The 287,774-nt window shown below is 46.6% G+C and overlaps 3 protein-coding genes across 9 annotated transcripts; 2 read left to right on the top strand and 1 right to left on the bottom strand.

Annotated features, from left to right (window-relative positions):
• Positions 1–4,548: 4,548 nt before the first annotated feature.
• Positions 4,549–14,253, top strand: PMVK (phosphomevalonate kinase). 3 transcript variants are annotated; one of them, XM_036836956.1, is made up of 5 exons: positions 4,549–4,875; positions 7,012–7,075; positions 9,778–9,930; positions 12,516–12,645; positions 13,716–14,253. In XM_036836956.1, exons 1-5 carry the CDS (start codon positions 4,781–4,783, stop codon positions 13,850–13,852), a joined length of 579 nt encoding a protein of 192 aa, XP_036692851.1. In that variant the 5' UTR covers positions 4,549–4,780; the 3' UTR covers positions 13,853–14,253. The 3 variants fall into 3 exon arrangements, with proteins under 3 accessions (XP_036692851.1, XP_036692869.1, XP_036692860.1); XM_036836965.1 differs by having other exon boundaries at positions 4,801–4,935; positions 13,716–14,243; XM_036836974.1 differs by lacking the exon at positions 7,012–7,075 and having other exon boundaries at positions 4,770–4,875; positions 13,716–14,243.
• Positions 14,254–65,131: 50,878 nt separating this feature from the next.
• KCNN3 (potassium calcium-activated channel subfamily N member 3) lies at positions 65,132–245,555 on the top strand. Of its 4 annotated transcripts, XM_036870085.1 has the most exons (9): positions 65,132–66,360; positions 116,591–116,686; positions 178,359–178,777; positions 216,608–216,749; positions 223,728–223,838; positions 233,278–233,405; positions 234,131–234,200; positions 239,781–240,026; positions 240,273–245,555. In XM_036870085.1, exons 1-9 carry the CDS (start codon positions 65,458–65,460, stop codon positions 240,303–240,305), a joined length of 2,148 nt encoding a protein of 715 aa, XP_036725980.1. In that variant the 5' UTR covers positions 65,132–65,457; the 3' UTR covers positions 240,306–245,555. The 4 variants fall into 4 exon arrangements, with proteins under 4 accessions (XP_036725980.1, XP_036725971.1, XP_036725990.1 ...); XM_036870076.1 differs by having other exon boundaries at positions 239,781–245,555; XM_036870095.1 differs by lacking the exon at positions 65,132–66,360 and adding an exon at positions 67,348–67,450 and having other exon boundaries at positions 239,781–245,555.
• On the bottom strand, positions 99,840–100,515 carry LOC118904200 (bolA-like protein 3). 2 transcript variants are annotated; one of them, XM_036870123.1, is made up of 3 exons: positions 100,330–100,515; positions 100,225–100,246; positions 99,840–99,915 (listed from the first exon to the last, which is right to left on the bottom strand). In XM_036870123.1, exons 1-3 carry the CDS (start codon positions 100,511–100,513, stop codon positions 99,840–99,842), a joined length of 282 nt encoding a protein of 93 aa, XP_036726018.1. In that variant the 5' UTR covers positions 100,514–100,515. The 2 variants fall into 2 exon arrangements, with proteins under 2 accessions (XP_036726018.1, XP_036726011.1); XM_036870116.1 differs by having other exon boundaries at positions 99,846–99,915; positions 100,225–100,515.
• Positions 245,556–287,774: the final 42,219 nt, after the last annotated feature.

Raw genomic sequence — 287,774 nt, 5'->3', positions numbered from 1 at the left:
GGGAGGTTGGTTGCTCCCCTGGCATCCCCTTGAGCGAGCAGCCTCTCACCTCCAGGGACATCTTCTGCCTGATGCATTTCTTAAAGCTAGAGAACCGGACAAAGTGAGAGCTGGCCAGACCTTATATTTTCTCTGGCTTCATCCTCACTGGGTACTTAAAGAATTTGGGGGAGGGGGTTCATGAGAGGAGTGGGACCCTATGTGTCAGAGTCTTCAGTTGTTTGTTTGGAAGTTGTTTTGCCCCTTCTCTTTGGTGTGGGATCCCAGGGTTGGGGGCAATGTACAGCAATCTATTTGGTGAATGTCTGGGCAAATCTCTTAGTTATAATGAGCTTCGGTTGTCTCATTTTTAAGTAGGGGTAGTATTGTTTATGTCATATGATTGAGAAAAGATCTGGCACATAGTAAAGGCTCAATAAATATTAACTATTAGCTATCTGGGGGGAGATAAGTGAGTAAATTGACAGTTACAATGTAGTGTAAGATGCTATGTAGGGGTGAGCATAGGGTATATCAATCAGGAGCATAGAAAACAGGTGTCTAAGTCAGATGGGGTGGGAGGTCAGGGAAGGCTCACTGGAGGAGGCAAGACAAGCTAAGTGTTAAAGTACAAGTCAGAGTTTGTTTCACGGCAAAAAGATGGGAAGGGTGTTTCAGGCAGAGGGAATAACATCTATGAGGATGCATAGAGCTATTTCCAGTTTATATCAGAGCATCCTGCAAGTGGTAATTTATATCAATTTTCCCTCTCCAATTCTGGGATGAAGGCTCTCATGCCCCATGTTTTGTTTGTTTGTTTTTTCTTTTGGCCATGCCGAGCAGTATGTGGGATCTTAGTTCCTAGACCAGGGCTCGAACCTGCGCCCCCTGCACTGGAAGGGCAGAGTCTTAACCACTGCACTGCCAGGGAAGTCCCTCTCATGCTCCCTTTTTTTTAAAAAAAATAAATTTATTTATTTATTTTTGGCTGTGTTGGGTCTTCGTTGCTGCGCGCGGGCTTTCTCTAGTTGTGGTGAGCGGGGGCTACTCTTCGTTGCAGTGCGCAGGCTTCTCATCTTGGTGGCTTCTCTTGTGGCGGAGCACGCACTCTAGGCGCGCGGGCTTCAGTAGTTGCAGCACGTGGGCTCAGTAGTTGTGGCTCGCAGGCTCTAGAGCGCAGGCTCAGTAGTTGTGGCACACAGGCTTAGTTGCTCCGCAACATGTGGGATCTTCCCAGACCAGGGCTCGAACCCGTGTCCCCTGCATTGGCAGGCAGATTCTTAACCACTGCGCCACCAGGGAGGTCCCTCATGCTCCCTTTATAAGCTCTCTTGAAATTGCCTGTCTCCCATGAGAATAAACGCTGAGAGCAGACTCTGTTTGGTTTACTGTTGCATCTCTGGCAGTACCTGGCACGTTTTAGACATTTAAATACATGTTGAATGAATGAATGAATGGACTTCTCTCCATCAGCTTCTCATAGACTCAGACTCCCCCTCTTTTCTTTCCCTGTTGTACTACTTCCTTACAACCCCACCCCATTCTGTCCTTCATCTGCCAGGCTCCATTGGCCCTGAAGCAGTGATTGTCAGACACATGAGGACTGATTCACAAGTCACATTTACATTGACCACGCCAGCAGAGGGAAATGCTTGGGTCAGCTGGACAACGACCATGGGAAGATAAACTGGAACCAGAGCATGGAGCTGAAGCAAGGGTAATTGGTGGTGTTGCTGAGCCAGTATGGCATCTGGTTCCACTGTGGGACAGGCTTGCCCTGGAGGGGCAGACCTTGGTACCTCCTGCTCAGGGTTCCCTCTGCCTGGGCAGGGTTGGAGGGGCACTGACAAGCCCAGCTCCTCCCTCTTCTAGGCTCTGCAGAGCTGTATGAGCTGCTCCCCCGCAGGCTCATCCTGTCTCTGGGTGTGTTAATACAGTGAGCAGGCTTCCTTCAAACAGGGCTTCCTTCTAAGCTGTCTTCTGGGTCAGTGAGGCAAACCTCTCTTTAAATGGTCCACCCCTTTAGTGAGGGGTGACTCGCAGAGGTGACTGTATTCCTGAGTTCTGGGGGTACTTCTCTGTTTTCGGGGGCCCAGCACTGGCTTCCTCAAGTGTCATCTTCCGGAACCCTCATCAGGCAGCAGTGTCCGGCATCTCTGGCTTCCAATCTCAGTCCCCAAGAAATCTGACCGCTCCCTTCCTGGGTGGTCTCCGCTCCTGTCAGGCACTCCTGCTCCTTCCCCCTTTCCTGCCTCACCCTCTGCAGCAGCCTGGCCTTTAGACCAGCCTGTTCTACCCTAAAAATAGTGCCTCACATTTGTGCAGTCCTGTACAGATCAGGAAAGCTTTCCACACATATTCATGTATTTGATGTTCCCTTTGGCTGTGGAAGGAAGGAGGAGCAGATGTTATATAAAGAGTTTCATGGGCCCTGGGAGGGAAGCACTTCTCTGGGGAGTACTTGAGCAAGTGACCTTGGAGGGTAGGGTGGATTGGTGGGTGAATTTGCAGGTTGAATGGTTTCTGGTGATGACAAGGCCCAGGGTGTGTCCATGGGAGCTGGTGTCTGAGGAGGAAAGGAAGAAAAAGCCTTTGGACATCTGAGGTCAAGGCTTTGAGCTGTCAGGGTGTTGGATGGGCTGACCACTCGGATAGTGAAATCACTGAGAATGACGATGGGAACCGGGTGGAAACGAAGACAAGGCGCCAGTGGCTGAGTCTCAGTACATGAGAACGACCACCAGGATTGGTGGTTGTCAACACTGAAGAGGGGAAAAGCGTAGCTCAGCCGGGTGGTATGAGTCTTAGAGAAGCCAGAGTTTTCCAAGAAGCAGAGGAGGAATGGTCTGGAAGCTGAAATGGGGCGGGAGGGAGACGACAGACACCAAGTTTATGTATGCTGAGGTCTGAGGGCTGGGGGAAAATAAAAGGCCTCCCTTGGGAGGGTAATAGGGGACAGTGAGGTTCAGTTGAGGCAGGGAGCAGGAGAGAGCTACTGAGAAGAGGCTGGGGTATGGGGGATGTTTTCTGATCACTGGGAATTCCAGGGGGCTTTATTCTAGGAGGGGTGTGGGGAAGGGGTGGGGTGTAGTTTGGTCAAGTGAGGGAAGAGACTGGGAGTTCTGACTTCTTAGTGATGACTCAGGAAAGCAGGAGTGTGAGTGCAGTTAACCCTTTTTAGTCTCTGCTGGCAGAGGTGGGATTGGTGCTTTCAGTGGAGTCCCATATAAACGCTTGTTGAAGGTGAGCTGGGAAATCTGATCCTGTGTTGGAGTATAAACTTTGAAATCACACAATGCTCAGAATAAATAACTCCATATTTGGATGACACTTGAGAATATACAAAGCATTTTTATTGTACTTTATCATTTTTTCCCTCATTTCCTTCTTATTGTAACCCTGTGAGGTGGCTACATTCCTGCGAAGTGTCAGAGCCGGGATTACAACTCCATGCTGCCTTCTAAGTGCATGGATATGTACAGTGCTTTCAGAGTTGCTTACAAGAAAAAAGACCTTCCCGAAGTCCATTCTTTGTGCACCTGACCATTGACCATTCTACTTTCCTTAGCTTCTCCTGTGCCATCTTTTCAATATTCAGAGAATTAATGGTTTTTCCCAAAGAAAACCTCACTTATCTTGATATGATAGCTTGTAAAATGGAGGCAGTAATGGGTTGCAGGCTCTGTTTTGACAAGCTCAGAGAGATACAGGGCAGCGAGTCATAGCTAAAGATGACTCCACTTACTTAACTGGGACTAGCTGTCAGCTGCTGTGGGCAGAAGTGGGAATTCAGGGAAGGGGCAGATCACCACCACTTATTTTTGCCCCTTGAACTCCTGGCTGAGAGCTAGACTCCAGATAAAACTAGGTAATCTCAAAAAACAAACAACCAACCAAAAACCAAAAACCAAAAAATAAAAAAACCAACTAGGTAATCTCGTCCAGGGGTGGCTTCAAAGCCCCTTTTAAACTTATTCTACTGATGTCATTCCACGCTCTCTCGCTTCAGAAAACCTTTGGAGAGGAGGCTGCGGCTAGAAAAGCGATGTGAATCTTCTCGCTGGGCTTAAAGGGTCGAACTGTAGTGGCCTCTCCAATTATAAAACCCGTTTAACAATAAAATAACGCGTTTTTTATTGAACCTCAACAATAAAATAAAGCGTCTAAGCTCCTCCCCAGCATGACGTCACCAGACACACCCCTCGGGTCCTCGCCTCATTTCATATCCAGAAAGACCTATTTTCACTGTGGGGAATATACGGATTTGCTTTATCACATGTATTTAAAATGCACAGATAAACAGGAAGTTTTGAAAACTTTCTCAACATGAACACGTTTATTCTTTTTTTTTCATGTTTGTAGGGTTGTGTGGAAGGCAATGTGAGGTTCACTTAGGAAATTTTAAGACGTCACCCCCCCCCTCGGAGGAAAATAGTTGCGTCCTATTCCCGCCCCCCCCACGTGTCACGCGTGTCGGCTAAGAAGGCGGGGCCGTGACGGCAGAGTCTGGGCGGGTTGGACGGTTCCAAATGAGTCTGGTAGGGGAGCTTCTTTAGGCTAGAAGGCTGCCCTAGGAATTTACCTTCTTTCTCTCCATAATCCATTTGTGCAGGCTTTAATTTAAAGTCACGGAAGCACGTGTGCAGGCTGACAGTCCTCTCCACGGCCATGAAGAAGACGGGGGCGGAACCCCTCCTTGTTGCTACTCCACCGAGTGGCCGCGTCCATTCTGGGCCCGGTGGCCTGATTTAAGGGATAGGGAAAAGTGTCAGTTTTCGGGATCTCAAAGGGTGGCGGCCCCATGGCCCCGCTGGGAGGCGCCCCGCGGCTGGTGCTGCTGTTCAGCGGGAAGAGGAAATCCGGGAAGGACTTCGTGACCGAGGCGCTGCAGAGCAGGTGTCCGTGGGGCGGGGAAGGAGGAGGACCGGGGAGACCGCGAATCACGTGACACGAGGGGTATGTTGGGGTGTGATGGAGTGAGATTTGGAGTTGAGGCCCTCGGGTTGCAGGGCAGAAGGAGCACTGGGCGGCGAGAAGTGAAGGACTGTCACCGTCACGTAAAACAGCAGTCTGCACACGCCCACCTCAAAGAACCAGGCGGCCACCTCTCCGAAGGCTGTAAGCTGTAGGTCTCTCCAAGAAGCATTAGTAACAGTTACTACCAAGACACTTTTTATACATCATTCTTAATCCTCCAGACAGTGTTGCGAGGTGATGGTTACAGAAAAGGAAACAGTCACGGATAAAGGATTTGCCTCAGACCACACCTCAGTTGTGTCAGACTTCAAAGACGAATCCTTGCCCAGCGCACCAGCTAATCGCTGCGGTTTACTGAGTCTTTATTGTGTCACATAGTGTTGTCAGGTACTGCGTGGTATTATTAATCAGTGTCTCCATTTCACAGATGAAGAAACTGAGACTCTGAAAAGTTAAAAACAAACAAACAAAAACCCAAACCCAAAATTGCCAGAAACACAAAGTAATCAGTAGATCCAGAACTCAAATTCAGCTTTAGCCTAACTCCAAGGAATGGGTTCTTTTTGCTTTACCTCACTGCTTCTCTTAATAATACCTTTTGCTCAGGTTTTCTCCCAAAGCAAGGTGTTCTGTGTGGGAGCATTTTTGTTGAGCTAGGAGAGCACAGAAGCCTGAGAACGTGGAGTGGGGCTCCTCTCCTCTTGAAGGCCAGTGTGGTGAGGGTAACAGGAGGCTGCTTTGGGGCACCATGGGGGTTCTAAGAGGTTGCAGAAAAGCCCAGGGCAGAATTTGCCGCCCTAATCTTTCACCACTAAGTATCCGCCACCTTTTCCTAAGTAACATTTCTTCTTACCACCCAACACATAAATCAATTCGTGATCAGAAGCACAGGCTCTGGAATTAGACTGCTGGGATTCAAATCCTGACTCAACCACTTATTCGAGTGTGATCTTGTACAAGTTTCTTTTCTTTTCTTAAAAATAAATTTATTTATTTATTTATTTTTGGCTGTGTTGGGTCTTCGTTGCTGTGCATGGGCTTTCTCTAGTTTTGGTGAGCGGGGGTTACTCTTCGTTGCGGTGCACGGGCTTCTCATTGTGGTGGCTTATCTTGTTGCGGAGCACAGGCTCTAGGTGCACGGGCTTCAGTAGTTGTGGCACACGGGCTTCAGTAGTTGTGGTGCACGGGGCTTAGTTGCTCCGCGGCATGTGGGATCTTCCCCGGACCAGGGCTTGAACCCGTGTCCCCTGCATTGGCAGGCGGATTCTTAACCACTGCGCCACCAGGGAAGCCTGTACAAGTTTCTCATGAGAAAGTTTTGTCATCTGTGAGATGGAGATAATAGTAGGGTGAATGTAAGGATTAAATGAGCTAACGCACATGAAGGGCTTGGAACAATTCTTGGCATTTAGTAAAGGCATAGGAACTAAATGTTGGCTTTTATATTTATTTTACCGATATTGGCTTTGTTACTTGCAACGGTGCTTTGGATGAGTCAGTTTTCCTCACTCAACCTCAGTTTCCTCATCTGAAACATGGAAATAAGAACATCTATCTCACCATGTCAGTGTTTAAGTGAATCTGTAAGCATCTCAAGGTCAGGGCAGAAATCATGTATCTTATTCACATTCGTATCACCTGGATCCAAATATAGAACCCAACAAATGGTTGGTTGAGTAAATTGAACAACTGAATGAATGAATTATTTATGTGTGGTGACCAAGTCAGTTGAGACTGAGATACCCCTAGCTGTGAGAGAACTAGTTCAGGGGCCCAGCAGTAACTGAATCCAGCCAGAATATTGCCAGGATGTTCACACTGTAATTATGCTTTTATTTGTTTTCCCTGTTAGTTTCAGGGCTCTTTCACATTCGAGTTCCATAATAATCCTGTGGGAGACAGAAAAGAAACTGTTATCCCCATTTTACAGATGAGGAAATCAGGGAAGTTGAGACCTGGCAAAGTTATATAGATGCCAGTAGCAGAAATGGGGCTTCACTCTTCTGGGGCCTGGAAGCTTTAGGTTAACGGGGTTCGGATCTCCCTGTTTCACAGACTTGGAGCTGACGTGTGTGCTGTCCTCCGGCTCTCTGGTCCACTGAAGGAGCAGTATGCCCAGGTAGGTGGTGGTTCTGTGGCATCTGGTGGGTTGGAAGAAGCCAACTCCTGAGCTTTGGTTGCTGTGCTGTTGCTTGAGTCACTAGCAGCGTCTCTCTGACCCCTTTTGGCAGGGTGGCAGACGGCTCTCCGCTTTCTATAGGGGGACCTTTTGGGGGCATTTTCTGTTTTAAGTTTCTTTCCCATTGGCCTTACTCACTTCAGGCCACCTCCCTAGAGCGTGTTCAGGAAAGTGTGTCCAGAAAAGGCTGTAGATGCGAGTTGGCAGCTATGATGCCGTGTTATTGGTAAGGGTCTGTCCCCTTATTCAAAAAATATGATACACATCACCCCCCTCCCCCCATTAAAGCTGGCCTGCAACAACCCTTGGAATTCTCCCCTTAGAAATTTAATCACATGAAAAACGCAAGATGTAGAACAGTGTATAGAGAATGCTGCATTTGTATGAAAATGGGGGAAATTGTAAATATATTTGCTCATATACTTAGCCATTCAACAAATATTTACGGGGTGCATTCAGCACCGTTCTAGGCGCTTGGGATGTGTAAAAGCCTGGGCAGGATACATAAGAGACTGGACCATTGGCTGCTTCCAGGGAAGGGAGCTACATGGCTGGGGAACAGAGGAGGGAGAGAGATTTTTCACTGTAAATGATGTTTTATCTTTTGAATTTTGAACCATGTAGATTAAAAAAAAATAGGACTGCAAAAAATAAATAGGAACTCTCAGGATCTTAGACTTCAGAAAGGGAGACTGGAGGGTGGGATTAGCTCCCCATACAATGCAGAGTCTGCTCTTCACTTACATTTCTGTCCTTGACCTCTAGGTGCACCCTTCCAGGGACCTGTGCTCATGGCCCCTTGGTCAGTTGGCCTGAGACTGAACTTCTGGGTCCACACAAAATGAATTTGTCCCCTCCTTCCATATGACAGCCCCATCTCCATGGGAAGCATTCTCCTGTACCATCGGGTCTTCTCCCACCACCTAAACAGACCCATTCGTAGGATGGCAGCCTGGGGGATCCTGGGGATAACAGATTCAGTGGTTTTCAATTTTTTTTTTTTTTTTAGTGGGAACCTTTCCCAAATGAAATTGGATGCAGAAATTCCTTGTATCCAGTAGATAGACTGGGAGCGACTCTGAGTGGAGTGGAGGCACTCAGCCTTCCGCAGTGGGGCTTGGGCACCTCCAAACCCCAGGGCTCAGAGGAGCAGTTTGAAAACCACTGATCTACTTCCAAACTTCCCAAATTAGGCCCCACTCCAGACCAGTGAGCCAGGCTGGAGGGTGGGGTAGGGTGAGTGGGCAGGAGTTTGCATTTCTAAAACCCTAATAGGAGACGGATAGGCCAGCCTGCGCCTGCTGTTTTTAAGTCCAGCACCACTTCATCCATTACTCCCATTTGAAAACAAATTCAAAATGAAATGTTAATGCATTGATGTTTTAAGTTGCATTGGGGAATATAATTGACAAGCAGACCATAATGCTCCTGGTGGCTGATCTTCCCCTGTGGTAAAGAGTACATGGCAGGGCTTCCCTGGTGGCGCAGTGGTTAAGAATCTGCCTGCCAATGCAGGGGACGTGGGTTCGAGCCCTGGTCTGGGAAGATCCTACATTGCCGCGGAGCAACTAAGCCCGTGCGCCACAACCACTGCGCCTGCGCTCTAGAGCCCGCGAGCCACAACTACTGAAGCCCACGTGCCTAGAGCCCTTGCTCTGCAGCAAGAGAAGCCACCGCAATGAGAAGCCCGTGCACCGCAACGAAGAGAAGCCCCCGCTTGCCGCAACTAGAGAAAGCAGCCAAAAAAAAAAAAAAAAAGTACATGGCAATCTAGTTTATAGTTTATAAATGGGAGATGGCTGCTGGCTCCACTTTGGAATAGGGTGCAGGTAGGGTTAGGGTTAGGGTTGACTTGCTGGGTCACGGCCCCTTCAGTTTGTACATGAAGAAACTGAGTCTTTTGGGAGAGGGTCTTGCTGCAGTGAATGCCAGGGGAGCTGAAACCTGAACTGAGTGATGTTTTTCAGACCCCCTCCCATCCTGGGGCCCTCTGGATGGACCCTCCTGCTTGTCAGTGTCCCTGGAGAAGGGAAGGCTGGGTCTGGAAGGGGTTCCCTAGGGTAGTCAGAATAGCCCCTCCTGCTCCAGGGGTCCAGGAGTGCCCAGAGCCAAATGTAGTGATGCTGATGCAGCAAAGGTGGCAGGAATTTGGGGATGAGGAAGGGGGTGAGGGGAAGGGGAGAGAGACAGGGAAGCCAAGTCTCCTGGGCTTTGGGATGGGGACAAAAGATGCCAGAGGGGTTGTGGAAGGACACAGAATGTGATGTTTTCAGATTTCCCACTTTAGTTGAAGACTAAGCCTGTGCCCAAGGGAGGTAAACTAATTTCAGGTTTAGTTTAAGCCAGAAATAACTGGGAAGGTAAAACTGTTGCAAAAGAGAAAACCACATCACACATTTAAAGACAAACTGAAACAATCTCTGGATTATCCCAAGGCGTTTCTTCCATCTGCCAGTGTTTGGGAGTTCTTAGTTTCTAGGGCCCTTTCCCCTGCAGGCCTCTGACCTGGCAGCAACCTCACGAGTCCTTGCGGCAGCCCTCAGGGAGGGCAGGTGAAGGGAGGGGTGGCCCTCCCTCTGTTTTAGGGAAGACCTAAGCGAGGTTGAGAGGGTGGTGGCATAAACAGAATGTGCTTTCGGCAGGAGCACGGCTTAGATTTCCAGAGACTCCTGGATGCCAGCACCTACAAGGAGCCCTTTCGGAGGGACATGATCCGCTGGGGAGAGGAGAAGCGCCAGGCCGACCCAGGCTTCTTCTGCAGGAAGATCGTGGAGGGCGTCTCCCAGCCCGTCTGGGTAAGTGGGCTCTATGGCAGCATTAGGAAAATCTGTTTCCCCAGCCCTCTGCCTCTCCCCAGACATATCTCACATGTGTCCATTTCTCTCTCCCCACGGCCACCCCCCTGGTCCAAGCCCCCACTGTCTCTCACCCAGACAGTCGTAGTAGCCCTCACACTGGTCCCTGCTTCGGCTCTTGTTCCTTGTGATCCATTCATCACACAGCAGCCAGAGTGACCTTTTAAAAACATCAACCAAGTCATGTTTAGAACCCTTTGTCCCACTGTTTTGATGGACAAAATGAAAATCTGTAATGTGAACTTCTGGGCCTTGAATGATTGGCTCCTGCTGCCCTTTTAGCCTCCTTACTCCTTAAGCCGCAGCAACATTGGCCTTCTCTCTGTTCCTCAAATAAATCAAACCCCTTCTGGAATCAAGGCCTCTGCCCGTGTCCTTCTACCTGCCTGGACTGCCCTTTCTTTCCTTCTTCACCTGGTTAGCTCCAGCTCAGCTTCCATGGCACCGCCACAGGGAAGACTTCCCTGATGCCCAGGTCTTAACTGGCATTCCTGGTCAGGTGCTCCCATAGCACCTTACCCTTTTCCTTCCTCATTCATTCTGGCAGCCAGTAGTATCTTCCTGTAGCAGGACTGGTTCCAGGTGATTTGGGGATACATCATGTGAAAATCTGATGAAGTCCCTGCTCTCAGGGTACTTACATTATAGCTGGGGGCAGAGGGAGTTAGGCCCTAAAAAAATATAGAATATGTCAGGTGGAGATAAATACTAAGGGACAAAATAAAGCAGGCCAGGACTCTGAGGAGGGCTGGGTTGCTGCTTTATTAAGGGTATCAGGGAAGGTCTCACTGATGTGATGACATTTGAGCGGGACCTGAAGGAAGTAAGGGAGTGACCCAAATGGGTTTTTGTGGGTGAAGGGTGAGTGGCAGGAGGTGAGGTCAGATCATGCAGATTCTCTGGAAGAGCCTCGGGTTTCTCTGAGTGAGATGGGGACTCACTGGAGGGTTTGGAGCAGAGGAGAGGCATGGTCTGCTCTTAGGTTTAGAAAGCTCTCCCTGGCTGCTGGGGGAGGGCAAGAATGGAAGCAGAGAGGCCAGGCAGAGGATCTTTCCATAAGACAGCAAAATGGCCGTGGCTTGGCTCGGGGTGGTGGTGGAGTGGAGAGAAGGGGCGGATTCTGCACAGATTTTGAGGATAGAACCAATAGGATTTCCTGATATGATGGCTCTGGGGTGGAAGGACAGGAGACAAATCCAAGGGTTTTGTTCTGAGTAGCTAGACAGATGGAGTTGTGATATTCTGAGACAGGGACGGTGTGGAGGAACAGGTCTGGGGAGAAAATCAGGAGTTCAGTTGCAGAGTGGTAAGGTCGAGATGCTTGTTGATATGCGCTGTGATTACATGGTAATTAGTGAAGCTGCACCTTAGAGTCTGTCTCTCCCACCAGACAGTGAGCTTCCTGAGGGCAAGCACCAGGTCTGTTGTGCTCACCACTCTATCCCCAGTGCCTAGCACAGTGCCCGGCACACAGTAGGTGTTTGACATAGTACTTGTTTAAGAGCTGGGTGAATGAACATGTCCGCAGCATGGACAAAAACAGCTGACCTCTTTATTCACTTATTCATTCGTTCATTGACCATGTGCTCCTGAGTGCTCCTTATGTGTCAGACGGTGCTAAGGGCCAGGGATAGAGCAGTGAATGGAGACATAGTCCTTCCCCTCATGGAGCTGACTCTGCAGAGTGCAGATCAGGCAATAAACACACAAACAGATAAATAGTGATGGTTTCATGAATACTTAGTGCTCAGAGAAAAATAAAAAGCATATCAGAATTGAAAGGGACAGGAAGGGAGCCAGGATGGTAGGGACAGCCTCTCCGAGGAGGTGATATCTGAGCAGAAACCTCCATGAAGCAAGGGAGCCTCCCTCATGATTATCTCGGCAGAGGGAGTAGGATGTGCAAAGGCCCTGAGGAGGAGACCTGGTTGGTATGTTTAAGAAACAGCAAGGTTGTCAGTTGGCTGCAACAGAATGAATGAAGGGAAAATGATGGGAAATAGGTGCCAGATCTTATAGGTCCTTGTAAGTTGGGGTGAGAGCTTTGGATTGTATTAGAATTATGGGAAACCTTTGAGAGATTTAGGGCAAGGGACTGACAAGAATCACATTTACGTTTTAAAAGGTGCTGGGGGCAGGCACCGATTAGGGTATCTTTGTTTCTGGCCCCAGTTTGCTCATCTGTAAAATGAGTGCATTAGACTGGCTGATCTGACTTCAAAGCTTGAGGCCTCTTCTTCAGCTCAGCGATGACTGACATGACCGTAGAATACAATGTGGGCAGATCGGGCTGCGGGCTGCAGCAGTCAGGAAGGGCTGCCTGGAGGGAGGAGGGGATGTCCGTCCCAGCTGGCTGGGTAATAGTAGGGAATGGGGCTACACTTTTCTGGGTTTTGTAGTCCATGCTCCTGCTTATTTGGACTGGGGCTGGGTCTTCCCCTCTTTCTCCCTTACCCCCAGTACCTTGTCCTGCTGTTCCCTGCACCATGTCCTGTTGGTCACTTGTTTGTGTCCTTGCCCTGCAGCTGGTGAGTGACACACGGAGGGTGTCTGACATCCAGTGGTTTCGGGAGGCCTATGGGGCTGTGACGCAGACGGTCCGCGTGGTGGCCACAGAGCAGAGCCGACAGCAGCGGGGCTGGGTGTTCACACCAGGTGAGCTGCTCACAACCTCTGCCCCAAGGCTCGGCACGCATGCCAGCCGCCCCACCTGTAGACCAGGCCACCCACTCCTGGGCTCTCCGTCTGGTCTTCCGCTGTCTCCCTGGCAGGCTGTGGGGAGTGAGCAGGGGATTATAAAAAGGAGTCTGAGGCCTGGGGCTCAGGAGCACCTCCAGATTAAAAAGTGGATTTGGGTAGAGGATGGTATCCGTGGGGATGAAGGTTGCCCCGTGACCTTGGCCTGGTATCCTTACCTGGGCTGCCTTCTCCAGGCTAGTGGGCTTCTGGAGGTCTGGCTGGGACCCATTCCCCTGGTCCTTCACCTTTGCTTTCCAGCCTGGTGGGGGGACTGACAGTGGGTCAGAGGTTGGACCTGACAAACTTCACTCCTGTTTGATTAACAGAGTAGGGGGAGGGGGGAAAGGAAGCTCTACTAGGCAGCCTTAGTGGTGCCAGCCCAGGACCTACTCTGTGGCAATTCAGAGGCATAGCTCATATGTCTTCCCTGCCCTAGGTCATTGTGACTCAGGGAAGTTCAGATCAGTGGGTGTGACCCTTCCTAATGGCTGCTCACCTCCTGGGCACTCACTCTTAGCCAGGCCCAGGCTAAGCCCTTTAAACATTATCTCACTTTATAGTAGCAGCAAACCCACCAGGTAGATGCTCTTATTACCATTCTCATTGTCAGCTGAGAATGGCACACACTGCCTTCCAAGAGAACTGAATCAGAGATATAGGGATAGAAATGGACACGACCAGCTTCACATAAAATGAAAACGAAATGGCCATTTGGGCTGTCTGTGGTTTGAGATGGCAGTGACAAGTGAAGACTTAAGTCGGCGGGACCCTCTGGGGGGCTCAGGTGGCTGTGGACTGCTGAACCTGCTATCCTGGTGTTTCGTGGGGTGGGGAAGTGCCCTCTGGGGTAAGTGGAGCTTGGTTCTGGAGGGACCGAGGGGAGTGCAAGAGAGGGTGGCTCCGTGTGGGGTCAGCAGGCCACAATGCCCGACGCCTGGTGTTTGTCAGGAGGGATGGGGCCTGACCTCGCCATACCTCCTCTGCAGGGGTGGATGATGCTGAGTCAGAATGTGGCCTGGACAACGTCGGGGCCTTCGACTGGGTCATTGAGAACCACGGAGATGAGCAGCGCCTGGAGGAGCAGCTGGAGCACCTGATAGAATTTGTCCGCTCCAGACTTTAGCTGGCAGGTTCTAGGAGCGAGCGGGGGCTGCCAGGGTGAGGGTGGGCTCCCTGTGCCGGACACGTGGTCGCTGATGCTGGCCGAGGTTGGGGCAGCAGACAGAGGGCCTGGGTCAAGGTTTCTGGGGGCTGGTAGATGTCAGACAAGTTAAGAAACCGCCAGGGACCTCATTTCTTCGTGGAAAGGACAGCCCTACCTCTTTATAAGGAGACTTAAAGGGCAGAGGGGGGTGAGCTGGCTGTGCTTGAAGCAGAAGCATCACCATCTCCATGGGTGCCAGACCTGTCAGCCTGTGGTGGCCTTGCTTCCCCGACTGGATGCTCTCAGCCCCTTGTTCTCGGCAAGAGCCTGGGGCTCCCCAGTGTGGATACTAATAAACCTTCTTGGAGCACCTGCTCAGAGCTGGACATCTCTCATTTCCCAGATGACAACCCAGCCTGTGTGGCTCCGTAGGGCCCGGGTTGTCCTGGTGGCTGTGGGTTTCTGCTCTGCCTCCCAGCTGGGTGGGAACATATCCTGCAGAGGCTGACCTTGATCCGGGCCAAGTGGGTAAAAGGCTTGTGTGTGTCTGAGGCAGGATTGGAGTCTGAGGGTCTTGTCTTCTGGGATGGCCCCAAGAGAGGCTCAGTGTTCCACAGAAAGTGCCACCAGCAAGTACCCAGAGGGACTGGGGTATCATAGAGGGGCAGAGGCACCAGAGCTTGATGGCACCTGGTAACCATTGTTTGGCCCTGGGCAAGTCACCATAAACCTCAGCTTTCCCATAGAAGGCCTTGGACTTGACCCCTTTTATTTATATAGCCTTATACAATTTCTAAATTTCTTCCAGATTCTTCACAGCCACCCTGTGAAATATTCGAGGAGGGCATTTTCATCTGCATTTAGCAGATGCCAAGGACTCAGAGAAGTGAACAACTTGCCCAGGGTGGAGGGTTAGTATGTGCTTGTGCTCCGGCCAGGACACAGGTTGCCTGACTCCTGACCAGGCCCCTCGGCCACGTGCCTTTGGGGTACGGTGCAAAGCCCTGTGGCTCCTGGCCATCCTCAGGCCTAGCCTGAGCCCGCCAACTCTCTGGCCCTGGCTTTGTTCTCCTCCTACAAATCCTGTGGGTTCTCACTGATAAGGGGACAACCAAAGAAATTCCATCAGTTTCACCGTGACCCAAACTGAACTCTACATATTCCTGCCCACATCTCCTCCCTAGATCACCTCCTTCCTGGTGCTAGTTCCCTGGCTTTTCAGTTAACCAGGCCTGAAAGCTTGACAGTCATCGTGGACTCCTCCATGTCCCCTGACCCCCGGCTAATCAGCCCCCAGGTTCTGTTAACCTGCCCTCCCTGTGTCTGTTACTGTAGGGAAGTCTGTGTGCCCAATGTGTAGTGAGGCCAAACAATACTAAAACGTCAGAGTTTGGAGCAGAGAAAGGTTTATTGCAGGGCCGTGCAAGGAGACAGGTGGCTCATGCCTTAAAAACCCTGAACTCCCCTCAAGCTTTCAGCAAAGCCCTTTTATAGGAAAGGTGAGGGAGGGCTGTGGTTAGTTGTTGCAAACTTCTTTGGTGTCAGATCCTTTGTTCTTGAGGTCAGGTCACGGTCAGGTCATGATGTTCCCGTAAACCTCCACCAAAACAAATGTTATTCTCTGTTCTAACCAGAAAGGGCAAGGTCCCAAAGGCTCAACTTTTACTCTCTGAAGTCCAGGTCCTGGCTAAGAGGAGGGGGTCCCTGCGGGGGTCAGTTACGCTGCCGGGAGCGTTGGTGCAGCACCCCATCTGGGTCCTCCCGCCAGTGCCCAGGTCTGGCTGAAGAGGCAGATCTCAGCTGGCAGCGCCCTCAGGGCCAGGTCCCCAGACCCTGCCCAGCCGTCATCACTGAGGGAGCCAGGCACCCAAGGACCCAACTGGACCTCAGGATCCTCAGGCCGCCCAAACAGCAGGGCCAGGTCACGCAGACTGCGAGCCATGTAGACTGCTGCTGCCATTAGGGTCGCAGAGGCGGGGATGGGGGAGAGGTTCACTGCCGCCTCAAGGCCTGGGCCCAGCCAGTGGGCGGCCATGGAGAGGGCGTGAGCTCTGCAGGACACAGCCTTCAGCCTGTCGCTGGGCGGCCAGCTCACCCGCAGGCCCCGAGGCCAGAAGGCCTGGAGGGCCCCGGGGAGAAGGCTGTGACTCTCTGCCACGAGGAACACCGCCAGGCTGACTGTTGGCGGGGCGGGGCTTCTAACCGCGGGGCGCAGGGTCCCGCGCTAACAGCCGCGAGCTAAGGGCTGCGTGCCCGCCCCGCCCCTATTACGTGTCTTCTCTCTGGGATTCTCACTGGAAGGTAAACTCCCTGATGGTTGGGCCGTGTCTGTCGTGTAGTTGTAGCCCTGTCTCCCAGAGTTGTGGGCCCACAGTGGGCACTCAGAAAATGGATGTGATTGGATGCACGGTGAGGCAGGACTGTAGGAGTCACGCTGGAATCAGGTGGTGATCATGCAGAACATGTTTCCTCACCTTCACCTGGAGGCTCTGACCCAGCCTCTGGGGCCTGGTACCTCTGCTCCCCGCTGGCATTGAGCCAGGACTGGCTTGGAGGCCACTGGGGTCCTTTCCAACGCAGAGACTCCGCCTCCTCGGGGCTCTTCTCAGAGTTGACAGCCGAGGCTCTTGGTGAGGTCATTTCCCCCTCCGTGTGGTACCAGACCGAGAGATCACGGATCTGTTTTTTTTTTTTTTCTTCCTAGCTTTATTGAGCTATAATTGACATATAATATTGTATAAGTTTAAGGTGTACAACATGATATTTTGATACATGTATATATTATGAAATGATTACCACAAAATAAGGTTAGTTAACACCTCCGTCACTTCACATAACTGCCATTTTTTTTGGTGGTGGTGAGAACATTTAGCAACCTCCAGGTATATAATACAGTATTGCTAAGTACAGTGACTATGTGGTACATTGGATCCCCAGAACTTATTCATCTCATAACTGGAAGTTTGTAACCTCTAGCCAACATCTCTGCATTTCTCCAGCTCCTAGCCCCTGGCAACCACCATTTTACTTTTGTTTCTATGAGTTCAGCTTTTTTAGATTCCATATATAAGTGAGATCATGCAGTATTTGTCTTTCTTTGTCTGAATTATTTCACTTAGCATAATGCCCTCAAGGTTCATCCATGTTGTTGCCAAAGTCAGGGTTTCCCTCTTTTTTTTTTCTGGTTGAATAATATTCCATTCTGTATATATATATCACAATTTCTTGATCCATTTGTCCACGGATGAACAATTAGGTTGTTTCCATATCTTGGCTATTGTGAATAATGCTACAATGAACATGGGGGTGCAGATATGTCTTTGAGATAGTTATTTCTTTTCCTTCAGATATATCAGATATATGTATATGTATATGTATATGTATATCTATATCTCCTTCCTTAAATATCAAGGAGGCAGGGATGAAGCAGATAAGGGGAGGTAGCTCTCATATGCCCTTGGTAGGGGTGCTGAGCTGGTTCCTGGCTATAGCTATTTGGAAGAGTCACAGGATGTGACTTGGGAAGCCAGCGGGTCCACTCCCCACCCTTTGACAAGTTGGCACTGATGCCTCTTAACATGGGAGGCCCCAGTGGCTAACCAGTCACTTCTGCTGGACTTGAAGTTTTTCTACACTTAAAAAAAACCCCAAACTGATATTTCTCTAAATATCAAAATCAGTAATAACCCTGACTTTTGATACCCTATGTTTTGATGAGAGCTTTAGCTGCTTTTTTTTCAAGACATTTTGTCTGTGGTTATGATCTTGGAGTATAGCTCTTATTTTTTAATATTATGTATATGTTCTTATATTTTTTATAAGTTTTTTTAAAAAATTATTTAGTTATTTATGGCTGCGTCGGGTCTTCGTCGCTGCACACGGGCTTTCTCTAGTTGCTGTGAGCAGGGGCTACTCCTCGTTGCGGTGCGTGGGCTTCTCATTGCGGTGGCTTCTCTTGTGGAGCACGGGCTCTAGGCCCACGGGCTTTAGTAATTGTGGCTCACGGGCTTAGTTGCTCCATGGCATGTAGGATCTTCCCAGACCAGGGCTCTAACCCGTGTCCCCTGCATTGGCAGGTGGGTTCTTAACCACTGCGCCACCAGGGAGGTCCCTATATGTTCTTTTTTTTTTTTTTTTAAAGTGGGATGAATATCAGGAGTCCCACTTTTTTTTTTTTTTTAATAATTTATTTATGGCTGTGTTGGGTCTTTGTTTCTGTGCGAGGGCTTTCTCTAGTTGTGGCAAGCGGAGGCAGTCTTCATCGCGGTGCGCGGGCCTCTCACTATCGCGGCCTCTCTTGTTGCGGAGCACAGGCTCCAGACGCGCAGGCTCAGTAATTGTGGCTCACGGGCCCAGCTGCTCTGCAGCATGTGGGATCTTCCCAGACCAGGGCTCGAACCCGTGTCCCCTGCATTAGCAGGCAGATTCTCAACCACTGCACCACCAGGGAAGCCCCCCATATGTTCTTTTAATAATTATTTGTATCACTAACATTCTCTTAAAAATTTTATTATTCCACTTCTAAACTGCTGAATTGAGGCATAGTTGGCACGTAATCACTGCACATATTTAAAGTGTACAATTTGATAGGTTTTGACATTTGTATTGATATATATCCATGAAACCAGTATCACAATCACAATGAACATATCCATCACCCTCAAAAGGTTCACCATGTCTCCTCTTCTTGCCTCTCCCAAACCCTGTCCCCAGGCAGCCACTGATTTGCCTTCTGTCTCTATAGATTAGTTTGCATTTTCAATAATTTTGTATAAATGAGTCATACAGTATACATTTTTTTTGGGGTCTGATTTCTTTCACTTAGCATAATTATTTGAGATCCATCTACATTATTGCAGGTTCATGTCAATAGTTCATTTCTTTTTATTGCTGGTGTGTGGTATGAATATACCACCATTGTCTGTCCATTCACCTGTTGAACATTTGGGTTGTTTCCAGTGTTTGGATATGACAAATAAAGCAGCTATGAACATTTATGTACAAGTTTTTGTGTGGACATGTATTTTCATTTCTCTTGGGTAAATACCTTCTTAACTTATTAAGGAACTGCCAAACTGTTTTCCAAAGTGGTTGTACTACATGCCCACCAGTACTGAATGAGAGTTCCAGTTGCTTCATATACTCACCAATACTTGGTATGGTCAGTCTTTTTAATTTTACCTATTCTAGTAGGCATATAGTGGTACCTCATTAGCATTTTATTTGCATTTCTCTAATGATTAATTTGTTACAAATCCTATGTTCAGTTTTGATAAAATCTCTCAACAAACTAGGAATAGAATGGAAGATCCTCTACCTGAAAAAGAACATCTACAAAAGCCCTATAGCTAACAGCACACTTCACAGTGAAATACTAAATGCTTTCACTCTAAGACTGGGAATGAGGCAGGGTTGTCCACTCTTATCACCTATTCAACATCATATTGGAGGTTCTAGTCAGTGCAATAAGACAAGAAAAAGAAATAGAAGGCATCAGATTGGAAGCGAAGAAGTAAAACTGTCTTTATTCATATATGACATGATCATTTATATAGAAAATTTGATGGAATCTCCAAAAAAACTACTAGAACTGATAAGTGAGTTCAACAAGATTTCAGGATACAAGAGCAATACATAAAAATCAATTGGGGCTCCCCTGGTGGCGCAGTGGTTAAGAATCTGCCTGCCAATGCAGGGGACACGGGTTCGGGCCCTAGTCTGGGAGGATCCCACATGCCCTGGAGCAACTAAGCTCATGCACCACAACTGCTGAGCCTGTGCTCTGGAGTCCGCGAGCCACAGCTACTGAAGCCCGTGTGCCACAACTGCTGAAGCCCGCGCGCCTAGAGCCTGTGCTCTGCAACAACAAAAGAAGCCACCGCAATGAGAAGCCCGCGCACCGCAATGAAGAGGAGCCCCTGCTCACCTCAACTAGAGAAAGCCCTTGTGCAGCAACGAAGACCCGACACAGCCAAAAATAAATAAATAAATTTACAAAAAAAAAGTAAACCTTTTAAAAAAAATAGCATAAAAACATGGAATAGAGATAAATCTGATAAAAGACATGCCAAACCTGTACACTGAAATCTATAAAACATTGCTGAGAGAAATTAAAGAAGACCTAAAAAACAGAGATTATACCATATTCATAGATTAGAAGACTCAGTATTAAGATATTCATTTTTATTGACATCATTACATACAGTGAAATGTACTGACCTTAAGTGTACAATTTAGCAAGTTTGACAAATATGCACACCTGTGGAACAAAAATCCTTTATAAGATAGAGACATTTCCATCACTCTAGGTTTCTTTTTAACCCTTCCCAGTCAACCTCTGTCCTCCCAGAAACAACTATTGTTTTGATTTCTTTCACCATAGATTAATTTTGCCTATTCTGGAATTTCATATAAATGGCTAACATTCAATTTTAAAACACATTTACAATTATTTATTTATTTATTTATTTATTTATTTATTGGCCATGCCGTGTGGCTTGCCGGTCTTAGTTCCCCGACCAGGGATTGAACCTGGGCCACGGCACTGAAAGCGCAGAGTCCTAACTACTGGGCCACCAGGGAATTCCCCAACGATAATTTATTTTTTAGACTTAACTTGTTTACTTCTCACTTTCAATTCTTTCATGATACCTCAACTTCCCCATGTTTGAATTTTGTATTTTAATTCCTCTCAAGACAGTTGATGTGCCTTCAAATGCTTTTTTCAGAAAGGGCATGTGGGTGATATAATTTTCTGAACCCCTGTGAAAGAGAGAATGACATTCTGTTGCCTCTACACGTGGACAATGACTTGGCTGGCTTAGGATTCATGACCTGGTTCCACTGTCTGCTTGTGTTTAATATTGCAGAGTCTGAGGTCACCTTGAGTTTTGTTCCTTTGAAGGTAACCTCCTTTTTCTGTCTGGATACTTTGGATTTTTTTTTTTTTTTTTTTGGCCTGCATTTTTGAAATTCAAATTCTGGCATTCTCCAAGGCAGAATGTGGACATGTTTCAAGAGAAAAAAGTTGGCGCTCATTGTTCCCTATAAAGTGCTATGGAGAAATGAGATGGAAATTTAAATGGTTTCATACATCCAAGTGCCTGCTGTGACGTGAAGTAGTCCCCTTGACAGAGAAGTTGCCTCTATCAATGTCTTGGGGAGCTCCCCTTTGGTTTGAGGAGTTGGTCTCAGGGATGACAAATTCTCACTCTCTGAAAGCGTATTTGGGTTTTGGAAACAGCCAAAGGAAATCTGGTGCTAAATTCTGCTGAGGGGAGTGAGGTGAGAGATGCACTTTTTGGCTAGAATAAATAATGCCTATAGTGGAACAACTCTAAAACTTCCTCAAAGCCAGTTCTAGAGAGGAATTTTTAAAAGTTGTCTTATTGTCCATGCCTCTGTGCCTTTGGATATGCCATTCCCTCTGCCTGCAGTGCCCTTCCCAGTGGCTTGCACTTGGACCTTCACAACTAAGGGTTGGACCACTGCACTCCCTGAGTGTCTCGTAGTGTGTGCTTTCTCACTGCTCCATCACTCTGTGAGCAATTCAGGAAAGGTTTTTTGTTTGTTTGTTTTTTGAATTTTTGGTGCCTGGCATGTAGTAGGTCTCAATAAATGTTTGCGGAAATGGAAAAGCTTTTTAAGTGTTAGGAGAGAATATGACCTCCCAAGCTTACTATCTTGAATTCGTCAATGTTCGTTTGGACATATAAAGTTATGGTGAGTGTGTCTGAAGCAACAACTCACTGACTCCTGTTGCATTACTCTTATTTATAAACAGTGGTGTGCTGGTAAATGTTGAAAAATTGGCTCTCTGGGGGGAAGAAAGGCCCCATTTGACCATTTCTGTGATGTAAATACTCCTGCTATGGCTGATTTCAAGCTACTAAAATCATGTCAACTGGCTAGCAAAATTCCTGAACATTTAAAAATGAGCTCTTGCAAGCTTGCTCCAGTACATCACCATGAAAATTCTACACCTCCTTTGTTTTTCCACCATTACCCAGTTTGTTTGGGTGGCTTTTTTGCTGTTTATACAGCACATGTACTGTATATTTTATCCCTTGCATCAATCCAATTATTACTCTTTTCCTCAGAGACTAAGGGACTTCTCCAAGGTGGCAAAGCTTTCCTGTCTATTCCTGGGTTTGGTCTCTGTCTGGAGCTCACTGCCAGCACCATGAGGGGCTGGAGAGATATGTGCTTTGCCCAGTCTTCTGTTTGCTGGTGTTGAGGTGAGCTGCCTGGAAGGACCCAAGGACCTGTTCTTGGCCCAGGACATCCCTGCTGGCAACCAAGTTGTGACGTTTGCTGGCCTTTGTCATGTTCACTTGTGACCTGATGAACAGGTGACAAGGAGGTTAGCAACTTTTATTATATGGGGATGAGCAGCTGTCACTTTCATGGCCTAATTCAGGATCTGGATGGTGCCTCATTGTCTGACAGCTGAGTGAAGTGATGCACTCCTCTTTACAATTCAGGGTTTTAACCTATTTCTTCCAGGTGCGTCCAGGGAGCGTCCAGTCAAAGCTGAGTTCCTCGGGAGCCCAAGCTGAGGGTGGTGAGGGCTCCCCCAGGAGGTGAGAGATGGACCTGCTGCCTGCTTCCTGCTTTGGTGGTGGGGTTTTTTTTTTTTGATGTGCACCATTTTTAAAGTCTTTATTGAATTTGTTACAGTATTGCTTCTGTTTTATGTTTTGGTTTTTTGGCCGTGAGGCATGTGGGATCTTAGCTCCCCGACCAGGGATTGAACCTGCACCCCCTGCATTGGAAGGTGACGTCTTCACCACTGGACCGCCAGGGAAGTCCCTCCTGCTTGGTTTTTGTCTTAAATGATACCCAGTTTCAGGGCCTGTGGAAGGTCTGTGTTAGGGACTGTGTGAGGTTTTCTGGGGAGTCACCCAGATATGTGACATCATAGAAAGCAAGTACTGTAGTGGAACTCAGTGATCTAGCTTCAGATCCTTCACTTACAGATGAGGAAACTGAGGCCCAGTGAGGGGAAGTGTTTTGCTCAACGTCATACAGCTATAGTGGCAATGCCAGGACTAGGCCCCAGGGCTCCTGACTCCCCATGCAGGTCTCATCCCTTGCCCTTCGTTTCCCTGTGGGAGCATGAGCCTTGTGCCCTTTATCAGAGGGTGGCAGAGAAGGCCCAGCTTGAGCTCTTGGGAGCTCCGCCAAGTTCCTTGCTTCCTGGGTTTTTCCAGACTTCCCTGAGGAGGCTGGGCCACCTGCCTATGCCACCTGGTGTGTTCTGTTTAGCTGAGTCAAGCTGTACCAGGAGAGGCCACAGAGGCCGCTTCCCAGGAGGGAACACTCGTGGCGTGAGGGGGATGAGGAGGGGAGAGATGGGTGTACACCTGGACCTGCCGTTCCTCGGAGGCTGGGGCTGGGATGCTGGAGGTGGAGGGCCCTGCCCTGCACCACGGCTGCTTTCCATCTGGGCGTTGACAGTGTCTGCTAAGTGGAGACCTTCCCAGCAATGTCCCTGTATCGTGAAAGCTCTGGTGAATTTCCAGGCACACCCAGACCTGAGCCAATGGTACTTTTGGCAATTCATGTCTCCTGCTGCTGTGGCTGGGTGGTCCTGCAAGGTGGTGTGGAGGCCCCAGGACAGCTGGCCTGGGCTGATCATTGTCCTAGCAGATCTGGGATGTTCCAGGAACTATGATAAGTACTGTTGAGTATTGGCCAAACAAGCCAGGAAGGGCAGAGAGCTGAGGCCTTGGATCTGTTTGGCAAAGTCATTCTCAGCACCTGCCCTCTCACGGGAGCACCAGGGAGGGGAGGCGCTCAGACCTTGCCCTGGTGGGGGGAGGGGCACAGGGAGGATATTAACTCGAGCGTCAGGCTTTACAGTTTACCATGTGTTTTCATGCATATTATTTCATTCCATTCTCCCAGTAGCCCTATTATTGTTCCCATTTTAGACTGAAGAAATGGGGACAGAGAAAGGTGAGTGACTTTGCCCAGCACGCTTTGTCATCAGGTTTGAATCCCACCTGTCATTATCCAGCTGTGGAACCTTGAGCAGGTTAGGTCACTTTCTTGATTCCCACCTGTAAAACGGGAATCTTGCTACCACTGCAGAGGTTGTGCAGGTAGCACTGTGCTTGCCCTTCGGGAGCTCGGCTAATGAGACTTCTTCCTTTCCCCCCTTGTCCCAAACCACATGGCCAGCAACCGGGGAGTTGGGCCTTGAATTTAGGTTTCTTTCCCTCTGATATGTGTGAGATAAACTTGGCATTTTTGGGAAAGGAATTCTTACTAAGAGATAAAGGGAAACACAAACACAGAAATGAGTGTGTGAACTAAGGGCAGAGTGCTGAGGCCAAGTCTGTGGTGCTGAGCCTCGGGCTGGCTTGCCTGGGGCTCACCCACACCTACCTCTGGCCCTTTGTCCCCTCTCAGTGTGTCTGGCTGGCCTAGACTTGCATGGGCCCCCTGGCAGGTCCTCCAGGGTCCTTACGCCTTCCCAGAAGTTTCTCCCACCTGCTCTGGGATTGGGCCCTCAGGGCGGGCTCGCTGATGGATTGTCTGAACTGGGAGGGAGTGCTCAACCAGAATCAGCCCTGGAGCAGGCTCAGCTGTGCCCTTCGGAGGCCCCAGGGCCCAGAGCGGCTTCTCAGCACACCTCAGGATGCCCACCCCTTCCCACCCTGGCACGAAGGCCACAGAGGTTTTTCAGTTGATTGTCATTTTTCAAATGACATGTCTGGGAGGTCCACACTCAGGATGGTACTGGGCATGCAAGCACAAGTCAGGTGCGATTCAGGGCTTGTTCAGACCTGGTTTACTTCTGTCAATCATTCCTTTTTTTAAAAAAAATAAATTTATTTTATTTATTTATTTTTGGCTGCGTTGGGTCTTCGTTGCTGCGCGTGGGCTTTCTCTAGTTGCAGAGCGGGGGCTACTCTTCATTGCGGTGCTCGGGCTTCTCATTGCAGTGGCTTCTCTTGTTGCGGAGCACTGGCTCTAGGCAGGCGGGCTTCAGTAGTTGTGGCTCGCAGGCTCTAGAGCGCAGCCTCAGTAGCTGTTGCACACGGGCTTAGTTGCTCCGCGGCATGTGGGATCTTCTCGGACCAGGGCTCGAATCCGTGTCCCCTGCATTGGCAGGCAGATTCTTAACCACTGCACCACCAGTGAAGTCCGTCAATCATTCTTCAGAGGCCTCACTTTCATGACATCTGGTGGGATTGAACTTAACCAACTCAGAAAAACCCCAATTGTCAGTTACTTTCAGCTTCCATTAAGCCAAGCTGGTACAGGCTCACTCCTCCCTCCCTCCCTCCCTCCCTTCCTCCCTTCCTTCCATGATTTTGATGGTCACTGATTTAGTTACTGCAGCAATTCTCCCCTCTCCCCACCACCACCGCCCCCTGGCAAGGGTTATGGATTATATTCAGTACACAATGTACACAGTTGTTTTGGTCCCAGGATATGGTGACCTATGGAGGCCTGTACTCATAATTAGGTAATTATTTTATTTTATTCTGTGTTTTTTGCTAAATATCTCAGGCAGGCCCTGTTCCTACGGCTTCAGCCTCATCCCTTGAATAACTGTTCTGTGCTCTGCTCTCCAGCCATCCTGAACTTATGGATCCCGGTTCCTGGAATCACCAGGCTCTTGCTCATTTCTGTGCTTTTGAGTGTACTGTACCCTCTGCCTGGAACACCGTTGCCCTGTTGTTCTCTTGGCTCACTCCTCCGGCTTTTGTTCTGTGCTTATGTGTCACTTTCTTGCCCTGTGCTCCCTCCCCAAGGTGAGGTGTCCTTGCTATGGAATTCCATAGCCCCCTGGTCTAGCCTTACCACCCCCTGTGAAGGTCTGCTTAATCATGCTCCCTGCTACCCTCTGAGCTCTGTGAGGTTGGGACCGGTCCCTCTTACTTATGTAACTCCCAGCACTTAGCGCAGTACCTATCACATAGTAGCAGGCAGTAAATATTGTCAAATGAATGAATGAGAGAGTGAACCATGGCCAGTCAGGAGGCCATGATTATGACCATGAAAGTGACCAGGCTCTGGGGCATACAAGTCCCTTAGCTCAGATGCCAGACACACACAGTGGTGGTTTGGCCATGCTGATGTTGTCTCTATTCCAGGCTGGGAGGTGATGGCAGCCAGCGTGGCAGAGCCCCAACCTGTGTCCCCCGCCTCCCCTCCTCAACTCCATTCTTCTTCTCCCGCCCCTCCTGCCTTGGTGGTGGAGGGCCTGCCCCTGGTTCTCGTCAATGCTTCACTCCCCAGTAGTGTCCCATGCCCCCCATCTAGGGCTTGGCTGCATCAATTAGCTCCTCTCCCTTGGATTTCCCAGTTTCTCCGTCTTCCACTATCCTGAAACAACTTCCCTTCCATCTGCTGACCCCTCAAGTACCATCTTGGTTCTCTCCTCCCTTCACTCCTTAACACTCTACAATTGGACCTCTGCTCCCATCTCTCATGAAATTGCTTCTTACAGGTGACCCACCATGCACACACTGTTTTCAGTTCTCACTCATGACCTGCCTGCATTAGCAGATACGACCACCCACTCCCTCTTTCTTTTTATTTATTTATTTATTTATTTATTTATTTATTTATTTATTTATTTATTTATGGCTGTGTTGGGTCTTCGTTGCTGCACGCGGGCTTTCTCTAGTTGTGGCGAGCGTGGGCTACTCTTTGTTGCGGTGCACAGGCTTCTCATTGCAGTGGCTTCTTGTTGCGGAGCACGGGCTCTAGGTGTGCGGGCTTCAGCAGTTGTGGCAAGCAGGCTCAGCAGTTGTGGCTCGCGGGCTCTAGAGCACAGGCTCAATAGTTGTGGCACATGGGCATAGTTGCTCCGCGGCATGTGGGATCTTCCCCAACCAGGGCTCGAACCCGTGTCCCCTGCATTGGCAGGAGGATTCTTAACAACTGTGCCACCAGGGAAGCCCCCTCTTTCTTGAATTCACTTTTTTTTGGCTCTCCTGCCTCTCTGCTCCTGCCTTTTCTATTTCTGACCCCTCTTCTCTTCTTGTCCTAGAAATAGAGGTGTTCCTCAAGCCCTCGCCTTCTGTTCTCTCTCTTCCCCCCTGCATTGGTGAGCTTGTCTTGATGTGGATGACTCCCGAACTTTCTTGCTTTGCTACACGGATGTTCCACTAGTTATGCTCAGACCAGCCTTGTCATCACCCCTCAAAGCCTGCTCCTTCCCAAGCATGCTCTGTTCCATTGCTCACACTGTAGCAGGGTGCCCTGGCTGAGACCAGTCCCTCAGACTTTTGAAACCTTGATGAAAAACTCTCACGGAAAGGTCACAAGAAGTTTTTGTCTTTAGAGGTGGTGACTTCAATTCACTTTTGGATCAGGCAATTCCTTTGTTTCAGGAAAATTGCCCAAAGCAGCCCTACATTACACACATGTGAAGTAAGCATTTACCCATTGTTCTCAGGGAGAGGTGAAGTCACGGGTTCCCTGAGTGCACTCACAGCTGTCCAGTCATTCTGTTTGGTAACAGCAGCTCTTGCATATAGTTGAGTCAGAGCTCTGCCTCTGAGATGTTGTCATTTTTGGGGGCGGTGGAGGGGTGGTTGCAGGGGGAAGTATTTCTTGGATCTGTGTGAATAGAGAGGACACTGAGCTGCAGACTGCTGTTTGTTCTTGGGCGTTTTAATTAAAAAAAAAAATTTATTTGGCCGTGCTGTGCAGCCTGAGGGACCTTAGTTCCCCAACTAGGGATCAAACCTGTGCCCCCTGCATTGGGAACACAGAGTCTTAACCACTGGACTGCCGGGGAAGTCCCTGTTCTTGGGTATTGAGTGTTCTTGCTGGGCCAGTAGTCTGTGGGGCATCCAGAGCTGAGTGAAGAGGCCTGCTGGCAGGACCCACAGCGTGCCCACACCTTGCCTGGAGGAGAGACTGAAGCCAGAACAGTCTGGACCTGGTGCACCCCCCCTGGACTGGATGGGCTGCAGGTGCTCTCTCTGTGTGACCTGGTTTCACCTCCCTACTAGACTGAAGGCAGCATGAGGGCGGGGACTGTGCATCTGCCAGATGAATTAATGGATGGATAAATATTGTGTTCTGCTGTACCTGGGGCCATAGAGCAGGAGCACCCTCTCTTGGTAGGCTGGGGTTTCTCCCAAGGGTCCATCATCCCGGGAAGAGGCTGCTCCTGGCTAAGGAAGGCAGGTATCTGCCAGGCTACGGGGAAACCATCTTTCCCTCTGCAGGTGGGCTGGGAGTGCATCATGGAGGGGCCCAGAGCCCCTCTGTGTGCTTGTCTTCCATCACCCTCAGTAAGAGTCTAAAGGCACAGCCAGTGGGCCTGCCCATCAGGTTTGTGGGGCTGGGGCGAGAGGCCTACGTAATACATGTCTAAATATTTAAAAGTTACAAAGAAAACAAACTTAAATAAAATACCTTCTAACCTCCTACTTTGACAAATATAACTTTATAACAACAAAACTGGAAAACATGTAACTCACAGTTGACAAAATACCAAAATTGATTGAATTTAATTATTTTCATGCATGTCTGTTAATGGGCCAGAAACTGTTGGATAAGTAATAAAGATAAATATCATTCATAAGTTATTATATAATGTTCCACAAAATTTATTTTTCTTGTCTTTATTTTAACAATATCACTAATTATATTAATTTGGTCAAGATTTTCCCTAATTTGTGTGCTGTTGACAGCAAGGATCTAAAAGATGAACATACAAAAAACACTTTCCAAAAAGTACAGTAAATTGAAATAAATGTAAAACATTAAACAAATTAAAATTAATTTCCATATATTTTCCAAGAAATTCCATTTCTTGCAAAATTGCCATTAAAATAAAAGGCAAACTACTAGCTTAAATGAATTAATATAAAAAATTTAAAGCAAAATTTTTGAATAAAGCTGATGATTTAAAATTTTATTTTATGAAGATTCAATTAAATCTTTTTTTTTTTTTGGCCATGCTGCGCGGCTTGCGGGATCTCAGTCTCCCAACCGGGAATTGAACCTGGGCCAGCGTGCCCTGAGCTACGCTTCTGAGAGAGGAAGGTATCCCTGTGGGGTGTGTGTGTTTGTGTGTGTGTTTGTTTTATCATTAACAGCTTTATTCTAACAATATTTACATATCATACGACCTGCCCATTTCAAGTGAATAGGTCAATGGTTTTTAGTATGTTCACAGGGTTCTGCAACATCACCACTAATTTCAGAGTGTTTATCAACCTCTAAAGAAATTCTATACCCATGAACTGTCACCTCCTATTCTCCCCTCTCCCAAGTCCCTGGCAACTACTAATCTACTTTCCGTCTCTATGGATTTGCCTATTTTGGACATTTAATATAGACAGAATCATAACATGTGGCCTTTTGTGACTGACTTCTTTTACTTAGCATAATGTTCCCAAGGTTTGTCCACGTTGAAGCATGTATCAGGGCATCATTCCTTTCCGTGGCTGAATAAGATTCCCTTGTTTGGATAGACCACATTTTGTTTATCCATTCACCTGCTGATGGACATTTGGATTGTTTCCACTTATTGTGAATAATGCTACTATGAACATCCATGTACAAGTTTTTGTGTGGTCATATGTTTCTGTTCTCTTGGAGATGTACTTAAGAGGGAAGGGAATTGCTGAGTCACTCGTGTTCTTTAACAATATTTGTGTAGATGTGTGTGTGTGTGTGTGTGCGCATGCGTGCGTGAGAGCACAGGTCCCAGGGCAGGGCCCCTTTGCCTGGGTCTAAGGATGGTGCTAGCAGCCTGGTTTCTGCAATGCAGTGTGGGGAATGGTGGCAAAGGCTTTTGTCACACTGATGCTGGGTGGCCAGAAAGGAGTATAGGACCAGAGTGGTAGCAGTCATCTGTGGAAGGTGGGCAATTGTAATTTGGGTAATTTACATGAAATATGACCTTATTTTGTGGTCCTAGTCTGGTGAGGTGTTATCCTCCTGGTTTAGGGCCATCGCTCTTCCCATCATCCAGGCTTAAATTTTGCGGCACAGGTTCTGTGAATCCTGTCATATCAATAGCCCTCGTATCTGTCCTCTTCTCTGCACTCCTTCTGCCACTGTCTAGTTCAGCTGCCTGTCATTTATTACCTCTTGTTTGCCTTTAAAAAATTCTGGCCACAGAAGTAATGTACAGATATACAAACCCAAAACATTGCAGAAATACAAAATTTAGAAAGTAGAGCCCCCCCACCAATACCCCCAGAAATAACTATCACGAATGGTTTAGTGTATTCTCTTCCAAAATTTTTATACACATATTAACAAATTATTATTTCTTTTTAAAAACAAAAACAGGGTAGTATTGTGTATATGGTTCATCCTGCAAATTGTTTTTCTCCCCTGTTGGAATATGTTAGACATCTTTCCTTGAAAACACATGTAGATCTACCTCATTCTTTTAAGTCTACTGTGTGGCTGTACAGCAGTTTATGTAACCAGTCCCCTATTTATGGACATTTGAGTTGTTGCCAGATTTCTGCCATGATAAACAATGCTGCAGTGTTTTTGTATACATTTCTCTTTATGCATTTGTGGCAGTTTTTCTGCAGGATAAACCCCCAGAAATGAAAATATTGGGTCAGAGGACGTAAACATCGACTATTTTAAATAGATACTACCAAATTTGCCTCCAAAAGCACACCACAGTTTCTAGTCTCATCATCAGTTCATGAGAATGCTGGTTTCCCCGCCCCTGCCAGCACTGGATACTATTGACTTCTGTTGTCTTTTACCAATCTTGGCAGCATGTCCTCTTGCCTCCCTTGTGGCATCAGCCTCCTAAAGGTCCCTCTACTCCCAGCTTCTCTCCTTTTGCATATTAATCTTCTAATACCTAGTTCTGATTGTGACCTTGCCAACTCTAAAAGCCCTTTTGAAAATTGAAATAGGCTTGTCCAGGACACCTTTATGCAGTCAATCAACAAATAGTCATTGACTATTAACCATGTGCCAGGCACTGTCTAAGGACAGCACTGAACAAGAATGATAAGATCTCTGCTGTTGTGGAGTTTAATTCTTGTAGTGGGAGAGAGAAGAAGCAAAAAATGATCAGACAGTCAGTCTAGTACTAGATAGTTGTGTTATCCTGAGAATTAATATAGGGAGACATGATGGTTACGGGGAGGCTGGTTGAGATTGGGTGGTTGAGAAAAGAATTTGTGAGGAGAAAACACATAAATGAATGAATGATAAGAGCAAAGATTGGGGAAAAGCATGCTAGGCAGAGAGGACAGAATGTGCAAAGGCCAGAAAGTAGGAAGGAGCATGGCATGGTAAGGAGCTAAAAGAAGCCAGAGTGGCAGAGTAGAGTGGAGAGGGTACTGGGCAGGATAGGATGTGATGAGAGTTGAGGCTTGGTTAGGGGTTGGACAGGTACAGTTTTATGAACCAGGGTGAGGAGTTTGAGTTTGAAGTGTGATGAGCAGCCACTGGAGGATTTTAATCGTGGAAGTGACCTGATCTAAGTTATGTTTTTAGAAATCACTCTTACTGGGTGTGGAACATGGATTATAACTGGGCAAGAGACCCATCATGGGCAAGGGTGGAAGCAGTGTGGATGGAGAGAAGACAACAGATTTTGGATGGAGTAACTAGGTAGAGGGTGGTGGTATTTATAAGATGGGGAAGACTGAAGGAGGAATGGATTTAGGGGTAGGAAATCCAGAGATCCATTCTGCCCAAGGCAAATTTTGAGATGCTTATTAAACATTCACATGGAGATGTCATGTAGGTAGTTGGGTATTTGAGTCTAGAATTCCAGAGACATCCAGAGTTCTCTGCTATAAATGTAGATTTGGGAGCCATAAGCACACAGATGGAAGTTAAAATCTTGGGACAGTATGCTGTCACCTAGGGAGAGTATATAGACAGGAGAAGAAGAGATCCTAGGACCGAGCCCTGAGATCCTCCAATACTGAATAATCAAACAAAGGAGGAAGAACTTAGGAGGAGGCTGAGAAGGAGCAGCCTTGGAGGTTGAAGGAAATCCATCAGGAAAACAGGGAGTAGAGAAACCAAGAGAATAATATGATTCAAGGAGGGAATGGTCAACTGTGTAAAATACTGATGGGAGGTGATCATAGGATTTGGCAACATGAGGGTCATGAGTGTCCTTGACCTGAGCAGTCTTATTGGGGTTGGGGGCGTTGAGAGAGAATGAGGGACGAGTGGGTGGAGTCTGGGCTGCAGCCACTGTCCTACAGTTTCGCTGTGGACGGGGAGGAAAGCAAGGGTCGAGCACCTGGAAGGGGACATGAGGTCAAGGGAGGATTTTTAAAGATAGGAGATGCTAAAGCGTGTTTACATGCTGATGGGTGGATTTGGTAGAAGAGAAGAAGATTGTGATGGAAGAGTGAGGTCCTGGGCAGGACCCATGTCCTTAAGGAGCGGGGAAGGGTGGGATCTGGGCACCGATGGGCCCAGGGACGTTATCCCTCCTCACAGGAGGGAAGCAGACAGGGTGGTCTTGATGTGAGTAGGCCAGTGGTTTGTGGTAAGGAGAGGAGGGGGTTTCTGTCAGATTGCACCAGGTTTTTCCCCAGGAAATATGAAGCAAGACCTTTGGCGTGGTGGTAGTGGTAGTGGTGTGGGGTGGCAGTGGTGGGGGGAGAATGTAGGAGGTGTGAGGAGGGAGAGGAGGAGAGCGCTTATCATCTTGGAGACTGGGGAAATGTCATTCTGGAGAAGCATGGGCATGCGGGTGCCCATCTGAGATTGACTTACAACTGTCACCAGCTGTTCACTCAGAGGGAAGCCTTCTGTCCTTCCAGGCCCAGCTGCCCCACTCCTAGCTTTGCTCATTCACCTCCTCAGTTGGGAACACTAAGTAGAAACCAAGGTGGAGTCCCAACCAGAGAGCTGGAAGGAGGAGGTAGGTGAGGAGGGAGGGCACACAGTGGAAGAAAACCAAGCCAGTCCCTGTCCCCAGCTCAGGAAGTCAGTGACCCTGGACAGCAGCAGGAGGTCTGGCAGGGCCCTCCCGGGCAGGGCTGGAGGCCGAGCTGGCTAATTTTAGAAGGCCTCCAGGTTCTATTGTTCCGGGTAAGGCTGGGCAGTAGAGGAGGTGGCTTTGCGCGGTGATACCAGTGTGGGAAAGGAAGCGTGGCTTCGTGTTAGAAGGATGGAAACTCTGAGGGTGGTGTGCAAGTTTCGGCCCTGGGGACATTCTGCCTCGGTTCCCACGGGGCAGGTAGGAAGTCACCCCTCCCCTGACTCCTTTCTGCCATTAGTAGCTTTTCCATCATCCCGCTGAGCATGGGGTCGGCTAGAACCCTCAGCTCCCACACCTGCTCCAGCATCGTTGCCCCGCAGCGGGCTTTCAGGCTGGTGGAGGGTAAATGCCAGCCCGTCAGAGGAATGCAGTGACCCTGTGTGATTGTCCCCACTGCCAGTGAGGCAGCTGATGTCCAGTTCACATGGAGGGATTTGAGGCTTGGACGCATCCAGCGACTGCCCAAGGCCTCACTTTGGTAGCTGAGCCCTGTCATGGTCCACTGGGGGATTCCTAGATTTCTGGAAGGACAGAATACTTTGTTGTCCTGGTGAGGTTTGCTGCTGTTTGTATGGCAGACTATGTAGGCACAGTGAAGATGCTTTTCTGAGAATTCATGTAAGAAGAGAGGCAGCACAGGTGTCCAGGAACGGGCCCCACCAGGTGTTAGCCTCATGACCTTGAGCAAGCCATTTAATCTCTGGGAGCCTCTGGATCCTCATCTGCTACTGGGGCCTGGTAATCCCCAACTGGTTCTCAGCTCGGATGAGATAAAGTGCTGGAAAGCACTGTGCAAGAAGGAACTCTTATCAATGTGAAGCTATAAGGCCACATCAAAGGCTGTATTTTTATCTCAGCCCAAGAGGGAAAGGATTGCTTCTCAAAAGGAAAGAGGATTCACTGTACTTATTTGGGGGCTTCATGACTATGTGGATTTTGTTGTTAAAGTCTTGTGACTGAAGGGCACACAGGGGAGATGGATGAGGTGTGCCCAGGCTGGGAAAATTCCACACCCTGCTGGTCTCCAAGGCCCTCTTGAAGTGGAGAGCTCTTATGGGCTGGGAAAGCCACTCAGAAGGCAACTTGCATGATTTAAAATTCTAAAGATGACTTGACAGCTGGGTATGTTCTTTGTTGCTTAATAGGTTTTCTCCAGCTAATTCTCCTGGGTTCTTTCCATTTACTGGGCAGAAGGAGTCGGCTTTAATATCTCCCCTCACTGGCAATAAGCTGCTGCCTGGTGAACGGAGATGAGAATGTGCAGATTCGTGGGGGAGAGAGGACTGAATGAAAGGATCTCAGCTGCAGGGCTGGAGGGAAGTCAGGCTATCCTCAAGGTGACCTGGAGGTCATGGAGGGCCTGCCCTGCTGCCTGACAGATTCAACCCTGATCATTCTTACCTCTCTTGTTTGCTGGTGAACTCCTACTCAGCCTATAAATGAAAGGTCAAATGATGTCCCCTTTGGGACGACTTCTCCAGTATTATCAGACAAAATTAATGAGCTCTCTTCCATGCTCCTATATCAGTAAGGATGCTTTTGGTTGCAAGTAAGAGGAAATTCCATTCCAATGGACTTAAACAATAAAGAGAATTCATTATTTCAGATGACTGAGAATTTCAGAAGTAATAGCTTCAGTCACGGTTTGATCAGGACTCTGGCTCTGTTTTTTTTTGTTTTTTGTTTTTGTTTTTGATGTGGACCACTTTTTAAGTCTTTATTGCATTTTTTACAGTATTGCTTCTGTTTTATGTTTTGGTTTTTTGGCCTCAAGGCATGCGGGATCTTAGCTCCCTGACCAGGGATCGAACCCGCACCCCCTGCATTGGAAGGCAAAGTCTTAACCACTGGACCGCCAGGGAAGTCCCAGGGCTCTGGCTCTGTTTATCATTAGTTTTCTAGACTCTGTCCTCCTCAGATGTGTTGACTTTGTTTTCAGATTGACTTCTCCCAAGGAGGCAAGATGGCTGCCACCAGCGATGGAGACTACATTCATCCTTCTTGACTTATGGGCAGAAAGAGAGAACGTCTTCTCCCCCAGCCATAGAGCAAAAAACCTTAAGCCTCACTGTGGTTAGACTGACCTGAAGTGGACAAGAGAATCCATGCACCGATTGACATTAGCTTCTCTTCCTGAATCAGTCAGTGTGTGGTACAAATGATGAAATTATGCCAGGCAGGGACCACCATGGAACTGGGGTGAGATCGATCTCACTCAAGCATGTGGTTCCTACAAAGTACGAGTGGGGTGGTTCCCAGAGGGAGAGTTTTTAGGACAGAGAAGAGGGGAATGATTGCTGGGAATGTAACCAACTAATGCCCTCTATACTCCCATGGCACTTGGTATAATGTACTAAAGTCATGCGCATTTTGTTAGGCTCTCCAATCCCTCTTAATTCTGATGAAGTCCAATTTATCATTTTTTCTTTTATGGACTGTGCTTTTAGTATTGTATCTATTGATCTATAGAGTCAATGAAATCCCAGTCAAAACCCCAGTCTAACCCAAGGTCACAAAGATTTTCTCCTACGTTCTCTTCTAGAAGTTTCATAGATTTAGGTTTTACATTTAAGTCTGCAATCCATTTTAAGTTGATTTTTGTATGTGGTGTGAGTTATGGATTGTTAAATTTTTTCTTTTTTTGCATCTAGTTATCCAATTATTCTGGCATCATTTATTGAAAATACTATCCCTTCTCTACTGAATTGCCTTTTGCACACTTGTTGAAAATCAGTAGTGCACATATGTGTGGACCTATTTCTGGAGTCTCTATTCTGTTCCATTGATCTATTTGTCTATTTTTATGCCAACTCCACACTGTCTTAATTATTTTAGCTTGATAATTAGTCTTGAAATCAGGTAGTGTAAATCCTCCAACTTTCTTTTTCAAGGTTGTTTTGGTTCCTCTAGGTCCTTTGCATTTCCACATAAACTTTGGAATAAGCTCATAAATATCTATAAAAAAGCCTGCTGGGATTTTGATTGGGATTACATTGAATCTATAGATAATTTGGGGAGAATTGGCATCTGAACAATCTTGAGTCTCTGACCCATGACCATGGTATATATCTCTTCATTTATTGAGATCTTTAATTTTTCTCAGCAGTGTTTTGTAATTTTCAGTGTACAGATGTTGCATGTCTTTAATCAGAGCTATCCCTATTTCATAGTTTTAATACTATTGTAATTGTCACTGTTTATTTCCATCTTTGGTGGTTTATTGCTAATAAGTAGAAATACACTTGAGTTTTGTATATTGATCTGGTATCCTGCAACCTTGTTGAACTCACTTATCAGTTCTAGTGGCTTTTTTAGAGAGTTTCATCAAATTTTCTCCATAGATGATTGATTGTGTCATCTCTGAATAAAGACAGTTTTAGTTCTTTCTTTCTAATCTAGATGCCTTTTATTTCTTATCTTGTTGCACTGGCTAGAACCTTCAGTACAGTGTTGAATAGGTGATGAGTTTGGATGTGACTCATTCTCAGTCTTAGGGAAAAGCCTTTAGACTTTAACCATTATGTATGCTGTTAACTGTAGTTTTTTTTGTAGATGCCCTTTATCAGGTTGAGGAGGTTTGTTCTATTCATAGTTTGCTGAAGGTTTTAAATCAGGAATGTGTGTTGGATTTTATCAAATATCTTTGCTGCATCTATAAATGTCATCTTTTTTCTCTTTTTTAGTTTGTTAATATGGTGAATTATATTGACTGATTTTCAAATGTTAAACTTTGCTTTCCTTGGCTCAATCTCACTTGATCATGGTGTTTTATCCTTTTTATATTGTTGGATTCAATTTGCTAAATTTTGGTTTAGAATTTTTGTATCTATGTTTATGAGCAATTTTGGCCTGTGTTTTCTTTTCTTATAATGTCTTTGTCTTGTTTTGGTATCGTGGTAATTCTAGCCTCATAGAATGAGTTGAGAATATTTCCTCCTCTTCAGTTATCTGGAAGAGTTTGTATAAAACTGGTATTATTTCTTCCTTAAATACTTGGTAGAATTCATCAGTCAAGCCATGTGGGGCTGGGGTTTCTTTGTGGGAATGTTTTAAACTATAAATTCTATTTCCTTAATAGATGTAGAATTGATTATTCACATTATATATTTCTTTTTGTGTGAACTTTGGTAGTTTCTGTCTTTCAAGGAATTTGTCCATTTCATCTAAGTTGTCAAATTTATTGGCATAGAGTTGCTTACAATATTTCCTTAGATAGCTTCTTAATATCTAAGAATATGGAAGTTAGTTACATTCCTGATGTTGATGAATTTTTTTTTATTAATGTTTCTTTGGAATAACATCTCTTCCAATAAAAAGAATGATTCAAAAAGTTCATTTTTTGGGGCTTCCCTGGTGGCGCAATGGTTGAGAATCTGCCTGCCAATGCAGGGGACACGGGTTCGAGCCCTGGTCTGGGAAGATCCCACATGACGCGGAGCAGCTGGGCCCGTGAGCCACAATTACTGAGCCTGCGCGTCTGGAGCCTGTGCTCTGCAAGAAGAGAGGCCGCGATAGTGAGAGGCCCGCGCACTGCTATGAAGAGTGGCCCCCGCTTGCCACAACTGGAGAAAGCCCTCGCACAGAAACGAAGACCCAACACAGCCATAAATAAATAAAAATTAAAAAAAAAAAAAAAAAGTTCATTTTTAAAAAAAAGTTAAAAGTACATACTGTGAGAAAAACTAAATTCCCTCACACTCAATTACACAAAGACAAATAAATTTATATGCTCCTTGCTTTGGCATTCCCATAAATACATATTTTTTTAATGATCAGATAGAATAAGAAATTCAGTAGAAAATAAAATTTTATACAGAAAGTTAGCTGCACATTTCAGTATTAACATAAGTCTTGTAATAATTCTCACACCACATTCAAACATTAACCCCCATAAAAGGAAGTACCAGTGTTCAGAAGTAGTATAATAGCCATCTGCTGTAATTTTTCCCCTTATAGTGGGAGACAGTTTTGACTACTTGTTCTTCATATACATGAAGCAACAAATAGAGATACTTCTCTGTTCAAGCACGGAATGGAAAAGCCCCTAATAGAATGTCCCACTTAGCCTGAGTATTTAAATTATATCTACTAATTATATATATATATATATATATTTATATATATATATATATATATATATATATATATATATTTATATACATATATATTTATTTATTTATTTTTTCTTATTAGTCATCCATTTCATACACATCAGTGTATACATGTCAATCCCAATTGCCCAAATCATCCCCCCCACCCCCACTCCCCGCCACTTTCCCCCCTTGGTATCCATACTTTTTTTCTCTACTTCTGTGTCTCAATTTCTGCTCTGCAAACTGGTTCATCTGTACCATTTTCTAGGTTCCACGTATATGTGTTAATATATGATATTTGCTTTTCTCTTTCTGACTTACTTCACTCTGTATGACAGTCTCTAGATGCATCCACATCTCTACAAATGACCCAATTTTGTTCCTTTTTATGGCTGAGTAATATTCCATTGCATATATGTACCACATCTTCTTTATCCATTCGTCTGTTGATGGGCATTTAGGTTGCTTCCATGACCTGGCTATTGTAAATAGAGCTGCAATGAACATTGGGGTGCATGTGTCTTTTTGAACTATGGTTTTCTGTGGGTGTATGCCCAGTAGTGGAATTGCTGGGTCATATGGTAGTTCTATTTTTAGTTTTTTAAGGAAACTCCATGCTGTTCTCCATAGTGGCTGTATCAATTTACATTCCCACCAACAGTGCAAGAGGGTTCCCTTTTCTCCACACCCTCTCCAGCATTTGTTGTTTGTAGATTTTCTGTTGATGCCCATTCTAACTGGTGTGAGGTGATACCTCATTGTAGTTTTGATCTGCATTTCTCTAATAATTAGTGATGTTGAGCAGCTTTTCATGTGCTTCTTGGCTATCTGTATGTCTTCTTTGGAGAAATGTCTATTTAGGTCTTCTGCCCATTTTTGGATTGGGTTGTTTTTTTTTGTTTGTTTTTGTTTTTTTAAAGAAATTTCCATTTTAATTTTTTTTTATTTATTAATTTATTTATTTTTGGCTGTGTTGGGTCTTCGTTTCTGTGCGAGGGCTTTCTCTAGTTGCGGCAAGTGGGGGGGGTCACTCTTCATCGCGGTGCGCGGGTCTCTCACTATCGCGGCCCCTCTTGTTGCGGAGCACAGGCTCCAGATGCGCAGGCTCAGTAGTTGTGGCTTACAGGCCCAGCCGCTCCGTGGCATGTGGGATCTTCCCAGACCAGGGCTTGAACCCGTGTCCCCTGCATTGGCAGGCGGATTCTCAACCACTGTGCCACCAGGGAAGCCCGGGTTGTTTGTTTTTTAATATTGAGCTTCATGAGCTGTTTATATATTTTGGAGATTAATCCTTTGTCTGATGATTCATTTGCAAATATTTTCTCCCATTCTGAGGGTTGTCTTTTCATCTTGTTTATGGTTTCCTTTGCTGTGCAAAAGCTTTTAAGTTTCATTAGGTCCCATTTGTTTATTTTTGTTTTTATTTCCATGACTCTAGGAGGTGGATCAAAAAATATCTTGCTGTGATTTATGTCAAAGAGTGTTCTTCCTATGTTTTCCTCTAAGAGTTTGATAGTGTCTGGCCTTACATTTAGGTCTGTAATCCATTTTGAGTTTATTTTTGTGTATGGTGTTAGGGAGTGTTCTAATTTCATTCTTTTACATGTAGCTGTCCAGTTTTCCCAGCACCACTTATTGAACAGACTGTCTTTTCTCCATTGTATATCCTTGCCTCCTTTGTCATAGATTAGTTGTCCATAGGTGCATGGGTTTATCTCTGGGCTTTCTATCCTGTTGCATTGATCTATATTTCTGTTTTTGTGTCAGTACCATATTGTCTTGATTACTGTAGTTTTGTAGTATAGTCTGAAGTCAGGGAGTCTGTTTCCTCCAGCTCCGTTTTTTTCACTCAAGACTGCTTTGGCTATTCAGGGTCTTTTGTGTCTCCATACAAATTTTAAGATTTTTTGTTCTAGTTCTGTAAAAAAATGCCATTGGTAATTTGATAGGGATTGCATTGAATCTGTAGATTGCTTTGGGTAGAATAGTCATTTTCACAATATTGATTCTTCCAATCCAAGAACATGGTATATCTCTCCATCTGCTGGTATCATCTTTAATTTCTTTCATCAGTGTCTTATAGTTTTCTGCATACAGGTCTTTTGTCTCCCTAGGTAGGTTTATTCCTAGGTATTTTATTCTTCTTGTTGCAATGGTAAATGGGAGTGTTTCCTTAATTTCGCTTTCAGATTTTTCATCATTAGTGTATAGGAAGCCAAGAGATTACTGTGAATTAATTTTGTATCCTGCAACTTTACCAAATTCATTGATTAGCTCTAATAGTTTTCTGGTGGCATCTTTAGGATTCTGTATGTATAGTATCATGTCATCTGCAAACAGTGACAGTTTTACTTCTTCTTTCCCAATTTGTATTCCTTTTGTTTCTTTTTCTTCTCTGATTGCCATGGCTAGGACTTCCAAAACTATGTTGAATAATAGTGGTGAGAGTGGACATCCTTGTCTCGTTCCTGATCTTAGAGGAAATGGTTTCAGTTTTTCACCATTGAGAATGATGTTTGCTGGGGGTTTGTCGTATATGGCCTTTATTATGTTGAAGTAGGTTCCCTCTATGCCCACTTTTTGGAGAGTTTTTATCATAAATGGGTGTTGAATTTTGTCAAAAGCTTTTTCTGCATCTATTGAGATGATCATATGGTTTTTCTTTGTCAACTTATTAATATGGTGTATCAGTTTGATTGATTTGCATATATTGAAGAATCCTTGCATCTCTGGGATAAATCCCACTTGATAATGGGGTATGATCCTTTTAATGTGTTGTTGGATTCTATTTGCTAGTATTTTGTTGAGGATTTTTGCATCTATATTCATCAGTGATACTGGTCTGTAATTTTCTTTTTTTGTAGTATCTTTGTCTGGTTTTGGTATCAGGGTGATGGTGGCCTCATAGAATGAGTCTGGGAGTGTTCCTTCCTCTGCAATGTTTTGGAAGAGTTTGAGAAGGATGGGTGTTAGCTCTTCTCTAAATGTTTGCTAGAATTCACCTGTGACACCATCTGATCCTGGACTTTTGTTTGTTGGAAGATTTTTTTTTTAAATTTAATTAATTTATTTATTTATTTTGGCTGTGTTGGGTCTTCGTTTCTGTGTGTGGGCTTTCTCTAGTTGCGGCGAATGGGGGCCACTCTTCATCGCGACGCGCGGGCCTCTCACTGTCACGGCCTCTCTTGTTGTGGAGCACAGGCTCCAGACGCCCAGGCTCAGTAGTTGTGGCTCACGGGCCTAGTTGCTCCGCAGCATGTGGGATCTTCCCAGACCAGGGCTCGAACCCGTGTCCCCTGCATTGGCAGGCAGATTCTCAACCACTGCGCCACCAGGGAAGCCCGTATTGGAAGAGTGTTAATCACAGTTTCATTACTTGTGATTGTTCTGTTCATATTTTCTATTTCTTCCTGGTTCAGTCTTGGAAGGTTATACCTTTCTACGAATTTGTCCATTTCTTCCAGGTTGTCCTTTTTATTGGCATAGCATTGCTTGTAGTAGTCTCTTAGGATGCTTTGTATTTCTGCCATGTCTGTTGTAACTTCTCCTTTTTCATTTCTAATTTTATTGATTTGAGTCCTCTCCCTCTTTTTCTTGATGAGTCTGGCTAATGGTTTATCAATTTTGTTTATCTTCTCAAAGAACCAGCTTTTAGTTTTATTGATCTTTGCTATTGTTTTCTTTGTTTCTATTTCATTTATTTCTGCTCTGATCTTTATGATTTCTTTCCTTCTGCTAACTTTGGGTTTTGTTTGTTCTTCTTTCTCTCGTTCCTTTAGGTGTAAGGTTAGATTGTTTATTTGAGATTTTTCTTGTTTCTTGAGGTAGGCTTGTATAGCTATAAACTTCCCTCTTAGAACTGCTTTTGCTGCATCCCATAGGTTTTGGATCATTGTGTTTTCATTGTCATTTGTCTCTAGGTATTTTTTGATTTCCTCTTTGATTTCTTCAGTGATCTCCTGGTTATTTAGTAACGTATTTTTTAGCCTCCATGTGTTTGTGTTTTTTATGTTTTTTTCCCTGTAATTCACTTCTAATCTCATAGCGTTGTGGTCAGAAAAGATGCTTGATATGATTTCAATATTCTTAAATTTACTGAGGCTTGATTTGTGACCCAAGATGTGATCTATCCTGGAGAATGTTCCATGCAGACTTGAGAAGAAAGTGTAATCAGATGTTTTTGGATGGAATCTCCTGTAAATATCAATTAAATCTATCTGGTCTATTGTGTCATTTAAAGCTTGTGTTTCCTTTTAAATTTTCTGTTTGGATGATCTGTCCATTGGTGTAAGTGAGGTGTTAAAGTCCCCCACTATTATTGTGTTACTGTCAATTTCCTCTTTTATAGCTGTTAGCAGTTGCCTTATGTATTGAGGTGCTCCTATGTTGGGTGCATATATATTTATAATTGTTATATCTTCTTCTTGGATTGATCCCTTGATCATTACGTAGTGTCCTTCCTTGTCTCTTGTAACATTTTTTATTTTAAAGTCTATTTTATCTGCTATGAGTATTGCTACTCCAGCTTTCTTTGATTTCCATTTGCATGGCATATCTTTTTCCATCCCCTCACTTTCAGGCTGTTTGTGTCCCTAGGTCTGAAGTGGGTCTCTTGTAGACACCATATATATGGGTCTTGTTTTTGTATCCATTCAGCGAGCCTGTGTCTTTTGGTTGGAGCATTTAATCCATTCACGTTTACGGTAATTATCGATATGTATGTTCCTATGACCATTGTCTTAATTGTTTTGGGTTTGCTTTTGTAGATCCTTTTCTTTTCTTGTATTTCCCACTTAGAGAAGTTCCTTTAGCATTTGTTGTAGAGCTGGTTTGGTGGTGCTGAATTCTCTTAGCTTTTGCTTGTCTGTAAAGCTTTTGACTTCTCTGTAGAATCTGAATGAGATCCTTGCTGGGTAGAGTAATCTTGGTTGTAGGTTTTTCCCTTTCATCACTTTAAATATATCATGCCACTCCCTTCTGGCTTGTAGAGTTTCTGCTGAGAAATCAGTGTTAACCTTATGGGAGTTCCCTTGTATGTATTTGTCATTTTTCCCTTGCTGCTTTCAATAACTTTTCTTTGTCTTTAATTTTTGCCAGTTTGATTACTATGTGTCTCGGTGTGTTTCTCCTTGGGTTTATCCTGCCTGGGACTCTCTGTGATTCCTGGACTTGGGTGGCTATTTCCTTTCCCATGTTAGGGAATTTTTCAACTATAATCTCTTCAAATATTTTCTTGGGTCCTTTCTCTCTCTCTTCTCCTTCTGGGACCCCTATCATGCGAATGTTGTTGCATTTAATGTTGTCCCAGAGGTTGCTTAGGCTGTCTTCATTTCTTTTCATTCTATTTTCTTTATTCTTTTCTGCAGCAGTGAATTCTGCCATTCTGTTTTCCAGGTCACTTATCCGTTCTTCTGCCTCAGTTATTCTGCTATTGATTCCTTCTAGTGTATTTTTCATTTCAGTTATTGTATTGTTCATCTCTGTTTGTTTGTTCTTTAATTCTTCTAGGTCTTTGTTAAACATTGCTTGCATCTTCTCAATCTTTGCCTCCATTCTTTTTCCGAGGTCCTGGATCATCTTCACTATCATTATTCTGAATTCTTTTTCTGGAAGATTGCCTGTCTCCATTTCATTTAGTTGTTTTTCTGGGGTTTTATCTTGTTCCTTCATCTGGTGCATAGCCCTCTGCCTTTTCATCTTGTCTATCTTTCTGTGAATGTGGTTTTCCTTCCACAGGCTGCAGAATTGTAGTTCTTCTTGCTTCTGCTGTCTGCCCTCTCATGTTGATGAATTTTTGTCTTTCCTCTTTTTTCCTGATTCTTCTGGCTAGAGATTCATCAGTTTTTTAAAATTTTTTAATTTTTAAAAGTTTTGGCTGCATTGGGTCTTCTTGTGGCCTGGAGGATCTTTGTTGGGTGCGCTCCTCTCTAGTTGCGGTGCACAGGCTTCTCTCTAGTTGAGTCATGGGGGCTTAGTTGCCCCGTGGCATGAGGGCTCGATCAGGGATCTAAGCTGTGTCCCCTGCATTTGACAGTGGATTGTTTACCACTGGACCACCAGGGAAGTTCCAATTTTTTTTAATGTTTACCAGTTTATTAAAGGATATAAACAGCCAGATACAGAGAGATACATAGGGCAAGGTCTGGAAGGGTCCTGAGCACAGCAGTTTCTGTCCCTGTGGAGTTGGGGACCATTATTCTACCACCATGTGGATGTGTTCACCAACCTGGAAGCTCCCCAAACCCCGTACTATTGGGATTTTATAGAGGCTTTCTCATGTATGCATAATCAATTTTAATTAACTCCATTTCCAGCCCCTCTCCCCTCTCTGGAGGACGAGGAGTAGGGTTGAAAATTTCAAACTTCTAATCACAGCTTGGTCTTTCTGGTGACCAGCCTTAATCCCGGAGCCAGAGATTCATCAGTTTTATTAATCTTCTCAAAGATCCATCTTTTGGTTTGATAGATTTTTTTCCTAATGTTTTTACGTTTTCTATTTCATTGATTTCCACTCTGATGTTCCTTTCTTTTGTTTACTTAGGTTTAGTTTTCTCTTCTTTTACTAATTTCTTTTTTTTAAAAAATTAATTAATTAATATTTTGGCTGCATTGCGTCTTCGCTGCTGTGCGCGGGCTTTCCTTAGTTGCAGAGAGCGGGGGCTACTCTTCGTTGTGGTGTGCAGGCTTCTCATCTTGGTGGCTTCTCTTGTTGCAGAGCATGGGCCCTAGGCGCGGGCTTCAGTAGTTGTGGCACGTGGGCGTAGTTGCTCTGCAGCATGTGGGATCTTCCCGGAACAGGGCTCGAACCTACGTCACCTGCATTGGCAGGCGGATTCTTAACCACTGCACCACAAGGGAAATCCCTAATTTCTTAATATAAAAGCTGAAGTCATTTATTTGAGACCCTTATTCTTTTCTAAGACAGGTGTTTGGTGCTATAAATTCTCCCTAAGTATTGCTTTTGTGGCAAATTAGAATTTGTGTGTTTTCTTTTCATCCAAAATACTTTCTATTGTCCCTTTTTATTTCTCCTTTGACCCATGAATTATTTGCAGGTATGTTATTTTGTTTCCAAATGTTTGTGGATATTGCTGAGATCTTTCTGTTATTGATTTCTAATTTAGTTCCATTACAGTCAGAGAATATTTTTATGTGACTTAAATTCTTTTAAATTCTTTGAGACTTGTTTTATGGCTCTGGATATAGTTTGTCTTGGTAAATGTTCCACATGCACTTGAAAATAATGTGTGTTCTACTATTCTTGTGTGGAGGGTTCTATAAATGTCAATTAGGTCAACTTGGTTGATTGTGTTGTTTAAGGCATTTACATCCTAACGATATTTTGTTTGTCCCCTTTATTCTTTGTCCCTTTTTTCCTTTTTTTCTGCCTACTTTTGGATTAATAAATATTTTAAATAGTTCCATTGTTTTCTAATTTTTTTTTTTTTTTTTGCCTATCCACATAGTTACCAGTTTTGATGCGCTTCATTCCTTTGTGTAGATCCATATTTTCCTTCTGCCTGAAGGACTTCCTTTAACATTTATAACCATAGTTCAGGTCTCCTGGTGATGAAACTTTTTAGGTTTTGTATGTCTGAAAAAGTCTTTGTTTTATCTTCATTTTGAAGATATTTTCACTGGGTAAAGAAATTATAGTCTATAGTGCTTTTCTTTCAGTACTTTAAAGTTGTTGTTCCATAGTTCTCTGGCTTGAATTGTTTATGACAGGAAGTCTGCTATCATGCTTATCTTTTTTCTTCTGTATGTAATGTCTCTGGTTGCTTTTAAGATTTTCTCTTTAGCACTTGTTTTAAGCCATTTGATTATTATGTGCCCCTACTGTAGTTTTCTTCATGTTTCTTGTACTTGGGGTTCATTGAGATTTTTGGTTCTGTTAAGTTTATAGTTTTCATAAAATATTGTGAATAATTTTGGTCATTATTTCTTGAAATATTTTTTCTGTTCTCCATCTCCTCCCCGTTTTTCTGAGACTCAAATTAACATATATTAGGCCACTTGAAGTTGTCCCACAGCTCACTGATGCTCTGAGAAAAGTATATTGGATGGGTTTAACAGCAGATTAGACATTATTGAAGAACGTATTAGTGAACTTGAAGACAGAGAAATAGAAGTACCCAACGTGAAACACAGAGAGAAAAAAGACTAAAAAAAAAATGAAGGCAACTGACATTTTGACTGCAACCTCATGAAAGACTATAAGACAGAACCACCCAGCTATGCTGGACTCTAATTCCTAACCCACAGAAGCTTTGAGATTATAAATGTTTGTTGTTTAAACCACAAAGTTTTGGGGGTAATTTGCTATGCAGCAGCAATAGATAACTAATCCATCCTCTTTGCATTTTCCTCTAGCTTCTCCATGTGTAAGTCTCTCCTTTTTATGACCAAGTTCTAAGAAGAGAGTCATTAATACACTATCAGCTCTACTTTCTTAACTTCCATTTGTCCCTATCCCACTCAGTCAAGTTACTATTACTCTCCTTCCCACCAACCCCACTGACTCAGCTCTCACTAGTGTCATCAGTGAACTCCTTGTGGCCAGGGACATTTTATAGCCCTCTATCTAGACCTCTCTGCTGTCTGGGATGCTGTTGATCAATCCTTTTCTTTCTCTGGCTCTTGATGCTCTGCTCTCTCATATTCCTTATTTTCAGCCATATCTTCTGGGTCTCCTATGTAGGTTTCTCCTCCATGAGCTGTCCAATGTTTATTGTTTACCAGAATCTTGTCCTGCCCTCTCCAAATTCTTAGTCTACATATTTCATACACCTTCTCCCAAGGGCATCTCATTCACACATTTAGCTTCAACCACAACTTCTGTGCTACCACAGTCTTGTCTATGGCTCTCCTGACCAGTGTCATGGCTTCTATTCTTTGCTTCTGTGTTGGTGATGATGATTTTGGCTCAAGATAACAGAAAATCCAACCCAAATTGTCTTCAACATAAGGGGTCACATTTAAGAAGGTCATATGACAAGACTAGAAGGAAGCAGCTCTAGGGTTGGTTGATTCAACAACTCAGTGATGTTGTCAAGCACTTAGCCTCCTTTTATCTTTCTGCTCTGCCATCCTTGTGAGCTTTCTTCAAGCTAACTCCATTCATGGTCCCAAGATAGCTTCCATAGGTTTAGGTATCACATACAGATTCAGCAATGTCCGGCATCAAGGTAAACTTTCTCAGAAGCCTCTTACAGACTCCCCTTCTCATTCTCTTGGCCACCACTTGCCCATGCCTAAACCAGTCACTATTAAGGGGAATGGGATCACCATGGGATCAGGATTAGGTCAATTATGATTCAATCCTCAGAACTGGAGATGAGGCACTCCTTCTCTGAGACATATGGCCACATGGTCCAGATGATTTACCTGGACAAGTCTTGGATTCTCTTATAAGGAGGAAGGGGGACAGTGGTTGTTGGGGAGGTAGCCGTGTCTATGTCCCTCTGTCTGACTCTGCCTCCCAATGTGGTCAGACATTTGACTGTGTCAGTGCTCTGATTAAACATGCCAATGGCTACATAATAACTTCTGACTAAATTTCAAGTACCTAGCATGACACTCCAGGTTTCCATGGCCTGGCCTTTATCTGCTTCTCCAGCCTTATCTCCCAATACCCCCACCTTGCATCAACAGCACACCATTATCCTTCAATGTTCAGATCAGGCATCACAGCCCCCAAGAAGCTTCCTGGCACTTGCAGGTGATCCAGGCACCTTGCTGTGGGTCCCCATAGCACCTGCACATTCCTCTCTTAGTCCTCTCTGATATTGACATTTCTGAGCATCAACCTTTCATTCTAAGTGCTTGACAAATCTTTTCTGAACTGAACTACACACCTGCTGGCCTCTCTCCTGAGCTCCAGGCCCGTTTAACATGTGCATTTGGTTTGGCCCACAGACACCTGAATTTCAACATATCAAATAAGTGGTGTATCATCATCTTGCCCTGATCTCTTCTTCCTCCTGCATTCCTTACCTTAGAGAATTTACCTTCATTGAGCTGCTCAAGACAGGAATTTGGGAATGACTCTTTCTCTCTCTTAATCTATTTTGTCACCAAAGCCTGTCAATCCTATCTTCAAATGCCTCTCTAATTTCCCTCTTTCCCTCCTTTCTCTTCTCAGTGCTTTAGTCCAGGCCCGTATCAGCTCCCTGGATAACTGCAGCAGCCTCCAAATTGATCTTCTTGACTCCAATCTTGATCCTATCTATCCTTTCTCCATAGTGTAGCCAGAGTGTACTTTTTAATAAGGTCAGTCTCGGGACTTCCCTGTTGGTGCAGCAGTTAAGAATCTGCCTGCCAATGCAGGGGACACGGGTTCAAGCCCTGGTCTCGGAAGATCCCACATGCTGCGGAGCAACTAAGCCCATGCGCCACAACTACCGAGCCTGTGCTCTAGAGCCCGCGAGCCACAGCTACTGAAGCCTGCAAGCTTAGAGCCTGTGCTCCGCAGCAAGAGAAGCCACTGCAATGAGAGGCCCGAGCACCACAACGAAAAGCAGCCCCCGCTCGCTGCAACTAGAGAAAGCTCTTGCGCAGCAACAAAGACCCCCCCCCCCCCAAAAAAAAAAGGTCACCCTGTTGCTTAAATCCTTTGATGCTCTCCATTCCCTTATCAGACTACCTTTCTTTGTTGTAAAACCCTTCAAATCTCTCTCTTATTTAATTCTTCAGCCACCTCTCAAAGTACTCTTATACTCATGTGAACCCAAGCCATCTGGGATTATTTCCGTTTTCTCCAAAGAAATTCCGCAAAGCTTTATCTCTGCCTCAAGTGAGAATCTCTTCACTTCTGCCCCTGGTTGGCTCACAAATCCTCGTCCTTCAGGACTCAGCTTAAGTTGTACCATTCCTAAGAAATGCTCCCAGCCCCACCCATTTTCCAGGGTTCATCCAGGTGCCTCTTCTGCCATCCACTGTCGCAGCTCCTAGCTCTATACTAGAATTGTCACTTAACAATTTTTGTAGAACCTCTGCACTCCAGGCCCTAGGTTACCCTGTACTCACTCTTTGGAGTTTCTGTTTTAGCGGGAGCTGGGGTGGAGGGTCCCCAAACTAAGCACATACTCTTTGATTACTGTTGAGACGGTGCCAGGGAAGACAGTGCAGGGTATTAATGGAGTAAATAACAGAGGTCCTGCCTTAGCCTGAGGATCAGGGGTGGCTTCCCTGAGGAAGTGATGGCTACGTGGGAACTCTAGGAGGAGGAGGAGTTGGTGGCCAGGGAAAGAAGATGGTGGGAGGGGGTGTTGGTGGCATTCCAGGCAGAGGAACATCATGTAGGAGCACCCTGAGTGGTGAGGTCACCTGCTCTTTGAGGAGCTGGAGGGGGCCAGTGTGGTGGGTGTGCAGGAGCAGGTGGGGAGAGGTGAAGGCTGATGCCAGGGAGGAGAGTAAGGTCGGCCCCCTCGGGCCGTGGGGCTGCACTAAGGAGGACTTTGGCTTTTACCCTGAGGGCCCTTCGAAGGCATTATGGGGTTTTAAGCAGAGGAGCAATATGATCAGATTTGCATTTTCAGAAGATTTCTCTGCTGCCATGTGGAGGACGGATTTGAGGGTTGAGGGGGAGGGTGGCAGTCAGACTGGTTAGGAGGCGTTAGGGTCATTACTTGGACTAGAGAGGAGAGGGAAGGAGGAGGATGTAGCAAGGCGTTTATGAGGCTGGGTCAGCAGGACCAGGAGAAGCAGGTGTCGAGGATGGCTCCCAGCATCTGGGGGGTGATGGGGCCTTCTCTGTCTGAGATGGGGGACGCGGGACAAGGGGATGGTTTTGGGGGAGCAAATCAAGAGTCAGTTTGGGACATAAGGGTGAGCTCCTCAAGGACGGACACATCTATTATTCACCTCAAATTCCCGGGTATTAGGCCCAGCAGGGGCCCGAGGACTGTTGGTGGAGTGAACGATGGGACAGACGCTCTCATGCCTGCTGACCTGCTTTTGTCGGTTGAACGGCCAGAACACCAGTGCTGCTCCTTGGATGACAGGGAAAGCCCTGTTATGTTCTTTCTCACCCAGCGGGTTATCTGCCCAAATAGACTGCTCTGGCGGTTACCCCAGATGAGAGCGGAGAGGCCCACGTGGGTAGGAGCGGGTGGGTGTGTGGGCGTGAGAGAGCACGCGAGGGACCCTGGGAGTTGGGGGAGCTTTGTACTCAGCATCTCATCACCGTCCATTCCCTTTACTGCTCAGCGGGGGGCAGGGTCTGGCTGCTGCCGGGCAGTGCTGCAGTCCAAGGGCTTGGAACACTTCCCTGCCACTAACACATACCATTCCCAGATTTCCCCAGAGGCTTGGGGTTCTGTTTTGCAGTCAAGGAGTATAACATACAGAAGGCTGAGACGCTGCCAAGGTGTCTGAGCACAGTTCAACCATCCCCTAGCCATGCACCATTCATTCGTTCACTCATTCACCCCCTGTGTGCCAGGCCCTGTGCTGGGCTCTGGGTGTATCATGGCAACCAGACAGGTCTGTTCTCGGCCCTCTAAGCTCACACACTTCACATGCATCCATACACCAGTGGTGCCACCACCATCACAGCCACCTTTAGGGTCAGCTAGCGGCTTCCAGAGCATATTATCCTTGCTTCCATCTAAGCTGGCTGAGATACAACACTTCTAGTGTCCATAGATGATGCTGTTATTAGAAGTTTTATCTCCAGCCACACATACGTACTTGCTGGGGGTTCAGAGCAGTGATGCTTACAAGGGCCAGAAACTGACAAGTGCCCCCAAATAGTGAATGACTGCGCAAACTATAGGCATAAGATGGGAGAGCAAGATGTTATCCAATAAAAATGCCAAGTAGGTGGGATTATACTGATGTGTAATGAGATGGGATTTAATGTGTCTGTGAGATTTCCTTTAATGAAATAAACAGAACATAAAAAGTCAGGTACACACTAATTACGACTGCTCTAAAACCTATGTACACACACCATAATCTCAGTTTTGTAAGGAAAACACAATGTATTGCAAAAGACTGGAATATGCCAAATATTAACAACACCTGATTTAGGCAGAGAGTTAATACATGATTTTTCTGCTTCTTTATTGTTTTTATTCTTTCCAGACTTTTTATGATGAGCAAGCTATTACTATGAAAATTCAGAAAAGTAAATAACTTTAAACACTGGAACCCTCCTATGTCTACACATTGGCAGAGATCAGGGATCTACTTCCAGGGATGTAAGAAGAGCTTGGTGATCACTAGATTCTGTTGTCCACACTTGTAATAAAACATACACTGATATTTGAGAGCTGGACTAAGTGGGTGCTAAGTGCTCTTTGGCTCTGAAGTTCTGGGATTCAATTTAATTCCATATAAGTTGAGAAGCTCACCATCTAGTCAGGGGAGCAGACTTATTTATTTATTCATTCAACTCAACAAATATTTATAGAGTTGCTGCTTTGTTCCTGGCATTGTTCCAGTTGCTGGGGAACATAAACACATAATTACAATGCCACGTGTGAAGTGCCGCAGGAGAATTCCCTTACAAAGTGTTAGGGGCACACAGCAGGGGAAGCAGCTGACCCTTTTGGGGGCTGTGGGAGGTCATGGAAAGCCTCATAAAGGAGGCTCATTTGAATAGGGTCTTGAGGGATGAATAAGAGTTCTCTAGGCAGCAAACAGAGGGAAACAGAGCTTATGCTAAGTTGAGAATTATTTCTGGAGAGGCCTATGTGTGCTATGAGGGAAGATGGAATAAACAGATTGTTTATAGACTCTTGTCCTCATCCCAGCCACGGAAATCAGGATAAGAAGTGAGTTCAAATATCTGAACTCATAAAGTTAGAATAATTCTTTTGAGTCGTGGCTGTTTCTTCTTCCACCTTTAACTAAGAGTCATGCATGTTCAAGACCTGTTTGAATAATGACCCCTTCGACCCATCAGTACAGCCTGGTCCAGGAACTGGAAACATCTGGATCCTGCTTGGCTGGAAAAACATTGTGTGACCCCTGGATTTCTGTCCTCGTGCAGAAAGAAGGATGGCTGTAAGAAGATGACCTAGGGCTGGAAATTCTAACTGGTAAACAAGAATCCTTGAAAAAGTGATTGTCAGGCATCTCCTGTCTGTCTGGTTCTGTTGCTTGTCTTTCTTCCCTCCTTTTCTCAGTTTCTTATTTCCTCTTTCTCCTTTCTCTCTCCTTTGTCACATCTAGCTTCCTCCTTTTTTCTTTCTTTTTCTTCTCTCTTTAGTCTCTTGGTCTCACTCTCTGCCTCCTGTTTCTCTGAGTGTTTCTGTCTCTCTTGCTTTGCATATTTTCTCTTTCTTTTCGCCTAATCTCTTGCCTGTCTTCAGGTCACCTCCTTGGTTTTCTCCATTGAAAGGAGCCCCAGCCTGCCTTTGAGGGGATTTGGGAGGGCAGAGTTGGTGGGATACTCTGAGCTTGTTTGGCCTCCCTCAACAAGCATCTCTTTTTAAGGAGTCTGAATTTATAGTGTGACAATATAAAGAGCTCTTTCATTCTGGCTCTCATATATCCCTACTTGAGCAGAGACATTTCCAGACAGATAATCATCAGGCTTCCTACAGGAAATTAAAGACCTTGGCGCTGTGTAGCTGCTCATCTCACCTTCGTGGCGCATTAAGTTTCACAAAAGGCTTTGCTTCCCTGGTATGTGATAGAACACATCTTTGATAAGATTTATTTCCCACATCTCTCTAATGAAGGCGGTCGTGTGTGTTTTCTAGATAAGCAAGCTCACAACAAGGCCAGAGGTTCTCATTTTGGTGCAGGAAAGGGTGCCTCACCTTTCTTATCTGGATTACAAGGACACTGAGCTGGCACCCTGTCCTCAGGGTCCACACTGGGGGCAAGAATACTTATGATGAGGTACATTTGGACCTCTGGCTGGCTTTGCACATGCGGCACTTGCCTCACTTCTTTCTTGAATCCCCACTTTGTCCACACACTCTAGTCAGCATCTTCTTTAGAGGAAGACAGGCCCCAATCTAGACAACATGGTAATCCCACTACCGTGGGATTTGCCAGGGATTGACTTAGGTTGGAGCATGCAACCCATTTTTAACCGGTGAGATGTGGAGGAAAGTCTAGGGACTTCTGAGACAGTTTTCCCTATTACTAAAAAGAGATCCAAGACAGGGGTGCTTCCTTTTATTGTCTCTGGACTTTGAAGTGTGATGGTGGGATGCCTGGGGGTGCTGCAGCCATCTCGTGACCATGAGGGAGTGGCCAACATGTTGAATGAAGATGGTGGAGCAGAAAGTCAGAAAGAACTTAAGTTCACGGTGACACGTGCCATCAAATTAATGGCCCCTGAAACTGTCTTACCTCTGGAGTTAGCATGTGTCCTTTTTTTTCCCTTTGGCCACACTGCCTGTGGGATCTTAGTTCCCCAACCAGGGATTGAACCAGAGCCCTCGGCAGTGAAAGCACTGAGTCCTAACCACTGGACCGCCAGGGAACTCCCTAAATGTCCTTGTTTTTAAACTGTCTTGAGTTGGGGTTTCTTTACTGGCAACTGAAAGTATCTTAGCAAATACAGACAGGGAGGTCCAAGATGGACCCACCATGTTTCATAAGGGAAGTGTGAGTTCACTGAGAGAGGGGTGGGGTGGGGAAATGAGCTTTGGGATCAGGTGGCTCCGCTCTGGAGCACCAGCTTTGTTGCTCCTGCTTATGACAAATCACGGGCAAATCACTTAACCTCTCTGAGCTGTAGTTTCCTTGGCTCAAAATGAGTATTGAGTACCACACAGATGCTCAATAATTGTCAGTTCTCTTCTTCCTAGATATGTTTCTCTTCCAGCTATTTTTAAAGGGGCAAGAGGTGCCAGGAGCAGAGAGTTATTTAATGACATTTCAGTGCTGGGGAGAGTTTTATACAGAGACCATTCTGACTCCTTTACCCACAGTTGCTCCAAGTACAAATCACATCTCTAATGCCAGCAACAGCGCTGAGGGGGAGGCAAATACACCCGATTCTCCATTCTCCATGGTGATGAGAGATGTGGATAATTGAAAACAGCAGATAATCCCCGAACCTGCTTTGAGTCACTGACTTCCACCACCTCCCCCAACATCACTTTTTTGGTGCAGCTGACAAACTGCCACATGGATGCACATCTCTCCTCTTCTCTCTTCTGGTGCATCACTTGGCAAAGCTGCTTCAATACAGCCAAGCCCAGGGCGATGGAGGAGAGGCAAGGGGGCTGATGCTGCCTCCCCAGCCAAGAACAGCCTGGAAGCTGCATGATTGAGCTTGGCCTTGGAGTTGGGCTCTGTCTACCCCTTGGGCTAGTTTGACTTCAGTTTCTCCAAGCTCCTCCAGGTGGAGATGAGCACCAGAGATGCAGGTTCCTCGCCTCCAGTGGGCCCCACTCAGGCCAGTCAGTGCACAACTAACTTCACTTGTGCTCAGAGCTCCTCTCCTTATGTCACTCATTTCTTGGAAAGAGGGGTGACTTTTCCTTCTCCCACGCAATGGCATGAACTAAAATGAATTGTATGCATTGAATTTAGAGCTTTTGGATTCGTGATCCAGGTAGCAGTGACCCTCTTGTTTACCAAAGTCCCCTTTCAGTCAGTGAAACACTTTACAAGAAGGATGAAAAGTGAGGTGAGAAAGAAACATTTATTGAGTACCTATCACGTGCTGGCCGTGTGCTTAGCATTTCACATCTATTACTTTGTGGGGAGACCAGATCTTTCCAGTGGGAACTCGTCTAGCCTGAAGTAGGAGATACTGGCTGCTTGCTTGTCTCTGGCAACCTATTCTGGAAAATTCCTGCCTTGGTACCAATAACACACAAATCAGTTTCCTCCAGTCCTAGACCCGGGGTTCAGGTCTCTCAGGATCTCTTGCTATTTTGTCCTTTCTCTCTACACTAGAAGTTCGATCTGATGAGATCTGTGGGTCTGGGAGAACTGGACAACCTGAAACTTCTTGGTTGAGTGAGGGGGAGTTGCTGGCCTTCTTGACCTTTATCGGGAGATGCAGAAGTGCCCCATTGATCAGAGTCAAGGCTCACAGCGCTGGAAGCAGCTAGGATAAGATCTGGGGGGCTGTCAGGGCAGGCTCTCATCCCCTTTTCTCTTCTTTCCCTTCTCTGGCCTTTCTGGCTGGTTCAGAAGCTTCTCTAATGGAAGTGAAAAGAAGTAAGTAGGAAGCCATAAGAAGTAAGTAGGAAGCCACTGGCCTTTCTCACCCTCTGGGGCTGACATTTGCCGGATCCTGGAGCCACCAGGAGGCTTATTAATTACTAGGTTTGCAGGAGGAAAAAGGTATTGTATTCAATACTAAGAAAGAGGATTAGTGCTCACCAGGCCCCCCGGAGCTCCCACAATGGGCCACAGGGATTGCGAGAGCTGCAACTTGTCATAAAATCAGTTCTGGGAACATAGTTTCGGAGACAGTCAGAGGAGGCAAGTTTTCCTAAATTGTAGGAAAAGCTCCTTAGTTAGAATAATGGCTTATCTTTGGCGCATACTCTTTCTGAGATGTACAGCCTTATCCCATTCCCTTTCTGAGCATGACTTCCAAACACCAGATGGGAAAATGGCCAAGATGAGGGTGCTGGGCCTTCGGAGTCTGAATGTCAGTTATTTAATCTTGGGCAAGTCCCCTAGGCCTCTCGTTTCTCTTTGTAGAATGGGGACGACAGGAACTGCCTGGCAGAGGGTCACAGGGTCAGTGAGAAGTGGCTGCACGATGTCTGGGGCTTGGTAGGTGCCCCAAAACTGTTGATTGAATCGGTTTCTGAATTATGATCCAGGCCTGGTATTGGGGCAATGGAAGAAGTGTCCTTGAGCAGCCCACATGCCCCCTTCTCCCCATCCAATGACAGGCAGCCTGGAAACCCAGAATGAAAATGTTCTCTCTTCTCTTGACCCTCCAGAGAGTCCACTGAGCTCATTAGCAGGCAGGGAAGATTCCCAAGGTGGAGGGCAGAGGCCAGGTCTGGAAGGACTAGGCTGGCGGCCCACCTGATCTCATGTGTGTAGGGGTCCTGTGCTCATCGGCACTTTCCAAAATTGAGGTCTCCCCACTCACTTCTTTGGTGTCTTTCCTTTTGTTAGAAAAACTTACCAGAGGCTCTAGACTGGAAAAGGGAGTCCCAGGCTGGGCTGTGGCTCCCATCAATGGGGAATTCGTCACTGCACTAAGTGTCCAGCCAGCAGTGGCTGGGCCTCCTCCTGTCCAGCACTGCAGACCCCCAGCATTCTGGCCCCACGTCTGTGATAAGGATTATCTTTGAGTGCCCCGTGGTCCAGGATGGGGGGTGATTTATGGTTCTCCTGAGGTGTGGGTTGGAGTTCCACTTGTTATAAAGTCAGTGTTGGAGTGAGTCAGCCCAGCTGACTGCCTTGAACCCACTTCCTGGGATGACCTCATGGCCCTCTTTTCAGGGTAAGTCTTGGAATTTCCCTTACAAGTCTGGGGGAGAAACAGCTTTCTGTTCTGCTTCACTGTATTTAATGGCAGAAATTTAAAAATGAGAGAAATAGTGGTAAATGTGGGGGTTTGGAAAAGTTTTTGATCCCTCCCTTCATCAATCTTTTTCAGCCTTTTAAAAATATATGTATATATGTGTAAACCCATGTGTATACATATATGTGTATGTGTGTGTATGTGTTTAGGTCTCTATCTATATCTGTATCTATCCATCTCAAGGGTCTTTGGGGATAGAGTTGGGGCTTCCCTGGTTCATTCACACCCTTCCTCCAGGATTAATGAATGTGGGGAGGGAGCTTTTTGTAGTGGTGGTCAGGGCACAGCAAAGCTAACTTTATCCTCCTAATGGCTGAGCTCTGAGACAAGCCCAGCCTCCAGAAGGCCACTCTAGCCACCAATGCACGTGTTCAGTGACTTGTAGGGCCCAATGTGCTTTCCCGTAGGCCCTCTCTTTAAAGGTTCCTTGTGGCCACTGCGGGCACTGGAGGATGAAGCCAGCTATCCTTCCCAGAAGCGTGTGGCTTTTGGTTGAAAACAAAGGATGCTCCACGTTGGACCTGAGTCCATGGCTGTATGGAATCTCGTGGTCTTGGTGACCTGGTCTGATGTGTAGGTGGGCAGCCGCGGGACATGGGTAGAGATGACAATGTTCCGATTTCATGGTGGAGAGCCCAATGGTGGAGAAAAAGCTCTGGTCTCAGGGTGGGGACAAGAGTAGCAGCAATGGCGTCCTGATCTCTCAGAGGGGTTGTTCATAGAGGTGATACGCTCTGGTTCTCATGGCAGAGACAGGACTAGAGGCGATAGTTCTCTGGTCACCTGGTGGGATCCTAATGGGGGGCGCACACGCTCTGTTCTCATAGTGGGGAAACTAGTAGTGGTGATAATGATCTGATCTCCTGGGGAGGATAAATGAAGGGGGCTGTGTGGCAGTGGGGAGCTGGGGTGCTCCTGTCCACAGGGCAGCAGGGGGTCCAGGAGTCCAGCTCAGAAAATCTCCTGGACCCATGTTTGTTTTTATATAAGAGCAAAAGGGCTGTCGAAGTCTTTCCCTCAGACACTGCTCATGCACACAGCCATGGGGCCTAGATTCTCCCTTCCCTCGTCTCAGAATCCTGCCTGAGAGGTGCTGGCCATAGTGATTAAGTGTCCGATTTGATGGGGATCCTGTTAAGACACTAATGCTCTTCTAATTCTGGCTAAATAGGCATTGGTTTTGTTGATCTACCTACACAGGTTGAGCTTGTTGCTTCCAATTTCAGGTGATTTCCATCTTGTCACTCTCTCCTTCCCACTTAGCCCATCTAATCCTCAGGCTCTTCCAGCTGCCTGGTATCTCCTGTGAAGCATCCTGCTGCCTCCAAGGCTAGGCAATTAGAGACTCAGACTCCAGCAGGGAGGGCGGCTACGGATTATTACTGAGGAGGGAGAGACTGAGTGCAGTGTCCATAGCAACCCTCCAGCTTTCACCTTTACCAGGAGAGAAGGAAGGCAAAGGAAGGCAGGAAGGCAGTGAGATTCCTGCCCTTTTGCATTATTCATATCAAAGTGCTGGGCGCGGAAGTCCTTGGCTGCTGACTTTGCCCTGTGAATGTGGTGTGGGGAGAGGGGACTTTTTCTCATTTAATAGCAGCGACTTGGAGTGGACGTGTAGCTGGGAGCTTGAGTTTGGGATGCACGCAGTGAGACAGCAGGGAGGGATGTAGTGAGCTGTACTGTTGGGTGTCCAACAGCTACTGAGAGATGATAGGCCCCCTGAAAGGGACACATCATATCAAGGGGATCCTGATTCAAGTCCCAGCTTTGTCCTTAACTCACATGTGAGCTTAGGCAAGTCACCTCCCATCTCTGGGAGGTCTTCTCTTGCTAGTAAGGCTGGGCCCTAGGCATCTGTGTGGTCCCTTCCAGCCCTCTCATTCAACGGTTTTATGCTGGTTTACCTAGGACAGATAATAGGGGTAATATGTTCTTTCCCTACGGTGGAAAAGCTCGAAGAACCTGCCAAATAGAGGCTACCTTTGCAAAATGTTCACAAAGGTAAATCCTGGCACCAGATGTGGTCCCCGAGTCTCCACGGAAGGAGGCAGAAAGTTACGGGCGCAGTTCCCTTTGGGGATCTCCCTCCGCGCCTCCCAAGGTGCCTGGAGTGCAGAGCTATGTGCATGTGCCACCAGCAGAGGTCGCCACGCTCCTCACAAACCCGCCACAGGTTGCTGTGCCCCAGGTGGGTGCGCCCCGGGTGAGCATCAGCTGGGGCCTCAATCTCAGAGCCAGAGCTGGGCGGGGAGCCGCCAGGACCTTCCCGCTTGAGCTGCCACTGGTCACCTGGAGTCTGGGAAAGGGCTGATGGCACCGGCTGGCTCAGAAGGCTCGGGCTCAAGTCACCAGCCAGGCTCCGGGGATCTGTCCTTCACTCTCGACCCTAACTGTAGGAGGGTGGTTCATCCAAGGCTACAGAGCGCTGCTGTGTCCCTTGGTGCCTGGGGCCTGCGGCTGCCCTGGTTCTTGGCCTTCTCTTGGGCAGCCTAGGTGCCAGCTCTGGGTTTGGGAATCCGTTAGAGGTTTTTTTTTTTTTTTCTCTGAGCCTTTTGGGACTGAGTCCAGGAAGCTGACTTAATCAGTAAATCTTAATTGAGAGCATGTGCTGTGCCAGGCACTGGGGATTCAGCAGTGAATAAAATAGACAGAGAGTCCACCCTCAGGAAGCTGAATCTCTGGTTGGGGGGAAGGGTGCCATCATCTACACAGTGTGGGGCTGGGAGTGGACACCCACCCATCCAGGACAGGCCAGTGATGGGCTCTCTCCACTGACTTAGCCTTGAGCAGACAGGCCTTTGGACCTGCCCTGACTCTAGGGATGAGGCTCAGATGCTGAGCCCTGGCCAAACGGGTCTACACGGGCTCTCCCCCAGCCACCAAGGTCCGCCAAGCTCCTTGCACTTGCCCAGTCCACACATGTAGCACTTTACAGTTTGCAAAGTGTGTGCCCCTATACCAGCTCCCTGTGAACCTGGCAAGGCCTCATGGTGACAAGATGTTGGTGCCCTGTACCCATTTCTCATGCGTTCTTTCCAGATACTGTATCAGCACCTTTTATTTGACCTTTGACCCCTCAAATAAATGTTCCCTTCTGGACTGATCCATGTGGCCAGAACAGCAAGTTCTCACACCAAAGCCATGGAGAAGTGGTGAGAAGCATTTAAAAATGTATCTCGTTTTTCACAAAACAACCACGGAGGGAGGCATGAATTGGTCCAGTTTTAGGGGCTCAGAGTGGTGCCGTGTGGTCACCGGCAGGAAGATGGCAGCTCTAAAGCACATGTATTGGAGTTCCAGCCCAAGGCTGCTCCCGGCACCCCTGCCTGCCTGCTGCACTCCATCTTCTCTCCATGTTCAGGACCAGCCCTGCCTGCCACAAAGTTTTTGGAGCAAAATCGTCACCCTTCTTTCAGACAGGTCTCAGTGGAGCTGCTCTGTTGAAACCTCCCCCACTCCTTTTGTCAAAGGGGGTTTCCTGGAGGACCTGGGTAGGAGTGGAGGGCAGGAGGAATCTTTCCTCTGGAAGGGGAAGAAGCCCAGTGGTGGTGGCTGAGTGGAGAGGTGACCTGCAAGTGGACGGTCCAGTTTGGCTCATGGCGTGGCCTCTTCCCTCCTTTGAGAACAAGAGCAAACCAGTTGCCTTCTCTGGAACTTAACTCAGTTTCCACATCTGTAGAATGGGGATACTAGTCTAACCCCACTAGCTTGTTGGGACCACATTTGCATAGAGCAGGCTTTCAGTGAATGCACTGGGGTGTGAGATGTTGAGCTGTACGTCTCTTTTATAGCGAGACCCATACGAAGCACAAAAGTTTCAGTTTTTCTTTAGCAAAGCAGGATACTGGAGGAGATGGTGTGAAGCTGCCATAGGTGGGTAAGAGCGGTTGGTGGGTGCCCTGGAGGCAGGTGGGATGTGCTGTGGTCCTGTCTCACTCTTTCTGCCATGACTTGGAGGAGGGTGGGTGGGCTTTACTTAGGAGACCCCTCACCCCGGGTCTGGATGTTCAGGGACTCAGAGAAAAGAAGCATGGATGAGAGACCTACACTTACAGATCGGCGCTCATTGTGGCCAGTGGTGCAGGTAAGGGGCAAGCATTGTGTCCAGGGTCAGAGTGCCCTGAACTCTCATTCATGCATCAGTTCACTCACTCACTTCCAGATTTAACACACAATCTGTGTGTGGGGTAAGGTGCAGTATTGTGTGTGTGTTTTACAATCCACACCACAGGCTCCTGTCCCCAAGGAGCTTATGGTGTAAATTAAAAACAGGGGAGAAAAGTCATGTATACAGAGGACTCCAATACAAGGCAAGAGGTGAAAAGTATCCCCAGAGAGATACAAATAAAGTGCTAAGGGAATTCAGAAGAGGAAGATGATGTCAAATTAGGGGGAAGGAGCAGAGGAGGGGAGGTGTGGGAAGGCTTTGGGTGGAGGCATCACTGTGCTCTCCTTAAATTCTAGTGGGACTGGACACCAAGTGAGGGGTGAAGTGGCATTCCGGGCAGCACAAATGGGGAATGGGAAAGAGCATGAGTCTAGGGGTCAGAAGGATCCAGGTTCAAATCCACGACTAACTGGTGACCTTGAGCGAGTCACTTCAACCTTTCTATACTTTAGTTTATGGGGGCGAGAGTGTAAAGGATGGAGCAATAGAACCTTCCTGGCCTGCCTTCCAGGGCTGCCAGGAAGTGCAAATGGAGTACCTTATGTGAAAGCAGTTGGAAAACTATAAAGTGCTAGCAAATACAGGCGTTGTTTTTATTTTTAAAACATTAACTGATCCTGTAACAAAGCTCCTAGATAAGAACACAATGATGACTGAACCTGAATGGGCTAATGAGCTGTTCAGCCCAGAGCTGTCTCTGACCCAACCATCCAGGGTCTGAGGGAGGTGTCATTGATCTTTAAGATACTTCTATTCTTAGAAGGTTAAGGATAGCCCTTAACCACCACTAGCTTTTCTAAAAATCCCGCTATTGTCTGTCATTGTATCTAAACTCCATCCATCCACCTATCTATCCATCCATCCATCCATCTATCCAATAAACCTATAATGAGTATATCCACAGCCAGATAACCCTGATCAGTGCTGGGGATACAGAAAAAATTAGACCCCTTCTCTGTGCTCAAGAAGTCTACAGCTTAGTGGGAAATACAGCTATATAAACCATATATCGTTCCTTTTCTTAAACCCATTTTCAGTCAGTTCTATGTTTTGGGGGTAACAAGTTCCACAGACCACAGATTATGGGATTTTAAAGCTGAGTGATCTTAGAAATCACCTCTTCTATCACACTCATTTTACTGATGGGGGAAATCATTATTTGTGTGGAAAGCACTATGACTTCCTCTTATTTGCCTTAAAATGACCTCTCCAAGGTTTCAAGTTCAGTTCAGTTCAATGAATCTTTATTAAGCATCTATTAAATGCCAGGCTCTGTGTAAGAGCTGCAGGTCCGATGATGGAGAAGATATAATTCCGGCCCTCACAGGGGTCACAGTCTAGGGGGAAAAGGACACACAAAGAGATAACAGCTATAGTGCTTGATACTGAAAAATACAGGACAAGGGCCCCTGATTTGGATATGGGGGAGCTTGGGAGAGGCTTCCCAGCAAGAAGTCCTGTGAGCCATGTCTTGAAGGGCAAAAGCAATGTGCTGGATGAAGATGTACTGGAAGGGCTTGCCAGGCAGAAGGAATAGCGTGAGCAAAGGCATGGAGGTATGAAATAGCATGGCTTGTGGGAGGAACCATAAGAAGCTGGTGGTATTGGGGCTTAAAGAAGGAAGCGGTGAGGAATGAATGTGGAAAGGAGGGCAGGGGCAGAGCACCAGCACACCTGATGTGGAGCTGGTATGGCCAAAGGCCACCATTACCGTATTGGGTTTCGTGAGCATGTCCTTGTTCACTTTCCCTGTCTTCTCTGGGCTAAGAAACTCCACCACATCCCCTTGATCTTCATCTTTACAGACTTAAGAGGCATAATTTATTTGAAGGAAGAGCCTATCCTTCAAGGTGTGGATTTGGACATGCAGGAAAAAGTCAACCCTGATGTGCTGGTGTAAACACTCCCATCATCGCTGATTGCAAGCTATCAGTGTGACATCACTGGTTGTGGAGTTGGGAAGAGATATACACCTTTGGCTTTTAGGAGCCAGTACCAGCCACCTCCAGCACACCAGCTTCTGGGCAGCGTGTGTGGCCCGGTGAGATAGCCCACTACTGCTGACTTGCATGATGTCGGGACCCTTATCACTCCCATTATATAGAGTAGGAAGCTGAGGATCAGAAGGTAGTTATCCTGCCTGTGGTTACACAGCCACTGCATGGCAGAGAAGGGCTCCAGCCTGGGCAGTCTGAGTCTAGAGCCCGAGCTCTAACCATGATATCATTCACTTCCCATTCCCATAGGGTGGCTGTATTGAAGGGCATGAGCTGCATCGGTGGCATTAGCTGTCAAGCTCCAGCCCATTTCCAGATGAATCTCTAATCTATCTTTGGCTCTGGTATAGTTTAGTCCCCCACCCCCACCAGGTGTTTCTTATCCCCATCCATGATAGCAGGACATATTCTAACAGTCCCTATGGGATCCAGCTGGTACAGGCGGGATGGCCCAGAAAGGTCAACTGAGGCAGAAGACAGGTCATAGCGGTGGAGTGGGCACAGAAATGCCCAGACCTGGAGTCTGCCCCTAAAAATTGGTTTTTCACAGCCCAGATGCTGTATCCAGCACTGAGAAGCAATACTAACAGCATATTTCTGCTACTAATGACATAGTAATGATAATTTATTAGGAAATCATTAAGCCTAAGTATATGATCTGGAGCCTTGAACCAAACAGGTGGCTCTGTTTGGGGATGGATGGAGGGCAACCAAGAAGACAGAAGGGAAGGGGAGAGCAGGCAGGGCATGCTGGAGGGGGTGAGGTGGTGGGTACCGGAGGGCCGGCATGGTCGTGAGAAAACACATGAGACCCCAGCTTGTGTCTGAGCCCCAGCGCTATGACTTGTAGTGGCAGGGGGTGTGACCATGTCATTGATAATAATAACAGTAATCAAGATTATCGGGTGTAGTTGTAATTATTCAGGTTTCTGGGGTTGTGACTTACAAGTACTATTTAGCTCTCAATCATTCGGGCTGAGAGGGGATTGGAGAGGTGACAACTGGCATACGGAGGATACTCTGGGCTCTTTTGATGGGAGCCCTGCTCCTTCCTGACCTGGCCACTTGCTGCTCACCATTCAGAACTGCTTTAGAACCTCACTGTGTGTGGGCATGTGTGTGTGTGTGTGTGCGTGTGTGCATGTGTGTACGTGTTTGTGGGCCAGTGAGTGCACACCTATGTATATAGGTGCACCTGCATACGTGTATCTGTGTGTGTGTGTGTGCATGCATGGCTCTCCTCCTCTTCCCCCTTCCTACCAGGGGAGCAGCTGGACAGAGGCCAAGGGGTGATGGGGGAAGCAAGAGCCAGGCAGGAAGATGCCCCCCTCCTAAAACCCCAGGTGTGCTTGGGGAATCCCATAATGGCCCCTTCTTCACTGATCCCTAAGTCGGCTGCTGTTAGAAGTGGAAATGAATTCAGCTGGGTCCCATCTTTTTGGAACTCCCTTTGCACACAGTGGGAGCTTAATAAATACTTGATGATGGTTCTGAACCTGGGAAGCCAGCAGCTGTTCCCAGCTCTGACTCTCAGGGCTCCATGGAACAGATCAGGTGGGGAGCGACCACGGGGGTTTTCAGTCTTCCTTCCAGACCTTCCCATGACTCCAAATCCAGCTGGAGCCATAGCGCATTTCACACATCCTGCTTTAGGGAAGCCAGTTCTTCCTCCACAGCTTCTCTCTGGCTCTTTCCCACCCCTCATCTGAGCAATATTTATGGAGCAACCACTGTGCACTGAGCATCACAGTGGAAAGGCATCCTGGGAGATGGTATAGGAGCTGTGGGGTCAGACTGAGCTGAGTTCGAATTCTAGCATCCTTAATTACAAACGGGGTAACGTCTGGCAAGCTACTTATCTGTGCTTGAGTGATTTTTTAAAAAACGGGTTTCCTCTGTAAAAGCAGAATGATGACATCATTTTCATAGGGTTGATGTGAGGCTTAGAAATAACAGATGCTCCTGCACACATATTGCAGGCAGTTCAGTATTTACCTGGGGTCAGGAGGATGTGGGTTCCCTCTGCTTCTGTGACCTTGAAGTTGTTACTCAGTATCTCTGAGCATCAATTTGTGAAATGGGAACACGATGCCCACCTCCTTGCGTGTTTGGAGGATGTAGCTGTATAATGTGTGTTAAACAACCTATCGCAGACCCTAACCATTAATAACTGTCTTCCTGCTTCTTGCCCCCGCATCAGGGTGCACAGCTCCCCTCCTTAGGAGGACCTCTGCTCCTCCTTGCCACCGCCCCGCGTGCGCGTACATCCCGTATCGCCGTGCGCTGACGGCTTTCTGCCATACCTGTCAGAGGAAAGAGGGCAGCTGCTCAGCTCCCGGGTGGGGAGCGGAAACTACATTTCCCAACCTTCACTGCGCTGCCACTGGGGCTGGGAGCGGAGCGCGGCAGGCCCCACCTTCGGGGTGGAGCCTATGCGGGGGGCGGAGTTAGGAGGTGGTTGGAGAGTTAAGACAAGCCAATGAGACCAGCTGCTAATAAGTGGGCTTGGCTTACCCTATAACAGTGGCAGGAGGAGGAGAGCAAAGCTATTGAGCCAGCGAGGAGTGAAGCTGAGCCGGGCCTCACACGCTCCTAGAGGACCACCTCCTGAGACAGAGTTCTTTTTCCCCCTTCTTCTTCTTTCTCCAAGCTCCCCTCCTGCCCTCCCTCCCTGCCCAGTACAATGCATTCTTGAGTGGCAGCGTCTGGACTCCAGGCAGCCCCAGAGAACCGGAGCAAGCCAAAGAGAGAGGACTGGAACCAAGACACTCTGGTGGGGGAGCTTGGATGCCTGGCTTCCTTTGAGGACATCTTTGGAACGAGGGTGGCTTTGGGGTGGGGAGTTGTGCTGCAGGGAATCCAGCCAGGCCCCAAGATGGACACTTCTGGGCACTTCCATGACTCCGGGGTGGGGGACCTGGATGAAGACCCCAAGTGCCCCTGTCCGTCCTCCGGGGATGAGCAGCAGCAGCAGCAGCCGCCGCCGCCACCAGCACCAGCACCACCAGCAGCCCCCCAGCAGCCCCCAGGACCCCCGTTGCAGCCTCAGCCTCCGCAGCTTCAGCAGCAGCAGCAGCAGCAGCAGCCACCGCATCCCCTGTCTCAGCTCGCCCAACTCCAGAGCCAGCCCATCCACCCTGGCCTGCTACACTCCTCTCCCACTGCTTTCAGGGGCCCCCCTTCATCCAACTCCACCGCCATCCTCCACCCTTCCTCCAGGCAAGGCAGCCAGCTCAATCTCAATGACCACTTGCTTGGCCACTCTCCAACTTCCACAGCCACAAGTGGGCCTGGTGGAGGCGGCCGGCACCGGCAGGCCAGCCCCCTGGTGCACCGGCGGGACAGCAACCCCTTCACAGAGATCGCCATGAGCTCCTGCAAGTACAGCGGCGGGGTCATGAAGCCCCTCAGCCGCCTCAGCGCCTCCCGGAGGAACCTCATCGAGGCTGAGCCCGAGGGCCAGCCCCTCCAGCTCTTCAGCCCCAGCAACCCCCCGGAGATCGTCATCTCCTCCCGGGAGGACAACCATGCCCACCAGACCCTGCTCCATCACCCCAATGCTGCCCACAACCACCAGCACGCCGGCGCCACCGCCAGCAGCACCACCTTCCCCAAAGCCAACAAGCGGAAAAACCAAAACATTGGCTATAAGCTGGGACACAGGAGGGCCCTGTTTGAAAAGAGGAAGCGACTGAGTGACTATGCTCTGATTTTTGGGATGTTTGGAATTGTTGTTATGGTGATAGAGACCGAGCTCTCTTGGGGTTTGTACTCAAAGGTAGGGGCTGCAGTTTCTCTTTATACCTTGAACAAAAGGAGTATGTAGGTAGCAAGAGAGAGAGCGCGCGCGGGTTGGGGGGGGGTGGTGAGAGAGAGAGAGAGACAGAAAGAGAGAGAGGGAGAGAGATTGGGGGAGAGAGAGGGATGGTGGTGCTGGGGAGAGGCGTTTGCTCAGTTATATGGAACACTCTAACTTCCCATGGTTTTCCTGCTTAATCCCGGGAGAATTCATTCCTTGCTTCCTTGGGAGGGGGGACATCCCCACACACTGTGTCTAATTTGTAGACTCTGTGTTAGGGAGGATTAAAGAATCCCTTCTGAGAAATCATCTTTCCTCCTGGCTCACTCGTACTAAAGCATAACCTAGCAGCTTAACGCACCAATTAATTACACTCTGCCTTGATGTGCTTGCCAGTTCCTGTGACTTCCCCTCCTCTCCTCCCCTCCCTGCTCCACTCCATCTTCCCGAGGATAAAAAAGAAATAAATGTCTGGGTGGGGGGGTGGGGATTCCATGCCAGTCCCTTCTCTCTCTGTCTTCTCTCTCTCTTCCCAAGTTTCTGTTTCCCTCCTCATCCCTGAGAGACTTAGGGCAAAATAGAAAAGCACCCGTGACTTGAGTCTCCTGGGGGCATGGGGTAAAAATATAGGTGGAGGAAATCAGCGGTCTTTTCCCTCAGGAAAGAGGACTCAGAATAAACCTGCTGCTGCCTTGTAAACATCCCCTGATAAAAATGGCTACAGGTGTTACCCGGGCAGAGCAGATGGGCGCCGCCTTGGCATCAGCTGGGGTGGGGGTGGGGGGAGTCCCTCTTCTTCGGATGGGATGACAGGGCTTCCTGGGAGTCCCCGAGAGCTCATGCCCCCGGCTCAGCCCCAGTTCTCCCCTCCCACCTCAACTCCTTCTTCTCGGGATAAATAAGGCTGAGTGTGTGAGTGCGCGCCCCGATGGAGAACGGCGGCACGGCTTTAGCGGGGGAGCTGGCCCCACTGCCCCAGCCTCTGTCCAGTCCCAAGACGGAGGAGGGGGTTTCCCTCCCCGAGGGGGCTTGGAAATCGCGTCCTCCAAGGGAGTGGGGCTTGAGGAAGGTGGGTTTCTGTCAAAGCTCTGCTGGCTGGGAGCCCTCCTGCTGCGAGCTTGAAGGCTTGGAGACCTGGGGAGTCACTGGGCAAGTGGATTTTTTTCCCACTCTACCCTTCACCCCCAGTTTGTTGGTGTGAGTGTGTGTGTGCATGCTTACTTGTTGTTTGGATTTCTCTACTTATTTGTCATTTGGGGCAGAGGGTAGCTGGGAGGGGTTCAGCTGTTGGAGGTTTCAAATAGAGCTTGTTTCAGGCTGGGCACAGCTGCTGCGAGACTGTCACATTCCTTGTTGAAATCCAGCCACAAAAACCTAGGAGGTGCTGATCGGATTTCCCCCATTCCCAGCCTCTCGCTAGCTGGAGCAGAGGATGGGCAGATTTGCCCGCTCTGGAAAGGGGTGGGGCAGACTTGTCAGATGACCTGAATAGCCAGAATCAAGACTTCCAGGTGGAGGGTCCCCCAGGGACCTGGCTTCTCAGAGGGGACTGCCCCCGCCCAGGGCAGCTCCTGGAAGCTGCCTTCGTCTAAATGGCTCAAGGATTTGAGCCCCTCCGTGAGCCGGAGCGAGTGGGGTTTCCCCTGGCATCGCAGCTCACTTAGTCATTCCCTGTAATGAGCCTCTGAATCGGCGGGTCCTTCTGCTCGCTGCCTTCTCCCGCTGGGCGCTCCGGGAGAGGGGGATGCTAGCCTCGGCAGGCCTGGCAGCCGCCCTGGGCACAATCCGGGCTCCCTCCAGGCACCCCCTGGGGACCAGGAGCCCTTGCTGGGGGAAGCTGATGAAGGCCCAAGTGCTGGGGGGTGGGGAGAAGGGGCAAGACAAGCACCCTCTCTTTTAGTGAACCCTGTGGTCAGAGCTCTTAGGGGAATGGCTCTTCCTAGAGACAGCTCCCAGCGTGGGATCGGTCTGTGCACAGTTGTTTTAATGGGGCGGGAGGGTTGCTGCTAGAGCAGGTGCCTCCCTGATGGAGTATTCAGGGAAAGGGGCTTTCCCAGAGCCGGAGACAGCCGACTCTGGCGCGAAGGAAGGGTGAGGTGATCCAAGGGGTGGGCTTTGCCTAATTTTAAATTGATGACCCTCTGGCTGATGGAAGGAGGGAGGGGGCAGCAACCCGGGAAGTCCTGCCTGCCTCAGCTCGTGAGGCGGCCACCTCCTGTGCACCTTGGGGTCGGTATCGGTTGTGATGATCGGGGCTCGCTTTAACCTGCTCACCCGCTCACCAGCCCTTCCATCCTCTATCCATCCGGGCATTGAGTCATTATTGGAACAAGTATTTTCTGGGTGTCTGTGGCAGGCCCTGTGGACCCAGGAGGGATAAGGTAGCTATTCCCTCTCCTCCTGGGGGCAAATAGGATTGGTTTAAAGAAGCAGACCAAAGTTTGAATCCTAGCTCTGCCACCTCCAGTGTGATCTTGGACAAGCCATGTAGCTTCTCTGAGCCTGTCTCCCCAGCTGTCAAGTGGGGAGAGTGAATTAGTGTAAGGCACTCCATACAGGACCTACTGTTTTTGTTATTAATGATGAAGATGAGAGGAAAAGAGATGTCTTTTTCCTCTGTTATCTAACTCTGGCACCAGAATTAGTTGGGGCCTTGATAGCTTGGGAACTAAGACTTGTCACTGGAGCGAGAAGTTGTATCTTGGAGGGGAGATGTTCTGAGATGGGGCTGGGTCTTCTGACTGGAAACCACCTATAGCATGGGTCTGTTGTAGGGGAGGTGAACATTTGTTCCCCAGCCTTGCAGAGAAAACGGACTCTGTTGTGACAAGAGGGTTTAGGTCAGAATGAAGAATCAACAGCTGGGGGAACTCAGAGATGTTCAGTGGACCCTGGGGAGGGATGGGTAACAGCCTCTTGTGCTGGAGAACTCTCTGTGTCTGGTTGGCTTTGCTAACTGGTCTGGAAGCAGGAGGGTGGACAGGGGGGCCTCAGGCACCCCACCCAGACTGGGTTATTCTGCACTGATGGTGGCAGTTCCCACTCAAAGGCCCTGGGGAGAGGGACACACTTTCTTTTCCCCAAGTGATGAAGACTGCTAACCTTGTGCTTGAGCTGCTGCTTTCGGAAGTTCTCTGCTCTTTTCCACGGGGCTGTGGTCTTCCTGTTTGCCTGTCTTTGGCTGATATCTGTTACTGGGGGAGGAATTCACCACGCAGGCCTGGCTCTCTTGAGAAGGAACATGGCATGACCCCTGAGCGTAGTCAGTTAATGCAAAAGGGAGCCAGCCTGAGGAGGTAAGAAATCAGGACGGAATGGTCCTTGGCTCTGCTCTCACAAGCCTCAGGTGATGATGGGGAAGGAAGATGGGCTGAGGTAAGAGGAGAGCTGTTTGTGATCACACCAGAGCTGTGGCTCCTGATGGTACTGGGTTATCCCCGAACCAAATGAGCGCCCAGGTGATTTCCTTGTGGGTGGATTTACTCTTGAGGCCTTAGCCACCATGATAGGCCAGGTCTAGAGGTCCTGTTGAGGCATCTTAGTGGCATTGTCTTTACTACATTAGTGCTGGTCAGGATTAAGGAATGAGGATTTGGGGAGTCTTTCTTGGCATGCTATATTTTCTTCCAGAGCTGGTTTGAGGCACACCCACTTTGTGGTCTTACACTGCCTGCTGTGCTCTTTCCACTTGAGTCCAGAGAGAGTTGGGGACTCTGTGGATGCCCCCTCCCCACCTTGCCATCCTGCTGGTGTCTGAGCTGGTGCCTCCATCCAGCTGGCAAGTCATCGGTGGGCCTTATTTCTCAGGGACCTCGGGCGTCAGGCTGTGGGGTCAGCCCAGGGGAGGCTGGGAAATGCTGGGGCAGCAGCAGGGTGGTTCTCTGTTTCCACCAATTTTGCACAACCTCAAACCACTTCCCCACCCCTGGCCTCACAATCTGTCTGAGTTTCGCTGCCCAGGTAGAGCCCATCCTCTGCCCCTCTTGTGCCCCGCTCCTGCCCTCCCTACCAACTTCCTGCACCTCCGCTCTTCCCGCTCCCCCTGGGGGCCTTGTTGCTGGGGTCACCTGGGCCACGGGTGGAGGAGTGGATATGCTGGGGCTTCCCTGTCTACTCCATGCGTGGCTTCCTTTCTTCAGGCCACCTCATGGGAGGCCACCCTGAAAAGGGCAGCCTTCTCTGTATGCCCTGGGGAGCTCGGTCTCCTGGCCGTTCATTCTTCCAAGAGAGTGGGGTCCCTTAGGGCCAACTTGTATCTCTTTGCTGACCTCACAGAGGTCCACCCCCAGCTTCCAGCCTGAATGATTGAGTGGGCTCACCGGTCCCAGCTCTTCTGTTCCCCTGCCCTCCCTGTCATGGAGGTCTTGTCTGCAGAAGGGCAGAGCAGCAGCCGAGGCTCAGCTGGGTGAATTGTCTACACCTCCTGCCAGACCCAGGAGCCACTTTGGGGTAGGGGGGTGACTGTGGGGGGATGTCCTGATGATTGGGAGCACATGCCTCAGGGCACTCGTGTCTGTGGTTTCAAGCATGCTGGGAAGGTAGGAATAGGTCAGACTCCTCTGCATGGAGCCTCCCTGTGGGATGACCTGCAGGACAGGGTTGCAGAAGGCAGGAGACTCTTTATAAGCGATTGGCTAGAGGTAGGAGCCTGGGAGCCAGCCACCACGGCCCCAGGCATACATTTTATCATCACACCCAGTGTCTTGGCCCAAGGAGGGCAAGAGAGACTCTGGGAGCGTGAAAATGAGCCCCTTCTCCCACCCAGGGTGGTGGCGACTCTATTTATAACCTTTGTGGACAGTCTGCAAATGAGCCAAACGTTTATAACCCACAGAAGGGACAGCTAACTTTTATATATGCTTCTCCTTTGCATGTCATGACACTATTTATAACTGTCCCGGGGGAAAGACTTCATAACACATCCGGACTTCCCTTCCCCATGGGCAGTGCTCCCTGCTGCTCCGGCCCTGGCATCATTGCTAGGGCATTTATCGGCTACACAGGCTAATTAGAGAGCTGGTGGATGGCCTTGTATTTCCCTTATTGAGCTTGCAGGATGGGGGATTTGTGAGGCCAGGGTCCAAAGATCTGCTCTAAAAAATATAAGGTAAAGAAAAACAAAATGAAAAGCAATTGGAGTAACCTCTGTGGTGAAGCTGAGGCCGGGAGAGAGATGTAAAATCAGAACTGAAAGGTTTGGTTTTGTTGTGGTTATTTGTAAAGCACATTTGCGGGAGAAAATGAGTGTGTACTAGAGAGAGAGGCAGAGAGAGGGAGAGAGGAAGGGGTTGTTGAGGGCGGCTGTGTATTGATGAAACACCGCCTTCCTCAGTTCAGTGGCAGGCAGACCAGCACGTTCATTCATTCGTAGTTGTTTTTCTTCTCTTTCTTTCAAAACCCCAAAGGCAGAGAGAGAAAGAAGAAAGCCTCCTATTCCTCTTTAAATAATGATTCTAAGACTGCACTGTTCTCAGGAGCTTTGGGGAGGAAAATTCTAGTGCCTTTTTTCTGGTAAGGAAAGTCTGGAGGAGGCTGATGGGTTTTTGGGTGCCCTCTCCCCCGACCTTGTCATTCCACCCCCAGGAGCTCAGCTGGGCTCCGAGAGCAAGGAGGGGAGGGGGAGCTGGGGGCAGGGACCACCCTGCTTCATCTCTGGGCCTGGCACTGCACGGGCCACGAATGCTGCTGGGCGATAGGAGTGGGGAGGAGGGGACCATTTGTGCCTCACTGGGCCGGCTTTATCCTCAAGAGTCCTGGAGGTAGGGGGTGGTCATGGCCCCCTTTGTAGATGAAGTCATGAGGCCAAGCTGACACTGCTAGTGGGTGGCGGCGCTGGAATAAGAGCCCAGGCCCATTGGACTCCCAAGTTTAGGCCTTTTTCCTTGCCTGCTGCTGCTGGAGAAATTGCTTATCATTCTTAAGAGACAAATCAAGGTTTATGGGCCTGAGAGCCTTGATGCAAAATGTTGGGACGGGATGAGCTTTACCGAGAGATAGGCAGGAAGAGGCTTGATGGAGGGTGGGAGATGCCAGTGCAGGTACTCAGAGGAGACAGTGTCCTGGGGGGTGGCCAGGGCAAGGGGGTGGGGCCCTGGGTGCAGCCTGGGTCCAGGGTGAGATGTGGACAGGCCCACTGTCCGTCATCGGGATGCCTCCTCACCTGGAGGCCTGGTAATACCGCCCCAGAGTGGTGCTGGCAAAGCTGAGAGTGTGGAAGGTGTGGAATTAGACCCCTCCCTGCGAAGGCCTGGACCGGGCGGGCTCCTGACGCAGCCCCGAAGTGCTCCCCCTCCACCCTCGAGAGCCAGCAGGCCGGGACACTTCCGCGCACGGCTCCCTGGCCTCTTGGTCCTCCTGTGAGCTTCCTGTCGCCCTCCTCTCCCCTTTCCAGCACTGGCTGCAGGGCTACTTATTGGGGTGACCCGCGTGGGCTCAGCATCTCACATCCAAGGTATTTCCATGTTTGTTTTTCCTCAGGGTCCCCACCTTGACCCGGGAGTCATTACAGTCAGAGTATCTCACAGATGAGAAAACTGAGCTGCAGAGAGGTTGAGTGGCTACTCCTGGTGCCCGTGTGAGGAGAGATGGTTCTAGAACACGAGCTCAGGTCCCCAGTGCCTTGCTCGTCTCTCTGTTCCAAACCCCACCACAAACCTCTGCTGGGGATTTGAGTGAGGGATCCTTCAAGGGCTTCTCCATCCCTGCTTCTAGAACTTTCTTCCGCATCCTTGAGTCCCAGTTTCCTACTTCCCCGGCGTGAGGCTTTGTTTCGCTCTGTCAGTGGCAGTTAATGTTAAAGAAAGGCCTGTCTCTGCTTTGAAGGAGCCCTCAAGAGGTGCCTGCACCTCTTGCTTCTGACTTGTAGTATGGCCTTTGTCAAGTCCCTTCACTTCTCTGGGTCTCTGTTTCTCTAGCTTAAAAATGAGGGCTGGACTCTGATGCTGAACTCCCTTCCTGCTCCAAAGCTTTCTGATTCCATCAAACATATATTTGTTGCCGTTCTATCACTAAGACAGCAAGCCACGGTCTTCCAACTCCTGTTCTCAAGGGGCGTCGGGCCTGCACCCAGGCACCGTCCATCCAGGCTGGGCTGCAGTGGTGTTGGCAGCTCTGAGGAAGCAGGCAGTCATTCGGGATGTTGGGAGGCTCCCTGTAGGAGGTGGGGTGGCCCCTGAAGTGTTAGACAGACCAAGATGGCGGGGTCATGGGCAGGGGGCCTTTCTGAGAGTGAGAACGTTGGCAGCCAGGGTACGGGGTGCAGAGTGAGTAGGGAATGGAGCAGGGGCAGCTTGGAGTTCCCGCCATGTGGTATCCACAGGGACAGGTAGGGAGGAAAGGGAAGCCTGGGATTTAATATTTAGTTGATAACTGTAATTGCCAGGGGCTCAGAGTTCTTCCTAGACTTCTGCACCCTCAGACCCTGAAGACCCGCTGCTCTTCTTTTCTCAGAGGCAATACTGATTGGCAGAGGTGGCCTGGCATGGCAGTTGCAGCCGTGGGCTCTGGGTTCGCATCCAGACTCGGCAGCATCCTAAGGGGGCGTCCTCAGGGAGTTTCCTGAACCTGGAGCCTGTTTCTTAGATATTCAGAGGGAATCACAGCCCCTGCCTACAGCATAGCACCCAGGTCAGAGCTGGGCACACACTGAGCCCATCAGCTGTTGCTTTTGTGAGAGCAGTGCTTAGAAGATGATGCTGTTAGCCCCAAGCCCCCCAGAGAGCCGTGGAGGGCGCGGGTGCATGTGTCACCCTCCACACAGGTGGCTGTAGAAAGGGGCTCTGGAAGAGGCGAACACGTTTGGAGCATGCCCCCTTTCTCCTAAAATCAAATGGCTTTACCTTCGGTCCTGTTTCTGCCTGGGTCCCTGTGGGTGTGTCTGCACAAGTAAGAGGGAAGCAGACTGCTCCCTGGAAGGTGGGGCTGCAGTGGTGGCCTGGCCTGGGCTTCTGGAGCCTTCTTACCTCATGGGACCCAGTTATTCTACACTCAGCGTCAGCAATCTGTGGCCTGGGCACAGCTCGTTGGGTGTGGACCTGCAAATCGGACAGGTGGAGAGAGGACAAAAATAAGCCCAGGGAGCCAGGCCAGAGGCCGGGACGCCCGGAGGAAGGTCAGGGGGACACACGATGACCAGGCAGAATGAGGCTGAGAGCACGGATGACAGCGAGAGGGCCAGCCAGGAGGCCTTCCTGGGACAGAACTGGGCAAGCAAAGAATGCTAAGGCTTTCCTGACATGTCTTCAAGAGAACATAATTTTTCCTTCAAGACTTGTGATGGGGTACCGTCTTGAATTCAAAAGGTTGTGAGGGCTTGTGAATCAAGGTTCTCCCTATCCTTTCTGCTCTGGCAGGTGTTTAACTCTCCCAACCAGGCGCCAAGGAGCATAAAGAGCAGCTGGGTTGGGGAGGGATGTACCAGGGGATCAGGGCTCGCCCTGCGTGGAGGCCATTTTTTTTCCCCAAGGCCTGGTTGTAAGGTAACCAGAGTTGTATTCTGAGCGGAGCCGTGGTGACACTAAATGAACAACATGCAAATGATGTGTGAAATAATATGCAAATTGGCATCTGTTATTTTTCAGTCAGCTTGTTGGGCATTTATCTTAAAGGACAGGCATTTGCTCAGTGTCAAATGAACAGAAAAGCTGTCTTACAGGACGCTCCCACAGGGGCTGAATGGGCTGGTGCCTGCCCCTCAGAGCTCACGGGCACCAGGCCTGCCAGCCAGCATCTTCAGAATCATTGATGTTTAGCTTGAGCTGATGAATGGAGAAGCCCAGAAAGCTGGGGGTCTTGGCCAGGACCACCCCACAGACAGCGAGGGGGAGGAGACAGGTGATCTGCTGGCTGACCGTGGGGAGTAGGGAAGAGACTGCACTGGGGGCTAATTCTGGCCCAGCCCCTTGCTGCTGGGTGACCATAAGGCCAGTGACTCAAAGTCTCTGAGCCTCAGTTTCCCCATCTGTAAATGGAGAGGGTGGCATTCACTAGCCTGGTGAGAACTAAACGTGATAATGGTTGGGTAAGTGGCCAGCCCAGTGGCTGGCACATCCCAGGCTGCCAACAAATGGCAGTTCTTCTTAGCGCCTTTGCCTGAGTTGGCACCTGCCTGCATCCTCGCAAGGTTCCGCCAGCAGGGATTTTTGCACAGCCTTTTCTCCCTTTTAAGAAGATTTCTGATTTTAACAAATTGGGGCTTAGCCATTTTCTCTCTCTTCTGGCTTCCATCGGGTAGGATGTTGGCCTGCTCAGTCAGTCCCCGAATAGCTCCCACATGTGGGAATGCCCGGAGCCACAGACATGGGTGACATCACCTTCCTCTAGGATGAGGGCTTGGGCAGGGCGTGTTGCTGTGGGTCGGCCTACTGCCTTTGGAGGGGCTCAGAGCTGGATGGCATTGGTGGGTTGACCCAGGGGAGGCCTCCTCCAGGAGCAGCTGCTGGCATATCTGGCCTGGTGTGGTACCATACCTCCCTGAATGGCCAAGCTCCATGGGCCCACCAGGTGTGCCAGCCTGGGTGACATGGCCCCTGTACAGGCCTCCCACCTCAATGAGGAAGGCAGGGCAGGGACCATCCTCTTTACAGGATCCCAAGGCCCAGAGAAGTTATGTGACTTGTCCAAGGCCACTCAGCATTGTGAGTGGCAAGGGTGCAGCTAGAATCCAGGAATTCTGGGTTTTAGTCCCACTGAACACCTGCTATGTGGTAGGCCCCAGTCTAGGTTCCAGGAGTGCAAAAGTCTGTGCCCTTAAGGATGTGAGTCAGCTATAGGGGTCTCTCCTCAATGAAATGTGTTTCTCTCTGCCTCCTCTTCCTAAAAGAGCTCAGACTTTCAACACAGACCTAGATTCAAATCCTGGACATGTGCTGTTGAGCTGTATGGCCTTGAGCAGTGGCCTCTTTTTTGGAAAGTGGGATTATAATTCCTTTTGCTGAGCGTGGAGGTGGAGGATTCAATTAGGCACAGATCTGGCCCCCGGGGGCTCTTTGGTCCACTCTGGTCCGTGGCAGGCTTTGCCATGCTATTTCTTTTGAGAGTTTGGTGGCTATGGGTTTGTAGAAACCCCTTAGAGCTGGGCCCATGACCCCCTGCCCCTCTTGCTCTGGGCTGGACCGGGCGTTCAGCTCTGCCAAGATGCTCTCTGCTGCTCCTGAGGGTAGTAATAATGCTGAGCCGGGTGGGAGGACATTTTGGCACAAGACACCAGACTGGTCCACGCTGTGTGCCAGTGATGGAAAGATCCCTCAAGAGTGAAATGAAATTGATGCGAGTGGAGAGCAAGTCCAGGATGGAGGTTGAGTCATGAGGGTTTCCTCTTGGGCGGAGGGGACCGTCTCTAATGCTTCTGTCCTCAGCAGCTCGGCAGAACGTGCCTCTCTCACAAAATGGATACTTCTTTCCCCTTCCATAAAAATGACTCCAAAGCAACTCTTAGGAGTGTAAAAAGGGGTAAATGGAGGAGAAGAAAATGAACATTTATCAAGGGCCTGCAACTAGTGCTTTCACACACCTCCTCTTGTCTAATCCTCACAGCAATCCTTGTTTTACAGATGACTGACCCAAGGATCAAAGAGGTTAGGTGACTTGCCCAGGGTCTCACAGCCAGGAAGTAGTGGACTTGGGGCTTGAACACATGATTTTGCAGATCACCTCCTGGCTTGGGGCTCTTTCCAGCCAAAAAAGCTGTTCTTGTTCTCTCCACCCTTGCCTACCCCACCCCCTTTAGTTTTATGCCACCCTCACAGTCCCACTAGCCCTACCAGAGCCTCAGTGGATGCTTTGAGCTCTGGAGGGAGGAGAGGGAGGAGAGGGAGGGGGAGGCTGTCAGCTTAGACGCAGAAGTCTGTTGAACCTCCATGAGCCCTGGGTACGTTGACAGGGAAGAATGGGCTCTGGGGCCGAGGACGGTCTCCCGTGGGCTCTGGAGGGGTCAGCTGATCAGTCAACAGACATGCTTTGGTGTTCTTGTCCCAGCTCTGCAGCTTCTTGGCTGTACAACCTAGATGACAAAGTTGACTTCCGTGAGCCTCAGTCTCCAGATCTGTGAATAGGGATGAGGATGTGTGTCATGAGGAGCCAATGAGACAAGACCCAGTGCTGGGCTCATGGTAAAGGGCTGGGGAAGTGCCAGCTGTTCTTATCGTTAATTTTCTCGTTGTATAATCTGAAAACTCCAAACACAGACTTAGTCACCAAAGCCCAGAGGACTAGATAGAGTCGCTGACCTTGTGCTCCTTCCTGGCCGGATCATCTGTTGCCGGCCTGGCCAGCAGGCGTCTTCCTGGGCCCATCCCGTTTCATGCGCATTCCAGTGCCCCCTGCCCCCCTCTCCTCTGTTGGTCCCACTCCATGTCTATCCCAGGACCCCACCACCCCTTGCTTCTCAAGCCCTTGGTCTTTTGTGGATAACTACTCATGAGGGTCGACAGGTGCCAGGTTGGCTCTGGGGGTTCAGTACTTAACAAGACACGGAGCTCACAGGCTGGTCGGGGAAGCAGGCGTTGACCAAGTCATGACAGGTATGATCAGAGTTTTATAGGAGACAAAACCACACACGTGTCCTGGATTTGACCCGCCAACCTGGCTGAGTCTCCCATTCCTTCTGCCTGCTCCCCCGCCCTCTATTCCCTGCGGGTCCACCTTGCCTTCACTTCTTTCATGTTCCCTTGTATCTATCTCCCAGCTGCCCCCCGCCTCTTATATATGGCAGCATAGCCTGGCGTTAGGAGAACAGGCTTCCATATGACAGAGCTGGGTTTGAATCCTGACTGTCACGTGTGGCTTTGCATAAGTTGCTTCAATGCTTTGATTCTGTTTCCTTGGGGGTTAATCCTAACCCTATTTCTGGGGCAGTTGTGAGGATTAAATGAGGCACCACTGTATGGAAAGCATGTGACATGGATTGTGGCCCATGCTGAGCATCGGTAAAGATTGTGGGTGAAGAGAAAGGCCCTGGACGAGGATGGAGGAAACTTGGTTTCTGGGCCTCTGTTTTGTCATCTGGAAAATGGGAGAACTGAGGTTGAGGATGATGATAATTTCTCCGCTGGCCATTTTAAGGGAGGAGGGTCATGAGGACCAGATGGAATTAAGGAGCGAAGGGGAAGAAAGCTGTGATGCCCGGAGTGAAGGATCACTTGGCTGATCAGTGGGTGCGTTTTGGAGGGGGGTGGGCTGGAGAGGTTTTTTTTTTTTTTTTTAATGTTCTGCTTTCTTTCACTCTTTTTTTTTTTTTTTTTTGAATAAATTTCTTTATTTTCTGGCTGCATTGGGTTTTTGTTGCTGGGTGCAGGCTTTCTCTAGTTACGGCGAGCAGGGGCTACTCTTCGTTGCAGTGCATGGGGTTCTCATTGCGGTGGCTTCTCTTGTTGCGGAGCACGGGATCTAGGCACGTGGGCTTCAGTAGTTGTGGCACACGGGCTCAGTAGTTGTGGCTTGCGGGCTCTAGAGCACAGGCTCAGTAGTTGTGGCTCACAGGCCTAGTTGCTCCGCGGCATGTGGGATCCTCCCGGACCAGGGCTCGAACCCGTGTCCCCTGCATTGGCAGGTGGATTCTCAACCACTGCACCACCAGGGAAGTCCGGCTGGAGAGGTTTTATCTTCCTACCCAGGAGTGAAAACCCATGAAGACATTGTGGCTAAGTGGATTTTCTCACTATCAGGAGATGGCTGAGACAGACCCTCCTGGCCAGCCTCCCTCCCTGCAGGCCAGCCCTTGGCATGAGGCCTGTTCGGCTCCTGAACCCTCCTAGCAGCAGGGATTTAATTACTATAATGTCAGTAGCCGTGGCTCGAGGCTTTCTGGTGGAGGGGAAACAGATTTGTCTTCTCACTGGGAGAATAAAAATCGATGGGAAGGAAAGGAAATGTACCTTCCTCTGAAGTACCCACTGCTGTTGGGCTGATGGGTAGCTTTCGTGGAGGTGGGGAGAGAGGAGCCTGGACAGCAGAGGGGAGGAGACACAGGGTCCACTTCAAGGACCCTTGGTTCTTGCTTTTGTATTCTGTGCCATGACTCAGCTGAGCTGCCTTTGTTTCCCCAGATCAGCCTACCAGTCATATATTAAGCAACAACTGTATGCCTGGCACTGCTCTTTAGAAATTTCTAGCAGAGTAGGGAGGCCAGGCTGAAAAATACGTAACTTTATTCATTCAATAAATAGTTATTGAACATCTATTTTGTGCCAGCATTGTTCTAGACACCACAGATATAGTAAAAAGAAACCATAAAAGATAAAAAACCCTGGCCTTTGGAACATATATATATATTTTTTGAATTTTATTTTATTTCATTTTTTATACATCAGGTTCCTATGTTATCTGTTTTATACATATTAGTGTATATATGTCAATCCCAATCTCCCAATTCATCCCACCACCATCACCACCCCTGCTTTCCCCCCTTGGTGTCCATGTTTGTTTCCTACATCTGTGTCTCTATTTCTGCCTTGCAAACCGGTTCATCTGTACCATTTTTCTAGATTCCACATATATGCGTTAATATGTGATATTTGTGTTTCTCATTCTGACGTACTTCACTCTGTATGACAGCCTCTAGGTCCATCCACGTCTCTACAAATGACCCAGTTTTGTTCCTTTTTATGGCTGAGTAATAGTCCATTGTATATATGTACCACATCTTCTTTATCCATTCGTCTGTCGATGGGCATTTAGGTTGCTTCCATGACCTGGCTATTGTAAATAGTGCTGCAATGAACATTAGGGTGCATGTGTATTTTTGAATTATGGTTTTCTCTGGGTATAGGCCCAGTAGTGGGATTGCTGGGTCATATGGTAATTCTATTTTTAGTTTTTTAAGGAAACTCCATGCTGTTCTCCATAGTGGCTGTATCAATTTACATTCCCACCAACAGTGCAAGATGGTTCCCTTTTCTCCACACCCTCTCCAGCATTTGTTGTTTGTAGATTTTCTGATGATGCTCATTCTAACCGGTGTGAGGTGATACCTCATTGTAGTTTTTTTTTTTTTTAATTTATTTATTTTTGGCTGCATTGGGTCTTCATTGCTGCATGCGGGCTTTCTCTAGTTGTGGTGAGCGGGGGCTACTCTTCATTGTGGTGTGTGGGCTTCTCATTGCGGTAGCTTCTCTTTTTGTGGAGCATGGGCTCTAGGTGCATGGGCTTCAGTAGTTGTGGCATGTGGGCTCAGTAGTTGTGGCTCGTGGGCTCTAGAGCACAGGCTCAGTAGTTATGGTGCTCACGGGCTTAGTTGCTCTGTGGCATGTGTGATCTTCCTGGACCAGGGCTTGAACTCGTCGTGTTCCCTGCATTGGCAGGTGGATTCTTAACCACTCTGCCATGAGGGAAGCCCCTCATTGTAGTTTTGATTTGCATTTCTCTAATGATTAGTGATGTTGAGCAGCTTTTCATGTGCCTCTTGACCATCTATATGTTTTCTTTGGAGAAATGTCTACTTAGGTCTTCTGCCCATTTTTTGATTGGGTTGTTTGTTTTATTAATATTGAGCTGCATGAGCTGTTTATACATTTTGGAGATTAATCCTTTGTCCGTTGATTCATTTGCAAATATTTTCTCTCATTCTGAGGGTTGTCTTTTCGTACTGTTTCTAGTTTCCTTTGCTGTGCAAAGCTTTTAAGTTTCATTAGGTCCCATTTGTTTATTTTTGTTTTTATTTCCATTACTCTAGGAGGTGGGTCAAAAAAGATCTTGCTGTGATTTATGTCAAAGAGTGTTCTTCCTATGTTTTCCTCTAATAGTTTTATAGTGTCTGGTCTTACATTTAGGTCTTTAATCCATTTTGAGTTTATTTTTGTATATGGTGTTAGGGAGTGTTCTAATTTCATTCTTTTACATTGTAGCTGTCCAGTTTTCCCAGCACCACTTATTGAAGAGACTGTCTTTTCTCCATTGTATATCCTTGTCTCCTTTGTCATAGATTAGTTGACCATATGTATGTGGCTTTATCTCTGAGCTTTCTATCCTGTTCCATTGATCTATATTTCTGCTTTTGTGCCAGTACCATATTGTCTTGATTACTGTAGCTTTGTAGTATAGTCTGAAGTCAGGGAGTCTGATTCCTCCAGCTCCTATTTTTCCCCTCAAGACTGCTTTGGCTATTCAGGGTCTTTTGTGTCTCCATACAAATTTTAAGATTTTTTTTATCCTAGTTCTGTGGAAAATGCCATTGATAATTTGACAGGGATTGCATTGAATCTGTAGACTGCTTTGGGTAGTATAGTCATTTTTACAATATTGATTCTTCCAATCCAAGAACATGGTATATCTCTACATCTGTTTGTGTCACCTTTGATTTCTTTCATCAGTGTCTTATAGTTTTCTGAGTACAGGTCTTTTGTCTCCTTAGGTAGGTTTATTCCTAGGTTTTTTATTCTTTTTGTTGCAATGGTGAACGAGATTGTTTCCTTAATTTCTCTTTCTGATCTTTCATTGTTAGTGTATAGGAATGCAAGAGATTTCTGTGCATTAATTTTGTATCCTGCAACTTTACCAAATTCATTGATTAACTCTATTAGTTTTCTGGTGGCATCTTTAGTATTATCTATGTATAGTATCATGTCCTCTGCAAACAGTGACAGTTTTACTTCTTCTTTTCCAGTTTGTATTCCTTTTATTTCTTTGTCTTCTATGATTGCCGAGGCTAGGACTTCCAAAACTATGTTGAATAATAGTGGTGAGAATGGGCATCCTTGTCTTGTTCTTGATCTTAGAGGAAATGCTTTCCCTTTTTCACTATTGAGGATGATGTTTGCTGTGGGTTTGTCATATATGGCCTTTATTATGTTGAGGTAGGTTCCCTCTATGCCCACTTTCTGGAGAGTTTTTATCATAAATTGGTGTTGAATTTTGTCAGAAGCTTTTTCTGCATCTATAGAGAGGATCATATGGTTTTTATTCTTCAATTTGTTAATATGGTGTATCACATTGATTAATTTGCATATATTGAAGAATCCTTGCATCCCTGGGATAAATCCCACTTGATCATGGTGTATGATGCTTTTAATGTGTTGTTGGATTCTGTTTGCTAGTATTTTGTTGAGGATTTTTGCATCTATATTCATCAATGATATTGGTCTGTAATTTTCTTTTTTTGTAGTATCTCTGTCTGGTTTTGGTATCAGGGTGATGATGGCCTCATAGAATGAGTTTGGGAGTGTTCCTTCCTCTGCACTTTTTTGGAAGAGTTTGAGAAGGGTGGGTGTTAGCTCTTCTTTAAATGTTTGATAGAATTCACCTGTGAAGCCATCTGGTCCTGGACTTTTGTTTGTTAGAAGATTTTTAATCACAGTTTCAATTTCATTACTTGTGATTGGTCTGTTCATATTTTCTGTTTCTTCCTGGTTCAGTCTTGGAAGGTTATACCTTTCTAAGAATTTGTCCATTTCTTCCAGGTTGTCCATTTTATTGGCATAGCATTGCTTGTAGTAGTCTCTTAGGATGCTTTGATTTCTGCGGTGTCTGTTGTAACTTCTTTTTCATTTCTAATTTTATTGATTTGAGTCCTCTCCCTCTTTTTCTTGATGAGTCTGGCTAGTGGTTTATCAGTTTTGTTTATCTTCTTAAATAACCAGCTTTTAGTTTTATTAATCTTTGCTCTTGTTTTCTTTGTTTCTGCTTCACTTATTTCTGCTCTGATCTTTCTGATTTCTTTCCTTCTACTAACTTTGGGTTTTGTTTATTCTTCTTTCTCTATTTCCTTTAGGTGTAAGGTTAGATTGTTTATTTGAGATTTTTCTTGTTTCTTGAGGTAGGCTTGTATCGCTATAAACTTCCCTCTTAGAACTGCTTTTGCTGCGTCCCATAGGTTTTGGATCGTCGTGTTTTCATTGTCATTTGTTTCTAGGTATTTTTTAATTTCCTCTTTGATTTCTTCAGTGGTCTTTTGGTTATTTAGCAACATATTGTTTAGCCTCATGTGTTTGTGCTTTTTACGTAATTGATTTCTAATCTCAGCATTGTAGTCAGAAAAGATGCTTGATATGATTTCAATTTTCTTAAATTTACTGAGGCTTGATTTGTGACCCAAGATGTGATCTATCCTGGAGAATGTTCCGTGAGCACTTGAGAAGAAAGTGTAATCTGCTGTTTTTGGATGGAAGTCCTATAAATATCAATTAAATCTATCTGGTCTATTATGTCATTTAAAGCTTGTGTTTCCTTATTAATTTTCTGTCTGGATGATCTGTCCATTGGTGTAAGAGAGGTGTTAATGTCCCCTACTGTTATTGTGTTACTGTCAATTTCCTCTTTTATAGCTGTTAGCACTTGCCTTATGTATTGAGGTGCTCCTATGTTGGGTGCATATATATTTATAATTGTTATATCTTCTTCTTGGATTGATCCCTTGATCATTATGTAGTGTCCTTCCTTGTCTCTTGTAACATTCTTTATTTTAAAGTCTATTTTATCTGCTATGAGTATTGCTACTCCAGCTTTCTTTTGATTTCCATTTGCATGGCATATCTTTTTCCATCCCCTCACTTTCAGGCTGTTTGTGTCCCTAGGTCTGAAGTGGGTCTCTTGTAGACACCATATATATGGGTCTTGTTTTTGTATCCATTCAGTGAGCCTGTGTCTTTTGGTTGGAGCATTTAATCCATTCACATTAAGGTAATTATTGATATGTAGGAACATACATTTTTTTTGGTGATTTTTAAAAAACTTTTTATTTTATATTGGAGTATAGCTGATTAACAATGTTGTGTTAGTTTCAGGTGTACAGCAAAGTGATTCAGTTATACATATACATGTATCTATTCTTTTTCAAATTCTTTTGCCGTTTAGGTTGTTACATAATATTGAGCAGACTTCCCTGTGCTCTACAGTAGACCCTTGTTGGTTATCCATTTAAAATAGAGCAGTGTGCACATGTCAATCTGGAACTTACATTTTAGTAGGTAAAACTGACAATAATAAACTAATAAAATAATAAACTATATGTTTATTATACTTTATGTTAGGTAGCAATAAATGATACGAAGAGAAAGAAAGGTGGGATGGGAGGGCAGGGAGTTCTGAGGGAAGAGTTATGATTTTAAATAGGTGGGGAGGATCTCACTAAGAAGGCGACAACTGATGAAAGATGTTTAGGAGGCAAGGGAGTGAGCGAGCCCCGGCGGAAGAGGAAAGAGCAGTGTGAAGGCACTGGATCGGCATTATGCCTGACATGGTCTGGGTAGCCTTGTCCAGTAAAAATATGATAGAAGCCACATCTGGAATTTTAGATTGTCCAGTAGCCATATTAGAGAAAGGAAAAAGAGAAATGTGAAATTAATATTAGTGATATTTTCTATTTAACCCAATATAGTAAAAATATTACCATTTCAACATATAATCAATGTAAAAAATTATTGAGATAGTTTAGATTCTGTTTTTCCTACAAGTCTTTGAAATCTGGTGTGTTGTGTATCTTACAGCACATCTCAACTGGACACTAAATCTTCACTGGAAATACCTGATCTGTGTTTAGAATTCATAAAATTTACAGTTAAAAAAGTAGACTCACGCACCCATGTTGTTGCAAATATATTTAAAAGTTTTCCAATAAATGAATGGAGTATCATTTTTAACATGTAAGTTATTGAAAATGAAATACATTAAAAAATTCCGTTACACTAGCCACATTGCAGGGCCTCAGTGGACACGTGGCCAATTTCTACTGTGTTGGACAGCGTAGGTCTTGGGCAGTGAGGTGAGTGATGGGGGCCTCGAGGGAGCTGGGGGGTATGAGGTCAGAGAGGAGGTGGGACCCACTGCAGGGTTCTGTAAGCCATTGTGAGGAGTTTGGCTTCCACCCTGGGTGAAATGGGAGCAGACGGAGGGCTTTGAGTGGAGAAGTAACAAGATGTGAGTTACGTTTTAATAGGATGGCACTGGCTGCAGTGCTGGGAACAGATGAGGGGGTGGGGGCAAAGGCGCCTGGTTAAGAAGCCGTGGTCACAATCCAGGTGAGGGGTCGTGGTGTTTCGGAGCCAGGTGGTAGCAGTGAGATGGTGAGAGTGGTTGGAGCCTTAGAATTTTTGGAAGGAAGGCACTCCTGATGAGCTGGATGCAGGGATGTGGAGGTGGGGGAGGTGGGAGAGAAAGGGGAAGGTCAAGGATGAGGCCAAGATTTCAGCCCAAGCAAACATTAAGGATGGAATTTCCATTAATGGGGATGGAGAAGACTGTGGGAGGAGCAGTTTTGGGGAGAAGGTGGGAGTTTGGGGTTGGATTTGCTAGGCTTGAGATGTGTCCATTTCGATATAATGTGGGTGGCATGTGCCCTGAGGCTGTGGGAGGTCAGAGGCCTGGAGCATGTCAGGCTTCTGCCCGAACCCCTGCGCCATACAGATGGCTCCCCTCCCATTCCAGAGGGCAGTTCTTGGCACAGCTGAATTTTAAAAACTTTCAGATAAATTCTCTGTGCCTCCAGCACCATCGGTGCTTACTCCCTGAAGGTCACTGGAAGTTGCTAGGGTCCTCTGGGTCAGAGCCATATTTCAAGGTCACATCTCCCTGCTCCTAGCTGACCCCAGAGCAGTATGATGAATAAAAAGAGTCATACATGGTCAAAAGCTCCCCCAGCATGCTGGGAAGGCCAATTTTAGGGGAAGTTACTGAAACAGTACAAAATTCTGAAGACACGCATTCCTGATTTCCTAGCACTTTAACTCTGCAGGGATGTGGAGGAAGGGATTAATGGGCTACAGGTGGAGAGGGAGTGGAGAGGCGGGCGACCTCTGCCAGGTCTCAGAGCCAGGGAGGCGGAGAGGCCTGGCCCCTGGTACCCCCGCCCCCACCCAGCCTCATGTTCACCAGGTGTGTCACTGAGTGCCTGGGGCTCTCAGGGACCATGCCGGGTGCCATCACACCTGCTCCCTTTCCAGCTGGGAAGAGAGTTGGGAAAGGGGGCAGGAGTGGCCTTGAAGGTCTTCTCCCACCCCTACCAGTGTCCGATGCTGGGACCTGGGCCTGGAGGGTGAGGATCTTGGGACCTGTGGACCAAGGCCACTCCATTCTGGTAGCCCAGGCCTGCTGGGCACGGGTCTTCTGACCTGGGTTCAGATCCAGAGACTGACCCTTATTGGCTGTGAAACTTCAGTGATTTAATTTTTGAGTCCGTTAGTGCGTCTCTTGAATGGGGGTGATGGTGCCTGCCGGGGCGGTTTTGTGAAGTGATGTTAATGAGTGACCTTAGCTCTGAGAGGTGACACTTAGTGCATGTTGACTCTCAGTAAATATTGATTCCCTTCTTCCTTCCACGGATGTGAGAATTGCCTGTGGGCAGGCCAATTCTGCCCCCCGAGTGGCGGGAGATGGTGCAGAAGGGAACATCTGTTGTAGTGTTGGATTGAGGATGCCCGGTGAGCAGCGAGTGTGGGTAGAGGAGAAGGAAGCACCTGCGTGAATGGGGGAGAGTGAGACCGTGGGGAGTCTCCTGCCTTCCGCGAGGCTGGGATCTTGCCCTGTGCCTTTATTTTTATTTATTTATTTTTATAATTTAAAAAAATTATTTATTATTTTTGACGGCATTGGGTCTTCGTTGCTGTGTGCGGGCTTTTTCTAGTTACGGCGAGCGGGGGCCACTCTTCGTTGCGATGCGCGGGCCTCTCATTGCGGTGGCTTCTCTTGTTGTGGAGCAGGGGCTCTAGGCGCACAGGCTTCAGTAGTTGTGGCACGCAGGCTCAGTAGTTGTGGCTTGCGGGCTCAGTAGTTGTGGCTCGCGGGCTCTAGAACGCAGGCTCAGTAGTTGTGGCACATGGGTTTAGTTGCTCCGTGGCATGTGGGATCTTACCGGATCAGGGCTCAAACGCGTGTCCCCTGCATTGACAGGCGGATTCTTAACCACTGAGCCACCAGGGAAGCCCCATCGCCCTGTGCCTTTAGATCGCGGCTCTCAACTGGGGTGAGTTTGCTCCCCAGTGGGATGTCTGGCAATGTCCGCAGACGTTTTTGGTCATCAAGACTAGGGGAAGGCTGTTACAGACATCTCGTGGGTAGAGGCCAGGGATGCTGGTAAACATCCTACAACACACAGGACAATCCCCACAGCAAAGAATTGCCCGGCCCCAGTGTCAGTAGCTCTGGGGCTGGGAATCCCTGCTTTAGATGACTCATTCTCACAGGCTTCTTGTGAGGAGAAATGAGAAAACAGACGAGATTGCTTTATCAGCTTGAACATGCCATTCTAATCCCTCTCTCCCCCTACCCTTTTCTCAGGGTCAGCCCTGTGTCATGAAGGGCTCTGGACCAGGAGTCGGAAGACCTGAGTTCAAAGCCCAACTCGGGGCAGTGTGTCCTTGTGTCTGGTCTCCGTGTCCTTCATCCTTGCAGGTCTCATGTGTAAATGGGACAGTGGTGTCTCCACAGTGGTGGGCTGTGGTGTGGACACAGAGTCTGCGTGGGGAAGACGCTCCATCACCTGGGATGTGCTGGCCAAGGGGAGGTGGCGGGATTAGAGCCTTTCTACATGTGCACGAATGACACTTTAGGAGAGGGGAGCCCAGGGATGCCCCTCTGCCCCTGCAGGGCCACGTGACTGTTCCCCCAGGCCTGCTCCATTTTGCTTCTTGTTTTGTGTTTTCTTGAACAGGTGGAGCTAAAGTCTCCATTTGGGAAGATGGAATTTGCAGGAAAGCGCAGAGCTATTATTTCTGGGCTGTGTGAGTAGGGGACAGAGCCGGCTGAGTGGCAGGTTTCCTGGCAGGGGAGAGACAGTAAGTGTGCCAGCCCGGCATCGCTAGAATCCTTTTGGGGTGAGTGGGCCAGGATTCCCCAGTAACCACCTCAGGAAACGAGTATTTGCTCTGAGCTTAAGACTGGCCGCAGGGAAAGACAGGCCCCACTGTCAGGGAAGGATCTGCATTGATATGTTGAAGGTCTGAGGATGTTCTTCTGGGTAGACTTTCCCTGGAGCCCATTGTGTGCCAGGCACTGGCCCCGGAAATGCTGGGGGACAAAGAGATGGACAGGACGTGGTTGGGGGGTGGGTGGCCAGGCTGCCACGACTCTAAGGAGAGGCAGGCTGTGACAAGTGCCCCAATGAGGTGCGGCGTCACATGAGGGCACGCCGGTGACTCCTCGCGTCCGGGGACTTCTTACAGGAAGTGGGGGTCGTGCGGGCTTCATAGGTAGGGAGGCCTTCATGAGGCAAAAGGGAAAGAGTGTTCCAATCTGATGGCACAGTTTGGGCAGAGGCTCAAAGTTGGAGAGTGCCCGGTGTTCTCAGGGGTGGGGGTGGGGGGGGGACAAAGGCCGCAGGCTTTCCTGGAAGTGCCGGGAAGAGAAGACTGGCAAGGGACGTGGAAGCTGCCCATGGGGCTCGCACAGCAGGCGGAGGAGCCTGCACTTTTGTCTAAAGGAACAGGGAGCCATGGAAAGTGTTTGAGCAGTCTAGTGGCGTGATCAAGCCCCGGGAGAGGATGGATTGTTTCTAAAAGAAGGAAGCTTGAAGCAGGGAGGCTGGTTAGAAGGTTATTGCAATAGTTCTACAGAAGGAGAGATGAAGGCTTGAACCAGGCTGGAGGCAAAGGGAGGGAAGGTGGAGGAGGAGGCAGGGGCTTTAGGGAGGTAGGTGGTATGTGGGGGGCTTCACATTTCTCCACCCTGGATGTGGTGTGTGAGGGTCAAAGCGAGTACTGTGCCCTGATCCACTCACTGCTCTGCTCAAAACCAACGCCTTCTTGGAGGATGGGAGGCTGTGAGCACTGAAACAGCCTGCCAGTCCCAGAGGGTGGGGTGGCACAGTGCCCACACCAGCCGGCACCAGCCGCCCTGGCTGGGGGGCTTTCCTTCTGGAACCCACAGGGCTCCGCGCTGGCCTCCTGCCAGGCCCGAGGGAGATGGAACACACCCTCTTCCTGCTCGTTTTCAAAGACAGGGGTGGAATAGCGGCAGCGTGCCGGAGCCAGCTCCGCTTGGGCTCACATCACAGCTCGGGTGCTGACAGGCTGTGTGTTTGGGCAACTTGCCCAGTCTCCCTGAACCTCAGCCTGTGCATGTGTGAAATGGGGGTCATGGTGCTCAGCCCACGGGGTGTTGTGAGAGAGGATTAATAAGGACACAGGTGTAAAGTTCTTAGCTCAGTACTTGGCCACTCTTTCAATTTACAAGACACGGTGACAGACTGGCGTGACGGGGTGGGGAGAGCAGGGCCGTGTTGCCTGTAAAGGAGACGGAGCCCTGGGAGGTGGTCGAGATGGTGAGTTCTGTCTTGAGTGTGTCGGCTCTGAGGGGTTCGGCGGGGATCCCAGGAGGATACCCTGCAGGAATTGGGCGATGCCGGGGGTCTTCGAGCAGTGGGGTTCACAGGAACCACCCTTACTAGCTAGCTTGGAATCAGTTTTTCAAAACCCCAGCGTCACTGCAGGTGGTCCCAGTGTGGTGTTCGGGAGCGGGGTTAGTAGGGCCAGCCTGGCCTTGGTCCTCAGCGCCTCCTGCCCAGAGGCTGGCCTCACCTCTGCCCAGGCAGACCCCACTGGGTCTTGGCCCCGCGCAGGCTCCAGAGAAGAGAGAGCCCTGGATTTGGGATCAGTGACCTGATATCCGCCCTGGCTCTGCCCCTTCCCTTTCAGGGTGACCTGGGCAGGTGTGGGCTCTCTGGGGGGGCAACATCCTCATCCATAAAGTGGGCATGGTTGTTGGGAGGATCCGTGCGATGAGGGCTGGGAAAGCCTCCCACAGGTGCCTGGCTCATAGGGGCTCTTGGCAAGTGTTTGGTGAATGAATGAAGGGAAAGCCGGGTTGGGGGCCAGAGAGGGGTGGTGGGAGGCAGCCCCGAGGAGAGGCCAGGGGACAGGCAGGGCGGCGAGGGGCTCGGGTAGACCTTGGATCAACTCCTGGCTCTGCCACTTGCTTCCAGGTGTCATCCTCATTGCCGAAGTGTGTGGGTGGTGGAGACAGGAGCTTGGGCTTAGGGGCCGCCCTCGTGCCTACCTTACCACGTGGTGATGGGTCTAGAGGGATAAATAGCACCAGGGACACACAGAGTGCCTAGGAACATGCATTCCTCCTTTAGTAAGTACGGTAGGCAGTTAGGGCAAAATTACCCCCAAAAGGCCGTCCCCAAATGCCTTTATTTCCCCAACTATGGCACTGTAAAGAGAAGTGGGTGGGGGAGCTTCTGAAGGCCGGGCTTTCTCGCTGCCCTGGCTGCCTGTCACGTATTCCTTTGCTCTGTCCTCTCCAGAAATGTGAGCCAGCCCTGTAGACGCTGGCTGCAGCCACCTAAGGGCAGCAGTGCACCACGGCTGGGGAGGGGCCGTGGAGGAGCAGCTTGCTCCCAAGCGCACAGTGCGGGGGTGTGTTGTCTGTAGAGAATGTAAAAAAATAAGTGAAAGTAAAGAAAACCAGCTAAAAGTCCTTTGAGTACCACCATCACTGCTCAATAAGGTCAGTGATAAACTCTTCCCCCTCTAGGGCCAGATGCTCCCACCCTCTGCCCTTGGTATTCCCTGCCTAGAGGTCCTCCGGAAAAGAGCCTTGTAACTGTCAGTTCCAGGTGGGGAACTCATGGAGCCGTGGCCGAGGAAGCAGAGATGATCTGGAGAGTGAGGCATTTATGATTGCAGTGGCAGCTCAGATTTGGGGCCCAGGAGACCTCGCCGGGAAGCGAGGGGAGAGAAGGGCGTGGGGAGATGCGGGCAGTGGAGGTGCCGGCTGTGGGCTCAGGCTGGGGAGGCATTGTCTAGGCCCTTTGGACGTGGGCATGGAGAGGGTGTGTTCCATCTCCCTCGGGCCTGGCAGGAAGCCAGCGCTGAGCCCTGTGGGTTCCAGAAGGAAAGCCCCCCAGCCAGGGCGGCTGGTGCCAGCAGGTGTGGGTACTGTGCCACCCTGCTCTGTGAGACTGGCAGACTGCTCCCCATCCTCCAAGGAGGGACTGGTCCTTCATCTGGGGCGGGGAGGGGCCAGGGCTGCTCTGGGGCTCGGGGAGCTGGGAGGGTTTGGGGAAGATGGGAGACATGCTGGGATTCACATTTCTCCACCTGGCAGAACAGGATGTGCATGAGGGTCAAAATGAGCACTTTTAGGGTTTAATGACGATGATTTAACAGGTTTCCTTGCAGGGCTGTGGGAGGGGCCCATTGTGGAAGGATTGTGGGAGCATCTCTCCAGTCTGGAGAGCCTCAGTCGATGTACAAGGGAGGAAAGTGTGTCCCTGCTGTTGGATGAGGCCCAGGGCCCAGGGCAGTGTGTGCTTGGGATCTGGCAGTGCTTGGCCCCTTTTCTGTATGAACCTCTTGCCAGGGATCCGCAAGGCCTGGGTGTGTTTTGGAACCAGATACATTTGGTCCCTGCTGTATCTGAAGCAGATGTGCATTAGTCCAGATGGGCCTCTGTGGTCCTGTGTCATGGGGCCCCTGCAGTGAGGAGAGCCCAGACCTTTGAGACTTGGGGGCATGAGGGTCCCTCTTCTGGATCTGCTCCCCAAAGCAGGTGCGTCTGGTTCCATTTGGAGCCCCTTTGGAACCAGTGAGTGGGCTTATGTGTGGCTGTCTGTGGCTTCTGGGGCTGAGCAGCCAGGCTAAGCTTAGCCCATACGCACTTCCCAGAAACTCATGGCACCATCACAGTATTGGCTGGGTATTGAGGAGTTGGCAAGATGTAGTGTAGGAACAGCAAACAGGTTTTATCTGGGCAACTGGTACTAGCCGCCAGAAGGGCTGTGTTGAGAAGGATCCTGAGGTGCAATCTGAGCTTGGTGGGAAGAGTGCTGTGATTGATTTGTGATGTCTATCCTGGGCAAGGAAGCATGGAGGAGTGGCAAGGTATTTGCCATCCCTGGTATGGAGGAAAGACAGCCTGTGTTTGCTTTTTGGTGAGTAAATTTTACCTCTCTGGGCCCCAGCTTCCTCGTCTCTAAAATGGGAGTAAAAATGTCTCCCTTCCAACCGGATAGACTTATTGTGGAAATTGAGTAAGAGAGTGGAGTGAAAGTACTGTGTAAAATATAAAAAAGTGATACAGGTGAAGAGTGGGGGTTTTGTTGTTACCGAGTCACCCAGGACCCCAAATGACCTAATAATAGTAGTGTCTGTAGTCACTACTTTCTCTGGCGCACTGGACTAGACCACTCTGTGGTCTGTGCAAGAGCCATGACTGACAGGACGGGTGATCTGTACAGTGCCTGGCACCCACGCCCTTTATACACTCTTGGCCAAGGTGTCAACAAAGTGTTTGGTCATGTGTCCAATTGGAAGTCACTTCATTTCTCTCACTGACCTTCTCCCCAACTTAAGATTTAGAGACTGTCTTTATGTTTAGTGAGAAAAGGACAGAAAACCTGTCCCCTTGACTCTTACACTCCATTAAAGATAGCAAAATTGCTTTATAAAGTCTGAAAGCCTGACAAGAGCACGTACTAATAATGCATGAATTATGCAAATCTGTGTAGTCACTTGATTTGCATAATGGAGGGATTGGAGGAGGGCTGAGGAGGGGAAAGAGTGGGAGTGAGAGCGCCCGCCCAGATCTGTGCGTAACGGGGGACACCCATTCTCTCCTCCTTCCCCAGCCGCTCCTGGTCCTGAGGGGGACTGTCAGCCTTTCCCAGCTGGCCCTGTGTCTGTCCTTCTGCCGCCTGGCTGCACGGTCATCCCTCCCCCTCACAGGGGTGTCACCGAGGCAGGGGCACACTGCCCTGTGCTCCCCTCTCAGGTGGAACTGGCTTCATTAAATCTCACAGCAGCCCATCCGTGTACAGACAACTTTCCCCGGGAAGTCCCCCGGGTCATTATTTCTCCAAACTGTTCTGTCTCTCAGAGGTCGTGGGACTGCCATCTGGAGCTGTAACCATTGACAAGTGCCTTTTGCTTCGGCTCTCTGGGAAGTGAGGGTGAGAAGGCATCTGGAGGAGAGAACTCACCTGACCTCCCTGGTTTCTGATCATTGCTTTGAAGGGTTTGGGCCTCTGGTTGCAAAGTGGGCTCCATCTTCTGCTTTTCCCTCCTGCCCTCCCTGAGCCCTTGCTAATCTTTGACTTCAGCTTTGATGAAGGCTGAGGTTGGGACTGAGGGTACTTGAGGTCTGGCTCCTGTGGGTGCTGCCTGGAAGCCTGGGCAGCTGGGGGGCTCAGACAGAAGGGGTGTGGGTATCAGCTGCAGAGGTGGGGCGGTGCGAGGGGCCGGGCAGGGGGCTTCTCCAGGAAGTACTAACACTTCTTGTTCTGGGGAAGGAGGACGTTCTGCATGGTGGCTGCAGAGACCAGCCCTGGTTGGGGAGTGGGTAGGGGTATCTAGCTTCTGGAAAGTCTGAGCAGCCTGTGAAGGCTGCCAACAGGCTGGGTTCAGCTCAGTTCAACATACTTATTACGTGCCTGGCTCTGTGGGCCAGGGCTTGTGTTAGGTGCTAGAACCATGGAGATGAAAAAAGCGCTTGTAGCTCTTACGGAGCTCCTACCCTAGGTATAGGCTCTGTGCTAAGCCCCTTGTTTACATGTGTCATCTCATTTAATATTTACAACAACTTGATGAAATCACTGCTCTTATTTCCCCGTTGTATGATGAGTAAGTTGAGGCTTGGTCACAGGGCCAGTAAGTGGCAAAGCAAGGCTTGAGCCAGGTCCTTTGACTCTGTAGCCCATTCTCCTGACTACGATGCTTTGCTGCCTCTGTAGACTCCTACCCAGACCCCTCCCTCGAGGGTCTTATGGTAACAGAGGTGTAAGCAGGTGATGGGTAGGGTGAAGTATGGTCAGTGCAAGGAGAGAGGTTTGAACCAAGAACAGAAGTAGCACAGAGCATTTAATTATGTCAGGGAGGGCCAGGGAAGGCTTGGAGAAGGGGTGGCCCCTGAATAAACCACAGAGGGGAAACCAGATTCTATCTGGCACTTGAGTCAGTGGGCTGTGGTGGAGAGTGGGGGTGGCTTTCAGGTGAGCAGGGCAATTCCAGATGCTCTCAGCCCCCTCCTGAGCAACTTGCAGGGTGGGACTGGGTAAGGGGGAGCTGACAGATTTCAGGGGATCATGGCTGGGACAGGCAGGTGTGGGGTACTGCCCCACGGGCTCCTTTCCCATATGTTCAGCAGCTGTGCTGACCTCCCTGGCCTGGCCACACAGCCCTGAGAGCCGGGGGGTGTCTGTGGGTGCCTGAACTGTGTATGGACTCTGCTTGCCTGGGGTGAGGCCTCAGCTGGTCACATACCCACACCCACTCAGGCCTGAGCATGGGGCCGCCATCAAAGCAGCCCTGGGAATTCTTTGCACTATGGCGCACAGGGCTGAAAGGACCTCTGTCACACAGAGGAGGGGTCAGAGGTTCAGAGGGGAAGTAACTTCCCCAAGTCCAACAGCCGGTGAAGAAGCAGATCAACCCCAGGTTCTCGGGTCTGAGCACTAGCCCCTCCCCTGCTGGCTCCCCAGGGCTCCCACCCTTTCCAGGCTGTGTGTGCCCTGCTTAGCACCCGCTGTCCTGTACTCACGCACCCACACACATGCACTCTTGCTGTGTTTCCCTCGTGCCTGGCCATCCTCTTGGGATCCTCTTAGGCCAGGGCTTTGTTCTGGAGAGAATTCAAGTGGACGAGGAAGGAGCAGAACCTACTAATTACATTACTCCCTGAGAGGCCCCTCACACACACTCAGCCCACTCTCCCCAGCCCCGCCTGCCCGTGGTGTCCTTGCTCCTGCCCTGGGGTTGCTCTGGAGCGGGGAGAGCAGTACCTGGTAGATCTGAAAGACTTTCTGTAGGAAGTTTGGAGGGAGGGGGCCTCCAGACTGGAATCACAGAGGTGTGAGCTGGAATCCTGACTCCATCACCTACAAGCTGTGTGACTTGAGGCAAGTGACTTAATTTCCTTGAGTGTCAATTTCCTCATTAAGAAAATGGGAGTAATAATACCTTTGTGGTTCCCAAACTTTGCTACATTTTGGAATCACCTGGGAATCTTTAAATAGTGCTAATAATGTCTGATTTCCAGCTTTCTACCTTCTGATTTCATTGGTTTGGGGTGCAACCTGGTATCCGGAGTTGCAAAAACTTTCCAGGTGATACTGAGCTGCAAAGTTGGGAACCACGTCATAGAGTTTGGGGGGGATTAAAGGAGATCATGCAGACATGTGGGGAAGACTCAGTCAATGGAGGTGATTATTTTTTAATTCAGTTCCCTGCCTGTCACGCCATTTATTGTGGGATCTGAAGGGAGAAGGAGGGTTTTCATTTCTTCTCCATGGTGGGTTTGCCTTGAGTGCTGACCCTGAAGTGGCTGACTGTGGCCCATCTGGACTAGAAAAGCCCTTCCTTCTTTTCCCCCTCTCAGGTTAAACCAGAAACTGTCGCTGCAGCCCTAGGGCAGGGCTCCGTCTTCCTGACAGTCTCCAGGGAGTTCATGATCAGACCAGGATGTCTGAGAGGGAAGCTGGAAGGAGCGGGGGTTGATGGCACATGACCAGGGCTCCATGAGTCTCTTCCTGGTGGCTTTGCAGATGGAAGGGCTGGTCCCCACGCAGGTCTCTAGGAGACAGAGGGCCAAGATGCTGACATGTGGTACACTAAGTCTGGATGTGGTGGTCTGATCTGGGGTGGGGCTGGGCTCAGGGGAGGGTGTCCATGGGGACAGAGTTGGGGAGGGGCCCCTTTCTTGATACCCTCTACTCTGCTCCTTGGCACCATTGGAGGCTCGGCAGACCTGAAGTGGAGGCTGTGAAGGAAGACACATTTCCCTAGATTCCTCAGCTGTTCTGACAGGAAGTTGTGCATCACTGGGCTGACAGGAAGGAAATGGCTCTGCTATTTGGAGAGAAATAGAGGATTCTGACTGGGGCTGAGGAAAAAGGTGTTTGCTTGTAGAAGCTGTTTTGTTCCAATATAGGGACTCTTTCTCCCCTCAGGCGCTTGCTCCCTGTTTATTTTCCTTTGAATGACAAAGGTTGAATTTAGCTAATGAGGAGCTGAGAGAGGGAAGTGAGAGGGGGTCCTGTGAGATTTCAGGAGGTGGAGAGTCTTCGCAGGACGTGCATCCTTCTGCTTTTAATCTGCGTTTCTTACCCAGCTTCCTGCTTCGGGGAGCTGGAAGGCAACAGAGCATTTTGTGATCTCACACACCACTCTCTCCTCCATCCACAAACCATACCTTGGCAAATGCCTTTGATTTCTATTTCTTTTTACCACCCGCAAAAAACACAGTGAATCTTTTAATAGCGCGAGGCCTTTTGGATCACTAACCAGTCGGTCGCCAAAGCCTATCCATCTGAGTGCCTAAAGTGCACTCAGAATAGACACTTTTAATAAAATACATTCCCTTTAAGCCAGGGTAAACCTGTGAAATTTGTACATTTCTTTGAGAGCATCTCTACAAATTTTACAGTATTGAAATCGCCACCCAGTGACCTTTCAGGAAGTACTAGATAAATTATAAGAGACAAATAGACAGACCAAAAGGAGAAGGACAATTTCCAGTGCCTTTCCTGCCAGGTTCTCAGGCTGAGTCTTAGAAATCCCTGGCTTCCCGTGTACCCCTCCTCAGCCTTGTGGCGGCCCCTGCCCGCCTGCCTCTCTCCGTGCCTGCCCGCCCGGGTGTCCTCTGAGATGTTTGCAGCTCTTCGAGGCAGCTCTGGTATGTGGCTCCTGGCACCTATTCCTGTCTGTGTTTGCCTCTGTGCTCCATTATTCAAAATATTTCCACTGGTGGCCAGAACCCCCAGAAATGCCCTTGGGGCTGGCCGAGGGCTGCTTTGGAAAGGCTCAGATTCTCTGCCAGCCAGGGCTGCCCCATGCATGTGGCAGGGAGTCCTCGGCCTTGCCAAGTGAGAGCCAGGCTGGGGTCCAAGCCCAGCCAACCCTCCCAGTGGTCTGAGGCCAGCCCTTGGTCACCTGTGCGTGGTTTGTCCACTTTGTGGATCTCCTCACCCCCGCCCCTAGGTCAGGTCCCCGCTGTCGTCTCTCCAAGTTGGGCACCTTCCTTCCCTACCAGTTGGTGGTGCTCAGGGGATGTAAACCAGGTATAATATGCTGTTCATACTTTGTGTAGGGAAAATAGAATTTGGAAGGCTAATGGCCTATCACGTCACATCACTTAGAGCCCCTGAGGGGTCTTCTGGAGACTCGCTGCTCCTTTGGGCTCTGGGATCTGCTCCCCCTGCAGAGCAGGTACCCAGAGACTTGGAGCCGTGCTGTGGGGCGGTGTCGCACAGCTGCGCCCTGCTGCCAGGGGACTGCTAATTGCAGAGTCCTTGACGGCAGTGGCCACACGTTGACATGCTCGTTTCATGGAAAAGTGAACTCAGTAACCAGTCTGGCTGCTTTGCCATCACTGTTCAGTGACCTGTGTTCACATAAGCTGCAGGCGTTACTCAGGGCCTCTGGATCTCCGTTGCTCTTTTCCCCGCAGAGATACCACCTCACATGACTCCTGGTTGTGGCGAGACCCCACTGCCCTCCCACGTGGGGAGGAGGGGAGATCAGAGAGAAAATCGGGGGTTGAGTATTCTGAGTGCTGCTGGTCCTTCTGGAGGTTAAGTAGCTTCATGAGGAACATAAACAAGGCGCTATCAGTGCTGCCCAGGGGTTCACTCACTCCTTAATTTGATAATTAATTCTGCAAACATTAATGGAGTTTTTCTCACATACTGGGCACTCTTCTAGGTGCTGGGGGTCAGGGAGAAACCGGAGGATGAAAAAGACCTTGTTTCCACACTGAAAGAGCTCACAGCCCAGTAAACAGATACTTAATGCACTTAGATTGTTTCCCAGAGAGGCCTGATGTCCAGCAGAGGTAGCACAGAAGAGGAGGTGGCTCGGGAGGGTGGGGCAGTGGGAGTAGTGAGAGCGTATTTGGGTCTAGGTTGACTAGGAATGCGACAGGCCAAGAGAGGAGGTCACTCCTGGCCCAGGAAACATGTGCAAAGACCCAGAGACATGAAAGTGCAGAGCATTTTGGAGGAGTGTGAATAAAGACAAAATATGGCTCGAGTCTATGGTGTGATGGGGCTGGAGAGGTAGGCAAGGGTCAGATCGTGCAGGTGCCTTGCTTAAGGGGTTCATCTCTATCCTAGAGGCCGTGGGGAGCCACAGAAGGGTTTTAGGCAGAGGGGTGGCACAGTTTGTACGTTTTTAAAAATTTAGGTCTTTTAAAAAAATTATTGAAATATAGTTGATGTACAATATTATATGTTACAGGTGTACAATATAGTGATTCACAATTTTTAAAGGTTATGCTCCAGTTATAGTTATTATAAAATATTGGCTATAGTCCCCATTTTGTACAATATATCCTTGTAATTTATTTTATATGTAGTAGTTTGTACCTCTACTACCTCTGTTAATCCCCTACCCCTATATTGCCCCTCCCCCTTCCCTCTCTCCCCTGGTAACCACTAGTTTGTTCTCTACATCTGTGAGTCTGCTGCTTTTTTGTTATATTCACTAGTTTTTTATATTTTCTAGATTCCATGTATAAGTGATATCATACAGTATTTGTCTTTCTCTGTCTGGCTTATTTCACTTAGCATAATACTCTCCAAGTCCATCCATGTTGCTGCAAATGGCAAAATTTCACTCTTTTTTATGGCTGAGTAGTATTCCTTTGTGTGTGTGTGTGTATATACAGATATAGATATAGATATAGATATACAGATATAGATATAGATAGATAGATAGTTGCTTCCGTATCTTGGCAATTGTAAATAATGCTGGTGAACATTGGGTGCATGTATCTTTTCGAATTAGTGTTTTTGTTTTTTTCAGATATAGACCCAGGAGTGGAATTGCTGGGTCATATGGTAGTTCTGTTTTTAGTTTTTTGAGAAACCTTCATACTGATTTTCACAGTGGCTGCACCAACTTACATTCCCACCAACAGTGTACAACGGTTCCCTTTTCTCCATATCCTTGCCGACATTTGTTATTTGTAGACTTTTTTTTTTAATTAATTAATTTATTTATTTATTTTGGGCTGTGTTGGGTCTTCGTTTCTGTGCGAGGGCTTTCTCTAGTTACGGCGAGCGGGGCCACTCTTCATCGCGGTGCGCGGGCCTCTCACTATCACGGCCTCTCTTGTTGCGGAGCACAGGCTCCAGACGCGCAGGCTCAGTAGTTGTGACTCACGGGCCCAGTTGCTCCGCGGCATGTGAGATCTTCCCAGACCAGGGCTCGAACCCGTGTCCCCTGCATTGGCAGGCGGATTCTCAACCACTGCACCACCAGGGAAGCCCTATTTGTAGACTTTTTGATGATGGCCATCCTCACAAGTGTGAGGTGATATCTCATTGTGGTTTTGATTTGCATTTCTCTGATGATTAGGGATGTTGGGCATCTTTTCATGTACCTGTTGGCCATCTGCATTTCCTCTTTGGAAAAATGTCTGTTCAGTTCTTCTGCCCATTTTTTTTTTTTTTTTAGTTTTCTGTTGCCTTTAATTAACATCTAAATAGATGCCGTATTCTTCTATAATTACAATATGGAAATGTCTGTGAATAAAATAGATAAATTTTTTGTCACATGCCTAGGAAAGAATGGTGGCAGTAAGATTCATCCAAGGTTTTAGTAGCAACATCTACACAGCCAGGGCATGGTCAGTGTTTGGGGACAGAGGTAAATATCTGCAATCCGTGCATACCTTTTTTTTTTTTTTAATTTGTTTATTTTATTTATTTTTGGCTGTGTTGCGTCTTCATTGCTACGCGTGGTCTTTCTCTAGTTGTGGTGAGCAGGGGCTACTCTTCGTTGCAGTGCATGGGCTTCTTATTGTGGTGGCTTCTCTCGTTGTGGAGCATGGGCTCTAGAGCACAGGCTCAGTAGTTGTGGTGCACGGGCTTAGTTGCTCCATGGCATGTGGGATCTTCCCGGACCAGGGCTCGAACCCGTGTTCCCTGCATTGGCAGGCAGATTCTCCACCTCTGTGCCACCAGGGAAGCCCCGTGCATACCTTTGATTCCTTCTTTTAATGCCTGATTTACCATCTGGTGCTGTTGGACCATTCTCTTCTCCTTAAATTCTTCCAATTCAATTTGAATTTCATACATTGCCCCACAGCCTCCTGAAATGTCAGTGACTTTGATAGCTGTAGCTCGAGGAAACTTTTCTTTGAGAATTTGGGTCACTTTGAGCTCCCCCTCAGTCTGCGAGGCAAACATGTGCTGAGCACAGTGGAGAAGAGGAAGGCGGCGGGTTCCGCTGAGCAGGGGCGCGGCCGCGGCCTGGCTCCACGTTTCCATGACCGGCCAATGTGGCCCGCCGTCCTTCTGCCCATTTTTTTTTTTTTAATTTAATTAAGTTATTTTTTATACAGCAGGTTCTTATTAGTTATCTATTTTATACATATTAGTGTATATATGTCAATCCCAATCTCCCAATTCATCCCACCACCACCACCCCGCACCCCACTTTCCCCCCTTGGTGTCCATACGTTTGTTCTTTACATCTGTGTCTCTATTTCTGTCCTGCAAACCAGTTCATCTGTACTATTTTTCTAGATTCCACATATATGTGTTAATATACGATATTTGTTTTCTCTTTCTGACTTACTTCACTCTGTATGACAGTCTCTAGGTCCATCCACATCTCTACAAATGACCCGATTTCGTTCCTTTTCATGGCTGAGTAATAGTCCCTTGTACATATGCACCACAACTTCTTTATCCATTCATCTGTCGATGCCCTCTGCCCATTTTTTTTTTTTTTTTTTTTTGTTTTTTTATACTGCAGGTTCTTATTAGGCATCAGTTTTATACACATCAGTGTATACATGTCAATCCCAATTGCCCAATTCAGCACACCACCCTCCCCACCTCACCGCAGTTTTCCCCCCTTGGTGTCCATATGACCATTCTCTACATTTGTGTCTCAACTTCTGCCCTGCAAACTGGCTCATCTGTACCATTTTTCTAGGTTCCGCATACATGCATTAATATATGATATTTGTTTTTCTCTTTCTGACTTACTTCACTCTGTATGACAGTCTCTAGGTCCATCCACATCTCTACAAATGACCCGATTTCGTTCCTTTTCATGGCTGAGTAATAGTCCCTTGTACATATGCACCACAACTTCTTTATCCATTCATCTGTCGATGCCCTCTGCCCATTTTTTAATCGAGTTGTTTGGTTTTTTGATGTTGAGTTGCATGAGCTGTTTATATATGTTGGATGTTAACCCCTTATCGGTCATATCGTTTACAAATAATTTAAATATTTTAAATTTAAATTTAAAAATATTTTAAATATTTTAAATATTTTAAATATCTCCCATTCAGCACAGTTTGTGTTTTATATTAACTGCTGTGGAGTCTACATGGTGTGGCAGAAGGAGCCCTGGAGTAGGGGGTCTAGGGAGCTAGATTCTAGATCTGGCCCAGCAGCTGATTGACCTCAGCCAGGTCTAGGCTTCAGTGTCCTGGTTTGTCAGATGAGAAGACTCCAAGAACTGTCCCAGCTCTGACACTCTCCACACCCATGACCACCTCTGTTTTTGGCTCCCACGCCTTTTCTTCTGTACTTGTCTCTCTACCTCTGGCCGCCTGACCCATGTCTCCTGGCTGTCCCACCTTGCTCGGCAGCTGGTGGCAGCTGGAGGGAGAGGGGTGAGTTCTCCAGGAAGAACGTGCACTTGTGACCCTCATAGCTCACAGTTGCCTGGTGTTTTCCAGCCCTGCGGGAATACCTTCTCTCCGCGCCCTCCCCGCACCCCCCACCCCTGCCCCAGCCCACCTGGCTCCCCACGACTCACAGTCCTGGGCCCAGCTGGGTTTCTTCAATGAAGCAATTCATTCCCCTGGGCCTAACCCTTCCCCACGCCCCCAGTCCGCCTGGCCCCAAATGACAAGAGGCAGCTGATTTGGACTCACCGCCCGGAAGCCAGGGACATCTGCATGGAGAGATGTCAGTGCCTTTGGCCTGTACAGTCTTTTTCCTTTGCTTTGACCCGGGTTTTAAAAGCTTAGCAAGTCATCAGCTGCAGTGGTTGTCCGGGAGCCCCAGCATTTGCTCTTCCTGCTCAGGGACCCCCAAGCCACTTCTGCAGAATTGAAAACGGCTGTGGCTGGAAAGACAGGTTTCCCTCACAAGCATCATTTGTTCCACTGCCTTTGCAGGGTTATCGCTCTGATCCTAGAGCGTCTCCAGGCTGAGGAGCCCCGGGGGACAGCTTGGCTGCAGTTTCTCTTTTCCTAGGTCTTTGATCACAGCTGTTATATTTAAAGGCTTAAACAATGGGTTCTAAACAAATAAGTATCTGTTTAGTCAGTGGAATGAGGAATTTAAAGGTGACTCAGACTCCCCTCCCCCGCCCCCAATTCTAAGTGCTATTTACTACCTGAATGATGAGACCTGTAATGGAATCATTTTGCTTGATTCTCCTCTCCTTGGGAATTTGGCATGGTATTTCATTCATTCACTCACTCATTCATTCATTTGAGTGCTTATTGAGTATCCACTACTATGTGCCAGGCCCTGTGTGAAGTGATGGGGAGAGAGAGCCAAATAGGACCCAGACCCTGCCACAAAGCAGCCTAGAGTCTGGGGTGACTACCCAGTGGGAGCCCAGGGGCTCCAGCACAGTGAGTTCCATTCAGACGTAGAAACTCTAGCTGACAGTCTTAAACCCTGTTTCTGGAAAACAGGGAAATAGAAATAATGCAAGAGGGAAGAAATGTGGGTGAGGAGAGTGAGATGAGGGCGGAGGAAAGAGAGAGATGGAAGAAAGAAAGCAGCAAACTTTCCCACGAGAGACTGCAGACGGCCCCCCAGTTCCCTGCGGCAGCTCACAGCCACGGGCAGCAAGAACCCAGCAGAGGGGAAGGCCCTCCGCTCCCTCTCAGCTCGGCCCTGGCAAGCTGGGTCATAGGCAGGGCACTCCCTGCTTGGTGCCTCAGTTCCCCCATCTGTAAAATGGGGCTTTGGACGGTGGGATCTCGGAGATCTTTGAACTAGCGTTCTGTGACCGGTGCAGGGCATAGTAGATATGGGGCAGGAGCCCAAATAAAGGCTCTGGAAGTAGAAGGAAGTGTTCCCCTGGCTTCTCTCATCTCAACACTGAGACACCCTTAGGTGTCTGGGGCCTGTGGGTGTCCTGCCATCCCCTCGCTAGCAAGAGGTGCCTTCTGGCTACTCTCCCAGCTGAACAGTGGAAGAAGGAAGGTTCTGGGTCTCCATGTTTGTATATTTTTCTGGTGTGGACATTTTCTTCTTGGAGTTTCTTATCTTTTTCTTTCTGACAGTAAGGCCGCTTGAATTGCTCCAGGTACAGGGTGACTCTGCATGGCGAGCATGCAGCATCTGATGCTTTGGACTGACCCCTTGGCAGGCCTGCCTCTGGATGCCCTCAGATGCTGACCCAAATGCCTCGCCCTGGGGCCGGGTCAGACTACTGAAGCCCAAGGGTCACATTCCGAAGGGTTCCGGTGCAGGTCACACTCATTGATTGCTAAAGAAAACAATGTTTTGGCAATACAGTGTTCGAAGAATTGGGGTTCCTAGCTGTGTGACCTTGGTTAATTGCTTAAATATTCCAAGTCTCAGTTTTCCCATCTGTGAGATGGGAGTGGCTCTCCCTATCTCTCAGAGATCAAATAGGAAACTGCAAGAAAGTGCCTCGTAAGCGGGGAGGCTCTAAACTGACATCCACAGGGCAATGATTCAGTAGCAAATATATTCAGCCTTTTCCATGGTTACAGCCTCTTCTGTGCTGAGTAATTCAAGCCACAAAGGGTTAAGGCAGCTAGGCACGTGACTGAGATTGTCCATAATTGATGGAATAAAGCTTAAAGGAGTGATGTATAATTGCAGTTAATCCAGGCACTGTGACACTGCCCTGCTAAAAACTGTCTACTAATAATTACTTTGATCTAACAAAATGATGCCTCTCTGTGAGCCTGGTAGCAGGGACCCTGGCCAAGGGTCTGCAGCACTGAGCACCACCCCTCCCACTGGACAAGGTGGGTGTGGGAGCTGGGAGACGTGGAGGCCAGAGGGCAGGGAGGGGGCCCCCAGTTCTCTCAGACCCTAAGGCAGCAAATGCTACATATGTAGAGTGATCGTGTGATTCACTCTACATATTCACTGTCTAAATGGGGACACTTTTGAGAGTATGATATTAATAATTGCTACTCATATTAATAATTATGCTAGACAACAGACATAAGCTGGTCTCCCCAGAGCAAACCTGGATGTGTATGGTCCACATGTGCATAGACTGTTTTGAGCTTCTGGGAATCCCTAGGTGGTTGAGCATTTCCACAGTTATGATTTGTCTTCACAATAACTCTGGAAGGAAGAAAGTATTTTTACTCTCATTTAATGGATAATAAAAATAGTGCTAGAGACAAACCATTCCAGCTGTGATCTTTGCCATGGCTTCCCTGGTGGGTGAGCCAATGCAGCTTGAGGACAGCTGGCCAGGATCAGGGAGCTCTGGGGCTGGGGAAACACGTGGTGCTCAGAGGGAGAGAACCAGCAGTTCAGGCTTCAGAAGAGCTGCAGCAAAGTGACCATACCCACGGAGAGTGCAGGGCACACTTCCCAACAGGGCCTTTGCCCGGGTCCTCTCCAATCCTGAACTCGGAATCAGAAGACTCCTCCCTTTACTAATCATGTGATCTCAGCTAATTGTGTGATCACTGTGTGCCTCAGTTTCCTCATTTGTCAAGTGGGGACAATAATTCCTTGTTGTAAGGATTAAGTGCGATCCTATATGAAAATGGGTGGGCTCAGAGACTGACGTGTCATAGGTACTCAGTAAATCCTTGTAGAGTTTGAATCTGGAGAGAGTTCCCAGAAGCAGTATCCTTTAGGGAACCGTGGGGATCCTTCTGCCTTGAAACAGTTCTGACTTGGGCCAAGTAGGGTGGATGTGCTCCAGCCTTGAGATCGGGGTTGCCTCAAATTCTTGCAGGGAGGAGGTGGATAAGAGAAATACATGGGGGAATTGAGAGCTTCCTGACTCCCCTAAGCTGTGATGATCTACTGCATGCTCTGTGCGAGGTGGGGACTGCACCCAAGGAAGCTTCAGGCCTTGTGATTCCCTTGAAGCTCTGCACACACAAGCAGCCCACGTTGGCCGGCAGCCCTGGCCTTTTAGGCTCGAGGATGAACTTGCTCAGACATGGGCAGGAGACACGGCTCCTGTGGTGCCCTGTTGCTGGAAGTGATGGCACCTCAGAGCCAAAGGTAGGCGGGTTGGCAACAGTTTGGTGCCAGAGAGCTAGTGAGTGAGAAAGAGAGAGATAAAAGTGCCACATTCAGCCTATTAATAGCCGTGTTTGGTCTCCACCACTTCTATCAACATCGTCCATCACATCCAAACAATCGAAAAGCTTGTGCCAAATGGCTAGGAGTTAACAACTCATGGCTGTGCTGAATTTCTGAAAAACAGTATTTCCACTTCTGATGCAGCTCTGAAATGCCAATTGTTTCATGCCAACTGGTTATTTTTCCAGACCATTTCCCTTTATTTATGTTTAAGCTTTTAGAGTTTTAGGCAAAAAGAAGATGGAGAACCTGGACCAGGTGATTATTATTTCTCCTGATTTGCCCTTGAGAGCCATAGAAGAAACGTTCATTCCCCAAACGTGAACTGAGGACTTGCAGAAGGGTGGGAGAGGAATCAGACAGGGGTGCTGCCCCTTTCAGGAGTGTGCGACTGATGGGCAGGCAGAGTGGGGACGTGGGAAAAACACCGGCCCAGGCCTCAGAAGACTCAGGGCAAGATTAGCCCTTTCTGTTACTGCTGTGTGGCCTTGGCTAGGACAGAGCCCCTCTCTGGGCCCCCATTTCCTTGCCTGCAAAGTGGGGGAGTTGGACTAGACGGCCCAGGAGGCCCCTTCCAGCTGAGTCTGTGCGTTGGGTTGGAGGACTTGCTGTCTCACGTTTACTGGCAGGAGTGCGGGTGTGGAAGTGGAAGGAGGGTGATGCCGTCCTCGGGCTGCTGCTCTGGGAAGCCTGGAAACGTGGCAGGGGAAACACAGGACAGGGCTGTTCCTTATCCGGGAAGCTCCAGCCTTCAGAGATGTCTGTGGAGCCTGCCAGGCGGTTGTTTTTCTCACCATATGTGATTTCTGGGCGTCTTAAAATTTTCATTTGGCCCAAACATTGCCAGGCTCAGGGGTTGATTGTGCCCTGCGAGGGGATGGAAGTGGTCTTGCCTCTGGGCACCAGGCTGGGAGTGGGCAGACAAGTGGGCTGTGGAAACCTCTGATGAGGTTGGAAGGTGTAGGTGGGATCATGGTGTTGCTTCTGCCGCCGCAGCAGCCTCTGGTGCGGAGAGAGGCAGGGGCTGGAGGGTGAAAAGAGGGAAGAGAGCTTGGGGGGAGGGGGTGATGAGTCTGAGAGATGAAGGGTGGGGGTAGTCTGTAGGCCTTGCTTTGTGTTTTTAAAACCAACACATGCTTCTCTGTGGCTGTCAGGTGGTGAGAATTCTTATTTCAGATTCTATCCATCTGAAGATGCATTTATCCAGTTCATTGCAATTGGTTGACCACAGCTCCTGCAGAGAATCCAGGAGTCTGGTGTATGTCCTGGGGCAGGATGGGGAGAGAGAACCCCAGTCCTGGGTCAAGCCCTGTCTGGGCTGGTTTGGTTCTAGCTGGGAACCCAGTGTGCACACACAGCCTTCTGCAGAGCAAAGTGATTTCCTGCTGTTTTATTGGTTTGGGGGCCAGATAGGTTTTAATAAGAGAAAAGAAACCAACTTCAAAGCAAGCCATCCAGAAAGCACAGTTATTTGTCTCCAACATTCTAGAACATTAAAAAAGGGGGGCTCTGCAAGTTGGAGGAAATATGGGGACCATGGTCTTGGTGAGGGTAGCAGCGGATATTTGCAAGGAGAACCCATCATGGTGATGGCAAACTGAGCAGCCTTTCGGCAGGGCTCTGCCACACCTGGGGGGGTGAAGAAAGATTAAGTGGTTTTCTGTAATTGAGGACCCCCTGGGTTGCCAGGATGCATGTTGCGACTAGGACAAGAGACCTTTAGTATGTGCTTCTCCCAAGATGATGTCAGGGACTGGGACCTTCAGAATGAGATGCATAGTGACAGGTGTGCATTCATCAAAGCTGGAGAAGGCTGTATGGGCTTTTTGACACCACAAGAGTGATGTAATTGCTGACTGGCCAAGAGCGCTCACATTCCACAAGCAGAGGAGGTTGAAAGGTAATCAGGAGCAGATTGTTTATTGGAGAAGGAAATAAAGTGGCTAGGTGAGAGGTTTGGAGGTGACTTCCAGGATAGGGATCTAGGCTTTTGGAGAACAGATAAATTTAGAGTTGTTATATCTTCAGAAACAGGGGAGACAGGGTGGGAAGGGATGCCTACCCCATGAGCATAAGCCTGGGGGACACAATACCCAGGTTCTAAGATTTGCTTCAACACAGGCTGGTGTTTGATAGGGGCCGAGCCAGCCCCACTGGGCCTCAGTGTCCTCATGTAGAGTGAAGGGGGGGGATGAGCTGACCTCCAGGGGTGCCTCCAGGCCTGGGGTCTATATTTTTATTGGTATTTGTCTTGGGGAGGGGCTCACTTATTGAGGACTTTTGCATAGGCACATATGATGTCAAAATCAGAGTGAGGCTTCACAGAGGCATTTGTTTGTTTAGCTTTACTGGGGGCTAAGCACCTGAGAAAGCTGAAGCCAGATCTGTGAAAAAGTCAGAGCCTTTCCAACATAGAGATAGGCTGCCTTGATAGGAAGTGAGTTCCCTGTCCCTGGAGGTAATCAAGCAGAGACTGAATGACCATATGCCAGGAATCTTACAGAGGAGAGTCATGAGCCATTTAACTAGATGGCTTTCACATTTCCTTTTAACTCTAAGGAGCTCCACTGCTTATGCATATGACTAACTGTTCAACAGAGTCTCCTCAAGGCTATGATGTCAGCCCCAGCCTTCTGCACTTCTTTCTTGTGCCCCTAGAGCAGCAGTTCTCATCCCTGGCCTGCACATTTGAATCGCTGAAATATTTTTTTAAATGTCAGTGTCCAGGCCTCACCTGCAGAGATTTGATTTAATTATTCTGGGGTGGGGGTCAAGGTCCCTCAGTTCTAGAATGGCCTGGGCTGTTGCTGCCTGGTGGGCATCCTTCCCACCTGCATACTTCCTGATGGGGTGAGGAGACTCAACCCCCCTCTGGTTTCATTTTGCCTTGGTATATAGCTCAAACGTTTGACCCTTCCACATTCATTCACCCAACAAACATTTGTTAAGTGCTTATTTCATGTTGGAAGAGTCCTAGTAGGCCAGCTCTTGGCTACTTTAGGAGCAGCAAGCCCCAAACTGCCTTCAGAAAGACCTCATCATGTGTATTCCTACCTCCTACACTTAGCACAGTGCCTGGCACATGGCAAGTATATAATAAAACATTTTGATTGAATTGCATGGAATCTTTGCCAATGTTGTAAGTGGGGCAGGAAAATAAATTATAAGCAAGCGCGCAGTAGAGAATTCATGATATGCCATTTCCCCTCTGCTCAGACCTTGTAAAGGAAATCATCTCCTTAATTGGAATTATGTTTGTGGCCTTAGGGGTGACCCATCTGACTTGATATTTTGGTAGCATGGTCTCCCAAATGACCATTTTTTCCTCCTTGGGGCATCGCACAGCGGGAGAGCCGAGGCCTGGGGAGGATGATTTCTTCTTAATTGGTGTCCTGGTCGTTGTGCTGGTTTCACTAACCATTACCAGGCCACCCTCTGCTCAGACCCGAATGCCCTTGTGTTAACTGCATGATGTCCCTCAGCCATCAGGTTCCATCTCCTTCTGGGAGTGACAAAGTGGAGGGCCACAGAGAAATGGCCCAGGCCAACTTGACTTTATGAGTTTCATTTTGAGACCATTGGCATCCTTCACTCCACAAACATTTCCTGCCTGCCCACCCCATACCAGGCCTGGTCTGGGCTGCACTCGCAACAATGATGCAGACCCCCAGCCCTGACGTCAGGCTGCTCACTGTCTGTCATGCTACTAAGTGACCGAGGTTTAATGGTGGCATGACCGGGGCCTCATCAGAGAGTGGGGTGAGATGGGGAGATTAGTCCTGCCCAGGAAGACTGGGCATGGAAGGCGATGTTCCGATGACAGGCATCCCGTGTGTCATGAGACTCTCTGGGTGGAGAGAGTACAGACCTTTGGATCTAACTTCTGCCTGGGTTGGAATCTGACCTCTACTTTGTCCTTGCTTGGGGATGGTGGGCAAGTGACGGAACCTCCCTGGGCCTCGCATGGGGTTGTTCCGAGGATCTGAAGCAATTACAACAGCGCCTGGCAATGGTAAGCGCACAGTAGATGTAGGCTGTTATTTTTATCATGTCCCTTTGGTTGTAATGTATTTGGGAGTTCAGGAAGGAAGTGTCTACCTGCTTGACACATCTCAAAATTTTGTTCCCTTCATTCAAATATTCAGCATTCAACTGATACTTATTGACCTGCTATGTGCCGGACAATGTCTGAGGTGCCAGGATATAGAAGTGGACAAACAAATTTGAAATCCTGCCCTTCTGGGGTTTCCATCTTGGCGGTGAGAGACAGCCCCTGGGACGTGGTAAAGACACCCACACAGAGAGCTCAGGAAGGTGGAAGGTGCCTGGAGCTTGGTCTCCAGTACCCAGGCTGATGTTCAGCCCTGGTGGGCGTTGAGCAGAAGAAGGTCTCATGCCCTCCTTGTCTGCACAGAGAGCCTGCATCCTTAGCAAACAGCATCTTTGGGGAGAAGGTACTCTCTGAAGCTCCTTTGGCCTTGGGTTAGTCTGTATTCCTCACTTCACATTCAGGATGTAGGGTCAGTTCGGGTTCAGCTGCCTCTCTAGGGTCGCCTCTTCTGGTCCTGGTCATTCAAGGAGCTACTTGTAGCTCTTTTCTCTCAGCCTGGGCTTCCTGCCCATTTCTTCCAGGCCCTACTCATCTGCCCTTTGTCTGCCAGGTGGGATTCAGGCTCAGAGGACTGGGGGTGGATGGAGTGGGGGAATCCCTGGCATTTTGCAAGTACCCAGCACAGGGCCTGGGCATAGTTAAGTGCTCTGTATAAATATTTATAGTGTGAATGGATGAGTGAATGAATGTTTGGCCCATTGCAGGATGCCAAAGCTGTCTTTCTGAAATGCCTGTGGGAGCGTCTTTGTAAATTGTTGCAACCCTAAAATGCTGATATTGGAGGTGCATTCAGCAGCCGCTGACTGAGAACCAGCTGAGTTTACCTGCACTGATACCTGTGCAGCAAGAGAAAGGGTGTTTGGCTACAAGAGAATGTGAGCTTTTTTGTGTGTGAAAAAAGAATGAGTTTTTTCATATGCATTATTTTATTTTATCCTCCAGTACCTGTGAGAGTTGGTCCTATTAGATCTGGCTTGCAGAGAATGAAACAGAGGCCCAGAGAGGTTAAGTGACAGGTCCAGTGTCACATAGCTAGTGAGCAGCAAAGATATGACTTGAATTCTGGCCTTTTGGTTCCAAATCCCATGTTATTTAGAAAGAGACAGTGGTAATTTTCTTTGTTAGCTGTCTTGTTCTATTTGAGGAGGAGTTGGCATGAGTGAGTTTTGTTGCTGACTATTTCACACTCACAATTTTATCATGTATATCATGTAAAATATCATGTATTTATGTATCATGAAATGCCTGAGAAAAGGAGAAAAAGGAAAGAAATATGGGGACTGTCCCTATGACCTGTGTATGTGTCATGGCCGGTGTGTGCCCAGTGCCATCGGCCATTAGGCTTCAGGGACTATTTGGTCCAAGAGTCTCATTGTACTGGGGGTATTGAGGCCTAGAAGAGTGAAGCAGCTTGTCCAAAGCCAGGCATTTACCGTGGAAGAGGCCCAGACCCTCTGGGCACTCTGATGGCAAGCCCATGGCCCAGCTCCAGAGACCTCTTAGTTATGAAGCACCCTGGCTTCTTGGAACTTCTCCCTCCTCAGGCCTGTCGGAGGTCCAGGTGCCCTTTAAAGCCCCCAGGGTCCACCCTCCCACCCCATCGTGACAGCTTTGCCTATTTCCCCTGTTTGCAAGTTGGACATCCAAGGACGCAGAGGGTCTGAGTGAGTCCACTCTGGACCATGAGTGACCAAAATAGGATTCTGGTAGCTGCCTTCTGGTAGGAACCAGGCTGGGCAGCCACTCTGAGGATGCCAGGAAGAGCCAGGGGTGTACTTAAATCAGGCAGCTCAACCTGGGACCACAAGCCTGAGCTAAGAGATGAGCATCAGGGTGAAAGGTGTGGAGAGTGGACGAGAATGAGAGATTATGAGAAAGAGGCAGGATGAGAGCAGAGGAAGGAGGAAGGCAGGGAGGGGCTTGGCGCTGGTATGAAAGCACCAGGTTGAGGAAAGAAGCTCTGTCTCCGCAGAGACCAGCAACCACGAATGCAGTCTTCCTGGCCAGTGGATAAGGGGCTGGTTTTAATTTGCATAGCGTTAATTAGCAAGAGTGTCTAATTAGGACAACCCTTACAGAGCCACAGTATTAAGCTGATGCTGAATGTCAATCAATTTTGGAGCCTCTCCATGAAATTGAAGGAAAAGTTGACCTTATTAAACTGAAAAGATTTCTAAATCAATTATTTCCCAAGTCGAATGCACAAAACGTAAATCTTAATTCAGTAGATACAGACTTTAGATAATATTACCTCTTCCCCTTTGGGGGTTCCAGCCAGTGACAAAGATCATGAATGGATCACATATGCACACACACACACACACACACACACACACACATACACACACACGCACACACATACTTTGGGGAAGGCACCTGCACATCTTTACCTGATATTTCACTTCTGTTCAGTGCCCCTCTAGGACTCTGCCTGCAAGCATGGTTTTCTGTTATTTTCAAATGTTCCAAACAATATAATACATTTAGAACTTCAAAGCCTCTGGAAAATCTACCGTAATCATTACAATTCTGGCTTGTCTTTGGAAGCTACAAGGCGGCTGGGAGAGCAATTTATATGGCTGGCTCAGAAGCTGGGAACGTACTCCATCACAGTCTGCACAGCCTCGGGGGAGGAAGGGCTAGAGCAGCTCTGAGAAGCCTCACTGAAGACATTGGAGGCTGGAAAGGCCTGACCAGCCAGGCAGGTGGGGTGTTGGTGCACAGGCAGGGCACAGAACCCGGAAGTAGATGATCTGGAGTAAATCCTGGCTTCTTCAATCCTGACTTGGCCATCTGTTGGCCATGTCCTTGGACAAGTTAGGTAACTTCTTGGAGCCTCAGTTTCCTCCTCTGTAAAGTGGGTTGGCGATGTCCACCTTGCATGGTAGGCCCCTACAGTAGTGCTTTATAACAGATTGTTGTCATCAGCAAGTCACTGTGTCTGTGAAGGGCTGGCTCATGGCTTGGAGCAGAACAGGACCACGTGGATAGGGGCATCTTGCAGGAATGTGGTTCACCCTCCTTCCCTGCTAGGAATCCCCTCTACAGCACCCCTGATGGCTGTAGCCAGCCTCTACTAATATGACAGGAACTCACCATCTCACACGGGAGCCTAGTTCATTTTGAAGGCAGGGGGGAAGCGTGATATATAAAAAAATCTGATGTATAGCTAAAGTCTGGGCTAGCTGTATGACCTTGGAAAAGTCACTTTGTCTCTATGACCCTCAGTTTTGTTTTGTTCTGTTTTTTAATCAGTAAAATGGAGACATTATGACCTCATCTGTAGGGTGAGAATGCGAAGTAATCTGTATAGAAGGCATAGTCTGGGACCTGGTATGTAGTCAATACTTAATAAATGTTAGGTAAAAATAAAAGTACTATTATTAAGTAGTTTCAAGAAGCACTTATTAAGCACCTATTGTACTCAGATCATCAGAGGTAATACAGTTGAGTACCCTGACACTTTATAGAATGACACTATATATTTGCAGTCTTTTTTTACATTAAAAAAGTAAAAAATTAAAAACTAATTGGAAATATACCATATTTACAGTTTTGGGGGCTGGGTTTTTGACTTGATGTTATATCATGAACCTTTCCTGATATCTTCAAATATTCTCTGCAGAGGTGGCTTTAAGTGGCAACATAGTGTTCCATCACTGGCTATTCTCCAATTTACTTACCCACTCTAATATTTTGGGGCATTTAGGAATAAATGGCTTTAAAAAAACAACTCTCATCTGTTGGGATATAATTCTTAAGCATTCCTGTGTATTAAGGATATTACTCTACTGAAAAATTCTGAGTTGCAGGGGAGAAGTGTTGACCAGTTGACCACGGGACTCCCTTCCAGCCCTATGAGTCCCTTTGGCCCTTGGATAGCAGTGAGTGGGGGCTGAGCAGGGGTGTGTACATACACACATGTGGTGTACGTCAGCTAATTAGCCAGCCCTGAGTTGCTGCCATCACCCAAAGAACCATATCAATTTCAAGCTTCACTGGAGTCCAGACAGCAAAGAAAAGATGATAATTCAACATTTTAACAAATGGAAAACATTACTAATCCAGCCAGACTTCTTTGACGTATTTTCCTGCTATTAAAAATGGTTGATGGTTTATTTTTTGTTGACATGTGATAGAGAATGCAAGAAAATCTGTGAAGTAGTGAGCATTCCCACTGATCCAGTGCACACTCGTCTCCCCATGGGGCTGGGGCTGGCCGATGAGGTTTCACTGGCCAAAACCAAGAGGCAGGTGGAGATGCCTCTTATGTAAAGGCTTTGAGTTTTAGAACAAAAGGAAGAGGCTCAAAGGAGAGGAGACAGCATCTGGCCCCTTTCCCTTCACCTCTTCCTCTAAAAATGATGGAAATAGACTTGGATTCTGATTTCAGTTACTTTCTGCCAAAAGAAATAAATTAGAGTTTGAAATGTGCAGCTGATCCCAAACCCTTTCCTGGGGAGGCATGATGCTCCCCAGATGTCAGACCCCTTTGAGAAGAAAGTTATGGTCATTTCTGGCTCGAAAACATCATGATCTGTCCCCAGTTGATTCCTATAGGGAGGTAGTCTTGTCCTAAGAGTCTGAGTGTCCCTGAATTCACCACCTGCTCTCTTCAGCCCCAGTAAGTCTTGTGGTTTGGATGGTGTTTCAGGCATCCAATAATGCTTTCGAAGAGTAGAACCTTCCTGAAGACTGGAACTGTGTTCCGTTTTCCTTTGGGCCCTTAACTGGAGCAGCAGAATACCCCCCAAGGCACCTCTGTGCATGTGCCCTGAGTAAATGATTGCAGGCTGCTCTTCATTAAGTGTAGAACATGCAAGAGGCTAAATGAAAAGTGGATTATGCTTAGACCATCGTCTCTGGGCAGAGCAGAATGGAGAATTTTCCCCACAGCTGGATGATCCTGCACAGCGTAGAAAGCTGGGGTTTGTGTATAAGACAGATTGGAAACTTCTGGTGGGCAGGGGCCCTCTATAAATATCCTGCAGTATCTAGCACACTGTTGGACATCTAGCAGGTGCTCAACAAATGAGAAGTTGTTGAAATCGTCATGAAAGAAAGAAAGAATGAATGAGCTCCTTCATTAGTTCTCCCTTGGGTCCCCAGCACTAGCTTGTGCCTGGCACAGAGTGGGCCCCAAAACTATATCAAATAAATGAATGGTAGATTGGCAGACACCAGGGAGAACTGCTTTCTTTCCATCTCAGCCTGCAGAGGGTGGTTGAGAACATGGACTTGGGCATCTGGGAGTCCTGGGTTTAAGTCCAAGCCCTCCACTGACTCTAGTGGCTGCCATATTGGACACACCCCCTAACGCTGGAGATCTCAGCCACCTCTCCCTCTGTCTCTGAAAGCTTGCTTTCTTGGACAGTGATGTCTCCCTCCCTAGCTCTATTGTAGGTTTCAAGTGGTAATTAATCATATCCCACCTTCGAAATACCTTCCATTATTGTCTTAAGTAGTCATTTGGGTCTGTGTAAATGGGCACTTCTCACATTTTTACTCTGTTTCCCATTGAGAGTGGGCCTGAGGGCTTGCGGGCAGTGCTCTGGGCTGGGAGTCAGGCTGAGAGTCAGAGGTCTTGGCTTTGAACTCTGGCATGAGGCACTCACCCCTCTGAGCCTCTACCTGTAATATCTATAAAGCTGGGCTAGAGGCCAAGGGCTGTCTCAAGGATGGATGAGAACAAGATGTGAAACCACCTCGTACACTGTAAGGTGCTTTGCAGGCATCAGGCATGTTATGATTCTGGAGCATGGGGGCTGCTTATCATGTGGCGTGCCTCTCTCAGGATGCGTGAGGCCACAACACAGTGCTTGGAGGTACTGCCTAGCTTTCTGCTACCTTTGCTCAGGGCTGTGTTCCTGCCTTCCTTTGGGACTGGGAGCTGCCTCTACTCCCTGGCTTCCAAATGCCCAGGAGGCACCAGCCCTGTAGAGCAGGTGAGGTCGATGATAGTAGCCAGCCCTCACAGGGCCTGGCCCCGGGCTAGGCACTTTACATAGACAAATGCCTTTATCCTTCACAGCATCCCTGAGAGGTAGGTACTGATGTTATCCCCATCTGATGCCTGAGGCAATTGAGCACAGAGAGATGGAGTGAGCAGCCTGAGGTTACATGGCTAGTAAGCGGCTTCTTCAGGGTTTGGATTCTGTGAGCTGGTCCCAGAGCTCTTGCTGCTAACCACGTGGGTCCCCTAAGCTGCCCTGGGGCTGGAGGACTGCAGTGAAGGCCAAGTGGCCCATCCTGCCTCCCCCAGCCTCAGCTGGAGGGACCCTCAGGGCCCTTCTCCTGCCCAGGACCCCTCTCTGCTCCTGTGCTCGGCCCCCTTCTCTTTCCAGTAGCTCCTCTGCCACCCTCGCTTCCCTCCCCACCCTTGGCCCTAAAACGGGAGATGAGAGCTGCTGCCAGGACATTCTCATTCATTCCTGAAAGAACTCTGCATTGTCAGAGATGGAAGGGACCTCAGAATCCTCTGGTTCAGGTTTGTTAAGAGAAAAGAGAGGCTCAAGCTGGCACAGTATTGATGCCCAAACCATATAACAGCAGCATAGAAAAGAATTATGTTCATATGACTTATGAGCATGGAGGCAAATATTCTAAACAACACATCAGCAAACTGAATCTAGGCATGTATAACAAACAGAATACATCACGCCCAAGCAGGGTTCATCGCAGGAATGCAAATATGATTTAACCCTAGAAAACAGAGGCTCAGAGGGCAGCTGCTGAGACGGAGCCGGCCCAGGGCCCAGCCCAAGGTACTTTCGGGGCTCAGGCTAACTTTGTGCTGTATCCCGCTCCCAGGAGACGCTGGTGACAGTCTTTCCTTTGCCTTCACTGCCCCTCACCCCCACCCCTTAACACAGCCTCAGAGTGAAATAAGATGCTCCATCCCGGATTTCCCTAATCCTCTCTTTCCCTTTCTCCTGCAGGATTCCATGTTTTCGTTGGCCCTGAAATGCCTTATCAGTCTGTCCACCATCATCCTTTTGGGTTTGATCATCGCCTATCACACACGTGAAGTCCAGGTAGGTGCCCTCGCCCACACCCCTTCATGCAGGGGCTATTCCTTTGCTCCAGGCTGAGCCCGTCCCCACTCCCAAACCCACCCTTTCAGTAGCTACTTGGGTGATTTCACCAAAAGGTATCTGAGATTGTGGATCTTCTCTTTTGGTTTGGACCCTCGTGGGAGAGGGAATTGTGAGGCTGCCCTGTGGCTTTAGAACAACAGTGACATTATCTTCAAGTGGGGATCCCAGAGGCAAACACGACTTCATGATTTGAGGGGCAGTCCTGCTTAGCATCTTCATTTTGCACCATTCTACTGTGAGACTTGCTTTGCCCTTTCTATCTCTTGCTGGATCCTTTCTGAACTTGAGCCACTGAATCCCCCAGGTGAAACAGACCTGCCTCCCGTGCCCCTGCATACACACACACACATACACACACACTGCACCAGATGCCACCGGGAATCTGTATTTCTGACTGGTGTAGACTTTACCCCCACTGGACTCTGCCAGGGAGGAGTCATTTTCTAGATAGAATAGAATCTGCTGTAGTTGAGGGGACCTCTGTTTCTTGCTGCCCAGGAGTCACTTGGCACCCAGAGAAATATTGGCTTAACCTCTGGGGTGCACTCCAGTTTGGCCAATGTAGGGAGGATGGTTCGACCTGGGCTGGGAAGGGCAGGCAGGAGTGAGCAGATCTGTAGCATCTTCTCATGACAATGGGTCTCCCTCTCACTGGGCCCTTCGGGCTGACCTGCTCTGCTGGGACCCTGGGTAGTTCTGAAGTATCCAGATGTTTTTTCTCACATGCATACGCATCTAAATATAACTCCCGTCATTTGGCTGGAGGAGCACAGATAGATCCACATCTGGGCAGCAGGCAAGAAATTGACAAAGACCAGAACTCAGAGTCAGAAAAGCTGGGGCCGAGTCTCGCCCATGACCTGTTCTTACAGCGTGTCTTTGGCCAGCCCTGAGACCTTTCTGGACTGGAACATGTGAACTCTTCCTCGTCTGGAACATGGGGGGTTTTATCCTACCGTTTATGCGTTGTCGTGGGGATGAATGGGGAGTGTATGAGAGAGCTCTGTAAAGTGTAAAACACTTCAAATCTCATCGCTTTTGTCACTCAGCGTTTCTGGGCCGAGTGGCTGCACAGGCAGAGACGGGCCAGTGCCTCCTGCTCCTGGAGGGGCTCTGCTTTGCCGCTGGGTGTCAGGGACCTCTGCGGCTGGCCTGGGGGTGGGAGCCCTGGCTCCAGGCCACCTTACCTCCACTCTGTTGATGACCAGAGGACACTAATCTAGAAGGTGGGGACTCTTTAATCTCTGGGGGGGTCACAGGTGCGGGGACTGAGGTTGTGCTCTGAAGGCTGAGAGTCCCAGACGCCACCAAGCAGCTTCCTTCGTGGGGTCTGACCTGGACAATGCAGGTGGGCTTTAACCCAGACCGTGGTCCAGTCAACCCCAGAAAGGAGCCAGGAGTACAGGCAGGAGGAACGGGCAAGGAACAGAGACAGGACCATGAGTCACAGTCGGGGCTCCCGGCTGGGTTCACCCCACCCCAAACCAGCTGTGGGACCCATGTATCTCCTCAACTTCTCTGAGCCCCCGAACCCTCACCTAGAGGGCATCTATACTACTATGTGTCACCTTGACCTGTGCAGAGGGGTTGCACAGGCCAGAGAAAAAGGCAGAGTCATGAACTCATCTGTGATCCAAGCTTGAGGGAGGGGAGAGGAGCTGATCTCAGCCTCACGCCCGCACGACGGTTCCATTCAGCCTGACTGCTGCTGCTTTCCACTCCAGGCATTGGGATTGGAAGAGCCAGGCATCCCTCCCTCTGATTCTCTTGGGGTCCTGCCCCACCTCCCCCCAGGGCTTGCAGCCTTGGCTCTCAGACCTGATCCCACCCAACTGCAGTTGTGACCTCAGTTCTGGCCTGGTGGCAGGGCCGTGATGCTGATAGGCTAGCACCTAGCTGGGCACACTTTGTCCATCCTCAGCTCATAGCCAGTCTCTGCTTCACCCTAATTATGGGCAGCAGAGGATGCTTTTCAGTCACTTGTCTTGGCCTGACTCTCACAGTTTGGAGAAACAAAGTGAAGTCAGTGGCATTAAATCCTGGCTCAGACACTTCAGCCTGAATGACCTTGAGCCAATAACAACTTCTCTGGGCCTCGTCGGTTTCCGCATCTGAAGTATGGAAGTCATATCACCCACGTTGCTGAACTCATAACCTGGGGGGGTAACAGTTGACACTACAGAGTGGGCCTTCATGAAATGGAAACTGGTCTCTTTCCTGTGACCTCTGTCCCACTGCTTCCAGCTGGACCTCGTCCATGTACAAGCTGTGCCCACCAGATAGTTACTGTCACAACTTCCCGGTACTGGCGGGTGGTTGGACTTCCTCCCTGCTCCGGCCCGGCCCTGCCTCCACTCTCAGCTCCCACCGCCCAGCCCCTTATCCTACCTGGCCCACCGTCACGTGGGGAGTCACCAGAACCTGGCATCCTCTGTGCCTCTTACCTGTCCAGTGAAGTTCTTTCTTCTGGAAAGGTCTAGTGGGACCTTCTCCTGCCAGAGGGAAATGGGAACGGTTTGGGCCCAGACAGTCAGCAGGACCCTTGTATGCACTCACCTGACCATACTGTGATTTTCTGTTCTGTATCCTTTTCCCCACCCTCAGGGACAATGATGCTGTTAATCTTTGTATTTCCAGGGACCCACGGTGTCTGACAGAGAGCAGGTGTCTGCAGGGCATATTTTGAATGAAAGAGTGCTGGATTCAAGCTATCTGGTTTCCAAAGCCTTTTAGACCATGACTCAGCTCTGTGGTCTTGGGCCTCAAGTTTCCACATCTGTTCACTGGGGATCCTAAGCACCCACCCCACCCCACCCCACCCCACCCCACCCCGATTCTGTAATTGTCTGATTGAGGTTGGTGCCCGCCGGCTGGGGCACCTGCTTCCTGAGAGAGGTGGGAGGGTTATCCCAAGCGTGATTGCCAGTGCTTATCCAGAGGGGATGCTTGGAAAACCTCTTCAGTAGGGAAAGGCCAGCTGCTGCTCATCTGTTGGGAAGTAGGGCAGGGTGAGGGTATGGCTCCTCTCCTCCGTGGGGTGAAGTCAGGGGCTTGTGTTAAGGATATGCTCGCCACTTCCTCATCAACACCAGTTACTGGTCACTTGGCTAAATTTTAGCAGGAACCAGATGACCGTGTTTCCACCTCCCTCCAGCCCTGCCCCAGTCGCTCACATCCAGGCCCCTGGCCCTGGCCCAGCACACACAGGAGGCTAGGAGTACCTTCTAGAATAGTGTTCGTATTTGTTATTAGTTTGGACAACTTGTGTTTGTGAGAAAGAAGACTCTGAAACATTATTGGGAACCTCTCAACCAAACTCTGGCTTCAAGTCATGCACCTGAGGCTCGGTAGGTCCTCAGAGGTGACAGGAGGGGGGTGCACCCCTCACCGGTGCAGGAGGCCCCTCCAGCCTCTGTGGGCCGGCCTGTCACCGGGACTCACTGTCTCTTGAGGGAGGCTCTCCCTGGCTGGGCAGTGTGAGTTCTAGAAAGTCTGCCCTTCCACTGAGAAGAAACGGGCCTCTCTGAAAATTCCACTCAGCCCGCCTCTCTTCTGGAGCAGGGAAAAGAGGTGCCTGTGTTTCCCATGAGGCAACCCCTGTCGTTTGAGAATGGCTGCCCCGTGTCTCCTTGGTCTCCTCTTCTCTTGGCATCTTGGAGCACGGAGCCTTCAAAGGCCCGGGCATCTGTTCTCCTCAGGCTAGCGTGTCCTGGAAAGAAATGAAAAGCAAAATGCATTGGTTGTTGTGTTATTTATCAAAACTTTGAAAACTGCACTCTCCCTTGGAGAGTCCATTTACTCCTGTGGTTTGGCGATCGCCAGCACCTCCCAGATCGGCAGTGCAAACCTCCTTTCCCCAGGCTGCAGACTCACATTTTAGGGGCCATCGGCACACCCCGGCTCAACATGTAACTCCCTCCCTCCCTTCCTCTCTCCCTTCCTTCCTTCCTTCCTTCCTTGCTTCCTCTTTCTGTCTCTCTTTGTTTTTTCTCTTTTCTCTCTGTTTCTTTTCTTTCTTTCTATTGAAGTATAGTTGATTTACAGCGTTGTGTTAGTTTCAGGTGTACAGCAAAGTGATTTAGTTATATATATATTCTTTTTTAGATTCTTTTCCATTATGGTTTATTACAGGATATTGAATATATTTCCCTGTATAGCTGTAAAGTAGGTCCTTACTGTTTATCCAGTTTATATGTAGTGGTGTGTATCTGTTAATCTCAAACTCCTAATTTATTCCCCCTTTGGTAACCGTAAGTTTGTTTTCTATGTCTGTGAGTCTGTTTCTGTTTTGTAAATATGTTCATTTGTATCATATTTTAGATTCCACATATAAGTGATATATGATATTTGTCTTTCTCTGACTTACTTCACTTAGTATGATAATCTCTAGGGCCATCCATGTTGCTGCAAATGGCATTATTTCATTCTTTTTTATGGCTGACTAGTATTCCATTGTGTGTCTATATAATATCTTCTTTATCCATTCATCTGTTGATGGACACTTAGGTTGCTTCCATGTCTTGGCTATTGTAAATAGTGCCACTATGAACATTGGGGTGCGTGTATCTTTTTGAATTAGAGTATTCATCTTTTCTGGATATATGCCCAGGAGTGGAATTGCTGGATCATATGGCAACTCTATTTTTAGTTTTTTTTTTTTTTTTAATTAATTTATTTTTATTTTATTTTATTTTTGGCTGTATTGGGTCTTCGTTTCTGTGCGAGGGCTTTCTCTAGTTGCGGCAAGTGGGGGCCACTCTTCACTGCGGTGCGCGGGCCTCTCACTATCGTGGCCTCTCTTGTTGCGGAGCACAGGCTCCAGACGCGCAGGCTCAGTAGTTGTGGCTCGTGGGCTCCAGAGTACAGGCTTAGTAGGTGTGGCTCACGGGCCTAGTTGCTCCGTAGCATGTGGGATCTTCCCAGACCAGGGCTCGAACCCGTGTCCCCTGCATTGGCAGGCAGATTCTCCACCACTGCGCCACCAGGGAAGCCCTATTTTTAGTTTTTCAAGGAAGCTCCATTCCGTTTTCTGTAGTGGCTGCACCAATTTACATTCCCACCAACAGTGTGGGAGGGTTCCCTTTTCTCCACACCCTCTCCAGCATGTATTATTTGTAGACTTTTTGATGATGGCCATTCTGACCGGTGAGACACTGAACGCTTTATTGCTCCCCCGATATCCTCCCTCCTCTACCCTTCTTACCCATCTAGTGCATTCATTCATTCAGTGTGTACTTAACGAGGGTCTGCTCTGTGCAGAGCCTGGTACAGGGGCCCAGTACTCTGTGCTGGAAACACTGAAATAACTTTTGCTTCTCCAAGGGGTTGCCAATGTTGAGTGAATCCATGGCTCTAATGTCTTTAGTGCCATCCTGGAAGGCAGGACAGAAGGAGGCTGAGAACACAGATTTTAGAGTAGCCCAGCTTGGGTTCAAATCATGTTCTTTGTCACACTGTAGTATGTATGGTAGCCTTTAGCAAGTTACTGAATGCCTCTTAGTCTATTTCCTTTCTTTCTACAAAATGGGACTAATAATAGTACCCACCACAGGGTTGTTGTGCAGATCAAATTAGATAATACGTGCAAAACACCTCAGCTTCAATGAGGACGTGTTTGCTGGGCTGACAGCATGGAAAGGGTATCCCAGGCAGAAGTCTCAAAAGAAACAGAGGCCCTGAGACGGGAAACTGCATAGTGCATTCAGAACGCCTCCAGGACAAGGTCCTGGGCAGTGGGGGCCGGTCTACTCTGGAGCATGGCAGGACCAGCAGGAACTCATCTGCCTTGCTGAAGAGTTTTGGAACTGTCCTGTGGGCAGCAGGGAGAACCATGGAAGGAGTTCAAACAGGGGAGAGAGATGATAAGATTTGCATTTTAGCTGCAGCATGGCAAATGTTGCAAGGGCCAATTTCAGAGGCAGGAAGACTAATTAGAAGCATGTTTCCATGGTCGAGATGAGGGATGGTGACACCCTGAATCAGGGGCAAGACAAGAGCCAGGACAGGAGAGACTGTGCATAAGAGATGTTGAACAAGTGGAATTGATCAGACTTGGTCAGTTATTAGGTTGGAGGTACTGTCTGTGGGGAAAGGAGGGGTCCAGCAGTTGCTTGGGTAACTCAGTGGCTGGGAGTGCCATTCATTATAGTTGAAACCGCAGAAGGAGGCTGAGGTGGGGAATGATGACCAGGTTAGTTTTGGAAGTTGAGGTTTGGGGGCTGGGCATCCAGCCGCCTCCAGGATAGTGATGCAGAGGATAGGCCTAGATGAGCCGGGGGCAGTGAGATGAGAGGAGGCATGGGACAGGTCCCCAGAGGGACATCATCGAGTGAGAAGTGGGAGGAGGAAGAGGAGCCCGCAAAGGAGAATGGAAAAGTCAGGGAGGTCAGAGGAGACCCCAAAAGGAGGGAGTCACAAAGCTGGGACAGAGAAGGAAGTGTCAGTTATGCCACAGGGGGGTCAAGGAGTTGGGAACCCCACTGGTCTTTTTTTTTTTTTTTTTTAATTATTATTTTATTTATTTATTTATTTACTTATGGCTGTGTTGGGTCTTCGTTTCTGTGTGAGGGCTTTCTCCAGTTGCAGCGAGCAGGGGCCACTCTTCATCGCGGTGCGCGGGCATCTCACTATAGCGGCCTCTCTTGTTGCGGAGCACAGGCTCCAGACGCGCAGGCTCAGTAGTTGTGGCTCACGGGCCTAGTTGCTCCGTGGCATGTGGGATCTTCCCAGACCAGGGCTCGAACCCATGTCCCCTGCATTGGCAGGCAGATTCTCAACCACTGCGCCACCAGGGAAGCCCCCCACTGGTCTTTTGCATCAGGCTGTGGGAAGGTCATTGTGCCCTTCCTCAGCACAGTCACTGGGAGTGACAGTCACAGGGCAGTGGAAGGGGAAGGGAGGACCAAGTAGGAGGTGAGGAACATGGAGACACTGAATCCTGGCTAGTCTTCTAAGAAGTTTGACTGTGAATCGAGGGAAGGCAGAGTGGCAGCTGGAGAGGACACAGTGCTGAGGGAGGGATGTTGGTCTGCTTGTGTAGCCTGGAGAGACTGCATATGTCTCTCAGCTGTCAGGAAGAAGCCAGTTGAGAGGGAGAGGAAATAACCAGGGGCCAGGTTCTTGTCCAGGAGCACACAGGAGGGGAAGGGAACAAGTGCCCCAGGGAGGAAGTGCCCTGGCTCAGAGCCTGGGGGACATGGTGGGGGGATGGGGAGGGGTGGGTGGGAAGTGCAGACACACCCACACCTGGAGGTGTGGAGCCGAGCCTTGGTGTCCTTAATGAAGCTGCAGGGTCAGGAAGCTGCAGGACTGTGCCTGGCACACAGCATGGCTCAATTAATGTTTGTCTAATTCAACTGGAGGGACTGCTGTGAACCGAGGACAGGACATAGGCAGTGGCAGATTTCCCATCATCCAGTGTGTGGATGGGAACTTATAGATCATTAATTTCAGTCTGTGCTTATTGGCCATATTCAAAGTAGAAGGCATCAATCAGGTGAAGATCTGGTGTGGGCCTCCAGAGGCTTCTAGTCTGCTTCAAACCTGACAGAAATATAACTATAGTGACAAGATAGAGGTCTTCAAGCTCATGAACTTGAAATATAGGAGACCAATAAAAGGGGAGACTTTTAAGTTATTAGATGTGTAAAAGTGGATATTTTTATTAAATAGCAATAGAGTTCTCAGCTGGCAGGGAAATTACTTCAAATTGTAGGACATAAATTATATTCAAGAGACAGCTCACATTGCAAAAAGGCTCACATGCCATGGCATGATGGTCCCATAGGTTGGAGCGTCCCCCTGGGCATGTATAACCTGCTGTCACAGGAACAGGGGCATCTGGAATGCAGGAGGTGTCACTGGTCCAGTTGCCTTGGGGGCCCACTGCTAAATGAGTCAGGGGCGTCTTCCCATCAGGGAACAGACTCGATGCTTCAGGCTGAGTCTTGTTCTGTGCTCTCACTCTCCCTTCTCCCTATAGAAGAAAGTGGGCTCAAGTCATACCCTGAACTTATCTGTAAGGTAAGGACTACTGTGTGTCAGGCATTGAGAATCCAGAAATAATTCAGACCCAGTCCCTACCTTTGGAAGCTGCTTGTCCTAGACCTTGATCCACTGTGACCCAAGCTGATAAGCCCCAAGGTATGAGGTGTGTGTGAAATACAGTGTGGCCACAGTGGGCCAGGCAACTCTCATGGAGAGAAGAGACTTTAACCAAGCCATGTATTCACCGGGAGCAGAGCCCTTGTGTGTGTTTGGGATGAAACTGGCCTGGAGCATTTCAGGGGCGTGGGAGAGAAGAGAAAGGAAGGTGTGTCTGTCCTCCAGGGGAGATGGCAGCTGCCTCACCCTGGGGGGGCTGGGGTCTCTGTCCTTGCAGGCCCCCGACAGACATTTCCTAAGGATGTCCCTGGCTGGTTGGCTGATGGATTTGAATCGCCTTCACTGGGCTCACAGATGGGCCAGTGGCCAAGGGACTCCTTTAGAGCTGAGCAGATTGCGGACCCCTGAGATCCCAAGACCTCCAGATGGCCCTCTCAGCCTGCTCTCAGGTCTGAGGACACGAGCTCCTCAACCTAGGTGTGCTGCACAGAGAGGAGGAGGGAACTCTAGGCCCCCAGGGTGGCTCCAGGACCACAGGGCTTGACAGGAAAATTCTGGATGGTGGCCTCCTCTGCTGAGCTCACAGCCATCTCCTACTCCACGCTAATGAACACTCCCTAGACCGATGACAGCACACGAGGGAAATTGGAAATGAGGGGTGTGTCCAGGGGACAGGGCCTGGCTAGGCCACCGTGCATCAGCTGAGGACGCCGCCTGCCCTCCCACTGGCCCACCTGCACCTGTACAGCTGGAGAGAAAGGAGGAAAGAGGGGGCGAGTAGCTGCTCAGTCCAAATGCCATGAGTCTTTGTCAGACTACCCTCCAAAGGCAGAAAGCTGAGAGGATGACGCATTAGCAACCACGTCGGTGACGACGGTGTCACGTCATCTTGTCTAGTGCTTTGTAGTTTTGGGAGTGTTTTCACATGTATTGTCAGACCTCTTGCCTGCCTGACTTCACCTCTTTGACTTTTAGGGTTCAGCACAGATGCTTCCTCCGCTAGGAACCCTTCTGGCTGCCGCCACTCCCCAGGCAAGGCGCCCCTTCTAGGAGTTGGCTGGACATGGGCTCTGACCCTGACACTGTATCTCACCCGCACCCGCTCCGGCCGTATGTCCATGGTGGTGGAGGCTGACTTGGATTCACTGCTCTGTCCCACAGCCAAGAGCACCCAGCACATAGCAGGGATTCAATAAGTGTAACCAGATGAATGAACAACAAGCCTGAGGGGCAGACAGGCCGATTTATTCCCCTCGCTCCATAGAAGAGAAAACTGAGTCTCTGTAAGACTGAGAGACTGGCGTGAAGTCCACAGCTCTGGCTTGTGCATCGTGAGGGGTCAAGGGTCTCAGCGGGCTGCGCCCTGTGAGCTAGGCTGGCCATGCCCTCTGTGACCCTCCCCACCGTCCTCTCATCCCGTCTCGTCCCAGGCCTCAGTCCCAGAGCCTCTTCACTCTCAGATCTGTGGCTGGCCATGGATTGCCATGGTTACCACGTCAGCCCTGGCAGTCTCTGTGTGACATTTTGGTTTTATTTGCTAAATATTTGAACACTTGGCTTTAACCCTTTCTGCCCCAGAGAGGGCTTTCCTGCCATGTTGCCCCTTCCCTAGGGGTGATGGCCTCCCGCTGCTCTCTCCGGGGCCCAGAGCCCACGGGGCTGGCGTGCCTGGGGGAGCAGCAAGGCTGTTTCTCAGCTGCCTGTGTTGACTTTCCGTTTTGTCAGTTGGAAATGTCATCCTGTGTCATGCTTCTTGACAGGGCATGTGCTGTGTCTGTTAACAGGTGTGAAAACTGTTGCCCTGGGCATGTTAAGACTTGCCCCAGCCGGGAGGGCCGGTCCCAGACTTCCGGAGTCAGCTGCCTGCGGCTCCATTCACTTCCAGGCAATTGCCTCTTGCCAAGTCCTCCAGAAGCTTCCTCAGCTCCAGGACTCCAGGATGTCAGGGGAGTCCTCTACCCTGAACCCTGGCAGGGGGACAGAGGGGAAACTGGTTTCAGGAGGAATCAGTGTTTGTAAATGGGGAGGTGGTGTCACCTCACCTCCCACTCCTCCTCACCTGCTGGTGCCAGATGAGGTGGTGCTGGGAGGCTGAATCCACCAAGCTGTGTGTTACCTTGGAAACCACACACCGTCCTCACCTTGGGAAGCGAGGGGGGCCGAGGAAGCTTCTCAAGAAGCTTCTGCTGTAATTCAGGGATACAAGAGATCACCGTCCAACATGGGCAGCTAAGTGAATGACAGGGTTGAGAAAAACAGCCCGAGTGCCTGCCCCATCCAAGGCGCTTCCACCTAGCAAGCCTCTGCACCCTTTACAAGGTGCGAGGGACCTGTGGCCTGGTCTGTTGGTGGTACCAATCACCGTGCAAGCTTGGATGAGCTACTTCTCTCTCAACCTGAGTTTTGTCATCTGTAAAGTAGGCAGATTGGATCAGATGATCTCTGGGGCCTCTGACTGTATCCAGGATTCCATGCCTGAAGGATGCTCAGTGACAAGGAGACAAAAATGTAGGGAGAGTAGCTATGAATGGTTTTTGATAACAAGAACTGATAGAGTTTGCATTCAGGAGGCCCTCGTGCGGGACTGTCCCAGCAGACTGTCCCTTCTCCTAACTGCCTTGCTTCTCTGCCCAGAAAGGGAGCTGGCTGTCCCCTTAATATAGCCTTGAACTTGAAATAGCAAACAATCAAAAGAACAGTTCTTTGGCTCCAACATCCTAAAGTTTAAAGGTGACTCCTCTTAAGCCTCTTACAAATATAATCTGGTCAGACATAGTAAAGCTTTTAGGATAATTAAAGTCAGTGACCATGTTCCCTTCCTCAGCGCTCAGTTCCAGCTTCCTTCCATGAATACAAACTCCCATTTCTTCAGAGTCACTGGGGAGCGAGTGTTCAGCTTAATTCTATTTCCCTGAGAGTGCCGATGTGTACTATCTGTGACTTTTTCAGAGTTAATTCATTCTATTTTGTATTGTTGTTGTTACTATTTTCAAGTGATGATCTCTTCCATTTTCCATCAGATCCCCTGTGCAATCTAGTGAACCCCACTGCCTGGGGGTGTGTGTTTGGAAAGCACCACAGGGTTCCAGGGCTTTCTCCTGATTAAGAAACATCGTGCTCAGTTATAAGCTCCGCAAGGGCCATGCTTTCTCTTAATCGTCTGGGTGACTGTCCCTGCTGTGCCAATAAAGGGGGTTGTACGTAGTGGGAGTGTGATGATTCTAAATCTGGGCTAAAGATAATTGACTCTCTGAGGATTTGGGAAATTGGAAGGCATGGTAGAATTTTTAGTGTTTGGAGACTTCCTTACCATTTTCATTGCATTATAGGACCAAGAAAATTCTGATAATTCTAGTCTCTGTTCAGCAGGAAGCTGAAGTCACATCTTTTTGTTTTTAAGAGAAAAGATGGCAAAATCACCACTGCTCAAATTCTCCCAAACCCAATAATTGGAAAAGAGATGAACTGTGCCGAGTTTATCTTTGAATTAAAGAATTCAATACAATTCAATCCAGCAGAATTCCATTTCCTCTGAACATATCACCAATACAAACCTGGTGGGTGGGTGGGAGGGACCCTGGGCTTGTGGTCAGTAGACCTGGGGCCAAGTTGTGACTTTGCCATTAAAAATTTTTTTAAATTATTGTAAATGTATATCATGTAAAATTTTACCATTTTAACCATTTTTACACATACAGTTCAGTGGTTAAGTTCATCCATGTTGTTGTGCCACCATCACCTCCATCCATCTCCAGAACTGACTTTGTCATTTTTATGTAACCTTCAGTCACCTGATGGCTTGTGGGTGTGGGTGCCCCTCTGAGTATGGTGGACTTTTTTCATACAGCGCCCCCTACCAGCATCCCGCGAACTTGCCTTCACCCTGTCCCGACATCCTCATTATCACAGGCCCAGGTTCTGATTCCAAGTTTAAATCTGCTAAAAGGTTTGTAACTCCACAAATGATAATAATGACAGGCTCTATTTTTGATCTCATATGTGCCGGGAATTGTGCCCTTTATGATCTCAATGGATCCTCATGTCAGTCCTGTGAGGTGAATTCTGTTACTATCCCTGTTTTATAGATAAGACAACTGAGGCCTAAGAAGGTGAGCGATGTGGCCAAGGTCATGTGCCTGGTGAGAGGCAGAGCTGGACTCAAGTGGGCTGTCTCTAAGCCTGTTAGGCTTCACTTGGGGGGAGAGCTCCATCCTTGGTCTGTCTCTCCTGCCCCTAGTTCCTGCAGCACCAGAAGGCAGCTTGGAATCTGGGCTCAGCCATGGGGATTCCCCTCCAAAACAGGGCAAGGGCGCACATGACGAAGCCAAGGGCAGAACAGAAACCCCGCAGTAGCGCCCGGGGCCCTCAGCCCCAGCAGCACCTCCAGGAGGGAACTCCAGCCTCTGTTCTGCCCTGGGGTGGCTCCTCTGCCTGTTAGAAATCGCTTCCTTACCCTGGTTTCCCTCTTGTCTTCCTCTTGGGTCCCAGGCCTACCCCAAGGATGAGGTCCAGCACCCTCAGGGAGCTGGGGGCTTGCCATCCCCGGGTAGCATTCCCAGCCATCAGGACTGGATGATGCTTTGGTTTCCCTGCCTCCCCTCCTGATCCCTGCTTGGCTAGAGCCTTCTCTGAAGCCCTGGCTGTCTGGCTGGCCCCATACTGGGTCTTGTTCCTTTTTGCCCTCTCCCCAACCCCCGGCTTCTGAGAGGCTAGTTCCTGCTTCCCTGCCAGAGTCCCCTGGCCCTCAGGACCAGCCAGCGCCTATCTGGGCTGCGTCTGGTCTTCCCTTTGGACACTGAGCCTTGGGCTGCCAGTGGCCTGGGTGGGTCAGGCTTCAGCAGCCTCCTCAGTTTCCCCACCCCTCTTTCCTCCTCCTCCTGACTGTCCCTGTGGTAAGGGGCCAACAGCTTCATACCCAAGCCCCCCTGGGTTGGACACAGGACGTCCCAGGGTTTTCTCCTGCCCACACAAAACATCCCCAGCTTCCCTGGCACTGTTAGGAGCCCTGTCTCCGTCCTATCCCCACTGCTTTGCTCAGTGCCCTTGCTCTGCACCTGCCCAGGGGTTCGAGCTGCTCAGGACAGAGGACCACCTACCTGCTTTCTCATTCCGTTACTGCAGCCAAAGACAGCCAGTGCCCCTGACTTGCATAGCAGCCTGTTAGTTCACATTGAGTGGAATGTTTATTAAAGCCCTCTGTCTTCTTCACAGAGCTGCCAAGCCACAGGCCTTCACCCCCTGCCCCTGATCTCCCACCCTTGCTTGCCCAGTTGGCTTTTGGGGACGAGAGCTGCACCTGTCGTTTGCCTCTGTTCCTTTTCCCTGAGTTCGTTTGGTTTCAGCCCTTTGTTCTAATCTGTCCGGGTCTTTTAGCATCTCACTCAGCAGCCCATGTTTGGGGCCCTCCCAGCTTCCTGTCCTCCCACATTTGATGAGCCTGACTGTGATAGCTTCATCCAAGCCACTGATACAAATGTGGAACCAGAAATGGAATCTGGGGAAGTAAACTTCCTTTTGGTGGATTAAAGGCAGGAGGAATGGAGAAGAAGAAATTCAAGGCTTTGCAAATCTTTCTCATTCTAAATATTCTGTGGCCTCCCCATCGGCTGTGGTTTTATGCTCCCTCCTAACCCACCCGCCAAATAAGTCCGGCTGTGCAAGCACATCGTATAAGTGTTTACTGAGTGCCGCTCTGGTGCGGGATAGAGCTGTGAGCTGCCGAGTGGACCCTGCCTCTGTGCTGCTCATGGTCTGTGAATGAAAGGGTGAGGTGGGCGCTTGGCCACCTGGCAGGATTGGGTTGTCACAACGCTGCCCCAGCAGGCTGTGTCACAGGAGAGTGTTGCCGGACAGCCACATGCCCCTGGGGCTCCAACGTTCCTGAAGCCACTCTCACTGCAGCAGCTGGACTTGGCTGCGACTGCCGACCTGTGGCTGCACTGCTCACAGCCACAACCAGAGATCAGTGACCAGCCGTGGTGGAGCCATCACCCGGTGCAGAGCAGCCACAGCCTCTGAGCTCAGTACCCCGAGGCAGCTCCGTGGGAGACTGGCTGGGGAGACAGGTACATCCCTGACGCCGGTCTGCTGCGTGAGTGCCCGCTGGCCCTGCCCCTCGTGGCCCTCAGGTCCCCCATTTGTGCAACCAGGGCGGGGAGCTAAGTGCTCTCCAAGACTCCTCCCAGCTCTCTCTGGTGCCTCTTGCTAGAATGTGCTAGAAACCTTATTGATGTGAGAGCAAAGAGAAATGACCACCCGTCGGTGTATGTGTGGAATGGTGGGGGATGAAGGGGGGGTGGGCAGGGCCATATTTGTCTTCCTGCTGCTGTTAGAAATAGCAACCGCTCTCCACCTCCCCTGAGGACTGGACAAAAGGTGATTAATTCATCTGACACGGAGCTATTGAAGGTCCTGTTCTGAGCCTGGCACCATGTGGACTGCAAGGTCCCTGCCCTAAACGGGCTTGGGATCTAATGGGGAGATAAGCACTCGAATACTCACGGGCCTTGGCTGCCAGGTGCTGGGAGCGCAGGTGCGGTGGGTACAGCAAGGACTTCCTCATGGATGGGAACAAGGCCTCTGCCTCCCGGGCATTTGAGATGGGCCTTGAAAGCTGGGCGGAGTTTCGCAGATGCAGGTGGGGTGAGGGGTGCTTTAGGGGAAGGGACCTGCTGGAGCAGATGCGGAGAGCTGGGAAAGCTCAGGGCTTCTGGGGAATGGGAGAGAGGCAGTTGGCCATAAAGGCAGTGGTGAGAAGTGAAAATAAAAAGAAAGGCTGGACCCAGAACCTGGCAAGTAGGATCAGGAGAGATTAGGCATCCTTGTCTACAATGGTAGCAGCCCCTAGCTGTCCATCAGAAATGGCTCAGGGATGGCAATCTGATGGGGCGGACAGGGAGGCCAGAGAATTGATCCCCAGGTTGCATTAGCAAAGCATTTTACCTAAGATTTAGAAACCATCAATAGTCAGCATTAAGATCAAGAGGTGGAGCTGGGGGTGGGAGGACTGGTGGAGATTATGGTGGAAACCCGCCCAATCTGCAAGCTTAAGCACCTACTCTGACTTTAATTTATTTATTTATTTATTTATTTATGGCTGTGTTGGGTCTTCGTTTCTGTGCGAGGGCTTTCTCTAGTTGTGGCAAGCGGGGGCCACTCTTCATCGCAGTGCGCGGGCCTCTCACTATCGCGGCCTCTCTTGTTGCGGAGCACAGGCTCCAGACGCGCAGGCTCAGTAATTGTGGCTCACGGGCCTAGTTGCTCCGCAGCATGTGGGATCTTCCCAGACCAGGGCTCGAACCCGTGTCCCCTGCATTAGCAGGCAGATTCTCAACCACTGCGCCACCGGGGAAGCCCCCTACTCTGACTTTAAAGCATAGCATTGAGCTTGAGAAAACATTGAAAAGCTCCTTCCTTGGGGGATCTTTAGACATAAAGACGACAGCAACCTGGTACACTCTTGTTTGAGAGGGAGAGGAACGGAAAAATACCCCTCCAGAATCTGAGGTTCTGTGATCTTGTTAACGGAACAAGACCCCACTGGGAGCCCGGGCCTCCTGGGGAGCCCGAGTTTGTCTTGTTCTGTCGGATCTTCTTAGATGTTTAACTGCACTGATGAGATTTACAAGAACCTCAGGATTTTACAGTTTTGCCCTTCTCTCGTTGTTCCCTAACCCAGGCTCCCCAGCGGCCTCCCTCAGGCAGGGAGTTCGTGTCCTTCCTCTACCTGTGGGATTGGGGAGGGGGTGTGGCGGAATGGCCACCCTTCTGGAGTGCTGGCAGAATGGGCTCCTGTCCCCAAGGCCTGGCTGTCACCTGCAGGAGCAGCGATATCATCCAAGGCTGACGTGGGAACTTCTCAGTTTGTAGTGGGCTTGCAAGGTGCAAACGCCGGGGAAATGGAGGAGACGTGCTGCCTGAGGCTTGTAAAGGAGCCGCTGACTTCGAACAGGACCCCATCGTAGCTCTCGTGCCCCTGATGGCTTATCCTGGGGGACCCTGCCACAGATGTCCGGCCCCAGTGCCGTTTTTTTCCTCTTCTCAGTTTCTTTACGACCCTCTTATCAGCATCATCTAAACCTGCCTCTTTCCACCTTCTCTTCCATCTTCTCTGGCTCTCCTTGCTCGCTCTTTCAGCATTTCCTGTCTTTCGCATCTAAACATGTGGTGCCTGTCGCTGTGGGCTGGCATCACGTGTGTGTGGCTTTCAAGCTGCATTGACAGGGCTGAACTGACAGCCGATACTCCCTGGCTCTGGCAAAAGAGAGGAGGACAGTGAGGGACAGGATATCTCATAGCAGAGAGCATTCTGATCTGGGTGTCCTTTCAGGATAAATTTAGTTCCCAGGGCTGGTACACATTCTAATTTGGAGGGAGTCCTTGGGCGCCCACGGTGGGGAGGGGATGAGCCTCTCCTCACCTGCCTGGTCCACTTCAGGGGCCACGTGAAACCCAGGTTTGTGATCATTATGTAGAACTGCAATTATGGCAACCCCGAGCTGACACAAGATTTATTCATCTGGGACCAGATTTCCTTCAAGCCCCTTTTTAGTTGTTTGTAGTTTTTGAAGCTTCTACATTTTCATGGCTGGCCCATTTCAAGGTATAAATACAGATTAACAGTCTGTACTAGCTGTGTTCTCATGCTCCCAGGATTAAATCAGTAATGACTAAAATATTAATTGGACCTTTATGAAAAGAAAATGAGATATGGTACAGTGTGGAGCATTCTAGTGTTAGAATCAAAAGTTTGAATCTCAGCTCTGCTGCCAGCGGGTGACCTCAGGCAGATCACTGAGTCTGTTTCCCCCTCTGTATGATGGGATCATAATGGCCACAAGGAGTATAGTGAACATCAGCTACAAGAGCTGGGGGAAAGGGCCCACGAGAGCCTGGCATAAACAAGGGGCCTGATGGAGATTTAATTTTGGACCCTCCTTGCCAAACCCAAGCCCTCTGCTCTTGGCCTGGTGGTCCAGCTCTTGCCTGCTGTTGACAGCTATTGAGGTGCTGGACACCTTTAGTCCTTTAGAGTAAGTCTCTTGAGGCCCTTGCTGACCATTCCCATGGTGCTTTCTTAGCTGGTGGTCAGGAAGACTCCCTGAGGGCCTCCCTTCCCAAACCTCTCCCCCTCCCCACCCAGCCCCATTTCCTGTTGATTCTCATGAACAGTGTCAGGAAGCAGAAATACTGGTCTGTGCTGTGTTAATGGGCATCACAGGGCTCTAGGGAGCCTCTTGCTCTGTCCAAGAAAGACTGGCCGGTTCCCACCAGCCTGGGCCCAGGTCACAAAGCCTCTTACTGACGCGCAGGGCCTGGGACCACTCAACCACCTCGGGAGTGGGGAGTGGATCCAGGGATGGTGGGTAGAGAGTGGGCAGCCTGTGCCAGGTACACAGAACGCAGGAGGTGGCAGCTTCCTGATAGGATGGTAATGGTAAGAATGATAACAGCAACTAATAATTACAAAGCACTAAGAGCAGTGCTACAAGTTTTTCAAAATTTATCTCATTTAATCTTCATACTATCCCCGATTTATTCCCGTCCATCCTGTATTAGTTTCCTACTGCTGCTGTAACAAATTACCACAAACTTAGTGGCTTAAAACAACACAAATTTATTATCTTACAGTTCTGGAGTCTAAGATGAGTCTCACTAAGCTAAAATCAAGATGTCAGCAAGGCTGCATTTTCCGGAGGCTCTAGGGGAGAATTCATTTTCTTGTCTTTTCCAGCTTCTAGAAGCTGTCTGCCTCTCCATCTTCAAAGCCTGCAACAGTTGCCCAAGGCTTTCTCACATCGTATCACTCTGACACTGACTCTTCCTGTCTCCCTCTTCCGCCTGTAAGGACCCTTATAATTACATTGCATCCACCAGGATAATCTCCCTATTTTAAAGTCAACTGATTAGCCATCCTAATCCATCTGCATCCATAATTCCTCTTTGCCATGTAACATACAGGTTCTGGAGATGAGGATGTGGACATTTGGGGGGCTGTTATTCCGCCTACCACAATCCCCTATTTGTGGATGAGGAAACCGAGGCTTGGACATTATATAACATGCCCAAACTCATGCAGCTGGTAAGTGGCAAGGTTGGAATTTGAGTTGGAGCTGCACTATCTAAAACCTGCCTTCGTTTTAAAGGGCTTCCAGGAAACCAGAGAAAACACATTCCCCCAAAATGGCCCCAAACAGCCTTCCAAAGTGGAAGGAGGGCAGATGGAAGGAGCACACCCAGTTTGAAGCCCTCCATGCCATTTTAGTCCTTAATGGAAGAATAGACTGCTCTATGAATAACACTGCATAGGCTGAACCAGTGGTCCTCCAATTTGGCTGTACGTTGGAATCACCCAGGGAGCTTTAAAATAATACTGGTGCCTGAGTCCCGCCCCGAGAGATTGGGATTTGATTGCTCCGGGGGAGGCATTGAGTGTAGGGGTTTTTCCAAGCTCCCCAGGTGATTCTAAAGTGCAGCAGAGTGGGGAAATCGTTGCTTTGAGCTAATCATGGTTCACAATCGTGCACCCCACAATTATGTACAGTCTCTTGTGACCATGCCCAGGACACACCCCTCCCACCCCCAGGACTTTGCTCCTGGGCCCTTGCCCAGAATGGCCGTGTCTCCCTTGTTTCTTCCTGGCAGCCCCCCCTTGCACCCTGGCTATGTATAGAGCGGCATCCTCTATGCACAGAGGACCTTCCCCTTTGGGAACAAAGCACACTTTCCTTCTGTGTCTCTTGTGTCCTTCCACATGGCTGTCTGCAGAATTGAATTTTATTAATTTCCCCATTGCGCATGTTACATTTCTATAAAGGGTCTCCCCAAGAAAATATAATAAACTGTTTCTTAGGGAGTCTGCATCAGTTCAACTTGAGAAGCAGTGTATATGGAGTCTGATTAGAGATCAGACTCTGGAACCAGACTGTCTGGGTTCAAATCCCAGCCCTGCCAGTTCCTGCTGTGAGCTCGGAGCAAGTTATTCTATCTCTGTGCCTCAATTTCTTCTATTAAAAAAAAATAGGGGGGCTTCCCTGGTGGCGCAGTGGTTGAGAATCTGCCTGCTAATGCAGGGGACACGGGTTCGAGCCCTGGTCTGGGAAGATCCCACATGCCACGGAGCAGCTGGGCCCGTGAGCCACAACTACTGAGCCTGCGCGTCTGGAGCCTGTGCCCCGCAACGGGAGGGGCCGCGATAGTGAAAGGCCCGCGCACCGCGATGAAGAGCGGTCCCCGCACCGCGATGAAGAGTGGCCCCCACTTGCCGTTAACTAGAGAAAGCCCTCGCACGAACCGAAGACCCAACACAGCCAAAAATAAATAAATAAATAAATAAAGTAGCTAAAAAAAAAAAAAAAAAAAAAAGCCCAAATTTAAAAAAAAAAAAAAAAAAAAAAAAATAGGGATAACAATAGTACTTACCTAGGGTTGGTGTGAGAATTAATGATTTTATCTATGTAAAAGGGATTAATCAGAAGAGTGTCTGGCACACAGGAAGACTGTATAGGCGTTTGCTAGTATTACTACTCCAGTTCCTCCTGTTCTCTTAACCTGGCCCTGTGGGATTCAATTGTATTCAGCAAACACTGATGACCTACTCGGTGCCAGAACAGGAAAGAGTAAGAAGTGTTTCCTACCCTCAAATAGCTCATGGTCTTGGGAGGGAGTGAGGGGTGTTGAGGAGAAAGAGTAAAACAGGTGGGCAATACAGTGTGAAAAGTTTGAACCAAATTGCTAAGGGATGAGAAAGATAGGGACATCCATGATGTGGGGATTCAGTGGGACCACGGATGGGAAGTGTATTGTGAATTCTAAGCACTAATAAAATCTTAATGGGTTTTGTCCCTACCGTCTACACTTGTGAAGTTTGGTCTGTAACGCTTAGACTAGTTGTGTGAATCGTGAATTCAGGTAAATTGTGTTAGTGCTGACTAGTGAATGCATTAATATGTCCCAATTCCTGCTTAAGATGCCCCTGATGGGAGAACTTGCCCCTGAAGAAGGGGCTGGTTCCCTGCCAGGAAAGGGTTACCATCCCAGATTGCAGCTGGAGTCCAAGGAGGGCTTGTCATGCAAATGGGGGTGGGGTGTGTGTGGTCGGGGAGGGCAGTGGCAGCAGTTAACTGTGGAGTTTGGAGTTGCTCAGAAAGCCCTAGGCTTGGGCTTAAAACTCCCAAGGAGAGGGATAGAAAGTGCCCAGATGGGAGGCTTGGTTGTGAAGGTGGCCAGCAGGGTTCGTGGGAAAGGAGAGGACGAATCTTTGGTGGGAGAGGCTCTTTAGAGAGGAGTCCTCCCGGACCTGAAAGTGTCCTCCCATCCCCTCCAGCCCAATGGCCTGTGGCTCCACCCACGCCCCTCTCTTGGCTCTGGGCTTCCTTGCTCAGTGTTGGCCCTTGTTGCCGGCCTGCAGCTGCAGCGTATCTGCCAGCTGTGGGAACAGCTGTGCACCGACACTGGGCTGAGTTGCCCCCTGGCACTTTTCCCATCCCGCCTGGTTGAACATGCTTAGAAACAGGACTCAACACTCCTTGGGTTCTTACTGTAAAATATGGGCTCAGAGGCCAAAAACTCCTGTCTGCCTGTTGAGGACAGTGGGGCGAATGCTTGATAGGCTTGTGGGTTTTCTGGTTTTGAAGAAAATCACCTGTCTCGGGCAGACAGATGTTGATCAGTGTGTTTATAGGGGCTATACCGCAAGCCAGTAATGATACCAGATCGTTACCGAAATGACAGGCGTCAACTCTGACCCGCAGCTCAGAGGGTTTTGTTGTCAGAAACGTCATTTAGACCCCACCTCTGCTGGGGCAGCCTGCTCCACGCTGCTGGCCTTTCCGCCGCGGCCCTGACCTGACTTGTGGCAAAATGTTTGCAGTTGCCCGGGGCGCCCTGCTAATCCATCTGTGTGCCTTGCTGGTGGTCAGTCGTGTCCCTTTTTGTTCCCCGGCCACTGGAGTCTCTAGGAATCTGCACAGGGAAGAAAAGCCCTCGGGCTCATTGGTGGGTAGGGCCCAGGGGGATTTCTGAGCCACTTCCTGGGGCCTGGCCACGGCCCGAAGCCCAGTGTGGTACAGCTGGAGCGGAGGCAGCATGACAGGGAGGGCTCCATCCCCAACAAGAGGCACTTCACAGCCTTGGTGAGATGGGACAGAGGGCAGAGCCATGGTGTGTCATGTACATGAAAAGGGCCCTCACAAAGACAGACAGCCTCTCCCTTCCAACTGGTCAGAACAGCTACGTGACGAGGCTAGAGAATAAGGTCAAGGAAGAAGCCTCTGAGTGACAGCCAGAGGAAACCGGTGGTGGGGGGGGGCTCGGGCCACTGGGATGGTCTTGGGGCCGCATGCGTGCCTGAGTCAGCAGGTGGAGCCCTGCAGGAAAACACAGGTTTCCTGGGGTTGAGTCTGATGCCTCGCAGTGGCTAGAGTGTTTCAACAAATGGATCCTATTTTTTTCTGTAATATTCTAGATGTTGTGTTTTGCCTCATATTCTCAGGGTTATGAATGGTAGCCTGCAGCTGGTAGTCTTCCTAAAACATGACTCTGAGTAGGGCATCCTCTCTTCACACACTCTCACCGTTTGGTGACTTCTAGATAAAGCCGAACCCCTGAGCCTGGATTTCAAGGCACCACAGTGTGGCTGGGCTCCACGCTGCCTGAGTCCTGCCCCAGGCCAGCTGCCTGTGGTCACTGAACATGGACTAGAGCTTACCCGCCCGCCTCCCTGCAATTATGCAAACTCTCCTCCTTCCTGGCTGGCGAGTGAGCTCCTGGACACGGGGCAGTATCCTGTGCTTCTCTGCGCAGGTTTGGGTGAACACTGTCTGTTCGTACTGACCAGGTCAGGATACACATCGATGGTTAGCCCTTCTCCAGCCGAGACACAGTGGGTCTGGTATAGATCCAGCTCTACCTCTTATTAGCTATATAATCTTGGGCTAGAGGTTTAACTCTCTGCCTCAATTTCCTTGTCTACAAGCAGAGTCACTTTATTACCTTCCTTAAGGGGTTGGTGTGACCATTAGACGAAATAATACACAGAAAGCACTTGGCAGAGTGTCTGGCACAGGGTATGAGTTCAGTGTGGTAACTGCTATTAGTTTTGTTGCTACTTTAATTTCATCCCACCCCCACTGTCAGTGCCTGGCGACAGTAGGTGCTAATGATTGCAGGATCAATGAACAAGTGAATCAATGTTGAGCTATATTCCTATTCCCCTGCTCTCGTGGCCGTAGAACCTTCCCCTTTTTGTGCCCACGTGCCTACCCCTCTCAGCTGGCCGTCATGAGCATTCTCGGAGCACCTGGGCTCTGGTGGAAGCAGATGGAGCACCAGAGGTCAAGTTCTTCACACTTGGATTGCACATCCTCTTGGGGTGTCAGCTCTTCAGGCTCTTCTCAGGGACCTTTTCCAGGTCCGGCAGTTGTTGGCTGGAGATGCCAGCTATGGAAGCAGCTGGGCCTCCACCATCTTGCCTTATTCTCCCCCCTGGATTTTTTTGCTCTCACTTTAGCAGGCAAGTGCACTTAAAAATAAGTGGCAAAAGCTGTGCTTGTTTGAAGTGACTGTAAGATATGTCACTCTCAGAAAGAGATTTTGTTCTTGCTGTATAAAAGATAAGAAATAGATATCTAGTTAAGGAACTTTTTGGGCCAGCTCTTCTTTCAGGAGGTGAGAGCGATCGTCCTTTGTCCTTTTGGCGTGGGCTCCAGGGAAGAATGAATGTACCTGCTTCAGAGCTGTCAGTGCAGCTGCTCGGGGCTCGGGTTTTCTCATTGATCTATTTCCCTCCAGTGAATGGGTTCTACAGAAGCTGCAGAGAGATTTCCCCCTAATGATTGTGGATAGAAAAGAATAAAAAGTGACTCTGGGGGTATCTTGGGACCTTAACTGTCATTGCATGCTGACACTTCATTTCAGAATATAAAGGGTCTTCTCCCATTTTGCCAAGATAAATGGTTCTCTTTAGTCAGGAACAGAGAACAAAGAAGCAGGGCTTTCTGTGTAAAATTGAAGGGCCTCCTCTGTGTGGGGTGAGGGTGTTTCCCCTCCCTCTTCTGCTGGTCACTCCCAGAATCTCAAAGAGAGGAAGCTGGAGGTTGGAATCCACCGGCCAGCTTGGGCCCAGGACAGCTCTGTGGATAGGGTCTTTTTTTTTTTTTCTTAAATAAATTTATTGATTTTATTTATTTATTTTTGGCTGTGTTGGGTCTTCGTTGCAGTGTGCGGGCTTCTTATTGCGGTGGCTTCTCTCGTTGTGGAGCACAGGCTCTAGGCGCACGGGCTTCAGTAGTTGCGGCACGCGGGCTCAGTAGTTGTGGCTCACAGGCTCTAGAGCACAGGCTCAGTAGTTGTGGCGCACGGGCTTAGTTGCTCTGCCGCATGTGGGATCTTCCCGGACCAGGGCTCGAACCCGTGTCCCCTGCATTGGCAGGCGGATTCTCAACCACTGTGCCACCAGGGAAGCCCTGTGGATAGAGTCTTAATCTGTTTCCTCTTTGCAGTTTTCTCTTGGTAAAGCCTGGAGTCCAGGGAAGGGATAACTGCTTACTGGACCCTTGGGAAGACCACATCTCAGACTGGCTGGCATCATAACTGGTGCCCAGGAAGGAGCTGCCAGGGTTGGTCTGCAGAGGGCTGGGTGATGTCTGCTTTCCCTGTGGGTCCTGCGTCCCAGCCAGTTATAACAAGGCCAGCTCCAGAGCTCTGCACTGGGCTCCATAACAGCCCCTGGCCCTGAGTGCTCATCTCCTGGGTCAGGGTTTGGGTCCCCTGAGCCAACTCTGGCTTCCATGCCCGTGTCCTCTAGTAGAGAAGCAGCTCTGCAAGGACAAAGGGAGTTCAGCTGTGGTGTACCAACACCAGCATAGGGCCCTGCCCTGGTGGGGATTCAATAAATACCTACCTGCGATCGAATGGATGGACAAATAAGAGAACTGACAGCTTCTTCAGCAGGGGAGGTGGTCACTCATGATTCCAGGCAGTGGCGTGGTCTGCTATGGGCTGGGTCAGGGCACAGGGAGGGACAAGGCCCTTCTTTCATTTCAGAGTGAGCTGCTTATATGGTCCATTTTGTAAGAACACAGCCAATGAAATCATCCAAAACAGCATGATGACAATGACGACTTTGGGACCCCATATAGTGAAGTCAAATCCCCTTACATTTTTTCAGGGCTCTGCAAAGCTGTCTCCCACATACAAGTCACACGCCTAGACTGGCATTTAGCCTCTATTTACAGATTAAGTGGTTGAGGGGCCAACAGGTCAAGGGACGGGCCCAGGACTGTCCAGACTGTAAAAGGCAGGGTGGGGTGGCTGTCTCCCGATCTGGGGTGCAGAGCCCTGGATACCCCAACACTCAAAGCCATTTTAAATCCAGCTGCGGAAGTAATCTCAGTGACCTTTCCCAGGTCCTGCGTTCACTGCCTGATCCTTTGAGGGGTGAGGGCACCATGCCGACCAGGAACTCCAGGCCATGACCCACTCACCGTCGGCCACAAGTCTCCCCCTCCCAGGGCACTTGCGTGTTCCAGAGTGAGACAGTAGAGGCTCTCTCTTGCCCTCAGTAGGAGCTAAGCCCTTCCACCTGCCACTCTTTACAGCATTTACAGCTGAATTCCTATATGAACTTATGCAAGGGAGGGGACATGACCCTGGACAGCCTCACTTTTTGGGCTTGGAGTCTCCCTGGAGACTCTGGCTACACCGTCTGGATGGTTCACAGGGGTTGTCCTCAGAGGCCCCCGACCAGAAAACGGCAAATGCCTGGCATCGCTGTGCATTCACCCACTGGGTGACAATGATCTTGAGCCTTTGACCTAATCCCAGAGACTGATCTAATCCATTTGGTGTCAGTGCTGTCTGAGACTGGAGAGCACTCACCTCTTTCCATCTCAGTTTGATCATATTCTAAGTACTGTATTGGTATGAATCATTGTATATAGTATGCTTTGGATATATGTATATGGTTAATGTTATATTAATATAATAAATGTTAGTGTCATGTAATTAAATGTTAATTTATCCCAGTAGTCTCACCAGCCTGCCCAGGGTATGGTAAGATGGTGGGACTGGATGACTAGAGTTAGAGAGACCAGGGTTGAAATTTTGGCTCCACCACTTCCTAGCTGCATGACCTCAGGCAAGTACTTTGCCTCTCTAAGCCCCAGGCTCTTCATCTGCAAAGTGGGTACAGTATCAGTGCCTACTCATTGAGTTTTTGTGAGGATGAAACCGGAGAGTCCTTGTGATGTGCTTAGCACTGAGTCTACTTCACCCTTAGGAAACGCTCTGTAAGTATTAGCACTTTTCAGTGCTCTTATTATTCCATTAGTGTAAACAATGCTTCCTCTAGAGGCTGCTCCTGAATTAGTGGTGTCTTCTTGCCATCAATTACACTTGGGGTATATCCTGATTAACAGTCACAGAGAAGAGGCCTGACGTCTAAACTCCACCAGGTTCTTCGGTGTGGGAGACTTGGAGTCAGGAGGGTCGGCTTTATTTCCTGCTTTGGTACTTGCTGCTTCCCAGGGGCTGTTACTAACATGCTCTTCTGGTCTGTGAGTGGGTATAATGGTATCGCCCAGGCTATGGTGAGGACCAGACAAGCTAGTGATGCCAAAGTCCCTGGCTTAGGGCCTGGTGCATGTGCATACCCACCGCTCTCCCTCCCTCCCCCCCTACCTTCCTGTGTTCTCAAACCAGTCCTGAGGCTAAGCGGTGATTCGTGGTGAGTCCTCTGGGCCTGATGCTGGGCAGCAAAGAAGTGGGGTTGACTGTTGGCTGTTGCCAATGCTCACTTCTTCCTAAGAATTGCACCCGGGCCTTTTGGGTTCATTTTGTATGGCATTTGTGGAGCTGAGAGTCACACGCACAGGGTCCAATGATGGAGCTGGCCTTTCTCTTAGTCCTTGTCAGTTCAGAGCCCTTGTGGAGAATCAGAGACAGTTAGAGCCATGAATGCTGGAGAGGGCCCCAGCGATCATCTTCAGACCATCTTCCTCATCGGACAGATGAAGAATCTGAGGCCTAGAGGGGGAAGAGGCTCACCTAAGTCCACACAGCAAGTTGCAGAGATTTTCTCCGGGCCAGAACTGGGCTCCCAGGTCCATGCCTCTGGGCTTTCCAGGTGTCTGGGTCATACTGGCCACTATTCCTTGAACATCTACTGTAGGCCAGGCACCATGTTCCCCATTCAACTCATTTACCCCAAATTTAAAGAGTGCCTACACTGTTCCAGGCAGTGGGGATACAGTCATGAATGAGACAGGTACGATCCCTGCCCCCATAGAGCTTCCAGGGACAGCGTTAGGGACAGGTACAGCGTCAGGCAATCACAGGTAAGGTATCAGATAGGTCAGTGTAAATGCAGATGAAGACAATGAACAACATGGAACAGTGGTGGGAATGATGCAAAAGGAAATTACTTAGGGTTGGAGTTTCAAGAAAGACCTCTTTGAGATAATGGTTTGGTGTTGTGATTTATTTCTATTAACATTATCTCCTTTCTGCTTGTACTATAATATTATCTCCTTAGGAAAGTAAGGCTCAGATGGGTTAATTAACTTAACCAAGATCATACAGCTGGTCAGTGGTGGAGTCAGCATTTGAATCCTACTCTGCCAGACTCCAAAGTCCAAGTTCTTTCCACCATCCTTGATTGTCTCCAGGAATTAGGATAACCCTGCCCTACATGTTCATAGTAATATGGAGATCATTGGAATGAGCATTAAAAACCCCAAGGCCAGGCTCTCTCTTCATCCTTTTCTAGGGGAAGGATGAGGTGGACTATCCAGGTGGCCTTTCCCCCTCCCCTCCTGGGACTGGCCTCCTAGGGAGTGTGATGACACTGTCCCCAGGCCAGCTTTTTTAGGTCACAGTTTGTCCCAAGCTCTTTATGAAGACAGGCAGAGCCTTCCCTGCTTCCGCAGGCAAACCAGGCTGATATGCTTATGTCCCAGCTCCCAAATGCCTTTTTCATTTCCCAGTTTACTGATTGTTTCAATTCTACCAGCCTCATTTGAAAAACTCTTTCATTCATCACAAAGGCAAACCACGCAGTCAAGAGCCATATGCTGTCCTCTGGGCATGGCCTCATTTCCTGCCCCATGACTGACGAGTACCCAGGAGCACCCTGCACACCTGGGCGAGTGATTGCTGTGCACTTCAGTCACTGGGGCTGTCCTGCTGGGCTGGGGGTTGGGGGGCTTGGTCCTCCCCCCAGGCTTCCAGCCTCAGACACTTCTGAACCCGCTGCTTTATGGACAAAATCGGTTCTTGAATCATGACCTGCCTCCCAAACCGCAAATTTGCAGCCAGTTCCCCGTGAGCCTTTGCAATCAGATGAATTGTAGCCAGGGCAGTCTGTTCACCTAAATTTTTCATCCAATTAAAAATTATATTGAGGGACTTCCCTGGTGGTGCAGTGGTTAAGAATCCTTCTGCCAATGCAGGGGACATGGGTTCAAGCCCTGGTCCGGGAAGATCCCACATGCCGCGGAGCAACTAAGCCCGTGCGCCACAACTACTGAGCCTGTGCTCTAGAGCCCGCAAGCCACAACTACTGAGCCCGTGTGCCACAACTACTGAAGCCTGCACACCTAGTGCCTGTGTTCCGCAACAAGATAAGCCACAGCCATGAGAAGCCCGTGCACCGCAACGAAGAGTAGCGCCCGCTCGCAGCAACTGGAGAAAGCCCGCGTGCAGCAATGAAGACCCAACGCAGCCAAAAATAAATAAATAAATAAAATAAATTAATTTAAAAAATTTATATTGAAACATCTATGTATGCACGAAAGCACATCTATCTATCCTTCCTTCCTTCCTTCCATCCATCCATCCATCCATCCATCCTTCCATCCATCCACGGTTGGGTGTCAGCTACATGTCAGGAGCTGTGCTGGGCTGATGGGAAATACAGAGGTGTGTGCATTGCCAGCTCTGCCCTCAACCTGTTCTCAGACGGGGTAGGAGATGATACTCTGTGGACTGTAATTCAAGGAAGACAGACTAGTAACAAAGAGCTATGCAGACTAGGGGAGGGGGCAAGAATTCAGATATGGAGTGGAGACCAGGAAAAGGGCCCTGGAGGCTGGGCTCTCCAAGAGTTTTTATTTATTTATTTATTTTTGGCTGCGTTAGGTCTTTGTTGCTGCGAGCGGGCTTTCTCTAGTTGCGGAGAGCGGGGGCTGCTCTTCGTTGCGGTGCGCAGGCTTCTCTTGTTGTGGAGCACAGGCTCTAGGTGCACGGGCTCAGTAGTTGTGGCTCGCAGGCTCTAGAGCACAGGCTCAGTATTTGTGGCGCAAGGGCTTAGTTGCTGTGAAGCATGTGAGATCTTCCTGGACCAGGGATCAAACCCGTGTCCCCTGCCTTGGCAGGCAGATTCTTAACCGTTGTACCACCAGGGAAGTCCCTTCTCCAAGAGTTTATGAACTCTTTCTTTGTTGTTGCTGAGTGTTTATCTTCTAAGATAAGATGCCTTTTGATTGCAGCGTTCACTGGCTCTGCTCGTCTCCCCACACCGGGTCTCGGGTGGACTGTTAGGGCAGCCTCCAACTAGTACCCCTTCCTGCTTGCCCTCCCTCTATCACCCCACCCCACCTACACTGCTGCCGAGGAATCCCACAGACACATCTGACCTTGCCCTTGTCTGAACACCTTCAGCAGCTCCTCACTGTCCTTCGAATACAGTCTAGACTCCCCAGCCTGGCACGCGGGGCTCTCTGGAAGATAGCCCTGTCCTCTGGGCAGCCACATCTGTGCCATTTCCTCCTTGGACACTGTGCCAGTCCCCTTGGGGTTTCCTGTGCCCCACTGTTCCTCATCACTGGACCTTTGCATGTGCCACCCCTCCTCCTGAGGGCCCTTCTCCGCCTCGCCTGCTCAGTGAACGCTACTCATCTCTCCAGCCTGAGCTGCCCCCGTTTCGGCGCCCCCCCATGCACACAGGCCTCTCTTATTGTGTCTCCCGTGGCACCCGGTTCTCTGTTTACATGATGGTCCCTCTCAGTGAGCTCTGTAGGGCATCCAGGCCCGGCTGCTCTGAATCCCCCAGGCCTTATACAGCGTCTGGTAGAAGACATGTCTCACGGAATGTTTGGCAACTGAGTGAATTATCTACAGCTTCTGCCGACCTGTCATACTTGAACTCGGGAGGTCCTGGGATTGAGCCTTGCTGTCACAGAAGCCTTCCCTTCACGCTGCGATCAGCACGCAGGGATTGGCCACCGTCCCTGCAGAGGTGCCTCTACTGTCTGCTCTGTTCTGTCCTCCTATGTTTACAAAGTGCTTCCTTTCAGGTGGCCAGCCTACGAAGTGTGGCTAGGTTCTTTCCTCAGAAGCCAGTCAGAGAAGGGACGTGGCTTCCCAGATCATGACCTAATGCCAGAACTTCCGTTTTTGTTTAACCAATAGCTGCACAAGTGTCCTGAGACCACAAAGACTGGGACTTGGGCATCGTGGGCCCCCTGTTCCCCTGGGCACCTTAGGATGCCCTTCTTTCACACTGTTCCTTTAGCAGTGTTTCAGAGAATGTTCTGGAAAAATGTGATGCCTGCCTCAATAACTTAGATATAGGCTACTTATGGAAACATCCAGCTGTGGGAAATCCAGCCATAACCACTAACTGGGAAGAAATGGCCTCCCTTATTCCACAGAGCACTTGCCCTCACAAATTGGGCAGGGAAGAGCTCTCCAGCAGGTCAGTGAACAACCCGCCTGCCTCCTCAGAGCAGGGTGACCAACACATGGCAGGCATGCCACTGGTATCCCATCTGCACCCAGAGCAGACATGACTAATTGATCCCAGCACCCTTTCTAGATGATTTCAAATGTCTTCTCAGAAATCTTCTCACTGAGCACTCTGGGCAGGCACCTCCAATCATTTGGAGCTGGCCTGAGAGAAGAGCCTGGCATCCCTCCCTGCACTAGTGCTTCCTCCCTCCTGCTGCTCCTCCATGCTCGATGCCCAAGCTACTGTGTAAGGTACTCCTACGACTCTGTGACTCAACCATGGACCACGCGCCTGCTCCTTGTGGGCCATAATAGCTTACTCATTCAAAGAGAGACCAGAAAGGCAATAGCGAAATACACTGGCCATAACAATTGTCTCCCCTCCACGGTCCAAGTCTTTTCTCCTCTCAGAGGGTCTCTGACCCCCACCAAAGGACCTAGTTCCTCACTCTAAAAACTGGTCTTGCAGGAAAGGCCTGTGGAGTCATTTACATGGAGGATCAAATAGTGTCTCTTCCACCTGGGCGTGAGCTCTCTTAAGGTATACTTCATTTTTTCACTTATAAAGTATTTATTAAATACCTAGTATCAAGGGCAGGCTCTGGGGAGACAATGGAGATAGAAACAGATATGGCCTCTGCCCTCAAGTAAACTTACAGTCTTATAACAGATCAGACTTTCGTCAGATAGTTGCACAAAGAAGTACAGTTGCAACTACAATAAATGTCACGAGTGGCCTAGGATTGACTCAGTCCATAGGAGGATGAATAGATTCTAACTTGGCACAGAGTGAAGGGAAGAGCATTCTAGGCAGAGGGACTAGCATTGCTCAAAGGCCGTGTGTCAGGTAGGAGAAGATGAGCATGGCAGCCTGAAAGATGGCCAGTGTGGTTGCAGTGGAGAGAGTGAGGGGCATGAAACGCAAATGGAGGCTGCGGAGAAGGAGGGACCCAATCCCTCCGCACCCTGCAGGCCCTGAGAAGATGACTTGTCTTCATTTTGCACAACAGGAAGCCATTGGGCAGAACCGCTGGTTCTGTGTCTCCAGCACCTGGGACAGTGCCACGCACATGTCTGAGGAATGGATGCATCCCATCAGTGAGGGATGAAGGGATCCGTGGGTGGAAGGATTGAGCACGGGGCAGGGGGTGGGGGCGGAGTGGGGGTGGGATGAGGGGTGCTCTGTGGAGTACTTGCAAACCCTGGACTAGACGCAGCACCCTCCCCCACTCCAATGCTGCTCTCGGGGATCTGGTGTAGGCTGGAATTGTAACTTCCGGTCTTTGACGTTTCTTGACTAAGTCAGCTAAGTTACTGCTCTGGCCATTCTTACAGGTATTTCACTGCAGGCATTTTGTGTTCTATTTCTGCCTTTTTTAAAAAACAGTTGAATAATAGTCCCCAGCATCCAGAATAAGTTAATATTGGTTTGTTGTTTTCCTTTTAATTAAAAGTATTATTCATGATCTATTGAGAATTTGAGGTTTACAGTAATAACCATCATTAATGGTAGTTCTTTTATACGGTTTATAACTTTCAAATGGGGTCTGTCAGTTCCCAACCCTGGTGGCTTTGTCTGTAGGCTGGATTGGGGTCTGCCACCCTCACTGGTTGCTCTTTTCCCCCTCAAGCTCCCCCCAATGCTCCCTATCCTCCGCCTTTGCTGTAAGATGAAGGGATGGAAATCCAGGTGTGAACTTTTCAATGTCAGCCTCTCTCCAAGGACATTTGGCCAAGAAGTAGGGACAGCACTTTACCTGGCCCTGGGCCTTGGCCATGGGCAGAAGCAACTGGGAGGCTGTGAATTCAACACACCTCTCCATTTGCAACTTGCCAACTTTTCATTCACTGGTTTGCATGTCTGACACCTCACTTGGCCATGATTTATTACAGCTTTTAAATATCTCTTTCCTTCTCGATTGAACTGTCCGTGTCCATTTGGAATGGGAAGATCGGCTTCTAAGTGTTTGTGGTGAGAATGTTGCTGGGTGCGATGGTTTTAGGTTAGGGGCTTCCTGTTCTTAGTGCTGAACCAAGGACCGTAACCCAGGAACCGCCCTTGATCTGGCTGGAAATGAAAGAGATGGGGAGGGACACACCAGAAGCCACCTGAGACCTGGCTGAAGGAGGGAGCATGTGCAGAGAAACCCTTTAGTTTTGTCAATACCTTCAAGGACAGAAAAACATCAAACTTCTACCTGGATCTCAGACAAGGATAGGTAGTTCCATCTAAACAGACTGGATAGGCTTTCGGAATCCATATAGGACTTACTCTCCTGGATGGATAGGTTGGATTCCATTTTGAAAGCACTTCCCTGGGGGGAGTTTCTCCAACATATGTCTTTCTCTCTCTCTTCTTCTGCAAGGTGTGACAGTCTCTCTAACCAAAATCCCTCTTGCTAGAGTTAAAGCCTCTTAGGGACCAGTTAAACTGGAATAAAGGATGGATATAACAAAACATGCAAATTCCCTTTCCTTTTAAAGAGAACTATGTCTCATGGATATTACCTGAATAAACTCATCAGTTTGTTATTACCATTCTGGAATTATAATTGGGGAGGGCTGCAGAAATCTCTGTGAAAATCTTCCCTGCTCTGTATGGGGAGGGCAAGTCCTACCGGTTTCCTGTGGAACGTTCTGGTTCCTATTGTTACCCTGTATTTATAGACTGGGCTTCACTAAGAGCCCACCTCCTTCTGTTGCTGGTTGAAAGGCTATTTAATACAATCCCAGTCAAAGGAGGATGATTTGCTGTGGTTGTAGGAGCACGGCAGAGAGAGGGACACGGAGGGAGTAAAGCACTCCGGGGTGCTGCATGAGTCACCTGACCCTCTGCAAAGGGACACCCATTAGCAACAGCAGGGCCCGTTTTTCCCTTTCAAGATTCCCACAGTGAGCGCCACACATTTTTACCACAACGGTGACAGGATTTATTCTTGTGCTCGTCTGCCTCCACCCACTCTCAATTCTGAAGCCTCAATGGCTTCACCCTCCACTGATCATGACATAGGTGCCACCTGCCACTCTGGCTTGGATTTTCTTGCAATCACGTTGTTTCCTGTGCTGTCCCCCTGGCACAGTGGAAGGATGCTTTTATGGACAAGATATCATTGGCAGGTTGGCAGGTGAGGTGATTTCTGAGGGGCTGGCACGATGCCCAAAGGAACGCAGGTCAGCTCTTGGAGTTTGGTTCTTCTTCCTGAATTCCTGCAAACAGCAGAGAAGTTTAAAAAATCCTCAAGTATCTTATTTGGCAACAGAGGGATACAACAATCAAAAAGCCTGGGTACTTTAAGCCATGGAAGAGGCATGGGATCACTCTCAAGTTAGAGGGGGCTCAAGTTATTTGTAACATTGACATCAGAGCCCTGGCTGCCTTTCAAGATTCCTTTCAAGGATGGGTGAGAGACACTCATTCTTCATCACAACGCAACTGGGTTTATTCTCATCCTATCTGCCTCCACCCAATTCCCAATTCTCAGTGCTTTTATTGTTTTTGTTTTTAACCAAGCTTGGGGTAGCTGTTTAACCACCACTGTGGGGCTTCTAGAAATGCCAGCCCACAGCTTGGGGGAGGCAGCAGAATCACCCACTCAACCCATCCAGCAGTCATGGGCAGTTTTCTGTTGAGCCCATTCTGTGCTCCAGCCTGCACAGATGTGATCCCCACCCTGCAAGAACTCTCAGTTTCGAGCAAGTGTCCTTTTTCAAAAACTTGTGCTAAAATACACATAAGATTTGCCATCTGAACCATTTCTTAGGTTACAGTTCAGTAGTGTTAAGTACATTCACGTTGTTGTACAGCCAACCTCCAGAAAGCTTTTCATCTTGCAGAACAGAAACTCTGTACCCTCCCCTCCAGCCCCTGGCCACCATCATCCTTCTTTCTGTCTCTGTGAATTTGACTACTCTAGGTACCTCATATAAGTGGAATCATACAGTATTTACCTTTTTGTGAGTGGCTTATTTCACTTAGCATAATGTCCTCAAGTTTCATCCATGTTGTAGCATGTGTCAGAATTTCCTTCCTTTTCAGGGCTGAATAATATTCCACTGCATAACATGTTACTTATCTATTTATCCATCAATAGACACTTTTGGTTATTGTGAATAATGCTGCTTTGAACATGGGTGTGCAAATACCTCTTTGAGACCTCGCTTTCAAGAGCAAGCATTCTTTTTTTTTTTTTTTTTTGGCTCCTCCATGCATCTTGTGGAATTTTAGTTCCCCGACAAGGGATTGAACCTGGGCCCTCAGCAGTGAGAGCATGGAGTCCTAACCACTGGACCACCAGGGAATTCCCAAGAGCAAGCATTCTTAACTTGGGGTTTGTGAACTCCCAGAAACTATCTGCAAAATGTGGTGTGTAAATGCATCTTGTTCTGGGGAAGGCAAATCCATAGTGGTCATCAGGTTTGCAGTGGGGTTAAGATGCCAAAAGGGTTCACTCTAAAAGGGAACAAGAGCAGCCCCTGCTTCAAAAACTCCTGAGCTCAGAGTATATATATGTATATATAACTGAATCACTTTGCTATACACCTGAAACTAACACAATATTGTAAATCAAATATACTTCAATAAAAATATATATTTAAAAAACCCTAAGCCCCCCCAAAACCCCTGAGCTCTCTAGCAGCAGGTGCAGGGGTGCAGGAGCAAGTTGTCCACATTTATCATGCTGTGCCATTTCCTACCTGGATGAACCTTGGCAACTCTTTTGACTTCTTGGAGCCTTAGTCTTCTAATCTGTAAAATAGGGATAATGACAACATCCTCCAAGAACTGTTGAGAAAATTAAACGAACACAGTGCAGTGGTTAAAAGCATGGTGTGATAGACTGAGTAATGGTCCCCCAAAATATTCAGGCCATAATCCCTGGAATTGGTGAATATTACCTTATATGGCAAAAGGGACTTTGAAGATGTGATCAAATTCAGGCTCTTAAGAAGGGGAGATAATCCTGGATTTTCTGTGGGGGTCATGAATGTCATCACAAGTGTCCTTATAAAAGGGAGACAGAGGCAAATTTGACTACAGAAGAGGAAGTAAGAGATGTGACAACTGAAGCCAGAGGTTAGAGGGCTGGGGGGAAGGGTCTGTGATACACAAAAGGCAAAGAAATGGACTTTCCCCTAGAGCCCCCAGAAGGAGCCAACCCTGCTCATAACCTTGACTTTAGTCCAGTGAGACTGATTTCAGACTTCTGGCCTCCAGAACTGGAAGAGAATAAATTTGTGTTGTTTTAAAGTCACTAATTTTGTGGTAATTTGTTACAGCAGCAATGGAAACTAATAAACATGGACTCTGGAGCCAGACTGCGTGGGTTCCTTCCAGGCTCCACCATTTGCCAGCTATGTGACCTAGGGCAAGTTACTTAACCTCATCAGGCCTCAGTTTTCTCATCTTTAAATGGGGATAATAATAGGGCCCACCACATAGGGTTGTTATGAGGATAAAGGAAGTTAATATTTGTAAAGCATGAGAACAGTGCCTGGAATCTAGTAAGTAATGTAGGTTCATTTGTTAAATAAAATACCTACAAAGCACGTGGACACTCCTGGCTGACAGGAGGCGTTGGACGGAGCCAGTTGACACTGGTTTGGCAGGTTTGGTGTGCTCAGCAGAGCCCGTTGAACAAAGCAGGGGAGTATGTGGTGCCTTTCAGGAAGACTGTCAGCCGTCTCATTTCAAATACAGCATGGATGCCTGCAGGGTGAACTTGAGTTCTCTGCTACAGTGATGGCCCCACCCACTGGGCTTTCCAGTCTTCCTTGAAGCATTAATAGCTGTTACTCTAATAGCTGGTCAAATAAGTTGGAGAAACTACATTTCAAAGCTGACTAGTTTTCTTTCCTTTAGGAATTCTCGAACATTGCATATGCAGATGAACCTAGTGAATCTCCAAGAGACATTTCCCAAACATTGGCCACCGGACCCCTTTCTATGGCACTTCCTACAGGACTAGTGTTTTATTACAGAACACACTTCAGAGCAAGTCTGGAGGCCTGGGGCTGCCACAGAAGGTGGGGAAAGGTAGGACAGACTATCTGAGATGGAGTATCAGGTCCTGTTTGCGTGATCTCAGAACAAACTAGAAAATATAGCTGCTGCTGTATAAATATACCCCAGACAGTCAGAAAGGATTACGGACAGACCCACCCCTGATATCTGTAGGGCCTGGGGCCAGCCTTAAATGGGGGCGCCCAAGCCCCCAGCCCTCATTCCCTAGCATGCCCCTCCTCTTCCCTCCCCTGGCTCAACCAGTACCCTGAGGACTCTTGTGGATACCTTAGCCCTCAGGCCCAAGCTCCATCCAACCCCTAACCCAGCTGCCCCTTGGCCACCTCTCAGGCCTAGGGCCACATCTATAAGCAGCCGTGGTCTGCCTGCCAGAGGACAGATGGGGGAAGAGGCGGCGCCGGCCATGGAAGCAGGCTCAGATATGGAATTTAGGGTCCTGGATATCTGAAGGGTGGTTTACAAGATGGGAGTGGATTCAGCACCTTGGCGTCTGTGGGCTCCTGGCTCCATGGGGTGAGGTGTGACCAGAGGAGGCATGGAGCATGGCCCTCTATTTGGGGAGGCCCAGAGCAGAAGCCCCAGGGGTCTGGGTCTAGGGTGGCACCAGGTGTGGGCACTGACTCTGCAGTGTCACAGGACCCTGAGTTGCGGTTAGCGCTCTTCCTCTGCCCCTCAGCGCCAAGCTGGGCACCTCCATAGCCTCGTCCTTCGTTATGTCTGGTGACTTCTAAGCTCCCGGTTGGCCAGACACTTGCATCCTAATCTCCGCTGTAACCCATGGGGCCTAGCTCTGTGCCTGGTACCCTGTGGCCATGTCCCTAGTGAGCCTTCCCCAACAGCAGTCACCCCCCGCCCTGTCCCTGCCCCCTCCCCTCCTGAATGGAGGGAACAGTGGAGTGCGATTTATGTTATGAATTGTGAGGGGGGCCACCTCTTCCCATGGGAAGCCCTGGCCTCTGCCCGTGGTGGGCGAGCAAGGTGGGCTGCTGACTAGCTGGGCTTTCAGGACCTGCAGTGTAAATGTGCCCAAGAGTGTTTATGTATAGCTGATACACTTTGTTACGAAGCAGAAACTAACACACCATTGTAAAGCAATTATACTCCAATAAAGATGTTAAAAAAAAAATGTGCCCAAGAGGTAGGCCTTGAGATAAGTGCCTTTGTTAATTTTTGTAGGTGAGAACTATTTTTCACGGAGTGGTTTAGTCAGAAGGGCTGTGGAACATGTAATGAAGTTGGCCTTGGCGGGAGGAGCGCTGTGAGAGGAGCCCCGCTATTGACAATTTTCAGTAGGGCTTGTTCACAGCATCCTGGTGGGAGTCAGGGGTGGGAGGCTCCTGGGGGCCTCGAAGCTCTATATGGAAAATTACAGAGCAGCAAAGGCTCAGGGGATCATTGTCCCTTCAAGAATGGCTGTGCTTAAAATATCCCCATTAGGTTCAACTAGTGGCTTCCCCCAGGCCAGTTCTTTAAAAAGAAGACTTTATTGGGTTTTCAAAATTACCAAAGCTTGTTTTAACACAGAGGTATGTTCTAATTATTAAAGGAAAAAATAATCAATAGTTTCCTTGACTCCCACCCCCTTACCTCCTCAGAGGCGCTGGTGTTAACCTTTTGGTGATTAATCAGAGGGCTTTTACCACCTTTTTTTGTGTGTGTCCATATGCAAAAATATACCAATATGTATATACATATAGAGGAATTTTTGTTTTCACATGTTGGTGTTTGCTTTTTTAAAAAAAGAGGAATCGCACTACACCAATTATGCTGCATTTTCTCTTTTGACTTAATAAAATATCATGAACATTTTCTAAGTCCATACAAATAGATCCACTTCATTTTTAAAAAGAGCTACATAATGTTCCACAGTGTGAGTACCATAATTTATTCAACTGTTTCCCTGTTGATGTGTATTCAGGTTGTTCCCAAGTTTGTTTTTTCAATTATTAGCAGTTCCAATAGCAGCTCTTATTAGCAGTTCTAGTTTAAATATTCTTCAGTTTCTTTCTTGTGCATATGTTGCAAAAGACTATTTTGCCTTAGGAGAATTATAGTAATGGTGGACAATTAAAATGTTTTCCTTTACCGTCACACTGATAGAGTTTTGAAACCTTAACTTGTGACGTTTTCAGAATATTTGCTCCAATTATGCATTCATTTGGGCAGCCTGCATATCCTGAGCTCTGTGCGTGGCCCTGTGGCCAAGAAGACAGTCTGTCCTCAAGGAGCCATGTGTCAGGTGGGTGTTGGTGTAGACAGGCGGGTGGACCGGAGCATCTATGAGGCAGCTTGCTGGGAGAGCTAGAGGATTAATAGATGGCAGCGTGGACTCTGGTTTCAAATCCTGTCTCTACCACTCACTTGCTGTGTGGTCTTGGGGAAGTTGGCTCATCTGTAAACGAGGGAAAACAATAGGACTTTTCACATGGGACTGCTGTGAGGACAAAGAGGGTTAATTAATGTAAAGAAAAGTACTTTGGACTAAACCAGCAAGTCGGAAGCCCCAGTGGGCTGTAGTTGCTGTTTGCAGTGGCCCCCCTGTCTGCAGGGAGATCAGGAAAGCTCCCCTGAGGGTGGACATTTCAGCTGGTCCTTGAGGATGAGTTGAAGGGCATTTTTGTCTGCTGAGGGAAAACAAACACTCCCCACCCACCACTAACACCTGGTCCTGACCTGGTTCTCCAGCACCTCAGGTGGTTGAAAGATCCAGAAACCTCTTCATTTTTAGTTGCAAAACCTCTGAGCCAGGGTTAGAGATCTTCTCCCTAGTGGTAAACAGGTTCATGTTACAGTGGAGCCAGGTCTGGCAGCCCCAGTGATCGTGCAGCCCCAGTGATGTTACCCCAAAAACATTCAGCAGGATCAGTTCATGTGTAAAAACAAAATGGAAACTTATCAGAGACTTCCTGTTGAGAAAACAATTCTTCTCACCCCAGATTTAGCAGGTGCTCAGAAACCTTCTAACTCTCCGATCTGCCAAGGCAGGTAGAGACCCAAAAACACTCTCCAGCCTGGTCTGAGTGAGCAAGCACCAGGGGTCGGCCCCCCTCACATAGCTGGGCACCAGGACATAGTGGTCAAGATTGTAGCCTTTGGAACCTGTCTTCCTGGTTCTAGAGCCTAGGTCTGCTCCTTATTAACTGTATGGCCTTGAACAATTACTGAATCTCTCTTAGCCTCAGTTTCCCTATCTGTAAAATGGGAATGATAATACATATTCCCAGAGCCCTACTAAAGACTAAATGAGATAATGCCTGTAAAGCACACAGCACAGGGCCTGGTACAGAATGAGGCTACAATACCTGGTGTCTGTCATTATGGGTGCTTATGGAGATGGCCACTCTACCTCATCCCTACCTCCCCTGAAATTGGGGCTAGCACTCCAGACCTTCTGACCAGATGCTATCTGAGAATTGGCTCTGTGACAGTGTACAGGGACTGGGAAATCCCCAAGGGGGGGGGCGCCTAACCCTGCCTGGGGTTGGGAAGAGGCCAGCTAAGACATGTGGAAAGGAGAGATGCTCCATCTGGGCTTTCAAGGATGAGAAGGAGCTCCCTGGTGAAGAGGCTGAGAAGAGGGAACAGCTTGGACAAAACTTCAAGGGACAAAGTTTGGGAATCACAAGTAACTTGGTTTGGCTGGAATGAGATGCCAGGTTTAGGGTGGGGGGCAATGGCTGGGACCACATGGGGAAGGGCCCTTTTGCCAAGTACAACTAGGAGGTTCGACTTGATTCTGAATGCTCTGGGGAGCCATTGAAAGGCTCCAAGAAGGGAAGTAAAACAGTTTGGTTTGCATTTTAGACCATTCGCTCTGGTAGCAGAGTGGAGGATGGATGGGGTAGGGCATGTTATGATACCAGGGCATGGCCAATCTAACGCAAGTGTTTTCTGGGGTCATCTTGTCCTTACTGCTTCTAATAGAATTGGGCATGAACTCCCACTGCAAACAAGGAGGGGACCCAATGTCTCCCCACAGGTCTCTGGGGACTCTTGGGAACTTCCATTTCTCTCTTGGCAGCTCCCCTGATGCCAAACTCCTGCTTCTGCTGAATTCTCCAGTTCCATCCTGCACATAGTGACCCCCATAGGCACTGGGTCACCTCCTGGTTGGTCCCTTCATTCCCACAGGACTCATGATCAAGGCCTGACTTCTCTGTGGGTTGGGAGCAAGGGGGGGGGCATGATGTTGCTGGTGGCACAACAAACAACATGACATTGAACTTTGCATAGTGTTGTATTTGGAAGTCTTATGACTGTTCCTGCCTCAACGGGGAGAGGGGGAGTGGTCAGAGGCAGCTGCTTCTAAGTGGGCTTTACCTTCCTTGCTCGCTCTGGACTGGCCCCAGGGAAATGAATGCAACTGTCTTAGTTCCACAGAGACCAATCTGGACTGCTAATCACAATGTGGGTTTCCCAAGGTGGTGCAGACCCAGCTTATTTTAATTGTATATTGATCCCGTGGTCAGCGAAGGTTCTTCTGAGAAATGAACGTTTAAAAGAGTGGGCTTGGGCTTCCCTGGTGGTGCAGTGGTTAAGAATCCACCTGCCAATGCAGGGGACACGGGTTCGAGCCCTGGTCTGGGAAGATCCCACATGCCATGGAGCAACTAAGCCCATGAGCCACAACTACTGAGCCTGTGCTCGAGAGCCTGCAAGCCACAGCTACTGAGCCCACGTGCCGCAACTACTGAAGCCTGCGCGCCTACAGCCTGTGCTTGTGCTCCACAACAAGAGAAGACACCCCAATGAGAAGCCCGTGCACTGCAACGAAGAATAGCCCCCGCTGGCTGCAACTAGAGAGAGCCCGCGTGCAGCAACGGAGACCCAATGCAGCCAAAAATAAATAAATTAAATCAATTAAAATAATAATAATAATAAATAATTGATTTTAAAAAAATAAAATAAAAGAGTAGGCTTGAGTTTTCTTTAGAATAAAACAAACTAAAGTCAATACTGGCTAGTCCCCAACATAGAGGGTTCTGCTTGGTGGACCGGCAGGTGAAAGGCATATAGAATGCAGGGCTGAGAGACCTTCAAGATGGCGCAGGAGTAAGACGTGGAGGTCACCTTCCTCCCCACAAGTACATCAGAAATACACCTACATGTGGAACAACTCCTACAGAACATCTACTGAACGCTGGCAGAAGACCTCAGACTTCCCAAAAGATATATATATTTTTTTCCTTTTTCTCTCTTTGTGAGTGTGTATGTGTATGCTTCTTTGTGTGATTTTGTCTGTACAGCTTTGCTTTTACCATTTTTCCTAGGGTTCTGTCTGTCCATTTTGTTTTGTTTTGTTTTTTTAGTATAGTTTTTAGTGCTTGTTATCATTGGTGGATTTGTTTTTTTGGTTTGGTTGCTCTCTTTTTTCTTTCTTTTTTTTAATTACTTTTTAATTTTTTTATTTGTAATAGTTTTTATTTTTTATTTTAATAACTTTCTTTTTATTTTCTTTCTTCCTCCCTCCCTCCCTCTCTCCCTCCCTCCCTTCCTCTCTCTCTCTTTCTTTCTTTCCTTCTCTCTTTCTTTCTTTCTCCCTTTTCTTCTGAGCCGTGTGGCTGACAGGGTCTTGGTGCTCTGGCCAGGTGTCAGGCCTGTGCCTCTGAGGTGGGAGAACCGAGTTCAGGACACTGGTCCACCAGAGACCTCCCGGCTGCACATAATATCATACAGTGAAAGCTCTCCCAGAGATCTCCATCTCACCACTAAGACCCAGCTCCACTCAACAACCAGCAAGCTACAGTGCTGGACACCCTGTGCCAAACAACTAGCAAGACAGGAACACAACCACACCCATTAGCAGAGAGGCTGCCTAAAATCATAATAAGGTCACAGACACCCCAAAACACACCACCGGACACAGTCCTGCCCACCAGAAAGACAAGATCCAACCTCATCCATCAGAACACAGGCACTGGTCCCCTCTACCAGGAAGCCTACACAACCCACTGAAACAACCTTAGCCACTGGGGGCAGACACCAAAAACAACAGGAACTACGAACCTGCAGCCTGCAAAAAGGAGACCCCAAACACAGTAAGTGAAGCAAAATGAGAAGACAGAGAAACACACAGCAAATGAAGGAGCAAGGTAAAAACCCACCAGACCAAACAAATGAAGAGGAAATAAGCAGTCTACCTGAAAAAGAATTCAGAGTAATGATAGTAAAGGTGATCCAAAATCTTGGAAATAGAATGGAGAAAATACAAGAAACGTTTAACAAGGACCTAGAAGAACTAAAGAGCAAATAAACAATGATGAACAACACAATAAATGAAATTAAAAATTCTCTAGAAGGGATCAATAGCAGAATAACTGAGGCAGAAGAATGGATAAGTGACCTGGAGGATAAAATAGTGGAACTAACTACTGCAGAGCAGAATAAAGAAAAAAGAATGAAAAGAATTGAGGACAGTCTTAGAGACTTTTGGGACAACATTAAATGCAGCAACATTCGAATTATAGGGGTCCCAGAAGAAGAAAAGAAAAAGAAAGGGACTGAGAAAATATTTGAAGAGATTATAGTTGAAAACTTCCCTATTATGGGAAAGGAAATAGCCAGTCAAGTCCAGGAAGATCACAGAGTCCCATACAGCATAAATCAAGGAGAAACACGCCAAGACACATATTAATCAAACTATCAAAAATTAAATACAAAGAAAAAATATTAAAATCAGCAAGGGAAGAACAACAAATAACATACAAGGGAATCCCCATAAGGTTAGCAGCTGATCTTTCAGCAGAAACTCTGCAAGCCAGAAGGGAGTGGCAAGACATATTTAAATTGATGCAAGGGAAAAACCTACAACCAAGATTACTCTACCCAGAAAGGATCTCATTCAGATTCGACAGAGAAATTAAAACCTTTACAGACAAACAAAAGCTAAGAGAATTCAGCACCACCAAACCAGCTTTACAACAAATGCTAAAGGAACTTCTTTAGGCAGGAAACACAAGAGAAGGAAAAGACCTACAATAACAAACCCAAAACAATTAAGAAAAATGGTAATAGGAACACACATGTTGATAATTACCTTAAATGTAAATGGATTAAATGCTCCCACCAAAACACATAGACTGGCTGAATGGATACAAAAACAAGACCTGTATATATGCTGTCTACAAGAGACCCACTTCAGACCTAGGGACACATACAGACTGAAAGTGAGGACATGGAAGAAGATATTCCATACAAATGGAAATCAAAAGAAAGCTGGAGTAGCGATTCTCATATCAGACAAACTAGACTTTAAAATAAAGACTATTACAAGAGACAAAGAAGGACACTACATAATGATCAAGGGATCAATCCAAGAAACAGATATAACAATTGTAAATATTTATGCCCCCAACATAGGAACACCTCAATACATAAGGCAGATGCTAACAGCCATAAAAGGGGAAATTGACAGTAACACAATCATAGTAGGGGACTTTAACACCCCACTTTCACCAATGGACAGATCATCCAAAATGAAAATAAATAAGGAAACACAAGCTTTAAATGATACAATAAACAAGATGGACTTAATTGATATTTATAAGACATTCCATCCAAAAACAACAGAATACAATTTCTTCTCAAGTGCTGCTCATGGAACATTCTCCAGGATAGATCATATCTTGGGTCACAAATCAAGCCTTGGTATATTTAAGAAAATTGTAATCATATCAAGTATCTTTTCTCACCACAATGCTAGGAGACTAGATATCAATTACAGGAAAAAATCTGTAAAAAATACAAACACATGGAGGCTAAACAATACACTACTAAATAACCAAGAGTTCACTGAAGAAATCAAAGAGGAAATTTAAAAATACCTAGAAACAAATGACAATGAAAACACAACGACACAAAACCTATGGGATGCAGCAAAAGCAGTTCTAAGAGGGAAGTTTATAGCAATACAAACCTACCTCAAGAAACAACAAACATCTCAAATAAACAACCTAACCTTACACCTAAAGCAATTAGAGAAAGAAGAACAAAAATCCCCTAAAGTTAGCAGAAGGAAGGAAATCATAAACATAAGATCAGAAATAAATGAAAAAGAAATGAAGGAAACAACAGCAAAGATCAATAAAACTAAAAGCTGGTTCTTTGAGAAGATAAACAAAATTGATAAACCATTAGCCAGATTCATAAAGAAAAAAAGGGAGAAGACTCAAATCAATAGAATTAGAAATGAAAAAGGAGAAGTAACAACTGACACTGCAGAAATACAAAGGATCATGAGAGATTACTACAAGCAACTATATGCCAATAAAATGGACAACCTGGAAGAAATGGACAAATTCTTAGAAAAGCGCAACCTTCTGAGACTGAACCAGGAAGAAATAGAAAATATAAACATACCAATCACAAGCACTGATATTGAGACTGTGATTAAAAATCTTCCAACAAACAAACGCCCAGGACCAGATGGCTTCACAGGCGAATTCTATCAAACATTTAGAGAAGAGCTAACACCTATCCTTCTCAAACTCTTCCAAAATATAGCAGAGGGAGGAATACTCCCAAACTCATTCTATGAGGCCACCATCACCATGATACCAAAACCAGACAAAGATGTCACAAAGAACGAAAACTACAGGCCAACATCACTGATGAACATAGATGCAAAAATCCTCAACAAAATAGTAGCAAACAGAATCCAACAGCACATTAAAAGGATCATACACCATGATCAAGTGGGGATTATCCCAGGAATGCAAGGATTCTTCAATATATGCAAATCAGTCAATGTGATACACCATGTTAACAAACTGAAGGAGAAAAACCATATGATCATCTCAATAGATGCAGAGAAAGCTTTTGACAAAATTCAACACCCATTTATGATAAAAACCCGCCAGAAAGTAGGCATAGAGGGAACTTACCTCAACATAATAAAGGCCATGTATGACAAACCCACAGCCAACATTATTCTCAATGGTGAAAAACGGAAAGCATTTCCTCCAAGATCAAGAACAAGACAAGGTTGTCCACTCTCACCACTATTATTCAACATAGTTTTGGAAGTGTTAGCCACAGCAATCAGAGAAGAAAAAGAAATAAAAGGAATACAAATCAGAAAAGAAGAAATAAAGCTGTCACAGTTTGCAGATGACATGATACTATACATAGAGAATCCTAAAGATGCTACCAGAAAACTACTAGAGCTAATCAATGAATTTGGCAAAGTAGCAGGATACAAAATTAATGCACAGAAATCTCTTGCATTCCTATACACTAATGATGAAAAATCTGAAAGAGAAATTAAGGAAACACTCCCACTTACCACTGCAACAAAAAGAGTAAAATACCTAGGAATAAACCTACCTAAGGAGACAAAAGACCTGTATGCAGAAAACTATAAGACACTGATGAATGAAATTAAAGATGATACCAACAGATGGAGAGATATACCATGTTCTTGGATTGGATGAATCAACATTGTGAAAATGACTATACTACCCAAAGCAATCTACAGATTCAATGCAATCCCTATCAAACTACCAATGACATTTTTCACATAAGTAGAACAAAAAATTTCACAGTTTGTATGGAAACACAAAAGACCCCGAGGAGACAAAGCAATCTTGAGAAAGAAAAATGGAGCTGGAGGAATCAGGCTCCTGGACTTCAGACTATACTACAAAGCTACAGTAATCAAGACAGTATGGTACTGGCACAAAGAACAGAAATATAGATCAATGGAACAGGATAGGAAGCCCAGAGATAAACCCACACATATATGGTCACCTTATTTTTGATAAAGGAGGCAAGAATATACAATGGAGAAAAGACAGCCTATTCAATAAGTGATGCTGGGAAAACTGGACAGCTACATGTAAAAGAATGAAATTAGAACACTCCCTAACACCATACACAAAAATAAACTCAAAATGGATTACAGACCTAAATGTAAGGCCAGACACTATAAAACTCTTAGAGGAAAACATAGGAAGAACACTCTATGACATAGATCACAGCAAGATCCTTTTTGACCCACCTCCTAGAGAAATGGAAATAAAACCAAAAATAAACAAATGGGACCTAATGAAACTTAAAAGCTTTTGCAAAGCAAAGGAAACTACAAACAAGATGAAAAGACAACCCTCAGAATGGGAGAAAATATTTGCAAATGAAGTAACTGACAAAGGATTAAACTCCAAAATTTACAAGCAGCTCATGCAGCTCAATATCAAAAAAAAAACAACCCAATCCAAAAATGGGCAGAAGACCTAAACAGACATTTCTCCAAAGAAGATATAGAGATTGCCAACAAACACATGAAAGGATGCTCAACATCACCAGTCATTAGAGAAATGCAAATCAAAACCACAATGAGGTATCACCTCACACCAGTCAGAATGGCCATCATCAAAAAATCTACAAACAGGAAATGCTGGAGAGGGTGTGGAGAAAAGGGAACCCTCTTGCATTGTTGGTGGGAATGTAAATTGATACAGCCACTATGGAGAACAGTATGGAGGTTCCTTAAAATCTAAAAATAGAACTACCATACGACCCAGCAATCCCACTACTGGGCATATACCCTGAGAAAACCATAATTCAAAAAGAGTCATGTACCACAATATTCATTGCAGCTCTATTTACAATAGCCAGGACATGGAAGCAACCTAAGTGTCCATCGACAGATGAATGGATAAAGAAGCTGTGGCACATATATACAATGGAATATTACTCAGCCATAAAATGAAACGAAATTGATTTATTTGTAGTGAGGTGGATGGACCTAGAGACTGTCATACAGAGTGAAGTAAGTCAGAAAGAGAAAAATAAATACCATATGCTAACACATATATGTGGAATCTAAAAAAAAAAAAAGTTTTGAAGAACCTAGGGGCAGGACAGGAATAAAGATGCAGATGTAGAGAATGGACTTGAGGACACAGGGAGGGGAAAGGGTAAGCTGGGACGAAGTGAGAGAGTGGCATGAACTTATATACACTAACAAATGTAAAATAGATAGCTAGTGGGAAGCAGCTGCATAGCACAAGGAGATCAGCTCGGTGCTTTGTGACCACCTAGAGGGGTGGGATAGGGAGGGTGAGAGGGAGACGCAAGAGGGAGGAGATATGGGGATATATGTATATGTATAGCTGATTCACTTTGTTATAAAACAGAAACTAACACACCACTGTAAAGCAATTATACTCCAATAAAGATGTTTAAAAAAAAAGTAGAATGCAGGGCCCTGGGCAATCGATTTAACCTCTCTAGGTTAGTCTCTCCATCTGCAAAATGGGCATGATATTACTTCTTTACAGGAAGATTGTGAGGTTGCAATGAGATAGTATGTGCAGAATCACTTGGTTTGGCCTGTAGTTGGGCTTTGGGATAATTTGGACACATAAGGACACTACGATGAACTGAATTGTGTCCCCCTCAAAATCCATATGTTGAAGCCCTAATCCCCAATGTGACTATATTTGGAGATAGGGTCTTCAGGAGATAATTAAGGTTAATTGAGGTATAGTAGTAGCCCAATCTGATAGGACTGTGGCCTTATAAGAAGAGAGATCTCTCTCGGTCTCTCTTGCTCTCTCTGCCATGTGAGAACACAGTGAGAAGGCAGCTGTCTACAAGCCAGGAAGAGAGTCCTCGCCAGAACCCGACCATGCTGACTACCTGGATCTCAGACTTCCAGCCTCCAGAACTGTGAGAAAATGAAAAATTCTGTTGCTTAAGTCACCCAGTCAGTGGTACTTTGTTATGGTGGCCCAAGCTGACTAATGCAGACATGTATTCAATCTGTGTACAGTCTGTCTTCAGAAAGTGGTGATGGCATGGACTCAGCCCTGAGGGGGGTGGGCCTGTGGTCTCCCTGCCCCTCCAGCCGCACCTACCCTGGCTTCCCAGGTCCCAGTGATCTGGGTCCTGCTACCTTCTTGGCCTCATCTGGTACCACCCGTCACTTATTTCCTAGATTGGCCTTCTTTCTTTCATTTCTCAAATGCTCCGAGCTCTATCCTGCTTTGCAGGTGCTGTCCCCTCTGCCTGCAGTGCCTACCTTTGCACGGTTTACCTTTCACTCTAAGGTTCAGTTCTCAGAGAGCCCTGCCTGGACTGCCTGCCCAAGACAGCACAACTTCTACCCAGGCTGCTCTTGTTTCTTCCTAGCAGGCATCACGTACTGAAATTAAATGGTTTACCTGTTTCTTATCTGTTTTTCTCCATTAGAACGTAAGCTCCATGATGATAGAGGTCTTGTTTACTTGTTCTTGCTATATCCCCAGAGCTTGGCATGGTGACTGTCACCTAATAGGGACTCAACCCAGAAAGAAAGAAAAAAAGAAAGAGAGAAAGAGAAAGAGAGAGAGAGAGAAAGAGAAAAAGACAGAGAAAGAACGAAAGAGCAAACTGATCTGGTAAAAGTTCCATGCCCGTGCACCCAGCATCCCTTGAAGTAGATCCAAAGCACCTTGATTACCACAACTTATCCCTCATTACAACTAGAGGCCAACTGGTCCAGCCAACGGTTTTTCAACTGAAGGGTTCTATGGAGGGGTATGGGCCACCACAGAGAGCTAGGCGGAGGACGAGGTGAATGAGTTGGCCTTTTTTTTTTTTTCTTTTTGGATTTTATTTTATTTTTTTTATACAACAGGTTCTTATTAGTTATCCATTTTATACATATTAGTGTATACATGTCAATTGCAATCTCCCAATTCATCCCACCACCACCCCCCCTCCCGCCACTTTCCTCCCTTGGTGTCCATACGTTTGTTCTCTACATCTGTGTCTCTATTTCTGTCCTGCAAACCGGTTCATCTATGCCATTTTTCTAGGTTCCACATATATGCATTAATATATGATATTTGTTTTTCTCTTTCTGACTTACTTCACTCTGTATGACAGTCTCTAGATCCATCCACTTCTTTACAAATGACCCAATTTTGTTCCTTTTTATGGCTGAGTAATATTCCATTGTATATATATACCACATCTTACTTATCCGTTCGTCTGTCGATGGGCATTTAGTTTTCTTCCATGCCCTGGCTATTGTAAATAGTGCTGCAATGAACATTGGGGTGCATGTGTCTTTTTGAATTATGGTTTTCTCTGGGTGTATGCCCAGTAGTGGGATTGCTGGGTCATATGGTAGTTCTATTTTTAGTTTTTTAAGGAACCTCCATACTGTTCTCCATAGTGGCTGTATCAATTTACATTCCCACCAACAATGCAAGAGGGTTCCCTTTTCTCCACACCCTCTCCAGCATTTCCTGTTTGTAGATTTTTTGATGATGGCCATTCTGACTGGTGTGTGGTGATGCCTCATTGTGGTTTTGATTTGCATTTCTCTAATGACTGGTGATGTTGAGCATCCTTTCATGTGTTTGTTGGCAATCTCTATATCTTCTTTGGAGAAATGTCTATTTAGGTCTTCTGCCCATTTTTGGACTGGGTTGTTTTTTTTTTTTGATATTGAGCTGCATGAGCTGCTTGTAAATTTTGGAGATTAATCCTTTGGCAGTTGCTTCATTTGCAAATATTTTCTCCCATTCTGAGGGTTGTCTTTTCATCTTGTTTGTAGTTTCCTTTGCTTTGCAAAAGCTTTTAAGTTTCATTAAGTCCCATTTGTTTATTTTTGTTTTTGTTTCCATTACTCTAGGAGGTGGATCAAAAAAGATCTTGCTGTGATTTATGTCAAAGAGTGTTCTTCCTATGTTTTCCTCTACGAGTTTTATAGTGTCCAGTCTTACATTTAGGTGTCTAATCCATTTTGAGTTTATTTTTGTGTATGGTGTTAGGGAGTGTTCTAATTTCATTCTTTTACATGTAGCTGTCCAGTTTTCCCAGCATCACTTATTGAAGAGACTGTCTTTTCTCCATTGTATATCTTTGCCTCCTTTGTCATAGATTAGTTGACCATAGGTGCGTGGGTTTATCTCTGGGCTTTCTATCCTGTTCCATTGATCTATATTTCTGTTTTTGTGCCAGTACCATATTGTCTTGATTACTGTAGCTTTGTAGTATTGTCTGAAGTCCAGGAGCCTGATTCCTCCAGCTCCGTTTTTTTCCCTCAAGGCTGCTTTTGCTATTAAGGGTCTTTTGTGTCTCCATACAAATTTTAATATTTTTTGTTCTGGTTCTGTGAAAAATGCCATTGGTAATTTGATAGTGATTGCACTGAATCTGTAGATTGCTTTGGGTAGTATAGTCATTTTCACAATGTTGATTTGTCCAGTCCAAGAACATGGTATATCTCTCCATCTGTTTGTATCACCTTTAATTTCTTTCATCAGTGTCTTATAGTTTTCTGCATACAGGTCTTTTGTCTCCCTAGGTAGGTTTATTCCTAGGTATTTTATTCTTTTTGTTGCAGTGGTAAATGGGAGTGTTTCCTTAATTTCTCTTTCAGATTTTTCATCATTAGTGTATAGGAATGCAAGAGATTTCTGTGCATTAATTTTGTATCCTGCAACTTTACCAAATTCATTGATTAGCTCTAATAGTTTTCTGGTGGCATCTTTAGGATTCTGTGTATAGTATCATGTCATCTGCAAACAGTGACAGTTTTACTTCTTCTTTTCCAATTTGTATTCCTTTTATTTCTTTTTCTTCTATGATTGCCGAGGCTAGGACTTCCAAAACTATGTTGAATAATAGTGGTGAGAGTGAACATCCTTGTTCTGTTCTTAGAGGAAATGGTTTCAGTTTTTCACCATTGAGAATGATGTTTGCTGTGGGTTTGTCATATATGGCCTTTATTATGTTGAGGTAGTTTCCCTCTATGCCCACTTTCTGGAGAGTTTTTATCATAAATGGGTGTTGAATTTTGTCAAAAGCTTTTTCTGCATCTATTGAGATGATCATATGGTTTTTCTTCTTCAATTTATTAATATGGTGTATCAATTTGATTGATTTGCATATATTGAAGAATCCTTACATCCCTGGGATAAATCCCACTTGATCATGGTGTATGATTCTTTTAATGTGTTGTTGGATTCTGTTTGCTAGTATTTTGTTGAGGATTTTTGCATCTATACTCATCAGTGATATTGGTCTGTAATTTTATTTTTTTGTGGTATGTTTGTCTGGTTTTCGTATCAGGGTGATGGTGGCCTCATAGAATGAGTTTGGAAGTGTTCCTTCCTCTGCAGTTTTTTGGAAGAGTTTGAGAAGGATGGGTGTTAGCTCTTCTCTAAATGTTTGATAGAATTCACCTGTGAAGCCATCTGGTCCTGGACTTTTGTTTGTTGGAAGATTTTTAATCACAGTTTCAATTTCATTACTTGTTATTTGTCTGTTCATATTTTCTGTTTCTTCCTGGTTCAGTCTTGGAAGGTTATACCTTTCTAAGAATTTGTCTATTTCTTCCAGGTTGTCCATTTTATTGGCATAGAGTTGCTTGTAATAGTCTCTTAGGATGCTTTGCTTTATGTGGTGTCTGTTGTAACTTCTCCTTTTCCGCTTCTAATTTTATTGATTTGAGTCCTCTCCCTCTTTTTCTTGATGAGTTTGGTTAATGGTTTATCAATTTTGTTTATCTTTTTAAAGAACCAGCTTTTAGTTTTATTGATCTTTGCTATTATTTTCTTTGTTTCTATTTCATTTATTTCTCCTCTGATCTTTATGATTTCTTTCCTTCTGCTAACTTTGGGTTTTGTTTGTTCTTCTTTCTGTTGTTCCTTTAGGTGTAAGGTTAGACTGTTTATTTGAGATTTTTCTTGTTTCTTGAGGTAGGCTTGTATTGCTATAAACTTCCCTCATAGAACTGCTTTTGCTGCATCCCATAGGTTTTGGATCGTCGTTTTTTCGTTGTCATTTGTTTCTAGGTATTTTTTGATTTCCTCTTTGATTTCTTCAGTGATCTCTTGGTTATTTAGTAATGTATTTAGCCTCCATGTGGTTGTGTTTTTTTCATTTTTTTCCTTGTAATTGACTTCTAATCTTATAGCATTGTGGTCAATACAGATACTTGATATGATTTCAATTTTCTTAAATTTACTGAGGCTTTATTTGTGACCCAAGATGTGATCTATCCTGGAGAATGTTCCATGAGCACTTGAGAAGAAAGTGTAATCTGCTGTTTCTGGATGGAATGTCCTATAAGTATCAATTAAATCTATCTGGTCTATTGTGTAATTTAAAGCTTGTGTTTCCTTATTAATTTTCTGTTTGGATGATCTGTCCATTGGTGTAAGTGAGGTGTTAAAGTCCCCCACTATTATTGTGTTACTGTCTATTTCCTCTTTTATAGCTGTTAGAAGTTGCCTTATGTATTGAGGTGCTCCTATGTTGGGTGCATATATATTTATAATTGTTATATCTTCTTGGATTGATCCCTTGATCATTATGTAGTGTCCTTCCTTGTCTCTTGTAACATTCTTTATTTTAAAGTCTAGTTTATCTGCGGTGAGTATTGCTACTCCAGCTTTCTTTTGATTTCCATTTGCATGGCATATCTTTTTCCATCCCCTCACTTTCAGTCTGTATGTGTCCCTAGGACTGAAGTGGGTCTCTTGTAGACAGCATAAATCTGGGTCTTGTTTTTGTATCCATTCAGCAAACCTGTGTCTTTTGGTTAGAGCATTTAATCCCTTCATGTTTAAGGTAATTATTGATATGTATGTTCCTATTACATTTTCTTAGTTGTTATGGGTTTGTTTTTGTAGGTCCTTTTCTTCTCTTGTGTTTCCCACTTAGAGAAGTTCCATTAGCATTTGTTGTAGAGCTTGTTTGGTGGTGCTGAATTCTCTTAGCTTTTGCTTGTCTGTAAAGCTTTTGATTTCTCCATCAAATCTGAATGAGATCCTTGCTGGGTAGAGAAATCTTGGTTGTAGGTTTTTCCCTTTCATCACTTTAATCCCTTTCATCACTTTAAATATATCATGCCACTGCCTTCCGGCTTGTAGAGTTTCAGCTGAGAAATCAGCTGTTAACCTTATGGGAGTTCCCTTGTATGTTATTTGTCGTTTTTCCCTTGCTGCTTTCAATCATTTTTCTTTGTCTTTAATTTTTGCCAGTTTGATTACTATGTGTCTCAGAGTGTTTCTCCTTGGGTTTATCCTGCCTGGGACTCTCTGTGCTTCCTGGACTTGGGTGGCTATTTCCTTTCCCATGTTAGGGAAGTTTTCTACTATAATCTCTTCAAATATTTTCTCGGGTCCTTTCTCTCTCTCTTCTCCTTCTGGGACCCCTATAATGCGAATGTTGTTGAGTTTAATGTTGTCCCAGAGATCTGTTAGGCTGTCTTCATTTCTTTTCATTCTTTTTTTTTTTTATTCTGTTCTGCGGCAATGAATTCCACCATGTTTCTTCCAGGTCACTTATCTGTTCTTCTGCCTCAGTTATGCTGCTATTGATTCCTTCTAGTGTATTTTTCATTTCAGTTATTGTATTGTTCATCTCTGTTTGTTTGTTCTTTAATTCTTCTAGGTCTTTGTTAAACATTTCTTGCATCTTCTCGATCTTTGCCTCCATTCTTTTCCGAGGTCCGGGATCATCTTCACTATCATTATTCTGAATTCTTTTTCTAGAAGGTTGCCTATCTCCACTTCATTTAGTTGTTTTTCTGGGGTTTTATCTTGTTCCTTCATCTTGTACATAGCCCTCTGCCTTTTCATATTGTCTATCTATCTGTGAATGTGGTTTTTGTTCCACAGGCTGCAGGAGTGTAGTTCTTCTTGCTTCTGCTGTCTGCCCTCTCATGATTGGCCTTTGAATGCTCTTTTCTACCCTTTCAACCAGTAGAGCTCTGAGTTTATCTGATTCCTATATTGGGCTTTAGTGAAAAATCTCACTAGAAGAAACAGCTCCACAGCTAGGAGAAAATGGAAAACCACAAATTGGATCCAACCCTTTATCTTACAGAGGAAGAATCTGAGGACCAGTGAGGGAAAGGGACTTGCCCATGCACAGATGGTCATTGGCAGAGAGCACTGTATCCCCAGTGGTGCCATGGTCAGGCACTATTCTTGTTAACAATTCTTGTTATGTGAGTGAAAAATACTGGCTTCCTCAAATGCTATAACTTAGCTTTTACTCTCTATGAACTGGGGACAAGAAAGGGCTTATGGTCACCACTGGTCTCTGGCAGTCCCGAACAAACTTCAGGCTCAAGGGTCCCATGAGTTCTCATGCCCACTTCAGGAGACCACACATGCACTCTGCTAGGGGCACTCAGGAGAACCCTGGCCAGGCCAAAGAGCCACCAAAGAACATTACACATGGCCCAGTAAGTCACAGCAGTTTCAGAAGGGGAGGATTTCTTCTTAGAAAGACTCAGAGCTGGCTAGCATGGACTCCAGCCCTCTGAGAGTCTTGTTGGTGGTAGAATGATAGACTTTTCTGACAGCCCCCTTACTTGCTGACCTCTCTTCTACCTTCCCTTCTTTTCCTTCCTCCTTTTCTTCAGCTAGTTCCAAGGAGCATTTGCTGACTGGAAATTTTATGTTAGCCATTACTGCAAACCCAGACATTCATTTCATCACTGGCAATCAGCTCTTGTCCTTGGGGAAACCTAATTAGGTATTACGGGACTTTAGATGTCGTTTCCGTGGAAACCCCCATAGTAATGGTGTACATGCAGAATATATGCTCTAGGGAGTTTGGGGAAAAAATGTATATATTATTACTGGATTTTAAGAATATCTTTAATTTTTTTCTCTTGCTTTTTTTCTGCATATATATTTTGTAAATCATGGAAATTTTCCCTGGATTTTTTTCTCTCACAGAGAGAGAATAGTAGAGAACACAAGGGCCTTTTCCATTTTCTCTCTTTTAATTAAAAAAAATTCATAGTTGCGCAAGAATGAAAGTTTTTCAGATGGGTCAGAAAACGTCTAAGCAGGATCTCCCCTAATAGCTGAGAACATTTTAAGGAAAGATATTTCTTAAATAAAGAATTGAAAAGGCCTCAAGTCTTTCAAAATAGAAGGGGGAAACTAGCAAATCCAATTAATCAACTCCAAAGGTATTTACACTAAAGGGGAAAAAAAAAAAGGGCAGGTTCTCTGGTGCTTGTTGCTCTGTCAGGTTGACACTGGGGGCTCCGGGACATTCTCCTTGTCTCCCTGTCGAGACAGCCTGTTTCCAGTCCTGCAGCTAATGCATGGTGGGCTCCAGTGATTGCACATGAAATGACCTGTCCTGGGGTGACCAGATGGCCCTTCAGAGTTGGCCCTCATGGTGAGCTGGTGAACCACACAATTACTCTGTGAGAAACTCCAATGTGGGAAGCATGCAGACCTGGTCTGACTGGTGCAGATGGAAGAGCCCAGCAGACTTTACAGAGAGGGAGCCTGTTACACACCCATGTGCCACAGCTAAAATTCAAGTGTTCCTGGAGAACCCATAAATAACTGAACTGTTTTCTTTGATACCTCTAATTGGCCACTCAAGGATGGAATGCCCACATTGACCTTTTTGCTAGCTGCCAGCTGATCAATTTACCCCCCAAATTTGCCAACAAGATTCACTGTTCCCAGAGTCCCTGCAGTTTTTCTTCTTCACACCCGATAAATTCTGTTTTGCCTTCGCTCCTCGATTCAGTCTACCAGCTGACTTCCTCGCCTGTGAGAAACACATTGCATGCAAAATAACTCAGCTGCTTGCAAAATAATTTTTTAAATGCTTTGATTTATTCTTTGATATATGAAATGATGTGTCCACTGGGTGGGGCAGAGCTGGGGGAAGCTGGCATGGCCCTTGATCATGATCTCCTCTTCATCCAGTTACCCAGTTACTTGAGATAGAATGGCCGGCCCTGTCTGATTAACTATGCGGGGTGGGAGGGTGGGGGTGGAAGTTCCTTCTAGGGGCTGTGGCATGAGAAGTTAAAAGAGAAGTGTTGGGCATGGCAGGCAAATCACCCGACTTCTAATATGCGTGCTAAGTAAACGCGTGAATTAGATTTGTTTATGTATTACTTTTGTTGCATGACAAAGCACCCCCAAAATTAATGACTTAAAACAATAATCATTTAGCTCACGATTGTGTGGGTCAGCAATCAGGGCAAGGCTCAGCTTGGTAGTTCTTCTGCTGTCTCACCTGGGGTGAGCTTCTGTCATGCAGCTGGTCAAGGATGGCCTCACTCGCGTGCCTGGCAGCTGGTGCTGGCTGTAGGCTGGGGTGATGGGGAAAATGGGGCCACGTGTCTACAGCAAGCCCCATCGCACTGACATTCTACAAACCTCAGTTATATCACATTCTCTAATGTCCCTTTGGCCAAAGGAAGGCACACGGCCAGGTTCAGATTCAAGGGAGAAATGGACTGTACCCCTTGAGAAATGGACTGTATGTACCTCTTGCTGGGAGGAGAAGCAAAGTCACATGTGAAAAAAGAAACAAATGGGATTGGAGGAATTGGTGGCATTTTGGTAGCACCACACCAGGTTTGTCTGATACAGGCCTTCCAAGCACTACTGAATCCCTATCTTGCCTAAGAAACTTTCCATGATGGGCCCTTATCATGCCTCTCTTATGCTAGAGCTCCTTGAGATTGTGAGCTGATTCATGGGACATGTGTCTGATTAATATTTATGTCACCACAGTGTTCTCACCTAGTTGGTTCTTTTTCATAGAGGTATAATCGACAAATAAAATTGTATAGTGTACAATGTGATGATTTGATATACGTATACATTATGAAATGATTACCACAGTCAAGTTAATTAACACATCTACCCCCTCACATCGTTACCTTTTTTTTTTTTGAGAACACTTATGATCTGCTCTCTTAGCAAATTTCAAGTATTGGTTGGTTCTTACTAATTATTTTATTGAATTGAGTTGAGTTGAATTGACTGCGTTGGTTCTCCTTTCTTTCTAATTACAAGCTCCTTGAAGGCAAGTTTGGAATTGCTCTCTCACATAAAATCTCCCTCCCAAAGCTCTTGGAATTATACCAACAGGCTGAAAATCCCACAGGCTCTTAGAACAAGTTAAGTGGCAGAGGATCAGGTCTGGAGCCAGCTCTGTTCAGGACACTATCTGGGGTAAGAGTGGGACTTGCAGGTGACCACAGGCCCTGGCACCAAAGCATTCCATCTTCAGGCCGGCCATACCCCAAATGAGCGGCATCACCGTGTGAGGCTAAGGAAGCAGAAAGATACAGCAGTTTGGAGATCGTGGCTTTCCTTCCTCACTCAGGGGAAACCCGGGCCAGGTCAGGAGGAAACATGTTTGTCAGCCCCCGACCTCTGAGGCTTCTACTCTGTGACAGCTCAGAGAGGACCCCACCACCTGAACCCCCGAGGGCCCTCTGGCACCCCCTGCCCCATGCCAGATCCCATCCACATCACCTCAGCACTCTTCCAAAATTCATCAGGGTGACCAGTCAGGCTGCTCTAGAACCAGGCCTGGGTGGCTGAGACCCAAATGGAGGGAAGGACAGTCCTTTGCCACCCTCCCCACTCTGGTCCAGCAGTGCTCCAGCACTTTCTAAGGCTTGGAGATCACCTGTGACCCTTTATTCCAGATTGGACAACCCCCTGGGAACAGGAGGATGTCCCTCCCATGGCATAAGATAAATTGTCAGGTACTTCATTACTCACAGGCTTAGCAATGAGTTTTCTACGGGAGTTTCCATTCTGGGTGGTGAACAAGGGCCACTGGCCACCTGTCCTTTTCTTCACATGACACAGTCATTCACCCACCCACCCCTTTACTCACTAAAATTCTATAGACTGCCCACTGTGTACCAGGACCATCTCAGGCCTTAGGGAGAGGTGAGATGAGCCAGGCGTGGGTCCTGTCCCCTGGGAGCTCATGTGCCCTGAGACCACACACGAGGTCTGCATAGGACCACGGAATAAGGGCTCTTCAGAGCAGAAGGTACCTTGGGGATCATCCAACCTATCCCCTCATTCCTCAGAGGAGGAAACTGAGCCCAAGAGAGGGGAGTTTAGTCATCCAGGGTCACACAGTAAGCAGTAGTTATTGATTCACTACGCAAGAATTTACCCAATACCTATATATGCTAAGATCTGGGCTGACACTGGAGATACCACAGGGAACAAGGTGGACACAGCCCTGTCCCTTTGGCACTCCAGCTGTGACTGGTGGGTCTCAATCCAGGTTACACTTTAGGCTTACCCAAGGAAGCTTAAGAAAAATCCCAATGCCTCATGCCCAGAGATTCAGACTGGCCTGGTCTGGGGTCCAAGTGTGGGTATTTTTAAACAAGTTCTCCAAGTGATTCTGATGTGCAGACAGGTCAAGAACCACTGCTCTGGGGTGGGGGAGACAGGCAAAAACCAAGTAAATATGAATAAATACGTAACTGAAATTTGTGATTTGTAAGGAATGAACAGGATGCTGAGTGAGGACATGGCAGGGTGGGGTACTGTTATCTGCCTAAGTCTGAGTGAGGCTGCACTTGGAGAACTGTGGTTCCAGGGGTCAGATGGGAGCAAGCACAAGGGCGTCCTCATATTGGACATCAATGGAATCTTCTGGGCCGTATTGCCCACTCTGCTGATCCACAGATCCCTGCACTGGAGCCCTGTCTAGCAGAGGCTCTCAATCTGCAACCTGAAATATCTCCCCGCTGGCCCCCATACATACTATTTATGAGTGCCTCCCAGGCCAGCCGGATTAATAATCCCTCACATTTTAAGAGTATAGTCATCCCTCGGTATCCACAGGGGATTAGTTCCAGGAAACCCTGTGGATACCAAAATCTGAGGATGCCCAAGTCCCTTATATAAAATGGTGTAGGACCCTCAGCCCTCCGGATCCACAGTTCTTCAGCCATGGATATGGAGGTCCAACTGTAGCTGGTAAAGCACATTCCCTCTTATCTGTATTATTGGATCCTAATGCTAATCCCGTGCGATGGACAGGGTCAAGGTTAATAGTCTGATGATAGAGATGTAGAAATAGGCTCAGAGAAGTGGTGTGACCTGCCTAAGATCACACAGCTAGTATCTGGATGTGTGAGACTTCAGTCTAGCTCGCCAGCCTCCAACTCCACTACCCATGTCGTCCCCCGACCCCAAGCCTTGCGCCAGGAAACTGAAACAGAAGTGGGGCACCTGGGAGGCAGGTGGGGACACCACCCCGGGGCCAGCACCCTCCTGTCAAGCTGGGCAGAACCGCCGATGTGCCTCACCTTTAACTTGGATGGTATACAATCTCATTCTCCATCAGGAAATCCAAGGAACCTGTGACTCTTTACTTCAGTTCCTGCCCAGAATGAACCCGGTTGCTATAGTAACCTGATGCCGTTCTTTCTTATAGGATGGATGTTTTCATTTTGTATTTGAAGAGTCTGGCCAGGCAGTCGCGTTGCCATGGCTCGGCCTGTCAGCAGCAGTTAGAAGCAGAGGGAACCCTTTGAGCAGCCTCTAGGTCCCTCTAATTGATGGTGGAAACCCGTGTCTGGAAAACCCCCCGGCTCAGTTGCTCTGGGGAAGGAGGGAGGGGGAGTCTCGGCTGGTGTTGTGCTGGGCACCCTCTCCTGTTCAGGGAGCACACCTTCCTAATTACAGCCGCCTGGGCAGAGGTCGGCCCCTCAGCCACTTGCTCCCATAGAGCCTTCTAGTTCCCCCCTATGATCTTCATCACAGGGGGTCATGCTCAGAGCTGTTTCCTTGAACCCTGAATGCTCAGCCCCCTGGCAAATAGAGGGCCTCCAACATATGTTTGTTGAATGAATGAATGAATGAATGAGCTTTTGTAATTTATGAAGCCCTTCATACCCATTATTTCTCCTCCTCCCCATTATAGCTGTGTGAGGTCCCAGGGCAGGAGGAAGGGGAAACTGTGGTCCAGAAAGGTGAGGGAGGTGCTCTCACAGGCTGCCTCCCTTCCCTGTGCACTTTTGCAGGTGCCCTTGCCTCTGGGCAGCCCACTGAGTTGCCTGGCACTTGCTCCATGCGGCAGACAAATGTCACAGGCACACCGTAAAAGCAAGGCAAGCAGGAGACCCCTGTTCAAGTCATGTGACTCGATTGGTTCACCTTGAATTTGTCTCAGACATGACACAGATCCTTTTTTTTTTTTAAGATTTTTTTTGATGTGGACCATTTTTAAAGTCTTTAATGAATTTGTTACAGTATTACTTCTGTTTTGTGTTTTGGTTTTTTGGCCACGAGGCACATGGGATCTTAGCTCCCCGACCAGGGATCAAACCCGCACCCACTGCGTTGGAAGGCAAAGTCTTAACCACTGGACCACCAGGGAAGTCCCCTGACACAGATCCCTTGATGGGCCCTTTTCACCCTCAGAGGCCCCAGACACGGGTGCCACGGTTTTCTCTCCTGGGTCCTTGGTTGTGGGCATGGTGGCCTGGAGGGCAGGCAGTGAAGGAGGGAGAAGAGAAGGGTGCTTGGTGAGTAACTTCAAAACACAGCAGAATATTTCTTTGGCCCAAACCGTAGAGGAAACAGTGGGACACACAGAGTAAAGGGCCTCTCCGTTCCTAAACTCCCTGTGAAGTGGGGTGAAGTGTGAGGGCAAGGAAGGCTTAGCTCAGCCTTCAACCAGCACGCCCAGTCCACGCTGACACAAACTCTCTGTTACTCCCTCCATGCTGAGGGTGTATTTCCAGGTTAAATCAAACTTCTTCCACCCAACCCTGGCCCCAGAATTAATTTCTTTCTAACGCAGCCTAATTTCTTTTTGGCCATGAATCCTTCCCAGGACTATCATGAGGATAAACGCTTCCATCGCCTCTCATAAGTGAGGCGTATACCTGTCCAGGAGGCCCCCATGCCCAGCACAGGCCCCTGATTGCAGGCCTCACCTTCTAAGAATCAGAACCTTCAGATGTCCAAGGTAGACCTCAGAGGCCTCGCATTTCACAGATGTGGAGACTGGGGCCACGGAGGGGAAGAACGTGAGGCCCCTTCACAGTCACTGGGTGTGGGAGACCCCCCACTGTGGGACCTCCTTGAGAACAAGCCTGGGCCTTCCCAGTATGCGAACCCAGCACTGAGCCCAGGCTGGGCACATAGCAGGTGCTCACTGAAGTCTTGTTTCAGCTGCTTTGCCAGTTCTCGTGGTGCGACAGTGGGAGCCTCATCTTCATGGAAGGAAGGTTAGGACTGGAAGGGAACTTAGACATCACTGAGCCCAACCCTCATTAGCAGAAAGAGACCCCATGGATTAATAACACTAAAAATAACAATAGCTAATACTTACAGAGCTGGTTGCTAGACAGGATTCTCTGCACTTCGTACGTACTGATCCATTGCAGCCACATAGCGACCACTATGCAGCAGGTATTATTATCATTGTCCCCAGATGAGGAAACTGAGGCACAGAGAGGCTCAATAACTTGCTGAAGGTCACAGAGCTAGTTAGTGTTGGGATCAGGATCCAGACCCAGGCAGTCTGGCTCCAGGGCCCACACCACTAACACCCCACCGCCGACTGAGAGCAAAGTGCTGCCAGCAGACACTTTTCTCCTGTGGGAAGAGACGTCTCTGCCAGCCCTATGGGCTCACTCTGGAAACATAGCCTTTTCATCTCCGCATCCCCCTTAGGGCTCAGCTCAGGGCCTGGCGGGGCCCAGGGACCTGTGTTCAATACAGGTGAGCTGTTCCTCTTCCTAGTCATGAAACAACCAGTTTAGGGGCTCCTTGGAGCTGGAAGGAATCTTGGGAAGCAACTTACAGAAATGGAGGCCCAGAGATTGACGTGTCTTAGCCAGGTCTCCTGACTCCCCGTCCAGGGCTCTCTTCACCCAGGCGAGGCCTCCAAGAGGGCCCTGAGGCGGATCAGCTGCCGGATCCTCCCTCGCCCCCGCTGTGTGGTCCCATCCTGGCTGTGCTAACAGGCTCTCTGCTCCCACAGCTCTTCGTGATCGACAATGGTGCGGACGACTGGCGGATAGCCATGACCTACGAGCGCATCCTCTACATCAGCTTGGAGATGCTGGTGTGCGCCATCCACCCCATTCCTGGCGAGTACAAATTCTTCTGGACGGCGCGCCTGGCCTTCTCCTACACACCCTCGCGGGCGGAGGCCGACGTGGACATCATCCTGTCCATCCCGATGTTCCTGCGCCTGTACCTGATCGCCCGCGTCATGCTACTGCACAGCAAGCTCTTCACCGACGCCTCGTCCCGCAGCATCGGGGCCCTCAACAAGATCAACTTCAACACGCGCTTCGTCATGAAGACCCTCATGACCATCTGCCCCGGCACCGTGCTCCTCGTGTTCAGCATCTCACTGTGGATCATCGCTGCCTGGACCGTCCGCGTCTGCGAAAGGTATTCCGGCGGGTCGGGTTCTCCACTCGACCGGGGCCTCTGAGCACACAGCCCATGTTGGGAGGGGGGAAGGGAGGAGGAGCAGGGGGGCCCGGCTGTATGTGGTCTGATGGAAGAAACAGGCATGTACCCAAACACCTCAGGAGAAAATGGGAAAGGAGAGGACTGGGTTGGGGCTGAATATGAGCTGCAACATTGAAACATTGGAACCAAGGTAAGCTGGGAAAAATGCATATATAATCCTCATTTCCTGTTCTTTGTAAACCAGTATATCTCAAAGCATTCTGGTTCTATCATTACCCCTTTCTCACATATAACACTTTGCAATTTCTGCATTATCTCTCCCTCTTGGAGATCAAGGACGTTCGCTAGCATTTTAAAGCCTCTGAGAAGTCCTGCAGTAATGAAACTGGTTTAATTTTGTTTAGTCCAGATTTTCTCAAGAGTATTCACCCACCAACGCTTTTCATTGTACATCACTATGGATGCCTCACTACTCAAAAATTTGGTCCACAGACCAGCATCACTGGTAACTTGTTAGATTGCAGAATCTCAGGCCTCACCCTGGAACTACTGAATAGCATTTGCATTTTAACAAGTTCACTGGTGATTTGTATGCACCTTAAAGTTTGAGAAGCACCTCACTGATGGAACATACTTTGGGAAACACTGTTTTGGGAGGCTGGTGGCTGGTAGGACAGAAGGGGGATATGGCCTAATAGAGATCTGGGGCTCTAAGGCATCATGCCAGCCCCTCACAACTGCCATCATCGAGGCTCAAGGGCAGGTCTGTGGTTACCCCCTTCCACCGCCATCCTCAAGCTGCCCTTACTGACTCCTCTCCCTTTCAAGCTTGTGCTGGGTATTCATTTTCTCTGATTTCATATGTGGAGTCTGAACACCGAGGTTAAAAACCTGGATTCTGCCCCTAAGTAGCCGTGAGACCTTGAGCAAGTCACTTCACCTCTCTGGGCCTCAGCGTCCTCATTTTAAAGTGAGGCTCACTTGAGACAGAAGGAAGATATATATTTACTTGAGAGAGGTTATTTTTAGTATGCTGGGAGGCCTGGTCAAGCGTCCTGTGTAATTTACTTGGATCCCATAGTCACCCTTCGTTCATTATCACATAAAACTGTATTGTCAAATCTTCCATGTACCAGTGTCCCAGGAGAGATAAAACAAGCAAAAGAAGTCTGGAGGAGAGTTAGTCTAACGATATCTCAGGGGTTCACTGAACCAGATTTCCCACCTATTTTGAAATGTTCTGTGTGCAGACAGTTCTTTCAGATGTTTGGCCAGCAGACACGCAGTCAGATGAAGAGGCCCTTCTGCTGCAGCCAGACAGGGATCCCTGCGCGTGGCAGGGTCAGTCTCTGAGAGCCAGTGCCATGCTGGGAGACATTTCTTACATACAAAGCCTGAAGGACACACGATACCCACGTATTCAGAACCCCATCATTACTCAGCAGCTGACATTATAACACCTGCTCTAAGTAGGACCATACCTCACCAGGCTTCATGAATCTTCTCTGGTAAGCAGACACTCTTTCTGCAATGGAGAAAGCATATGTTTGGGTTCCAACCCCAGACTCCTCATAGTTCCCTTAGCTGAGCAATATGGTGCCAGTCTGGGCCTCAGTTTTCTCATCTGCAAGCTGGGGATAATAATACTAACTTTATAGGATTTGTTGTTGGAGTCAAATAGATAACGTACGTGAAGCGTACACTGTGATAATGATAGTGACCATTAATACTAATAACGGAGATCTCTTGATAACTCTTGGGAATCTTGTGGCTGCCTTTTTATAATTAGAACAAACCAATTCCTACTATATGTAGACCTATGCTTTTCCTGTTTTCCTTTTTTTTTTTTTTTTTTTTAATTAATTAATTTATTTATTTTTGGTTGCGTTGAGTCTTCGTTTCTGTGCGAGGGCTTTCTCTAGTTGCGGCAAGCGGGGGCCACTCTTCATCGCTGTGCGCGGGCCTCTCACTATCGCGGCCTCTCTTGTTGCGGAGCACAGGCTCCAGACGCGCAGGCTCAGTAATTGTGGCTCACGGGCCCGGTTGCTCCGCGGCATGTGGGATCTTCCCAGACCAGGGCTCGAACCCGTGTCCCCTGCATTGGCAGGCAGATTCTCAACCACTGCGCCACCAGGGAAGCCCTGTTTTCCTTTTTAATTGATCAAAGCTGAGTCTTCTAACAGCAATAATAATTGAATTTTCATAGCCCCTTAAGGTGTTTGACATCCATGTCCTCAAATCGACCCTGTTTGGTGTGTATCATTAGCCCATTTTTCAGATGCGCAAACATGGAACAAAGTACCAGCAAGTGAGTTTCATTGTTTATTGAACCTGTCAGAAGTCTGGGTGATGATTTTTTATCGGATGATGAGCGTGATTCAAAGTGTGTAGTTTGCAAAGTACCCTGTTGCACGTTATTTGGCACTGAATGACACTCCATGGCCTCCACACTGGGGCTGGGTTGACCTGGCCCCCATCAGACCATGGGCCTCTGTCTACGGAGATGACTGACATGCCCAGCTGAAGTCCAAGGCAAAGGCACAGAGAAGCAACGAGCAAATCAAAGGTTCTCCTAAAGCTTCCCCTTCTCTTGTGAAAAGGCCCTTTGACCAAAAGGCTTCTGCTTAGATCTCACATGAGATATATTAAAACATGTGGGGTGTTGTCATTGCCCCTGTTTTTTGGGAGCTTACCCTGTGCCAGTTCTGTGTGAAATACTTCACTCTTATCTCCATCTGCCCTCCCAGTAGCCCTGTGGTAGAGGCACTGCGATTGTCCTCATTTTATTTATTTTTTATTTTTTAAAATAGTTACTCTCTTTTTATTTATGTATTTATTTATTGGCTGCCTTGGGTCTTCATTGCTGCGCGCGGGCTTTCTCTAGTTGCGGAGAGCGGGGGCTGCTCTTCATTGTGGTGCGTGGGCTTCTCTTGTTGCGGAACACGGGCTCTAGGTGCACGGGGTCAGTAGTTGTGGCACACGGGCTCAGTAGTTGTGGCTCGCAGGCTCTGGAGCGCAGGCTCAGTAGTTGTGGCGCGCGGGCTTCGTTGCTCCACGGCATGTGGGATCTTCCCAGACCAGGGCTCAAACCCGTGTCCCCTGCATTGGCAGGTAGATTCTTAACCACTGCGCCACCAGGGAAGTCCTGTCCTCATTTTAGAGTGGAGGAAACTGATGTAAAGTAACTAGCCCGAGGTCACAGAGCCAGTAAATATGGAGCCAGAATTTGAACTTGCTTCTGACTCTGAACTTCATGTTTGTCTCACCAGCCCAGGCTGAATCCTGCACTTACAAGGAAACTGTGGCCTAGACTCTCCTGGCGACTTTCCCGATCTGAGCGTCTCAAAGCTACTGAGACTGACACTTAAATCCCAGTCTTGCTGTTTTGCCTGCCTCTGATGTCTGTGCTTTTAACCATTTTATCACCCTGTCTTCAGGGCTGCCTTCATGTTAAATTCAAACATACCCGAGTGTAGTGGATGCTGTGGTATGCTACCCCGGGGCCACCTCTCGGCCCAGGCTCTCACTCCCTTAGCTGGGGTTGTCGGCTGTGGCAGAATTGCCCTGGATGAAGGGAGCTGCCTCAGCTAAGATCAAGCCTCCTGCCCAGGGCAGCAGCATCCAGTGACTTGTCAGTGTAGGAGTTTAAAGGCCCAGCCCCTTTACCTCACAGCTCTGCAGGGCCTTCCTGGCTCCAGGGCTCCTGAGGGATCACGTGGCACTTCAACCCCTCCCTCTCCCCAGTCCTACGTCCCTCAGGCCCCACGGGTGTTGATCCTGAGAGCAGCCCCAACAAACCTCCCGCACTCAAATCGCAGCGTCCCAGTGACTCTTCCCCAGGAATCTGACCTATGGAACTGTGGAAGCGTTTATGAGTAAGTATATTCTTTCCTAATCAGGCAAAGTGCTTCTTTTAAAAAGACCAAGCAATTTCTTTTAGAATCAAGCTTAAATGAGCATTGTCCTTCCCCAATGTCAAATAATCAGCAAGACTGGCAGAGACTGAGATAGGAATTATTCAACCAGAGACCGGACAGAAACTGGAGGCAGGGGCTGCTTTGGAGGACTGAAGCCTCGGACCAGCGTGGAAGGACCTGCCCTGTCCAATGTGGGCAAGATGCCGTTTTTCTCTCTCAGCCTGATCAATGACAATTCTGTCACCTGAGACGGCAGAGAGGGTAAAGGACTCGCCCAAGGTCACATAGCAGCATGACAGGCTCTAGAAAAACTCCCTTCTGCTGATGCACAGAGCAGGGTTTGTTCACATTCCAGGTGGGTTTCATCAGCCCGGATGCATCTCTAGCTGTGAACACACACTTCTGAAGTTGCTATGGAAATCCCTCTTCAGCAAGACTCATTTTGAAAGACATTTCTCATATCTGGGGTTGGCTTTTATGTGACAATAAAGGTATTTCACATTTCCTCCTTCCAACGAGGGAGAGGGAATCAGTAATTACCCAGAACAGCCTGCTACGGGGAGGGCAGTGCCCGGTTGCTGGGAGGGCAGCATCAACAGCAGGCTTGTTTTCCTTGGACCCCAGTGAAGCATTACATCATGGGTTCCGAGGCCTGACAGTGTGGCACTCGCCATTCTCTGGGATTCTCCTGGCCGCGTGCCCGCCTCCCACAGGCCTCCCAGAGCCCATCCGAGGATCCTCCTCATTAAACACTGTCACACACCAAGCAGCTGAGCTGGTGGAGAGACCACTGGGGACCCCAGACCTAAAGGCAGCAAGGTAGGGAAGGGGGCTTTCCCGGCACACCCTGAACGAAGTCTGCCAGCTCACATGTGGCTGTTTATCTCCCTGGGAGGAGCAACAAGGCCTCCCATGACACTGACAGAGTGAGCTGAGTCTTGTGACCCCGAGCCAAGTTTTGTAAATGACCTCCTAGCCTCGTGACTGGAATCCCTTTGGCCTCTTCTCTCCTGAGGCCCCAAGTTCTGCTCACAGGCCGTGTCAGTATCTCAGGCCTTCCAGCCTATCAACAGGTCTTTGGTGATGATGGTGTGAACTTTCATCTAAGTCTGTATATTGGCATTTTCGTGAGAAAATGGATTCTGGAGACCTGGCTGCTGGAACTGGAGAAAAACAATGAGTGGCCATTCTTTCTCTCATTAAAACAGAGCCACTCCTCCCATCATAAGGAAGATAAAAAGAGGCTTCCTTCCTCCAGTCTCTTCTGCTTCTGTCCCATACGCCCAGGTCTGCACCAGCCAGAAGCCGGGAGCAAGTACAGTTCCCTCCTCCTCCCCGTCTCCTTCCCACAGTCTCCTGCCACCTCCGCCAGGGGCTTCAGCTCCAAGAAAGGAGCAGAGAGAAGGTCTACAGAAGGAAGCACATAGCACGGGGTTGACACGTGTGCCTAAGTAGAGCCTTTGTGTGCTGGGCAGAGCTGGGAAGAGCTCTGAGAGCAATGGGTTCTCATGGGCCCTCTGATGTGAGGCACAACCTCCAACGTGTAACACATGCACAGTGACCCACTGGGACGACGGAAAGAAATGATCAGAGTTTCTGTTCATAGTTATTTTTATCTACGAAAATTAAGCTTTGCTAATCTTAATATGCAGGTAGACTGTAATACATGTGGACAATTTATAATAAATATACATATAGCAGGGGGAGGGTGCATTCTCAAAAATTTTTTACTGGCAGGAGTCCATGATTTTAGAGGATGCAAACCACTGGTTTGGGGAATGAGAGAACTAGTTAGTAAGGATAGGAAAGTATCCTGTCACACTGGATGAAGCCTGCTAGACCTGGAACCCTGCCCTCTAGCTGGAGAAAGGGGAAATCAGCACCCCGTTGGGCAGAGGAGCAGCCTAGGGCAATCCTGCTGCCGGGTGCCAGGTCTGGATAGATCACTCCTAATTCAAAGATGAATTCCCGGCAGGGGGTGGGTGGGGGAGACTGAGGAGGGGAGGGAAGGGGAATCATACAGGAGGCCTTGAAACAAATGTGCAGCATTAAGAAAGAGGAAAATAATTCTGAAGATGCAGAATAACGTTTAATTATGAGGAACAGAAAGCAACATTTGAAAATTCTTGGGCATCCCTTACAGGGTGCAAGAAGATGTGATCTCTATGATAGAGAAGAGTGGGCAGGTATGAAATGAAAATGTATCTGGTTCACATAAGCCTAGAATTCACAGAAAATGAAAATTGTTTTAGCAAAAAGAAAATCCACATTGGGGCACTGAATTTTTTAAAATGCGGAATGTGAAGGACAAACAAAGGTTCTCTCCAAATGTAGAAGACAAGAACAAAGAGATGAGAGAAGAGGGTGAATAGGACAGAATTGGAAGCTGCAGAATCAAGGCTAAATCCTAGCTCTAGAGTTATTTTGGAGGAAGAAACCAGAATGATTCGGATAAAAGCAAAATCAAGGACATACATGAAGAAACCTTTATCAGAATTGGCCTGCCAGGGGGGTGGTAGGGAGGTTAAGATTATTCAGATCAAAAAGTTTCCTGTTTTCCACTTAGAATAGGGGGAAAAATAATATTTTTTCTGGAAAATTTTCTGAATCATAAGGTTAAACAATCCTAGAAGCACATAGGCAACACAAAGCTGACTTCTCCTCAGAACCCTAAATTCCAGGAGACATTAGGGCATTTGTGTCATTTACATGAGGAAACAAGAGGAACAAAAGTCATTCTTGGAGTTTTGTGGGCTCAGAAGGTTACAACCTACACTTTTTTGGGGAGCTTGTGTGTCCGTTGACCAAGGGATGAATCACAATTAAGATCTTAATAATGGAACTATATGAAAGAAAGACAGGTAGACAGTATTGAAACCAGGTAAACATGAAATCCAGACTACATTTAAACATGATTGTAAAACGAAATTCTAATGTCAAAGAAAAAGTAGATTCTGGAAAGTGTAAATGTATGCAACAAAATAATAATTCCATAATAATGAGAGGGTTGCTAACTCTCAGATTGAAAAGTTGAGAGAAGTTGTCTAGGAAAGATGAGTAAAAGCATGATAAATTCATCATATTAAGTAGAAAAGAATTTTAAAAGCCTTATCTCTCAATTTTAATAATTAGAGAAATATAGTTTAAATCATTTTTTAAAGCTAAGGGTAACCACAGGTAGAATTTTATAAGTATAATAATGATAACGGTAGCATCAGCCAGGTGTTATTTCACTTAATCCAGACCACAGCTCTGTGAGGTACAGGGACTATCATTATCTCCATCCTACACGTGAGGAAATGGACGCCCAGGGAGGTTACGGTTACGCAATGTGCCTTGGGTCATGGAGCCAGGGGTCGGCAGACCCGAGACCCCCAACCCCCTGCCTGAGAGCCTTGCTTTTCCCTACCTTGAGAATGTGCATTTTCCACATTCCTGGATGAGACACACAAGCATCATCAGAGACAGAAAAATAAAGGAAGCAGGAAGGAAGAATTTTAAAACAGAAAGCCTGAAACAAGATGAGGGGAAACCAAACTTAAAATTTATAACAATCGGGCTTCCCTGGTGGCGCAGTGGTTGAGAGTCCGCCTGCCAATGCAGGGGACACGGGTTCGAGCCCTGGTCTGGGAAGATCCCACATGCCGCGGAGCAACTAGGCCCGTGAACCACAACTACTGAGCCTGCGCGTCTGGAGCCTGTGCTCCGCAACAAGAGAGGCCGCGATAGTGAGAGGCCCGCGCACCGCGATGAAGAGTGGCCCCCGCTCTCCACAACTAGAGAAAGCCCTCGCACAGAAACGAAGACCCAACACAGCCATAAATAAATAAATAAATAAAATTTATAACAATCAACATAATTGAATTTACCTCCCCAATTAGAAGACAATGTCCCTTACTTAGATAGGATTTAAAAGCAAAATTTAATTTTACACTGTTTACAAAAGAGGTAGCTAAAACAGAAGGACCTAGAAAAATAAGTGAATAGCAAAGATTTATTAATTAAGTACAAACCAAAGGGCAATTGAGTAGAAATCCTCATTTTAAACCAAGTTGAATTCAAAGCCAAAACCATTAAATGGTCCAAAGGAACCATTTAACATGGATAAAAATATTATACACAGGAAAACTGTGAACTTTTATGCAAAAATAAATGAGATAGAAGATCTGAGTTTTTAATGTTTTAATTGTCTGATAAATTTTGAACTTTGTAGCCTATAAACAAATAATACATTTTCTTTTTAAGCATCCATCGACATTTACAAAAATTGATCAACTTCTTGGCCACACGTTTCAAAACATCAGAAAAAAAATTTCAGGCATATTCTCTAACGACAAGGCCATAAACTTCAATTAAAAGGAAACTTTTGGGGGGAGCTTTTAAAGCAGTCTCCTCAACTATAACTTGGTCAAAAGAGAATTATTCAAAACTACCATTGAAAACTATTTGAAAAATTACAACAACTCTATATATTAAAACTCAGATGTGACCAAAGTTGTTCTCAGATGAAAAATATCCTTAAGATTTTTCATTTAAAATAAAAAGCATGAAAATAAATTGAATTCATTAGAAGAACAGAACAAGCCTCAGAACAAATTAGCTTTATAACAAAGACAGGAATTAATGAATTTAAACAAAGAAAAACAGAATTTGTGAATCCAAAAGATATCAATTTCAAATAAATCTAATCAAGAAAAAAAGAAAATACAAACAAAATTAGAAATTTGAAGGTGGAAACCTACTGATTCTGAGGATGTTTTAATAAATGAAAGAGAATAGCTTAACTTTTTTTGAAAGAGAAGACCTTTGAGGGGGACTTTCTCCACTAGATATTAAAATGTGTTACAAAACTAAGGTAATTAATTCCCTGTGGCATTACTGAAAAATCAGTAATGACAGATCAATGAAACCTAATGGAAACTCCTGAAATAAATCCTAGTATGTGAGAACCCAATATTTGAGGAAAAAACCAATTAGGAAGGAATAGATTATTCTATAAATGTTAATGGGAAGATTGGATACTTGGATGAAAAATCAAATTAGAAACCCACTTCTAGGGCTTCCCTGGCGGTGCAGTGGTTAAGAATCCGCCTGCCAATGCAGGGAACACGGGTTCGAGCCCTGGTCCGGGAAGATCCCACATGCTGCGGTGGAGATAAGCCCATGCGCCACAACTACTGACCTGTGCTCTAGAGCCCGCGAGCCACAACTACTGAGCCCGTGTGCCACAACTACTGAAGCTCGCGTGCCTAGAGCCTGTGCTCCACGACAAGAGAAGCCACTGCAATGAGAAGCCCGTGCACCGCAACGAAGAGTAGCCCCCGCTCGCCGCAACTAAAGCCCACATGCAGCAACACAGACCCAATAAATAAAATATATTTAAAAAAAAAAAAAAAAAAAAGAAACCCACTTCTCACCAGCCACCAAAATAAATTCCAGGTGGATTAAAGAGTCAGATGTAAAAGAAGAAACCATGAACAAGCTCCAGAAAACAAAGTGAATATTTAATCAATCCTGAGATGGGAGAGAATTGTTAAGCATAAAATCTTAGAAGAGAAGAAATGTGAAGGAAAAGACCAGTATATCTGATTATATTATACATACAATTTTGGATTTCTGTCCTTCAAAAAATATAAATTTATTTAAAAAAGCAAATGTTACACTAGGAAAAATATTTGCAGCAAACATGAGAAGAGGTAAATATCCCATTGTGCAAAGCAGTCTTAGTTACCAATCAGAAAAACTCATCTCCTCAGTAAAAAAAAAAAAAAAAAACGCTAAAAATAAAAACAGACAACCACAAAGGAAGAAATACAAATAACCAATAAAATGAAAAACACAGCCTCTCAAATCAAAGAACTACAAATTGAAACTACAAGGAGAATTGCTTTTTCTCCTCCAGAATTGACAAAAATTTAAATAAATATAATTCGATGCTGAAGAAAGTTGTTATTGTTTGTGGTGGGGTGGATAGGTTGATTCTCTCATACTGATGGCAAGAAGGAAAATTAGCACCATTTTTCTGGAAAACAATTAAATAGTATGTCAGGGGAGCCTTTACAAGTTCATAAATTTAACCCAGGAATTCACCTTCTAGGAAGCTATTCTAATGGAATAATCAATTATGTCAAGATTCTTTGGCATGATGCGTTCTACAGCAGTGGAGAATCAGAAACCAAGCAAATGTCCAGGGCTTAAACAGTTAAATAAATCATAGCACATCAATATGATGGGTAGTTAGGCAACAATTTTAAAAAATCATCCTTCAAAGACTATAATAAGGTAGGAAAATAGTCGTGATGTAATAGTTTTAAAAAGAGCACACAAAGGTATTATATAGGATGTTACCAATTAAAAATACATAGATGTGGGGCTTCCCTGGTGGCGCAGTGGTTGAGAGTCTGCCTGCTAATGCAGGGGACACGGGTTCGAGCCCTGGTCTGGGAAGATACCACATGCTGCGGAGCAACTGGGCCCGTGAGCCACAAATACTGAGCCTGCGCGTCTGGAGCCTGTGCTCCGCAACAAGAGAGGCCCGCGCACCGCGATGAAGAGTGGCCCCCGCTTGCCACAACTAGAGAAAGCCCTCGCACAGAAACGAAGACCCAACACGGCCATAAATAAATTTAATAAAAAAACAAAAACAAAAAACCTACACCTTTAAAAAAAAAAAAAACATAGATGTATAACAAGCGTAGAAAATGCTTGGAAAATGCATCTATTGTTTTCTGTGGGATGTTACATGTGATTTTTTTCATTACATTTTATTGTATTTTCAATGAGAATGCATGGCAATATATATGTGTGTATGTGTGTGTGTTTTAATGTAAAGAGGGAGCATTTTGTTTTTTCTCCCTCCACAAAGCCCCTCTTCTCATCTTGCACAGGAACTCATATTTTATATCAACAGGGCTTGGAATGTGAAGTTTAACGGCTCACTCAGTTTTTACATATAATCTTCTCAGAAAAGCTCAATAAAAGTTCCTTCCTAAAGGGTTCCCCTTCAGACTTAGCTGCCAGTGGCCTTAGTGGACAAGGTAGGGGGATGACGTGAGCCTAGGCTGGGGTCCTCTCTCCTCGGGCGGGGGTGCCACTTACAGCCCCTCTGTGGCCGCGGGATGATTATGGGAGGACCTAGAACCGGTGTCCAGGCAGGTGGAGTTGTGCAGGTGAGGTGTGGTCCGAGGCAGGGCTGCATTAACTCTCTAGCACCGGCTCTAGGCAGGCCAGGCTCTGGGGTGCCAGCAATGACGCGGAAGGCACCGTCCGAGGGAGGAGGCTGGTACCGGGGCGGGGCCGAGGCTCGCTCCGCCAGGGGGCGCGGGGCGGGCGGGGGAACGCGAACAGGTGGGGGCCGGTGGGCGGGGTCTCACGGGAAGGGGCAGGCCGCGGGGGAGGAGCCAGTCGGCCAGCTCCTGGCGCCGCCAGAGTTCAGGTTCAACCCTGCTGTGGCGCCGGCGCCCAGGGCAACAAGAATAAACTTCAGGACTGGCTCCTCTGCCCCAAGGTTGCCTCTTTCCTGCTTCTAGTAGCGTCGCATTTTTATTTCATGTGCATGTTTTACATTTTTCCCCATCCTTACTACCTCCGCCCACTTGCTCTTTCTGTTATTTTTGATTCAACAATTCTTTCCTTTATTATTGGCAGTATGTTTGTGCTCTTTGACAATTACGCATGGAAATCGTTAATTTGTGACTGGTTTCTTGGTCCTTTAATTTATATTAAGTAATATATTATTCACAAATTATAAGTAATGAATGACACCTCTTAGAAAGGAGAATCAAGAAATGAGGAAAATGTCCATAAGATTAGTTTGGGACAGTGTGGGTGCAAAGTGAACTCCACTGCACTGAGAAACCATTCCATTTTTCCAGTCAAGTCAATCCCCAAATTACTCCAACTTGTGTTACGCTAAACACTAGGTTTCACATAAACTCTCTCTGCGGGAGGTGGCCAGTGCCTTTGCCTCCAGGATTTTTGCCTTAGGTAGACCCAGCCAAGGACAGGGCTCTTTCTCCAGCTGGGAAGGATCATCCAACCTTTCTCAAATGAGATCTGACAATTAAGCCCTGCAGAAATGGACTGGAATGACCATCTTCCTGATTCCACCAAGGATGGTACACAGCTAGTACCACCCTTGATGTATAAGGGGGAAGTTGCTTGTTTCTTATCATGGATGCCTAAGGGCACCCAGGCTTGATTCTCATCCCCAGGACCAGTTGAAAAGGCTGTACCACTGGGAGGAGACAATGCCAAAAATCTTACAAGGGTGGGAATCCTTGGAGGGAGCCAAGGTGAGGAAAAGGGAGGGTTTCCTGTAAGTCACGTCAGCCACATCTATTTGTGGGCTGACATTAGTCAAGACAGGAAATCCACATTCTGTCAGCTTTTCCATTTTTCAACTTTGGGGTGGTTTTGTTTGCCTCTGGTGATCTCTTGGTGCCCTGCATCTCAGTGCAGGCACCCACCAGCAAGGGACTGGATCCTCACCCCACAGGCCTTCTCCATGTGTTTGGTGGCCTGGGACACGTCATGTGTGCACTCCTTGCCATTCTGTGCTTTCCACCTCCCTCCACTGCGGGCATAGCTGCTGCCGCCCAAGCTGGTGGGGAGCCCTGCATTCCCACTCTCATAGCATATCTGCTAGGAGATTTTTTCATGAGATTTTCTCCTTCCATTTAATACAGGTTCCTCCGTCCCCTGAGGCTTGGCCCCAGTCCCTCAGAGGCTGAGCTGGGAGGGAATATGGGCAAGATATGCTATACTCCAAATGGAACCTCACTGAGCATCCCCAGCCCTACCCCACCTCCACCTCCCACCCTGCCTGGATGTCTACTTCCCGGCTCTGTGCACTGCCCAAGAGTTTCCCTGGCAACCACGTCCCCTGGTGGCCTGGGAATAGTGGCCCTGGGAACCCACCAACCCTACCACACCCGGTCATTTTGTTTTCCCAAGAGGCTCATGGGAGCTGCCTGCCAACAAAGCCCCTGCAGGCTGGCCCAGACAGGCCCAGACACACTAAGAAGGGCCAGATGAGCTCAACACCCCTACAGTAGAGGGGGCACAGAGCCTACTGAGTAAAACTCCTTTTGAAAGTGTTAAATATGTTGCAGCTGAGCCAATACATGCAGTGACACAGCGCGCAGAGGCTGAATACAGCCTGAACTCAGGGTTAAAAGACCATGTGGCTCCTGGTTTCACCATTTACCTTGGACATCGTACATGTACTTAATCTCGCCAGTCATGCAGCCTCTACTGACCATGCTCTGGGACAGGGAACTCATCGCTTTAAAAGACCATTCAATCCGTCTGCAGACAGCTCTGACTTAGAAATATCTTCCTAATATTGGTTAAAGTTAAACTCCTCATAGTTTCTGACTTGGGTCCTGTTTTCTGTATCCACACAAAAATTCAAGCAACATAGGCTGGTGGTTAAACCATTGACATCTAGGCAGATACGGGCTTGGGGTCTTGCTCAAGCTCTTACAGCCATGACCTTGGGCAAGCTAGCCTCAGGACATCCGGGAAGTGGGATAATTCACAAAAAGCCCTTAGCACAGGGCAAAGCATTTAGCACATGCTGAGCACCCAGTGAAGCAGGCTGATCTTCCCTCTTCCGCTGAAGGCCCCTTAAACGTTTGAGAATTCAGGTTTCATCTTCTTCAATCTAATGGTCTCTGATCCTTCAGCAAGTCCTCACGGGACTCAGTTCCTATCAGACTCCACTCTCTTTCTCACCCTCCTCTTTGGTCATCAGTGTCCCCACAAATTGGAGGCCCCAGACCGAACACAGTGCCCCAAAGATTAGGCAACCTCCCATTTTCTCGGCATTATTCTCCTTTTAGTGCGCCTTGAGAGTGGCCCATGGGAAGAGCAAGCATCTCCCAGAAGAGGCATAATGACCTGGGAATTAGGGAGTGAGACCCAGGGCACATCTCTGTTTAGGTTTGGCACTTTTGACAGTCCCAACCTATAGCCCCACACGCTGTTGTTAATATTTCCTCAGTACAACTGCACAGGCCCCGCTTAGCCTGCGCCCTATGACCAGCACCCGCACCCCACTCAGCCTGCCACCTGACAGAGCCACAGCTGAATTTAGGCCAAAGGGTTTTAAGCCAAGTGGGGAACTAGTTAGGACCCTAAGTGTCAAGAGGCTCATGTCCTGCTTCCAGCTTTAGCAAGGGGCTCTGGATCTGGCCTCGGAGCCCATTTCTCTGCCTTAGTTTTCCCGCTGATAAAAGCAGTGGTTTTTCAGGCCCTTGCAGATCTTTAAACAGGGATTGCCCCAGTGTTGAGCTCACTCCCTACACCCGCTGCTCTCTGGACCCATCTCATGCTGGTCTTCCCCATCCCCTTCTTTTCTCCATCAGATCTGCTTCCTAAAGGACATTCTCCACCCTTTGGCATCTCTCTATCATGCTTGCCCCCAGAGAATGCATCCAGTCTCACAAGAATGCATCCTCACCTCCGAAGTCTAAACGTTGAGCAAAGCCTTTCCCCTGAGATGTAATGCTCAATTCCGAATGGCTTGCTAAGTAGGAATAATGTTAGTAGTTGTTGAGCCCTACTATTCACCAGGCACTATGTTAGCCATTTAATATACCTTAGTAAAACACACGTGATTTTTTTCCCCTCATGGAGCTTATAGTCTACCAGGGAAGACCATGTAGACCAATAACAACTCAAGACACAAGTAGGTACTTTCAAATCTATGGTATATACTGTTGAAGTTGTTAAAAGAAACAAGGTTGCGATGATTTTTTTTTTTTTTTTTTAAGTAATGGGGTTGGAGAGGAATCCTACTCAGCTGGGACCTGCTTGGAAGGTCTCTCCAGAGAGGTTATGTTTCAGCTGAGACCTGAAGGATGGGAAGGAATGAGTCATTTACAGACCAAGGGGATGAGCTCTGCAAGAAGAGGGAACAGAACATACAAAGGCCCTGAGCTGGCGAAGAGCATGGTGTGTGGAGTGGCTGGAAGGAGGGTAGTGTGGACAGGCATGGGGCTGTGGCAGAGCCTGAGCTGCAGAGGGGGCTCCGGGGACTGTGTTAAGGGATTGAAGGCAAGTGCAGTGGGAGGCCTCTGAAAGCTTCAAGTCAGAGAGTAATACAACCTCATTCATTCTAAGAATATCACTCTGGCAACTTTGTGGAGAATAAATTGGAAGTGGGCAAGGAAACTACTAGGAGGATGAGTTAGGAGGCCATTGCACAGGCCAGGGCAAAGGACATGGTGACTTAGAAGGGTGGTGGTGGCAGTGTAGGGTTCTTGGATACCTCCTATGTACTAGGCCAAGACTGAATGTCCCATGTATCAAGTCTCTGTTCAAACTCATCATGCTGCCCCTCATTTCTCTCTGCTTCTCTGTTTTTGTCTTCTTTTTCTCAGGAACTTTTCCAGTTAGTATTAGTTTCTGGCTGCAAGTGACAGGAAACCCAAAATAACCGCAGCTTAAGCAAAATAGAAGTTTCTTTGTTATGCAAAAGAAGACTGGAAAAGGGTCACTCCAGAGCAGTTATGGTGCTCCATGGCATTAGGAACCCAGGCTTCTTCTGCCTTGTTGCCCTGCCGGCCTTGGTACATGGCTTCTTCCTCATAGTTCAAGAAGGTTGCCAGAGTTCCAGCCATCCCATCTACCTTCTAGACTGCAGGAGGGAGGAAGGGACAAAGTAAGGTGTGCTCTTTCTCTCTAAAGACATTTCCTAGAAGTGACACATGTCATTTCCATTCACGTTCATTGGTCACTCACATGGCTGGAAAAATGTAGTCTTTATTATTGGCAGCCATTGCTCATTCCTGGGCTCTTTTACAATGAAGAAGGGAAGGAGGACTATTGGGCCATAACTATCTCATAGGCTCATAACCATTCACTATCTTTGTGCCTATGCCCACCCCCATTCACCCCTTTATTCAGGCCTCAAGCCCTAGGGTTCTTATGCTATAATGTCTCTCAAACTCATCTCTTCCTGCTACCTCACTGACACAGATCCCTGTCATCTTACACTGGACTATAGAAGTAGCTTCTCTGGCCTCAAATTATACTACCACTAGATACATTCTATTACCCCTAAAAAACATGCAATTGCTCCCTTTAGAAGATTAAGTCCATATTCCTTGCTTTATTGTCCAAGGACTTCTACAGTCAACTCATGATAAAACCCATTTGGTTCAATTTCAGTAATATTAGCAATGATTGTAATAACACCTCACATTTCTATGTGAGGTTTTATTGCCTACAAAATTGAAAGCGGTGACATCTGAAGTCGGAAAACCCTGGCTCACAGCCTAGCTTAATAGTGCACCAGCTATGTGACCTTGGGCAAGTCACTTACCCTCTATTAAATAAGACAAGTGCCTATGACTGTAGCTGGTTCTTGGGGAACACTGGATCCTTTCCTTTCCTGAGCCTCATTCTTCTGATCCGTAGGTTGGAAATATAAACCTGTCTTAGCTATTTCCTAGGTGAGTATGAAATTCAAATAAGAGAGGGAACGAAAAGCTGGGGAAAACATAAAATCCAGGACTTAATCTCTTCTGCTTCTCACAATGGCCCTAAGAAGCGAGCAGGTGCAATAGAGTCCAGAGCCCCCTATTTAGTGGATTAGGACATAGCAACTCAACAAGACTCGGTGATTTGTCCTGTCCCCTGACTCATAGGGCAGTAGAGGCCTGCGACCCCGGGATCCTGACTGCCTGCTGTAGGGCCCTTGGGATATTTGTTAAATTAGGGAGTTGTCTTATGTGACTGTGTTGGGGCCAAAGGAGAAAGAGCAAAATGTGCAAAGCGAATTTAGTTTTCCTTTCAGTTGGCGCTCTGAGGCCAATTTATAATTTGTTTGAGGGCATGCTATCTGGTACCTAGATGGAAATTGTGATGGTGCTGTAGAAAAACAGCAATTTTTAGTGGGAAGCCACTTCCTGTTAGTGAGTACAGGTAGAAACGGCCCATCATCCTCAAATGCCACGATGTCAGTTTTCGGGGGGCCGGGGCAGGCGGGGTTGGAGACTGGCTAGGCATTTTCTGAGAAAGTATATGTCAAAATTCATAAAGTAAACAGCTGTATTGTCAAACTTACAGAGTTAAGTAAATGTGAATACAGTTAACTGGGTAGTAGCTTTGTAATTATTTTGTCAAGTTTAGCATATGAAATTGCTCTCACTTAGTTACCAACATTCTTAATTTGTTTTGTTCTTGTTTATAATTTAAACTGTGGATTTTATTTAGGGAGTAAATGTGTCTTGAGGCTTTTCATTATTTCAGAAATTAGACTATACCCTCCTGAGGTTGCCAGACTGTTGCTGCGGCCAAATTAGGCAAAGCTGGAGGGCTGGTGAGACTGAGCCAGGGTCTCAGAAGCCTAGTTAAGGATGACCTCAAGCCTGAGGAAGGAGAAAGAGAGCCGTCATTTGTTAAGTACTGGTTTCTTGCATTCATCATCCCATTTAACCCTCACAAGAATCTTTTGTGATGCTATCTCCATTTCACTGATGGAAAAACTGAAGCCAAGGGCAGTGGGGTAGCTCACCCACCATTGTGTGAGGTTGCTTGTTAATTGCCTCTCCCCCAGCAGATGGTAAGTTTGTAAGAGAATGTTTTCTAGAATGCCCAGCCCTTGTAGGAGGTTAGGCATTATTTTTGAATAAGTCAGGAACACTGCCTTCTTGTTCACAGCTTTTCAGTCTATGCACTTTCTCCTCTGGGGCCAGCACTCTGTGGGGTGGGCAGGGCAGGAGTAATTTTCCCATTTCAGAAACTAGGGAATGGAGGCTTTGAGAGGTATGTGAGGCAGGATCTCTGGGTGTGAGGCAGAATCTCACTGCTGGCCCAGAGATCCTGCCGGGAGAGGGAGGGTCCTCCACCCGTGACACTCCCGTGTCGAGCTCCCGGCACCTCCCTCTGAGGTCCCCTTGGCAGCCAGGGAGCCTTCCAGCCTGGGCATCTCCTGGGCCTGGCTCTCCCAGATCTACTCAGGGCTTGAGATTCCAGAGCCCAAGGTCACTTAAGCTAACAAGTGAATGATCCTGTATTTGGGCAAGGGGGTGATGGTGATGGCTGCGGAGATCTTTGTTTTAGGGAATAATTGTTATTTCCTGGAAAGTCTGTGGAAAATCGTGTCGTTGCTTGAGGGTGTTTAATAAAATCACTCATCAAAGTAAAAGCCGATAGATAAGTGTTTGCCTGAGGAATCATCATCAGTATCATTACCATGATCCTCCTTATCAACAACCTCAACTCTAATCATGACAGATTTGACCAAAAATAAAATAAAGGAGGCCTTTCGAGGACTTGACCCGCGGAGGGCTCTCCTCCACGTCACGTTCTCTCTCTGTCTCCCTCATTTCAGTGAGTCAGTTTTTCCTCCCCATCTGTTTGCTGTTTGGTACTTTATACAACTGTCTGGGCTCTTTCGTTTTGCTTCTGCAATTGCTCAGCTCCGACGTGTTCCCTCCTGATGCTTCTCCTTTGTTCTGGCAGACTCCTCTCATCTGCCGGTTTCCAGCTCTATGAAGTGTCAGAGGTGGGTTGTAGTTTTCAGGCAGCATTTTGTTGCCTGGCAACATGTAACAAGCATCTTCTGTGATGGCTGCGTCCTGGAAAACAGAGCCAGGGCTGGGGTGCTGGGATAGAGGAGGCTCCAGGGGCCTCTCCAAGCTGGTTGGGGAGGAAGAGGGGGGAGAGAGACAGGCAGGCGGACTCAGGTGACTCCGAGTGTAGCCATTCTGACTCTTTTATAACAGCTGGGGCACCAACTCACCCTCTCCTGTTCTGTTTCAGGAATCACAGGTGTTCAGTGGTCAAAAGTCTTGGTTAGGAGCCGTCAGAGGTTCTGTGTAACTTGGTGCCCACCTGCTGCAGCTGCCCAAGGGGTGGCTGGCTGGCTCTGGGCGGAGGCCGCTAGGTGGTTTCCACTTGAGCGGAACTCTTCATCTTGTTCCCCATGGGATGTAAAAGGCCTCCTGTCTGTGAAGATGACTGGCTTCTGTGTCTGCAGTCAGCCCAGCCAAACGCTCCCCAGAGACCAGGTGGAGGTTGAGTGAGGGTGTGTATGTGTGGGTGATGGTAGAGTGTCATCATAGAAACACCTACCTAAGAACTGGAAAAATCCTCACATGTTACATGAAGAAACCAAGGTCCAGAGAGGGGAAGCGACTTGTCCAGAGTCACACAAGTTGGAGAGAATCTAAGCTCCCTGTTGAGGGTCTTTCTCCTGGGACTGACCATCCCAGGCTGACATGACTGGTGCTGGTGGAGTAGGAAGAGGCAGCACAGTGATGAGAAGTACAATGGACTTGGGCCCAGCGTGCTCCTCTCTGGCCTCCATTTCCTTGCCTGAAAAGAATGAGGTTTGTCTGGCTAAAGGTAGCCCCAAGACTCAGTGACTCCCAGAGACAAAGCCTACCCAACAGGCAAAGCACCTCCTGCCCAGGTCTTTGATGGTACGTCCATGGCTGTTCTCTCCCCTCCCTAGAAAAGCCCAGAGGCTGGGGAGTCCTGGGCCTCTGGTTAATGCTCCTTAGGAGAACCCCATTCTGCAGGCAAAACCCCTCAGCACAGCCACACTGTGTTTCTAAGGACACTTGTCACCATCAGGTCAATTTAGGGCAAGTCTCTGGGAATCTGTGTCTTTCCAAATATGGCCCCTTAAAGCGTCAAACGTGCTCCCAGGGTATTTCTTCCATCCTGTTTCTGTTTGTTCTTGGTCACTGACCACTCCCCTACCTGGCCAGCTCTCCGTCCTGTTTGGGGGGTTACAGTTGCATGGGGCTGGGGCCCAGGCCCCCTCATTTCTCAGAGGAGCAGACGGAGCTCACGAGGAGACCGCTGATGTGCAGGGGATTTTATACCAACCTCTTCATGTCCTGAAAATGAGAAGAAATGTCCAGATGGGTCGTGTCTCCTGTGTCTTGCTCCTTCTCTTTCCCCAGCAAGAATCTCTCAGTTCAAGAGGCAGAAAAAAGGAGTTTGGATGCTGCAGGCTGTCTTTCCCCAGCTGCATCCCTTCACTCTGCTCCTGGGGCCACAGAGATGAGCAGGGGGGCCCCAGCACACGAGCCTTTCCTTCCAGCTGCTGCTCTTGTAGATCTTGGGGCATGCCAGCTGCGGAGATTTAGAAGTTCCTCTAGCAAGAAACCCCCCCTTGGAGGGGTGCAGGTGCTGGCTGTCTCCATTCCCTTCTCCACACAGTCCCGAGCTTCAGAACTAGCTTTCTTTCTGATGTGTTCCAGGACCTTCCAGTTAATCATATAAGCCAAGGTCTGGGTGGTTTGGCTGTGGGACAGGTGAGCCTGGACCAGGCCCTGAGACCCTGCGCGAGACTTTGTCACTCTTCAAGTGGCCAAAGTCCACCCCCAGAAATCCAAGGAAGTGTGCCATCTGGACGCCCAGGCATGTGGAAAGAGGTTAGAGGTTAGAGGCAACTGCCCTCCACATGCAGGCTACTTGTGGTCAGGGAGATCCTGCAGCCCCCAGAGCGCTGAAGCCATGTTCCCCAGATGGGGGTGGGTGTCTGTGCTGAGTTAGACTTCTTCCTACTCACCTCTTTGGCACCCCCTCTTCTCAGTGGCAGGGGAAGCTGTCCAGCCAGAGCTCCCACGTCCTGCCCTGGAATCCCCACTGCTCTGGGAAACAGTAACAAGAAAACTCCTTCCCAGCATATTTCTTCCAGCCTGTTTCTCTTTGTTCTTGGTCACAGAGCGGTCCCCACCTCCCTCCCACACTAACGCTGCCCAGGTGAGACCGCAGCTCTGTGCCCTCCTCAACATCTGTGCGCCTGGGCAGCTGCCTGCCTTTAATTCTCTTTGGAAAGTATAACTGAGAGGAGAAAGACACCCTTCTTTCCTTTGAGGCTCTAGCCGGGACCACTGCCTACGCGGCACTGCCCTCCAGGGGGCGCCATTCGCATTGACGGCTCCGCGAATGGCACTCCCTGGAGTTGCACAGCACACAACCTACGGTGCTGAACAGGGCAGCCCTGGCTCTGGCTCACTCCCTTGTGAAGCTGGCTCATTGTAATACACATCCAGGATCATACACCTGAGAAAGGGAGCATCCCCAGTAATCTCTCCCATCAACCTCACTGGGCCTTCAGTTCCTCAAAGGCATAATATGGTCAAAGATGGGGCTGAGGAATACGCCAGACCCAAGCTCACACTTAGGCTCTGCCACTTGGTAAATGTTTTATTTTGTGCAAATTCCCTAATCTGGCTGAGCCTGAGTTTCCAACTCAAGAAAACAGGAAATGACAATTGCAAATCTTGTTATTGTGAGGATTAAATAAGATAATGCACACAAAAGTTTGGCCCACGTTGCACATGGCTGGCATTTGACAAATGATGATGATGATTGTTATCTTTTAAAATTTTTTTAAATTTATTTTTTTTTTAATTTATTTTTTTGGCTGTGTTGGGACTTGGTTGCTGTGCACCGGCTTTCTCTAGTTGCGGCGAGTGGGGGCTACTCTTCGTTGCGGTGCGCAGGCTTCTCATTGCGGTGGCTTCTCTTGTTGCGGAGCACGGGCTCTAGGAGTGCGGGCTTCAGTAGTTGTGGCAAGTGGGCTCAATAGTTGTGGCAAGTGGGCTCAATAGTTGTGGCTCACGGGCTCTAGAGCGCAGGCTCAGTAGTTGTGGCGCACGGGTTTAGTTGCTCCATGGCATGTGGGATCTTCCCGGACCAGGGCTCGAACCCATGTCCCCTGCATTGGCAGGCGGCTTCTTAACCACTGTGCCACCAGAAAAGCCCTGATTGTTATCTTTTAAAATAGGGCTATATATCCAGTCTTACCCGCCTCATAGAGTTAGTCCCAGAAATAAAACGAGATGAGAAATAGATCATCTCTAAGTTCTCTGAGGAAATATTTGGCAAGAATCCCAACCACTGGTATTCTTGTGTATAAAACACCAAGAGCTGTGAAGCCCCTTTGCTTCCAAATCACACTCTGTGACTAATGTCAGGAAAAGGCTCAACCAGGAGAGAAAAAGCTCCCAGGCTGAAGACTGAGGCCCCAGGAGGGTGCAACTGAATGAAAACCAAAGGCAGCAGCTGTGAGAAAGCAGAGGCTCGTGGAGGGGAGTGAGATGAGACCAAGTTTGAAAGTCACATCCCCTGGACCCTTGTTCACTCACTGCCTCCTTCAGCAGATTCTCAGAGCTTCCTCCAAGTGCCAGGGCCCCGGGATTGGCACCGGGCCATGCGGAAGGGCAAGCCCCAGGAGCAAGCACGTGATTAGATCCTTTGGTAGGAGGTGACAGGGAGGACCCTGCGTCTCAGGGTGCTCTGCAGAGGGTGCTTGATCCAGGAAGGCTTTCTGGAGGAGGTGATCTTCTGGGCCTGAGGGGACTCCAGCCAGAGGGACCAGCACCAGCAGAGCGTGGAGGTGGGGGAGCACAGGGTGGGAGAGAGAATAAGCAGTTGCTTGTCAGGGGGTGTCAATGAGAGGTCGCAGCTGCACTCAAGGTTAGAGAGGTAGGCAGGGGCCAGGCCAGTCTAAAGAGTTTGGACTTAATCCTCTATCACAGCCAACAGTTCCCAACCTTGTTTATTTACTTTTTTCTTTTATTCTAGTGACGCAGGAGAGATGGTGTTGAGATACCTGACTTCTGCTGTGGGTGTGCCCCAGGTTATAAGTCATTTCCACCAGCCTAGCCGGAGTCCTAGCCCTTCCTTTCCACTGGAGAAAGCAAATCAGAACATAAGACTGCGAGAGTGATGTTATCATAGGGGTAACCTTGAAACCATCTTGTAAATCCTTCACAGATGTCAACTCTTCAACCACTCTTAGTCCTGGATAGATTGTTTGTGTGTCTCCACGCTGAGGCTGGGGAACACCCCATGCCCCTACCCTAGGCCAGTGGGAGCCACTAGTGGGTTTTGAGTGGGGGAAAGTCCTCTGTTTTGGAAAGGTTTCCCTGGCTGCAACATGTGAGGGGAGCACGATGATGACCATGAGTCAAGGAGACCAGTTGGGAGACTGCTGCCATGATGGACATGGGATAGGATGCCACTTCCGCCAGGGAGGTGGTGGCGGGGATGGCGAGTGAGGGACAGGTTTGAAAGTACTAGAGGAGGGACTTCAATGGCGGTCCAGTGATGAAGACTCCGCGTTCCTGCTGCAGGGGGCACGGGTTCCATCCCTGGTCGGGGAACTAAGATCCCACATGCCGCACGGTGCGGACAAAAAAAAAAAAAAGAGGAAGAACTAGAGGAGCCCAAATTGCCACGCGGACTCATTGGATGTGGGGTGACAGTGGAGGAAGTTCGAGAACAATGCCCAGTGTCCTGGCGCGGCTGGGTGGTGGTATTGCCCACAGATAGGAGATGCAGGAGGAAGAGAATGGGTCTGGAGGGGATCCGGGCACAAGGCAGGGGGCAGGTAATGAGCAGGGCTCAGGATAAGCTGAACGTAATTTACCCGCTGTCCCCCTGGATATGTCCCATGTTGGCAGGTGGGTCCATGGGTCCGAAGCTCAGAGGGGAGGTTTGGGCTGGTTTCAGAGGCCCGGGGGTGGCAGCTGAAACCGCGAGTAGGCACACGGTCACCGGAAGAGCGGAGGGCTGCGGTCTCCAGGCCCTGGGAGGACAAGCACGTGGGTACGGCTCCTGGTGCAGCCCTCCCCACTTCCCATCCCGGGAGTCTGACTCTGCGGGGGGCGGGGGGCGGTTCCTGGAGCAGGGACCCTGGGCTGTTTCATCTCATTCCATTGGTACCTGGCCACCCAGTAGGCACAGAATGCGAGTTTGCTGGTTAAGCAAAACCAACCTCCAAAAAAAAAAAAAAAAAAAAAAAAAAAAAAACCAACCTGAGGCAAAGAAAGACTGGTGTCCCCACAGGAATTGTCAACCCCTTGGTTGGAGACAGAAGCCCCCGCCTCTCCTCGCGGCGGGGCTTTGCTCACGAGGAGAGGATGAGAAAGAGACTGAGCCGGTGAAGGGGAATGAGAGAGGAGAGATAGAGAGGGGCGGGGGGGGGTGGGTGTTTCAAAGGAGGGAATGAGAGAAAGAAGGATGAGAGAGAAGACAGACCGGCAATGGAAAGACAGACGGATGAGGGAGAGGAAGGGAAACAAGGGCCCAGGGAGCCGGTGCCAGGGAGGCCAACAGTGCCAGCGGCTCTTCTCATCAAAGCCTAGTGCTGGCTCGGAGAGAGCAGCCTTAATCCGCCCTGCCTCTCCAGCCACGTCCTCCCAGTTCCCCCAGCCTTCTCCAGAGCAGTCCCTCCACCGGAGCACCTCCACCCTGGCCCACCCCTGTGCTCCAGCCTCGCCCCTGCTTGTCCTGGGTGGCTCTGTGTACAGGTTGCATCCTCAGAGGCGGTCCCTGCTTAGGGCACCCCATGCTGCCTCTTGGCATGTGTCTCAGTTCTAACTCGGCCTTTTTCAGCTTTCGGCGTTGCTTGGTGTCAGCCTCCTTCACTGGACTGTAAGTTCCCTGAAGTAGGTGCCAAGTCTGGTGCATAGTAGGGGCCCGCTCACAGTTGCTGACTGAATGAGTTCATGTAGTGAGCCCCCAGTACCTGCCAGGCGCTGCACGGGGTCTTACATTGGTTATCTCATTTAACCATCTACCTGATCCCATGAGAGAGGTTTTACATTTTGCTTTACAGAAGGAAAGCCCAAGACATGGAGAGGTGAGCGCCTTACCCAGGCCATGCAGCTAACAGGTGGCAGGGCTGGATCTGTCCCCTCTCCGCCATGCCACCTCCAAAGACCGTGGAAGACATGCTTCCCATGGGAACAGTGCTTCTTCCAAACATATTGTTTTTCTCCATTTTCATGCATTTTATTAAACATTTCCAAATGAGGAAACATGGAAATATTTTTTAATAAGAAGAAAGAAAACATTGCAAATAGTGAAACTGACTCAGAAAGGTTTGCCAGATGAACCATCTGGTTTTTAATTTAATAACCATTCAAAGAGGTTGACAGCGCTCCTCTTTGTGAAGAAAACAGACCGTGGAAGGAATGGCAGCTGGCCTCCCTCAATTGCTGTATCCATTTGCGAAGTGGGGAAGTCGAACAAAACTTCTTAGCCTAACAAAAGGAGGAAGAGACCCGAGAGAAGGCAAACACACCCCAAGAAAAGCTGAGCTGGCATTCTTGTTCAGACTTCCCTGTAGAGAGGTTGCATCCAGATGTGTGATACCAGCCAGATGTCCCGACTCACCCACATTTGGCAAAAGTCTCCAAGGAAAACTGCCAGAGGAGGCATGCATGCCACCACCTCTGAGAGAAAAAGGCATACCCACCGTGGTCACAGAAAGGGTATGAGTTGCTTCTGCTTGGTTGGTTGTTGGAGTTGTCTGTTTTGGTGGTGGTGGTTTTCTCCCCTTTTAAAAATAACCAGAGGCTTTGCACCCATGCTGTTAGTTCTTGGGGCTGGAAACAAGAGACTAGATTTAGGTTTGCCTTGGAAAGATTCAGCGCTCTTGCCTTGAATTACCTGGTGGAGGGAAACATCCTTATTTTCCTAAATTCAAAGCCAACTTGTAAAAAATACAACACTGGCTATAGGAATGAGGCAGATGAGGGAGTGACTTCATGGGTGCGTGTGTCGTCAGACATCAGTAGGCTGGTGGTTAGCCCTGGGCCTCCAGGGCCATTTATTTTATATTTTAAGATGTTTATGAGGGAGATTGCTTTTAAGAAAAGAAAGAATTTTTTTTTTTTTGGTCTTTATGTGAATTCACTTGTAGCTGGAGTAACGGAGTAGCTCTAAAGTCACTGTAATAAGCCATTTATTCCTCAGCTAACTTTGAATTTCAGTGGTACTCTTTCATATACCTCAAGCATTTCTCCAGTCCTCCTAAACTAAGGCTCATAATATGCTTAAGAAATGGCGATTTTCTCCCCAATGCTGGAATCACATGCCCTTGCATGATGAGGGCCCTTGATAATTAGGAGTTGATTATATTGGCAACCAAGACAAAAGTAGAGGTAGGGATGGGAGTAAAACCCAGGACTCCATGAAAATGTCTTCCCTTAAGAAGAGCTTCTCAGGCCCCCTGATCCCAGCTGGTACTCACTCGCCAGTCACACGCAGTCCCCTGGCCATTGTCCTACTGGCGGGGAGCAAGCAGGAGCTCCACGTTGCCAGGATAGGCTGGCGTCTGCCCAGGCCCACAGATGCTGCCACCACGCCCCATCCTAGGTCCTGCTCACTGCAGCCATTTCTAGAATCAGAAAAAAGATGGGTTTCTGGCCCAGTTTTTTCACTCATTTGCTCTGAGAAGTTAGGGAGACCAGTTAGTTAGTCTCTTGAGCTTCTCATTGTTTTATTATAAAATCGGGATAACAGCCTCTGTCCCGCTGACCTTGTCCTGCTGGCTTGTGATAAAGACAAAATGGGATCATTCATTCATACATTCAACAAGTATTTCTAAAGCGGTAGACAAAGTAGAAAAAGTCCTTTCCTTCATGAAGCTTGTATTCTAATGGGGATTGACAGTCAATAAACACAAAAATAAGCCAAATATGTATTATGTCAAGTGGTGATACACACATGGAGAAAAGTGACACAGAAGAGGAAAGTGGGGCATGGTGGGTGTGGGCAGTCGTGTGTCATAATAGGGGACAGGGAACGCTTTCCTGAGAACTGATGTTTGAGCAAAGGCCTGCAGTTAATTGAGGTGAGAGCCTTCCGGGTACAAGGCATGGCAGGGACCCAAACTCTGAGACGGAGTAAAGCTGGGCTGCACAAGGAGCTGTACAGACACCAGATGGCAAGAGCAGAGTGGATGAGGGGGCAGCTCATGGGATATGGGGTCAGAGAGGCCCCAGGGCTTTGGGGGAGGGTTCTTTAGGCCCATGAGGACTTTGGCTCTTGTTCTGAGAGATGCAGGAATTTTGGAGCAGAGAGATGACATGGTCTGTCTTACTGTTTTGCCAGGACTGCTCTGGCTGCTGTTAGTGGATGGTGGGTGGGGGTCATATAGGCAGAAGCAGGGAGATCAGTTAGGTGACTACTGCGTGGTCCAGGTGAGAGGGCAAGGCTTGGACCAGGTGGTAGCAGCAAAGGTGGTGGGGACTCGGCAGATTCAGGGCATATTTTGAAGATGAAGCAGATAGGATATGATAGCGATAAGGGCTTCACACGGCAAATCACCATACAGAAGGGCTGTGGTCAACCCACAACAGTGGAACAAAGGACGAGTGAAAGGAGAACCTGGGAGGAATGAATGACTGTTTCCCTACCTGGCAGTGTCTGCTGCCTGTTCCCCCTCCATGTCCCATGTGGCTCTCCTTGTCACTAGGACGAAGCCCCAGGTGGGAGGCTCTTCAAGAGTCAGTCACATGCCTCTATGTGCATCATACGTTCCAGGTGGACAAAGCCCTTCCACATTCGCTCCTCACCACAGCCTTGTGAGATGGTCAGGGCAGACATTATTACACCCTGATTCGGTAAAGAGGAAACAGATCCTGAGACAGTAATTTGTTCAAGGTCACAAAGCCATTAGGGCATGAAAGGCAGTCCTTCAGCTCCAGATCCTGCATCTTTTCTGCTATGACAAGGCCAGGCTTATACACACTAGATTGTAACAGCACAACAATTGCCAACATTTTTTAGTGTGTCTCTGTGCCAGGCACTGTTCTAATGGTTTAGAAATATTAGCTCATTTAACCCTAAAGGTAACTCTGTGTGAGCTGGTACAAGTATTATCCCCTTTTACAGATAGGAAGACTGAGGACAAGGTCATGTAGATACTAAGGAGCAAAACCCAGATTCAAACATAGGTAGTCCACAATGACACCTAACCATGGTCCACACCGGTGGTCTCCTACCAAAGACAGTGTGTAGGCATCAAATGGAGAGTGCAGAAGCTGAGTGGTGTGGGGTTAGAGACAGAGAGCCCACATTGGCTGGGTGGGTCAGGGTGGGCTTTGAGCTGCTTCTTGAAGGGTCATTTACAAGGGATCAATAAGGACAGTGGCAGGCACGAGAGAAGCAAGAAAGGTGTGAAGCAAGCTTGGAGCACAGCAACATTGAAGAGGAGGCCAGAAGAAGAAGCCAAGAAGGATGGTCAGGGCAGGAGGAAGGCAGGAGAGCAAGCCACTGAAGATGCCAAGAGGACTGTTCTGAGGAGGGAGGCACCAATGGGATCCAAGGCCACAAGGGGTCGAGTCAGGAACATGTTGGGTTTTTCACTGGAGAACTGAGCAAGCACGGGTTCCACAGCTCAGTGGGGGCTGGTATCTGACTGTGTGAAGCTGGGGAATGACTGGAAGGTGAAGACAAAGAATCCAGTTGGCTTGATTCCTGAAAATTCCCAACAAACAAACCAGACCCAGGACAAATGTCTAGAGCCATTATGAAAAGAGCTAGGTCGCAGCTACTGTCAAGAAGCTGAGTTCTTATGAATAGTGAGAACCAACTCCAAGCCCAAGGAATTTGGCAGCCAGTTTGACAAAAGTTTATCTGCCGAAGAGAACAGCTGAAGTCACCTTAACATGAGTCACTGAATTACTAAAGCAAGCATCGCTTTCACAAAGGGACAGGAAAAGCAACAAGTAGGCCATATTCATTCCACAAATATTTACTGAGCACCTTTCATGCATTAGGCTCTGAGAAGGTACCCAGAAAAGGTTACGAAGAGGAGTATAATGTAACTCCAGGGTTGGACAAATAGGCCAATGGAACAGAATAGAGAACCCAGAAATAGCTTCACTTTCACATATAATCTATATGACAGAGGTAGCATTCTCAGTGGGAGAAAGGATGAACTACTCGTTAAGTGGACCTGGGATAATTGGTTATCCATATGAAAAAAGATGAAGTTGTATCCCTACCTCACACCACACACAAAATCAATTCCAGGTGAATTGAAGACTTAAATGTGAAAGGCCACATTTAGAAACATTTAAAAGAAAGTCTTATAACTGCAGATAGGAAAGGATTTCTTTTAAAAATTATACAAGTTGCTAATTATAAATGAAAAGGATGATAAATTCAGCTATAGTAAAATTTAAAACTTCTGTTCATCAAAAATACTATAAAGCAAATAAAAAGACCTGGCACAAACTGGGAGAAGATATTTGCAATACATAAACTGACAAAGTTCTTATCTAGAATTATATAAAGAGCTCTTATAATGAATTAGAATAAAAGACAAAAACAAACCAATAGAAAAATGAGCAAAAGTCATGAATGGTACCTCGCAGAAGAGGAAACACGAATGACCAATAAACATAAAAGGATACACAGCTTTTATCAGGAAAATGTAAAGTAAAAGCATGATGAGATACCAGTGTGCCCACTGGTTTGGCAAAAATTAAAGTCAGATGATGATGTGTTGATAAAGACATAGAGCAACAGGAACACGTATTCACTGCTGGTAGAAACCTAATGGTACTGCCATTTTGGAAAATAACTTGACATTTTCAAAGGAAGTTAAATATGTACATGCCTTACAAACCAGTAAATCCACTCTTAGGTATGTGTCCTAAGACTCTAACACAACCAGGAACTATGATTAAGAATGTTTGTAGCAGTATTGCTCATTAGAGGAAAAACCTAGAAACAACGCAAATGTCCATCAAGAGGTGAATGAATAAGTAATGGTATATTCATAAGATGAAGCACAGTGCAGGAATGAGAATACACTATAGTCACATATATCAACATATATGTTGAGTGGAAAAAAGCAATTCAGAGGAGTTCATTGTATTAGTTACCTATTGCTGTGGGAAGCATGCAGTCTTAGCCGGAGGTAAGTCCTGGAGGAGACAGTATGTCTCTCACAAAAAGCAAAGCCCTTACCCTTAGACTTGGAATGCACTCTTTGTCCCAGTCCTGAGGAATGTAAAAGAGATTAGCAAAGCTATCTCAAGCCAGGAGACCTCAGGGAACTGAGAGTCCTGGTTATTCCTTATGGCTGGGGGCTGTGTGTGAGCCTGGTTAAGGGAAGATAATGTTCAAGGATAGTTGTAAACTTGTTGACATCCCTGGTGGTGACTGAAGTGAGACGATAAGCAATTCCATGGGATTATTGTCTAATAAGGAGTTCCTCTTCTGTCTATATAGGATTCAGTAAATTCTAAATAAAGTGCCTTGCAACCATCAGTTGTCTTGGTCCTTCTGACCCCATACTCACGGTGCTATTCAATCCCTTACCCCTCTCCGTGGGGACCTGGAAGACCCCCTGCGGTGGCTGGACCATCGCAAATTGCCCTGTAATTTAGCAGCTTAAAACAACAAACATCTGCTATCTCACAGTTGCTATGCATCAGGAATTCAGGGACAGCTTAAATGGGTACCTCTGGCTCAAGAGGTCTCATGAGATTGTAGTTCAGGCCTGTGGTCTCACCTTAAGGCTTGACTTAAGGGGTTTCTGCTCCCAAGTTCACTCACCACTTGGGTGGCTTCTCCCAAGGGAGAGCAATTCAAAAGAGAACAAGGTAGAGATCTCCCAGACAGAAGCCACAGTCTTCCTGTAACCCAACCTTAGAAGTGATAGCCATATTCTGCCATATTCCATTCCTTAGAAACAAGTTACTAGGTCCAGCCCACACTTAAAAGGAGGGGATTACAAAAGTGTGTGAATACCCCAGGAGGAGGGAGAATACCGGGGGTCATTTTAGAGGCTGCCTATCACACTCTTATGGTACGATTTCATTTTTATAAAATTCAGAAGTAGACAAAACTAAATTATATATTGCTTAGGTAGGTATACATAGCTAGGTAGAAGTGCTGTGAGGAGTTTGAGATTAACATATACACACTTCTATATATAAAATAGATAACCAACAAGGACCTACTATATAGCGCAGGGAAGTCTATTCAATATTTTGTGATAACGTGTAAGGGAAAAGAATCTGAAAAAAAAAAAAAATATATATATATATATATATATAACTGAATCACTTTGCTGTACACCTGAAACTAACACAACATTGTAAATCAACTATACTTCAATTAAATTAAAAAATTGGGCTTCCCTGGTGGCGCAGTGGTTAGGAATCCACCTGCCAATGCAGGGGACACGGGTTCGAGCCCTGGTCTGGGAAGATCCCACATGCCGCGGAGCAACTGGGCCCGTGAGCCACAACTACTGAGCCTGCGCGTCTGGAGCCTGTGCTCCGCAACAAGAGAGGCCGTGATAGTGAGAGGCCCGCGCACTGCGATGAAGAGTGGCCCCCACTTGCCACAACTGGAGAAAGCCCTCGCACAGAAACGAAGACCCGACACAGCCAAAAATAAATAAAATTAAATTAAATTTAATTTAATTAAAAAAAAAAAAAAAATTAAAAAATTTTTAAAAAGAGAAGCACTGTGAAGAAAAACAAGAACACAAACGTGAAATTCAAGATGTTGATGATATCTGGGGGGACATGGGAGGCTGAGAATGGAGAAAATGCACAAGTATTTTCAACAGGACAGTGAGTTCAGGAATGCTTACTTTTATGCTTTGCAACTTAATTTTATGTTATATATATTTGTGGGTTTTTTCTCTTAGGTTTAGTTTTGTGTTTGATATTATGGAAGTTATACCTGCATACACTTAGAGTCAATTGTTCTGTGGTATTGCTGTCCTCCACCAGTTTTTCCCATGTATGCCTCCCCAGGGGTAGCACTTTTACCTTCTTTCGCTAATTAATTTTAACCTTTTCCTCCATGTCTCTTCATAACACACTTGTATTGCTGCTTTTCGGTGCTTTGGTTTCGGCATCATCTATCCCCTTCCCACGGTGGAAGATGAGGATTTAGTTCCTTTTCCTCCCCTCCAACTCTTCCTCTCCCCCCATCCTCCTTTCATCATTATATCACGTTTTTGGTTAGACCAGTAATCGGTGTTTACATTACTCAGCCAACACTAATTTGACTCTATTCAGAGCTGAGCCTTGTAGTAAAGGATGATAGCTTTTCCTTCCCTGCATAACTTTTTGTTTCTCCTGGTTAATTACCATGTTTGTTCATTTGCTTAGTTTGCTGTGTATTTATCACTAACTCAATTCTAGACTCTGACAGTTGTCTAAATTTCTTCTCAGGATGTTTAGGCACTGTAGGTTTTCTATCAATTTCATCTTCTTGGAGAAATACCTTCCAGAGCTGTCTGACCTGCTCCAGTCTGGACGGGTTGCCCTCCACGCCTGGTGCGTGGCCGTCACCCAAGGACCTCCTGGTGCCATCACCCCGGGCCTCTCTCCTCTGTGGATCCCCAGTTTCCTCCATCTCAGGGCTTCCTCCTTCTGGGTTTACTCCTTTGTTCTGGTGACGCACACCCTCCTGTAGCTTCATGAGAAAGGGTGCAAAGGAGGCAAATCTTTGAGAGCCTTGGCTGGTTTGGAATTCTGGATTGGAGATAATTTGCCTTCAGAATTTTGAAGCCTTTATTCCATGGCCTTCTAGCTTCCAGTGTTGCTGTGAAAAAGTCCAGAGTCACTCTGACTTCTGATTCTTGTGTTTGACCTCTCTCTCTGTCTCCCTGGAAGCTCCATAGAGTCTTCTCTTTTCCCCCTGGTGTTCTAAAATTTCACAATAATGTGCCTTGCTGTGACTCTATTTCCAACCACTGTGCTGGGAACAGTGGGCCCTTAATCTAGAAACGTGTGTCCTTCCGCTCTGGGAAGTTTTTTTTTTTTTTTTTTTAATTTTTATTTATTTATTTTTATTTATTTATGGCTGTGTTGGGTCTTCGTTTCTGTGCGAGGGCTTTCTCTAGTTGCGGCAAGTGGGGGCCACTCTTCATCGCGGTGCGCGGGCCTCTCACTATCGCGGCCTCTCTTGTTGCGGAGTACAGGCTCCAGACGCGCAGGCTCAGTAGTTGTGGCTCACGGGCCCAGCTGCTCCGCGGCATGTGGGATCCTCCCAGACCAGGGCTCGAACCCGTGTCCCCTGCATTGGCAGGCAGACTCTCAACCACTGTGCCACCAGGGAAGCCCCTCTGGGAAGTTTTTTAATGCTGTCTTTAATGATTACTTCTTTCCTTCTTTTCCTTTTTTCTCCTCCTCCTTCTTGTTTTCCAGTTCTCTCTTTCTGAGACTCTCGGTATTTGAATTGGTAGATTGATTCACTAATTTTCTCCTATTTTCATCTCTTTCACTGTCTTTTGGGAAACTTCCTCAATTTATTTTCCAGCCCTGTGGGAGGACTTTTTTGGTATAGCATGTCATTCTTGTCTCATGGGTCCAATATCTTATTTTATCTCTCTTAAGATGTTAATTACAGGATTTGTTTCAAGAGTTCTTCTCTGTTAATGGTCAGTATTTGATCCAGAGTCTTTTTTCTTTGTTTGTTTAATTGACTGATTTGGTCTGTGTCTTTAATGTTTGAGAATGTCCTCAGATGTCTGGGGATTCCTGGTTGTCTGCTTATTTTTAAAAGCAGGGAACTAAAACTGTTAGTTGTAGAGGGATGTGAAGAGAGAGCAAAAGTAACATGTGTGTTTCATCTACCATCTTTACCCAATCATACAATTTTCCATATCTATCATTTATTTCATAATATTAAAAAGTGAAAAAAACCATAGTCCACACACGCTAATGATGAATTAATAACTATAATAACCCTAAAAAAATACCTACACCTTTTCCTCCTTAGCCTTTAAGGAAAAACATGGGACTCTTTTCTCCAAAAAATTCTCTATTGCAAAAAATATCATGAGATTAGTATGTGAGTTTGTGACAAGTGTAAACCACTCTAAAATTGTGAATAGATTTGGAAACAATTTTTCCCTCCTCTCCACTCCCACAGTCCTGAATCACCAGCCCTGCTCTCTCACTCATCACTTCCTGCTTGGTGAGTTGCATGTGTGTCTTATCTCCATGACGATGCTCCAAGCCATGGGAGAGCAGGGTGCATGTCCGATTCATCTCCAGATCTTCAATAGCCCCTGTCAGAGGGGAGATCATCAAAGTCTGACAAACGATGAATGAATAACATCCTCAAGATCTGCTTCTCCTCTCCTCAGCACACATAGTTAGCACCAAGGGATTTTAAATGGTGAATGAAAAAGAAACCCACAAGACCATAAAGAGAATTTAGAGAAAAATAAAGCAGTAAATCAAACCTCAACTTTAAAAAGAGAGACACATTACTGGTTGCTTTTATTTAATTCCACTTTGAGTTCTGATCTCTTTACCTCAGAATCCACCCACATATGAATAGGATGGGCTATGGTTCTGAGGGCAGCCGAGCAGCTCAGGAACTCTAGTTTAAGCAAAGAAAGGAGGACTTTAGAGACCCATGTGCACAGTAAAGCCAATAAGTCCACAGAAGACAGGCTGCAAATTAAGTCCAAACCCCATAGTTCAGCATTCAAGTCTCTCCATTGCTTCTCCTCAGGTACCTGCAAACTTTCTAGAGGTTCTCGCTGTCTGGGGCCTGTCTTCTTTAATCAGTCTTACATGTAGCTGCTAGAAGAATCATTCTCAGATACCAAGTGTCTCGTGTCCCTTCTTTGTCCAAGAACTTACAGTAGATTCCTTTCATCCCTTCATCAGATAGTTTTCCAGCCTAAATGCCAAGACATCTTTATCTTCATCCTCCTTCATCTTCATCCCCCCACTTCATCTTCATTCCCCCCTCCATCATCGTCCCTCCCTCCATCATCATCCCTCCCTCCATCTTCATCCCTTCCTCCATCTTCTTCCCTCCCTGCTGGGACCCTCTACCCACTGCACTTGTAAATCCCTACCACTGTATTTTTCTACAGATTGTTTCTCAGACTGATAACATATACCAATCTCAGCAATAATGGTAATTGCTGACACTTAGTGTGCACTTACTCTGGGCCGAGCACTGTGCTAATATGGCTGGTGAATTATTTTCCTTACTCCTCCCATCTGCAGATAAAGAAACTGGGTCAAAGAGAGGCTAAGTCATTTGCCCACAGCCGTGGAGCTACTTAAGGTGGAGCTGGGGCTCGAAGCCAGGGAAACTGAGCCCGAGACCACAGGCTCGCCTCCTCTCTACCCACTGCCTCAACCTCACTGTCATCAGACCTGACCCAAGACCCCTTCCGGGAGATGACGAGCCCGGCTGTACTCTACACATGTGTTTGCGCGTTGCTGGCTTGTGGCATGGAGCCATCTTTAAGTCTTGCCCCTTCTGTGTCCCCACACTCAACCTGTCACTGAGTCTCGCTGCTTCACAGACTCCAAAGTCCATCCCTCCAGGGAAGGAATCCCCACCACTAACCTCAGCACAGGCCCTTAGAGCCAGGGTCACCACCATTCTTCCTGGCCAAAGAGCAGCAGGCTGTGAGTGGAGGGCACCACATCAGCCCAAGGGCCTTGCAGAGACCCAGGGCTGTGGGGAGTGGGATGGGGAGGGTGGCTGCCCATCCAAGGCCATGTCAGACCTGGGATGGGGCAGGTGTCCCGGGGCAGGGCAGGGCACACTCCCTCTCGGGGATCAGACCTGGGATGGGGCAGGTGTCCCGGGGCAGGGCAGGGCATGCTCCCTCTCGGGGATCAGACCTGGGCACCAACAGCCTATGCTACTCCAGTGTGGCCAGATGAGCAGACACAGTGCAGCCCTGGGGACATGAGGCCAACTGGAAGGGGCAGGCAGCCAGGGTGCCATCTGGGTAGCAACAGAGTAGTGCTGGGGAGCAAGCAAAGCAGGTAGGGGAGGGCAGGTAAGACAACTTAACCAGCAGAGCTTTGGGGAGGGATGTCTGCTTTTCAGATGTCGCCCCTAGAGTTCTGGGCATGCATGCCCTTGTGCAGACAGCTATGAAAGGCTAAAGCCACCCTCCTCTAGTTACTGGTGGAGGATTCAAGTTGGGGCTGGACGGCCCACCAACGATGTGCTTACCGGGATCTGCTCGGGCCAGGCTCAGGTGGGCCATGAAGGTTGCTGCCTGCACCTCCCTCCTGGCTTTGCGCATTTGCTTCCCACCTGGCTACCCGACCCCTGTGCTGCATCTTTTGAATCAGTCTACTTACCACCTACAGACCACTCTTCCCAGTGGGCCATGTCATCTTGTCATTCATCTGCTCAAGAGCCAAGAATCATTTCCAAGGCCTTTAAGACCAGATCCAAACCTCTTATCCTGGAATTCAAGGCCTTCCAAAATCAGACCCTTGGTCTCCATAGCTACCTCATCACTTACTGCTGGAGCCCAGGTGCCCTCCTGTTGCTAAAACTTCCTCATCATTCCCCAAGGCACACAGCAGTCGCTTCCATCTCCCTGATGCTGAGGGAATAGCGAAAAGGGCATGGGCTTTGCTTTGGTTACTTCCTGTGTGTTTTCAGGCAAGTCACTCAATGCCTCTGTGCTTCCAGTTGCTTACCTGTAAAAACACTTTACAGGATGTTGTGAGAATGTGAGTGTTTGTACACAAAGTGCTAGCTAGCCACAGGATAGTTTGTATTGTGTGGCTCCCGCTAATACAGTGTGAGTCAATAAACGGTATCCGTCATAGAGTGTCCTTGGTGTTCCCCACTCATGTGCCCTCCATCTCCTTTCTGACTAGCAGACTTCTGCCTCCTTTTACGCTCATCTCCAGATGCACCCGTATCTGCAGCCTTTCCAGCACACCTGACCTGGGGCGGGGGGTAAGGGTAAGAAAAGCAACATTTGTCAATTGCCCACTGGGCGCCAGACCCTGTTGGTGGGGGTGTGGGGTGCAGGGAGAGCACTGACGGTAGCAGCTAATACTTTCTGGGGGCCTCCTTGTACCAGACCCCATCCCAAGCACGTCACGTAAGCCTTGCTGGTAACTCAATTCTGTAGATTCAGGTTCCTAAATGGCTTTCTGCTCTATCCAACCAGGATGGTTTGGTCTCCCTGGCCCCGTCTCACCTTTCCTATCCAGTGGCCTACAAGAGGCTGATGGGAAGAGTTTATCAAGGAGTGATGTCCCTGTCATTCAGGCTCATCCTGTTAGAGAACATTTTGAGAAAGGACCCACCTTCATCTGCCCGGCCACCCCAGGTGCAGCCAGGCCCACCTGCTGCACTCAAGTTGGGCCTTGGCTTTTCATAAGGGCATTCCCTTTGCCTGGAACACCTTATCCCCGGCTGGCCTGGAAAACTCAAGCCTCTGACTATCCCTCCTACATTTGAGTCGAGGTCATTGCCCTTTCCCTCCTGTCCTCCAGGTGCCTCGTCCACTCACTTACTGACGCTTTCAGAAATGTCTGCATCCTTGATGGACCCTTGCCCTGGGCTGAGAACCCTAAGGCAGGGGCTGTATCCTGTTCATCTTTCTATCTCAGTGCCTGGCACAGAGCCTGGCCCACAGTGGGCCTTGTTGTTTGTGGATGAAGGGAGGGAGGAAAAGGATGGGGTGGAATGGGTATCCGGCAGAGGGAATGGTGGTGATGCATTTCCAGCTGGTTCCTCCCAGGGCAGGACAGCCACGAGCCTCCATCCAGCTCAGAAGAGGAGGCCGTGGCTCCGTGGAGACTCCAGGGCCTCCCCTGGAAACAGCTCCAAGAGCGCCCCGGCTACCACAGCCTCCCTCCAGACACCTGGGAGGTGCCAGTCTTTGGGCTCCATCAGCCTTCTTAGGGGAAATTGCTAAATGCGTTTGGTGATTTTTTTTGACATTTTCCTTATTCAGAGCTTGTGATTTCAGATTAATCATATCCACATACATTTAGACTGTCAGCTTGGAAGGGAAAATCTAAATTTTGTTACTGCATGATTTCATCCAAAGGTATTTTACCGAAAGGACGTCTATGATATGGTGCAAATCATGACAAAACATTTTACCGCTGGGACCAAGCTCGTGGTGGGGGGGTTGGGGGATGGACGGAGAACTGTAGGCAGGACCTGGGTGGGCAGAGTTGCGGCAGCTTCAGTCTCCTGAAGAGATCCGTGTGCCACCATCGCTGCTATCTCCATCTCAGCAAAATGTCACATTTCCTTCTTTGTCCAGGTTTGCCCAGAGCCTTTACTCCCGGGAATGGCAGTTCCACTAACTAACTCCTGTCTTCCCCCCCGGCAGGTACCATGACCAGCAGGACGTAACTAGTAACTTTCTGGGTGCCATGTGGCTCATCTCTATCACATTCCTTTCCATTGGTTATGGGGATATGGTGCCCCACACATACTGTGGGAAAGGTGTCTGTCTTCTCACGGGCATCATGGTGAGTACCTGCCTCGGCCAGTTACCCTTCCCCACCCACCGAATGCTGCTAGGAGCAGCGCCTTTATGGTGGGTGCAGGGGGCCCTCCTCATCCGGGCATGGGGCCAGCTGCTAGTTAACAGGCCAGCGTGTGTGTCCCTGCACGTAGAAAGGCAGAGGTGAAATCTGCGTGGCTTCTCACTGTTTCATTTCCTTGTCTAAGATAGGACTATGTCCCAGTTCCTGACAGTTAATGGCCTCTTCATAGCCCCCCAGAAATGGGCCGAGTGAAGCTGGCCGTGGGTCTTACCCTCTGCTCCCACCCACCAGCCCCGGTGAGCATCAGGGCTTGCAGTTCATTGTCCTCTTTCCTGTCGCCTGGGCCCCGCAGACCTTGGTACCACATCTGATAAGAGTATAGCTAGAACTCACTGAGCCGGCCATGAGAGACCCGTGTCCTAGACTGGGTTGGCCACTGGTTCGGTCTTGGTTTGATGACATGACCCTGGGCCAACTCTTGGCCTCTGCATCCAAATGTTGAGGTGCCAGTTTCCGAGTGCCAGTTCCCTCCCAGTGTTGGCACCCGGCTAGCGTGTGACTGCATCCCCATCTCTCCCCAGGTGTCCAGCAGCTGTGCTGCCTCCTTTCAAGGTGTATATTCCTCCCGCCCATCACCCTGCCATCCCCCACCCCTATACACACCGTGCCCGTCACATGGCCACACAGTACGGAGTTTGGGAGAGATGCAGGTAGGGAGTCAGACCAGAGTCTGAGTCCCCGTTGCTCGCTGCAGCGCTGGACCCCTCCTGCTCACCAGCCCCACAGCCGCAGGCCTCTGACCCCATGACCTCACTGTGGACTCCAGACAGGGCACTTAGCCTGTTGGACCTCAGCATTCTCGAGTACCAAGTGCGGATGGGAGGCCTGCTCTGCCCTCCTCCCTGGCTGGCGAGGGGGATAAACTGCAATGCTTTATGGTAACGCACTCCGTCAGCAACAAGGAGCTGCGCCGCCTTCAGTGCTGGCGCGTCCTCGGTGTCCCTGCCGCCGCTACTCCTTCACTGGCCGGGGATGAGGGCTCCTCGCCTTGCTGCGCTTTCTGGCCAGGACAGGCAGCCCTGGTCTTTGACCTCCTTCGCAGAACCCCAGAGTAGAGTAAACACACAGGGTCCTCTTTTCAGAAGAGGAAGCTGAGGATCAGAGAAGGAGCAGGCAGCTAAGCCTGGGTGTCGTGGGGCTGAGGGCGGACAGGAGGCCTGTGACTTGGTCCTAGGGCTCCGCGGTTGGTTACGACAGCCCTCCCCAGGGAGCCCTCTCCGCACCCCCATCATCAAAATCCTTCCAGGACTCCCTCAGATTTCAGTCATCACCCCCACTTCTCCAGGAGGACACCAGAGACCCTCCTTCTGAAAGGGAAGTGACTCCTTTCTGCAGTGGGAAGGGGGTTAAGCCCTCGCCAGCCTGGTGGCCTCCTGGGACTGATCTTGGTGACAAAGCAGCTCAGAGCAGCAGAGGCCATAGGGTCAGAGGCCTGGGGCCGTGGGGCTGGTGAGCAGGAGGGGTCCAGCGCTGCCACGTCACGACTGGACACCATCCTCTCCCGTTTCGACTGAAATCCAGAGCTGGTGCATATTAGCAGGTCCTGGGCAGCAGTTAATGAGAAAAGGCTTAGCCCCGGGGTTGGGATAAATCACGGGTAAGTGTAAGGCCTCAGAACAAATACCTCCCATCGGTTAGTAGGAGTCTATCTGGCACAGCTCCAGCTGTCACCAGGAAACCAAGGAATGATTCTTCCTTCCAGAAAGGAATGAAATGCTGCCCGAAGGCCAAAGCTTTCCTGTCTCAGAGCCGCTCCTGGGGTTCAAGCTTTGTGCCTCAGCACCAGCTCTCAGCCAGGCCCGCACAGAGCCGGGCTGCCAATAGGTGGATGGCCCTGCTGGGAGCCTCCGTTATTTTTAAATACCAGCCATTCACCCTCTCAGCACGGAGCTGTGCCCCATCCAAGAAGCGGCCCCATAGCCACCATTTCCCTGGTTCCCTCACTCCTGCATCTCCGGGCTTCTGCTCTGGCACAGCTGGGGTGTGGGTGGGCAGGACCCCTGGGCCCCTCCCTGCCTTCTCCTGGGGTGTGGTCTTCAGCACCCGCTTTTGCTCCTGGGGCTGTAGCAGCTCCTTGGAAAGGAGTGTTTGTTCCTTGTGGAGAGAGGTGTGATCAAAGTGGAAAGAACAAACAAGTGAGGAGGAACCGATACCCACCCCCCATATTAAAAATACAGCACATGCCTTTTATCTTCTCCTTTTGCACAAACCCTGCTGCGTAAATATATACCTATCTATAACAGGGACAGGGAGCGTCCCTCCTCTCACTGTCAGTGTGTTTACCCAAATTAAAATCAGCTGCCTCCCTCTGGGGTCTGACAGTGAGGAACCCTGGTGGCATTTTTACTAACAAATGTGACTTTTCCAGCTGAGTCACTCCTTTCCAGGGTTTCGCATGGCTGAGAATCCCTTCCTCCCCTCTCCCAGCCTCCCGACACTTTGTACATCTCCTGATTATTATTGCAAGTGCCTTTACTAAAGGTAGGGCTTCCTGTTTGGTTACCATGGACACCATGCAGGCCAAGGCAAGGCCTGCTCGGGAAGGGAAAGGAAGAATTTGTGTGTGCGGGCTGTAAATAGTCTTAATCATTGTTTTCTCTTGGCAATCCCAGTAACGGTGTAATTATCAACCATTAAGCAGGGTATATAATTGTCTGAACAACTTGACATTGTTGGCACAGACCTGGTGTGTTTGAGAGATTTCACCCACAAAAGCAGGTATCTCAAAGTGCATCATCTTTCCATAAAGAATTTTATGATGACAGTTATAAGGTAGAGAGAAAGCTGGCAATATTTAGTATCCAGAATGGGCCTTTGAAGGCTTTTTTGGTTCTGCAGGCATCTGGAAGACTTTCGGGGCCCCCAAGACTCCTGGGTAGAAATCCCATTTCAATACAGCCAGTTTCTAAGGCTGGACTCACTCTGTGGACCCTTCATGAATTAGGGACAAATAGACAAAAGCTTCCAGGATATCTGTGGGGGTCACTGAGCTTTTCCCCGAGGCTTCATGAGAGAGGCTTCTTTGAACTGCAAAAGGAAAGGGATGATGAAGTAAAAGGTAGCACAAATTGAGTCATTTGGGGAGGAGGGAAAAAGAGGGCTCAGTAAGACATCTGCTTAATGTCAGTTTTAGAAGACGAGCTTCTCCCTGAAACACCTTGGTTTCAAACCAATTGATGTTATTTTAGTTGTTACATGGTATCTGTTGCAGAAACAGAATCCAACTGTAAATCCTCCAGGCTTCCCTCCTCCATTTGTCACTTTCATTTATGTTTTATTTTATTTTATCTTATGCTTCTTTAGTTAAGTACACCTCATACTTTTCCCCTTGGGATACTTGTTTTTTGAGACTCTAAGGTTTTCCAGCTGGAAAATGTTTCTTGGACACAAGAAGTAGGAGGACCAGAGTGGAGGAGACTGGGTCTCTGGTTTGGGTCCAGATCTATGGATGAGTTAGGCATGTTGACCCCAGGCCAGCCCCTCCTTTCTCTGTTCACTCCTGTGCTTCTGCTCATCATGTACCTTGGCAAGGACGACCTCATTAGAGGTGAACCCTCTCCCCTCCCACAGCCCTCCCGTGGAAATAGTGTTGGACAGACAAGACCCAGGGAATTCAGTTGGTGTCAACAAGGATTCAGGACTTGGCACCTCTGAAGGCAAAAGTCTGAGTCATGGATTTGCTCCACAATCTGACCCCATGGAAGTCATCCCAGCAGCTGCTTACCCTCTTCTGTCCCACTCCGATCTCTCCTCACATGGCCCCGCTGCCCACCAACCATTTCTGAGATTCCACACGAGGACAGCTAGGACAGCAGGAGCTCTCACACACCCAAATCAGCCAAGTCCTTGGCAATCTGTCTCTTAAAACCAACCCGCATCCCTGCCGTATCACACAAGCATTCCCAAACTGCTAACAGGGCCCTGTCAGGCTGATAAACTCATCTAAGTAAAAAGACCCAAAAGGAACATAGGTGATCATTATACCACTTGAAAGGTGAATACAGCAGGAGGGAGGGGGAATCCCGTAATACTTCCTTTATTTCCTCTAAAGAGCCAAAGTTGACCATTAACTTCTGACTCAAGTCTTAGGCTTCTTGTTCTTCCTGCCTTCCACTCAATTCCCATCAGCCCATCCTTTTTTCCTATTGTCTGCTTCTTCCTTTCCACTTCCCCTGTCTGTCCCATCTGTTGAGGAGGCAGCACAACTTGTTCCCTGTCTCAGTCTCTGCTCCAGCTCTATGTCTCTCTGCATCTCCCCTCTCCCCTTCCCTTCCCTTCCCTTCCCTTCCCTCCCCTCCCCCCGCTTCTCTCTCTCTCTCTCTCTCACACACACACACACACACACACACACACACACTGGAGAGGATCAGTTTGTATTTCAGCACCCTGAACACCACTTTCTGAAGGTTGCTGACGTCTGACCCCATATTTACAAGGTTGCCTTTTAATGGGAATGACCAGATTAGGCTTCATTATTGGCTACTTCCCTAATTCAGCCAGATGATGGATTTTCTAAAAGAAAAGTTGAAAGTATCCACTGCTATCTATTCAAGTTAGAATTAGGGGTTAAGAACCAAGCATCCGTCAGAGAAATATCCATAGGAGAGCCTTGACATCTTTGAGTTGAAAGAAACTGGGAAATGTCATCTAGCCCAGCCTCCTGCCTGCATGCAGAAATGAATCTTAGTCATATAAGATAGATGGTTCCTTAGTTAGAACACTCTAGCTTCTCATTAGAACCCTTCTGCATTCAGCATCCTAGGTTGTGAGCCATAGCAAGAACCATGGAGCAATCCATCTAGACCCTGGAACTTCGGGATTGTGGATGGTTGATTGTTTTAATGAAACTTCCAAAGTGGCGTGGTGAGCAGGGAGACTCCTTCAGGCTAATTCTGCCCCCAGCTTTCAGGAGTGATTTAAGCAGAGTTTCCCTGGACCCAGGGAAATGAGGAAGCCTGGAGCCTGGGAAGAACCCTCTCCATCTGATGTTCCATTTTTAACACAGTGATATATCCCTCTTTTTGGGCGTTCAGCCCAAAGTTCTTTTGTAGCTCCATACAAAAGAGAGGGATTATATACTAGGTCTGCTTGAGGGGAAATGGAGCACACATCTTGCCTCTAGAACAGCTTCTTTTTAAGCTATTTTTTGCTTTTAGAGGCCTGGCTCAATTGATGACACCTACAGCCCAGGCTGTCCAACTGCCCATTACATATCCTTTGAAAACTGGGCACAGAGTCTCCTGCAAGTCACAGATGCCAGGAAAACAGGGCCGTCCCTGAACACGAAAGGAAAATGAGGTCAGAAAAGGAAAGTTCACACAGGCTCCTTTCTTTTCAGTTTGTTGTGCTAGAAATGGGTGGCTGACCAAGTGTACCGAGAAACATGAGATTGTTTTCATGGGAACCCTTGTAAAAAGCTGGGCGAAAGCGTTGCCAACTTCACCTGTGCCAAAACCTTGCACCAACCAACCTTTGCCAACCTCTGGCAAAGGAAAGAGATTATGAAGGAGAGAGTAGGGGATTGATCTACCATATGCATTCCGCCCAATTCTGGTACGGATTATAGTACCTTTGAAAACAGTCTTTAAGGTTTCCTATGCATTCTGTTAGACTGGGTGAGCCCCAAATGTTATTGATGGATTCCTTCAATCCTAGGACCTCAATTGCTAAACTGAGCTCTGTGGCAACTGTAATTACTGTTTGACATCTAGAGGATCAGACTGCTGACTTTTCTGAGCTTATTGTCTCTTTCCACGAGTGGAGGTTAGGATGGTGCAGGGCCCCACGTGCAGGAATAGGGTGATGGTCACCGAGGGGCATGTGCTCTCTTCCAAGAACCAGGCAAGGGTGGGCCTGTCATCTGCTGCCTGCAGGAGAAGCAGGGCAGGAGCAGTTCTCTCTCGATCCACCCCCCACCACACACAACCAGGTCAAGATGCACAGCGAAGAGGACTTCAAAGTCCTTTGGAAGAATGTTGGGATGAGCCCATTTCTGCTCATTTCTCAGACAGTCAAGCATGTGCCCAGAGGATTAGGAGAGAGAAAGTGAGTCCTGAGGAACCGGCCTCTTTTACTCACTCTCCCTGGGCTTCCCTGGAATGGACCTTCCAGAGCAGAATAAGAACGCTGCTCTGGAGAATCCTGAGCACCTTCTGCGGGTTCCCTTAAAATCCTGATTTGAGGCAGGTGTGTTGTTATCGTCTTTTAAATCTCTGAAAGATGGTGAATTCATGAGCCTCCTGGTGAAAGCAAGAAGGAACTGAATTTCTTGTGCTGAGTCATAGGCTAGACCTCCAGTAAAAAGACCCAACTGGGAGCAAGCTCAGCCACTGAGTACACAGACTCATGCCAACCAGTGTAGCCCTGGGAAGCAGTCTTGGCGGGGTGATGCTTTGCCTCTTCGTTAGATTATTATCAGGAAAACTCTCCACCACCAACAGGTGATCCATCCATACTGCATGGCTTTCTTTCCTCCTGGCCCCCTGCTCTGGAGCTGGCAGTGGGGCTGGGATATGCATGAGGGAGGGGGAGCGTGTGTGGATTTTCTGTCTTCCCTGCACACCCTGGCAGGTGACCAAGTGATTGTTCGGTGTTTTAAATTCCCCCAAGCCTCAGCCCCATCCAGTATCCTGCTCCATGAAGAAGTGGCCAGCTTTAGGAAGGCTCAGTCTCCCAGAGGTCAGCTCTGCAGCTAAGCCAAGAGCACTGCAGACCCCTTCATGGGTGCGGGAATCAGGGCCCTGATGGGTTTTGTGGCTTGGCCTTGACCAGCCAGAGTTCAAGTCCCCACTCCACTCCTGGAGACCCCACCGTGGGCCCGGGGCACGTGGAGTCTTCCGCCTGAGCCCTGCCTCTTAATGATGTGCTCTCTCCCCTGGTCCTCTTGCTGTCCCCTCACAGGGTGCGGGCTGTACTGCCCTGGTGGTGGCCGTGGTGGCCCGAAAGCTGGAACTCACCAAAGCAGAGAAGCACGTTCACAACTTCATGATGGACACTCAGCTCACCAAACGGGTAAAACGCCACTGTCCACGTCTTAACGGGGGACTCAAGACCAACATGGGAGCCAGTCAGAAAGTAGCCACAGTGGGTTAGGGCCCCACCTTTCAGTGGAGGGTTGAGGGAGCCCCAGACACATGCAAACAGCCAGTGCAAAACGGGCACAATGTCCCAATGCTGAAGGCTCCTGTCTTCTCTTAAATCACTGTGCATGGTTCAGGCGACCAAATAACTTTCCTGATAATTAAATCTATAGCATACAATGATGTAACCTGCCCCCCTTGCCTAATGGTACCGAGTAAATCACCCAGCATGAGGTGTTTTTGCTTATGCTTAAATATTTTCATGCTTCTCATTAGGAAGGGCAGTAGAAAGTCTTAAAAACGATATTGGGAATGTATCTAAATCCAACCCTTTAAAAAAAATCATTACAGACAATCACTCCGAAATAACGTTCATCAAAATGTCATCATCCAATTTTCCCCCTTTTGGGTTTTCCAAATAATGTTTCTCCCTCGCAACTTCATGAAAGTGGGTAAGGAGGGTGAAAAACTGAATATAAGCAGGAATGGGAAGATCATTTAGCTGCTAAAAGTCTGACACCCCACTGAATCGTCAGAGAAGAAAAGGCCCATTTAGAAGAGACAGAAACGAGCCTTCCAGGAAAACAGCAGGCCAAATGAGCTAGGCAGAAGCTGTTTATTTAATGACAGCTTTTATGGAAAATTCTTTAGAGCTGCAGGCCGAACGAAGGTCAGTAATATGATTTCCTGCAAAACTCTCCTCTTTCCGAAATGAGAGCAAAGCAAAACCCTGTGCTGGGGTCTTGGCCGCTCTAACAAGTTTCTCATTTAGGATTAAAGTGGGTTAGGAGACCCATGAGCCACGAGATTTTGATTGGGGTTTTTGAAAGCTGGAGAAAATATTCAGTGATGAATGTTGCAGCACAGTAAAAATGTGTTCTAAATAGAGACAAAGGCAGGAAGGGAGAACAAAAAGAGAGGGAGAGTGACAAAGGGTGGGTGTGCTCACTCAGAGGGAGGCGTGGGGGAATGGGAAGTTGCCAGGCCTCTCCAGTTTCTCAGCAGAATTATTTATGGTGTTTGATTGTTTGGTCTTTGATTACATGTACTGGATTCTTTAAAGAGCCTCCACAGATGTTAAAAAGAAGGGGTACAGGCAAATAGTCTTCCGTCGCTGCCATACAGATGGTTGTATACGGTACATCCTGGCACTGAGCTGTCCGTGGTACAAAAGAAAACATGATTTGTATCATCAAGATGGCAGGATTGAGGGCCATACCTGTGTGTAGGCCAGCCGGGTTCCACCCAGAGCCCTGTAACCTAGCTGCTTTCCTTCAGCCCCCTAGTAAGCATGCAGAAGTCATGCTAAGTATTGAGCAAATTACCAAAGTTGCCTCTGTTCTCCTGGAACAATTTGGTGCAGGAGTCAGGGGCAAGGGAGTCTAGCCTCCAAAACCTTCTCAGAAGCTGTTTCTTCGAGCAGAGACGTTAACAGCCTCTCTGTTTATTCTATTTGCTTTTTGAAACCAAGGATGTACTTTGTATATCATGTTATTCCTTTGTCCTCTCCATTTTTCACTCTGTGAATCAGACATTACAGGAAAATAAAGCCGAGGAAAGCCAGCTCCCTCACATGACAGGAAAATAAACAATTTTTCTGCAATATAATTGTACAAGGAGATGAGATTGTGGTTGCTAATTTCAAGCTTTCAAAAATAATTCTCTAAAATCCTCCTCAAGTCCACTTACTTTTTGAAAAGTGGGACTGAAAACCAAATCAACAAATATTTATTGCCCATCTATGAGTACAAGGCATCTTTTTATCGAATAACATCTCACTTTTCTGAGAACACTTAAATCTGTTGAAATGTCCCTTTAATATCTAATATCTTTTCCCAGAGAAACAAACAACACGAAAGGAGTGGCCCTTACAGAGAGAGGATTCTCAAAGCTGGCAAGACTGGAAAGGTTCTTTTACCTAACCTTGATTGAAAGGAAACTGGCTGTGAGCTTGGCCTGCTCTGGCTTCAGCTCCCCTTGACCTGGTCTCAGAGAAGCCCACCTTTCTTCCCCTGGCGATGCCTCATCCATCCTCTGTCCTCTCCAAGTGGCCCGCTGTGTCCAGCAGGAGTGGCTCATGGGTCAGACAGAATTCACAGTGAATTCACAGTGAATTCTCAGTGAATTCCCAGAGAAAGATCCGACCTTTGGAGGAGCTGATTGGGACATAATTGCAAACCTCTCAAGAGTGGACAATTAATAGATTTAACAGAGAAAAGCCATCTCTTACAATACATGCAACCTTAATTCTTCAAACCTCTAAGCAAAAAAAAACAAAAAAGAGGAATTGTAACCTATTAATCCTAAAAATACTCAGATTGTTCTAGTCTTTATTTACTCTGCCTGTCTTGCTGTAAAGGCTTCAGCCCAGACTTTACCACTAGAGTCACACTGTTTTTATTCACTTATTTGCCAGGGGGGCGGGGGCAGGTGCGGCGGTGTTCTGATGGCACAGGGTCGGAACTCAGTTTCTGGTTTTCCTGATTCCCGTGGCTTTTCTTCTCTCACCTGTATAACTTGTCAACCCTGGTGGCAACATCATTTCTGTATTTAATGCAATCAGATCTTCCCACACTGACTTTGCAGTGTTACTGCCATTGTTAATCTAGAATTATAATTTATTGCTAACCTCTGGGCTACTAGATAATATATATGTAAATGACACACAGAGAGACTATGAAAAAGATACTAGATCCCCACCTTTTCTCCCACTCAGTGCTACACATCCCGCTGTCGCTGTTTTAGGTAACGAAACACATCCATCACAGCTGGATGGCACTCCCTGTGTTCTGGGGACACCAAGATGAGTAAGAGATGGTACCTGCCCTCACACTTACTGCCTGTCCTCAAAGAGCACCTCTCCTTTCTAAAGAGCAAGGTAGCTGCCCATGGACACACTTGACTTCAGAGGCACCACAGACAGGAGACGTTCTGTTTGCCACGCCTCCTCTCCACATCAAACCTGCAGACACCTCTGCGGTGTGTGCCACTGGCTGAGGATTTTGTCTCCTTATCCTTGCCACGATGGGTTCCTGCCTCAAATACTTCATCCAAGTACATTTCCCCGTGAAATCAATGAGTAAGACCAAAACCAAACCCATATCTTCCCTACACTAGTGCCTTCTCCTGCCTTCCCTGTTAATGACATCATTGTTCCTCCAGTCTCCAGGCCTGAAAGCTTAGCAGCATCTCTGACTCCTCTCTGCCCTGGTCCCCACAGGGGTCCGAGCAGCTTTGGAGTCTGATTCCACCTGGCCACACCAGCCTCTCCAGGTCCTCTGCCCACCATACTCAAAGCCACCATCTCAGTCTTGTACCATCTCAGTTGCTTGCTACCTTCTCATCTCACCTGGTCGTCCCTGACCCAAGTCATCCTGTACTTTGCTTCCTTGTGACTCTCCTTAGACTCTGAGACTTAGCTCTGAACATATCACCAACCTGCTCAAAAACCTTTAATAACCCCCCGGAACCTACTGATCCACTGATAAAAAAAGACTTTTCTTTATTTTTTATTTTTTTAAATAGGGGCTAATTTTTTAAAATTTTATTTATTATGTTTTTGGATGCATTGGGTCTTCGTTGCTGAGAGCAGGCTTTCTCTAGTTGCGGCGAGCGGGGACTACTCTTAGTTGCGGTGCGCGGGCTTCTCATTGCGGTGGCTTCTCTTGTAGCGAAGCACGGGCTCTAGGTGCCCGGGCTTCAGTAGTTGTGGCACATGGGCTCAGTAGTTGTGGCTTGCGGGCTCTAGAGCGCAGGCTCAGTAGTTGCGGCGCCCGGGCTTAGTTGCTCTGCAGCACGTGTGATCTTCCCGGACCAGGGCTCAAACCTGTGTTCCCTGCATTGGCAGGCGGATTCTTAACCATTGCGCCACCAGGGAAGTCCCGAAAACTTTTCTTTAATTATGAGCATGTGTCAAAGTTTTATCACAATCCTGCTAGGGGAAAAAAATGTGTTTTTTTCCAACAGGCTAATTCGAAGGTTTACTCATAGTAGGGGTCTTTTATAGGAAAAAGACAATGGTAGTCATTGTTGTACAGGGTACAGAAAGCCTGGCTAAAGGACACAGACTCCTGACTGACAGCTGGTAGGGCCCATGAGTGGATTCCCAGAACAGGTCTTAGTCTTTTAAAAATTTATCAGATAATCAATTGAGCAGTTATCACGAATGCTAATTCTCCCCAGAAGGGGACTATAAATTATATCGCCCACTAAAGTTCTGTCCCAGACAGACTGGGTACAGTTTTTCTTTAACAATAGTCATAGGAACATTGAGCTTTTGAGCTGAAAGCGTTCTTAGGGATGAGCCTCTCAGGCCCAGAGATGGGCAAGTGTGGGCCCCCAGCCATATGCAGTGAGCTGGGTCCCAGCCAGGGCTGCCGTTTGTTCTCAGGCTGGCAGGCAGCTCTCCAGCCATAACCCAATGGGTTTCCCAGAACAGCCAGTTCCTTGGAACTCAGAATGGTGGTTAGGGTCCCAGGTCTGCTGGAAAGAAAAGCCAGTTTACCTCCAAACTAGCTGAGCATCACATTAATAGCATTATGGAACTAGCCGTGGTTCATTACTGCGTTGCTATGGGGGAAGACTACAAACTCCAACTTTGAACCACAGAAGTACATCCCTCCGCACTCCCTGTCCCAGTGTCCTGCCAGCCACAGGGGTGGAGCCCCCGTTTCTAAGTGTTCGGTGAGGGCTTCTGGGTAAGGTGGGCAGAGAAGCCTGAGAATGGAGCGTGGAATAGGATGGGGGAGGAAGAAGAGAGGGTATAAGGGGGGAGATGAAAGAGATGGCAGCGGCAGGAAGCCAGCAGGAAGTGTGTGTGGGTGAGGGTGAGGGAAGTGAGGGGTTGGCGGATGGAGAAGAGGGGACGCCCCGGTTATAATGGACACCAGTCAGGTGTCTGAAGACGGGCCTGACCTGAGGGCTCTCAGATTGTGATTTTATCATCCCTTTAGATTTATTCATCTAAATTCAACCCCTGGAACTTCTTGAAGTTGTCGAAGTCACACCCACTTGCCAGGCCTGATCTGCCCTCCTCTCCAACTTCCCTCTCCCTGGGAGGGAGTCCTGGCAGCACGGAGGGCATGCTATTTCTTTCCCGGGGGCCCATCAGTAGGGCTCCTGGAATTTCTCTCCCAGGGCTCCCTGTGGCTGTTGGGAGCATGGGGGGAGGTGAAGAAGGGCGCCCCTCGTCTGCCCCACATGTTCCTCCTGCACCAGCCTCCACGAAGTCTGGAGAGGCAGGTTACCCTGGCAGAGAGGCAGCCAGAGCAAGTCGTCAACATGGATAATACGGCCAAGAGCTCAAGGAACAGACATATGTGTTCTGTTTTATGTTTTCTCTCGCTGGAGGTGGGGGAAGAAGCTGACATTTGTTGGGGGGAGGAACATCAGTAAAACTACTGTGTACTGAGGCGCGGTGCAGCCAGGCTCTGTGCTAAGTGTTTCATTGAATCAACACCACAATCCCATTTCACAGATTGGGAGAACTTGCATCACTCTGTAGCACCCTACTGTGCTGTAGTTTTCTCTGAAGCACTTATTACCTGACGCTATATTACACAGGGCATGCTGTCCCCATAGGATTAGAAGCTCCTTGAGGGCAGAAATGTTATTGGTTTGTGCATCCCGGTATTCTTACTTCCTAAACAGTATCTGCCCCATTGTAAGGGCTCAGTAAATGTTTTGGGAAGGAATGAATATGAAAATTGAGTCTCAGAGAGGTTCCGCAACGGTCCAAGGTAGAGATGATCATTCATCCCCTTGTGAGGTTTTTCTGAGGGCTAGTGGAACAATGTAAACAGAAAGTGTTTAGCATAGAGCCTGGCATATAGTAAGCACTCCGTGAATGTTAGCTGTCAGTATTATATGCAAGATCTTAGTTGGATGACTTTCTTGCCTGGGCTCATGAATCTTAGAGCCCTCCCTGAAGGACATAGGTCACTGAGCCAATTCTCTGGCCACCGTCAGAGTGAAAGCATACAATTCTTGGGAGAGAATGAATGGGCCCACAGAAAACAATTAGCTCGTATGCTTATGGGTTTGGGGGACGAAACAGCCAGTCTTCCATGCACAAACAGCCCTCTTCTAACCATCCCTGAGCCCATCGGATCATGGCCAACCTTACCCAGTCCTTCCCAGTTCCCTGACCCACCCACTCCCACCCTCACCCTCAAGCGCATCTTTTGGCCCTGGCGCCCCGCCCACTAGGAGAGCTCAGTGGGTACCCAAGTCCCCATCAGGGAGTGGTGCTTGGGAGCCCTGTGGAAGCTCAGTGAATCCCAGGGCGGGCACACAGCCTCAACTGCCTCCCACCCCGGCGATGCTCAAAACAATCAGCCAGGTGAATTGGAGGGAGAACCTGGTCACAATAGCATTTACTGTCGACGTGGGAAAGCACAATGCAGTTAAAAGCCTATTTCTTTTTCTCTTGCAGATATTGATCTGCTTAGCTTGGTGCCAGGTTGTTTGCTGGCAATTAATTCAGAGTCAGCACCAAGGATTGCATTTAACATCGCTTTCCTGAATACGCGGGGGCCTCCCGTTCAAACCCATAAAGATGCTGTGACTGCTTTGCTCAGCTACCCAGGCTGTGCTGTGATTTTAGTACCTTATATTTGGGCTAAAGTTAAGTGCAGGACCTGGACTCCCTGTTCTGTCATATTGCTAAGTGAGGGCCATGATGATTAAAAACAAATCTAATGTCCTTTCCAGTTCCTTGATCCTGGAAAACAGGAAATAATTTTGTTTGTGTAGAGATGACATCTAGTCAGTCAGGTCTTTCTTCAGACCACATGAAAACCTTATGCTCTTTTTGGACCTGGCTCTTGTTTTGACTTTGCCATTAGCTAGCTGTGGGATTCTGGCCCTCACATTCTATCTCTGAAGCTGTCATTTCCTCATATTTTCAGTGGGGGTTTGGGCCAGATGATGATAACTAGTATCTTTATGGTACATTATAGTTTCTATAACACTTAAATCCACATTGACTCAGTTTGCCATTTATCACTTTACGGTCTTGGTCTCTGTCTCAGTTTCTTCATCTGTAAAATGGGGATAATATTAATACCTTCCTGAGAGAGTTGTTGTGAAGATTAAATGAGTTTACACATATGCAAAGTGGCACCTGGTAGATGTTCGCTCTTAGCCTCAGCACCATCAGCACCATGGTTATTGCCTCATTTGGGCCTCATAACAACCCTTAAGGTAAGGATTTATTTTTCCCTTCTTATAGATAGTTAAGCACTTACTCCTAAACTGGCAGAGGAAGGATTCACCTGCAGCCTCTCCAGTTTCAAATGTTTGTTCCACACCAACACAGAGACAGTTGTCAAAGGCTCATCAGCGCTGACATTCCATGCCTCTATCAGTGTTCCAAAGACAAGACCCGTGTAACTGGGGCTCTGCCGATCATCACACATGCTGGGCAGGTTTTTCCCTCCTGTTCTTCTGTGAGGCTTTCCTTGGAGGCTAAGCACCTAGGGAAACTGAAAAAACCACCTGTCAAGTTGCCCTCTCCCCACAGAAGGGCGGCAGGAGTAGGCACTCCACAGAGAGAAAGCCTTCCCTTCTATGCTGCCTCTTTTGCCAGGAGGCTGATGTCCACTCCAGCCCCTGGACAGAACCCTGGTGACCACACCCTCCTCTACCTCCCCCCTCCTCACCTGGACACTTACCATTTCCAGCTTCTCCTCACCACCACCTGCTTCCTTTCAGGCAAGAAAGTACCAAAGGTGGACAATTAAGTCATTTAAAACCATCTTCACGGTAGATTTTTGCTGAACAAAAAGGCAGTATTTATGTCACTTAGACATTTCTGAGAAGACCTAGCTGTTCTTTTAGAATATCACTTCAGCGCCAATGAAAAATGTAATCCAGCCTTAGTAATAAATTTTTAAAACATACACACAGAAGTTATCAGCCTGCAAAACAATGTTTCCCAGGCCTTCCCACACGTCTCAGTATTTTAACAACGTCCCATCTGTTGATGTCGGTCTGAAGAAGCAGGCCTGTACTCTCCAATTTTATTAAAATCCTTTCTGGCTAGTAACCTGATTTCTACTAGGCTGGCCTACTTACTTCCAGGCCCTGGGCCTGTGGGCCTGTGCCAGTTTGCATGGCTGACAGAAATGGGAACGGTTAATCAAAAATCTGTTTAGCTTGTGCTTAATAAGAAATGTTTCCTCTTGCTCTTGTTACTAATTGCTGAAGATGTCTGTGTTTGGATTAAAACTTTGTCCCCTGCCATCTGGATGCCATTGATATGTCTCAGCTCTGTCGTGAGCCAGGTGATATCAGTGGTTTCCATGTCAACAGATGACAGCGTCATATGTTGAAATGTGTGATTGCAGTGCAGTGAAAGAGCCAGTCTTGGGAAAGAGGCAGCTCTGGTTTCACAACAAAATATCTTCACTGATTTTCAGACACTGCTTGGAAATGATTTCAGTTTTATGCTAATTACATTTACATGTGAAATTACAGTGTAAATGTTTTTTGCCATTTGGGAAAGGAAACAATGGACTTGTTAATACCTAGAGTTCTATTCGGTGGGAAAGACATTTCCTCAAAGAGGCCTTGTAAAATCTCCAGCTGAAGTGAAAGAAGTCAGACAGAGAAAGACAAATACTGTATATCACTTATATGTGGACTCTAAAAAATACAACAAACTAGTGAATATAACCAAAAAGAAGCAGACTCACAGGTAAAGAGAACAAATTAGTGGTTACCAGTGGGGAGCAGGAAGGGACAACATAGGGGTTGGGGGAGTGGGAGAAACAAACCACTGGGTGTAAGATAAGCTCAAGGATGTATAGGACAATACGGGGAATATAGCCAATATTTTGTAATAACTGTAAATGGAAAGTAACCTTTAAAAATGGTATACAAATTTTAAATAATTTTTAAATAAATAAATGAAATCTCTAGCTGATAGGAAATCTGTTTACTCTGTGAATCCAAGAAATGTACCATGTACACTAAATAGAAATCCCATGTAGAGCATGGAACTCTACATCCAAGGGCAGCAACGGTACATGTTTATCTATTCAAAGTGTGCCCCAGGCCTCCAGGTCTTGGTAATGTAGCCTATCTAAATATAGCATCAGCAGCAACAGTCGATAGGCAGTCCTGAAATAATTAAGAAAGAGACAAGAACCACCCCTCAACTTCGGGCTCCAGTCTACTGTGTCCAACACAGGATTAATAAGAGATGAATTTTAATGATCCTTTCTAAGAGTTCATGATTTCATTAAGGAAAAAGATCGTTGCAGAATCATTTCCTTATAAGGTAGACTATATCGACAGATACAAAAACATGTTATGTGAACCTAGGAAAATTTACCTGATAGCAGCCTGTTTTATTTACTTTTCCTTAGATCAAGAATGCTGCAGCCAATGTCCTTCGGGAAACGTGGCTAATCTATAAACACACAAAGCTGCTAAAGAAGATTGACCACGCCAAAGTCAGGAAACACCAGAGGAAGTTCCTCCAAGCAATCCACCAGTGAGTAGGCCGGGGCAGCTCAGCCACCAGAGGACCAAATTAGAAGTGGTGGGTTCCCCAGAGCTCCATCAGTATCTTCTTGTAGACTTAGAGGAGCAGGAGAAATCCATTCTTTTCCACTCAACAACCACTGGGGGCGGTGAACTGGCCGCAGATCAGTCTGTTTATTCACTTATTGCACCTGCCACTGGCAGACATTGGACAGACTGCTATGGAAGGTAAAAATTAGGTAAGAGCCTCAGGGGGCTCTCATAGTCTACACACACACACACACACACACACGCACACATACACACACCACATTACAACTGGAAGCAGAACAAATTGTGGTCAGTGCTTTCTATAAGCTAAGTATTTAAAAAGTATAGTGGATTTTTAAAAGTAGAGGATGAAAACATTTATTCTGACCTGGAGGCTTGGGGAAACCATGAAAGGCCTAGAGTAGGGCACTTAAGGTGGAAGGCACAGCCTAGATAAAGGCATAGAAGCCGGGAAATTATCTGAAGAGTGGTGAGGAAACTATAATGACTGAAGGCAGGCACGCGTGGGGGCAAGAGTTTGCTTTCTTGGGGACCTGCCAAGCCCTTGATTCTGGTCAGTTGTCACCCATGTTCGAGGTCCTGGGCTGGGTTCCAAAACCAGATGAATTGATGTGGGTGTGGAATCTGCCCGCGGGGCTGAGCCCAGCGCTTGAGGAGCATGGCTATTACGACTCTTTCCCGCAGACTGAGGAGCGTCAAGATGGAGCAGAGGAAGCTGAGTGACCAAGCCAACACCCTGGTGGACCTTTCCAAGGTGAGTGGCAAACTCCGAAGACCCCGTAGAGGGTTCTCAGATGCTGGCATTTCAATTTCTCAGGTGTGGCTGTGAAGGCCTGGCCTTGGCCAAACTGGACAGTGCAGGACCAGGAAAGCAAAGACTGCTTCCTCCTTTGTTAAAAAATCATCTGGGTTCGAGTTCTTGACACTTGCAATCTACTAGTGCGTGTTGTTGACTTTTAAAACCTGGCATGCGTTTCTTAAATTCAGTCACTCAGGTCAGTCTTTGCTGGGATTTAATTAGCTGACCTACTACATCTTTTCGGTGTGTTGCTTGATTAGCTGTACACTGAGTTTGCACAGGGTGAAGCACACTGACGAGACCAAATGGTGATAATGGCGATGCTGCTTCCTGGGCCACACCTAGGAGGATCCTTCCGGTTTGCCATTATAATTGCAAACTCATTTTCTTGCATCCTCCAGTCCTTACAACTCAGCTTTTCTGGCCCCAAATCGGTGGTGGTGGTGGTGAGGGGTGCATTTCTTTATTTCTCATGAAGATGCCAAAAAGGAGAGCCCTCCTTTGAGAGTCCTACTGTCATTCTGCGTTTCTGGCCCTGAACTGCTGTAAATACTGTAAAGGAACTCTCTCCTTTTGCAAATCTCTGGAGTGAAGGAATCGGAGGCTGCACCGCTGGCAGAGCTGAGCGTAGGCGCCAATGAAGAAAGGGCCTCCCCTCCTCAGCTCCTCCTCCTCATTGCCTCTTTTTTTTTTTTTTTTTTTTTAATTTGTTTTTTATTTTTGGCTGCATTGGGTCTTCGTTGCTGAGCGCAGGCTTTCTCTAGTTGCGGCGAGCGGGGGCTACTCTTCATTGCAGCGCGCAGGCTTCTCATTGCGGTGGCTTCTCTTGTTGCGGAGCACAGGCTCTAGGCGCGCGGGCTTCAGTAGTTGTGGCACATGGGCTCAATAGTTGTGGCTTGCGGGCTGTAGAGCGCAGGCTCAGTAGTTGTGGCGCACGGGCTTTGTTGCTCTGCGGCATGTGGGATCTTCCCAGATCATGGCTCGAACCCGTGTCCCCTGCATTGGCAGGCGGATTCTTAACCACTGCACCATCAGGGAAGCCCCCTCATTGCCTCTTGATAGAAATTTTATATCAAATGTATAGCCCAGGGCCAGGCTGGCAGAACATTCCAGCAGATGTCGATTATCATCATGGAACACATTCCCTGGGTAAGCAAGAGAAACTCCCTCAGGCAAATTAAGCCCCCTTTGAAAAGATGGTGCAATCAGAGAAATTGCCAGTTCTTGGGCCACGTGCAGGCGCCTTGTTCAATGAAGGGATCAGGCCAAAGAAAGGGCCTCCTAAGCTTGGCAGGACTTCAATCAGGGAATGTGTGGCTGGCACAGGTGGGGAGAAGCCCACAGGCTGTGTGCTTGGGGGGGGGCACTGTGGTGGAGTGCAGGGCTCCTGAGAGCCAGGAGGAGGCAAGGATGTGAATGGAACGCCCAAGTGCAGAAGGGAGCCCCCCATGGTCTTGGGTGCACTGCTTAAAACTCTTGGGTTTCAGTATCAGAAACCCATTGGAAGTAGGTTTTAAAATATAGGTGTTTATTATAAGGATACAAGGAAGTCTCATTCCAGGCAGAACTTCAAGGCAGGCATGTGGTCAGACTTCAGGAAAGAACTACCTACAAGTGCCCCTCACCCTGGAAAGTATTCGCTCACCCTCTCTTCTCTCTCCTGTTCAAGTGCCTGCTTCAATTCTCTCTCTCTCCCTCTCCCGCATCTCCTGACAACTTTCTATGCCCCCTGTCTCCATGGGAGACCATGGCAGGCCCCTATCCAGAGAGTACATGTTCTAGTTCTAGCCACAGGCAAAACCGATTGGCCATCCTCCTATTGGTCTTAATTCTAAATTCTCAGAAGGGATGAGATGACTGGCCAGTTTGGGTCACGTGTCCACCCTTGGGCCAATCAGCTGAGGCCAGCAGGGGGGTCGGGTAGGGCAAACATGGCTGGGGACCCACGCTGGGAGGTGCAGGAATGGCCCAACAAGCCCCAAGATATTTCTTTTACAGGTAGCCATGTTTCTGCCTCCCCTCTCACCTGGCAAGACAGGCTGTGGCTGGTGTTCTCCTGGGAATAGCGGGCACACTGGACTTTCAAGCCTGCGTTTCTTCAGTGCCAGCCACCGCCTCTCACAGAGACAGGGCCCTGTGCAGAGCAGACTGGGTGAAGCAAAAAACTCAGTGAACTGGAAAGAGGCTCATGTGAATTGGGTCGGGGAACTAAACCATCAATAACCTGGGAGCAAGTTACCTGGAAAGAAAGGGTGTGGAGGAGAGGGTTAAGGGAAAGCGTCTGCAGGGCTACCGGGAGTGGTGTGGGACCTGCAGGGAGGGTGAACTCTGACATCCATCCAGTCTTCATCTTTCCTCCCAGGAGACTCAGCCAAGGTCCTGGCAGCAGCCTAGCATCTTTCACAGTGGTCCCCATTCCCCCTGGTATCCTGTCACCAAGCAACAGAACAGGGGAGACAATAATAACACTGTGTTCTCTCCCTTTTCTTTCTGTGCTTCGTCCTCCCAGCTCACCACCTTCCACCCCTGTCCTTTGGTCCTTTCTAGATTAAGAAAAGGGTGTGTGGCCTCCACATAACACTTGCTGTATTGAAGAGCTCGCTCATAGGGTGGCAGAGATGGGGTGGGGGAACGCTGGGATGCTTTATATGCTAGCTTCAGTGTCTTCCATTGAAGTGTAAAAATCATTCCCCACATCTGAGGCTCAGCTGATCAAATAAGATGGTATCTGTGAAAATGCTTTGTGAACTATAACGGTTTTGCATGTGGTAGTTCTGATTAGGAATATAGATGAGGAAACCAAGGTCCAAAGAAACAAAGAGACCATCCCAAGGTCAGGCTGTTGGAGAGCTGCCGCGCTGGGGCTGAGACCCAGGGGCCCGGATTCAGTCCAGAGCTCGTTAGGGTGCCCCTGCGGTCAAATAGATTTGTGGTGTTGTACATTCTGGGAAGAACATGCACCTTGAAGAGGTTCTGTGAATGTTAATTAATGAAGGAAGCACTCTTGCTTCTAAAGTCACGCTGTCCTCTGAGGCGGCCACAGAAGAGTCCTGCCCTTGCAAAGGCAGAGCTGCCTCACTCCACCTCTGTGACGGCTCCCTTTGGGGCTGCAGCCAGTTAGTTTCCTGGTGAGAAGGCATCACTACATTTTCAATCCCCCTTCTCCCATCTCCTTTCTGGCTTCTCATATTTTGCCACCTTCCTTTACTTTTTTTTTCGTTCACCTCATTCCCTACTACCTTGGCCCCTGCGGGCACCAATGGTTTCTGCATCTTCCTGGAGTAACTTGAAATTTCAGGTAAAATAGGATCAGGGTGTCACTGGCAGATGACCAGAAGCCCCTAGAGCCGCAGTGCCTGCAGGTGGGGTTTGGGAGGGTACAAAGCAACCACCAGCCTGGCCCACAGGAACACCCGAGAGCATGAAGTCTCCCAAGAGTCTTGCTCCCAAGTCTGATGTCATTTGTTAGTTTGCAGGGAGAAATGTGACTGTCACATAGATAAGAGCTCTACAGACCAACCCGGGAAGCCAAATTATAACCAGAAAGTTGCCTGATAAGAGGAGAGTCAGAACCGTGGTGGAACGGTCGGAACAAAAGTGGTTTCATTTCAATTAAATGAATTGAATTTGAGGGATAGTTAGACGCAGGGTGGGCAGGACTTTGTACTGGTGAGATGCGGGGCCTGAGGCAGAGGATGACGCCCAGGTTTCAGGTGGGGACAGCCTGAATGGATGGCCTCTCATGGACCCAGGGAGCACTGGCAAAGAGCAGACGTAGGACCGAAAATGGTGCACTTGGCACGAGCTGCCTTTGTTTAGTGCTGCTCTGACCTAGTTTTATAACTGAACTCTCAGAAGACAAGTTTATTTTATTACATTAAAGTTTTATTTTATTGGCAGTTCCCTGGAGGTACCCCATTTTTGCTCCCCTGCTCTCACGACCTTGTTCAATGTTCATTCACAAAAGCTTCCGGAACACCTGCTCTCCAGAGGCAGGCCCTGGGCTGGGCCCCCTTGGGAATCTTCTCTCCTTTCCTTCAGCCACTCAGGTCTCGGTGGGAAACGCTGAGAAACTTTCTAGGTATATGGAAATAATTTGTGGCGCAAAAGGTCTTTTCCCATCAGTTAAACTCCTACATTGGCCAAAGGATGGAAGGGACGGTGATTTTCCCCTGTGCCAGCACTTTATTCATGCATTAGTCCTACCAACATCTTTTAGTGCCAACCACGTGTGACAGACCCCCTTGCTAGGCATGTTTATGTATATTTGTCCATCAAAAAATGTTAGTTGAGCATCCCCTATGTGCCAGATGCTGTTTTAAGCCCTTGGGACACGTCAGTGAACACAACAGGCGAAGGTCCCCGCCGTGGAGGAGCTTTCCTTCTAGTGGGAGAAAACAGACAATAATAAGCAGAAGAAACAGCAAATTAGCTAGTGTATTAGAAGGTGGCATGAAGAAAAGAAAAGACTTGAGCAGGGTTAGTGGGATCAGGGGTAGGGCTGGGAACAAGGTGCCATATTAACAAGGGCAATGGGGGGAGATGACTTTTAAGGGGAGGCTGAGAGGAGGTGAGGCTGTCGGCCATGGGATGTGTGGGGAGTGAGCAGTGGTGACAGGGCGGGTCCCTGGGACACTGGGAGATGGCACCGAGAGCAGGAGGTTTACTGGGGGCACCATCAGGACAGCACCTGTTGGGAAGCGAGGGAAGCAGGATGGGGCAGAGGGAGAGTCTGAACTGTGGTACGATTGACAAAGGCCTCGACCAACCCACGGGAGTTCTGGAGGTGGACTGGCCCTTCAGGGGTGTCCCAAATTGAGGCAATGTCCCTCCTCATTGACCAGGCAGGAGAGGGGCTGTAACCTCAGGGAGGCAGCTCCCTTTCACTACGGCCCAGTCCTGAGTGAGTTACGTTGTACACTGTACATTCTGGCTGCTGTGTTGAAAGTTGGGGCGGGGGGGATCAACAGCTTTATAACTATGTGTTGTTATTATTAACTCCCATTTCATAAGGAAACCAAGCAGAGAGGTTAAGGGGCATGAGGGAAGGCACATTATTAGTGAGTGGCAGAAGTGTACTTGAACCCTGGCCTACCAATGGTAAGTCTATTGCATTGTCCGCTCCCCACCACAGAGCCGTCCGTCTCTTTCATCAGTAGGTGCCATTGCCATATGAGCTGAAAGGTTGGACGCAGTAAGAACATGAGGGCACTTTAGGGACTTGTTCTATTTAAGAAGAAAGTGCTGCCTTTCCATTCTATATATTTTCTAATATATTTTTATAAGTAATATATATTATTTTTGTAATAAAACAACAACAAAAACACACACACAAAAAAACCCACTGTGCCATTTGAGCCTCCAAGTCTTCAAGAATGTAAACTGTTTCTCTGTCCCTGGCCAGATCCGACACGGCCGGTGTGGAAGTTGATCCCTGGAGGAGTTGTGTTTCAAGTGTAATCTGGAGGAGTATTTCATTTTTTCCATTGCAGATTCCTCTGCAATGACCTGTCATCTCCCTGTCTCTCCCAACAGATGCAGAACGTCATGTATGACTTAATCACAGAACTCAATGATCGGAGCGAAGATCTGGAGAAACAAATCGGCAGTCTGGAGTCTAAGCTGGAGCACCTCACCGCCAGCGTCAATTCCCTGCCCCTGCTCATCGCGGACACCCTGCGCCAGCAGCAGCGGCAGTTCCTGTCTGCCCTCACGGAGGCCCGGGGCGTCAGCGTGGCAGTGGGCACCACCCACACCCCACTCTCCGACAGCCCAATCGGGGTCAGCTCCACCTCCTTCCCAACCCCGTACACGAGTTCAAGCAGTTGCTAAATAAAACTCCCCACTTCAGAAGCATTACCCATAGGTCTTAAGATGCAAATCAACTCTCTCCTGGTCACTTTGCCATCAAGGAACATTCAGACCAGGGAACGTAAAGAAGAGAGACCGAGCTAATTAACTAACTCATGTTCATTCAGCGTGCTTGGTTTGATATGCCTTGAAACCAGAAATCTGATCTCTGTTTAGGTGCCTCTACTCGGGAGCAGGAAGAGGAGATGACAGGAAACGACGCCTCTGGTAGGGCCCTTGCGGCACAGTTGGTGGAGAACAGACACCCACGTTCAATCTCAGGTCTTCACGTGGAGGGGGTGGGAGTTCAGATGCACTGAAGTAGCCGGCAGTGAAGCCAGCCTGGAGGAGGATCTCGTGGGGGGAGGGCGTGGTGTCAGGCTTGGGGAATGGGTTCCTCACCCCGGGGTCCTCCAGCCCACCTGTCTGCATTCCTTCTGTCTAAGGAAGCCCCTGGATGACAAAGTAAGGGAGAGCTGCCCACAGCTTTTGCCAAGACAGACATGCTTTCCTGCCATCCCTCACACAGTCATAAAACAAAATTTAGACTGAAAGAAAAATAGACAAATAAAAAGCCAGACTTTCCATCCAATATTAATACCCATATAAACCCGTGTATTTGCAAGCGTGTGCATGTACACACACACATACACACATCCCACAGTCAACCCAGGTCTTTTCTGGTTTGCACTTGACCCAAATAAAGAGGGACCTGGTACCTTACCCTGCACACAGTAGGCACTCTCTAAATGCACGTTGAGTTGGTCTGAATCGGGATGTGGGTGCTGTCAGTTCAGGTAGTTTGCCAGTGTCGGCCACGTCCTGAGCTTCACTGAAGATGCAGGTTGCTTCAAACACAAAACAGGGTGCTTTGCCCTGGGTATGCACCATGCTTGCTCTGAGATGAATGACAAGCCAAAATTGGCATTCTGGAGAGATAAGCAGCCTTCTAAAAATAACAGCTTCTGCAGAGTTTTCATCTTATATCCAAACAAGCTGTGTTCCACTGGAGCGCATGATCAGGTGTATGTGTGTGAGGGAAGGGGTGCGGGATCTGTGCATGCGTGCACACACGTGCACCAACAGGTGCGACCCCAGGACACCTGCATGAATAGAAGTATTGTCTGGGGGGTTTGCTCAGTGATATTTATCCAGCAACAGGTTTACAGCCCCAGATGTTAGGAGCGCAAAGGGGTCAAGTGCCTCACCTGAGAGCTGGGAGAAGCGATGGTGAGTGGCCCAGCTGGTCCCTTCTACCTGACCTAAAACCACCTCAAAGTGTAAGGTTATGAGGATAAAGGGAGCCTTTAGGGAACCCTGTGGGTAAGATAAGGTGACACGGATTTGTCAGTATCCTGTTCCTGCTGTGCCACGTTAATCCTGGTGCAGAAACTATTGTAATACATCTCAAACTCCAAGGGACTCCAGAAACATCCAGATCCAGTGTAGGACAGGCATTGTGAGGAGAGGGCATGGGGATGCATGATATTTTCCGCACTCCATCATCTAACCATGCATAATGTTTGGGATGTGAAAACCATCCTACTAGTCATCACATTTCTCATTCTGAGGTCTTTGACGTCTGCTTGTGGGGACTTAAATCATACTATAGGGAATATTTCATCTGTTTAGGGTAAAACAGAAGGGTATCATTTGTGGGTGGCTGTCCTGTTGGGTTTCACTTTGTACAGGACATCGCCACTTTTCCAAAGGCAGAGTCTAGCTGTGAAGACTTTTCCTCTACAACACTGGGCCTGGTCTTCTAAGGACAAGGGAATCATCAGACAGCAAAAGGTAGACCACCCTAGAAAGGCCAATCTTTCAAGAAGATCTGGTCTCTTGTTCAACCTCTTCTTATATCTCTTTTCATTGCTGTGCTGTTCCCCTGATGCCCTCATTTTTATCTTGATAACTCCTTTGGGCATTTTCCTTGGTTGCTTTGCACACCATAGATGCCACACTTGCTGCTGGCTTTAAAATTTTTTTGCTTGTTCTTTTAACTATTGATTATCTAAAAGATCCCTCTCCTTTTTTTACCAGTCCCAGGAATGGTGCTCCTGTTTTCAGTGACAGCTGAACATATAAACAGACCAATAAGCAGATGAAATAACCATGCAGTTTCTTTGTGGCGTTAGTTCATTTCACAAAGAAATGAAGTGAAGAGCACTGACGGGTCAACCTGAGCGTGCCAATCCCAGTCATCTAACCTACAGCCCTCAATTCTTAATTCCTGGTCACCCTTCCCATTCCCCCCGTAACCCTGTGATGTGTGTGTGTGTGTGTATGTGCACATGCACACAAATAGGGATTTAATCTGAATTTCAAACAAATGGCATGCAAGATTCCACTGCTACTCCTCCTGCCAAAAAGTGTGTGCAGACTGTCATTGGCCCATCGCTGTCTGTGGGTGACTCTTCTTTAACCCACCACTAATGCTATTCACTTAGGTAAATCCTGAGGACCAACCTAGCAACACTAGCAAAGAGAGTGGTTGGAGATATTTCCAGTAGCAGTAGCCACTGGCATCCTAGAAACATATGGGCATTTGTAGCATGACTGGACCTATTGGTAGTGCAATAGCTACGTATGGTTTTTATCCTTGGCGAAAGAGTACTTACTCTTCGGAAAAAAAAAAAAGTGATCAAATCTGCATGTTGATCCTGCAATGGTAAATGGGAGGCTGCTTCTCTGTACTGGTTTTTCAGCTTTATGTGGGGAAGCTTCCAATTCTCCTGCAAGTACAATCAACCCTTGATGATTTAGGTATTGATTATCCAGGGTGTAGCTCACCCAGGTTTCCTTCCTACAGCCCATCTTTTGGCTAATTCCACTGAGCCTCAGCATCTTAGTCAGATGGGAAAAGGGGGCAGGTGGATTCTCATGCCATGCCTTCTTGTTCTGTAATTTCAAGTTTGGTGGTGGAGGAGGTTTAATTATCTACTCAAGAATTGGCTATATGGAAAAACTATTAATTACAGTAACCTCACTCCAGTACTGAACTGATTGAGTTCTGCCCACTCCTGGAAGGATGACCCAGTGGCAGAGCCCCTACTATAATCCTTCTGATAACTCAGTGTCAGGTAAAAGTACTCTAATGTTCCCTAAAATATCTAGACACTTGAATTAAAAATACAGAGCCACCCCCTCATCGCTTAAGCCATATTATAGCTTCATGTACTGTAAAGTCAGGGATATACTGTGATACTTTAAGACCACTAATCTCAGTGGAATTTCAGGACATAGCATCAGTTGGTAAATTATACCAGACTAGGGGCTCACTCCTCCTTAGATTGAAGTCCAAATAAAAATCTGCATCTTTGGATCAAAGGCCACATATGTGTGATCATCATCAATAAATTTATCATGAAGTGTCTATGAACTGCTCTTGCCATCCTCATAATATGTAACTTCATGACATCATATCTCTAGAAATGCTTAATGCAATGCAAAAGAACAAGAGGGGTAAGGCCCTGCATCACCACTAACTTCTGACCTCAGCAAGTACCAGTGGTGTAACAACAATCTCATAACTGAAGAGGTATAGAAAATGTCTGTGCAAGTAATTTCCAAAGTGCTGAGCAAGTGCAAACTATTGTTATTTATTAAAGGCCAAGAAGAAACAGCATTGAAGAAACAAGGATTTTAGTATATAATATTTGAGGCTTTCCCCCTTAGATTTTTGATAATTTCTTGTGAATAAGTAATGATGGAAGAGAAGAAAACTAGAGATGCAGAATCAGAATAAATAAAACTCTAACACTGGATCCACATCTTTGGCCAATGACTATAACCACCCCATACCTCAATTTCTCTATGCTTAAAATGAAGGTAATAGTTAATATTCTTAAGTACAAAGTATTCAATAGATTTTAAAATGAAATCACTATCGCCAACAACAGCAGCCCAGACTGACTCTGTCGAGTCCACACCTTGATGTTGCCTCTGAATGTAGTCAATAGTTACCAAAAAGTAATTCTTACATATCAACCGATGTGAAATTAGCAGGGAGAAGTATGGGATTAGCACATAGTCCCAGGACCTCTCTCCTTCAGAGCATACCTCAACAAACAGTGCACCCCAAATTAAGAATCAGTGTTTCATCCCAGAACCCATGGTGTTGCTACCATCACAGGACCACAACTGAGACACTATGAAGTCATTGCACTACCAGTAGGTTACTGCTCTTTTAAAGTTACTGCTCTTAAATCCTAAAATACGTCCCAGTTCTACACAATCATCCTACTTCCCTGGATGTTGCTTAGAAGCAGATGAAGCCTCCGTCAGTGGCCATTTGGCTGCCGCTATTGACTCTGCGGCATTCGGTTTCAGTACCTTAGACAGCTATCTGGTGGCTTCCTGGTAGGCGGGAACAGCCCCTTCCCTTCCCTTCCCGTCAGCTTAATGACGCCCTGGACAGTATCCCTTCCTTCTCTACTGCCACCAAAGTAAACATTGTGGGAACGGGATCATTGATACCACTAAGAAAGGAATGTTACAGGGATAGCAATATTAACGGTCTGCCTCTGGCAGTAGAATATAGGTGAGTGCTCTTCATCCTGAAAGCTTGTGCCAGGCTGCATGAATAGTTAACACTAAACTCCTGTCAGACAAGTAATATGTAGATTTTTACTAAAATAGACCGAAGCTTATTAAAAGTACTCAGTGCAATGGTATATAAATATATACAGATAGAGAAAAAAAATAACTGTGATCTTTTTTTCTTACACCATTACTGGAAATGCCCAAACATGAACTGGAGTTCCCTCTGAACAAAACCATTATCAAATCATCAACGTATGACCTCCAAATCTAGGTGCCAAGTGCCCTGCCACAGTTGTTTACACACCTGAGAAACGTGTTCTGGAAGCTGTACTCTTGGGCCTGGACCATGTGTTGAAACAAACAAAAGAGACGTTGTGACCAACCAAGCTGATGGAGGAAAAGCACAAAATTCAACACCAACCTATAGTTCGGATCCCAAAGAGATGCTGAATTTATAGCCAAAAAAAAAATATATATATATATATATATTGACAAAGCAAATATCAATCTGATCGGAACAGCCAAAATCCAAGTTCACAGAAGAAGGACAGGGAATAAACAACATTCTCTAGCTGTGTCATATTGTCTCAGTTTTTGAATCTCAACCAGGACTGATCCACCTTCATCAGACACACTTTTTAATGGCGCAACAACTCAATGCTGGTCCCAGATTCTCCATTCTGCACTGACCAGAAGAGAACAACAAAAGAGAGCAACAGGATGTCAATGGAGGAAATATTTTCATGGTGAACTCAGAAACTCATGTGTTTATATTCAGAATCAGATGAGCTTCAATATGAATTTGCATCTTGCCTCTGTACTGCTTGCTATTTTTTAATGATAGGAGAAAGTATAACAGTTTATTTTAAATATGAAATATATTGCTATATTATAAAATATATTGTAACTTTCAACTAACATTTTGTATCAAACTAGTCTTTAGCAGGTCCGGTGTCAGCCTGCTCTCCCAACGACTGTTTCTGAGTACACATCACTGTTAGTGATTGCCTGACACCCAGACCAAGGGTCCTCAGCCTACAGAACTGCCATATTCTAATTCTCTGAGACGTGACTATTAGACACAAAACAACATTGTTCCCAGCTTAGATGACTAATTCTACCCTAAATTCTTTCAAGCCATTTCAGAAGAGATTTTAAAAGCCATCACTCCTTTAGTAGCTGTGCAAAGCCAGTTTAATAAAAGTGCAGGCTCTTCCTATATAAATGCAAAGACCCTCTTCCATAAATGATACGTCTCAAACACAGTCAACTGGTGTTTCCTTTGGCAATGTCAGAATGGGGCATAAGGAAGACTCTTGTTCTCCTGTGACACAAAAGACTCAAAATTCTAGGCATTATAAGTTTCTCTGTGTCAGAGTATAACTGGGATTGGAATTCCATTTACCCGGGGCCCAATGAGAGGCTGGTGTGCAGGCGTGCTTTCCTGAGTCAGCAGTGCCCTAGAGGGTGCGGGGTTTGCACATGTTTATCCACAGCACTGAGCACAGCTCCTGAGGGACTGAGGGGAAGAGGCGGGACACGCAGAGAGCCGGCCTTCCTTTTCTGCTAGTTTACTCCAGCTGGGAGGAAGGAAGAGTTTCAATCAAGAGATTTTCCTTTACTGGCAAAATTGTGGCAAATTCTCTACTTTGGCAACTATGATATCCATGCCCCGCCTTCTCGGAGACACACGCGTAGAATTTCTCACTTCCCTCCTTTGACTGACCAAAGGACTATTTGTAGACGAAAACAGGATGTGTTTGGTTATAGAACAGAGGTTTCCTAGAATCAGTGGGCCTCCTCCCAAGGAGGACCCTCATTTGTTACCATCACTCGGTATAGTATTGCACAGGTGCAAACCAAGTAGCATCAGGGTAGATTGAACTGAGTATGCGCATCTCTTCCCTTCACAATCTCTGACAATTCACACAGATATACTGATAGTGCAAAACGGCAAGTTTTCTCCTGGGAAAAAGGCTGGAATCCTCTCACACTTCCATTCATTTGAGCTTAAATATAGGTAAGGCTGGGGCTTCAGTGGTGTTAGTCATGCCATTCGAAAGAGAAATATCTAAATGCCTAGTTTCAATCTGTTTGTGTAGCTGAGACCTAACTTGGACACACATTTTATTTTTATTGAGCTGAGTTCTCTCAGTTCTCTCTCTCTCTGTACTGCTCCTCAGTTACATGTTAGGCAGAGCTCCATTAAAGCCATCAGAACTCCAGGGCACCGGTTTTTAGCAAGTTACTCACTCACTGGGTGATGGAAATTAGTTTATTCTCAATTTTATAATTGACTGATGAATGTACTGGTGGTAATTGATTGATCTCGTAATACTTTTCTGCTACTAAATAGAACTGTCTCTTTTGGCTTTTCCTCCTAGCCTTTCTCAGACTAAGACTTGTACATTTATAGAGAGTGTTCTGATTTTCTACTCAAAGTTATTATTCGATCTAGAGTCAAGGAGACCAATACAAATTCCTGCTTTGGGGAAAACAGACCTTTTGACAGTAATTCAGGTATACAGCTATATGCTAACCCTTGCTAGTCAAAGCGTGGTCCACGGGCCGGCAGCATTAGCGTCACCTGGGAACTTGTCAGAAATGCAGAATATCAGGCCCCTCACCAGACCTACTTAATCACATTGGGCATTTTAACAAGGTCCCCAAGTGATCTGTATACATATTAAATGTTGAGAAGCTCTGGCCTCACCACACAGCCGTGGTAACCAACAAAATTAATAATCAGAAAATCAAGCCATTTCTTCCTTGACCCTCATCTACAGAATTATTTGAGGAAGTAAAGGTCCTATATGATCATAATGATAAAAACAAATGCATCTTAAAATTCCCCTTGAGGTCATATAGCTTGGGTGGTGTACACAAAGAAGCAGTCTTTTCCCAGTCTAATTTTAAAAGTACTCACTTCATTGCCTTGAGCCACCTCCAAGCACCTTTTTAAGGTTTTCATTTTAGTGTGTGCTGGCAGGGCCATCAGAATATCAGGTGGCTCCTCAGGGCAGGTCCCCTGGAAGGCCACCTGGCTTTCTGCTCAGCATTAGCACAGAAATAGCTGCATCTGTGTTCCCTCCTTGAGAAACTCACCATCCCACCAGTGGGAACTCTCCTCCCTACAGGAAACTAGCAAGAGAAGTTAGTTTAACCATCTAGAAACATTCCTAATCTCTTTTAAAACCAAGCCTCTTATTCATTACACCAACCAGACACTCCAAAGTAAGCAAGGAAAGATGTGAATTGTGATATTGGCGCCATAAATCGATATGTACCCAGAAACAGTTATGTTCTGAATTAATGGCTTTAACCTGTTCATTGTAAAAAGTGCCTTGGACTTCAATCTAAAGAGGTCAGTATAAATATATATGTGTGTGTATGACATATGTAGGCAAATATTTACATATTTATACGTACATAGGTGCACACACATATACCCGCACATTCATATATAATATATACATACATATATAAATGCTTCATAATATATCATATTGCTATTCGCAGCTCCATTTCTTTTGTCTGGTCCTATGTTTATTTGTTTAGTGAGACCTTTACATAGAGAGGTTCTATTCAGGACATCGATGTATTTTTTTGTTTGTTTTTTACTTTTTATTAAAAAGGTAAAGGATATTAAAAAAAAAAAAAAGTCAAGTGGCTGAAGGTTTTGAATGGAATTGTGGTCAACTTTCTCAGGTCACCAAAAAGGAAACTGAATTTGCCTTTGGGAACAATTTTTCTGTTTCAGTGACTTTGTTTTCCCTTTGCAGAAGTGCATAAGTAAGAGTGGTTACAGTGATTCTATAATTTCATTATAATCCATTTTAACCATTTTAACAGAAGCAAACCTTTTGTTCAGTCTAGTGCCCAGTTCTCTTCACACATCAGCATCAGAAGGGCCTGGTCTTTGTAAGCTAGGCATGGTTTTGTTGGCATTGGACAGACTAAATTGCAGGGGATGGGGCTTAAATCGGCTCTAAATATTGATTCCTTTTTAGCAGCACACACAGAAGGACAAATAGGAAGTTCTCTCCCTGAACCAGGTGAGAACCTGTCCTAGAAGGCCGGCAGAGGGACCCCAGTGAACTTTCTAGAGCTCCTGTGCCCTGCCTTTCTACAATAATACAGTCACCTGTATCAATCAGCCTGTCTACCTTAGCCAAAGGTCTTCTCTTTCTATGATGTGACAGCTTGTAAGGGACCCACCTCTCTGGTTAGAAGCCCCCCAGAGCCCCAGGGAGAAGTCATCAGGTTTCCATGGCTCTGCCCATGAGCTCAAGGAGGGATTTTACTTCTTCAAACCAACTAAATCTCTCCAGTTCCCTGCCCAAGTGGCAACGCCCTCATGACAGCCAGGGCCAGGCCAGAGCGGCAACGCCCAGTCACGGTGTCAATCAGAAGAGACATTGCAAAATATCAGAGGTGACCAGAAAGACAACACGTCTCTCCAGCTGTCCTCACAGCTGCAGCCACATTTGTGGAATCGTCATTAAGAAGGCTTGGCAAATCAAGTTCCCCAAATTGAAACCCCCCTACCCTTACTTTCCTCCCCATGAATTTTTCTGTAGCTCTAGACAAAAAAAGAAAAAAGAAAAACAAAAACAAAAATGCAATTTAGGTGCTTTCAAAACCAGTATCTAATATTTGGGACTTTTTCTAAGTTAAAATATTTTTTTAAAATATATCTAGCTATATTTCTGCTGCTCTTCCCAAAATTCCTTATGAATGAATACATTTACCAACTCAGTGATTATGAAATAACAATACTTCATACTTATAAACAATCATACCTTTCATCCAAGGACCTCAAATGTCAATAAGTTAGTTGTCACTCCGTGAGGTGGATGACAAACATTATTCCCATTATTCAAATGGGAAAATTGAGCTAGAGAAAACCGAGCAGTAAATGACATCTAAGTCAGGAGTTAAGCTGAAAATACAACCAAAGATTTTTCAGCACATTTGGGAAGGGAATGGAAACTTGGTGGCTCAAGTTCTATTGCTGGCCACCTTTGGATGAGTAAGACCAAGAATGTATGTCGACCATATGCCCAGACCCAGGCTTGGAATGTAAATGGTGGGCTGGTTTGTGGGTTTGGAGGTCTGGGTGGGAGACTGCATCTCTTTCTTTGTGCGAAGTTTGAGAGTTGTGCTGTTGAGAGTAAGCTGAGTCTATGGCCTTTGCCACTTCCTCTTGAACTGAAGCTGGAGAGAAGGAGCATTTTTTAAATGTTCTGGCAAATGCTGATACAGTATGACGGCATTAAATAAAAACAAGACGGGAACTGACACAAACACAAAACCAAAAATGCAAGCGGCTGATTTCCTTTAATTTTATCTTCTTCCTTCCCTATGTCTACAGTTGTGAAAACAGGAATTCTTAAAGGAGGAAATCTTAATTTAGATTAGAAACAGAGCCCCCTGGAAAAAGTTACCTCTTTAATCAAGGGTTACCCTGGCGTTGATGGCTGTGTCTGACTCAGGAGATTGGCCCTGCCAACAAGTAGACACGTGAATGGCTTTAGTGCCTAACCCAGTTTTGATTTTTGGTTTTTGTTGTTTTCTTTTTTTTTTTGCCTAACCCAGTTTTAACAACCTAGAGAGAAATTGAGAACCGTGCTCAAGGTGAGCAGCTGTTATCAATGAGGATGTATAGACACACTGATGTGTGATAAAGCCGCTTGCAGCTATGTTCAAATAAAGGATCAGGCAGTAACACAGTACAGTCATTCCATTTATCTGAGCAAAGGTTCTCAATCTTGGCTTCACGCTGGAAGCACCTCAGAAGCTTTTGAAAACATCCAAGCCAGGGCCCCCAAGCCCCGAGATTCAGAAGGCAGAGTCTGGGGTGGTGCCCGCACATTTCCCTGAAGCCCCCCAAGGGGTTCTAAGGGGCTCTCAGAGTTGAGGGCCGATCCAGAGCTTGCTGAAGTGAGACCCGCAGGTGCCCAGCCTGGCCAGTGCCCCCTGGGATCTCTACCCTCCCGAGTTGGCAAGGAGCCACTGGGGAGGGGGCAGGGGAGGCAAGATTCGTATAAAGACGGGGATTTGCTTGAAGCTCCGTTGCTTTCATCCTGCCCTCGTTTCTTTTCAGTTCTGGACCCATGAACCTGTGTTCATTTGCATTCGGCTCTACACGTATTGGCAAACAATGCCGCCAGGATATTGTTCACTCAGTATTTCTCTGCCTGGCTGCCACAGTCCTCTGCTTTTGCCTGACGTACAGTCTGTCTGGGGCTTAATGTCTTTCTTTGGCCTTAGCTCGGGGCGAGGATTAGCGGAAGGGCCATCCCAACGTTTTTCATTAGGCAAAAAAGGTTAAGATTAAAAATAACGTGTTGTCCTTGCTAGTAGGTGTCTCATTAAACCTAACGAAAACAGGGTAACCTGCCATGTGACACTCATGGATCCTTTCCTAACTATATTTAACCATTAAGTCAAATGGCTCCTATCCTAAAGAACACTTGACCCGTTATTACATTATGCATACCTACGAAAGCTGGGGGAAAGGGACGTTAGAACCGGAAAGTGGGCCCCGTTCTCAGAACTGGACAATTCTGCTAAATTCAGGGCCCTCTGAGTAAGACTGCCCCCTGCAGGTCAGACAGAAATACAGCAACCGAGGGAACAGGAAGCTCCTCAGGCATCCGGGAAACTCATTTGTCAGTCACGTCCCTTACCTTACACAGAGGCAATGGGGGGCAAGAGAAGTGATTGGCCCAAAATCAAACAGAGAATTTCTGCCTAATTGGGCAGAAACGGGACTGGAACGTTGCCACCCCCTGTTGAGAATGCCTTCTGTGCGGGTGTGGAAAGCTGAGGCCTGCCCAGAGTCTCGCCAAGTTCTTCCTAGATTCATCCTCATAGTCAGTTATCAATTTTGCAAATGTTAGATAAAAATAAAAGGCCCTGCTTCCCCCACACACATGTTCACACACACACATACACATACACACACCACATTATCAATCTCTCACTGAAAACAAAGATATGCATATTGCGACTGGCCAAATTAATTCATCATGTATTTTATATTCCAGAGGCATTGATCGTTTTCACTGTTATCTGCCTTTAGTTAAAGAATTTGGAGCTAATACTTACAAATCGACAAGAACCCCCACTGGTTAGGAAACATTAAATTAGATTATTAAAATGATGCAATTTTATATCCAGCATTACAGTGGATTATGCTAATGGTGGTCAAGGTTATTAATCTTTATTTCAGTCACTACTGCAAATAGTACATGAACATTAGCCAAAATTATCTCTTTTTTTTTTGTAGCATGAATTTGAAATTTACACTTTATTTTTTTCCGGGAACAAGTCACACTTAATAGCATCTCTTTAAAATGCAATTCTGTCCCCTAGAAAACCAAAGGTGGAAAACACAAATGCAATATATTACTGCTGCCTATGGGCGATTTCCTCTTTAATTAGGTAAAGCTTCTTTCCAAATCTGTTCTACCTCCTACTTTCCAACACTGGGGTATCACTTAAAAGCCATCAAGTATTTCTCAAGAAAGAATACATATAGCAGTGGGGCACCCACACCCCAGTCACTCATCAAGGGAAATGTCAGGTCTTCTGTAGGCTCCTGTACACCATGATTCAGTTGCCCTTTCTTCTAACACCCTCCTCTCCTCCCACCTCTTGGAATGAGAAGGTAGGTACATAGCTCTGCCTGAACATCAGAATTTAGGAATCCCAACAGATTTATACTTAAGGTTTCCTAGAGAATTTTTCTAAGGATGAAAATGCAATGTTTACTTGACTCAGAAATTTGGGAACCTAAGATCCAGTTTGGTTTTGGTTCAAATGAGAAAATAATCATCTAGTATTGTCTGAACATCAACAAGAGGACCTGACATCCATTATTCATTACCTCCACAACATCCATTCCCCCAGTTCTCTAGCCCATAGTACATGGATTTTAATTTGATGAATTTACCCTTCCCCCATCTCCACTGTGTATTTGGGTAGGAGTAATCCTACTTCCAGACCCATGGTGGACCAAGGCAGGCTAAGGCAATTAGAGGGACTCATCACCCTCACGAAGGGATGGGCACATGGCCCAGATTAAGCCAACATGAGCAAATGAATCTCAGAGCCAAGGCTTAAGCAGAAGCTACCAGGAAAAAAAACAGTCTTCCCCAGGAAGGTATGGTACAGATTTTGTCAGGAACTGATGTGCCCTTTTGTTTCATGAGGGAGAGGGTGGGGTTGACAGGGGGCCAACACGTGGAACATGAGGTTGAAGCCAAGACCACAGAAGGCAGAGAGGAGAGGAAGAGAGAAATGGGGGTCTTGGTAAGTTCCTTGGAGCCACTGACTCTTCTAATTACCTGAGCCAGTAAATTTGTTTTATGATGAAGTCATTTGCAGGTGGATTTTCAGCCACATTGAACATAAAGAGTCCTGGTGGAGAAGAACCAACCTTCTATACACATGTATGATTCCCCAGAGGAGTAACCAGAATGAGAAAGGGAAATGCCTATACAGTAATTCTGACATTTAAAAAGTTTAAAACACAAAAACTAAATAGGATAACAAGAAAATTGGAAATGTCAAAATTGACTCTAGAGTGTACCTTGACCAGCAGGGTAGAAGGGTGATGGAAGAAGGAAAGAGCCACAGAATGAGATTCTGTTCCATGAATCAAGAGACTAAAATGGACAATGATTAATCAGTCAGGTGGTGGAGAGGAGTGCAGTAAAAGTGATCTAGGTATTTTTTGAAAGGAAGGTAAATATTGATAACTTCAGAGTTAGATAATTAAAATTACAATCAATTATATCATTGAAATGGAGTCTATAACTTCCAAATTAGTAGAGGCTGAAAAACTGAGGAAAAAAACCCAATTCAAATGGAGGAAAAACACAGAAAAGATGGAACAAATTGAAAGGACAAAATAAAATGGAATAAATATACCCAACTATTTCCAGAATCACAATGAAAATAATGGACTAAATGCTCTAGGCAAAACAAAAGGATTGTCAGACCAAATGTTTTCAGCTACCCAAATAAATGCTATTTATAAGGGACGCATCTAAAACATAAAGAAAAATTGAATGTACAAATCTTCAAAGGTACACCAAGTATATTCTAACGAAAAGAAAGTTGTGTAGCTATACAAATATCATGGGGAAATATACTTTAATGTAAAAAGCACTGAATTCACCAAGAAAATATAACAATTCTGAATTTATGTATTTGATCATTTGGCCTCAAAATACATAGAACAAACATTTATGGAACTACAGAAAAACACAGACAAGCCCACACATTTAACAATTTAAATGTGTTAAATTTTCCTGTGTTAGTAGGAAAATGTATCACATCTCTCTGAGTAAGTAGTAGATCAAGCAGACAAAAAAAATCTGAAAGGACATTGAAAATTTGAATGACTTAATAATTATAAAATCACACCTTTTCCTAGTACATGGAACATTAATGAAAATCAACCACTTAATGGGCCATGAATACATTTGAAAGGACTTGTACCATCAAACAACATTCTTTGAGTACAATGTGATATATACTAAAAATCAGTAAAACAAAAACTTATAACCAAAATATGTCTTTTGGAAATTAAGAAACATACTTATGAATAATTGATAAATCAAAAAATAAATCATAATGGAAATTTTCAAATATGTAAAACAGAACTTTAATGAAAATACATTTCAAAATTAGTTGAATGCAATTTTAAGAAAAGCAGAATGAACAAATAGAGACAAGAAATTAAATAGAAAATAAATATACACCAGATAAGATTTTTAAAAAGACAAAAGTTGATCCTGTGAAAACAATTAAAACTGATAAACCTCTAGCAGGATTGAACAAAAAGAGACAGAGAAGGAAGGGAGGGAGAGGGAGAGAGAGAGAAAACACAAAGCAATCTTAGGAATGATGCTACAATCACCAAAAAGATAATAGGAACAGTGTTTGGAAATAAAAGGGAAAAAATAGATTTCTAGAAAAAGACTACTTACCAAAACTGACTCAAGAAAATAATTAAAAAATAGAATAGTCATAAAATCACTATAAATAAATAAGTAAATGCTTCAAAATTTTCCCACGAAGAAAATGCCTGGCCTGGATGATTTTACCAGCAAATTCTACCAAATATTCAAGGAGCAAGATAATTCCAATCTTACACATTTTTTTCCAAAGCATAAGGAAAAAAAAAGGGCTGTTCTCCAATTCATTTTATGAAGCTAGCATAGCATTGATGTCAGAACCCGATAAGGACAGTACAAGAAAGGAAATCTATAGACCAGTTTTATTTATGACTTCAGATGCAAACATCCTAAACATACTATTATCAAACTAAATCTAGAAATAAATGGGGAAAAATACATCATAATTAAATTAGGTTTGTCCCAAAAATGTTTGTTTAACATTAGAAAAATAATGAAATTTGCCACATTAATAGATCAAAGGAGAAAAATCATTTAATAATAATCGATTTTTAAAGAAATTAATTAAAATCAACATTGGTTAATTAAAAAAAAACAACACTGAGCAAATTAGGCATAGAAGGTATAGTGTAATCACCCTATGATTCATGCCTTTGTATACTCTTCACCTCTTGAGTGTGGGTGGGACTTGTGACTACGTCTAGCCAATAGAATAAGGCAAAGGTAATGAGATGTCCTTCCTGTGGTTAGGTTTTGTTACAGAAGACACTGTCTTAGTGGACTGAGAGAGTCTCCTGCTGACTTTGAAAAAGCAAATAGAAATGCTGTGAACTGCCCAGGGAAAGGGTCTGTGGCAAGGAACCGTGGGTGGGAGGCCTCTAGCAGCTGAGGGCAGACAATAGCCAGTAAGATGCCAGAACTCTCAGTCATAGGAGGAAATGAATTCTGTCAACAATCGGAATGAGCTTAGAAAAAGAGATCCTTCCCTAGTCAAACCTCCAGATGAGACTGCAGACTGATTGCACCCTGTGAGAATCTGAGCAAATGACCCAGCTAAGCTGTGGCCACACCCCTGACCCATGGAAACTGAGATGATAGACGTGTGTTGTTCTGAGCCATTACATTTGTAGCAGTTTGTTATGCAGCAATAGAAAATTAATACAAAAGGAACTTCCCTAACCCAATAAATGATATCCACAAAATCGTATCTTCCTAAAGCACACACCATATTTAATGATGAGATCAAGATGCCTGTTATTACCACCTCTGCAGTGGAGTTCCTAGCTGTGCAATATCAGTAGAAAAATAAGAGGGAAAGGATCAGAAAGGAAGAAAATTTTGTCATTACTTGCAGCTGATATGATTGTCTGCTTGTCTACCCCAAAGCATCTGAAGATAAATTATTAGAATTAATCAGAGAGCATGGATGCTGGATACAAGTTCAATAAATAAAAATTAATTTACATGTCTATACCCTATCAATAAGAGGCTACGGAATGAAATTTTACAAAAGCAAACATTTATAATAGCATCCAAAAATATTAAAAATCTAGCAATAGGGACTTCCCTGGTGGCACAGTGGTTAAGAATCCACCTGCCAATGCAGGGGACACGGGTTCGAGCCCTGGTCCGGGAAGATCCCACATGCCGTGGAGCAACTAAGCCCCTGCGCCACAACTACTGAGCCTGCACTCTAGAGCCCATGAGCTGCAACTACTGAGCCCACATGCCACAACTACTGAAGCCCGTGCACCTAGAGCCCGTGCTCCGCAACAAGAGAAGCCACCGCAATGAGAAGCCCACGCACCGCAATGAAGAGCAGCCCTCGTTCGCCACAACTACAGAAAGCCCACGCACAGCAACGAAGACCCAACGCAGCCACAAAAAAAAAAAAATCTAGCATTAAACTAACACTATGTTTTAGAGCTTTACAGAGAAAATTATGAAATGTTATTAAAGGACAATAAAGAAAACTTAAATAAATGGGAAGATATTCATGTTCAGGATTGTAAACATGTTTATTCTCCCCCAAATTAATCTATAAATTTAATACTGTACCAACCAAAATCCAAACAGGGTTTTTTGTGTGTGAAACATGACAATCTGATTGTTAAATTGATACAAAAACAAAGAGGTCTTGACATTTCTGAAGGAGAGCAAGGTAGGAGGACTTACCATAGATCAAGGTTTGTCATAAAGGTAATATTAAGGTAATGTGGTTTTTGTGTAGGGAGAGGAAGACAATTTGAACAGTGAAACACAACAGAGAGCTGACAAACAGACATCATACATTTATGGAAACTTGATCTGTTATAGAGCTGGCCTTGCAAATCAATTGGAAAAAATGGACTATTCAATGAACAGCACTGAAACAATGACTACCTAAATTTATACACAAAAATTAATACTGGTTGAATTAAAAACATAAAGAAAAATTGTGATACTTTCAGAAGACAATAGAAAGCATTCCTTAAACAAGACTCCAAAAGCTCAAAGAAAGAGAGAATGACTGACAAATTTGAGTATATTAAGACTTTCTATTCCAAAAATGAGAAGGGAGTTACAACTCGTATGACTTACAAAGTCAAGCAAACCAATAGGGGAAAAAAAACAGGCAAAAGAAAGGAACATGGGGACTTCCCTGGTGGTCCAGTGGGTAAGACGCTGAATTCCCAATGCAGGGGGCCTGGGTTCGATCCCTGGTCGGGGACTAGATACCGCATGCATGCCGCAACTAAGAGCGTGCATGCCGCAACTAAGAAGTCTGCGTGCCGCAACTAAGAAGTCTGCGTGCTGCAACTAAGACCCGGTACAGCCAAAATAAATAAATAATTTTTTTTTTTTAAAAAAGAAAGGAACATGAATTTCACAAAAAAGGAACCACAAATGTCCATAAACATATTAAAAAGGTGGTCAGCTTCTAGTGATCAAGGAAATGCAAACAAAATCACAAGTTACTATTTCACATCCATTAGAGTGATAGAAAAAAAGTTAAAAATCAGGTACTACCAAGTGTTGTAAGTATGTGGAGCAACTGGAACTGTCACCCATCGCTAGGGGGAGTATAAACTGGTATAACCACTTTGGAAATCAGTTTGTCATTATTTAGATTGGTTGAGTATGTGCATATCCAATGACCCAGTATTATTTGTAAAACAAACAAGCAAACAAAATACCACTAGAATCAACCCAAAACAAGAATAGAATGAGTAGAAGAATTATAGACAGTCACACAATGGAATGTCAGGCCGCAGCATAAATGAAATCAATGAACTACAGCCGGGTACACCAGCAGGAATGACTCCGGTCTTATGATATTAAGGGAAGAAACAGCCCAGAAAGAATACACATTGTATGTGCCTGTGATATGATGTTCAAAACCAGGCAGAACTAAATAATATCCTGCTTAAAGATACAGACATTGGTGTGTCACGGGGAAAAAAGGGAGATGAGATTGGAGAAGGGTGTCAGGGAATTCTAAGCTTCTGAACATTTCCTAGCTTTCAATCTGGGTAGATAAGATACAGATGTTCATTTTATTATTCTTCTTTAACCTGTACAAAAATGTATACATACATTCTTTTGTATACCTGCTATGCCTCATAGTTTTTTAAAGTTAATAAAGCAGCACCCAGCACATGCCAGGTTTTTCCTCTGGTCTAGTACAGCTGGTCGGCATATAGGCAGCAGTATCATCTAAGATAAGTAGAAGGAATGACCCAACATCCAGGAAAGCAGGACAAAGCTGAAGGTACACCCCCGGAAGCCTCTGATGCTGTTTTAGACTTTAGGAGGTAAAAGAGCTGCCCATAAATGACATCCATACTTCTTCAGTTAGGAGCAGAGCTTTTATCTCCAGAGAACTTTGACCGTGAGCACATGGCAGACCCTCCTGAACACTGAGGAGAAGGGAAGAAGGAGAAAGCAGTCCTCACAGGTCTCCATAAAGAAAAAGGAGCCCTGCCAAGAATGTCTTATTTAATCAAGAACAACTGAAGTGGGACTTCCCTGGTGGTCCAGTGGCTAAGACTCCACGCTCCCAATGCAGGGGCCCCAGGTTCAATCCCTGGTCAGGGAACTAGATCCCGCATGCCTCAACTAAAGATCCCACATGCAGCAACGAAGATCTCGCATGCCCCAAATGCCAGAACTAAGACCTGGCTCAGCCAAATGAATAAATAAGAACACTTAAGTACCCAACACCTAGATTTAGAGTCAGCTAGACCGGGGTTCTTATTGCTGACTTTGGTGCTTACTAGCTGGTGACATTCTGTGAGAAAGAAGAGCTCCAAGCGTCAGTTTCACCATCTGTAAAATGGGAATACTAATAGTACTCCTACTGGAGGGTTGCTATGAAGATTAAATGCAGTAACATATGTGAAGTCACCTCCCACACGCACAGGGCTAGCCCAGTCTCCAGCTGCTTGTGTAGAGTCACTTATTTCCAAGCTTTGTGTTTTACCCAGAGGGAGCTGACTTAACCATTGCTTCTTTTCATCTAATGATGGTGCTTTCTAGTCTCTGCCATGCCTAGATTCAACCGACTCTATCAGCATAAAATAAACAGGGCTGGAAATCCCAACACAGTGTCCCAGGGGCTGCAAATCAAGAATGCAGCTCAAACGACTCTTATTACACCCGGGAGTCTAAAGCACATCATGCACTGTGATTAAAAAGAGGCTTTACTGCCTCAAAAGTACAATCTTGCCAGTCCTCCCAATCATCAAGAAATCATAAGGACTGACAAATATCTCCTCCCAATCTCATTTTACAGAGGTCTGCATTCAGAGGGAGGCATGGATCATTCAGGAAACCCAAGGGGCCAGGGAGGCGGCAGCTCCTGGTTCCCTCGGAGGAGGATGCCGGGGAACCTCTTCCTACTGCATCTCATTCCCCTCATCCCCGTGGAGCCGCTAAACACCAGCGTCCCCAGGCTGGTGGGGGCTGGGCTCCTCCCCACAGCTATGAGCCCTTCTGCCTTCCCTTTGCCACCTTCCCCCAGGTAAGGCACAGCGATTGATTTCCCCTAATTGAGCCTCCATATCCTCTGCTGTGAAAATCCTCTCTCTTCCTCCGTTTTCTTCCAAAATGAGGTAAGTCAGTGAAATAATAGCCACTTTACAGTGCATTCAATTTTCAACAATCTACTCTCTCCTCTCACCAAAAGCGCTAAGATGCTTCTGGCTCAATTAATTATAAATTGTGATCTTCCTTTTCCTGCTTATGTTTATTTTCCTTCAATATGTCAAAATTCTTGGAATCAAAAAGACGAACTTTGAAATAAAGACCATGTAGAGAGCAAATTACGTTCTGCCCTGCATAGAAATTCTTCAGGTGCTCTCCCTGTCTGTGGGATCAAGTCTACATTCCTTCGCACGATTTCTAATCCTATCCCACTGTGGCCCCAATCCACCTTCCAGCCTCCTTCCCTCTTTCTACCTCCCATCCTGCTTTCCTCATCCATTCCTCCCTCTTCCGTTACGCTGTCTCACACTCATGCACACACGGCTGGGTCTCATAAACCTGAGTTTCACATACTTGTGTTCCCTAAGGGTTTACACATGCTCTTCCTCCTGCCTGGAGAGCCCTAACCTCCATTTTGCTGAGAAAACTCTACCCCATCCTTCAAGACCCACTTCTCTAGAGGCCTCTCCATTTCCCTCACTCCGAGGATAACAGCTCTCACTTGTCTAAACACCTACTGGTTCTCAACCTGCACATCAAGATCACCTGGAGAGCTCTCTAAAAATACAAATTCCTGGACCTCGTCCCAGACCTTCTAAGTCAGAATCTCCCCAGTGGGAACAAAGCACTCCAAAGCCTCAGAGGTGATTCTAACGCACCGCCATGGCTGAGAAGCTGTGCTGCGTAGCAACTGCGATCATGGGCTCTGGAACCAAATACTCTGGATTTGAAGCCCGGTTCTGCTGCTGACTGGCTGCCTGACCTTGGGCAAGTCACTCAGTTTCTCTGTGCCTCCATAAAATAGGCATGATGATGATAATAGTGTCTACCTCATAGAGTTGCTGTGAGTTTTAAGTGAGCTAATATAGGAAAAGTGCCTGGCACAGGGTCAGTGTTTAATAAGTGTTAACTATTTATCGTGTGTCTCTGGCACACACTTCAAGTAATCTTCACAATAGCCCTGAAAGACAGTTACGATTAATCATAACTTACAATGAGGGATCTGCAGCTCACAGAGATAAAGCAAACTGGGATTCACACCCAGATCTGCCTGCCCTCAGAGCCTATGTTGGTTCCAGTAAACCACACGGCACTTTATGTTTGCAGTGGGCAAGTCACATTGAAATGGCCTTACCATTTGGATGGACCACTTGACATTGGATGTCAGGTTCCTCGTAGGTTGGATACATGTCTTGAGCACCTTTGTATCCCCAATACCTAGCACAATAAAAGACCTCAGTAAATATTGGCTGAAATGTGAATTCATAAAGAAAAGAAGGAAAGGAGGGAGGGAGAGAATCAGTCATGGAACAGTGGTCCGAGTCCCTGAGCAGCTCCCGAGGCTAGAATTGTGCCATGCCCCACCCTTTGGAGAATGTCTTCACAAACGTTATCTCCTTCACAAGAACTCCCGTGGCAAGGATAGCATTCTCCCTATTTTAAAGGTAAGAAAATGGAGGCAAAGAGTAGTAATGGTTCATGAATCGCTTGACTTCTTTTCTTTTCTGTTATATATTCTGTTCTCTGTGTATTTTAATGTAGTAAGTCATTTTCAAATCATCTGTGAAAACAGATAGTATATAAATCGATTAACAAAGGTTTATTATTGACATTGTTTTTACCCAAATTTACCTCCTTGAGAGAAGGGGTAGAAGTCTGAAATTCCTATTTGCCGATGTTCTCTAATTAACAGAAATGGAAACAATTGTGGTGCATTTGCCATGGGGTCTATCTTTGGGAAGGCTTGAAGAATGTATGTTTGTTTGGGTTTTTTTTTTAACATACGTGTCAAGTGCAGGAGGCACAGTGGTGAGTTGTGGGTACTTCACTCACCCAGGGTGTCCTGGAGGAGTAATTGGTCAAGGGAGCAGCAGAAACTGAATTTAACAAAGAGGGATCCTTCTCTGGTGGGTGGAGGTCATGTGACTTCAGCTCCTGCTGGCCAGGAGAGCAGTAGTGGCCTCCACCTGGATCTGGAAACAGAGCCCGGGGTACCTGCCCTAACCGGCAGAGCCAGAGTGCGGTGATGTGCGACAGGGAGCTGTGTTGGAACTCAGTTGGTAGCAAAGAACGAAGGACCAGGAGTCAAGATCACACCCCACCATCAGCGCCCGTGAAAGCCGTGGTTCCCAACCTCCAGACCACCAAGTAATATTTTCAAGTATTATTTTTGCTTTGCCTGGGATAAGCTTTCTGGTTTACGGTCTTTCCTTTGTTGCATTCTGTTCCTCAAAAGCCTGAATTTCCCCGCTGTGAGCTCACATTCCCTGGGAAGCACAGTGTGTCAGGTTAAGGGGCTGAAGCTCAGCCCCAGACCTGTGACCCTCCTGGTGGGCTGCAGCAGCAAGGGCAGGCTGGGAGGGCAGGTGACGGTCCTCCAGACACACAGGCTGTCTCCATCCTCCCTGTTCCCAGGGCCCTGTCAGGTGACCTCGCTACTGTCCCAGGCAGAGGCATTTCTCTTTTCCAAGTGCTTGGTTATAACCCCTTTGGGGGAAGGCGGTAGAAGGAAACATTCAGGAACCCTCAGGTTTGGAGCAGGCTCTGGAAGTTCAGATCACACAGGTTATAGTAACCAAGTTTCTCCTTAGAGATAGCGACTCCAGGCAGCAGGTGAGAGTCACCTGGGACTAGAAGGGGACAGCATGGCGAGATCCTACCTGTAAAGGGCCCCAGCTTGCCCACCTCTGGCCCTCCATGAACTATTCATAAGGCCTCTTTGGCAGCATTTTAAAGTCCAGGTTGAGCAAGTCTGTTCAGTATGGACCAGGCAGGTGAGACCTGATTGTTGAGGAGTTAACAGGAGACAAGCAAGAGCCCGGCCAAAGGAAGAAGAAGGTTTCGTTCAGCCAGATTGGAAGCCTCAGCTTGAGCTGAGGTCGTCTCTCTCTTTCCATCCTCCTCCTCCACGTCCCACCCCTTCTTCATAAACATTTAGAATAAAACCCATCCCTGCCTCTGAGAGCTCGGGTTTAATTTTTTTTAATAACATTGAGGAGAGAGAGTTGGAGGCAAGTTGTGCCTGAGTAATAAATATAGAACAGGTTCTCAATACATCATAGGCTGACACATCAGGGACTCAACAATGACTGGAGCCTGTAGCCAAGTCATTAATTTGCTGATTCACTTCTGGAGAAAGCCCACCAGCTTTGAATTCCTCATTAATTTCCATAAACAAACTGTGTCCTCTGTCTCCATGGGCAAGCTAATGGAGTTGATAATTACTTCTGCCTTACTATTCTAGTTTCAAAGTTGGAGTTTGGTGATTAAAATACCTATAACATCAATATTTCATTTCCAAAGACATTTGAATTTTAAACGAATAGTGCAAAGCTTCGGGTACCTTCATACACAAGTGCACCTGTTTATTCCAGTTTGGCAGTTTTCTTCATTACTTCTGTACCAGAGGAATTGCAAAGATTAACTGTTATTGCTAAACTCTTAAAAATTAAAAGCATTACACTGGTAATGGGCATTGTTTCATATTTTGGGGAGCCATATGATTCAGAGAAACGCCCAAAGTACAGATTCATTCTCTTTTTCTTACAGATGGTTCAGTGGACAGAGCAAGGGTTTGGAGTCAGAATGACCAGGGTTCATATTCCAGCCCTCCGCTTACTAGGAGGTGTCAGTAGGCAAGTTATCGCAACTTCTGGACCTCAGTTTTCTCATCTGCAAAATGGGGAGAGTATGTGAAAGGGCTGCTGAGGATTAAATGTGATTGTTTAAAACAGTGATTTCCTGTACCAGCAGCATCAGCACCACCTGGGAATTTGTTAAAATGCAAATTCTCAGGGCTCCATCCCAAACCTACCGAACTAGAAACTCTGGGGGTGAGGTCCAGCAATCTGTGTTTTAACCAGTCCTCCAGGCGATCCTGACGCCCACTCACAAATGAGAGCCCCTGGTTTAAAGCACAAAGCATACAGCAAGCGCTCAAGTGTTCCCGTTTCCTTCTTTCTCTTTAAATAGCAACTGTTCTTTGCATCTAATGACTTGCATGTGGAATGAGCTAGTGATTTCAGCCTACCTGCTCAGTTTTAGTAGCACAAACTCTAGACCTAAATAGTCCTTTGGGGATGGATGCCCACAGTCCAGAAACATCACATAATTCACCTCAAAGAGGTCATCTTCCAGGAAGCACACTGGAGAGAGAGTGGGCAGTTAACATTATACATTATTTTGTGGAGGGTTTCTTCATAGGAGGGGACCTGAAGTACTCTTTTCATTTCAGGAAGAAACCAGGTACTTTCAAATTCCCGTACAGCCAGGCCACTGGTGGGGCTGGAGCCTTGACTAAATACTGCCATCCTGTGGGCAGAAGCGAGACACAGTGCATGACCACCTGGCCATCCCACCTGCACTGGCCAGGCATCTATAACACACCAGTCCCCAGACTGGGTCCAGACAGGTACAAAGGTGTAGACATTGAAGCCCCTGCCCTGAGGAGCTTGCAACAGACTAGTGAATAAGACGAGCCTGTAGGCAGATAAGTAGGTAGTCGGTGCAGGAGCCCAGAGGAGGGAGGTGCTCACACATAAGTGCCTGAAAAGACTATTTAAATACACAATCTGTTCCCTAAGGGCAGCAGAGAATTTGCAGAACTATTAATAAATTTTCACAGAACAAGAAATATACGTATTTTTTAATGAGAAACTAAAAATTAAGTGTGATTTTAAAAAATGCTATTCAAAGGCTCAGGTTCTAATTATAGTCTCCTAATGGAGAAAACATGGAATGGATTCATTTCTCCTGATAAAACAGACGCTCAGTGAGAGCTCCCATTGATAAATTGGTACTCTCATTTGTATCTGTTCACGCTGCATGATTTAAAACTCTAGGAGGATATTTCATTTTAACACAAAATACCATCTTTTGAGCAAACACAATTAACTTAAATTCTATATATACCTAATTCAATCTTTCAGATACGTAAAAAAATACCGTCTACCAAAACAAGAAATTGCTTAAAAGAATGGTGGAGGATGTCAAAAAGATTTGGAAGGCAGCTTGAAAGCACTCCCAATGGACAAATCTAGAAAAATAAGGGCATCAAAATAAGTAATGAAGTAACAAATTACACCCTATTGGATAAAATAGGAAACATGACCCTGTATTGATGTAAATAAATTAAACGAATAAATAGAAATTTTGATGAAGAATAGGATCTTTACATAGTTTTACAATACCACCCCACAGGATGTAAATTGGTATACAGTACAGAAAATAGTATGGAGGTTCATCAGAAATTTAAAAATAGAACTACCATATGATCCAGCAATCCCACTTCTGGGTATATATCCAAAGGAAACAAAATCAGTATCTTAAAGAGATATCTGTACTCCCATGTTCACTGTAGCATTATTCACAGTAGCCAAGATATGGAAACCACCGAAGTATCTGTTGACAGAGGAATAGATTTTTTTAAATGTGATACACACACACACACACACACACACACACACACACACTGGAATATTATTCAGCCTTTTTAAAAAAAAAAAAAAAAAAAAAGGAAATCTTGTCATCTCTGACAACATGAGTGAACCTGAAGGGCATTATGCTAAGTAAAATAAGCCAGACACAGAAAGACAAATACAGCATGATCTCCCTTATATGTGAAATCTAAAACAGCAGAACTTATAGAAGCCGAGAATAAATTGGTGGTTGCAAGGGGCTGAGGGGTAGGGGAAATGAGATATTGGTCAAAGGGTACAAAGTTTCAGTTATGCACAATAAATAAGTTCTGGAGATCTAAAGTACAGCATAGTGACTATAGTTAATAATACTGTAGTATTTACAGTTCTTGAAATTTGCTGAAAGAGCAGATTTTTTTAAGCCTGCAAATGTATAATTTATTTTGTTTTGTTTTTCTTCCAGTTTTACTGAGATATAACTGACATACATCACTACAAGTTTAAGGTGTACAGAATGATGATTTGACTTACATGCAACATGAAATGAGGATCACAATAAGTTTAGTGAACATTCCATCATCTCATATAGGCATAAAATTAAAGAAATAGAAAAATTTTTTTCCTTTGTGATGAGAACTCTTAGGATTTACTCTCTTAACAATTTTCATATACAACATACATCAGTGTGAATTATATTAATCATGTTGTACATTACATCCCTAGGACTTATTTATCTTATAACTGGAGGTTTGTACCTTTTGACTGCCTTCATCCAATTCCCTGTCGCCCCACTCCCTGCCTCTGGTAACCACAAATCTGATCTCTTTTTCTTTGAGTTTGTTTCTTTGTCTTGTTTTTGAAGTATAACTGACCTACAGCACTATGTTAGTTCTTGTTACACAAAGTAGTGATTCGATATTTCTATACATTTCAAAATGACCTCCACCATAAGTCTAGTTATAATACATCACCATGCAAAGATATTACATAGTTATTGACTATGTTCCCCACTCTGTATATTTCATACCCATGACTCATTTATTTTGCACCTGGAAGTTTGTACATTTTAATTTCCCTTACCTATTTCTTTCCTATTCCTACCCCTCCGCTAGGGCAACCACCTATTTGTTTTCTGCATCTGTGACTCTGTTTCTGTTTTTTATGTTTGTTCATTTGTTTTGTTTTTTAGGTTGCACATATAAGTAAAATTGTACAGCATTTGTCCTTTTCTGTCTGACTTATTTCCCTTGGCATAATACCCTCTAGGTCCATTCATATTGTCACAAATGGCAAGATTTCATTCTTTTTTATGGCTGAGTAATATTCCATTATATCTATATACCATATCTTCTTTATCCATTCATCTATTGCTGGGCATTTAAGTTGCTTCCATATCTTGGCTATTAAAAATAATGCTGCAACAAACATAGGGGTGCAGAAAATTTTTCTAATTAGTGCTTTCATTTTCTTCAGATAAATACCCAGGAGTGGAATTGCTGGATCATATGGTAGTTCTATTTTTAATTTTTTGAGGAATCTCCTTACTGTTTTCCATAGTGGCTGCCCAATTTTTTTCTGAGATATAGTTGATTTACAATATTATATAAGTTTTATGTGTACAACATAGTGATTCACAATTTTTAAAGGTTATATTCCATTTATAGTATTAGAAAATATTGGCTGTATTCTCTGTGCTGTACAATGTATCCTTGTAGCTTATTTATTTTATACACAGTAGTTTGTACCTCTTAATCCCCTCCCCCGCATTGCCCCTCCCCCTTCCCTCTCCACTAGTAACCGCTAAATTGTTCTCTATATCTGTGAGTCTGTTTCTATTTTTGTTATAATCACTAGTTTGTTTTATTTTTTAGGTTCCACATGTAAGTGATATCGTACAGTATTTGTCTTTCTCTGACTTATTTCACTAAGCATAATACACTCCAAGTCCATCCATGTTGTAGCAAACGGCAAAACTTCATTCTTTTTTATGATAAGTAGTATTCCATTGTATATGTATACCACATCTTCTTTATGCAGTCATCTGTCGATGGACACTTAGGCTGCTTCCATGTCTTGGTTATTGTACATAGTGCTGCTATGAACACTGGGGTGCATGTATCTTTTCGAATTAGTGTTTTCACTTTCTTCAGATGTATACCCAGGAGTGGAATTGCTGGATCATATGGTAGTTCTAAGTGGCTGCCCAATTTACAACCCCACCAGCAGTGCGCAAGGGTTCTCTTTCTCCACATCCTCACCAACACTTGTTGTTTGTTGTCTTTTTGATAATAGCCATTCTGATGGGCATGAGGTGATATCTCATTATGGTTTTGATGCAATTTTAAACGGGATTGTTTTTTACTTTCTTTTTCTGATATTTCATTGTTAGTGTAAAGAAATACAACAGATTTCTGTATATTAATCCGGTATCCTGCTACCTTGCTGAATTCATTTGAACCATCCTTGTGACCCTGGAATGAATCCAACCTGATCATGGCGATGATCCTTTTTATGTGTTGTTGGATTTGGTTTACTAATATTTTGTTGAGGATTTTTCATCTATATTCATGAAGGATATTGGCCTATAATTTTATTTTTTGGTAGTGTCTTTGTCTTTTGGTATCAGGGTGATGGTGGCTTCATAGAATGACTTTGGGAGTGTTCCCTCCTCTTCAGTCTTTCGGAAGAGTTTGAGAAGGACCAGTATAAGTTCTTTTTTTTTTTTAACAACAAAACCCATCTAATTTAGTTCCTTTTGAAATACAGTTATTCAAAGTGATAGCATGAATCAAGATATTACTCTTTACAGAATAAAATAAAATATAGTTTGAAAAAATATGTGGCTAGTTCTTTAATTAATTAATTTTTATTGTAGTATAGTTGCTTTACAGTGTTGTGTTAGTTTCTACTGTACAGCAAAGTGAATCTACGTATACACATATCCCCTCTTTTTTGGATTTCCTTCCCATTTAGGTCACCACAGAGCATTGAGTAGAGTTCCCTGAGCTATACAGTAGGTTCTCATTAGTTATCTATTTTACACAAAGTATCAATATTGTATATATGTCAATCCCAATCTCCCAACTCATCCCACCCCCCCTTTCCCCCCTTGGTGTCCATACTTTTGTTCTCTACGTCTGTCTCTATTTCTGCTTTGCAAATAAGATCATCTACACCATTTTTCTAGATTCCACATATATGCATTAATATACAATATTTGTTTTTCTCTTTCTGACTTACTTCACTCTGAATGACAGTCTCCAGGTCCATCCATAAGTTCTTCTTTGTATTGATATGCTTGGTAGAATTCCCCAGTGAAGCCATCTGGTCCTGTGGTCCCATTTGTTTATTTTTGCTTTTGTTTCCCTTGCCTGAGAAGACATAACCAAAAACTACTACTAAGCCTGATGTCAAAGAGCTTACTGTCTCTGTTTTCTTCTAGAAGTTTTATGTTTCAGACCTTATGTTTAAATCTTTAATCTATTTCAAATTTATTTTTGTGCATAGTGTGAGAGAGTAATCCAGTTTTATTCTTTTGCATGTAGCTGTCCAGTTTTCCCAGCACCATTTATTGAAGAGGCTGTCTTTTCCCCCATTGTATACTCTTGCCTCCTTTGTTATAATAGATTAATTGCCCTTCTAAGTGTGGATTCATTTCTGAGCTCTCTATTCTGTTCCATTGACCGATGTGTCTGTTTTTGTACTAGTATCACACTGTTTTGAGTACTGTAGTTTTATAGTAGAGTTTGAAATCAGGAAGACAAATACTGTATGATCTCACTTATATGTGGAATCTAAAACAGCAGAACTCATAGAAGCTGAGAGTAAATTGGTGGTTGCAAGGGGCTGGGGAGTGGGGGAAATGAGATATTGGTCAAAGGGTACAAAGTTTGTTATGCAGGATATATAAGTTCTGGAGATCTAAAGTATAACATAGCGACTATAGTTAATAATATTGTAGTATTTACAGTACTTGAAATTTGCTGAGAGAGTAGATCGTAAGTGTCCTCACCACACACATACACACAATGGTAACTGTGTGAGGTGACAGATGTATTCATTAGCTTGATTGTGGTAACCATTTCACCATGTATACCTATATCAAAATTTATAACTATATCAAATTATATCACATTGTATGCCTTAAATATATACAATTTTTATTTGTTAGTTATACCTCAGGAAAGCTGGCAGGGGTTGTGTGGAGAAAGTTAGAAAAACAACAATAATCCAAAATAAAATAAAATATAATACTGCCCCACAAAATATTAATTACAGACAGGAAAAAGTGAAAGAGCCTGGCAAACACCACTTAAATCAAGTGTTGGAAGTGTGTACATTATTAATAACGGGGCAAATCAGAATCTTGTCCCACCTGATAGGGTGCAGTGGGAACACAACACCACTTCTGTATGCATAACCTGAATGTAAGCATGAGAGAACAGCAGACAAACTCAAAGTGAGGTTAAAATTCTTGTAATCTGCAAGAATGTCAAGGTTATGAAAGTCAAGGAAAGCCTGGGGAACCGTTCCAGACTGAAGGAAAGTTAAGAGATTTAAGAACTAAATGCAAGATGTAGTTGGTTCTGAACTGGATTCTTCTGCTGCAAAGGTTATTATAGGGACAATTGGCAAGACTGGAGTGGGCTTTAAGGGTTATATGGTAGTTACATATCAGTGTTAATTTCCTGATTTTGATGGCTGTGTTGTGGTTATGGAGGAGAATGTCCTTATTTGTAGGACAAATGCTAAATACAAAGACTAAAGTATGTGAAGGTAATAGGGTATCAGGTTGACAACTTACTCTCCAGTGATTTGGTGGTAGGATGGGGCGGTTCTTTGTACTATACTTGTACATTTTCTGTAAGTGTGTGATTTTAAAATTAAAAAGAAAACTATTTTTTTTTTTTTTTTTTTTTTACACAATATCAGTTCTGGAGTCTGGGTCCTCGGTTTGTAATCCAGTCTCTTATAGTAGTTACAGGATCTTGGATAAATTACTGAACTTCTCTGTGTCTTCATTTTCATATTTGTACAAGAGTAGTATAATAATACATACCATGTGGGGTTATTGTAGGGATTAAATGAGAACAATAAATGTTACAAGTTAATAGGGTAACAATTTATAATAGGAATCATTTAATTTATCATCCAAACAGGGATTCTTTTCAGAGTAAAAGGGTGTCAACTGCTGATTCCTCAAGGAGATCATCAAAATAAACTGTTTATCAGCAAAGTTAGGTTTATTACTTAACGAAGCAAGGGAGACCACTACCTGAGTAGTGTCTCCAAAGGAGGAGGTTGTGGGTGGGATATTCAGAAGGTTTGGAAAGTCGGGTTTAAATTGGATCTTTCAATACAGGGGCCCAGGAGGATGATTGGGATTGACCAAAATCATGATCTAATAGTTTAGGATTGGTGGATACAGGGAGGAGAGGATTTTGAAGGGAACATCGGGGAGTAAACAGGTGTTTCACAAGCCAGATGAGTGATCTGCTGCTGTGAGAAGGGGGCTATTATCCTGATGAGGGCTAGCTGAGTAGTCTATGTTCAAACAAATGGATTTTTCTAGAAGTTCCTGAAATAAACAACAATGCTATTTGCAGCTTTCTGGGCCGGGGTTTCTTGGAGTTCAAGTCATGTTAATGCAGCCTTGGTTCTTAATCCTATTAAACTACGTGTAGTTGGTTTCCGTTCTCAGAGGACACTAACCAGACACGACTTAGGAACAACAGGCGTAAACCCGGATATATGGTTACCCTACCTACCACTAGAGAGATACCAAACCCATATAATACAGGAATTATTATCCTCATTTGGCAGATAAGGAAATTGAGGTTTGTGGCCAATTGGAAAGGCAGCTCATTGAGCCTTGACAGATGAAGGAAATCTTCCCAGAGGAGATTAGAGTCAAGTTTAGTTTTGAATAATTAGCAGGAGCTCATTAGGTGACAAAGGGAAAAGAGGAAGAGGTAGAGGGTAGGGGGGCAGGAGGAAGTGTACCCAGCCAAAGGAGCCAGGGCCTCCTGGGGAACTACAAGCACCTCAGCTAGGGGAGAGCTGGCGTGGGAGCAGGGAGAAGCCCTGGGATGCCTTGCTATGGAGTTTGGGCTCTATTCCAAGGATGATGTCAAATCATCACAGGGTGGTAAGCAGGAGTGACATGCTTAGATGAGGATTTTAGAAAGTTAAACTTAGTTGCAGTTGTGGAAAGATGGATTGGAAAGGAGCCACAGTTATGAGGCTGTTTTAGTAATTCAGGAGAGGAATAAGGAGGACTTGAAATAAATTTGAATCAGTGAGAGTGGGAGAGAAGTGGGCAGTTGGAAGAGAAGGAAGCAGAACCAACAGGACTTAGTGTTTTGAGTAGCAGGAGGGGGCCAAGAAGAGGGAGAAGAGAATTTTATTGGAATTGCAACTGACATGATAGTGAGTCATCCTATCCATGAACATGTTTCATCCTATTTTTTAAATTGTCATTCAATAATGTTTTACAATTTTCTTCATAGAGGGATTACATTTGTTTATTCCTATATATAACTAATACTGTTTTGCTATTATAAATGGTATTTTAAAGCCTCAATTCTTCTTCTTGAGCTGATGAGCTGAAAGGCAACTATTAACAAAATGACCTGTTTTATCATTTGGCCAAATGCCCAGTCATTTTGGGATGCCAGCATTTAAAGAAAGAACTGCACCATCCATGGTGGCGGCCAAGTGCCCAAATAGCAAATGGAGTGGTTCCCTGGCTCCTTTCCTCAAAGACAGCAGGACCACAGCTCCAACCCCACAGCAGGTGTCACAGCTGTAGTCAACGCAGGGGGAGCCCTGATTGCAACCTCCAAGGTGGGTGAGAAAAACTGCCAACACCTGGCCAAGAGAAGATCCCTGAAAGAGTCTCTCCAGCAAGCAGCATGCCACTGGTTGAAATGTAGCTTACCATTAGCGGCAGGCAAGGAGGAAGGCCTTTGGCTTATAGAGAGCTCCAAATCCATAAAGGAAACACATTACCCTCGAATGTCTAAAACTGCACATTTTCACATTTCCCTAACTGGGTTTTTGTTGTTGTTGTTTACTCGGGAACTAAGTAAGGGAGTCACTCTACTGAATTTGCATAGAAGTGATTGAGTACAAACAAATCATATTTTCGTAATTAGGTGTATAAGTTCGAACAAATGAAGGAATTTTTCAGAAATACTACAGAATGCTATGTGGGTGATAAAGTAACATTTTGATCTAGCCCTTTTTCATTTCCAAAGCCCTTTTCTATCCATTATATCATTTGATCCTTACAACAACCCTAGGAAGTCAGCAAGAAGAATATTACTCTCCTGGTTTTATAGATGTGGAAACCGAGGTGCTGGCAATTTCAGGACTTGCCCAAGGAGGGTTGTCGTGCTGGCACCCAACAGAGCCAGGACTCAAAGGCCTGATATTAGGCCACCAACACCACACTGCCCTTTACCCTTGCCTGTCGTATAGAAATCTATTCTTGGCTATTCCAGGTCCCTGGCCAGCTTGAAAATTGAACATAAATATTTGTTGGAGTAGAGAACAAGAACTAAACCAAAGATAGACATAGCTACAATTTTTATGCTAACCTAATGAAGTATTTTACCCCATTTATTATGAAGTCATGGGAAAGCTTATGGTAAAAGAGACTCTCCGGATAGCTAACATGCCATAGGAGCATAAGTGAATTTGTCCTCACCTGGCATTGTTACGCAATAGCATTCACCGAGCAAGGACCCTCAGCTGGCTTCCCTAAGGCCATGGACAGCTGCCCAGGTTGGGTTGGATCATTTCTCAGTTGATGGAACTTTGAACGGGTCATATTTCCACGGCAGAGCATCCTTCATTCGTGGGCTGGGAAGACAGTTATATAAAGTATGTTTTGCTTTTATTTAATATGCCATTAGACAAGATGGGTTCTTCCCCATGATAACTACATTACTTCCAGTAGAATATAGACTAAATGGTTCTTCCTGAAATAAAATACACTGGAGAATGTTTGGTGCCAGCATCCAAATTAGCTTAAATCTTTTTCCAAAGTATTCTAAAGATTCTCTAAGAAGAATTGTGTTTTTTTAACCGTTGGGTCATTAAAAGAAATTGTATACCAAGAACACAATAACAACTGGCTTTAACCTACACTGGCTAAGTACAAGAGAGCAATGAGGGAATCATTTGAATGATGTATTGGAACCATTTGGATTAAGTGAGTTCACTTCAGATCTATAACAGGCAATAGCTATCATTATTTCTCCTGTTTTTGGTATTTTTATTTTTCCTAAAAAGTGGAGATTTCTTCACACAAAAGAATATTTTGCTTATATATCAATCTCATCCTTATTAATTTCTTCCCCTAATAATTTAAAGAAAGACCCTAAATGTAGGCTTAGGACTTATATTTTACAAGATATTTATTTTAACTAGTGGTTACCTGTGGGGAGAGAGGGGAGGAGAGGGGCAAGTTAGGGATAAGAAATTAAAAGGTACAAACTATTATATATAAAATAAAATATGCTACAAGGATATATTGTACAGTACAGGGAATATAGTCAATATTTTATAACAACTATAAATGGAGTATAACTTTTAAAAATTGGGAATCACTATGTTGTTCACCTTAGCTTATACAATATTGAACATCAACTATACTTCAATTTAAAAAATAAAAAAAAACCCATGACAATTCTGCATAAAATATATGCATTCAAAATTACTCACACATACATATTACATAGAGAGATAAAATTTGTCACCTCTAAAAAATTTTTTAATAAAAGACATTTGCTTTAAAAAAAAGTTAAGGGGGGCTTCCCTGGTGGCGCAGTGGTTGAGAGTCTGCCTGCCAATGCAGGGGACGCGGGTTCGGGCCCTGGTCTGGGAGGATCCCACATGCCGCGGAGCGGCTGGGCCCGTGAGCCACAGCTGCTGAGCCTGCGCGTCTGGAGCCTGTGCTCCGCAACAAGAGAGGCCTTGAGAGTGAGAGGCCCGCGCACCGCGATGAAGAGTGGCCCCCGCTTGCCGCAACTGGAGAAAGCCCTCGCACAGAAGCGAAGACCCAACACAGCCATAAATAAATAAAAATTTAAAAAATAATAATAAAAAAAAAAAAAAAAAAAAAAAAAAAAAGTTAAGGGGATATGTTTGGTTGGTTAGTTGACTGGTTAGACCTCAGAGGTGGCTTTTAGTTTTTGAGACAATTGACTAAGTTATTCTGGAAACTTAAACCCATGTTATTAAGAAACCTCAAGTCAAATTACAAAACACAATTACTTCAACCTTGAAATGTTTTCATAATATGTTTCACTTAACTTTAAAGGGACTTTAAGAAACTATCTGTTGTCAGCATTTCCTCCAGTTTCATTTAAATTTTGCTTTATTTCTACTCAATTCAAACAAAGTTCAATATAACACTTATATTAGGTAAGACTCCCTTGGATACAGATAACGGAAACTGAAGCAGTAAAAGGGAATTTGCTGACACCAGAAATTGCGATGGCCAAGGATATATCTGGATTCCAGTGGATCTAGGCATGGTTCAGAGATGTCCTCAGGGCTCTGCTCTCTTCAACTTTCAGTGTTATTTATCCCTCCTTGGCTATGAAGCCAGACATCCACTCCCCAGATGGCAGTGAGATAGCCTCTGGAAGGCCTTGTCCCACACAATCCTAGTTTAACAACCCAGAAGAAGCAGCCATCATTAGCTCCCCCTGCAAAAGCTTAGAAAGACTCTGATTGGTCCCCTGCCTGGTTGAGTTGCATGCCCAGCTGTGAACCAATCTAGAAGACAGAAGAGTGGAGGAGGGTTCTGATTGGCCAGACATAGGTCACAGGGCCACACCTAGAAAGAGAAGGTAGGCCCAAACTGACCATATCAGATCGATTCCTCACAGGAAAGAGGGCTTCTGTACAAGGAGAGAGCCAGAAGAAACATGAGACAGACCAAAAAAGACATTCAATTCCATATTTTAGTTTATCTCTGGATGGTAGGAGTAGAGGCAAATTAATTTTTATGCTTTTATGTATATGTCAGATTTTCAGCTAAGACCATGTATTGTTTTCATAAACAGAAAAAAGCAATGAATATAATTTATATTTCTAAAAGTGTTACAGATATATGGAAAGATGGATTGCTAAGTGAAAAAAGGTAAGTTGTTGGACAATATCTATAGTATGATCCCATTTATGTTAAAACACTTCTTAAGTGCATAAGGAATGCTTGGTAGTATCTACCCTAGAGGGTAGGCAGGAACAGGTTAAGGTAACCTTTTACTTTTTACTTTATGACATTTATACTGTTGAGTTTTTCCATCATGCCCATGTATGTTTTTTATAATAAATTACAAGCTGTGTGGATAATAAATACAAGGACAGAACAATAAATATAGGCTGGTGTATTAGTTATCTATTGCTCTGTAACAAACTGTCCCACAACTTAGTGGCTAAAAATATATATATGTATTATCTCACAGTTCCTGTGGGTCAGGAATTCAGGCATGGCTTAACTGGTTCCTCTGCTTCAGAGTCTTTCACAAGCCTGCAATCAAAGTGTCAGCTGGGGCTGCAATCTCATCTAAAGACTCAACTGGGAAGGATATGCTTTCAAGTTCACTCATGTGGTGGTTGGCAGGATTCAATTCCTCATGAGTTTTTGCACTGAGGCCACCCTCAGTTCCTTGCCACGTAAGCCTCTCTGTAAAACATCTCACAACGTCAAAGTGAGCAAACAAAGGGGCAAGAGAGGGTGCCAGCAAGAGAGAGAATGCTAGCAAGTCAGGACCCATGGACCTGATATCTTATTAATTTTGCTCTGTTCTATTTGTTTGTTAGGAGCAAGTCACTAGGTCCAGCCTACACTCAGGGGGAGAGGACGATACAAGGGCATGAATACTAGAGGTAGGGAGTATTGGGAGCCAGGTCAGATGCTTCCTATGACCATTGGAATAGCCTGAAAGGCTTCATGGGGGAGGAACTTGAAAGGTGCAACTTGAAAGAGTGAGAAATTGGGCAGAATGAGAGAAAAGTGGAGGGAAATATGGAAGGGAAGCACAGAAATAAAGAAGATATAGGGTAGAAAAGTGGATAAGCATTTTCAGGGAAGGGGCTAGACCAAAGACCATATTTTTGAAAAACGTGAACTTTTCTTGGGAGTAATTAGGCTGGAAGAGTAAGTTAGGAACTGAATGACAAACTAAGGAATTTTAAGTTTTTTCTCTGCAATGGCTAGCCATGCTAGTCATCAATATCCTCACCAAAAACTTATTCTCTGCTAGTTATGACATATTATTAACGACTTAACTGATGGCTCAGGAGGGATCATGACTTTAAGGGAAAGTATCACATCATAATACATAATTCACAAAGTAGGTAATATGCTCATAAAAATGGAAAGTTGTTTACATATTTATTCTAATCTCATCATATTGCTTTGATTTCATTTTGTAGTAAATGTCAGCTGTCACATAAGGAGCCTAAAGGTTTTGGAAATATTTTTACAGTGAATGATATTGATTACCCTGCTTTCAATTAAATAAATATTTAATATATGTATGTATTCAGTGTTGAGAGTGGAAAAAGCAACAAGTTTGAAGCCAGGAAGAGAATTTTAATACCATTTGAATCTACTTTTACTTTTTTTAATTGAAGTATAGTTGATTTACAATGTTGTGTTAATCACTGCTGTACAGCAAAGTGATTCAGTTATACATATATATACATTCTTTTTTTAAGTATCCTTTTCCATTATGGTTTATCATAGGATATTGAATATAGTTCCTCGTGCTATACAGTAGGACCTTGTTGTTTATTCATTCTGTATATAAAAGCTTACATCTGCTAAGCCCAACCTTCCACTCCAACCCTCCCCCAACCCCCTCCCCCTTGGCAACCACCAGTCTGTTCTCTATGTCCATGACTCTGTTTCTGTTTCATACATAGGTTCATTTGTGTCATATTTTAGTTGAATCTACTTTTTTGATGTTTCAGGGAAGTGGATGTGATAAAATGTGCTGAATATCATTGACAGGTCAACTAAGGCAAGGACACCAAAATGTCCATTAAATATGGCTACATGGAAATGGTTGATGGCTTTAACAAAAGCAGTTTTAGTGAAGTGATAGGAATGGAAATTTCAACTAGGGTTGAAGAATTAATGGGACTCCCATCCTGGCAATATGGAAGATAAGTTAGTATTCAAAACACAACAAAACAAAAACACTCTTCTGCTGAAAAAAAAAAAAAAACTCCCAAAAATACTAAATAAAATATTTTTAAAAATCTCCTTATATGCATAGCTGAGCAGGCAAGAAAGTAAGGGAATTCCTCAGAGACTAAAATAAATCAAAAGCATAAAATCAGAGAGTGAATGAGCACTGAATCCAGCCACCTTCTTATGGGCATCTCATGATCCCCAGTAACCTAGAACTGGAGTTTTATCAACCATGCTAGGAAACAGAAGGCCAAGTTTAGTGCCCTTGCAAGCTGGAAAGTTGGTTTTAAAACCTTCCATAAAGCCAGTACTCTCAAAGGGCTATACTCTCAGTAAAGAAAAGTTTGCTTCATAAAGGGAGAAGGACACAGCTCCAAATGGAGTGAGGTAAAATTTCCCCCAAATAATTCATAAGCAACAAGTTGGCCCTCACAAAGGTTTGGTACCTAAATTCATGCTACCTGCTTTGTCCAAAAAACTAAGAATTTAGTTTGAAGTGGTCCCAAGTTTTGGGCTGTCCCTGACATGGTAAGCAGAAGGAAAAGCAAACCCTTTCTAAGGGAATATACCCTTAATGTAGGCCTCAAATATTGCTCACAATACAGTTTCAACAAACATGAGAGCATGGTAAAAATTACAGAATATGCAAGAAAACAAGACACCATATGAGAGACTCAGAAGAAAAACCAACAGCAAAATCAGACCCACAAAGGCATGCAGTATTGAAATGATCATACAAACAAAAACAAATATATAGTAGATTTTTTTAAGACTTAGAAACATGAGTAAGGAACAAAAGCTGTAAAAACGACCTGTTATGAAAAAGTGCCAAACTGAACTTCTAGAAATAAAAAATTGGTGAAATTAAAATTTTAAAAACCTAAAAGGTGGGAAATTAATTAGAGACATGGAGCTCATAAAAATAATGAGCTAAATGTCCAACTTAAGAATTTAGAGGGCTTCCCTGGTGGCGCAGTGGTTGAGAATCTGCCTGCCAATGCAGGGGACACGGGTTCGAGCCCTGGTCTGGGAGGATCCCACATGCCGCGGAGCAACTAGTCCCGTGAGCCACAATTACTGAGCCTGCGCGTCTGGAGCCTGTGCCCCGCAACAAGAGAGGCCGCGATAATGAGAGGCCCACGCACCGCGATGAAGAGTGGCCCCCACTTGCCGCAACTAGCGAAAGCCCTCGCACAGAAACGAAGACCCAACACAGCCATAAATAAATAAATAAATAAATATTTAAAAAAAAAAAAAAAAGAATTTAGAAAAAGAACAACAGAATAGTCAAATTATGAGGAATGTAGCAGGAAGAAAATAATAAGTAGAGAAAGTAATGAAATTGAAAACAGAGGATCAACAAAGCCAAAGTTGATTGTTTGAAAATTGATAAACTTAAGGCAAACCAATTTAGTTTAAGATAGAGAGACAGATAGAAAAAGAGAGGCAAAGCGATATCGCCTTTTATGTCATGGCATTGGAAGTCACACCACAGCATTAGTTCTGCCAAATTTTATTCATTAGAAGCAAGTCACTACAGCAACCCTTATTCTCCCTTTGTGGGAAGAGTGTCAAAGAATTTGCAGACGTGTTTTAAAACCACTACTTACTATATTACCGTTTCTACCCAGAACAATAAGACCAAAAAGAAAAAAGTAAATAAAATGTATACAGACTAGAAAGGAAGAGTCAAATCTGTTATTCACAGGACAGATTATTTACATGAAAAACACAAAGAACAGACAAATCCGTAGAATTTAAAAGTCTGAACATAAATATACAAAAGTTAATTGCATTATTACATACCATTAATAACTGGTTAGAAAATGGACTTTTAGGGCTTCCCTGGTGGCACAGTGGTTAAGAATCTGCCTGCCAATGCAGGGGACACAGGTTCAAGCCCTGGTCCAGGAAGATCCCACATGCCGCAGAGCAACTAAGCCAGTGCACCACAACTACTGAGCCCACATGCCTCAACTACTGAAGCCCGTGAGCCTAGAGCCTGTGCTCCGCAACAAGAGAAGCCACCACAATGAGAAGCCCGTGCACCACAATGAAGAGTAGCCCCCACTCGCCACAACTAGAGAAAGCCCACGTGCAGCAACGAAGACCCAACACAGTCCAAAATAAATAAATAAATAAAATAATAAAATAAATAAATTAAAAAAAAAAGAAGATGGACTTTTAGGAGAGCATTAAGAACTGCAGCAATTAAAAAAAGATACAGTGAGACTTCCCTGGTGGTGCAGTGGTTAAGACTCCACACTCCCAATTCAGGCGGCCCGGGTTCGATCCCTGGCCAAGGAACTAGATCCCACACGCATGCCACCACTAAGGAGCCCGCGTGCCACAACTAAGGAGCCCTTGAGCTGCAACTAAATGAGCCTGCCTGCCACAACTAAGACCCAGCACAACCAAATAAATAAATATGAGGGGAAAAAAAGATACAGTGAAACCTGCTCACCAACATAGGCATCTCCTGTTAACGTCAGTAATCCAATCCTGAAAATCAGGTATTCTGCACAAAAATACTAATCAGGGCCTAGTTCCCATTATTTTAAAAGGAACAAATTATAGTGCATTATATTTCAAACCAAACTCTCCAATCAATTTCCTGAAACTAAACTAAACACAGTAAAACACCTGTAAGTAACAAATGATCATAGTAGGATATAAAATGCTAAAACCTGCAATAATTAATGTAATCATTAACAAATAGTTGTTCTGCATGTAGTAGCATGGCTTCTTTTAAAACCAGTGTCCCCTACATGCATCTCCTTTGTTGACACTGGGCTTACTTCTCAAAACGCCTGATTCTGATATTCTGCCAATGATACTGACATTCAATGGGTTTTGGAATGTAACTTGAGAATTCTCCTGCACGTTGTTTTGTAAAAACAATCAATTTGAGTTGGGGGAGACATAAAAATACATTTTTACCATACAACCACTGGCCAAAACCACTGTATTTGTAATTTAATTTCTGGAACACATTCATCACAGCTATCTTTTTTTTTTTTTTAATGAGTTTATGAGCTGTAAAGAGCACTTTTCCTTTTTTTTTTAACTTTTTTTAAAAATTTATTTATTTTTATTTATTTATTTATTTATGGCTGTGTTGGGTCTTCGTTTCTGTGCGAGGGCTTTCTCTAGTTGCGGCAAGTGGGGGCCACTCTTCATCATGGTGCGCGGGCCTCTCATTATCGCGGCCTCTTTTGTTGCGGAGCACAAGCTCCAGACTCGCAGGCTCAGTAGTTGTGGCTCACGGGCCCAGCCGCTCCGCGGCAATGTAGGATCTTCCCAGACCAGGGCTCGAACCCGTGTACCCTGCATCGGCAGGCAGATTCTCAACCACTGCGCCACCAGGGAAGCCCCATCACAGCTATCTTAAAGTCTGTGTATGATAACTCTAATATCTGGATCTCCTGTAGATCTCTTTCTATTATTTGTCTTGCCTCTGAATTTTTGGCAAAGTCTTCCCCTTTTTGCATCCTTGTTTTTCATTAAATGCTAGACACACTGTATGAAAATGTAGAGATAATTTGAAGTACTGGACAATATTACTTTCTCCCAGAGAGGATTTATTCTTGTTTATAGGAGAGGTTAGGATAGGGGCAAACCACCTAAATACATCTAAGATTGAATTGTTTCAAGTTGGGTTTCAGTCTTCATGAGAGCTAGATTTTGGTTCATCCTTACTCCTAGGGTATAGCCCTTTCGGATCCCAACTCTAAACCTGAGGTGTTTACCAGGACCCTTCTCATCAGTGAGTTCTAAACTTCAGTTATTGTCCCTCTGTGAAACTTCCGAAAGCTCTGTCCAGTTTCTCATCCTCACAGCTTTGATTTCATAATTGGCAAATACATTAAGGGGGTCTCACTTAAGGGGGTCTTACATTAAGTGTTGGTCTCACTTCTGCGAGATTCCCTCTTCTCCAGTCTCTTGACTCCTAAATCCTTTGCTGTCTCAGTAGTTTTCCAATGCTTTCAAACAGATGTTTTTAAAATATTTTATCCAGCTTTTCTAACTGCTCTTCCTGCGAAGTTTGGTCTGATACAATCTGGTTTGAAATGTCTTTGGATGATTTTAATTTATTCTACCTAGCTCAGAGAGTCTGAAAAGGGAAGTCCTTAATAACACCCAGAGGTATTTCTCAAATGTAAAATTATGCCAATAAAAACTTCGAGAACCCACCAGAACATAACAAGACACTCTGATCTGGCTCTCTTAGATATCCTGACATATTCAGCACCATTCCTGGCAGGGATGCTGAGATGGACCATTCCAAAGACTTTTTTTTTTGCCTTAGTTTTTTGTCTCTCCCAAACTACCACAGCAAAAACATCTATGCCCACAAACATCCTTTTCCTCTTCCCAGCAGCCTGCTCCCTCTATCTGTAATTACTCCCAATGTTAGAAATTCAAGTTCATGTATATCCAACCTGAAATGTGAGTGTACAGAAAAGGCTCACAGAGGTAAAAATACATCTTCAAGAGTTCACATAAAGGAAATCTTCAGTTTGAAAGAAATGGCTATTCTTTCTTGCATCTCCCTAAAGGAAGAGTCCTTTCTTCCATATTGGTGCCTCTAAAATGTTGTTCCTTCTATTGAGAACATTCTCCCTCTTTATTTCGCATTATATGCTTCACTTCAGACTCCTTTGGCCTCACATTTAATCCTTGCTCCAGCCACCCCTGTTGGGGCCAACTCAGCATAGACTCCACCCACTTTCATGCAAGCACACATTGACAGGACTCACTCTATACTAACACCACACACTTCTTCCCTCCAGCCCTGGGGCTACACGGTTGATGCAGAGAGTCAGACACCAGGGGATGCACTGCACAGCGCAGAGGGGCAGGGGAGTTAACCCTCATGACAGAAAGAAAGCAAGAGTCAGTAGAACAATTTCTTCTTTCCCCAAAACAGTTTACTGAGTGATTGAAGACATCTTTAAAATATTCTCCCAGGCAGACTTTCCTGAGACACACTTCATATGACTTCTTGGAGAGCAGTCCCATAACATCAAGCTATCCCAGTTGCACTTAGTGGCAGCTAGTTTGTAAACGCATCCTCATATTAACTCTTCTTCTTTCTCTGTATGTAAACCCAAACAAATATTGTCTGTGTAGAATAAAATGACAATGAACAATTTGTGGAGTTAAAAAGAAAAGACAGAACCAAAAATTAGACAACAGTGTTGTTATTAGTCAGAAGGGGTAAGAAAAGTGCTAAAGTATTCAAAAGCTCTCATACTGTGTAGAAGAGAATGTCAACACTGTGTTTAAACTTTAGACCTTATTAAATTAGAATGCATGATAAATTTTAAGGGTGACCACTAAAAAATGTATGCATGATTCCAAATCTTTAGAAAGAAAAATATGGAATAGGAAAAAAGTTCAAAAATAACTCAGTTAACCCAAAAAAAAAGAAAAGAAAGAGAAATAAAGCAAGAAAGAAAAAAAGCCAGAAACATAGAAAACATGAAACAAATAGAAATCACAAAGTAAGATAGAATCAAAGTCCAAATATATCAAAAATTACAATAAATATATGTGGACAAAAATTGACAGTTACAAGACAGAGATTATCAGAATGTTTTTTTTTTTAAATCCCGTTGGATTTTTTAAAAAGCAAACGAACTTGTATAGATTAGAAGTAAAAGGATTGGGGCTTCCCTGGTGGCACAGTGGTTGAGAATCTGCCTGCCAATGCAGGGGACACGGGTTCGAGCCCTGGTCTGGGAAGATCCCACATGCCGCAGAGCAACTAGGCCTGTGAGCCACAACTACTGAGCCTGCGCATCTGGAGCCTGTGCTCCGCAACAAGAGAGGCCGCGATAGTGAGAGGTCCGCGCACTGCGATGAAGAGTGGCCCCCGCTTGCCGCAACTAGAGAAAGCCCTCACACAGAAATGAAGACCCAACACAGCCATAAATAAATTAATTAATTAATTAAATTAAAAAAAAAAAAAGAGAGAGAGCAACTTCAACTAATAGGAGAGAACGTGGTTTGTGACCAGTGGTATGTACCTCTACATACACACATGCTTACACATGCAGAAAAAAAAAAAAAAAAGTAAAAGGATTGAAAATGATATTCCAAGCAAACACTAAAAGAAAGTCAGTTTGGCCATGTTAATATCAGACAAAATAGACTTGAAGATAATGAGCAATATAGGGATAGAAAGGGATAACCGTGTAATGATTTAAGATTTAATCACCATAAATAACACAGTTTTAAAAATATAAGCATCTAATAAAATATGCTCAAGATATATAGAGTATAACTTTATAAAAATTTCAGGGATAAATGGACAAATATACCATTACTGCAGGAGATTTTTCAACATGTCTTTATCTGTGTCTGATGATTCAAGCAGACACCCCCCCCCCAAAAAAAAGTATCAGCAAAGATGTAGGATATTTGAACAACAAAATTAACAAGCTTGTAGTAATGGACATATATCAATTTTGTACCCAACAGTGAGAGAATACAAATTCTTCTCAAGCACATATGGAACATTTACAAAATTAGATCATGAATTAAGCTACAAAGCAAAATCAACAAATTTCAAAGAAAAGTATCACAAAACTATGTTCTGTTCACAATGCAAATATTTTAGAAGTTAATTTAAAATCTCTGTAGATTTTGAAATTGAAAAGCATGCTTTTTAAATAACTCATGAGTCAAAGAAGAAACCATAATACAATTTTAAATACATTTTACAACTTAATGAAGACAGTATATATTAAAACTTGTGGGATATAAAAAGTATGTGTCAAGGGAAATTTATTGCCTTAAAGGCTTTTTTATAGAAGGGGGAAAAGGCTGAAAATTAATGAACTAAATCCATAACTTAAGAAGTAGAAAACAAACAACAGAATAGACTCAAAGAAAGTGGAAGGAATATGATAATTATAAGAGCAGAAGTAGGAATTAAAAAACTGAAATAGGAAACCAAGTTACAATAGAAAGAATCAACAAGACCAAAAGTTGGTTCTCTGAAAAAACCAACAAAATAAACAAAGCTTTGCAATGATTTATCTAAGAAAAAAAGAAGAGAAGACACAGACAAATAATTTATCAGTCAGTTTTCACTATAATATGCTGTGGTAACTAACAAAATCCCAAATCTCAGTGTTTATTTTTTGCTTGCTGTGTATGCCACATATCTTCTGCATTCTCAGATCCCCAGTGGAGGATATGCCATTCTCATTGAAGAGGGAAATGAGCAAGAGAGCTAGTGGAAACACACAGAGAATATTTTTTAAAGATTCCGGTCAGATGTGAAGTCATTGTGACCAAACCCATTGTCAGCTGGGTGGATATGCATATTCCCAAAAGGGGCAGTTCAAATCACGTGGCAATAGGTGGAAATGTGTAGTTCTCTTACAAGAAGGAGAGAATATTTGAGGAACTGTCTGTACATCAATAGATAAATGGATAAAGAAGCCACAAAAAAGAATGAAATAATGCCATTTGCAGCAACATGGATGGACCTAGAGATTATCATACTAAGTGAAGTCAGACAGTGAAAGACAAATATCATATGATATCACTTATATATGGAATCTAAAAAAATGATACAAATGAACTTATTTACAAAACAGACATAGACCCACAGACATAGAAAACAAACTTATGGTTACCAAATTGGGGGGAGGGGATAAATTAGGAGTTTTGGATTAACATATACACCCTACTATATATAAAATACATAAACAACAAGGACCTACTGTATAGCACAAGGAACTATATTCAATATCTTGTAATAACCTGTAATTGTAAAGAATCTGAATATATATATATGTATAACTGAATCACTTTGCTGTACACATGAAACTAACACAATATTGTAAATTAACTATACTTCAATCTAAAAAATGGTTAAAAAGGAACCTTCTTTAATCTGACAAAGGGGATTTACAAAAAGCCTTCAAAATATTACTCTAAATTTATTTACCAAAAATATTCTACAAAAATAATTCTAAATTTCCTTTTCAAAAATCAGGATCAAGTCAAGAGTGCCCAAGTAAGAATGTCAAGAAAATAGCACCATTTCTATTAACATTGTACTGGAGGTCCTAACCAGTATAATACTTTAATAGGAATAAAAGGCAATAAGGGCTGGATAGGAGGCAAAATGGACATAGATTTCAGATAATAATTGTTTACATAGAAAAATCCAAAAGAATCTAGAAATGAATTATTGGAAGAATCAATAGAAAAATTATTAGAAAGAATAATAGAAAAATTATTAGAATCAAAGACAAATTATTGTTTCCAGCAAAGTGACTGGACACAATATCAATATACAAAAGTCCAATTTATTTCTATACTAGCAACAAACAATTACAACGCATAATTTTTATAGGATATCATTTACAATAGCAATAAAAACAATATGAATAAACCCAACAAAAGATGTGCAACATCTGGACACATAAAACAAAAAACCTCTACTAAAAGACATTAATGAAGACCTAATAAAAAGATGTCTATTCCTTGCTCATGAATTGGAAGACTCAAAATCATAAAGATGTCAATTCTCTCTAGATTGATCTACATATTCAACACAATTCCAGTTAAAATCCCAACAGGTGTGTGTGCGTGTGTGTGTGTGTGTCACTTGAGAAGCTTGTTCTAAAATATGTATGGAAAAACAAAAGACTAAGACTAGCCAAGACAAAAGATAAAGAAGAAAAATAAGGAAAATTTGCCCTACTAAATAATCAAGACTTTTTATAAAACTATGGTAATTAAGTAGAGTGGTGCTGGCACCAAGATAAGTTGTCCAGTGGAACTGAATAGACAGCTCAGAAACAGACCCATATACATAAATGGGATGTTGACACATGACAAAGCTGGCATGACAGATCAGTTGAGAAAGGTGGGGCTGGTCAACAAAGAAAGCTGGAAAAAATTCTCCGTTGTACGTAAAAAGTAAAATTGGATTCCCTACCTCACACCATAAACAAAAGTAAATTCCAGAAAGAATAAGGATTAAAATGTCAAAAGCAAAACTACATATTTTTAGAAGTAACAGTAAGTTAATATATATTAGGGTAGGAAAAAACAGTATAAGTATGTATAAGTTCAAAGTTAAGTACATCTATTTATCAAAAAAAGAAAGTGAAAAGGCAAGCTACGAATGAAAGAAGAAATTTGCAACACATATCACTGACAAAGAATTAGTATCGGAGTATATAAAGAATTTGACAATCCACTTTGAAAATAGGCAAAAGTGACTATGAAGTGACTATTATAAAAATGAGCCAATGTTGGGCTCTGTATATAGCCCCCCAAGTTGTTTATTTCTTCACAGCAGGCTAGGATCAATTAGCTCAAAAACCTGCCTGAACTAAAGTCAAATTTTTACATATCTAGTTGTTTTAAGCATAGCCCAAATAAGCAGATTTTTAGCCATTTAGAGCTGCCTGCCTGCCATGCATACTTCACCAAAGTGCACCCAACATCTGCTAGTCATAGATAAGATAAACCCTGTGGTTATAGACCCCAAGCTGCTGCTGCCCTTTGGAGCTTTCTGACCCAGAGGCTCTCTGTTAGGCAGCTGAGCACATCACATAAACATGTAAGTCCCCTCTCCTCTGGGAATTTCCTTGTCCTCTCCTTCCAGATGCCTCCCCTCCCTGCCCCTAAGTAGTCTCTGAATTATCAGGTTCTGTGAGGGACTTCCCCTGTCTGCAAACCTGTCAAAACTTGTCCAGATAAAGCTTGCCTGTGCTACTGCCACCTCACAGTCATGCCTTTTTCCTTGATCTGCCTTGAAACCCCTGAATGCCCTACACTGACATTTCATAGAAAAGAACTACAGATAAAATATGTAAGAGATGCTTAACTTCAGAGATATGCCAATAAAGCCAGGATGAGACACCATTTAACTCCCATTTCATTGGCAAAAATCAAGAAGTCTCAAGTATTAGGGAAGATGTGGATGCTAGAAATTGCTAGGATTGTAAACTGGTATAACCACTTTGAATAAAGATTTGGCACTATGACACAGAGTTGAACACTGACATACCCAAAACCCATCAATTCCACTCCTAGGTAAATATACCCAAGAGAAAAGTTTGTATAGAGGAACCAAAAGGCAATGCTCATAGCAGCACAGTTGGAAAAAGCAAAACAAAAACAAAAACAAAAAAACACCAACAACTGGAAATTGCATAAATATTCAGCAGCCAGAGAATGGATAAATAATGGTACACTCACAAAATGATTTGTTATATAGCAGTGAAAATGAATGAAATGCAACTTCACTCAACAAGAAGAATGAATCTTAGGGCTATGGTCAACATTTGAGTTCTCCCCCAAATTCATATGTTGAAATCCTAAGGCCCAATGGATGGTATTAGGAGGTGGG

The sequence above is a fragment of the Balaenoptera musculus genome, chromosome 1 (assembly GCF_009873245.2).
Source record: "Balaenoptera musculus isolate JJ_BM4_2016_0621 chromosome 1, mBalMus1.pri.v3, whole genome shotgun sequence".
NCBI lineage: Eukaryota > Metazoa > Chordata > Mammalia > Artiodactyla > Balaenopteridae > Balaenoptera > Balaenoptera musculus.
The sequence above is the reverse complement of the archived record's forward strand: the minus strand, read 5'-3'. Positions and strand labels throughout refer to the sequence as shown.

Coding starts and splice junctions, on each gene's coding strand:
- KCNN3 (XM_036870076.1), top strand. CDS start 65,458: ATGGACACTTCTGGGCACTTCCATGACTCCGGGGTGGGGGACCTGGAT. Junction 116,687..178,358: donor ATCACACACGTGAAGTCCAG/GTAGGTGCCCTC, acceptor CTGCTCCCACAG/CTCTTCGTGATCGACAATGG. Junction 216,750..223,727: donor GTCTTCTCACGGGCATCATG/GTGAGTACCTGC, acceptor GTCCCCTCACAG/GGTGCGGGCTGTACTGCCCT.
- LOC118904200 (XM_036870116.1), bottom strand. CDS start 100,513: ATGGAAACGTGGAGCCAGGCCGCGGCCGCGCCCCTGCTCAGCGGAACC. Junction 99,916..100,224: donor ATTAAAAGAAGGAATCAAAG/GTATGCACGGGG, acceptor AAAAAAAAAAAG/GTATGCACGGATTGCAGATA.
- PMVK (XM_036836956.1), top strand. CDS start 4,781: ATGGCCCCGCTGGGAGGCGCCCCGCGGCTGGTGCTGCTGTTCAGCGGG. Junction 9,931..12,515: donor GCGTCTCCCAGCCCGTCTGG/GTAAGTGGGCTC, acceptor CTTGCCCTGCAG/CTGGTGAGTGACACACGGAG. Junction 12,646..13,715: donor GGGCTGGGTGTTCACACCAG/GTGAGCTGCTCA, acceptor CCTCCTCTGCAG/GGGTGGATGATGCTGAGTCA.